This window comes from Melospiza melodia, chromosome 9 (genome assembly GCF_035770615.1).
Source record: "Melospiza melodia melodia isolate bMelMel2 chromosome 9, bMelMel2.pri, whole genome shotgun sequence".
Taxonomy (NCBI): Eukaryota; Metazoa; Chordata; class Aves; order Passeriformes; family Passerellidae; genus Melospiza; species Melospiza melodia.
Genome location: NC_086202.1, coordinates 36884152 through 37172509, shown reverse-complemented (window position 1 = coordinate 37172509; position 288358 = coordinate 36884152).

Below are 288358 nucleotides of genomic sequence, written 5' to 3'. Positions count from 1 at the left end.
CACCATCAAACCAGCCCGACTTGGCACTGGTGCCACCTCTGGTCTGGGAACCATCCTGCGTATCGTGGATTCTAAGGAGCCAGCTGGCCACTCCCAGCCACAGGCCCCCAAACACAAACAACGGCGCTTTTCCCTGGAAAACAAAACTCGCCTGCCAACTTTTTGATGGCAGATTGCAGGAGCCGCTTGGTACTATCAAATCAGCCCAACATGGGACTGGTGCCACCATGGGTCTTGTCACCATCCTGCCTATCGCAGCTTTTCAGGAGCCAGCCGGTCACTCCCCACAATAGGCCCCCAGACACAAACCTCGGCCCGTTTCCCTGGCAAACAAAAGTAAGCTGCCCCGTTTCTGGATGGCAGATTGCAGGAACCAAATGGTACTATCAAACCAGCCCGACTTGGAACTGGTGCCACCTCTGGTCTGGGAAACATCCTGCGTATCGTGGATTCTAAGGAGCCAGCCGGCCACTCCCAGCCATATGCCCCCCAAAAAAAAACACGGCCCTTTTCTCTGGCAAACAAAACTCGCCTGCAAACTTTTTCATGGCAGATTGCAGGAGCCACTTTGCACCATCAAACTAGCCCGACTTGGCACTGGTGCCACCATGGTCTGGGAACCATCCTGCGTATCGTGGATTCTAATTAGCCAGCCGGCCACTCCCAGCCACAGGCCCCCAAACACAAACAACGGCGCTTTTCCCTGGAAAACAAAACTCGCCTGCCACCTTTTTGATGGCAGATTGCAGGAGCCGCTTGGTACTATCAAATTAGCCCAACGTGGCACTGGTGCCACCATGAGTCTGGTAACCATCCTGCCTATCGTAGCTTTTCAGGAGCCAGCTAGTCACTCCCAGCCATAGGCCCCCAGACAAAAACCTCGGCCGGTTTCCCTTGCAAAAAAAAGTAAGCAGCCCCGCTTCTGGATGGCAGATTTCAGGAGCCACTTGGTACTATCAAACAAGCCCGACTTGGAACTGGTGCCACCTCTGTTCTGGGAACCATCCTGCGTATCGTGGATTCTAAGGAGCCAGCCGGCCACTCCCAGCCATATGCCCCCCAAAAAAAAACACGGCCCTTTACTCTGGCAAACAAAACTCAGCTGCCCCGCTTCTGGATGGCAGATTGCAGGAGCCACTATGCACCATCAAACCAGCCCGACTTGGCACTGGTGCCACCTCTGGTCTGGGAACCATCCTGCGTATCGTGGATTCTAAGGAGCCAGCCGGCCACTCCCAGCCACAGGCCACCAAAAAAAATCAACGGCACTTTTCCCTGGAAAACATAACTCGCCTGCCAACTTTTTGATGGCAGATTGCAGGAGCCGCTTGGTACTATCAAATCAGCCCAACTTGGCACTGGTGCCACCATGGGTCTGGTCACCATCCTGCCTATCGTAGCTTTTCAGGAGCCAGCCGGTCACTCCCAGCCATAGGCCCCCAGACACAAACCTCGGCCCGTTACCCTTGCAAACAAAAGTAAGCTGCCCCGCTTCTGGATGGCAGATTGCAGGAGCCACTTGGTACTATCAAACAAGCCTGACTTGGAACTGGTGCCACCTCTGGTCTGGGAACCATCCTGCGTATCGTGGATTCTAAGGAGCCAGCCGGCCACTCCCAGCCACAGTCCACCAAACACAAACAACGGCACTTTTCCCTGGAAAACAAAACTCGCCTGCCAACTTTTTGATGGCAGATTGCAGGAGCCACTTGGTACTATCAAACCAGCCCAACTTGGCACTGGTGCCACCATGGGTCTGGTCACCATCCTGCCTATCGTAGCTTTTCAGGAGCCAGCCAGTCACTCCCAGCCATAGGCCCCCAGACACAAACCTCGGCCCGTTTCCCTGGCAAACAAAAGTAAGCTGCCCCGCGTCTGGATGGCAGATTGCAGGAGCCACTTGGTACTATCAAACCAGCCCGACTTGGAACTGGTGCCACCTCTGGTCTGGGAACCATCCTGCGTATCGTGGATTCTAAGGAGCCAGCCGGCCACTCCCAGCCGCAGTCCACCAAACACAAACAACGGCACTTTTCCCTGGAAAACAAAACTCGCCTGCCAACTTTTTGATGGCAGATTGCATAAGCCGCTTGGTACTATCAAATCAGCCCAACGTGGCCCTGGTGCCACCATGAGTCTGGTAACCATCCTGCCTATCGTAGCTTTTCAGGAGCCAGCCGGTCACTCCCAGCCTTAGGCCCCCAGACACAAACCTCGGCCCGTTTCCCTGGCAAACAAAAGTAAGCTGCCCCGCTTCTGGATGGCAGATTGCAGGAGCCACTTGGTACTATCAAACAAGCCCGACTTGGAACTGGTGCCACCTCTGGTCTGGGAACCATCCTGCGTATCGTGGATTCTAAGGAGCCAGCCGGCCACTCCCAGACACAGGCCACCAAACAAAATCAACGGCACTTTTCCCTGGAAAACAAAACTCGCCTGCCAACTTTTTGATGGCAGATTGCAGGAGCCACTTTGCACCATCAAACTAGCCCGACTTGGCACTGGTGCCACCTCCGTTCTGGGAACCATCCTGCCTATCGTTGCTTTTCAGGAGCCAGCCGGCCACTCCCAGCCATAGGCCCCCAGACACAAACCTCGGCCCGTTTCCCTGGAAAACACAATTAAGCTGCCCCGCTTCTGGATGGCAGATTGCAGGAGCTATTTAGTACTATCAAACCAGCCCGACTTGGCATTGGTGCCACCTTGGCTCTGGGAACCATCCTGCCTATTGTGGATTTTCAGGGGTCAGCCGGCCACTCTCAGCCATATGCCCTCAAACACAAACCACGGCCCTTTTCTCTGGCAAACAAAACTCAACTGCCCCTCTTCTGGATGGCAAATTGCAGGACGCACATGGTACTACAAAAACAGCACAACTTGGCACTGATGCCACCATGGGTCTGGTCACCATCCTGCGTATCGAGCATTTTAAGGAGCCAGCCGGCCACTCCCAGCCATAGGCCCCCCAAAAAAAACCACGGCCCTTTTCTCTGGCAAACAAAACTCAGCTGCCCCGCTTCTGGATGGCAGATTGCAGGAGCCACTTTGCACCATCAAACCAGCCCGACTTGGCACTGGTGCCACCTCTGGTCTGGGAACCATCCTGCGTATCGTGGATTATAAGGAGCCAGCTGGCCACTCCATGCCACAGGCCCCCAAACACAAACAACAGCGCTTTTCCCTGGAAAACAAAACACGCCTGCCAACATTTTGATGGCAGATTGCAGGAGCCACTTTGCACCATCAAACCAACCCGACTTGGCACTGGTGCCACCTCTGGTCTGGGAACCATCCTGCGTATCGTGGATTCTAAGGAGCCATCCGGCCACTCCCAGCCACAGGCCCCCAAACACAAACAACGGCGCTTTTCCCTGGAAAACAAAACTCGCCTGCCAACTTTTTGATGGCAGATTGCAGGAGCCACTTGGTACTATCAAACCAGCCCAACTTGGCACTGGTGCCACCATGGGTCTGGTCACCATCCTGCCTATCGTAGCTTTTCAGGAGCCAGCCGGTCAGTCCCACCCATAGGCCCCCAGACACAAACCACGGCCCGTTTCCCTGGCAAACAAAAGTAAGCAGCCCCGCTTCTGGATGGCAGATTGCAGGAGCCACTTTGCACCATCAAATTAGCCCAACTTGGCACTGGTGCCACCTCTGGTCTGGGAACCATAGTGCATATCGTGGATTCTAAGGAGCCAGCCGGCCACTCCCAGCCACAGGCCACCAAACAAAATCAACGGCACTTTTCCCTGGAAAACAAAACTCGCCTGCCAACTTTTTGATGGCAGATTGCAGGAGCCACTTTGCACCATCAAACTAGCCCAACTTGGCACTGGTGCCACCTCCGTTCTGGGAACCATCCTGCCTATCGTAGCTTTTCAGGAGCCAGCCGGCCACTCCCAGCCATAGGCCCCCAGACACAAACCTCGGCCCGTTTCCCTGGAAAACACAATTAAGCTGCCCCGCTTCTGGATGGCAGATTGCAGGAGCTATTTAGTACTATCAAACCAGCCCGACTTGGCATTGGTGCCACCTTGGCTCTGGGAACCATCCTGCCTATTGTGGATTTTCAGGGGTCAGCCGGCCACTCTCAGCCATATGCCCTCAAACACAAACCACGGCCCTTTTCTCTGGCAAACAAAACTCAACTGCCCCTCTTCTGGATGGCAAATTGCAGGACGCACATGGTACTACAAAAACAGCACAACTTGGCACTGATGCCACCATGGGTCTGGTCACCATCCTGCGTATCGAGCATTTTAAGGAGCCAGCCGGCCACTCCCAGCCATAGGCCCCCCAAAAAAAACCACGGCCCTTTTCTCTGGCAAACAAAACTCAGCTGCCCCGCTTCTGGATGGCAGATTGCAGGAGCCACTTTGCACCATCAAACCAGCCCGACTTGGCACTGGTGCCACCTCTGGTCTGGGAACCATCCTGCGTATCGTGGATTATAAGGAGCCAGCTGGCCACTCCATGCCACAGGCCCCCAAACACAAACAACAGCGCTTTTCCCTGGAAAACAAAACTCGCCTGCCAACATTTTGATGGCAGATTGCAGGAGCCACTTTGCACCATCAAACCAACCCGACTTGGCACTGGTGCCACCTCTGGTCTGGGAACCATCCTGCGTAATCGTGGATTCTAAGGAGCCATCCGGCCACTCCCAGCCACAGGCCCCCAAACACAAACAACGGCGCTTTTCCCTGGAAAACAAAACTCGCCTGCCAACTTTTTGATGGCAGATTGCAGGAGCCACTTGGTACTATCAAACCAGCCCAACTTGGCACTGGTGCCACCATGGGTCTGGTCACCATCCTGCCTATCGTAGCTTTTCAGGAGCCAGCCGGTCAGTCCCACCCATAGGCCCCCAGACACAAACCACGGCCCGTTTCCCTGGCAAACAAAAGTAAGCAGCCCCGCTTCTGGATGGCAGATTGCAGGAGCCACTTTGCACCATCAAATTAGCCCAACTTGGCACTGGTGCCACCTCTGGTCTGGGAACCATAGTGCATATCGTGGATTCTAAGGAGCCAGCCGGCCACTCCCAGCCACAAGCCCCGAAACAAAAACAACGGCGCTTTTCCCTGGAAAACAAAACTCGCCTGCCAACTTTTTGATGGCAGATTGCAGGAGCCGCTTGGTACTATCAAATCAGTTCAACTTGGCACTGGTGCCACTATGGGTCTGGTAACCATCCTGCCTATCGTAGCTTTTCTTGAGCCAGCCGGTCACTCCCAGCCATAGGCCCCCAGACACAAACCTCGGCCCGTTTTCCTGGCAAACAAAAGTAAGCTGCCCCGCTTCTGGATGGCAGATTGCAGGAGCCACTTGGTACTATCAAACCAGCCCGACTTGGAACTGGTGCCACCTCTGGTCTGGGAACCATCCTGCGTATCGTGGATTCTAAGGAGCCAGCCGGCCACTGCCAGCCACAGTCCACCAAACACAAACAACGGCACTTTTCGCTGGAAAACAAAACTCGCCTGCAAACTTTTTCATGGCAGATTGTAGGAGCCACTTTGCACCATCAAACTAGCCCGACTTTGCACTGGTGCCACCTCTCGTCTGGGAACCATCCTGCGTATCGTGGATTCTAATTAGCCAGCCGGCCACTCCCAGCCATAGTCCCCCAAACACAAACAACGGCGCTTTTCCCTGGAAAACAAAACTCGCCTGCCAACTTTTTGATGGCAGATTGCATAAGCCGCTTGGTACTATCAAATCAGCCCAACGTGGCACTGGTGCCACCATGAGTCTGGTAACCATCCTGCCTATCGTAGCTTTTCAGGAGCCAGCCAGTCACTCCCAGCCTTAGGCCCCCAGACACAAACCTCGGCCCGTTTCCCTGGCAAACAAAAGTAAGCTGCCCCGCTTCTGGATGGCAGATTGCAGGAGCCACTTGGTACTATCAAACCAGCCCAACTTGGCACTGGTGCCACCACTGCTCTGGGAACCATCCTGCGTATCGTGGATTCTAAGGAGCCAGCCGGCCACTCCCAGCCACAGGCCCCCAAACACAAACAACGGCGCTTTTCCCTGGAAAACAAAACTCGCCTGCCAACATTTTCATGGCAGATTGCAGGAGCCACTTGGTACTATCAAACCAGCCCAACTTGGCAATGGTGCCACCATGGGTCTGGTCACCATCCTGCCTATCGTAGCTTTTCAGGAGCCAGGCGGTCTGTCCCACCCATAGGCCCCCAGACACAAACCTCGGCCCGTTTCCCTGGCAGACAAAAGTAAGCTACCCCGCTTCTGGATGGCAGATTGCAGGAGCCACTTTGCACCAACAATCTAGCCCGACTTGGCACTGGTGCCACCTCTGGTCTGGGAACCATCCTGCGTATCGTGGATTCTAAGGAGCCAGCCGGCCCCTCCCAGCCACAAGACCCAAACACAAACAACGGCGCTTTTCCCTGGAAAACAAAACTCGCCTGCCAACTTTTTGATGGCAGATTGCAGGAGCCACTTGGTACTATCAAACCAGCCCAACTTGGCACTGGTGCCACCATGAGTCTGGTAACCATCCTGCCTATCGTAGCTTTTCAGGAGCCAGCCAGTCACTCCCAGCCATAGGCCCCCAGACAAAAACCTCGGCCCGTTTCCCTTGCAAACAAAAGTAAGCTGCCCCGCTTCTGGATGGCAGATTGCAGGAGCCACTTGGTACTATCAAACAAGCCTGACTTGGAACTGGTGCCACCTCTGGTCTGGGAACCATCCTGCGTATCGTGGATTCTAAGGAGCCAGCCGGCCACTCCCAGACACAGGCCACCAAAATAAATCAACGGCACTTTTCCCTGGAAAACAAAACTCGCCTGCCAACTTTTTGATGGCAGATTGCAGGAGCCGCTTGGTACTATCAAACCAGCCCAACTTGGCACTGGTGCCACCATGGGTCTGGTAACCATCCTGCCTATCGTAGCTTTTCAGGAGCCAGCCGGTCACTCCCAGCCATAGGCCCCCAGACAAAAACCTCGGCCCGTTGCCCTTGCAAACAAAAGTAAGCTGCCCCGCTTCTGGATGGCAGATTGCAGGAGCCACTTGGTACTATCAAACCAGCCCGACTTGGCACTGGTGCCACCTCTGGTCTGGGAACCATCCTGCGTATCGTGGATTCTAAGGAGCCAGCCGGCCACTCCCAGCCACAGTCCACCAAACACAAACAACGGCGCTTTTCCCTGGAAAACAAAACTCGCCTGCCAACTTTTTCATTGCAGATTGTAGGAGCCACTTTGCACCATCAAACTAGCCTGACTTGGCACTGGTGCCACCTCTGGTCTGGGAACCATCCTGCGTATCGTGGATTCTATATAGCCGGCCGGCCACTCCCAGCCATAGTCCCCCAAACACAAACAACGGCGCTTTTCCCTGGAAAACAAAACTCGCCTGCCAACTTTTTGATGGCAGATTGCATAAGCCGCTTGGTACTATCAAATCAGCCCAACGTGGCACTGGTGCCACCATGAGTCTGGTAACCATCCTGCCTATCGTAGCTTTTCAGGAGCCGGCCGGTCACTCCCAGCCATAGGCCCCCAGACACAAACCTCGGCCCGTTTCCCTGGCAAACAAAATTAAGCTGCCCCGCTTCTGGATGGCATATTGCAGGAGCTATTTAGTACTATCAAACCAGCCCGACTTGGCACTGGTGCCACCTTGGCTCTGGGAACCATCCTGCCTATTGTGGATTTTCAGGGGTCAGCCGGCCACTCTCAGCCATATGCCCTCAAACACAAACCACGGCCCTTTTCTCTGGCAAACAAAACTCAACTGCCCCTCTTCTGGATGGCAAATTGCAGACGCACTTGGTACTGCAAAAACAGCACAACTTGGCACTGGTGCCACCTTGGGTCTGGTCACCATCCTGCGTATCGAGCATTTTAAGGAGTCAGCCGGCCACTCCCAGCCATAGGCCCCCCAAAAAAAACCACGGCCCTTTTCTCTGGCAAACAAAACTCAGCTGCCCCGCTTCTGGATGGCAGATTGCAGGAGCCACTTTGCAACCATCAAACCAGCCCGACTTGGCACTGGTGCCACCTCTGGTCTGGGAACCATCCTGCGTATCGTGGATTCTAAGGAGCCAGCCGGCCACTCCCAGCCACAGGCCCCCAAACACAAACAACGGCGCTTTTCCCTGGAAAACAAAACTCACCTGCCAACATTTTGATGGCAGATTGCAGGAGCCACTTGGTACTATCAAACCAGCCCAACTTGGCAATGGTGCCACCATGGGTCTGGTCACCATTCTGCCTATCGTAGCTTTTCAGGAGCCAGGCGGTCAGTCCGACCCATAGGCCCCCAGACACAAACCTCGGCCCGTTTCCCTGGCAAACAAAAGTAAGCTGCCCCGCTTCTGGATGGCAGATTGCAGGAGCCACTTGGTACTATCAAACCAGCCCGACTTGGAACTGGTGCCACCTATGGTCTGGGAAACATCCTGCCTATCGTGGATTCTAAGGAGCCAGCCGGCCACTCCCAGCCACAGGCCCCCAAACACAAACAACGGCGCTTTTCCCTGGAAAACAAAACTCGCCTGCCAACTTTTTCATGGCAGATTGCAGGAGCCACTTTGCACCATCAAACTAACCCGACTTGGCAGTGGTGCCACCTCTGGTCTGGGAACCATCCTGCGTATCGTGGATTCTAAGGAGCCATCCGGCCACTCCCAGCCACAGGCCCCCAAACACAAACAACGGCGCTTTTCCCTGGAAAACAAAACTCGCCTGCCAACTTTTTGATGGCAGATTGCAGGAGCCACTTGGTACTATCAAACCAGCCCAACTTGGCACTGGTGCCACCATGGGTCTGGTCACCATCCTGCCTATCGTAGCTTTTCAGGAGCCAGCCGGTCACTCCCAGCCATAGGCCCCCAGACACAAACCTCGGCCCGTTTCCCTGGCAAACAAAAGTAAGCTGCCCCGCGTCTGGATGGCAGATTGCAGGAGCCACTTGGTAGTATAAAACCAGCCCGACTTGGAACTGGTGCCACCTCTGGTCTGGGAATCATCCTGCGTATCGTGGATTCTAAGGAGCCAGCCGGCCACTCCCAGCCACAGTCCACCAAACACAAACAACGGCACTTTTCCTTGGAAAACAAAACTCGCCTGCCAACTTTTTCATGGCAGATTGCAGGAGCCACTTTGCACCATCAAACTAGCCCGACTTGGCACTGGTGCCACCATGGTCTGGGAACCATCCTGCGTATCGTGGATTCTAATTAGCCAGCCAGCCACTCCCAGCCATAGGCCCCCAAACAAAAACAACGGCGCGTTCCCCTGGAAAACAAAACTCGCCTGCCAACTTTTTGATGGCAGATTGCAGGAGCCGCTTGGTACTATCAAATCAGCCCAACGTGGCACTGGTGCCACCATGAGTCTGGTAACCATCCTGCCTATCGTAGCTTTTCAGGAGACAGCCAGTCACTCCCAGCCATAGGCCCCCAGACAAAAACCTCGGCCCGTTTCCCTTGCAAACAAAAGTAAGCTGCCCCGCTTCTGGATGGCAGATTGCAGGAGCCACTTGGTACTATCAAACAAGCCTGACTTGGAACTGGTGCCACCTCTGGTCTGGGAACCATCCTGCGTATCATGGATTCTAAGGAGCCAGCCGGCCACTCCCAGACACAGGCCACCAAAAAAAATCAACGGCACTTTTCCCTGGAAAACAAAACTCGCCTGCCAACTTTTTGATGGCAGATTGCAGGAGCCGCTTGGTACTATCAAACCAGCCCAACTTGGCACTGGTGCCACCATGGGTCTGGTCACCATCCTGCCTATCGTAGCTTTTCAGGAGCCAGCCGGTCACTCCCAGCCATAGGCCCCCAGACAAAAACCTCGGCCCGTTTCCCTTGCAAAAAAAAGTAAGCTGCCCCGCTTCTGGATGGCAGATTGCAGGAGCCACTTGGTACTATCAAACCAGCCTGACTTGGCACTGGTGCCACCTCTGGTCTGGGAACCATCCTGCGTATCGTGGATTCTAATTAGCCAGCCGGCCACTCCCAGCCATAGGCCCCCAAACACAAACAACGGCGCTTTTCCCTGGAAAACAAAACTCGCCTGCCAAATTTTGATGGCAGATTGCATAAGCCGCTTGGTATTATCAAATCAGCCCAACGTGGCACTGGTGCCACCATGAGTCTGGTAACCATCCTGCCTATCGTAGCTTTTCAGGAGCCAGCCAGTCACTCCCAGCCTTAGGCCCCCAGACACAAACCTCGGCCCGTTTCCCTGGCAAACAAAAGTAAGCTGCCCCGCTTCTGGATGGCAGATTGCAGGAGCCACTTGGTACTATCAAACAAGCCCGACTTGGAACTGGTGCCACCTCTGGTCTGGGAACCATCCTGCGTATCGTGGATTCTAAGGAGCCAGCCGGCCACTCCCAGCCACAGGCCACCAAACAAAATCAACGGCACTTTTCCCTGGAAAACAAAACTCGCCTGCCAACTTTTTGATGGCAGAGTGCAGGAGCCACTTTTCACCATCAAACTAGCCCGACTTGGCACTGGTGCCACCATGGGTCTGGTCACCATCCTGCCTATCGTAGCTTTTCAGGAGCCAGCCGGTCACTCCCAGCCATAGGCCCCCAGACACAAACCTCGGCCCGTTTGCCTGGCAAACAAAATTAAGCTGCCCCGCTTCTGGATGGCATATTGCAGGAGCTATTTAGTACTATCAAACCAGCCCGACTTCGCACTGGTGCCACCTTGGCTCTGGGAACCATCCTGCCTATTGTGGATTTTCAGGGGTCAGCCGGCCACTCTCAGCCATATGCCCTCAAACACAAACCACGGCCCTTTTCTCTGGCAAACAAAACTCAACTGCCCCTCTTCTGGATGGCAGATTGCAGGACGCACTTGGTACTATCAAACCAGCCTACCTTGGCAATGGTGCAACCTTGGGTCTGGGAACCATCCTGCGTATCGTGGATTCTAATTAGCCAGCCGGCCATTCCCGGCCACAGGCCCCCAAACAAAAACAACGGCACTCTTCCCTGGAAAACAAAACTCGCCTGCCAACTTTTTGATGGCAGATTGCAGGAGGCACTTGGTACTATCAAATCAGCCCAACTTGGCACTGGTGCCACCATGGGTCTGGTCACCATCCTGCCTATCGTAGCTTTTCAGGAGCCAGCCGGTCACTTCCAGCCATAGGACCCCAGACACAAACCTCGGCCCCTTTCCCTGGCAAACAAAAGAAAGCTGCCCCACTTCTGGATGGCAGATTGCAGGAGCCATTTTGTACTATCAAACCAGCCTACCTTGGCAATGGTGCAACCTTGGATCTGGGAACCATCCTGCGTATCGTGGATTCTAAGGAGCCAGCCGGCCATTCCTGGCCACAGGCCCCCAAACACAAACAACGGCACTCTTCCCTGGAAAACAGAACTCGCCTGCCAACTTTTTGATGGCAGATTGCAGGAGCCACTTGGTACTATCAAATCAGCCCAACTTGGCACTGGTGCCATCATGGGTCTGGTCACCATCCTGCCTATCGTAGCTTTTCAGGAGCCAGCCGGTCACTTCCAGCCATAGGACCTCAGACACAAACCTCGGCCCGTTTCCCTGGCAAACAAAAGTAAGCTACCCCGTTTCTGGATGGCAGATTGCAGGAGCCACTTTGCACCATCCAACTGGCCCGACTTGTCACTGGTGCCACCTCTGGTCTGGGAACCATCCTGCGTATCGTGGATTCTAATTAGCCAGCCGGCCACTCCCAGCCACAGGCCCCCAAACACAAACAACGGCGCTTTTCCCTGGAAAACAAAACTCGCCTGCCAACTTTTTGATGGCAGATTGCAGGAGCCACTTGCTACTATCAAACCAGCCCAACTTGTCACTGGTGCCACCTCTGGTCTGGGAACCATCCTGCGTATCGTGGATTCTAATTAGCCAGCCGGCCACTCCCAGCCATAGGGCCCCAAACAAAAACAACGGCGCTTTTCCCTGGAAAACAAAACTGGCCTGCCAAATTTTTGATGGCAGATTGCAGGAGCCACATGGTACTATCAAACCAGCCCAAATTGGCACAGGTGCCACCATGGGTCTGGTCACCATCGTGCCTATCGTAGCTTTTCAGGAGCCAGCCGGTCACTCCCAGCCATAGGCCCCCAGACACAAACCACGGCCCGTTTCCTTGGCAAAAAAAAGTAAGCTGCCCCGCTTCTGGATGGGAGATTGCAGGAGCCACTTTGTACTATCAAACCAGCCCAACTTGGCACCGGTGCCACCATGGGTCTGGTAGCCATCCTGCCTATCGTAGCTTTTCAGGAGCCAGCCGGCCACTCCCAGCCACAGGCCCCTAAACCAAAACAACGGCGCTTTTCCCTGGAAAACAAAACTCGCCTGCCAACTTTTTGATGGCAGATTGCAGGAGCCGCTTGGTACTATCAAACCAGCCCAACTTGGCACTGGTGCCGCCATGGGTCTGGTCACCATCCTGCCTATCGTAGCTTTTCAGGAGCCAGCCGGTCACTCCCAGCCATAGGACCCCAGACACAAACCACGGCCCGTTACCTTGGCAAACAAAAGTAAGCTGCCCCGCTTCTGGATGGCAGATTGCAGGAGCCACTTTGTGGTATCAAACCAGCCCAACTTGGCACTGGTGCCACCACTGCTCTGGGAACCATCCTGCGTATCGTGGATTCTAAGGAGCCAGCCGGCCACTCCCAGCCACAGGGCCACAAACAAAAACAACGGCGCTTTTCCCTGGAAAACAAAACTGGCCTGCCAACTTTTTGATGGCAGATTGCAGGAACCACTTGGTACTATCAAACCAGCCCAACTTGGCACTGGTTCCACCATGGGTCTGGTCGCCATCCTGCCTATCGTAGCTTTTCAGGAGCCAGCCGGGCACTCCCAGCCATAGGCCCCAGACACAAAGCACTGCCGGATTCCCTGGCAAACAAAATTAAGCTGCCCCGCTTCAGGATGGCAGATTGCAGGAGCCACTTTGCACCATCAAACCAGCCCGACTTGGCACTGGTGCCACCTCTGGTCTGGGAACCATCCTGCGTATCGTGGATTCTAAGGAGCCAGCTGGCCACTCCCAGCCACAGGCCCCCAAACACAAACAACGGCGCTTTTCCCTGGAAAACAAAAATCGCCTGCCAACTTTTTGATGGCAGATTGCAGGAGCCGCTTGGTACTATCAAATCAGCCCAACATGGGACTGGTGCCACCATGGGTCTTGTCACCATCCTGCCTATCGCAGCTTTTCAGGAGCCAGCCGGTCACTCCCCACAATAGGCCCCCAGACACAAACCTCGGCCCGTTTCCCTGGCAAACAAAAGTAAGCTGCCCCGTTTCTGGATGGCAGATTGCAGGAACCAAATGGTACTATCAAACCAGCCCGACTTGGAACTGGTGCCACCTCTGGTCTGGGAAACATCCTGCGTATCGTGGATTCTAAGGAGCCAGCCGGCCACTCCCAGCCATATGCCCCCCAAAAAAAAACACGGCCCTTTTCTCTGGCAAACAAAACTCGCCTGCAAACTTTTTCATGGCAGATTGCAGGAGCCACTTTGCACCATCAAACTAGCCCGACTTGGCACTGGTGCCCCATGGTCTGGGAACCATCCTGCGTATCGTGGATTCTAATTAGCCAGCCGGCCACTCCCAGCCACAGGCCCCCAAACACAAACAACGGCGCTTTTCCCTGGAAAACAAAACTCGCCTGCCACCTTTTTGATGGCAGATTGCAGGAGCCGCTTGGTACTATCAAATTAGCCCAACGTGGCACTGGTGCCACCATGAGTCTGGTAACCATCCTGCCTATCGTAGCTTTTCAGGAGCCAGCTAGTCACTCCCAGCCATAGGCCCCCAGACAAAAACCTCGGCCGGTTTCCCTTGCAAAAAAAAGTAAGCAGCCCCGCTTCTGGATGGCAGATTTCAGGAGCCACTTGGTACTATCAAACAAGCCCGACTTGGAACTGGTGCCACCTCTGTTCTGGGAACCATCCTGCGTATCGTGGATTCTAAGGAGCCAGCCGGCCACTCCCAGCCATATGCCCCCCAAAAAAAAACACGGCCCTTTACTCTGGCAAACAAAACTCAGCTGCCCCGCTTCTGGATGGCAGATTGCAGGAGCCACTATGCACCATCAAACCAGCCCGACTTGGCACTGGTGCCACCTCTGGTCTGGGAACCATCCTGCGTATCGTGGATTCTAAGGAGCCAGCCGGCCACTCCCAGCCACAGGCCACCAAAAAAAATCAACGGCACTTTTCCCTGGAAAACATAACTCGCCTGCCAACTTTTTGATGGCAGATTGCAGGAGCCGCTTGGTACTATCAAATCAGCCCAACTTGGCACTGGTGCCACCATGGGTCTGGTCACCATCCTGCCTATCGTAGCTTTTCAGGAGCCAGCCGGTCACTCCCAGCCATAGGCCCCCAGACACAAACCTCGGCCCGTTACCCTTGCAAACAAAAGTAAGCTGCCCCGCTTCTGGATGGCAGATTGCAGGAGCCACTTGGTACTATCAAACAAGCCTGACTTGGAACTGGTGCCACCTCTGGTCTGGGAACCATCCTGCGTATCGTGGATTCTAAGGAGCCAGCCGGCCACTCCCAGCCACAGTCCACCAAACACAAACAACGGCACTTTTCCCTGGAAAACAAAACTCGCCTGCCAACTTTTTGATGGCAGATTGCAGGAGCCACTTGGTACTATCAAACCAGCCCAACTTGGCACTGGTGCCACCATTGGTCTGGTCACCATCCTGCCTATCGTAGCTTTTCAGGAGCCAGCCAGTCACTCCCAGCCATAGGCCCCCAGACACAAACCTCGGCCCGTTTCCCTGGCAAACAAAAGTAAGCTGCCCCGCGTCTGGATGGCAGATTGCAGGAGCCACTTGGTACTATCAAACCAGCCCGACTTGGAACTGGTGCCACCTCTGGTCTGGGAACCATCCTGCGTATCGTGGATTCTAAGGAGCCAGCCGGCCACTCCCAGCCGCAGTCCACCAAACACAAACAACGGCACTTTTCCCTGGAAAACAAAACTCGCCTGCCAACTTTTTGATGGCAGATTGCATAAGCCGCTTGGTACTATCAAATCAGCCCAACGTGGCCCTGGTGCCACCATGAGTCTGGTAACCATCCTGCCTATCGTAGCTTTTCAGGAGCCAGCCGGTCACTCCCAGCCTTAGGCCCCCAGACACAAACCTCGGCCCGTTTCCCTGGCAAACAAAAGTAAGCTGCCCCGCTTCTGGATGGCAGATTGCAGGAGCCACTTGGTACTATCAAACAAGCCCGACTTGGAACTGGTGCCACCTCTGGTCTGGGAACCATCCTGCGTATCGTGGATTCTAAGGAGCCAGCCGGCCACTCCCAGACACAGGCCACCAAACAAAATCAACGGCACTTTTCCCTGGAAAACAAAACTCGCCTGCCAACTTTTTGATGGCAGATTGCAGGAGCCACTTTGCACCATCAAACTAGCCCGACTTGGCACTGGTGCCACCTCCGTTCTGGGAACCATCCTGCCTATCGTTGCTTTTCAGGAGCCAGCCGGCCACTCCCAGCCATAGGCCCCCAGACACAAACCTCGGCCCGTTTCCCTGGAAAACACAATTAAGCTGCCCCGCTTCTGGATGGCAGATTGCAGGAGCTATTTAGTACTATCAAACCAGCCCGACTTGGCATTGGTGCCACCTTGGCTCTGGGAACCATCCTGCCTATTGTGGATTTTCAGGGGTCAGCCGGCCACTCTCAGCCATATGCCCTCAAACACAAACCACGGCCCTTTTCTCTGGCAAACAAAACTCAACTGCCCCTCTTCTGGATGGCAAATTGCAGGACGCACATGGTACTACAAAAACAGCACAACTTGGCACTGATGCCACCATGGGTCTGGTCACCATCCTGCGTATCGAGCATTTTAAGGAGCCAGCCGGCCACTCCCAGCCATAGGCCCCCCAAAAAAAACCACGGCCCTTTTCTCTGGCAAACAAAACTCAGCTGCCCCGCTTCTGGATGGCAGATTGCAGGAGCCACTTTGCACCATCAAACCAGCCCGACTTGGCACTGGTGCCACCTCTGGTCTGGGAACCATCCTGCGTATCGTGGATTATAAGGAGCCAGCTGGCCACTCCATGCCACAGGCCCCCAAACACAAACAACAGCGCTTTTCCCTGGAAAACAAAACACGCCTGCCAACATTTTGATGGCAGATTGCAGGAGCCACTTTGCACCATCAAACCAACCCGACTTGGCACTGGTGCCACCTCTGGTCTGGGAACCATCCTGCGTATCGTGGATTCTAAGGAGCCATCCGGCCACTCCCAGCCACAGGCCCCCAAACACAAACAACGGCGCTTTTCCCTGGAAAACAAAACTCGCCTGCCAACTTTTTGATGGCAGATTGCAGGAGCCACTTGGTACTATCAAACCAGCCCAACTTGGCACTGGTGCCACCATGGGTCTGGTCACCATCCTGCCTATCGTAGCTTTTCAGGAGCCAGCCGGTCAGTCCCACCCATAGGCCCCCAGACACAAACCACGGCCCGTTTCCCTGGCAAACAAAAGTAAGCAGCCCCGCTTCTGGATGGCAGATTGCAGGAGCCACTTTGCACCATCAAATTAGCCCAACTTGGCACTGGTGCCACCTCTGGTCTGGGAACCATAGTGCATATCGTGGATTCTAAGGAGCCAGCCGGCCACTCCCAGCCACAGGCCACCAAACAAAATCAACGGCACTTTTCCCTGGAAAACAAAACTCGCCTGCCAACTTTTTGATGGCAGATTGCAGGAGCCACTTTGCACCATCAAACTAGCCCGACTTGGCACTGGTGCCACCTCCGTTCTGGGAACCATCCTGCCTATCGTAGCTTTTCAGGAGCCAGCCGGCCACTCCCAGCCATAGGCCCCCAGACACAAACCTCGGCCCGTTTCCCTGGAAAACACAATTAAGCTGCCCCGCTTCTGGATGGCAGATTGCAGGAGCTATTTAGTACTATCAAACCAGCCCGACTTGGCATTGGTGCCACCTTGGCTCTGGGAACCATCCTGCCTATTGTGGATTTTCAGGGGTCAGCCGGCCACTCTCAGCCATATGCCCTCAAACACAAACCACGGCCCTTTTCTCTGGCAAACAAAACTCAACTGCCCCTCTTCTGGATGGCAAATTGCAGGACGCACATGGTACTACAAAAACAGCACAACTTGGCACTGATGCCACCATGGGTCTGGTCACCATCCTGCGTATCGAGCATTTTAAGGAGCCAGCCGGCCACTCCCAGCCATAGGCCCCCCAAAAAAAACCACGGCCCTTTTCTCTGGCAAACAAAACTCAGCTGCCCCGCTTCTGGATGGCAGATTGCAGGAGCCACTTTGCACCATCAAACCAGCCCGACTTGGCACTGGTGCCACCTCTGGTCTGGGAACCATCCTGCGTATCGTGGATTATAAGGAGCCAGCTGGCCACTCCATGCCACAGGCCCCCAAACACAAACAACAGCGCTTTTCCCTGGAAAACAAAACTCGCCTGCCAACATTTTGATGGCAGATTGCAGGAGCCACTTTGCACCATCAAACCAACCCGACTTGGCACTGGTGCCACCTCTGGTCTGGGAACCATCCTGCGTATCGTGGATTCTAAGGAGCCATCCGGCCACTCCCAGCCACAGGCCCCCAAACACAAACAACGGCGCTTTTCCCTGGAAAACAAAACTCGCCTGCCAACTTTTTGATGGCAGATTGCAGGAGCCACTTGGTACTATCAAACCAGCCCAACTTGGCACTGGTGCCACCATGGGTCTGGTCACCATCCTGCCTATCGTAGCTTTTCAGGAGCCAGCCGGTCAGTCCCACCCATAGGCCCCCAGACACAAACCACGGCCCGTTTCCCTGGCAAACAAAAGTAAGCAGCCCCGCTTCTGGATGGCAGATTGCAGGAGCCACTTTGCACCATCAAATTAGCCCAACTTGGCACTGGTGCCACCTCTGGTCTGGGAACCATAGTGCATATCGTGGATTCTAAGGAGCCAGCCGGCCACTCCCAGCCACAAGCCCCGAAACAAAAACAACGGCGCTTTTCCCTGGAAAACAAAACTCGCCTGCCAAATTTTTGATGGCAGATTGCAGGAGCCGCTTGGTACTATCAAATCAGTTCAACTTGGCACTGGTGCCACTATGGGTCTGGTAACCATCCTGCCTATCGTAGCTTTTCTTGAGCCAGCCGGTCACTCCCAGCCATAGGCCCCCAGACACAAACCTCGGCCCGTTTTCCTGGCAAACAAAAGTAAGCTGCCCCGCTTCTGGATGGCAGATTGCAGGAGCCACTTGGTACTATCAAACCAGCCCGACTTGGAACTGGTGCCACCTCTGGTCTGGGAACCATCCTGCGTATCGTGGATTCTAAGGAGCCAGCCGGCCACTGCCAGCCACAGTCCACCAAACACAAACAACGGCACTTTTCGCTGGAAAACAAAACTCGCCTGCAAACTTTTTCATGGCAGATTGTAGGAGCCACTTTGCACCATCAAACTAGCCCGACTTTGCACTGGTGCCACCTCTCGTCTGGGAACCATCCTGCGTATCGTGGATTCTAATTAGCCAGCCGGCCACTCCCAGCCATAGTCCCCCAAACACAAACAACGGCGCTTTTCCCTGGAAAACAAAACTCGCCTGCCAACTTTTTGATGGCAGATTGCATAAGCCGCTTGGTACTATCAAATCAGCCCAACGTGGCACTGGTGCCACCATGAGTCTGGTAACCATCCTGCCTATCGTAGCTTTTCAGGAGCCAGCCAGTCACTCCCAGCCTTAGGCCCCCAGACACAAACCTCGGCCCGTTTCCCTGGCAAACAAAAGTAAGCTGCCCCGCTTCTGGATGGCAGATTGCAGGAGCCACTTGGTACTATCAAACCAGCCCAACTTGGCACTGGTGCCACCACTGCTCTGGGAACCATCCTGCGTATCGTGGATTCTAAGGAGCCAGCCGGCCACTCCCAGCCACAGGCCCCCAAACACAAACAACGGCGCTTTTCCCTGGAAAACAAAACTCGCCTGCCAACATTTTCATGGCAGATTGCAGGAGCCACTTGGTACTATCAAACCAGCCCAACTTGGCAATGGTGCCACCATGGGTCTGGTCACCATCCTGCCTATCGTAGCTTTTCAGGAGCCAGGCGGTCTGTCCCACCCATAGGCCCCCAGACACAAACCTCGGCCCGTTTCCCTGGCAGACAAAAGTAAGCTACCCCGCTTCTGGATGGCAGATTGCAGGAGCCACTTTGCACCAACAATCTAGCCCGACTTGGCACTGGTGCCACCTCTGGTCTGGGAACCATCCTGCGTATCGTGGATTCTAAGGAGCCAGCCGGCCCCTCCCAGCCACAAGACCCAAACACAAACAACGGCGCTTTTCCCTGGAAAACAAAACTCGCCTGCCAACTTTTTGATGGCAGATTGCAGGAGCCACTTGGTACTATCAAACCAGCCCAACTTGGCACTGGTGCCACCATGAGTCTGGTAACCATCCTGCCTATCGTAGCTTTTCAGGAGCCAGCCAGTCACTCCCAGCCATAGGCCCCCAGACAAAAACCTCGGCCCGTTTCCCTTGCAAACAAAAGTAAGCTGCCCCGCTTCTGGATGGCAGATTGCAGGAGCCACTTGGTACTATCAAACAAGCCTGACTTGGAACTGGTGCCACCTCTGGTCTGGGAACCATCCTGCGTATCGTGGATTCTAAGGAGCCAGCCGGCCACTCCCAGACACAGGCCACCAAAATAAATCAACGGCACTTTTCCCTGGAAAACAAAACTCGCCTGCCAACTTTTTGATGGCAGATTGCAGGAGCCGCTTGGTACTATCAAACCAGACCAACTTGGCACTGGTGCCACCATGGGTCTGGTAACCATCCTGCCTATCGTAGCTTTTCAGGAGCCAGCCGGTCACTCCCAGCCATAGGCCCCCAGACAAAAACCTCGGCCCGTTGCCCTTGCAAACAAAAGTAAGCTGCCCCGCTTCTGGATGGCAGATTGCAGGAGCCACTTGGTACTATCAAACCAGCCCGACTTGGCACTGGTGCCACCTCTGGTCTGGGAATCATCCTGCGTATCGTGGATTCTAAGGAGCCAGCCGGCCACTCCCAGCCACAGTCCACCAAACACAAACAACGGCGCTTTTCCCTGGAAAACAAAACTCGCCTGCCAACTTTTTCATTGCAGATTGTAGGAGCCACTTTGCACCATCAAACTAGCCTGACTTGGCACTGGTGCCACCTCTGGTCTGGGAACCATCCTGCGTATCGTGGATTCTATATAGCCGGCCGGCCACTCCCAGCCATAGTCCCCCAAACACAAACAACGGCGCTTTTCCCTGGAAAACAAAACTCGCCTGCCAACTTTTTGATGGCAGATTGCATAAGCCGCTTGGTACTATCAAATCAGCCCAACGTGGCACTGGTGCCACCATGAGTCTGGTAACCATCCTGCCTATCGTAGCTTTTCAGGAGCCGGCCGGTCACTCCCAGCCATAGGCCCCCAGACACAAACCTCGGCCCGTTTCCCTGGCAAACAAAATTAAGCTGCCCCGCTTCTGGATGGCATATTGCAGGAGCTATTTAGTACTATCAAACCAGCCCGACTTGGCACTGGTGCCACCTTGGCTCTGGGAACCATCCTGCCTATTGTGGATTTTCAGGGGTCAGCCGGCCACTCTCAGCCATATGCCCTCAAACACAAACCACGGCCCTTTTCTCTGGCAAACAAAACTCAACTGCCCCTCTTCTGGATGGCAAATTGCAGGACGCACTTGGTACTGCAAAAACAGCACAACTTGGCACTGGTGCCACCTTGGGTCTGGTCACCATCCTGCGTATCGAGCATTTTAAGGAGTCAGCCGGCCACTCCCAGCCATAGGCCCCCCAAAAAAAACCACGGCCCTTTTCTCTGGCAAACAAAACTCAGCTGCCCCGCTTCTGGATGGCAGATTGCAGGAGCCACTTTGCACCATCAAACCAGCCCGACTTGGCACTGGTGCCACCTCTGGTCTGGGAACCATCCTGCGTATCGTGGATTCTAAGGAGCCAGCCGGCCACTCCCAGCCACAGGCCCCCAAACACAAACAACGGCGCTTTTCCCTGGAAAACAAAACTCACCTGCCAACATTTTGATGGCAGATTGCAGGAGCCACTTGGTACTATCAAACCAGCCCAACTTGGCAATGGTGCCACCATGGGTCTGGTCACCATTCTGCCTATCGTAGCTTTTCAGGAGCCAGGCGGTCAGTCCGACCCATAGGCCCCCAGACACAAACCTCGGCCCGTTTCCCTGGCAAACAAAAGTAAGCTGCCCCGCTTCTGGATGGCAGATTGCAGGAGCCACTTGGTACTATCAAACCAGCCCGACTTGGAACTGGTGCCACCTATGGTCTGGGAAACATCCTGCCTATCGTGGATTCTAAGGAGCCAGCCGGCCACTCCCAGCCACAGGCCCCCAAACACAAACAACGGCGCTTTTCCCTGGAAAACAAAACTCGCCTGCCAACTTTTTCATGGCAGATTGCAGGAGCCACTTTGCACCATCAAACTAACCCGACTTGGCAGTGGTGCCACCTCTGGTCTGGGAACCATCCTGCGTATCGTGGATTCTAAGGAGCCATCCGGCCACTCCCAGCCACAGGCCCCCAAACACAAACAACGGCGCTTTTCCCTGGAAAACAAAACTCGCCTGCCAACTTTTTGATGGCAGATTGCAGGAGCCACTTGGTACTATCAAACCAGCCCAACTTGGCACTGGTGCCACCATGGGTCTGGTCACCATCCTGCCTATCGTAGCTTTTCAGGAGCCAGCCGGTCACTCCCAGCCATAGGCCCCCAGACACAAACCTCGGCCCGTTTCCCTGGCAAACAAAAGTAAGCTGCCCCGCGTCTGGATGGCAGATTGCAGGAGCCACTTGGTAGTATAAAACCAGCCCGACTTGGAACTGGTGCCACCTCTGGTCTGGGAATCATCCTGCGTATCGTGGATTCTAAGGAGCCAGCCGGCCACTCCCAGCCACAGTCCACCAAACACAAACAACGGCACTTTTCCCTGGAAAACAAAACTCGCCTGCCAACTTTTTCATGGCAGATTGCAGGAGCCACTTTGCACCATCAAACTAGCCCGACTTGGCACTGGTGCCACCATGGTCTGGGAACCATCCTGCGTATCGTGGATTCTAATTAGCCAGCCAGCCACTCCCAGCCATAGGCCCCCAAACAAAAACAACGGCGCGTTCCCCTGGAAAACAAAACTCGCCTGCCAACTTTTTGATGGCAGATTGCAGGAGCCGCTTGGTACTATCAAATCAGCCCAACGTGGCACTGGTGCCACCATGAGTCTGGTAACCATCCTGCCTATCGTAGCTTTTCAGGAGACAGCCAGTCACTCCCAGCCATAGGCCCCCAGACAAAAACCTCGGCCCGTTTCCCTTGCAAACAAAAGTAAGCTGCCCCGCTTCTGGATGGCAGATTGCAGGAGCCACTTGGTACTATCAAACAAGCCTGACTTGGAACTGGTGCCACCTCTGGTCTGGGAACCATCCTGCGTATCATGGATTCTAAGGAGCCAGCCGGCCACTCCCAGACACAGGCCACCAAAAAAAATCAACGGCACTTTTCCCTGGAAAACAAAACTCGCCTGCCAACTTTTTGATGGCAGATTGCAGGAGCCGCTTGGTACTATCAAACCAGCCCAACTTGGCACTGGTGCCACCATGGGTCTGGTCACCATCCTGCCTATCGTAGCTTTTCAGGAGCCAGCCGGTCACTCCCAGCCATAGGCCCCCAGACAAAAACCTCGGCCCGTTTCCCTTGCAAAAAAAAGTAAGCTGCCCCGCTTCTGGATGGCAGATTGCAGGAGCCACTTGGTACTATCAAACCAGCCCGACTTGGCACTGGTGCCACCTCTGGTCTGGGAACCATCCTGCGTATCGTGGATTCTAATTAGCCAGCCGGCCACTCCCAGCCATAGTCCCCCAAACACAAACAACGGCGCTTTTCCCTGGAAAACAAAACTCGCCTGCCAACTTTTTGATGGCAGATTGCATAAGCCGCTTGGTACTATCAAATCAGCCCAACGTGGCACTGGTGCCACCATGAGTCTGGTAACCATCCTGCCTATCGTAGCTTTTCAGGAGCCGGCCGGTCACTCCCAGCCATAGGCCCCCAGACACAAACCTCGGCCCGTTTCCCTGGCAAACAAAATTAAGCTGCCCCGCTTCTGGATGGCAGATTGCAGGAGCTATTTAGTACTATCAAACCAGCCTGACTTGGCACTGGTGCCACCTTGGCTCTGGGATCCATCCTGCCTATTGTGGATTTTCAGGGGTCAGCCGGCCACTCTCAGCCATATGCCCTCAAACACAAACCACGGCCCTTTTCTCTGGCAAACAAAACTCAACTGCCCCTCTTCTGGATGGCAAATTGCAGGACGCACTTGGTACTGCAAAAACAGCACAACTTGGCACTGGTGCCACCTTGGGTCTGGTCACCATCCTGCGTATCGAGCATTTTAAGGAGTCAGCCGGCCACTCCCAGCCATAGGCCCCCCAAAAAAAACCACGGCCCTTTTCTCTGGCAAACAAAACTCAGCTGCCCCGCTTCTGGATGGCAGATTGCAGGAGCCACTTTGCACCATCAAACCAGCCCGACTTGGCACTGGTGCCACCTCTGGTCTGGGAACCATCCTGCGTATCGTGGATTCTAAGGAGCCAGCTGGCCACTCCCAGCCACAGGCCCCCAAACACAAACAATGGCGCTTTTCCCTGGAAAACAAAACTCGCCTGCCAACTTTTTGATGGCAGATTGCAGGAGTCACTTGGTACTATCAAACCAGCCCAACTTGGCAATGGTGCCACCATGGGTCTGGTCACCATCCTGCCTATCGTAGCTTTTCAGGAGCCAGCCGGTCTCTCCCAGCCATAGGCCCCCAGACACAAACCTCGGCCCGTTTCCCTGGCAAACAAAAGTAAGCTGCCCCGCTTCTGGATGGCAGATTGCAGGAACCACTTGGTACTATCAAACCAGCCCGACTTGGAACTGGTGCCACCTCTGGTCTGGGAACCATTCTGCCTATCGTGGATTCTAAGGAGCCAGCCGGCCACTCCCAGCCACAGTCCACCAAACACAAACAACGGCACTTTTCCCTGGAAAACAAAACTCGCCTGCAAATTTTTTCATGGCAGATTGCAGGAGCCACTTTTCACCATCAAACTAGCCCGACTTGGCACTGGTGCCACCATGGTCTGGGAACCATCCTGCGTATCGTGGATTCTTATTAGCCAGCCGGCCACTCCCAGCCATAGGCCCCCAAACACAAACAACGGCGCTTTCCCCTGGAAAACAAAACTCGCCTGCCAACTTTTTGATGGCAGATTGCATAAGCCGCTTGGTACTATCAAATCAGCCCAACGTGGCACTGGTGCCACCATGAGTCTGGTAACCATCCTGCCTATCGTAGCTTTTCAGGAGCCAGCCAGTCACTCCTAGCCGTCGGCCCCCAGACAAAAACCTCGGCCCGTTTCCCTTGCAAACAAAAGTAAGCTGCCCCGCTTCTGGATGGCAGATTGCAGGAGCCACTTGGTACTATCAAACAAGCCCGACTTGGAACTGGTGCCACCTCTGGTCTGGGAACCATCCTGCGTATCGTGGATTCTAAGGAGCCAGCCGGCCACTCCCAGCCACAGGCCCCCAAACACAAACAACGGCGCTTTTCCCTGGAAAACAAAACTCGCCTGCCAACATTTTGATGGCAGATTGCAGGAGCCACTTTGCACCATCAAACTAACCCGACTTGGCACTGGTGCCACCTCTGGTCTGGGAACCATCCTGCGTATCGTGGATTCTAAGGAGCCATCCGGCCACTCCCAGCCACAGGCCCCCAAACACAAACAACGGCGCTTTTCCCTGGAAAACAAAACTCGCCTGCCAACTTTTTGATGGCAGATTGCAGGAGCCACTTGGTACTATCAAACCAGCCCAACTTGGCACTGGTGCCACCATGGGTCTGGTCACCATCCTGCCTATCGTAGCTTTTCAGGAGCCAGCCGGTCACTCCCAGCCATAGGCCCCCAGACACAAGCCTCGGCCCGTTTCCCTGGCAAACAAAAGTAAGCTGCCCCGCGTCTGGATGGCAGATTGCAGGAGCCACTTGGTAGTATTAAACCAGCCCGACTTGGAACTGGTGCCACCTCTGGTCTGGGAACCATCCTGCGTATCGTGGATTCTAAGGAGCCAGCCGGCCACTCCCAGCCACAGTCCACCAAACACAAACAACGGCACTTTTCCCTGGAAAACAAAACTCGCCTGCCAACTTTTTCATGGCAGATTGCAGGAGCCACTTTGCACCATCAAACTAGCCCGACTTGGCACTGGTGCCACCATGGTCTGGGAACCATCCGGCGTATCGTGGATTCTAATTAGCCAGCCGGCCACTCCCAGCCATAGGCCCCCAAACAAAAACAACGGCGCGTTCCCCTGGAAAACAAAACTCGCCTGCCAACTTTTTGATGGCAGATTGCAGGAGCCGCTTGGTACTATCAAATCAGCCCAACGTGGCACTGGTGCCACCATGAGTCTGGTAACCATCCTGCCTATCGTAGCTTTTCAGGAGCCAGCCAGTCACTCCCAGCCATAGGCCCCCAGACAAAAACCTCGGCCCGTTTCCCTTGCAAACAAAAGTAAGCTGCCCCGCTTCTGGATGGCAGATTGCAGGAGCCACTTGGTACTATCAAACAAGCCTGACTTGGAACTGGTGCCACCTCTGGTCTGGGAACCATCCTGCGTATCGTGGATTCTAAGGAGCCAGCCGGCCACTCCCAGCCACATGCCACCAAAAAAAATCAACGGCACTTTTCCCTGGAAAACAAAACTCGCCTGCCAACTTTTTGATGGCAGATTGCAGGAGCCGCTTGGTACTATCAAACCAGCCCAACTTGGCACTGGTGCCACCATGGGTCTGGTAACCATCCTGCCTATCGTAGCTTTTCAGGAGCCAGCCGGTCACTCCCAGCCATAGGCCCCCAGACACAAACCTCGGCCCGTTTCCCTGGCAAACAAAAGTAAGCTGCCCCGCTTCTGGATGGCAGATTGCAGGAGCCACTTGGTACTATCAAACCAGCCCGACTTGGCACTGGTGCCACCTCTGGTCTGGGAACCATCCTGCGTATCGTGGATTCTAAGGAGCCAGCCGGCCACTCCCAGCCACAGTCCACCAAACACAAACAACGGCGCTTTTCCCTGGAAAACAAAACTCGCCTGCCAACTTTTTCATGGCAGATTGTAGGAGACACTTTGCACCATCAAACTAGCCTGACTTGGCACTGGTGCCACCTCTGGTCTGGGAACCATCCTGCGTATCGTGGATTCTAATTAGCCGGCCGGCCACTCCCAGCCATAGTCCCCCAAACACAAACAACGGCGCTTTTCCCTGGAAAACAAAACTCGCCTGCCAACTTTTTGATGGCAGATTGCATAAGCCGCTTGGTACTATCAAATCAGCCCAACGTGGCACTGGTGCCACCATGAGTCTGGTAACCATCCTGCCTATCGTAGCTTTTCAGGAGCCAGCCAGTCACTCCCAGCCATAGGCCCCCAGACACAAACCTCGGCCCGTTTCCCTGGCAAACAAAATTAAGCTGCCCCGCTTCTGGATGGCAGATTGCAGGAGCTATTTAGTACTATCAAACCAGCCCGACTTGGCACTGGTGCCACCTTGGCTCTGGGAACCATCCTGCCTATTGTGGATTTTCAGGGGTCAGCCGGCCACTCTCAGCCATATGCCCTCAAACACAAACCACGGCCCTTTTCTCTGGCAAACAAAACTCAACTGCCCCTCTTCTGGATGGCAAATTGCAGGACGCACATGGTACTGCAAAAACAGCACAACTTGGCACTGGTGCCACCTTGGGTCTGGTCACCATCCTGCGTATCGAGCATTTTAAGGAGTCAGCCGGCCACTCCCAGCCATAGGCCCCCAGACACAAACCACGGCCCGTTTCCCTGGCAAACAAAACTCAGCTGCCCCGCTTCTGGATGGCAGATTGCAGGAGCCACTTTGCACCATCAAACCAGCCCGACTTGGCACTGGTGCCACCTCTGGTCTGGGAACCATCCTGCGTATCGTGGATTATAAGGAGCCAGCTGGCCACTCCCAGCCACAGGCCACCAAACACAAACAACGGCGCTTTTCCCTGGAAAACAAAACTCGCCTGCCAACATTTTGATGGCAGATTGCAGGAGCCTCTTTGCACCATCAAACCAACCCGACTTGGCACTGGTGCCACCTCTGGTCTGGGAACCATCCTGCGTATCGTGAATTCTAAGGAGCCATCCGGCCACTCCCAACCACAGGCCCCCAAACACAAACAACGGCGCTTTTCCCTGGAAAACAAAACTGGCCTGCCAAATTTTTAATGGCAGATTGCAGGAGCCACTTTGCATCATCAAAATAGCCCGACTTGGCACTGGTGCCACCTCTGGTCTGGGAACCATCCTGCGTATCGTGGATTCTAATTAGCCAGCCGGCCACTCCCAGCCACAGGCCCCCAAACACAAACAACGGCGCTTTTCCCTGGAAAACAAAACTCGCCTGCCAACATGTTGATGGCAGATTGCAGGAGCCACTTTGCACCTTCAAACTAACCCGACTTGGCACTGGTGCCACCTCTGGTCTGGGAACCATCCTGCGTATCGTGGATTCTAAGGAGCCAGCCGGCCACTCCCAGCCACAAGACCCCAAACACAAACAACGCCGCTTTTCCCTGGAAAACAAAACTCGCCTGCCAACTTTTTGATGGCAGATTGCAGGAGCCGCTTGGTACTATCAAATCAGCCCAACTTGGCACTGGTGCCACCATGGGTCTGGTCACCATCCTGCCTATCGTAGCTTTTCAGGAGCCAGCCGGTCTCTCCCAGCCATAGGCCCCCAGACACAAACCTCGGCCCGTTTCCCTGGCAAACAAAAGTAAGCTGCCCCGCTTCTGGATGGCAGATTGCAGGAGCCACTTGGTACTATCAAACCAGCCCGACTTGGAACTGGTGCCACCTCTGGTCTGGGAACCATCCTGCGTATCGTGGATTCTAAGGAGCCAGCCGGCCACTCCCAGCCGCAGTCCACCATACACAAACAACGGCACTTTTCCCTGGAAAACAAAACTCGCCTGCCAACATTTTCATGGCAGATTGCAGGAGCCACTTTGCACCATCAAAGTAGCCCGACTTGGCACTGGTGCCACCATGGTCTGGGAACCATCCTGCGTATCGTGGATTCTAATTAGCCAGCCGGCCACTCCCAGCCATAGGACCCCAAACACAAACAACGGCGCTTTCCCCTGGAAAACAAAACTCGCCTGCCAACTTTTTGATGGCAGATTGCAGGAGCCGCTTGGTACTATCAAATCAGCCCAACGTGGCACTGGTGCCACCATGAGTCTGGTAACCATCCTGCCTATCGTAGCTTTTCAGGAGCCAGCCGGTCACTCCCAGCCATAGGCCCCCAGACACAAACCTCGGCCCGTTTCCCTTGCAAACAAAAGTAAGCTGCCCCGCTTCTGGATGGCAGATTGCAGGAGCCACTTGGTACTATCAAACAAGCCCGACTTGGAACTGGTGCCACCTCTGGTCTGGGAACCATCCTGCGTATCGTGGATTCTAAGGAGCCAGCCGGCCACTCCCACCCGCAGGCCACCAAAAAAAATCAACGGCACTTTTCCCTGGAAATCAAAACTGGCCTGCCAACTTTTTGATGGCAGATTGCAGGAGCCACTTGGTACTATCAAACCAGCCCAACTTGGCACTGGTGCCACCATGGGTCTGGTAACCATCCTGCCTATCGTAGCTTTTCAGGAGCCAGCCGGTCACTCCCAGCCATAGGCCCCAGACACAAACTCTGCCCGTTTCCATGGCAAACAAAAGTAAGCTGCCCCACTTCTGGATGGCAGATTGCAGGACGCACTTGGTACTGTCAAACCAGCCTACATTGGCAATGGTGCAACCTTGGGTCTGGGAACCATCCTGCGTATCGTGGATTCCAATTAGCCAGCCGGCCACTCCCAGCCACCGGCCCCCAAACACAAACAACGGCACTCTTCCCTGGCAAACAAAACTCGCCTGCCAACTTTTTGATGGCAGATTGCAGGAGCCACTTGGTACTATCAAACCAGCCCAACTTGGCACTGGTGCCACCATGGGTCTGGTCACCATCCTGCCTATCGTAGCTTTTCAGGAGCCAGCCGGTCACTCCCAGCCATAGGCCCCCAGACACAAACCTCGGCCCGTTTCCCTGGCAAACAAAAGTAAGCTGCCCCACTTCTGGATGGCAGATTGCAGGAGCCACTTGGTACTATCAAACCAGCCTACCTTGGCAATGGTGCAACCTTGGGTCTGGGAACCATCCTGCGTATCGTGGATTCTAAGGAGCCAGCGGGCCATTCCTGGCCACAGGCCCCCAAACACAAACAACGGCACTCTTCCCTGGAAAATAAAACTCGCCTGCCAACATTTTGATGGCAGATTGAAGGAGCCACTTGGTACTATCAAATCAGCCCAACTTGGCACTGGTGCCACCATGGGTCTGGTAACCGTCCTGCCTATCGTAGCTTTTCAGGAGCCAGCCGGTCACTTCCAGCCATAGGAACCCAGACACAAACCTCGGCCCGTTTCCCTGGCAAACAAAAGCAAGCTACCCCGCTTCTGGATGGCAGATTGCAGGAGCCACTTTGCACCATTAAACTGGCCCGAATTCTCACTGGTGCCACCTCTGGTCTGGGAACCATCCTGCGTATCGTGGATTCTAATTAGCCAGCCGGCCACTCCCAGCCACAGGCCCCCAAACACAAACAACGGCGCTTTTCCCTGGAAAACAAAACTCGCCTGCCAACTTTTTGATGGCAGATTGCAGGAGCCACTTGCTACTATCAAACCAGCCCAACTTGTCACTGGTGCCACCTCTGGTCTGGGAACCATCCTGCGTATCGTGGATTCTAAGGAGCCAGCCGGCCACTCCCAGCCATAGGGCCCCCAAACACAAACAACGGCGCTTTTCCCTGGAAAACAAAACTGGCCTGCCAAATTTTTGATGGCAGATTGCAGGAGCCACTTGGTACTATCAAACCAGCCCAACTTGGCACTGGTGCCACCATGGGTGTGGTCACCATCCTGCCTATCGTAGCTTTTCAGGAGCCAGCCGGTCACTCCCAGCCATAGTCCCCCAGACACAAACCTCCGCCCGTTTCCCTGGCAAACAAAAGTAAGCTGCCCCGCTTCTGGATGGCAGATTGCAGGAGCTATTTAGTACTATCAAACCAGCCCAACTTGGCACTGGTGCCACCTTGGCTCTGGGAACCATCCTGCCTATTGTGGATTTTCAGGGGTCAGCCGGCCACTCTCAGCCATATGCCCTCAAACACAAACCACGGCTCTTTTCTCTGGCAAACAAAACTCAACTGCCCCTCTTCTGGATGGCAAATTGCAGGACGCACTTGGTACTACAAAAACAGCCCAACTTGGCATTGGTGCCACCTTGGCTCTGGTCACCATCCTGCGTATCGGGGTTTTTAAGGAGCCAGCCGGCCACTCCCAGCCATATGCCCCCCAAAACAAACCACGGCCCTTTTCTCTGGCAAACAAAAATCCGCTGCCCCGCTTCTGGATGGCAGATTGCAGGAGCCACTTGGTACTATCAAACCAGCTCGACTTGGCACTGGTGCCACCTTGGGTCTGTGAACCATCCTGCGTATTGTGGATTGTCAGGAGCCAGCCGACCACTCTCGGCCACAGACCCAAATCAAAAAGAACGGCCCGATTCACAGGCAAAAAACCTCAGCTGCCCCACTTCTGGATGGGAGATTGCAGGAGGCGCTTGACTCTGTCAAACCAGCCCTACTTGGCACAGGTGCCACCTTGGGTCAGGGAATCATGCTGCGTATCATGGAATTTCAGGAGCCAGCCGGCCACTGCCAGCCACAGGACCCAAAAATATACCACAGCCCTTTTCTCTGGCAAGCAAAACTCAGCTTCCCCGCTTTTAGATGGCAGATTGCAGGAGCCACTTGGTACTATCAAACCAGCCCAACTTGGCACTGGTGCCACCATGGGTCTGGTAACCATCCTGCCTATCGTAGCTTTTCACGACCGAGCCGGTCACTCCCAGCCATAGGCCCCAGACACAAACCACGGCCCGTTTCCTTGGCAAAAAAAAGTAAGCTGCCCAGCTTCTGGATGGCAGATTGCAGGAGCCACTTGGTACTATCAAACCAGCCCAACTTGGCACTGCTGCCACCATGGGTCTGGTAGCCATCCTGCCTATCGTTGCTTTTCAGGAGCCAGCCGGCCACTCCCAGCCACAGGCCACCAAACAAAAACAACGGCGCATTTCCCTGGAAAACAGAACTCGCCTGCCAACTTTTTGATGGCAGATTGCAGGAGCCGCTTGGTACTATCAAACCAGCCCAACTTGGCACTGGTGCCGCCATGGGTCTGGTCACCATCCTGCCTATCGTAGCTTTTCAGGAGCCAGCCGGTCAATCCCAGCCATAGGCCCCCAGACACAAACCACGGCCCGTTTCCTTGGCAAACAAAAGTAAGCTGCCCCGCTTCTGGATGGCAGATTGCAGGAGCCACTTTGTGGTATCAAACCAGCCCAACTTGGCACTGGTGCCACCACTGCTCTGGGAACCATCCTGCGTATCGTGGATTCTAAGGAGCCAGCCGGCCACTCCCAGCCACAGGACCCCAAACACAAACAACGGCGCTTTTCCCTGGAAAACAAAACAGGCCTGCCAACATTTTGATGGCAGATTGCAGGAACCACTTGGTACTATCAAACCAGCCTACCTTGGCACTGGTTCCACCATGGGTCTGGTAACCATCCTGCCTATCGTAGCTTTTCAGGAGCCAGCCGGTCACTCCCAGCCATAGGCCCCAGACACAAAGCACTGCCGGTTTCCCTGGCAAACAAAATTAAGCTGCCCCGCTTCAGGATGGCAGATTGCAGGAGCCACTTTGCACCATCAAACCAGCCCGACTTGGCACTGGTGCCACCTCTGGTCTGGGAACCATCCTGCGTATCGTGGATTCTAAGGAGCCAGCTGGCCACTCCAAGCCACAGGCCCCCAAACACAAACAACGGCGGTTTTCCCTGGAAAACAAAAATCGCCTGCCAACATTTTGATGGCAGATTGCAGGAGCCGCTTGGTACTATCAAATCAGCCCAACTTGGGACTGGTGCCACCATGGGTCTTGTCACCATCCTGCCTATCGCAGCTTTTCAGGAGCCAGCCGGTCACTCCCCGCCATAGGCCCCCAGACACAAACCTCGGCCGGTTTCCATGGCAAACAAAATTAAGCTGCCCCGCTTCTGGATGGCAGATTGCAGGAGCCACTTGGTACTATCAAACCAGCCCGACTTGGAACTGGTGCCACCTCTGGTCTGGGAAATATCCTGCGTATCGTGAATTCTAAGGAGCCATCCGGCCACTCCCAGCCACAGGCCCCCAAACACAAACAACGGCGCTTTTCCCTGGAAAACAAAACTCGCCTGCCAACTTTTTGATGGCAGATTGCAGGAGCCACTTGGTACTATCAAACCAGCCCAACTTGGCACTGGTGCCACCATGGGTCTGGTCACCATCCTGCCTATCGTAGCTTTTCAGGAGCCAGCCGGTCAGTCCCACCCATAGGCCCCCAGACACAAACCACGGCCCGTTTCCCTGGCAAACAAAAGTAAGCTACCCCGCTGCTGGATGGCAGATTGCAGGAGCCACTTTGCACCATCAAACTAGCCCAACTTGGCACTGGTGCCACCTCTGGTCTGGGAACCATCCTGCGTATCGTGGATTCTAAGGAGCCAGCCAGCCACTACCAGCCACAAGCCCCCAAACACAAACAACGGCGCTTTTCCCTGGAACACAAAACTCGCCTGCCAACATTTTGATGGCAGATTGCAGGAGCCGCTTGGTACTATCAAATCAGCCCAACTTGGGACTGGTGCCACCATGGGTCTGGTCACCATCCTGCCTATCGTAGCTTTTCAGGAGCCAGCCAGTCACTCCCAGCCATAGGCCCCCAGACACAAACCTCGGCCCGTTTCCCTGGCAAACAAAAGTAAGCTGCCCCGCTTCTGGATGGCAGATTGCAGGAGCCACTTTGTACTATCAAACTGGCCCGACTTGGAACTGGTGCCACCTCTGGTCTGGGAACCATCCTGCGTATCGTGGATTCTAAGGAGCCAGCCGGCCACTCCCAGCCGCAGTCCACCATACACAAACAACGGCACTTTTCCCTGGAAAACAAAACTCGCCTGCCACCATTTTCATGGGAGATTGCAGGAGCCACTTTGCACCATCAAACTAGCCCGACTTGGCACTGGTGGCACCATGGTCTGGGAACCATCCTGCGTATCGTGGATTCTAATTAGCCAGCCGGCCACTCCCAGCCATAGGCCCCCAAACACAAACAACGGCGCTTTCCCCTGGAAAACAAAACTCGCCTGCCAACTTTTTGATGGCAGATTGCAGGAGCCGCTTGGTACTATCAAATCAGCCCAACGTGGCACTGGTGCCACCATGAGTCTGGTAACCATCCTGCCTATCGTAGCTTTTCAGGAGCCAGCCAGTCACTCCCAGCCATAGGCCCCCAGACAAAAACCTCGGCCCGTTTCCCTTGCAAACAAAAGTAAGCTGCCCCGCTTCTGGATGGCAGATTGCAGGAGCCACTTGGTACTATCAAACAAGCCCGACTTGGAACTGGTGCCACCTCTGGTCTGGGAACCATCCTGCGTATCGTGGATTCTAAGGAGCCAGCCGGCCACTCCCAGCCACAGGCCACCAAAAAAAATCAACGGCACTTTTCCCTGGAAAACAAAACTCGCCTGCCAACTTTTTGATGGCAGATTGCAGGAGCCACTTGGTACTATCAAACCAGCCCAACTTGGCACTGGTGCCACCATGGGTCTGGTCACCATCCTGCCTATCGTAGCTTTTCAGGAGCCAGCCGGTCACTCCCAGCCATAGGCCCCCAGACACAAACCTCGGCCCGTTTCCCGGGAAAACAAAAGTAAGCTGCCCCACTTCTGGATGGCAGATTGCAGGAGCCACTTGGTACTATCAAACCAGCCTACCTTGGCAATGGTGCAACCTTGGGTCTGGGAACCATCCTGCGTATCGTGGATTCTAAGGAGCCAGCCGGCCATTCCCGGCCACAGGCCCCCAAACACAAACAACGGCACTCTTCCCTGGAAAACAAAACTCGCCTGCCAACTTTTGATGGCAGATTGCAGGAGCCACTTGGTACTATCAAATCAGCCCAACTTGGCACTGGTGCCACCATGGGTCTGGTAACCGTCCTGCCTATCGTAGCTTTTCAGGAGCCAGCCGGTCACTTCCAGCCATAGGACCCCAGACACAAACCTCGGCCCGTTTCCCTGGCAAACAAAAGTAAGCTACCCCGCTTCTGGATGGCAGATTGCAGGAGCCACTTTGCACCATCAAACTGGCCGGAATTCTCACTGGTGCCACCTCTGGTCTGGGAACCATCCTGCGTATCGTGGATTCTAATTAGCCAGCCGGCCACTCCCAGCCACAGGCCCCCAAACACAAACAACGGCGCTTTTCCCTGGAAAACAAAACTCGCCTGCCAACTTTTTGATGGCAGATTGCAGGAGCCACTTGCTACTATCAAACCAGCCCAACTTGTCACTTGTGCCACCTCTGGTCTGGGAACCATCCTGCGTATCGTGGATTCTAATTAGCCAGCCGGCCACTCCCAGCCATAGGGCCCCAAACACAAACAACGGCGCTTTTCCCAGGAAAACAAAACGGGCCTGCCAAATTTTTGATGGCAGATTGCAGGAGCCACTTGGTACTATCAAACCAGCCCAACTTGGCACTGGTGCCACCATGGGTCTGGTCACCATCCTGCCTATCGTAGCTTTTCAGGAGCCAGCCGGTCACTCCCAGCCATAGTCCCCCAGACACAAACCTCCGCCCGTTTCCCTGGCAAACAAAAGTAAGCTGCCCCGCTTCTGGATGGCAGATTGCAGGAGCTATTTAGTACTATCAAACCAGCCCAACTTGGCACTGGTGCCACCTTGGCTCTGGGAACCATCCTGCCTATTGTGGATTTTCAGGGGTCAGCCGGCCACTCTCAGCCATATGCCCTCAAACACAAACCACGGCTCTTTTCTCTCGCAAACAAAACTCAACTGCCCCTCTTCTGGATGGCAAATTGCAGGACGCACTTGGTACTACAAAAACAGCCCAACTTGGCATTGGTGCCACCTTGGCTCTGGTCACCATCCTGCGTATCGAGGTTTTTAAGGAGCCAGCCGGCCACTCCCAGCCATATGCCCCCCAAAACAAACCACGGCCCTTTTCTCTGGCAAACAAAAATCCGCTGCCCCGCTTCTGGATGGCAGATTGTAGGAGCCACTTGGTACTATCAAACCAGCCCGACTTGGCACTGGTGCCACCTTGGGTCTGTGAACCATCCTGCGTATTGTGGATTGTCAGGAGCCAGCCGACCACTCTCGGCCACAGACCGAAATCAAAAAGAACGGCCCGATTCACAGGCAAAAAAAACTCAGCTGCCCCACTTCTGGATGGGAGATTGCAGGAGGCGCTTGACTCTGTCAAACCAGCCCTACTTGGCACAGGTGCCACCTTGGGTCAGGGAATCATGCTGCGTATCATGGAATTTCATGAGCCAGCCGGCCACTGCCAGCCACAGGACCCAAAAATATACCACAGCCCTTTTCTCTGGCAAGCAAAACTCAGCTGCCCCGCTTTTAGATGGCAGATTGCAGGAGCCACTTGGTACTATCAAACCAGCCCAACTTGGCACTGGTGCCACCATGGGTCTGGTAACCATCCTGCCTATCGTAGCTTTTCACGACCGAGCCGGTCACTCCGAGCCATAGGCCCCCAGACACAAACCACGGCCCGTTTCCTTGGCAAAAAAAAGTAAGCTGCCCCGCTTCTGGATGGCAGATTGCAGGAGCCACTTGGTACTATCAAACCAGCCCAACTTGGCACTGCTGCCACCATGGGTCTGGTAGCCATCCTGCCTATCGTAGCTTTTCAGGAGCCAGCCGGCCACTCCCAGCCACAGGCCCCCAAACAAAAACAACGGCGCTTTTCCCTGGAAAACAGAACTCGCCTGCCAATTCTGATGGCAGATTGCAGGAGCCGCTTGGTACTATCAAACCAGCCCAACTTGGCACTGGTGCCGCCATGGGTCTGGTCACCATCCTGCCTATCGTAGCTTTTCAGGAGCCAGCCGGTCACTCCCAGCCATAGGCCCCCAGACACAAACCACGGCCCGTTTCCTTGGCAAACAAAAGTAAGCTGCCCCGCTTCTGGATGGCAGATTGCAGGAGCCACTTTGTGGTATCAAACCAGCCCAACTTGGCACTGGTGCCACCACTGCTCTGGGAACCATCCTGCGTATCGTGGATTCTAAGGAGCCAGCCGGCCACTCCCAGCCACAGGACCCCAAACACAAACAACGGCGCTTTTCCCTGGAAAACAAAACTGGCCTGCCAACTTTTTGATGGCAGATTGCAGGAACCACTTGGTTCAATCAAACCAGCCCAACTTGGCGCTGGTTCCACCATGGGTCTGGTAACCATCCTGCCTATCGTAGCTTTTCAGGAGCCAGCCGGTCACTCCCAGCCATAGGCCCCAGACACAAAGCACTGCCGGTTTCCCTGGCAAACAAAATTAAGCTGCCCCGCTTCAGGATGGCAGATTGCAGGAGCCACTTTGCACCATCAAACCAGCCCGACTTGGCACTGGTGCCACCTTGGGTCTGTGAACCATCCTGCGTATTGTGGATTGTCAGGAGCCAGCCGACCACTCTCGGCCACAGACCGAAATCAAAAAGAACGGCCCGATTCACAGGCAAAAAAAACTCAGCTGCCCCACTTCTGGATGGGAGATTGCAGGAGGCGCTTGACTCTGTCAAACCAGCCCTACTTGGCACAGGTGCCACCTTGGGTCAGGGAATCATGCTGCGTATCATGGAATTTCATGAGCCAGCCGGCCACTGCCAGCCACAGGACCCAAAAATATACCACAGCCCTTTTCTCTGGCAAGCAAAACTCAGCTGCCCCGCTTTTAGATGGCAGATTGCAGGAGCCACTTGGTACTATCAAACCAGCCCAACTTGGCACTGGTGCCACCATGGGTCTGGTAACCATCCTGCCTATCGTAGCTTTTCACGACCGAGCCGGTCACTCCGAGCCATAGGCCCCCAGACACAAACCACGGCCCGTTTCCTTGGCAAAAAAAAGTAAGCTGCCCCGCTTCTGGATGGCAGATTGCAGGAGCCACTTGGTACTATCAAACCAGCCCAACTTGGCACTGCTGCCACCATGGGTCTGGTAGCCATCCTGCCTATCGTAGCTTTTCAGGAGCCAGCCGGCCACTCCCAGCCACAGGCCCCCAAACAAAAACAACGGCGCTTTTCCCTGGAAAACAGAACTCGCCTGCCAATTCTGATGGCAGATTGCAGGAGCCGCTTGGTACTATCAAACCAGCCCAACTTGGCACTGGTGCCGCCATGGGTCTGGTCACCATCCTGCCTATCGTAGCTTTTCAGGAGCCAGCCGGTCACTCCCAGCCATAGGCCCCCAGACACAAACCACGGCCCGTTTCCTTGGCAAACAAAAGTAAGCTGCCCCGCTTCTGGATGGCAGATTGCAGGAGCCACTTTGTGGTATCAAACCAGCCCAACTTGGCACTGGTGCCACCACTGCTCTGGGAACCATCCTGCGTATCGTGGATTCTAAGGAGCCAGCCGGCCACTCCCAGCCACAGGACCCCAAACACAAACAACGGCGCTTTTCCCTGGAAAACAAAACTGGCCTGCCAACTTTTTGATGGCAGATTGCAGGAACCACTTGGTTCAATCAAACCAGCCCAACTTGGCGCTGGTTCCACCATGGGTCTGGTAACCATCCTGCCTATCGTAGCTTTTCAGGAGCCAGCCGGTCACTCCCAGCCATAGGCCCCAGACACAAAGCACTGCCGGTTTCCCTGGCAAACAAAATTAAGCTGCCCCGCTTCAGGATGGCAGATTGCAGGAGCCACTTTGCACCATCAAACCAGCCCGACTTGGCACTGGTGCCACCTCTGGTCTGGGAACCATCCTGCGTATCGTGGATTCTAAGGAGCCAGCCGGCCACTCCCAGCCACAGGCCCCCAAACACAAACAACGGCGCTTTTCCCTGGAAAACAAAAATCGCCTGCCAACTTTTTGATGGCAGATTGCAGGAACCGCTTGGTACTATCAAATCAGCCCAACTTGGGACTGGTGCCACCATGGGTCTTGTCACCATCCTGCCTATCGCAGATTTTCAGGAGCCAGCCGGTCACTCCCCGCCATAGGCCCCCAGACACAAACCTCGGCCCGTTTCCCTGGCAAACAAAAGTAAGCTGCCCCGCTTCTGGATGGCAGATTGCAGGAGCCACTTGGTACTATCAAACCAGCCCGACTTGGCACTGGTGCCACCTCTGGTCTGGGAACCATCCTGCGTATCGTGGATTCTAAGGAGCCAGCCGGCCACTCCCAGCCACAGGCCACCAAACACAAACAACGGCACTTTTCCCTGGAAAACAAAACTCGCCTGCCAACTTTTTGATGGCAGATTGCATAAGCCGCTTGGTACTATCAAATCAGCCCAACGTGGCACTGGTGCCACCATGAGTCTGGTAACCATCCTGCCTATCGTAGCTTTTCAGGAGCCAGCCGGTCACTCCCAGCCATAGGCCCCCAGACACAAACCTCGGCCCGTTTCCCTGGCAAACAAAAGTAAGCTGCCCCGCTTCTGGATGGCAGATTGCAGGAGCCACTTGGTACTATCAAACAAGCCCGACTTGGAACTGGTGCCAGCTCTGGTCTGGGAACCATCCTACGTATCGTGGATTCTAAGGAGCCAGCCGGCCACTCCCAGCCACTGGCCACCAAAAAAAATCAACGGCACTTTTCCCTGGAAAACAAAACTCGCCTGCCAACTTTTTGATGGCAGATTGCCGGAGCCACTTTTCACCATCAAACTAGCCCGACTTGGCACTGGTGCCACCTCTGGTCTGGGAACCATCCTGCCTATCGTAGCTTTTCAGGAGCCAGCCGGTCACTCCCAGCCATAGGCCCCCAGACACAAACCTCGGCCCGTTTCCCTGGCAAACAAAATTAAGCTGCCTCGCTTCTGGATGGCAGATTGCAGGAGGTATTTAGTACTATCAAACCAGCCCGACTTGGCACTGGTGCCACCTTGGCTCTGGGAACCATCCTGCCTATTGTGGATTTTCAGGGGTCAGCCGGCCACTCTCAGCCATATGCCCTCAAACACAAACCACGGCCCTTTTCTCTGGCAAACAAAACTCAACTGCCCCTCTTCTGGATGGCAAATTGCGAACGCACATGGTACTACAAAAACAGCACAACTTGGCACTGGTGCCACCATGGGTCTGGTCACCATCCTGCGTATCGAGCATTTTAAGGAGCCAGCCGGCCACTCCCAGCCATAGGCCCCCCAAAAAAAACCAGGGCCCTTTTCTCTGGCAAACAAAACTCAGCTGCCCCGCTTCTGGATGGCAGATTGCAGGAGCCACTTTGCACCATCAAACCAGCCCGACTTGGCACTGGTGCCACCTCTGGTCTGGGAACCATCCTGCGTATCGTGGATTATAAGGAGCCAGCTGGCCACTCCCAGCCACAGGCCCCCAAACACAAACAACGGCGCTTTTCCCTGGAAAACAAAACTCGCCTGCCAACATTTTGATGGCAGATTGCAGGAGCCGCTTGGTACTATCAAATCAGCCCAACTTGGCACTGGTGCCACCATGGGTCTGGTCACCATCCTGCCTATCGTAGCTTTTCAGGAGCCAGCCGGTCACTCCCAGCCATAGGCCCCCAGACACAAACCTCGGCCCGTTTCCCTGGCAAACAAAAGTAAGCTGCCCCGCTTCTGGATGGCAGATTGCAGGAGCCACTTGGTACTATCAAACTAGCCCGACTTGGAACTGGTGCCACCTCTGGTCTGGGAACCATCCTGCGTATCGTGGATTCTAAGGAGCCAGCCGGCCACTCCCAGCCGCAGTCCACCAAACACAAACAACGGCACTTTTCCCTGGAAAACAAAATTCGCCTGCCAACATTTTCATGGCAGATTGCAGGAGCCACTTTGCACCATCAATCTAGTACGACTTGGCACTGGTGCCACCATGGTCTGGGAACCATCCTGCGTATCGTGGATTCTAATTAGCCAGCCGGCCACTCCCAGCCATAGGCCCCCAAACACAAACAACGGCGCTTTCCCCTGGAAAACAAAACTCGCCTGCCAACATTTTGATGGCAGATTGCAGGAGCCACTTGGTACTATCAAATCAGCCCAACGTGGCACTGGTGCCACCATGAGTCTGGTAACCATCCTGCCTATCGTAGCTTTTCAGGAGCCAGCCAGTCACTCCCAGCCATAGGCCCCCAGACAAAAACCTCGGCACGTTTCCTTGCAAACAAAAGTAAGCTGCCCCGCTTCTGGATGGCAGATTGCAGGAGCCACTTGGTACTATCAAACCAGCCCAACTTGGCACTGGTGCCACCATGGGTCTGGTCACCATCCTGCCTATCGTAGCTTTTCAGGAGCCAGCCGGTCACTCCCAGCCATAGGCCCCCAGACACAAACCTCGGCCCGTTTCCCGGGAAAACAAAAGTAAGCTGCCCCACTTCTGGATGGCAGATTGCAGGAGCCACTTGGTACTATCAAACCAGCCTACCTTGGCAATGGTGCAACCTTGGGTCTGGGAACCATCCTGCGTATCGTGGATTCTAAGGAGCCAGCCGGCCATTCCCGGCCACAGGCCCCCAAACACAAACAACGGCACTCTTCCCTGGAAAACAAAACTCGCCTGCCAACTTTTGATGGCAGATTGCAGGAGCCACTTGGTACTATCAAATCAGCCCAACTTGGCACTGGTGCCACCATGGGTCTGGTAACCGTCCTGCCTATCGTAGCTTTTCAGGAGCCAGCCGGTCACTTCCAGCCATAGGACCCCAGACACAAACCTCGGCCCGTTTCCCTGGCAAACAAAAGTAAGCTACCCCGCTTCTGGATGGCAGATTGCAGGAGCCACTTTGCACCATCAAACTGGCCGGAATTCTCACTGGTGCCACCTCTGGTCTGGGAACCATCCTGCGTATCGTGGATTCTAATTAGCCAGCCGGCCACTCCCAGCCACAGGCCCCCAAACACAAACAACGGCGCTTTTCCCTGGAAAACAAAACTCGCCTGCCAACTTTTTGATGGCAGATTGCAGGAGCCACTTGCTACTATCAAACCAGCCCAACTTGTCACTTGTGCCACCTCTGGTCTGGGAACCATCCTGCGTATCGTGGATTCTAATTAGCCAGCCGGCCACTCCCAGCCATAGGGCCCCAAACACAAACAACGGCGCTTTTCCCAGGAAAACAAAACGGGCCTGCCAAATTTTTGATGGCAGATTGCAGGAGCCACTTGGTACTATCAAACCAGCCCAACTTGGCACTGGTGCCACCATGGGTCTGGTCACCATCCTGCCTATCGTAGCTTTTCAGGAGCCAGCCGGTCACTCCCAGCCATAGTCCCCCAGACACAAACCTCCGCCCGTTTCCCTGGCAAACAAAAGTAAGCTGCCCCGCTTCTGGATGGCAGATTGCAGGAGCTATTTAGTACTATCAAACCAGCCCAACTTGGCACTGGTGCCACCTTGGCTCTGGGAACCATCCTGCCTATTGTGGATTTTCAGGGGTCAGCCGGCCACTCTCAGCCATATGCCCTCAAACACAAACCACGGCTCTTTTCTCTCGCAAACAAAACTCAACTGCCCCTCTTCTGGATGGCAAATTGCAGGACGCACTTGGTACTACAAAAACAGCCCAACTTGGCATTGGTGCCACCTTGGCTCTGGTCACCATCCTGCGTATCGAGGTTTTTAAGGAGCCAGCCGGCCACTCCCAGCCATATGCCCCCCAAAACAAACCACGGCCCTTTTCTCTGGCAAACAAAAATCCGCTGCCCCGCTTCTGGATGGCAGATTGTAGGAGCCACTTGGTACTATCAAACCAGCCCGACTTGGCACTGGTGCCACCTTGGGTCTGTGAACCATCCTGCGTATTGTGGATTGTCAGGAGCCAGCCGACCACTCTCGGCCACAGACCGAAATCAAAAAGAACGGCCCGATTCACAGGCAAAAAAAACTCAGCTGCCCCACTTCTGGATGGGAGATTGCAGGAGGCGCTTGACTCTGTCAAACCAGCCCTACTTGGCACAGGTGCCACCTTGGGTCAGGGAATCATGCTGCGTATCATGGAATTTCATGAGCCAGCCGGCCACTGCCAGCCACAGGACCCAAAAATATACCACAGCCCTTTTCTCTGGCAAGCAAAACTCAGCTTCCCCGCTTTTAGATGGCAGATTGCAGGAGCCACTTGGTACTATCAAACCAGCCCAACTTGGCACTGGTGCCACCATGGGTCTGGTAACCATCCTGCCTATCGTAGCTTTTCACGACCGAGCCGGTCACTCCGAGCCATAGGCCCCCAGACACAAACCACGGCCGGTTTCCTTGGCAAAAAAAAGTAAGCTGCCCCGCTTCTGGATGGCAGATTGCAGGAGCCACTTGGTACTATCAAACCAGCCCAACTTGGCACTGCTGCCACCATGGGTCTGGTAGCCATCCTGCCTATCGTAGCTTTTCAGGAGCCAGCCGGCCACTCCCAGCCACAGGCCCCCAAACAAAAACAACGGCGCTTTTCCCTGGAAAACAGAACTCGCCTGCCAATTCTGATGGCAGATTGCAGGAGCCGCTTGGTACTATCAAACCAGCCCAACTTGGCACTGGTGCCGCCAAGGGTCTGGTCACCATCCTGCCTATCGTAGCTTTTCAGGAGCCAGCCGGTCACTCCCAGCCATAGGCCCCCAGACACAAACCACGGCCCGTTTCCTTGGCAAACAAAAGTAAGCTGCCCCGCTTCTGGATGGCAGATTGCAGGAGCCACTTTGTGGTATCAAACCAGCCCAACTTGGCACTGGTGCCACCACTGCTCTGGGAACCATCCTGCGTATCGTGGATTCTAAGGAGCCAGCCGGCCACTCCCAGCCACAGGACCCCAAACACAAACAACGGCGCTTTTCCCTGGAAAACAAAACTGGCCTGCCAACTTTTTGATGGCAGATTGCAGGAACCACTTGGTTCAATCAAACCAGCCCAACTTGGCGCTGGTTCCACCATGGGTCTGGTAACCATCCTGCCTATCGTAGCTTTTCAGGAGCCAGCCGGTCACTCCCAGCCATAGGCCCCAGACACAAAGCACTGCCGGTTTCCCTGGCAAACAAAATTAAGCTGCCCCGCTTCAGGATGGCAGATTGCAGGAGCCACTTTGCACCATCAAACCAGCCCGACTTGGCACTGGTGCCACCTCTGGTCTGGGAACCATCCTGCGTATCGTGGATTCTAAGGAGCCAGCTGGCCACTCCCAGCCACAGGCCCCCAAACACAAACAACGGCGCTTTTCCCTGGAAAACAAAAATCGCCTGCCAACTTTTTGATGGCAGATTGCAGGAACCGCTTGGTACTATCAAATCAGCCCAACTTGGGACTGGTGCCACCATGGGTCTTGTCACCATCCTGCCTATCGCAGATTTTCAGGAGCCAGCCGGTCACTCCCCGCCATAGGCCCCCAGACACAAACCTCGGCCCGTTTCCCTGGCAAACAAAAGTAAGCTGCCCCGCTTCTGGATGGCAGATTGCAGGAGCCACTTGGTACTATCAAACAGGCCCGACTTGGCACTGGTGCCACCTCTGGTCTGGGAACCATCCTGCGTATCGTGGATTCTAAGGAGCCAGCCGGCCACTCCCAGCCACAGGCCACCAAACACAAACAACGGCACTTTTCCCTGGAAAACAAAACTCGCCTGCCAACTTTTTGATGGCAGATTGCATAAGCCGCTTGGTACTATCAAATCAGCCCAACGTGGCACTGGTGCCACCATGAGTCTGGTAACCATCCTGCCTATCGTAGCTTTTCAGGAGCCAGCCGGTCACTCCCAGCCATAGGCCCCCAGACACAAACCTCGGCCCGTTTCCCTGGCAAACAAAAGTAAGCTGCCCCGCTTCTGGATGGCAGATTGCAGGAGCCACTTGGTACTATCAAACAAGCCCGACTTGGAACTGGTGCCAGCTCTGGTCTGGGAACCATCCTACGTATCGTGGATTCTAAGGAGCCAGCCGGCCACTCCCAGCCACTGGCCACCAAAAAAAATCAACGGCACTTTTCCCTGGAAAACAAAACTCGCCTGCCAACTTTTTGATGGCAGATTGCCGGAGCCACTTTTCACCATCAAACTAGCCCGACTTGGCACTGGTGCCACCTCTGGTCTGGGAACCATCCTGCCTATCGTAGCTTTTCAGGAGCCAGCCGGTCACTCCCAGCCATAGGCCCCCAGACACAAACCTCGGCCCGTTTCCCTGGCAAACAAAATTAAGCTGCCTCGCTTCTGGATGGCAGATTGCAGGAGGTATTTAGTACTATCAAACCAGCCCGACTTGGCACTGGTGCCACCTTGGCTCTGGGAACCATCCTGCCTATTGTGGATTTTCAGGGGTCAGCCGGCCACTCTCAGCCATATGCCCTCAAACACAAACCACGGCCCTTTTCTCTGGCAAACAAAACTCAACTGCCCCTCTTCTGGATGGCAAATTGCGAACGCACATGGTACTACAAAAACAGCACAACTTGGCACTGGTGCCACCATGGGTCTGGTCACCATCCTGCGTATCGAGCATTTTAAGGAGCCAGCCGGCCACTCCCAGCCATAGGCCCCCCAAAAAAAACCAGGGCCCTTTTCTCTGGCAAACAAAACTCAGCTGCCCCGCTTCTGGATGGCAGATTGCAGGAGCCACTTTGCACCATCAAACCAGCCCGACTTGGCACTGGTGCCACCTCTGGTCTGGGAACCATCCTGCGTATCGTGGATTATAAGGAGCCAGCTGGCCACTCCCAGCCACAGGCCCCCAAACACAAACAACGGCGCTTTTCCCTGGAAAACAAAACTCGCCTGCCAACATTTTGATGGCAGATTGCAGGAGCCGCTTGGTACTATCAAATCAGCCCAACTTGGCACTGGTGCCACCATGGGTCTGGTCACCATCCTGCCTATCGTAGCTTTTCAGGAGCCAGCCGGTCACTCCCAGCCATAGGCCCCCAGACACAAACCTCGGCCCGTTTCCCTGGCAAACAAAAGTAAGCTGCCCCGCTTCTGGATGGCAGATTGCAGGAGCCACTTGGTACTATCAAACTAGCCCGACTTGGAACTGGTGCCACCTCTGGTCTGGGAACCATCCTGCGTATCGTGGATTCTAAGGAGCCAGCCGGCCACTCCCAGCCGCAGTCCACCAAACACAAACAACGGCACTTTTCCCTGGAAAACAAAATTCGCCTGCCAACATTTTCATGGCAGATTGCAGGAGCCACTTTGCACCATCAATCTAGTACGACTTGGCACTGGTGCCACCATGGTCTGGGAACCATCCTGCGTATCGTGGATTCTAATTAGCCAGCCGGCCACTCCCAGCCATAGGCCCCCAAACACAAACAACGGCGCTTTCCCCTGGAAAACAAAACTCGCCTGCCAACATTTTGATGGCAGATTGCAGGAGCCACTTGGTACTATCAAATCAGCCCAACGTGGCACTGGTGCCACCATGAGTCTGGTAACCATCCTGCCTATCGTAGCTTTTCAGGAGCCAGCCAGTCACTCCCAGCCATAGGCCCCCAGACAAAAACCTCGGCACGTTTCCTTGCAAACAAAAGTAAGCTGCCCCGCTTCTGGATGGCAGATTGCAGGAGCCACTTGGTACTATCAAACAAGCCCGACTTGGAACTGGTGCCACCTCTGGTCTGGGAAACATCCTGCGTATCGTGGATTCTAAGGAGCCAGCCGGCCACTCCCAGCCACAGGCCACCAAAAAAAATCAACGGCACTTTTCCCTGGAAAACAAAACTCGCCTGCCAACTTTTTGATGGCAGATTGCAGGAGCCACTTGGTACTATCAAACCAGCCCAACTTGGCACTGGTGCCACCTTGGCTCTGGGAACCATCCTGCCTATTGTGGATTTTCAGGGGTCAGCCGGCCACTCTCAGCCATATGCCCTCAAACACAAACCACGGCCCTTTTCTCTGGCAAACAAAACTCAACTGCCCCTCTTCTGGATGGCAAATTGCAGGACGCACTTTGTACTACAAAAACAGCCCCACTTGGCATTGGTGCCACCTTGGGTCTGGTCACCATCCTGCGTATCGAGGATTTTAAGGAGCCAGCCGGCCACTCCCAGCCATATGCCCCCAAAAACAAACCACGGCCCTTTTCTCTGGCAAACAAAAATCCGCTGCCCCGCTTCTGGATGGCAGATTGCAGGAGCCACTTGGTACTATCAAACCAGCCCGACTTGGCACTGGTGCCACCTTGGGTCTGCGAACCATCCTGCGTATTGTGGATTGTCAGGAGCCAGCCGACCACTCTCGGCCACAGACCCCAATAAAAAACAACGGCCCGATTCACAGGCAAAAAAACTCAGCTGCCCCAGTTCTGGATGGGAGATTGCAGGAGGCGCTTGACTCTGTCAAACCAGCCCTACTTGGCACTGGTGCCACCTTGGGTCTGGGAACCATGCTGCGTATCATGGAATTTCAGGAGCCAGCCGGCCACTGCCAGCCACAGGACCCAAACATATACCACAGCCCTTTTCACTGGCAAGCAAAACTCAGCTGCCCCGCTTTTAGATGGCAGATTGCAGGAGCCACTTGGTACTATCAAACCAGCCCAACTTGGCACTGGTGCCACCATGGGTCTGGTAACCATCCTGCCTATCGTAGCTTTTCAGGAGCCAGCCGGTCACTCCCAGCCATAGGCCCCCAGACAAAAATCTCGGCCCGTTTCCCTGGAAACAAAAGTAAGCTGCCCCGCTTCTGGATGGCAGATTGCAGGAGCCACTTGATACTATCAAACCAGCCCGACTTGGAACTGGTGCCACCTCTGGTCTGGGAACCATGCTGCGTATCGTGGATTCTAAGGAGCCAGCCGGTCACTCCCAGCCACAGTCCGCCAAACACAAACAACGGCACTCTTCCCTGGAAAACAAAACTCGCCTGCCAACTTTTTAATGGCAGATTGCAGGAGCCACGTTGCACCATAAAACCAGCCCGACTTGGCACTGGTGCCACCATGGTCTGGGAACCATCCTGCGTATCGTGGATTCTAATTAGCCAGCCGGCCACTCCCATCCATAGGCCCCCAAACACAAACAACGGCGCTTTCCCCTGGAAAACAAAACTCGCCTGCCAACTTTTTGATGGCAGATTGCAGGAGCCGCTTGGTACTATCAAATCAGCCCAACATGGCACTGGTGCCACCATGAGTCTGGTAACCATCCTGCCTATCGTAGCTTTTCAGGAGCCAGCCAGTCACTCCCAGCCATAGGCCCCCAGACAAAACCTCGGCACGTTTCCCTTGCAAACAAAAGTAAGCTGCCCCGCTTCTGGATGGCAGATTGCAGGAGCCACTTGGTACTATCAAACAAGCCCGACTTGGAACTGGTGCCACCTCTGGTCTGGGAACCATCCGGCGTATCGTGGATTCTAAGGAGCCAGCCGGCCACTCCCAGCCACAGGCCCCCAAACAAAATCAACGGCACTTTTCCCTGGAAAACAAAACTCGCCTGCCAACTTTTTGATGGCAGATTGCAGGAGCCGCTTGATACTATCAAATCAGCCCGACTTGGCACTGGTGCCACCTCTGGTCTGGTAACCATCCTGCCTATCGTAGCTTTTCAGGAGCCAGCCGGTCACTCCCAGCCATAGGCCCCCAGACACAAACCTCGGCCCGTTTCCCTGGCAAACAAAATTAAGCTGCCCCGCTTCTGGATGGCAGATTGCAGGAGCAACTTGGTACTATCAAACCAGCCCGACTTGGAACTGGTGCCACCTCTGGTCTGGGAACCATCCTGCGTATCGTGGATTCTAAGGAGCCAGCCGGCCACTCCCAGCCACAGGCCACCAAACACAAACAACGGCACTTTTCCCTGGAAAACAAAACTCGCCTGCAAACTTTTTCATGGCAGATTGCAGGAGCCACTTTGCACCATCAAACTAGCCCGACTTGGCACTGGTGCCACCACGGTCTGGGAACCATCCTGCGTATCGTGGATTCTAATTAGCCAGCCGGCCACTCCCAGCCATAGGCCCCCAAACACAAACAACGGCGCTTTCCCCTGGAAAACAAAACTCGCCTGCCAATTTTTGATGGCAGATTGCAGGAGCCGCTTGGTACTATCAAATCAGCCCAACGTGGCACTGGTGTCACCATGAGTCTGGTAACCACCCTGCTTATCGTAGCTTTTCACCACCGAGCCGGTCACTCCCAGCCATAGGCCCCCAGACACAAACCACGGCCCGTTTCCTAGGCAAAAAAAAGTTAGCTGCCCCGCTTCTGGATGGCAGATTGCAGGAGCCACTTGGTACTATCAAACCAGCCCAACTTGGCACTGCTGCCACCATGGGTCTGGTAGCCATCCTGCGTATCGTGGATTCTAATTAGCCAGCCGGCCACTCCCAGCCACAGGCCCCCAAACAAAAACAACGGCGCTTTTCCCTGGAAAACAAAACTGGCATGCCAACATTTTAATGGCAGATTGCAGGAGCCACTTTGCACCATCAAACTAGCCCGACTTGGCACTGGTGCCACCACTGGTCTGGGAACCATCCTGCGTATCGTGGATTCTAAGGAGCCAGCCGGCCACTCCCAGCCACAGGACACCAAACACAAACAACGGCGCTTTTCCCTGGGAAACAAAACTCGCCTGCCAACTATTTGATGGCAGATTGCAGGAACCACTTGGTACTATCAAACCAGCCCAACTTGGCACTGGTTCCACCATGGGTCTGGTAACCATCCTGCCTATCGTAGCTTTTCAGGAGCCAGCCGGTCACTCCCAGCCATAGGCCCCAGACACAAAGCACTGCCGGTTTCCCTGGCAAACAAAAGTATGCTACCCCGCTTCAGGATGGCAGATTGCAGGAGCCACTTTGCACCATCAAACCAGCCAGACTTGGCACTGGCGCCACCTCTGATCTGGGAACCATCCTGCGTATCGTGGATTCTAAGGAGCCAGCTGGCCACTCCCAGCCACAGGCCCCCAAGCAAAAACAACGGCGCTTTTCCCTGGAAAACAAAACTGGCATGCCAACGTTTTAATGGCAGATTGCAGGAGCCACTTTGCACCATCAAACTAGCCCGACTTGGCACTGGCGCCACCTCTGGTCTGGGAACCATCCTGCGTATCGTGGATTCTAAGGAGCCAGCCGGCCACTCCCAGCCATAGGCCCCCAAACACAAACAACGGCGCTTTCCCCTGGAAAACAAAACTCGCCTGCCAACTTTTTGATGGCAGATTGCAGGAGCCGCTTGGTACTATCAAATCAGCCCAACATGGCACTGGTGCCACCATGAGTCTGGTAACCATCCTGCCTATCGTAGCTTTTCAGGAGCCAGCCAGTCACTCCCAGCCATAGGCCCCCAGACAAAACCTCGGCACGTTTCCCTTGCAAACAAAAGTAAGCTGCCCCGCTTCTGGATGGCAGATTGCAGGAGCCACTTGGTACTATCAAACAAGCCCGACTTGGAACTGGTGCCACCTCTGGTCTGGGAACCATCCGGCGTATCGTGGATTCTAAGGAGCCAGCCGGCCACTCCCAGCCACAGGCCCCCAAACAAAATCAACGGCACTTTTCCCTGGAAAACAAAACTCGCCTGCCAACTTTTTGATGGCAGATTGCAGGAGCCGCTTGATACTATCAAATCAGCCCGACTTGGCACTGGTGCCACCTCTGGTCTGGTAACCATCCTGCCTATCGTAGCTTTTCAGGAGCCAGCCGGTCACTCCCAGCCATAGGCCCCCAGACACAAACCTCGGCCCGTTTCCCTGGCAAACAAAATTAAGCTGCCCCGCTTCTGGATGGCAGATTGCAGGAGCAACTTGGTACTATCAAACCAGCCCGACTTGGAACTGGTGCCACCTCTGGTCTGGGAACCATCCTGCGTATCGTGGATTCTAAGGAGCCAGCCGGCCACTCCCAGCCACAGGCCACCAAACACAAACAACGGCACTTTTCCCTGGAAAACAAAACTCGCCTGCAAACTTTTTCATGGCAGATTGCAGGAGCCACTTTGCACCATCAAACTAGCCCGACTTGGCACTGGTGCCACCACGGTCTGGGAACCATCCTGCGTATCGTGGATTCTAATTAGCCAGCCGGCCACTCCCAGCCATAGGCCCCCAAACACAAACAACGGCGCTTTCCCCTGGAAAACAAAACTCGCCTGCCAATTTTTGATGGCAGATTGCAGGAGCCGCTTGGTACTATCAAATCAGCCCAACGTGGCACTGGTGTCACCATGAGTCTGGTAACCACCCTGCTTATCGTAGCTTTTCACCACCGAGCCGGTCACTCCCAGCCATAGGCCCCCAGACACAAACCACGGCCCGTTTCCTAGGCAAAAAAAAGTTAGCTGCCCCGCTTCTGGATGGCAGATTGCAGGAGCCACTTGGTACTATCAAACCAGCCCAACTTGGCACTGCTGCCACCATGGGTCTGGTAGCCATCCTGCCTATCGTAGCTTTTCAGGAGCCAGCCGGCCACTCCCAGCCACAGGCCCCCAAACAAAAACAACGGCGCTTTTCCCTGGAAAACAAAACTGGCATGCCAACATTTTAATGGCAGATTGCAGGAGCCACTTTGCACCATCAAACTAGCCCGACTTGGCACTGGTGCCACCACTGGTCTGGGAACCATCCTGCGTATCGTGGATTCTAAGGAGCCAGCCGGCCACTCCCAGCCACAGGACACCAAACACAAACAACGGCGCTTTTCCCTGGGAAACAAAACTCGCCTGCCAACTATTTGATGGCAGATTGCAGGAACCACTTGGTACTATCAAACCAGCCCAACTTGGCACTGGTTCCACCATGGGTCTGGTAACCATCCTGCCTATCGTAGCTTTTCAGGAGCCAGCCGGTCACTCCCAGCCATAGGCCCCAGACACAAAGCACTGCCGGTTTCCCTGGCAAACAAAAGTATGCTACCCCGCTTCAGGATGGCAGATTGCAGGAGCCACTTTGCACCATCAAACCAGCCAGACTTGGCACTGGCGCCACCTCTGATCTGGGAACCATCCTGCGTATCGTGGATTCTAAGGAGCCAGCTGGCCACTCCCAGCCACAGGCCCCCAAACAAAAACAACGGCGCTTTTCCCTGGAAAACAAAACTGGCATGCCAACGTTTTAATGGCAGATTGCAGGAGCCACTTTGCACCATCAAACTAGCCCGACTTGGCACTGGCGCCACCTCTGGTCTGGGAACCATCCTGCGTATCGTGGATTCTAATTAGCCAGCCGGCCACTCCCAGCCATAGGCCCCCAAACACAAACAACGGCGCTTTCCCCTGGAAAACAAAACTCGCCTGCCAACTTTTTGATGGCAGATTGCAGGAGCCGCTTGGTACTATCAAATCAGCCCAACGTGGCACTGGTGCCACCATGAGTCTGGTAAACATCCTGCCTATCGTAGCTTTTCACGACCGAGCCAGTCACTCCCAGCCATAGGCCCCCAGACAAAAACCACGGCCCGTTTCCATGGCAAAAAAAAGTAAGCTGCCCCGCTTCTGGATGGCAGATTGCAGGAGCCACTTTGCACCATCAAACTAGCCCGACTTGGCACTGGTGCCACCTCTGGTCTGGGAACCATCCTGCGTATCGTGGATTCTAAGGAGCCAGCCGGCCACTCCCAGCCACAGGACACCAAACACAAACAACGGCGCTTTTCCCTGGAAAACAAAACTCGCCTGCCAACATTTTGATGGCAGATTGCAGGAGCCACTTTGCACCATCAAACCAACCCGACTTGGCACTGGTGCCACCTCTGGTCTGGGAACCATCCTGCGTATCGTGGATTCTAAGGAGCCGTCAGGCCACTCCCAGCCACAGGCCCCCAAACACAAACAACGGCGCTTTTCCCTGGAAAACAAAACTCGCCTGCCAACTTTTTGATGGCAGATTGCAGGAGCCGCTTGGTACTATCAAACCAGCCCAACTTGGCACTGGTGCCACCATGGGTCTGGTCACCATCCTACCTATCGTAGCTTTTCAGGAGCCAGCCGGTCAGTCCCACCCATAGGCCCCCAGACACAAACCACGGCCCGTTTCCCTGGCAAACAAAAGTAAGCTGCCCCGCTTCTGGATGGCAGATGGCAGGAGACACTTTGCACCATCAAACTAGCCCAACTTAGCACTGGTGCCACCTTGGTCTGGGAACCATCCTGCGTATCGTGGATTCTAAGGAGCCAGCCAGCCACTCCCAGCCACAAGCCCCCAAACACAAACAACGGCGCTTTTCCCTGGAAAACAAAACTCGCCTGCCAACTATTTGATGGCAGATTGCAGGAGCCACTTGGTACTATCAAATCAGCCCAACTTGGGACTGTTGCCACCATGGGTCTGGTAACCATCCTGCCTATCATAGCTTTTCAGGAGCCAGCCAGTCACTCCCAGCCATAGGCCCCCAGACACAAACCTCGGCCCGTTTCCCTGGCAAACAAAAGTAAGCTGCCCCGCTTCTGGATGGCAGATTGCAGGAGCCACTTGGTACTATCAAACCAGCCCGACTTAAAACTGGTGCCACCTCTGGTCTGGGAACCATGCTGCGTATCGTGGATTCTAAGGAGCCAGCCGGCCACTCCCAGCCACAGTCCACCAAACACAAACAACGGCACGTTTCCCTGGAAAACAAAACTCGCCTGCCAACTATTTCATGGCAGATTGCAGGAGCCACTTTGCACCATCAAACTAGCCCGACTTGGCACTGGTGCCACCATGGTCTGGGAACCATTATGCGTATCGTGGATTCTAATTAGCCAGCCGGCCACTCCCAGCCATAGGCCCCCAAACACAAACAACGGCGCTTTCCCCTGGAAAACAAAACTCGCCTGCCAACTTTTTGATGGCAGATTGCAGGAGCCGCTTGGTACTATCAAATCAGCCCAACGTGGCACTGGTGCCACCATGAGTCTGGTAACCATCCTGCCTATCGTAGCTTTTCAGGAGTCAGCCAGTCACTCCCAGCCATAGGCCCCCAGACAAAAACCTCGGCCCGTTTCCCTTGCAAACAAAAGTAAGCTGCCCCGCTTCGGGATGGCAGATTGCAGGAGCCACTTGGTACTATCAAACAAGCCCGACTTGGAACTGGTGCCACCTCTGGTCTGGGAACCATCCTGCGTATCGTGGATTCTAAGGAGCCAGCCGGCCACTCCCAGCCACAGGCCACCACAAAAAATCAACGGCACTATTCCCTGGAAAACAAAACTCGCCTGCCAACTTTTTGATGGCAGATTGCAGGAGCCGCTTGGTACTATCAAACCAGCCCAACTTGGCACTGGTGCCACCATGGGTCTGGTCACCATCCTGCCTATCGTAGCTTTTCAGGAGCCAGCCGGTCACTCCCAGCCATAGGCCCCCATACACAAACCTCGGCCCGTTTCCCTTGCAAACAAAAGTAAGCTGCCCCGCTTCTGGATGGCAGATTGCAGGAGCCACTTGGTACTATCAAAACAGCCCGACTTGGCACTGGTGCCACCTCTGGTCTGGGAACCATCCTGCGTATCGTGGATTCTAAGGAGCCAGCCGGCCACTCCCAGCCACAGGCCACCAAACACAAACAACGGCACTTTCCCCTGGAAAACAAAACTCGCCTGCCAACTTTTTGATGGCAGATTGCATAAGCCGCTTGTTACTATCAAATCAGCCCAACGTGGCACTGGTGCCACCATGAGTCTGGTAACCATCCTGCCTATCGTAGCTTTTCAGGAGCCAGCCGGTCACTCCCAGCCATAGGCCACCAGACACAAACCTCGGCCCGTTTCCCTGGCAAACAAAAGTAAGCTGCCCCGCTTCTGGATGGCAGATTGCAGGAGCCACTTGGTACTATCAAACAAGCCCGACTTGGAACTGGTGCCACCTCTGGTCTGGGAACCATCCTGCGTATCGTGGATTCTAAGGAGCCAGCCGGCCACTCCCAGCCACTGGCCACCAAAAAAAATCAACGGCACTTTTCCCTGGAAAACAAAACTCGCCTGCCAACTTTTTGATGGCAGATTGCAGGAGCCACTTTTCACCATCAAACTAGCCCGACTTGGCACTGGTGCCACCTCTGGTCTGGGAACCATCCTGCCTATCGTAGCTTTTCAGGAGCCAGCCGGTCACTCCCAGCCATAGGCCCCCAGACACAAACCTCGGCCCGTTTCCCTGGCAAACAAAATTAAGCTGCCTCGCTTCTGGATGGCAGATTGCAGGAGCCACTTTGCACTATCAAACCAGCCCGACTTGGCACTGGTGCCACCTTGGCTCTGGGAACCATCCTGCCTATTGTGGATTTTCAGGGGTCAGCCGGCCACTCTCAGCCATATGCCCTCAAACACAAACCACGGCCCTTTTCTCTGGCAAACAAAACTCAACTGCCCCTCTTCTGGATGGCAAATTGCGAACGCACATGGTACTACAAAAACAGCACAACTTGGCACTGGTGCCACCATGGGTCTGGTCACCATCCTGCGTATCGAGCATTTTAAGGAGCCAGCCGGCCACTCCCAGCCATAGGCCCCCCAAAAAAAACCACGGCCCTTTTCTCTGGCAAACAAAACTCAGCTGCCCCGCTTCTGGATGGCAGATTGCAGGAGCCACTTTGCACCATCAAACCAGCCCGACTTGGCACTGGTGCCACCTCTGGTCTGGGAACCATCCTGCGTATCGTGGATTATAAGGAGCCAGCTGGCCACTCCCAGCCACAGGCCCCCAAACACAAACAACGGCGCTTTTCCCTGGAAAACAAAACTCGCCTGCCAACATTTTGATGGCAGATTGCAGGAGCCGCTTGGTACTATCAAATCAGCCCAACTTGGCACTGGTGCCACCATGGGTCTGGTCACCATCCTGCCTATCGTAGCTTTTCAGGAGCCAGCCGGTCACTCCCAGCCATAGGCCCCCAGACACAAACCTCAGCCCGTTTCCCTGGCAAACAAAAGTAAGCTGCCCCGCTTCTGGATGGCAGATTGCAGGAGCCACTTGGTACTATCAAACTAGCCCGACTTGGAACTGGTGCCACCTCTGGTCTGGGAACCATCCTGCGTATCGTGGATTCTAAGGAGCCAGCCGGCCACTCCCAGCCGCAGTCCACCAAACACAAACAACGGCACTTTTCCCTGGAAAACAAAATTCGCCTGCCAACATTTTCATGGCAGATTGCAGGAGCCACTTTGCACCATCAATCTAGTACGACTTGGCACTGGTGCCACCATGGTCTGGGAACCATCCTGCGTATCGTGGATTCTAATTAGCCAGCCGGCCACTCCCAGCCATAGGCCCCCAAACACAAACAACGGCGCTTTCCCCTGGAAAACAAAACTCGCCTGCCAACATTTTGATGGCAGATTGCAGGAGCCGCTTGGTACTATCAAATCAGCCCAACGTGGCACTGGTGCCACCATGAGTCTGGTAACCATCCTGCCTATCGTAGCTTTTCAGGAGCCAGCCAGTCACTCCCAGCCATAGGCCCCCAGACAAAAACCTCGGCCCGTTTCCCTTGCAAACAAAAGTAAGCTGCCCCGCTTCTGGATGGCAGATTGCAGGAGCCACTTGGTAGTATCAAACAAGCCCGACTTGGAACTGGTGCCACCTCTGCTCTGGGAAACATCCTGCGTATCGTGGATTCTAAGGAGCCAGCCGGCCACTCCCAGCCACAGGCCACCAAAAAAATCAACGGCACTTTTCCCTGGAAAACAAAACTCGCCTGCCAACTTTTTGATGGCAGATTGCAGGAGCCACTTGGTACTATCAAACCAGCCCAACTTGGCACTGGTGCCACCTTGGCTCTGGGAACCATCCTGCCTATTGTGGATTTTCAGGGGTCAGCCGGCCACTCTCAGCCATATGCCCTCAAACACAAACCACGGCCCTTTTCTCTGGCAAACAAAACTCAACTGCCCCTCTTCTGGATGGCAAATTGCAGGACGCACTTTGTACTACAAAAACAGCCCCACTTGGCATTGGTGCCACCTTGGGTCTGGTCACCATCCTGCGTATCGAGGATTTTAAGGAGCCAGCCGGCCACTCCCAGCCATATGCCCCCAAAAACAAACCACGGCCCTTTTCTCTGGCAAACAAAAATCCGCTGCCCCGCTTCTGGATGGCAGATTGCAGGAGCCACTTGGTACTATCAAACCAGCCCGACTTGGCACTGGTGCCACCTTGGGTCTGCGAACCATCCTGCGTATTGTGGATTGTCAGGAGCCAGCCGACCACTCTCGGCCACAGACCCCAATCAAAAACAACGGCCCGATTCACAGGCAAAAAAACTCAGCTGCCCCAGTTCTGGATGGGAGATTGCAGGAGGCGCTTGACTCTGTCAAACCAGCCCTACTTGGCACTGGTGCCACCTTGGGTCTGGGAACCATGCTGCGTATCATGGAATTTCAGGAGCCAGCCGGCCACTGCCAGCCACAGGACCCAAACATATACCACAGCCCTTTTCACTGGCAAGCAAAACTCAGCTGCCCCGCTTTTAGATGGCAGATTGCAGGAGCCACTTGGTACTATCAAACCAGCCCAACTTGGCACTGGTGCCACCATGGGTCTGGTAACCATCCTGCCTATCGTAGCTTTTCACGACCGAGCCGGTCACTCCCAGCCATAGGCCCCCAGACACAAACCACGGCCCGTTTCCTTGGCAAACAAAAGTAAGCTGCCCCGCTTCTGGATGGCAGATTGCAGGAGCCACTTTGTGGTATCAAACCAGCCCAACTTGGCACTGGTGCCACCTCTGGTCTGGGAACCATCCTGCGTATCGTGTATTCTAATTAGCCAGCCGGCCACTCTAGCCATAGGCCCCCAAACACAAACAACGGCGCTTTCACCTGGAAAACAAAACTCGCCTGCCAACTTTTTGATGGCAGATTGCAGGAGCCGCTTGGTACTATCAAATCAGCCCAACGTGGCACTGGTGCCACCATGAGTCTGGTAACCATCCTGCCTATCGTAGCTTTTCAGGAGCCAGCCGGTCACTCCCAGCCATAGGCCCCCAGACAAAAATCTCGGCCCGTTTCCCTGGAAACAAAAGTAAGCTGCCCCGCTTCTGGATGGCAGATTGCAGGAGCCACTTGATACTATCAAACCAGCCCGACTTGGAACTGGTGCCACCTCTGGTCTGGGAACCATGCTGCGTATCGTGGATTCTAAGGAGCCAGCCGGTCACTCCCAGCCACAGTCCGCCAAACACAAACAACGGCACTTTTCCCTGGAAAACAAAACTCGCCTGCCAACTTTTTAATGGCAGATTGCAGGAGCCACGTTGCACCATAAAACTAGCCCGACTTGGCACTGGTGCCACCATGGTCTGGGAACCATCCTGCGTATCGTGGATTCTAATTAGCCAGCCGGCCACTCCCAGCCATAGGCCCCCAAACACAAACAACGGCGCTTTCCCCTGGAAAACAAAACTCGCCTGCCAACATTTTGATGGCAGATTGCAGGAGCCGCTTGGTACTATCAAATCAGCCCAACGTGGCACTGGTGCCACCATGAGTCTGGTAACCATCCTGCCTATCGTAGCTTTTCAGGAGCCAGCCAGTCACTCCCAGCCATAGGCCCCCAGACAAAACCTCGGCACGTTTCCCTTGCAAACAAAAGTAAGCTGCCCCGCTTCTGGATGGCAGATTGCAGGAGCCACTTGGTACTATCAAACCAGCCCGACTTGGAACTGGTGCCACCTCTGGTCTGGGAACCATCCTGCGTATCGTGGATTCTAAGGAGCCAGCCGGCCACTCCCAGCCACAGGCCCCCAAACAAAATCAACGGCACTTTTCCCTGGAAAACAAAACTCGCCTGCCAACTTTTTGATGGCAGATTGCAGGAGCCGCTTGATACTATCAAATCAGCCCGACTTGGCACTGGTGCCACCTCTGGTCTGGTAACCATCCTGCCTATCGTAGCTTTTCAGGAGCCAGCCGGTCACTCCCAGCCATAGGCCCCCAGACACAAACCTCGGCCCGTTTCCCTGGCAAACAAAATTAAGCTGCCCCGCTTCTGGATGGCAGATTGCAGGAGCAACTTGGTACTATCAAACCAGCCCGACTTGGAACTGGTGCCACCTCTGGTCTGGGAACCATCCTGCGTATCGTGGATTCTAAGGAGCCAGCCGGCCACTCCCAGCCACAGGCCACCAAACACAAACAACGGCACTTTTCCCTGGAAAACAAAACTCGCCTGCAAACTTTTTCATGGCAGATTGCAGGAGCCACTTTGCACCATCAAACTAGCCCGACTTGGCACTGGTGCCACCACGGTCTGGGAACCATCCTGCGTATCGTGGATTCTAATTAGCCAGCCGGCCACTCCCAGCCATAGGCCCCCAAACACAAACAACGGCGCTTTCCCCTGGAAAACAAAACTCGCCTGCCAACTTTTTGATGGCAGATTGCAGGAGCCGCTTGGTACTATCAAATCAGCCCAACGTGGCACTGGTGCCACCATGAGTCTGGTAACCATCCTGCCTATCGTAGCTTTTCACGACCGAGCCAGTCACTCCCAGCCATAGGCCCCCAGACAAAAACCACGGCCCGTTTCCTTGGCAAAAAAAAGTAAGCTGCCCCGCTTCTGGATGGCAGATTGCAGGAGCCACTTGGTACAATCAAACCAGACCAACTTGGTACTGCTGCCACCACTGGTCTGGGAACCATCCTGCGTATCGTGGATTCTAAGGAGCCAGCCGGCCACTCCCAGCCACAGGCCCCCAAACAAAAACAACGGCGCTTTTCCCTGGAAAACAGAACTCGTCTGCCAACTTTTTGATGGCAGATTGCAGGAGCCGCTGGTACTATCAAACCAGCCCAACTTGGCACTGGTGCCACCATGGGTCTGGTCACCATCCTGCCTATCGTAGCTTTTCACGACCGAGCCGGTCACTCCCAGCCATAGGCCCCCAGACACAAACCACGGCCCGTTTCCTTGGCAAACAAAAGTAAGCTGCCCCGCTTCTGGATGGCAGATTGCAGGAGCCACTTTGTGGTATCAAACCAGCCCAACTTGGCACTGGTGCCACCACTGGTCTGGGAACCATCCTGCGTATCGTGGATTCTAAGGAGCCAGCCGGCCACTCCCAGCCACAGGACACCAAACACAAACAACGGCGCTTTTCCCTGGAAAACAAAACTCGCCTGCCAACTATTTGATGGCAGATTGCAGGAACCACTTGGTACAATCAAACCAGCCCAACTTGGCACTGGTTCCACCATGGGTCTGGTAACCATCCTGCCTATCGTAGCTTTTCAGGAGCCAGCCGGTCACTCCCAGCCATAGGCCCCAGACACAAAGCACTGCCGGTTTCCCTGGCAAACAAATGTATGCTACCCCGATTCAGGATGGCAGATTGCAGGAGCCACTTTGCACCATCAAACCAGCCCGACTTGGCACTGGTGCCACCTCTGGTCTGGGAACCATCCTGCGTATCGTGGATTCTAAGGAGCCAGCCGGCCACTCCCAGCCGCAGTCCACCTAACACAAACAACAGCACTTTTCCCTGGAAAACAAAACTCGCCTGAAAACTTTTTCATGGCAGATTGCAGGAGCCACTTTGCACCATCAAACTAGCCCGACTTGGCACTGGTGCCACCACGGTCTGGGAACCATCCTGCGTATCGTGGATTCTAATTAGCCAGCCGGCCACTTCCAGCCATAGGCCCCCAAACACAAACAACGGCGCTTTTCCCTGGAAAACAAAACTCGCCTGCCAACTTTTTGATGGCAGATAGCTGGAGCCACTTTGCACCATCAAACCAGCCCGACTTGGAACTGGTGCCACCTCTGGTCTGGGAACCATCCTGCGTATCGTGGATTATAAGGAGACAGCTGGCCACTCCAAGCCACAGGCCACCAAAAAAAATCAACGGCACTTTTCCCTGGAAAACAAAACTCGCCTGCCAACTTTTTGATGGCAGATTGCAGGAGCCGCTTGATACTATCAAATCAGCCCAACTTGGCACTGGTGCCACCATGGGTCTTGTAAACATCCTGCCTATCGTAGCTTTTCAGGAGCCAGCCAGTCACTCCCAGCCATAGGCCCCCAGACACAAACCTCGGCCCGTTTCCCTGGCAAACAAAAGTAAGCTGCCCCACTTCTGGATGGCAGATTGCAGGAGCCACTTGGTACTATCAAACCAGCCCGACTTGGAACTGGTGCCACCTCTGGTCTGGGAACCATCCTGCGTATCGTGGATTCTAAGGAGCCAGCCGGCCACTCCCAGCCACAGTCCACCAAACACAAACAACGGCACTTTTCCCTGGAAAACAAAACTCGCCTGCCAACATTTTCACGGCAGATTGCAGGAGCCACTTTGCACCATCAAACTAGCCCGACTCGGCACTGGTGCCACCTCTGGTCTGGGAACCATCCTGCGTATCGTGGATTCTAATTAGCCAGCCGGCCACTCCCAGCCATAGGCCCCCAAACACAAACAACGGCGCTTTCCCCTGGAAAACAAAACTCGCCTGCCAACTTTTTGATGGCAGATTGCAGGAGCCGCTTGGTACCATTAAATCAGCCCAACGTGGCACTGGTGCCACCATGAGTCTGGTAACCCTCCTGCCTATCGTAGCTTTTCAGGAGCCAGCCAGTCACTCCCAGCCATAGGCCCCCAGACACAAACCTCGGCCCGTTTCCCTGGCAAACAAAATTAAGCTGCCCCGCTTCTGGATGGCAGATTGCAGGAGCTATTTAGTACTATCAAACCAGCCCGACTTGGCACTGGTGCCACCTTGGCTCTGGGAACCATCCTGCCTATTGTGGATTTTCAGGGGTCAGCCGGCCACTCTCAGCCATATGCCCTCAAACACAAACCACGGCCCTTTTCTCTGGCAAACAAAACTCAACTGCCCCTCTTCTGGATGGCAAATTGCAGGACGCATTTGGTACTACAAAAAGAGCACAACTTGGCACTGGTGCCACCTTGGGTCTGGTCACCATCCTGCGTATCGAGCATTTTAAGGAGCCAGCCGGCCACTCCCAGCCATAGGCCCCCAGACACAAACCTCGGCCCGTTTCCCTGGCAAACACAAGTAAGCTGCCCCGCTTCTGGATGGCAGATTGCAGGAGCCACTTGGTACTATCAAACCAGCCCGACTTGGAACTGATGCCACCATGAGTCTGGTAACCATCCTGCTTATCGTAGCTTTTCAGGAGCCAGCCAGTCACTCCCAGCCATAGGCCCCCCAAAAAAACCTCGGCCCGTTTCCCTTGCAAACAAAAGTAAGCTGCCCCGCTTCTGGATGGCAGATTGCAGGAGCCACTTGGTACTATCAAACCAGCCCGACTTGGAACTGGTGCCACCTCTGGTCTGGGAACCATCCTGCGTATCGTGGATTCTAAGGAGCCAGCCGGCCACTCCCAGCCACAGGCCACCAAAAAAAATCAACGGCACTTTTCCCTGGAAAACAAAACTCGCCTGCCAACTTTTTGATGGCAGATTGCAGGAGCCACTTGGTACTATCAAATCAGCCCAACTTGGCACTGGTGCCACCACGGGTCTGGTAACCATCCTGCCTATCGTAGCTTTTCAGGAGCCAGCCGGTCACTCCCAGCCATAGGCCCCCAGACACAAACCTCGGCCCGTTTCCCTGGCAAACAAAAGTAAGCTGCCCCGCTTCTGGATGGCAGAATGCAGGAGTCACTTGGTACTATCAAACCAGCCGGACTTGGAACTGGTGCCACCTCTGGTCTGGGAACCATCCTGCGTATCGTGGATTCTAAGGAGCCAGCCGGCCACTCCCATCCACAGTCCACCAAACACAAACAACGGCACTTTTCCCTGGAAAACAAAACTCGCCTGCCAACTTTATCATGTCAGATTGCAGGAGCCACTTTGCACCATCAAACTAGCCCGACATGGCACTGGTGCCACCTCTGGTCTGGGAACCATCCTGCATATCGTGGATTCTAAGGAGCCAGCCGGCCACTTCCAGCCATAGGCCCCCAAACACAAACAACGGCACTTTTCCCTGGAAAACAAAACTCGCCTGCCAACTTTTTGATGGCAGATTGCAGGAGCTGCTTGGTACTATCAAATCAGCCCAACGTGGCACTGGTGCCACCATGAGTCTGGTAACCATCCTGCCTATCGTAGCTTTTCAGGAGCCAGCCAGTCACTCCCAGCCATAGGCCCCCAGACACAAACCTCGGCCCGTTTCCCTGGAAAAACAAAAGTAAGCTGCCCCGCTTCTGGATGGCAGATTGCAGGAGCCACTTGGTACTATCAAACAAGCCCGACTTGGAACTGGTGCCACCTCTGGTCTGGGAACCATCCTGCGTATCGTGGATTCTAAGGAGCCAGCCGGCCACTCACAGCCACAGGCCACGAAACAAAATCAACGGCACTATTCCCTGGAAAACAAAACTCGCCTGCCAACTTTTTGATGGCAGATTGCAGGAGCCACTTTGCACCATCAAACTAGCCCGACTTGGCACTGGCGCCACCTCTGGTCTGGGAACCATCCGGCCTATCGTAGCTTTTCAGGAGCCAGCCCGTCACTCCCAGCCTTAGGCCCCCAGACACAAACCTCGGCCCGTTTCCCTGGCAAACAAAATTAAGCTGCCCCGCTCCTGGATGGCAGATTGCAGGAGCTATTTAGTAGTATCAAACCAGCCCGACTTGGCACTGGTGCCACATTGGCTCTGGGAACCATCCTGCCTATTGTGGATTTTCAGGGGTCAGCCGGCCACTCTCAGCCATATGCACTCAAACACAAACCACGGCCCTTTTCTCTGGCAAACAAAACTCAACGGCCCCTCTTCTGGATGGCAAATTGCAGGACGCACTTGGTACTACAAAAACAGCCCAACTTGGCACTGGTGCCACCTTGGGTCTGGTCACCATCCTGCTTATCGAGCATTTTAAGGAGCCAGCCGGTCACTCTCAGCCATAGGCCCCCAGACACAAACCTCGGCCCGTTACCCTGGCAAACAAAAGTAAGCTGCCCCGCTTCTGGATGGCAGATTGCAGGAGCCACTTGGTACTATCAAACCAGCCCGACTTGGAACTGGTGCCACCTCAGGTCTGGGAACCATCCTGCGTATCGTGGATTCTAAGGAGCCAGCCGGCCACTCCCAGCCACAGTCCACCAAACACAAACAACGGCACTTTTCCCTGGAAAACAAAACTCGCCTGCCAACATTTTCATGGCAGATTGCAGGAGTCACGTGGTACTATGAAACAAGCCCGACTTGGAACTGGTGCCAACTCTGGTCTGGGAACCATCCTGCGTATCGTGGATTCTAAGGAGCCAGCCGGCCACTCCCAGCCACAGGCCACCAAAAAAAATCAACGGCACTTTTCCCTGGAAAACAAAACTCGCCTGCCAACTTTTTGATGGCAGATTGCAGGAGCCGCTTGGTACTATCAAATCAGCCCAACGTGGCACTGGTGCCACCATGAGTCTGGTAAACCTTCTGCCTATCGTAGCTTTTCAGGAGCCAGCCAGTCACTCCCAGCCATAGGCCCCCAGACAAAAACCTCGGCCCGTTTCCCTTGCAAACAAAAGTAAGCTGCCCCGCTTCTGGATGGCAGATTGCAGGAGCCGCTTGGTACTATCAAATCAGCCCAACGTGGCACTGGTGCCACCATGAGTCTGGTAACCATCCTGCCTATCGTAGCTTTTCAGGAGCCAGCCAGTCACTCCCAGCCATAGGCCCCCAGACAAAAACCTCGGCCCGTTTCCCTTGCAAACAAAAGTAAGCTGCCCCTCTTCTGGATGGCAGATTGCAGGAGCCACTTGGTACTATCAAACCAGCCCGACTTGGAACTGGTGCCACCTCTGGTCTGGGAACCATCCTGCGTATCGTGGATTCTAAGGAGCCAGCCGGCCACTCCCAGCCACAGGCCACCAAAAAAAATCAACGGCACTTTTCCCTGGAAAACAAAACTCGCCTGCCAACTTTTTGATGGCAGATTGCAGGAGCCGCTTGATACTATCAAATCAGCCCAACTTGGCACTGGTGCCACCATGGGTCTGGTAACCATCCTGCCTATCGTAGCTTTTCAGGAGCCAGCCCGTCACTCCCAGCCATAGGCCCCCAGACACAAACCTCGGCCCGTTTCCCTGGCAAACAAAAGTAAGCTGCCCCACGTCTGGATGGCAGATTGCAGGAGCCACTTGGTACTATCAAACCAGCCCGACTTGGAACTGGTGCCACCTCTGGTCTGGGAACCATCCTGCGTATCGTGGATTCTAAGGAGCCAGCCGGCCACTCCCAGCCACAGTCCACCAAACACAAACAACGGCACTTTTCCCTGGAAAACAAAACTCGCCTGCAAACTTTTTCATGGCAGATTGCAGGAGCCACTTTTCACCATCAAACTAGCCCGACATGGCACTGGTGCCACCTCTGGTCTGGGAACCATCCTGCGTATCGTGGATTCTAAGGAGCCAGCCGGCCACTCCCAGCCATAGGCCCCCAAACACAAACAACGGCGCTTTTCCCTGGAAAACAAAACTCGCCTGCCAACTTTTTGATGGCAGATTGCAGGAGCCGCTTGGTACTATCAAATCAGCCCAACGTGGCACTGGTGCCACCATGAGTCTGGTAACCATCCTGCCTATCGTAGCTTTTCAGGAGCCAGCCGGTCACTCCCAGCCATAGGCCCCCAGACACAAACCTCGGCCCGTTTCCCTGGTAAACAAACGTAAGCTGTCCCGCTTCTGGATGGCAGATTGCAGGAGCCACTTGGTACTATCAAACAAGCCCAACTTGGAACTGGTGCCACCTCTGGTCTGGGAACCATCCTGCGTATCGTGGATTCTAATTAGCCAGCCGGCCACTCCCAGCCACAGGCCACCAAACAAAATCAACGGCACTTTTCCCTGGAAAACAAAACTCGCCTGCCAACTTTTTGATGGCAGATTGCAGGAGCCACTTTTCACCATCAAACTAGCCCGACTTGGCACTGGTGCCACCTCTGGTCTGGGAACCATCCTGCCTATCGTAGCTTTTCAGGAGCCAGCCGGTCACTCCCAGCCATAGGCCCCCAGACACAAACCTCGGCCCGTTTCCCTGGCAAACAAAATTAAGCTGCCCCGCTTCTGGATGGCAGATTGCAGGAGCTATTTTGTACTATCAAACCAGCCCAACTTGGCACTGGTGCCACCTTGGCTCTGGGAACCATCCTGCCTATTGTGGATTTTCAGGGGTCAGCCGGCCACTCTCAGCCATATGCCCTCAAACACAAACCACGGCCCTTTTCTCTGGCAAACAAAACTCAACTGCCCCTCTTCTGGATGGGAAATTGCAGGACGCACTTGGTACTACAAAAACAGCACAACTTGGCACTGGTGCCACCTTGGGTCTGGTCACCATCCTGCGTATCGAGCATTTTAAGGAGCCAGCCGGCCACTCCCAGCCATATGCCCCCCAAAAAAAACCACGGCCCTTTTCTCTGGCAAACAAAACTCAGCTGCCCCGCTTCTGGATGGCAGATTGCAGGAGCCACTTTGCACCATCAAACCAGCCCGACTTGGCACTGGTGCCACCTCTGGTCTGGGAACCATCCTGCGTATCGTGGATTATAAGGAGACAGCTGGCCACTCCCAGCCACAGGCCACCAAAAAAAATCAACGGCACTTTTCCCTGGAAAACAAAACTCGCCTGCCAACTTTTTGATGGCAGATTGCAGGAGCCGCTTGATACTATCAAATCAGCCCAACTTGGCACTGGTGCCACCATGGGTCTGGAAACCATCCTGCCTATCGTAGCTTTTCAGGAGCCAGCCAGTCACTCTCAGCCATAGGCCCCCAGACACAAACCTCGGCCCGTTTCCCTGGCAAAAAAAAGTAAGCTGCCCCGCTTCTGGATGGCAGATTGCAGGAGCCACTTGGTACTATCAAACCAGCCCGACTTGGAACTGGTGCCACCTCTGGTCTGGGAACCATCCTGCGTATCGTGGATACTAAGGAGCCAGCCGGCCACTCCCAGCCACAGTCCACCAAACACAAACAACGGCACTTTTCCCTGGAAAACAAAACTCAACTGCCCCTCTTCTGGATGGCAAATTGCAGGACGCACTTTGTACTACAAAAACAGCACAACTTGGCACTGGTGCCACCTTGGGTCTGGTCACCATCCTGCGTATCGATCATTTTAATGAGCCAGCCGGCCACTCCCAGCCATATGCCCCCCAAAAAAAACCACGGCCCTTTTCTCTGGCAAACAAAACTCAGCTGCCCCGCTTCTGGATGGCAGATTCAGGAGCCACTTTGCACCATCAAACCAGCCCGACTTGGCACTGGTGCCACCTCTGGTCTGGGAACCATCCTGCGTATCGTGGATTATAAGGAGACAGCTGGCCACTCCCAGCCACAGGCCACCAAAAAAAATCAACGGCACTTTTCCCTGGAAAACAAAACTCGCCTGCCAACTTTTTGATGGCAGATTGCAGGAGCCGCTTGATACTATCAAATCAGCCCAACTTGGCACTGGTGCCACCATGGGTCTGGTAACCATCCTGCCTATCGTAGCTTTTCAGGAGCCAGCCAGTCACTCCCAGCCATAGGCCCCCAGACACAAACCTCGGCCCGTTTCCCTGGCAAACAAAAGTAAGCTGCCCCGCTTCTGGATGGCAGATTGCAGGAGCCACTTTGTACTATCAAACCAGCCCGACTTGGAACTGGTGCCACCTCTGGTCTGGGAACCATCCTGCGTATCGTGGATTCTAAGGAGCCAGCCGGCCACTCCCATCCACAGTCCACAAAACACAAACAACGGCACTTTTCCCTGGAAAACAAAACTCGCCTGCCAACTTTTTGATGGCAGATTGCAGGAGCCACTTTGCACCATCAAACTAGCCCGACTCGGCACTGGTGCCACCATGGTCTGGGAACCATCCTGCGTATCGTGGATTCTAATTAGCCAGCCGGCCACTCCCAGCCATAGGCCCCCAAACACAAACAACGGCGCTTTTCCTTGGAAAATAAAACTCGCCTGCCAACTTTTTGATGGCAGATTGCAGGAGCCGCTTGGTACTATCAAATCAGCCCAACGTGGCACTGGTGCCACCATGAGTCTGGTAACCATCCTGCCTATCGTAGCTTTTCAGGAGCCAGCCAGTCACTCCCAGCCATAGGCCCCCAGATAAAAACCTCGGCCCGTTTCCCTTGCAAACAAAAGTAAGCTGCCCCGCTTCTGGATGGCAGATTGCAGGAGTCACTTGGTACTATCAAACAAGCCCGACTTGGAACTGGTGCCACCTCTGGTCTGGGAACCATCCTGCGTATCGTGGATTGTAAGGAGCCAGCCGGCCACTCCCAGCCACAGGCCACCAAAAAAATCAACGGCACTTTTCCCTGGAAAACAAAACTCGCCTGCCAAATTTTTGATGGCAGATTGCAGGAGCCGCTTGATACTATCAAATCAGCCCAACTTGGCACTGGTGCCACCATGGGTCTGGTAACCATCCTGCCTATCGTAGCTTTTCAGGAGCCAGCCAGTCACTCCCAGCCATAGGCCCCCAGACACAAACCTCGGCCCGTTTCCCTGGCAAACAAAAGTAAGCTGCCCCACTTCTGGATGGCAGATTGCAGGACGCACTTGGTACTATCAAACCAGCCCGACTTGGAACTGGTGCCACCTCTGGTCTGGGAACCATCCTGCGTATCGTGGATTCTAAGGAGCCAGCCGGCCACTCCCAGCCACAGTCCACCAAACACAAACAATGGCACTTTTCCCTGGAAAACAAAACTCGCCTGCAAACTTTTTGATGGCAGATTGCAGGAGCCACTTTGCACCATCAAACTAGCCCGACATGGCACTAGTGCCACCTCTGGTCTGGGAACCATCCTGCGTATCGTGGATTCTAAGGAGCCAGCCGGCCACTCCCAGCCATAGGCCCCCAAACACAAACAACGGCGCTTTTCCCTGGAAAACAAAACTCGCCTGCCAACTTTTTGATGGCAGATTGCAGGAGCCGCTTGGTACTATCAAATCAGCCCAACGTGGCACTGGTGCCACCATGAGTCTGGTAACCATCCTGCCTATTGTAGCTTTTCAGGAGCCAGCCGGTCACTCCCAGCCATAGGCCCCCAGACACAAACCTCGGCCCGTTTCCCTGGCAAACAAACGTAAGCTGTCCCGCTTCTGGATGGCAGATTGCAGGAGCCACTTGGTACTATCAAACAAGCCCGACTTGGAACTGGTGCCACCTCAGGTCTGGGAACCATCCTGCGTATCGTGGATTCCAAGGAGCCAGCCGGCCACTCCCAGCCACAGGCCACCAAAAAAATCAACGGCACTTTTCCCTGGAAAACAAAACTCGCCTGCCAACTTTTTGATGGCAGATTGCAGGAGCCACTTTTCACCATCAAACTAGCCCGACTTGGCACTGGTGCCACCTCTGGTCTGGGAACCATCCTGCCTATCGTAGCTTTTCAGGAGCCAGCCGGTCACTCCCAGCCATAGGCCCCCAGACACAAACCTCGGCCCGTTTCCCTGGCAAACTAAAGTAAGCTGCCCCGCTTCTGGATGGCAGATTTCAGGAGCTATTTAATACTATCAAACACGCCCGACTTGGCACTGGTGCCACCTTGGCTCTGGGAACCATCCTGCCTATTGTGGATTTTCAGGGGTCAGCCGGCCACTCTCAGCCATATGCCCTCAAACACAAACCACGGCCCTTTTCTCTGGCAAACAAAACTCAACTGCCCCTCTTCTGGATGGCAAATTGCAGGACGCACTTTGTACTACAAAAACAGCACAACTTGGCACTGGTGCCACCTTGGGTCTGGTCACCATCCTGCGCATCGAGCATTTTAAGGAGCCAGCCGGCCACTCCCAGCCATATGCCCCCCAAAAAAAACCACGGCCCTTTTCTCTGGCAAACAAAACTCAGCTGCCCCGCTTCTGGATGGCAGATTGCAGGAGCCACTTTGCACCATCAAACCAGCCCGACTTGGCACTGGTGCCACCTCTGGTCTGGGAACCATCCTGCGTATCGTGGATTATAAGGAGACAGCTGGCCACTCCCAGCCACAGGCCACCAAAAAAAATCAACGGCACTTTTCCCTGGAAAACAAAACTCGCCTGCCAACATTTTGATGGCAGATTGCAGGAGCCGCTTGATACTATCAAATCAGCCCAACTTGGCACTGGTGCCACCATGGGTCTGGTAACCATCCTGCCTATCGTAGCTTTTCAGGAGCCAGCCAGTCACTCTCAGCCATAGGCCCCCAGACACAAACCTCGGCCCGTTTCCCTGGCAAACAAAAGTAAGCTGCCCCGCTTCTGGATGGCAGATTGCAGGAGCCACTTGGTACTATCAAACCAGCCCGACTTGGAACTGGTGCCACCTCTGGTCTGGGAACCATCCTGCGTATCGTGGATTCTAAGGAGCCAGCCGGCCACTCCCAGCCACAGTCCACCAAACACAAACAACGGCACTTTTCCCTGGAAAACAAAACTCGCCTGCCAACTTTTTCATGGCAGATTGCAGGAGCCACTTTGCACCATCAAACTAGCCCGACTCGGCACTGGTGCCACCATGGTCTGGGAACCATCCTGCGTATCGTGGATTCTAATTAGCCAGCCGGCCACTCCCAGCCATAGGCCCCCAAACACAAACAACGGCGCTTTTCCCTGGAAAACAAAACTCGCCTGCCAACTTTTTGATGGCAGATTGCAGGAGCCGCTTGGTACTATCAAATCAGCCCAACGTGGCACTGGTGCCACCATGAGTCTGGTAACCATCCTGCCTATCGTAGCTTTTCAGGAGCCAGCCAGTCACTCCCAGCCATAGGCCCCCAGACAAAAACCTCGGCCCGTTTCCCTTGCAAACAAAAGTAAGCTGCCCCGCTTCTGGATGGCAGATTGCAGGAGTCACTTGGTACTATCAAACAAGCCCGACTTGGAACTGGTGCCACCTCTGGTCTGGGAACCATCCTGCGTATCGTGGATTCTAAGGAGCCAGCCGGCCACTCCCAGCCACAGGCCACCAAAAAAATCAACGGCACTTTTCCCTGGAAAACAAAACTCGCCTGCCAAATTTTTGATGGCAGATTGCAGGAGCCGCTTGATACTATCAAATCAGCACAACTTGGCACTGGTGCCACCATGGGTCTGGTAACCATCCTGCCTATCGTAGCTTTTCAGGAGCCAGCCAGTCACTCCCAGCCATAGGCCCCCAGACACAAACCTCGGCCCGTTTCCCTGGCAAACAAAAGTAAGCTGCCCCACTTCTGGATGGCAGATTGCAGGAGCCACTTGGTACTATCAAACCAGCCCGACTTGGAACTGGTGCCACCTCTGGTCTGGGAACCATCCTGCGTATCGTGGATTCTAAGGAGCCAGCCGGCCACTCCCAGCCACAGTCCACCAAACACAAACAACGGCACTTTTCCCAGGAAAACAAAACTCGCCTGCCAACTTTTTCATGGCAGATTGCAGGAGCCACTTTGCACCATCAAACTAGCCCGACATGGCACTGGTGCCACCTCTGGTCTGGGAACCATCCTGCGTATCGTGGATTCTAAGGAGCCAGCCGGCCACTCCCAGCCATAGGCCCCCAAACACAAACAACGGCGCTTTTCCCTGGAAAACAAAACTCGCCTGCCAACTTTTTGATGGCAGATTGCAGGAGCCGCTTGGTACTATCAAATCAGCCCAACGTGGCACTGGTGCCACCATGAGTCTGGTAACCATCCTGCCTATCGTAGCTTTTCAGGAGCCAGCCGGTCACTCCCAGCCATAGGCCCCCAGACACAAACCTCGGCCCGTTTCCCTGGCAAACAAACGTAAGCTGTCCCGCTTCTGGATGGCAGATTGCAGGAGCCACTTGGTACTATCAAACAAGCCCAACTTGGAACTGGTGCCACCTCTGGTCTGGGAACCATCCTGCGTATCGTGGATTCCAAGGAGCCAGCCGGCCACTCCCAGCCACAGGCCACCAAACAAAATCAACGGCACTTTTCCCTGGAAAACAAAACTCGCCCGCCAACTTTTTCATGGCAGATTGCAGGAGCCACTTTTCACCATCAAACTAGCCCGACTTGGCACTGGTGCCACCTCTGGTCTGGGAACCATCCTGCCTATCGTAGCTTTTCAGGAGCCAGCCGGTCACTCCCAGCCATAGGCCCCCAGACACAAACCTCGGCCCGTTTCCCTGGCAAACAAAATTAAGCTGCCCCGCTTCTGGATGGCAGATTGCAGGAGGTATTTATTACTATCAAACCAGCCCGACTTGGCACTGGTGCCACCTTGGCTCTGGGAACCATCCTGCCTATTGTGGATTTTCAGGGGTCAGCCGGCCACTCTCAGCCATATGCCCTCAAACACAAACCACGGCCCTTTTCTCTGGCAAACAAAACTCAACTGCCCCTCTTCTGGATGGCAAATTGCAGGACGCACTTTGTACTACAAAAACAGCACAACTTGGCACTGGTGCCACCTTGGGTCTGGTCACCATCCTGCGTATCGAGCATTTTAAGGAGCCAGCCGGCCACTCCCAGCCATATGCCCCCCAAAAAAAACCACGGCCCTTTTCTCTGGCAAACAAAACTCAGCTGCCCCGCTTCTGGATGGCAGATTGCAGGAGCCACTTTGCACCATCAAACCAGCCCGACTTGGCACTGGTGCCACCTCTGGTCTGGGAACCATCCTGCGTATCGTGGATTATAAGGAGACAGCTGGCCACTCCCAGCCACAGGCCACCAAAAAAAATCAACGGCACTTTTCCCTGGAAAACAAAACTCGCCTGCCAACTTTTTGATGGCAGATTGCAGGAGCCGCTTGATACTATCAAATCAGCCCAACTTGGCACTGGTGCCACCATGGGTCTGGTAACCATCCTGCCTATCGTAGCTTTTCAGGAGCCAGCCAGTCACTCCCAGCCATAGGCCCCCAGACACAAACCTCGGCCCGTTTCCCTGGCAAACAAAAGTAAGCTGCCCCGCTTCTGGATGGCAGATTGCAGGAGCCACTTGGTACTATCAAACCAGCCCGACTTGGAACTGGTGCCACCTCTGGTCTGGGAACCATCCTGCGTATCGTGGATACTAAGGAGCCAGCCGGCCACTCCCAGCCACAGTCCACCAAACACAAACAACGGCACTTTTCCCTGGAAAACAAAACTCAACTGCCCCTCTTCTGGATGGCAAATTGCAGGACGCACTTTGTACTACAAAAACAGCACAACTTGGCACTGGTGCCACCTTGGGTCTGGTCACCATCCTGCGTATCGAGCATTTTAAGGAGCCAGCCGGCCACTCCCAGCCATATGCCCCCCCAAAAAAACCACGGCCCTTTTCTCTGGCAAACAAAACTCAGCTGCCCCGCTTCTGGATGGCAGATTCAGGAGCCACTTTGCACCATCAAACCAGCCCGACTCGGCACTGGTGCCACCATGGTCTGGGAACCATCCTGCGTATCGTGGATTCTAATTAGCCAGACGGCCACTCCCAGCCACAGTCCACCAAACACAAACAACGGCACTTTTCCCTGGAAAACAAAACTCGCCTGCCAACTTTTTCATGGCAGATTGCAGGAACCACCTTGCACCATCAAACTAGCCCGACTCGGCACTGGTGCCACCATGGTCTGGGAACCATCCTGCGTATCGTGGATTCTAATTAGCCAGCCGGCCACTCCCAGCCATAGGCCCCCAAACACAAACAACGGCGCTTTCCCCTGGAAAACAAAACTCGCCTGCCAACTTTTTGATGGCAGATTGCAGGAGCCGCTTGGTACTTTCAAATCAGCCCAACGTGGCCCTGGTGCCACCATGAGTCTGGTAACCATCCTGCCTATCGTAGCTTTTCAGGAGCCAACCTGTCACTCCCAGCCATAGGCCCCCAGACACAAACCTCGGCCCGTTTCCCTTGCAAACAAAAGTAAGCTGCCCCGCTTCTGGATGGCAGATTGCAGGAGCCACTTGGTACTATCAAACCAGCCCGACTTGGAACTGGTGCCACCTCTGGTCTGGGAACCATCCTGCGTATCGTGGATTCTAAGGAGCCAGCCGGCCACTCCCAGCCACAGGCCACCAAACAAAATCAACGGCACTTTTCCCTGGAAAACAAAACTCGCCTGCCAAATTTTTGATGGCAGATTGCAGGAGCAGCTTGATACTATCAAATCAGCCCAACTTGGCACTGGTGCCACCATGGGTCTGTTAACCATCCTGCCTATCGTAGCTTTTCAGGAGCCAGCCGGTCACTCCCAGCCATAGGCCCCCAGACACAAACCTCGGCCCGTTTCCCTTGCAAACAAAAGTAAGCTGCCCCGCTTCTGGATGGCAGATTGCAGGAGCCACTTGGTACTATCAAACCAGCCCGACTTGGAACTGGTGCCACCTCTGGTCTGGGAACCATCCTGCGTATCGTGGATTCTAAGGAGCCAGCCGGCCACTCCCAGCCACAGGCCACCAAACAAAATCAACGGCACTTTTCCCTGGAAAACAAAACTCGCCTGCCAACTTTTTGATGGCAGATTGCAGGAGCCACTTTTCACCATCAAACTAGCCCGACTTGGCACTGGTGCCACCTCTGGTCTGGGAACCATCCTGCCTATCGTAGCTTTTAAGGAGCCAGCCGGTCACTCCCAGCCATAGGCCCCCAGACACAAACCTCGGCCTGTTTCCCTGGCAAACAAAATTAAGCTGCCCCGCTTCTGGATGGCAGATTGCAGGAGTTATTTATTACTATCAAACCAGCCCGACTTGGCACTGGTGCCACCTTGGCTCTGGGAACCATCCTGCCTATTGTGGATTTTCAGGGGTCAGCCGGCCACTCTCAGCCATATGCCCTCAAACACAAACCACGGCCCTTTTCTCTGGCAAACAAAACTCAACTGCCCCTCTTCTGGATGGCAAATTGCAGGACGCACTTGGTACTACAAAAACAGCACAACTTGGCACTGGTGCCACCACGGTCTGGGAACCATCCTGCGTATCGTGGATTCTAATTAGCCAGCCGGCCACTCCCAGCCATAGGCCCCCCAAAAAAAACCACGGCCCTTTTCTCTGGCAAACAAAACTCAGCTGCCCCGCTTCTGGATGGCAGATTCAGGAGCCACTTTGCACCATCAAACCAGCCCGACTTGGCACTGGTGCCACCTCTGGTCTGGGAACCATCCTGCGTATCGTGGATTATAAGGAGACAGCTGGCCACTCCCAGCCACAGGCCACCAAAAAAAATCAACGGCACTTTTCCCTGGAAAACAAAACTCGCCTGCCAACTTTTTGATGGCAGATTGCAGGAGCCGCTTGATACTATCAAATCAGCCCAACTTGGCACTGGTGCCACCATGGGTCTGTTAACCATCCTGCCTATCGTAGCTTTTCAGGAGCCAGCCAGTCACTCCCAGCCATAGGCCCCCAGACACAAACCTCGGCCCGTTTCCCTGGCAAACAAAAGTAAGCTGCCCCGCTTCTGGATGGCAGATTGCAGGAGCCACTTGGTACTATCAAACCAGCCCGACTTGGAACTGGTGCCACCTCTGGTCTGGGAACCATCCTGCGTATCGTGGATTCTAAGGAGCCAGCCGGCCACTCCCAGCCACAGTCCACCAAACACAAACAACGGCACTTTTCCCTGGAAAACAAAACTCGCCTGCAAACTTTTTCATGGCAGATTGCAGGAGCCACTTTGCACCATCAAACTAGCCCGACATGGCACTGGTGCCACCTCTGGTCTGGGAACCATCCTGCGTATCGTGGATTCTAAGGAGCCAGCCGGCCACTCCCAGCCATAGGCCCCCAAACACAAACAACGGCGCTTTCCCCTGGAAAACAAAACTCGCCTGCCAACTTTTTGATGGCAGATTGCAGGAGGCGCTTGGTACTATCAAATCAGCCCAACGTGGCACTGGTGCCACCATGAGTCTGGTAACCATCCTGCCTATCGTAGCTTTTCAGGAGCCAGCCGGTCACTCCCAGCCATAGGCCCCCAGACACAAACCTCGGCCCGTTTCCCTGGCAAACAAACGTAAGCTGTCCCGCTTCTGGATGGCAGATTGCAGGAGCCACTTGGTACTATCAAAGAAGCCCGACTTGGAACTGGTGCCAGTTCTGGTCTGGGAACCATCCTGCGTATCGTGGATTCCAAGGAGCCAGCCGGCCACTCCCAGCCACAGGCCACCAAACAAAATCAACGGCACTTTTCCCTGGAAAACAAAACTCGCCTGCCAACTTTTTGATGGCAGATTGCAGGAGCCACTTTTCACCATCAAACTAGCCCGACTTGGCACTGGTGCCACCTCTGGTCTGGGAACCATCCTGCCTATCGTAGCTTTTCAGGAGCCAGCCGGTCACTCCCAGCCATAGGCCCCCAGACACAAACCTCGGCCCGTTTCCCTGGCAAACAAAATTAAGCTGCCCCGCTTCTGGATGGCAGATTTCAGGAGCTATTTAGTACTATCAAACCAGCCCGACTTGGCACTGGTGCCACCTTGGCTCTGGGAACCATCCTGCCTATTGTGGATTTTCAGGGGTCAGCCGGCCACTCTCAGCCATATGCCCTCAAACACAAACCACGGCCCTTTTCTCTGGCAAACAAAACTCAACTGCCCCTCTTCTGGATGGCAAATTGCAGGACGCACTTTGTACTACAAAAACAGCACAACTTGGCACTGGTGCCACCTTGGGTCTGGTCACCATCCTGCGTATCGAGCATTTTAAGGAGCCAGCCGGCCACTCCCAGCCATATGCCCCCCAAAAAAAACCACGGCCCTTTTCTCTGGCAAACAAAACTCAGCTGCCCCGCTTCTGGATGGCAGATTGCAGGAGCCACTTTGCACCATCAAACCAGCCCGACTTGGCACTGGTGCCACCTCTGGTCTGTGAACCATCCTGCGTATCGTGGATTATAAGGAGACAGCTGGCCACTCCCAGCCACAGGCCACCAAAAAAAATCAACGGCACTTTTCCCTCGAAAACAAAACTCGCCTGCCAACTTTTTGATGGCAGATTGCAGGAGCCGCTTGATACTATCAAATCAGCCCAACTTGGCACTGGTGCCACCATGGGTCTGGTAACCATCCTGCGTATCGTAGCTTTTCAGGAGCCAGCCAGTCACTCCCAGCCATAGGCCCCCAGACACAAACCTCGGCTCGTTTCCCTGGCAAACAAAAGTAAGCTGCCCCGCTTCTGGATGGCAGATTGCAGGAGCCACTTGGTACTATCAAACCAGCCCGACTTGGAACTGGTGCCACCTCTGGTCTGGGAACCATCCTGCGTATCGTGGATACTAAGGAGCCAGCCGGCCACTCCCAGCCACAGTCCACCAAACACATACAACGGCACTTTTCCCTGGAAAACAAAACTCAACTGCCCCTCTTCTGGATGGCAAATTGCAGGACGCACTTTGTACTACAAAAACAGCACAACTTGGCACTGGTGCCACCTTGGGTCTGGTCACCATCCTGCGTATCGAGCATTTTAAGGAGCCAGCCGGCCACTCCCAGCCATATGCCCCCCAAAAAAAACCACGGCCCTTTTCTCTGGCAAACAAAACTCAGCTGCCCCGCTTCTGGATGGCAGATTGCAGGAGTCACTTTGCACCATCAAACCAGCCCGACTTGGCACTGGTGCCACCTCTGGTCTGGGAACCATCCTGCGTATCGTGGATTATAAGGAGACAGCTGGCCACTCCCAGCCACAGGCCACCAAAAAAATCAACGGCACTTTTCCCTGGAAAACAAAACTCGCCTGCCAACTTTTTGATGGCAGATTGCAGGAGCCGCTTGATACTATCAAATCAGCCCAACTTGGCACTGGTGCCACCATGGGTCTGGTAACCATCCTGCCTATCGTAGCTTTTCAGGAGCCAGCCAGTCACTCCCAGCCATAGGCCCCCAGACACAAACCTCGGCCCGTTTCCCTGGCAAACAAAAGTAAGCTGCCCCGCTTCTGGATGGCAGATTGCAGGAGCCACTTGGTACTATCAAACCAGCCCGACTTGGAACTGGTGCCACCTCTGGTCTGGGAACCATCCTGCGTATCGTGGATTCTAATTAGCCAGCCGGCCACTCCCAGCCACAGTCCACCAAACACAAACAACGGCACTTTTCCCTGGAAAACAAAACTCGCCTGCCAACTTTTTCATGGCAGATTGCAGGAGCCACTTTGCACCATCAAACTAGCCCGACTCGGCACTGGTGCCACCATGGTCTGGGAACCATCCTGCGTATCGTGGATTCTAATTAGCCAGCCGGCCACTCCCAGCCATAGGCCCCCAAACACAAACAACGGCGCTTTTCCCTGGAAAACAAAACTCGCCTGCCAACTTTTTGATGGCAGATTGCAGGAGCCGCTTGGTACTATCAAATCAGCCCAACGTGGCACTGGTGCCACCATGAGTCTGGTAACCATCCTGCCTATCGTAGCTTTTCAGGAGCCAGCCAGTCACTCCCAGCCATAGGCCCCCAGACAAAAACCTCGGCCCGTTTCCCTTGCAAACAAAAGTAAGCTGCCCCGCTTCTGGATGGCAGATTGCAGGAGTCACTTGGTACTATCAAACAAGCCCGACTTGGAACTGGTGCCACCTCTGGTCTGGGAACCATCCTGCGTATCGTGGATTCTAAGGAGCCAGCCGGCCACTCCCAGCCACAGGCCACCAAAAAAATCAACGGCACTTTTCCCTGGAAAACAAAACTCGCCTGCCAACTTTTTGATGGCAGATTGCAGGAGCCGCTTGATACTATCAAATCAGCCCAACTTGGCACTGGTGCCACCATGGGTCTGGTAACCATCCTGCCTATCGTAGCTTTTCAGGAGCCAGCCAGTCACTCCCAGCCATAGGCCCCCAGACACAAACCTCGGCCCGTTTCCCTGGCAAACAAAAGTAAGCTGCCCCACTTCTGGATGGCAGATTGCAGGAGCCACTTTGCACCATCAAACTAGCCCGACATGGCACTGGTGCCACCTCTGGTCTGGGAACCATCCTGCGTATCGTGGATTCTAAGGAGGCAGCCGGCCACTCCCAGCCATAGGCCCCCAAACACAAACAACGGCGCTTTTCCCTGGAAAACAAAACTCGCCTGCCAACTTTTTGATGGCAGATTGCAGGAGCCGCTTGGTACTATCAAATCAGCCCAACGTGGCACTGGTGCCACCATGAGTCTGGTAACCATCCTGCCTATCGTAGCTTTTCAGGAGCCAGCCGGTCACTCCCAGCCATAGGCCCCCAGACACAAACCTCGGCCCGTTTCCCTGGCAAACAAACGTAAGCTGTCCCGCTTCTGGATGGCAGATTGCAGGAGCCACTTGGTACTATCAAACAAGCCCGACTTGGAACTGGTGCCACCTCTGGTCTGGGAACCATCCTGCGTATCGTGGATTCCAAGGAGCCAGCCGGCCACTCCCAGCCACAGGCCACCAAACAAAATCAACGGCACTTTTCCCTGGAAAACAAAACTCGCCTGCCAACTTTTTGATGGCAGATTGCAGGAGCCACTTTTCACCATCAAACTAGCCCGACTTGGCACTGGTGCCACCTCTGGTCTGGGAACCATCCTGCCTATCGTAGCTTTTCAGGAGCCAGCCGGTCACTCCCAGCCATAGGCCCCCAGACACAAACCTCGGCCCGTTTCCCTGGCAAACAAAATTAAGCTGCCCCGCTTCTGGATGGCAGATTTCAGGAGCTATTTAGTACTATCAAACCAGCCCGACTTGGCACTGGTGCCACCTTGGCTCTGGGAACCATCCTGCCTATTGTGGATTTTCAGGGGTCAGCCGGCCACTCTCAGCCATATGCCCTCAAACACAAACCACGGCCCTTTTCTCTGGCAAACAAAACTCAACTGCCCCTCTTCTGGATGGCAAATTGCAGGACGCACTTTGTACTACAAAAACAGCACAACTTGGCACTGGTGCCACCTTGGGTCTGGTCACCATCCTGCGTATCGAGCATTTTAAGGAGCCAGCCGGCCACTCCCAGCCATATGCCCCCCCAAAAAAACCACGGCCCTTTTCTCTGGCAAACAAAACTCAGCTGCCCCGCTTCTGGATGGCAGATTGCAGGAGCCACTTTGCACCATCAAACCAGCCCGACTTGGCACTGGTGCCACCTCTGGTCTGGGAACCATCCTGCGTATCGTGGATTATAAGGAGACAGCTGGCCACTCCCAGCCACAGTCCACCAAACACAAACAACGGCACTTTTCCCTGGAAAACAAAACTCGCCTGCCAACTTTTTGATGGCAGATTGCAGGAGCCGCTTGATACTATCAAATCAGCCCAACTTGGCACTGGTGCCACCATGGGTCTGGTAACCATCCTGCGTATCGTAGCTTTTCAGGAGCCAGCCAGTCACTCCCAGCAATAGGCCCCCAGACACAAACCTCGGCCCGTTTCCCTGGCAAACTAAAGTAAGCTGCCCCGCTTCTGGATGGCAGATTGCAGGAGCCACTTGGTACTATCAAACCAGCCCGACTTGGAACTGGTGCCACCTCTGGTCTGGGAACCATCCTGCGTATCGTGGATACTAAGGAGCCAGCCGGCCACTCCCAGCCACAGTCCACCAAACACAAACAACGGCACTTTTCCCTGGAAAACAAAACTCAACTGCCCCTCTTCTGGATGGCAAATTGCAGGACGCACTTTGTACTACAAAAACAGCAAAACTTGGCACTGGTGCCACCTTGGGTCTGGTCACCATCCTGCGTATCGAGCATTTGAAGGAGCCAGCCGGCCACTCCCAGCCATATGCCCCCCAAAAAAAACCACGGCCCTTTTCTCTGGCAAACAAAACTCAGCTGCCCCGCTTCTGGATGGCAGATTGCAGGAGCCACTTTGCACCATCAAACCAGCCCGACTTGGCACTGGTGCCACCTCTGGTCTGGGAACCATCCTGCGTATCGTGGATTATAAGGAGACAGCTGGCCACTCCCAGCCACAGGCCACCAAAAAAAATCAACGGCACTTTTCCCTGGAAAACAAAACTCGCCTGCCAACTTTTTGATGGCAGATTGCAGGAGCCGCTTGATACTATCAAATCAGCCCAACTTGGCACTGGTGCCACCATGGGTCTGGTAACCATCCTGCCTATCGTAGCTTTTCAGGAGCCAGCCAGTCACTCCCAGCCATAGGCCCCCAGACACAAACCTCGTCCCGTTTCCCTGGCAAACAAAAGTAAGCTGCCCCGCTTCTGGATGGCAGATTGCAGGAGCCACTTGGTACTATCAAACCAGCCCGACTTGGAACTGGTGCCACCTCTGGTCTGGGAACCATCCTGCGTATCGTGGATTCTAAGGAGCCAGCCGGCCACTCCCAGCCACAGTCCACCAAACACAAACAACGGCACTTTTCCCTGGAAAACAAAACTCGCCTGCCAACTTTTTCATGGCAGATTGCAGGAGCCACTTTTCACCATCAAACTAGCCCGACACGGCACTGGTGCCACCATGGTCTGGGAACCATCCTTCGTATCGTGGATTCTAATTAGCCAGCCGGCCACTCCCAGCCATAGGCCCCCAAACACAAACAACGGCGCTTTTCCCTGGAAAACAAAACTCGCCTGCCAACTTTTTGATGGCAGATTGCAGGAGCCGCTTGGTACTATCAAATCAGCCCAACGTGGCACTGGTGCCACCATGAGTCTGGTAACCATCCTGCCTATCGTAGCTTTTCAGGAGCCAGCCAGTCACTCCCAGCCATAGGCCCCCAGACAAAAACCTCGGCCCGTTTCCCTTGCAAACAAAAGTAAGCTGCCCCGCTTCTGGATGGCAGATTGCAGGAGTCACTTGGTACTATCAAACAAGCCCGACTTGGAACTGGTGCCACCTCTGGTCTGGGAACCATCCTGCGTATCGTGGATTCTAAGGAGCCAGCCGGCCACTCCCAGCCACAGGCCACCAAAAAAATCAACGGCATTTTCCCTGGAAAACAAAACTCGCCTGCCAACTTTTTGATGGCAGATTGCAGGAGCCGCTTGATACTATCAAATCAGCCCAACTTGGCACTGGTGCCACCATGGGTCTGGTAACCATCCTGCCTATCGTAGCTTTTCAGGAGCCAGCCAGTCACTCCCAGCCATAGGCCCCCAGACACAAACCTCGGCCCGTTTCCCTGGCAAACAAATGTAAGCTGCCCCACTTCTGGATGGCAGATATGCAGGAGCCACTTTGCACCATCAAACTAGCCCGACATGGCACTGGTGCCACCTCTGGTCTGGGAACCATCCTGCGTATCGTGGATTCTAAGGAGGCAGCCGGCCACTCCCAGCCATAGGCCCCCAAACACAAACAACGGCGCTTTTCCCTGGAAAACAAAACTCGCCTGCCAACTTTTTGATGGCAGATTGCAGGAGCCGCTTGGTACTATCAAATCAGCCCAACGTGGCACTGGTGCCACCATGAGTCTGGTAACCATCCTGCCTATCGTAGCTTTTCAGGAGCCAGCCGGTCACTCCCAGCCATAGGCCCCCAGACACAAACCTCGGCCCGTTTCCCTGGCAAACAAACGTAAGCTGTCCCGCTTCTGGATGGCAGATTGCAGGAGCCACTTGGTACTATCAAACAAGCCCGACTTGGAACTGGTGCCAGTTCTGGTCTGGGAACCATCCTGCGTATCGTGGATTCCAAGGAGCCAGCCAGCCACTCCCAGCCACAGGCCACCAAACAAAATCAACGGCACTTTTCCCTGGAAAACAAAACTCGCCTGCCAACTTTTTGATGGCAGATTGCAGGAGCCACTTTTCACCATCAAACTAGCCCGACTTGGCACTGGTGCCACCTCTGGTCTGGGAACCATCCTGCCTATCGTAGCTTTTCAGGAGCCAGCCGGTCACTCCCAGCCATAGGCCCCCAGACAGAAACCTCGGCCCGTTTCCCTGGCAAACAAAATTAAGCTGCCCCGCTTCTGGATGGCAGATTTCAGGAGCTATTTAGTACTATCAAACCAGCCCGACTTGGCACTGGTGCCACCTTGGCTCTGGGAACCATCCTGCCTATTGTGGATTTTCAGGGGTCAGCCGGCCACTCTCAGCCATATGCCCTCAAACACAAACCACGGCCCTTTTCTCTGGCAAACAAAACTCAACTGCCCCTCTTCTGGATGGCAAATTGCAGGACGCACTTTGTACTACAAAAACAGCACAACTTGGCACTGGTGCCACCACGGTCTGGGAACCATCCTGCGTATCGTGGATTCTAATTAGCCAGCCGGCCACTCCCAGCCATAGGCCCCCCAAAAAAAACCACGGCCCTTTTCTCTGGCAAACAAAACTCAGCTGCCCCGCTTCTGGATGGCAGATTCAGGAGCCACTTTGCACCATCAAACCAGCCCGACTTGGCACTGGTGCCACCTCTGGTCTGTGAACCATCCTGCGTATCGTGGATTATAAGGAGACAGCTGGCCACTCCCAGCCACAGGCCACCAAAAAAAATCAACGGCACTTTTCCCTGGAAAACAAAACTCGCCTGCCAACTTTTTGATGGCAGATTGCAGGAGCCGCTTGATACTATCAAATCAGCCCAACTTGGCACTGGTGCCACCATGGGTCTGGTAACCATCCTGCCTATCGTAGCTTTTCAGGAGCCAGCCAGTCACTCCCAGCCATAGGCCCCCAGACACAAACCTCGGCCCGTTTCCCTGGCAAACAAAAGTAAGCTGCCCCGCTTCTGGATGGCAGATTGCAGGAGCCACTTGGTACTATCAAACCAGCCCGACTTGGAACTGGTGCCACCTCTGGTCTGGGAACCATCCTGCGTATCGTGGATTCTAACGAGCCAGCCGGCCACTCCCAGCCACAGTCCACCAAACACAAATAACGGCACTTTTCCCTGGAAAACAAAACTCGCCTGCCAACTTTTTCATGGCAGATTGCAGGAGCCACTTTGCACCATCAAACCAGCCCGACTCGGCACTGGTGCCACCATGGTCTGGGAACCATCCTGCGTATCGTGGATTCTAATTAGCCAGCCGGCCACTCCCAGCCATAGGCCCCCAAACACAAACAACGGCGCTTTTCCCTGGAAAACAAAACTCGCCTGCCAACTTTTTGATGGCAGATTGCAGGAGCCGCTTGGTACTATCAAATCAGCCCAACGTGGCACTGGTGCCACCATGAGTCTGGTAACCATCCTGCCTATCATAGCTTTTCAGGAGCCAGCCAGTCACTCCCAGCCATAGGCCCCCAGACAAAAACCTCGGCCCGTTTCCCTTGCAAACAAAAGTAAGCTGCCCCGCTTCTGGATGGCAGATTGCAGGAGCCACTTGGTACTATCAAACAAGCCCGACTTGGAACTGGTGCCACCTCTGGTCTGGGAACCATCCTGCGTATCGTGGATTCTAAGGAGCCAGCCGACCACTCCCAGCCAAAGGCCACCAAAAAAAATCAACGGCACTTTTCCCTGGAAAACAAAACTCGCCTGCCAAATTTTTGATGGCAGATTGCAGGAGCCGCTTGATACTATCAAATCAGCCCAACTTGGCACTGGTGCCACCATGGGTCTGGTAACCATCCTGCCTATCGTAGCTTTTCAGGAGCCAGCCAGTCACTCCCAGCCATAGGCCCCCAGACACAAACCTCGGCCCGTTTCCCTGGCAAACAAAAGTAAGCTGCCCCACTTCTGGATGGCAGATTGCAGGAGCCACTTGGTACTATCAAACCAGCCCGACTTGGAACTGGTGCCACCTCTGGTCTGGGAACCATCCTGCGTATCGTGGATTCTAAGGAGCCAGCCGGCCACTCCCAGCCACAGTCCACCAAACACAAACAACGGCACTTTTCCCTGGAAAACAAAACTCGCCTGCAAACTTTTTGATGGCAGATTGCAGGAGCCACTTTGCACCATCAAAGTAGCCCGACATGGCACTGGTGCCACCTCTGGTCTGGGAACCATCCTGCGTATCGTGGATTCTAAGGAGCCAGCCGGCCACTCCCAGCCATAGGCCCCCAAACACAAACAACGGCGCTTTTCCCTGGAAAACAAAACTCGCCTGCCAACTTTTTGATGGCAGATTGCAGGAGCCGCTTGGTACTATCAAATCAGCCCAACGTGGCACTGGTGCCACCATGAGTCTGGTAACCATCCTGCCTATCGTAGCTTTTCAGGAGCCAGCCGGTCACTCCCAGCCTTAGGCCCCCAGACACAAACCTCGGCCCGTTTCCCTGGCAAACAAACGTAAGCTGTCCCGCTTCTGGATGGCAGATTGCAGGAGCCACTTGGTACTATCAAACAAGCCCGACTTGGAACTGGTGCCACCTCTGGTCTGGGAACCATCCTGCGTATCGTGGATTCTAAGGAGCCAGCCGGCCACTCCCAGCCACAGGCCACCAAACAAAATCAACGGCACTTTTCCCTGGAAAACAAAACTCGCCTGCCAACTTTTTGATGGCAGATTGCAGGAGCCACTTTTCACCATCAAACTAGCCCGACTTGGCACTGGTGCCACCTCTGGTCTGGGAACCATCCTGCCTATCGTAGCTTTTCAGGAGCCAGCCGGTCACTCCCAGCCATAGGCCCCCAGACAGAAACCTCGGCCCGTTTCCCTGGCAAACAAAATTAAGCTGCCCCGCTTCTGGATGGCAGATTTCAGGAGCTATTTAGTACTATCAAACCAGCCCGACTTGGCACTGGTGCCACCTTGGCTCTGGGAACCATCCTGCCTATTGTGGATTTTCAGGGGGCAGCCGGCCACTCTCAGCCATATGCCCTCAAACACAAACCACGGCCCTTTTCTCTGGCAAACAAAACTCAACTGCCCCTCTTCTGGATGGCAAATTGCAGGACGCACTTTGTACTACAAAAACAGCACAACTTGGCACTGGTGCCACCTTGGGTCTGGTCACCATCCTGCGTATCGAGCATTTTAAGGAGCCAGCCGGCCACTCCCAGCCATATGCCCCCCAAAAAAAACCACGGCCCTTTTCTCTGGCAAACAAAACTCAGCTGCCCCGCTTCTGGATGGCAGATTGCAGGAGCCACTTTGCACCATCAAACCAGCCCGACTTGGCACTGGTGCCACCTCTGGTCTGTGAACCATCCTGCGTATCGTGGATTATAAGGAGACAGCTGGCCACTCCCAGCCACAGGCCACCAAAAAAATCAACGGCACTTTTCCCTGGAAAACAAAACTCGCCTGCCAACTTTTTGATGGCAGATTGCAGGAGCCGCTTGATACTATCAAATCAGCCCAACTTGGCACTGGTGCCACCATGGGTCTGGTAACCATCCTGCGTATCGTAGCTTTTCAGGAGCCAGCCAGTCACTCCCAGCCATAGGCCCCCAGACACAAACCTCGGCCCGTTTCCCTGGCAAACAAAAGTAAGCTGCCCCGCTTCTGGATGGCAGATTGCAGGAGCCACTTGGTACTATCAAACCAGCCCGACTTGGAACTGGTGCCACCTCTGGTCTGGGAACCATCCTGCGTATCGTGGATACTAAGGAGCCAGCCGGCCACTCCCAGCCACAGTCCACCAAACACAAACAACGGCACTTTTCCCTGGAAAACAAAACTCAACTGCCCCTCTTCTGGATGGCAAATTGCAGGACGCACTTGGTACTACAAAAACAGCACAACTTGGCACTGGTGCCACCTTGGGTCTGGTCACCATCCTGCGTATCGAGCATTTTAAGGAGCCAGCCGGCCACTCCCAGCCATATGCCCCCCAAAAAAAACCACGGCCCTTTTCTCTGGCAAACAAAACTCAGCTGCCCCGCTTCTGGATGGCAGATTGCAGGAGCCACTTTGCACCATCAAACCAGCCCGACTTGGCACTGGTGCCACCTCTGGTCTGGGAACCATCCTGCGTATCGTGGATTATAAGGAGACAGCTGGCCACTCCCAGCCACAGGCCACCAAAAAAAATCAACGGCACTTTTCCCTGGAAAACAAAACTCGCCTGCCAACTTTTTGATGGCAGATTGCAGGAGCCGCTTGATACTATCAAATCAGCCCAACTTGGCACTGGTGCCACCATGGGTCTGGTAACCATCCTGCCTATCGTAGCTTTTCAGGAGCCAGCCAGTCACTCCCAGCCATAGGCCCCCAGACACAAACCTCGGCCCGTTTCCCTGGCAAACAAAAGTAAGCTGCCCCGCTTCTGGATGGCAGATTGCAGGAGCCGCTTGTTACTATCAAACCAGCCCGACTTGGAACTGGTGCCACCTCTGGTCTGGGAACCATCCTGCGTATCGTGGATTCTAAGGAGCCAGCCGGCCACTCCCAGCCACAGTCCACCAAACACAAACAACGGCACTTTTCCCTGGAAAACAAAACTCGCCTGCCAACTTTTTCATGGCAGATTGCAGGAGCCACTTTGCACCATCAAACTAGCCCGACTCGGCACTGGTGCCACCATGGTCTGGGAACCATCCTGCGTATCGTGGATTCTAATTAGCCAGCCGGCCACTCCCAGCCATAGGCCCCCAAACACAAACAACGGCGCTTTTCCCTGGAAAACAAAACTCGCCTGCCAACTTTTTGATGGCAGATTGCAGGAGCCGCTTGGTACTATCAAATCAGCCCAACGTGGCACTGGTGCCACCATGAGTCTGGTAACCATCCTGCCTATCGTAGCTTTTCAGGAGCCAGCCAGTCACTCCCAGCCATAGGCCCCCAGACAAAAACCTCGGCCCGTTTCCCTGGCAAACAAAAGTAAGCTGCCCCGCTTCTGGATGGCAGATTGCAGGAGTCACTTGGTACTATCAAACAAGCCCGACTTGGAACTGGTGCCACCTCTGGTCTGGGAACCATCCTGCGTATCGTGGATTCTAAGGAGCCAGCCGGCCACTCCCAGCCACAGGCCACCAAAAAAATCAACGGCACTTTTCCCTGGAAAACAAAACTCGCCTGCCAACATTTTGATGGCAGATTGCAGGAGCCGCTTGATACTATCAAATCAGCCCAACTTGGCACTGGTGCCACCATGAGTCTGGTAACCATCCTGCCTATCGTAGCTTTTCAGGAGCCAGCCAGTCACTCCCAGCCATAGGCCCCCAGACACAAACCTCGGCCCGTTTCCCTGGCAAACAAATGTAAGCTGCACCACTTCTGGATGGCAGATTGCAGGAGCCACTTTGCACCATCAAACTAGCCCGACATGGCACTGGTGCCACCTCTGGTCTGGGAACCATCCTGCGTATCGTGGATTCTAAGGAGTCAGCCGGCCACTCCCAGCCATAGGCCCCCAAACACAAACAACGGTGCTTTTCCCTGGAAAACAAAACTCGCCTGCCAACTTTTTGATGGCAGATTGCAGGAGCCGCTTGGTACTATCAAATCAGCCCAACGTGGCACTGGTGCCACCATGAGTCTGGTAACCATCCTGCCTATCGTAGCTTTTCAGGAGCCAGCCGGTCACTCCCAGCCATAGGCCCCCAGACACAAACCTCGGCCCGTTTCCCTGGCAAACAAACGTAAGCTGTCCCGCTTCTGGATGGCAGATTGCAGGAGCCACTTGGTACTATCAAACAAGCCCGACTTGGAACTGGTGCCAGTTCTGGTCTGGGAACCATCCTGCGTATCGTGGATTCCAAGGAGCCAGCCAGCCACTCCCAGCCACAGGCCACCAAACAAAATCAACGGCACTTTTCCCTGGAAAACAAAACTCGCCTGCCAACTTTTTGATGGCAGATTGCAGGAGCCACTTTTCACCATCAAACTAGCCCGACTTGGCACTGGTGCCACCTCTGGTCTGGGAACCATCCTGCCTATCGTAGCTTTTCAGGAGCCAGCCGGTCACTCCCAGCCATAGGCCCCCAGACACAAACCTCGGCCCGTTTCCCTGGCAAACAAAATTAAGCTGCCCCGCTTCTGGATGGCAGATTTCAGGAGCTATTTAGTACTATCAAACCAGCCCGACTTGGCACTGGTGCCACCTTGGCTCTGGGAACCATCCTGCCTATTGTGGATTTTCAGGGGTCAGCCGGCCACTCTCAGCCATATGCCCTCAAACACAAACCACGGCCCTTTTCTCTGGCAAACAAAACTCAACTGCCCCTCTTCTGGATGGCAAATTGCAGGACGCACTTTGTACTACAAAAACAGCACAACTTGGCACTGGTGCCACCACGGTCTGGGAACCATCCTGCGTATCGTGGATTCTAATTAGCCAGCCGGCCACTCCCAGCCATAGGCCCCCCAAAAAAAACCACGGCCCTTTTCTCTGGCAAACAAAACTCAGCTGCCCCGCTTCTGGATGGCAGATTGCAGGAGCCACTTTGCACCATCAAACCAGCCCGACTTGGCACTGGTGCCACCTCTGGTCTGTGAACCATCCTGCGTATCGTGGATTATAAGGAGACAGCTGGCCACTCCCAGCCACAGGCCACCAAAAAAAATCAACGGCACTTTTCCCTGGAAAACAAAACTCGCCTGCCAACTTTTTGATGGCAGATTGCAGGAGCCGCTTGATACTATCAAATCAGCCCAACTTGGCACTGGTGCCACCATGGGTCTGGTAACCATCCTGCCTATCGTAGCTTTTCAGGAGCCAGCCAGTCACTCCCAGCCATAGGCCCCCAGACACAAACCTCGGCCCGTTTCCCTGGCAAACAAAAGTAAGCTGCCCCGCTTCTGGATGGCAGATTGCAGGAGCCACTTGGTACTATCAAACCAGCCCGACTTGGAACTGGTGCCACCTCTGGTCTGGGAACCATCCTGCGTATCGTGGATTCTAAGGAGCCAGCCGGCCACTCCCAGCCACAGTCCACCAAACACAAATAACGGCACTTTTCCCTGGAAAACAAAACTCGCCTGCCAACTTTTTCATGGCAGATTGCAGGAGCCACTTTGCACCATCAAACCAGCCCGACTCGGCACTGGTGCCACCATGGTCTGGGAACCATCCTGCGTATCGTGGATTCTAATTAGCCAGCCGGCCACTCCCAGCCATAGGCCCCCAAACACAAACAACGGCGCTTTTCCCTGGAAAACAAAACTCGCCTGCCAACTTTTTGATGGCAGATTGCAGGAGCCGCTTGGTACTATCAAATCAGCCCAACGTGGCACTGGTGCCACCATGAGTCTGGTAACCATCCTGCCTATCATAGCTTTTCAGGAGCCAGCCAGTCACTCCCAGCCATAGGCCCCCAGACAAAAACCTCGGCCCGTTTCCCTTGCAAACAAAAGTAAGCTGCCCCGCTTCTGGATGGCAGATTGCAGGAGCCACTTGGTACTATCAAACAAGCCCGACTTGGAACTGGTGCCACCTCTGGTCTGGGAACCATCCTGCGTATCGTGGATTCTAAGGAGCCAGCCGACCACTCCCAGCCAAAGGCCACCAAAAAAAATCAACGGCACTTTTCCCTGGAAAACAAAACTCGCCTGCCAAATTTTTGATGGCAGATTGCAGGAGCCGCTTGATACTATCAAATCAGCCCAACTTGGCACTGGTGCCACCATGGGTCTGGTAACCATCCTGCCTATCGTAGCTTTTCAGGAGCCAGCCAGTCACTCCCAGCCATAGGCCCCCAGACACAAACCTCGGCCCGTTTCCCTGGCAAACAAAAGTAAGCTGCCCCACTTCTGGATGGCAGATTGCAGGAGCCACTTGGTACTATCAAACCAGCCCGACTTGGAACTGGTGCCACCTCTGGTCTGGGAACCATCCTGCGTATCGTGGATTCTAAGGAGCCAGCCGGCCACTCCCAGCCACAGTCCACCAAACACAAACAACGGCACTTTTCCCTGGAAAACAAAACTCGCCTGCAAACTTTTTCATGGCAGATTGCAGGAGCCACTTTGCACCATCAAAGTAGCCCGACATGGCACTGGTGCCACCTCTGGTCTGGGAACCATCCTGCGTATCGTGGATTCTAAGGAGCCAGCCGGCCACTCCCAGCCATAGGCCCCCAAACACAAACAACGGCGCTTTTCCCTGGAAAACAAAACTCGCCTGCCAACTTTTTGATGGCAGATTGCAGGAGCCGCTTGGTACTATCAAATCAGCCCAACGTGGCACTGGTGCCACCATGAGTCTGGTAACCATCCTGCCTATCGTAGCTTTTCAGGAGCCAGCCGGTCACTCCCAGCCTTAGGCCCCCAGACACAAACCTCGGCCCGTTTCCCTGGCAAACAAACGTAAGCTGTCCCGCTTCTGGATGGCAGATTGCAGGAGCCACTTGGTACTATCAAACAAGCCCGACTTGGAACTGGTGCCACCTCTGGTCTGGGAACCATCCTGCGTATCGTGGATTCTAAGGAGCCAGCCGGCCACTCCCAGCCACAGGCCACCAAACAAAATCAACGGCACTTTTCCCTGGAAAACAAAACTCGCCTGCCAACTTTTTGATGGCAGATTGCAGGAGCCACTTTTCACCATCAAACTAGCCCGACTTGGCACTGGTGCCACCTCTGGTCTGGGAACCATCCTGCCTATCGTAGCTTTTCAGGAGCCAGCCGGTCACTCCCAGCCATAGGCCCCCAGACAGAAACCTCGGCCCGTTTCCCTGGCAAACAAAATTAAGCTGCCCCGCTTCTGGATGGCAGATTTCAGGAGCTATTTAGTACTATCAAACCAGCCCGACTTGGCACTGGTGCCACCTTGGCTCTGGGAACCATCCTGCCTATTGTGGATTTTCAGGGGGCAGCCGGCCACTCTCAGCCATATGCCCTCAAACACAAACCACGGCCCTTTTCTCTGGCAAACAAAACTCAACTGCCCCTCTTCTGGATGGCAAATTGCAGGACGCACTTTGTACTACAAAAACAGCACAACTTGGCACTGGTGCCACCTTGGGTCTGGTCACCATCCTGCGTATCGAGCATTTTAAGGAGCCAGCCGGCCACTCCCAGCCATATGCCCCCCAAAAAAAACCACGGCCCTTTTCTCTGGCAAACAAAACTCAGCTGCCCCGCTTCTGGATGGCAGATTGCAGGAGCCACTTTGCACCATCAAACCAGCCCGACTTGGCACTGGTGCCACCTCTGGTCTGTGAACCATCCTGCGTATCGTGGATTATAAGGAGACAGCTGGCCACTCCCAGCCACAGGCCACCAAAAAAATCAACGGCACTTTTCCCTGGAAAACAAAACTCGCCTGCCAACTTTTTGATGGCAGATTGCAGGAGCCGCTTGATACTATCAAATCAGCCCAACTTGGCACTGGTGCCACCATGGGTCTGGTAACCATCCTGCGTATCGTAGCTTTTCAGGAGCCAGCCAGTCACTCCCAGCCATAGGCCCCCAGACACAAACCTCGGCCCGTTTCCCTGGCAAACAAAAGTAAGCTGCCCCGCTTCTGGATGGCAGATTGCAGAAGCCACTTGGTACTATCAAACCAGCCCGACTTGGAACTGGTGCCACCTCTGGTCTGGGAACCATCCTGCGTATCGTGGATACTAAGGAGCCAGCCGGCCACTCCCAGCCACAGTCCACCAAACACAAACAACGGCACTTTTCCCTGGAAAACAAAACTCAACTGCCCCTCTTCTGGATGGCAAATTGCAGGACGCACTTGGTACTACAAAAACAGCACAACTTGGCACTGGTGCCACCTTGGGTCTGGTCACCATCCTGCGTATCGAGCATTTTAAGGAGCCAGCCGGCCACTCCCAGCCATATGCCCCCCAAAAAAAACCACGGCCCTTTTCTCTGGCAAACAAAACTCAGCTGCCCCGCTTCTGGATGGCAGATTGCAGGAGCCACTTTGCACCATCAAACCAGCCCGACTTGGCACTGGTGCCACCTCTGGTCTGGGAACCATCCTGCGTATCGTGGATTATAAGGAGACAGCTGGCCACTCCCAGCCACAGGCCACCAAAAAAAATCAACGGCACTTTTCCCTGGAAAACAAAACTCGCCTGCCAACTTTTTGATGGCAGATTGCAGGAGCCGCTTGATACTATCAAATCAGCCCAACTTGGCACTGGTGCCACCATGGGTCTGGTAACCATCCTGCCTATCGTAGCTTTTCAGGAGCCAGCCAGTCACTCCCAGCCATAGGCCCCCAGACACAAACCTCGGCCCGTTTCCCTGGCAAACAAAAGTAAGCTGCCCCGCTTCTGGATGGCAGATTGCAGGAGCCGCTTGATACTATCAAATCAGCCCGACTTGGAACTGGTGCCACCTCTGGTCTGGGAACCATCCTGCGTATCGTGGATTCTAAGGAGCCAGCCGGCCACTCCCAGCCACAGTCCACCAAACAAAAACAACGGCACTTTTCCCTGGAAAACAAAACTCGCCTGCCAACTTTTTCATGGCAGATTGCAGGAGCCACTTTGCACCATCAAACTAGCCCGACTCGGCACTGGTGCCACCATGGTCTGGGAACCATCCTGCGTATCGTGGATTCTAATTAGCCAGCCGGCCACTCCCAGCCATAGGCCCCCAAACACAAACAACGGCGCTTTTCCCTGGAAAACAAAACTCGCCTGCCAACTTTTTGATGGCAGATTGCAGGAGCCGCTTGGTACTATCAAATCAGCCCAACGTGGCACTGGTGCCACCATGAGTCTGGTAACCATCCTGCCTATCGTAGCTTTTCAGGAGCCAGCCAGTCACTCCCAGCCATAGGCCCCCAGACAAAAACCTCGGCCCGTTTCCCTGGCAAACAAAAGTAAGCTGCCCCGCTTCTGGATGGCAGATTGCAGGAGTCACTAGTACTATCAAACAAGCCCGACTTGGAACTGGTGCCACCTCTGGTCTGGGAACCATCCTGCGTATCGTGGATTCTAAGGAGCCAGCCGGCCACTCCCAGCCACAGGCCACCAAAAAAATCAACGGCACTTTTCCCTGGAAAACAAAACTCGCCTGCCAACTTTTTGATGGCAGATTGCAGGAGCCGCTTGATACTATCAAATCAGCCCAACTTGGCACTGGTGCCACCATGAGTCTGGTAACCATCCTGCCTATCGTAGCTTTTCAGGAGCCAGCCAGTCACTCCCAGCCATAGGCCCCCAGACACAAACCTCGGCCCGTTTCCCTGGCAAACAAATGTAAGCTGCACCACTTCTGGATGGCAGATTGCAGGAGCCACTTTGCACCATCAAACTAGCCCGACATGGCACTGGTGCCACCTCTGGTCTGGGAACCATCCTGCGTATCGTGGATTCTAAGGAGTCAGCCGGCCACTCCCAGCCATAGGCCCCCAAACACAAACAACGGCGCTTTTCCCTGGAAAACAAAACTCGCCTGCCAACTTTTTGATGGCAGATTGCAGGAGCCGCTTGGTACTATCAAATCAGCCCAACGTGGCACTGGTGCCACCATGAGTCTGGTAACCATCCTGCCTATCGTAGCTTTTCAGGAGCCAGCCGGTCACTCCCAGCCATAGGCCCCCAGACACAAACCTCGGCCCGTTTCCCTGGCAAACAAACGTAAGCTGTCCCGCTTCTGGATGGCAGATTGCAGGAGCCACTTGGTACTATCAAACAAGCCCGACTTGGAACTGGTGCCAGTTCTGGTCTGGGAACCATCCTGCGTATCGTGGATTCCAAGGAGCCAGCCGGCCACTCCCAGCCACAGGCCACCAAACAAAATCAACGGCACTTTTCCCTGGAAAACAAAACTCGCCTGCCAACTTTTTGATGGCAGATTGCAGGAGCCACTTTTCACCATCAAACTAGCCCGACTTGGCACTGGTGCCACCTCTGGTCTGGGAACCATCCTGCCTATCGTAGCTTTTCAGGAGCCAGCCGGTCACTCCCAGCCATAGGCCCCCAGACACAAACCTCGGCCCGTTTCCCTGGCAAACAAAATTAAGCTGCCCCGCTTCTGGATGGCAGATTTCAGGAGCTATTTAGTACTATCAAACCAGCCCGACTTGGCACTGGTGCCACCTTGGCTCTGGGAACCATCCTGCCTATTGTGGATTTTCAGGGGTCAGCCGGCCACTCTCAGCCATATGCCCTCAAACACAAACCACGGCCCTTTTCTCTGGCAAACAAAACTCAACTGCCCCTCTTCTGGATGGCAAATTGCAGGACGCACTTGGTACTACAAAAACAGCACAACTTGGCACTGGTGCCACCACGGTCTGGGAACCATCCTGCGTATCGTGGATTCTAATTAGCCAGCCGGCCACTCCCAGCCATAGGCCCCCCAAAAAAAACCACGGCCCTTTTCTCTGGCAAACAAAACTCAGCTGCCCCGCTTCTGGATGGCAGATTCAGGAGCCACTTTGCACCATCAAACCAGCCCGACTTGGCACTGGTGCCACCTCTGGTCTGTGAACCATCCTGCGTATCGTGGATTATAAGGAGACAGCTGGCCACTCCCAGCCAAAGGCCACCAAAAAAAATCAACGGCACTTTTCCCTGGAAAACAAAACTCGCCTGCCAACTTTTTGATGGCAGATTGCAGGAGCCGCTTGATACTATCAAATCAGCCCAACTTGGCACTGGTGCCACCATGGGTCTGGTAACCATCCTGCCTATCGTAGCTTTTCAGGAGCCAGCCAGTCACTCCCAGCCATAGGCCCCCAGACACAAACCTCGGCCCGTTTCCCTGGCAAACAAAAGTAAGCTGCCCCGCTTCTGGATGGCAGATTGCAGGAGCCACTTGGTACTATCAAACCAGCCCGACTTGGAACTGGTGCCACCTCTGGTCTGGGAAGCATCCTGCGTATCGTGGATTCTAAGGAGCCAGCCGGCCACTCCCAGCCACAGTCCACCAAACACAAACAACGGCACTTTTCCCTGGAAAACAAAACTCGCCTGCCAACTTTTTCATGGCAGATTGCAGGAGCCACTTTGCACCATCAAACTAGCCCGACTCGGCACTGGTGCCACCATGGTCTGGGAACCATCCTGCGTATCGTGGATTCTAATTAGACAGCCGGCCACTCCCAGCCATAGGCCCCCAAACACAATCAACGGCGCTTTTCCCTGGAAAACAAAACTCGCCTGCCAAATTTTTGATGGCAGATTGCAGGAGCCGCTTGATACTATCAAATCAGCCCAACTTGGCACTGGTGCCACCATGGGTCTGGTAACCATCCTGCCTATCGTAGCTTTTCAGGAGCCAGCCAGTCACTCCCAGCCATAGGCCCCCAGACACAAACCTCGGCCCGTTTCCCTGGCAAACAAAAGTAAGCTGCCCCACTTCTGGATGGCAGATTGCAGGAGCCACTTGGTACTATCAAACCAGCCCGACTTGGAACTGGTGCCACCTCTGGTCTGGGAACCATCCTGCGTATCGTGGATTCTACGGAGCCAGCCGGCCACTCCCAGCCACAGTCCACCAAACACAAACAACGGCACTTTTCCCTGGAAAACAAAACTCGCCTGCAAACTTTTTCATGGCAGATTGCAGGAGCCACTTTGCACCATCAAAGTAGCCCGACATGGCACTGGTGCCACCTCTGGTCTGGGAACCATCCTGCGTATCGTGGATTCTAAGGAGCCAGCCGGCCACTCCCAGCCATAGGCCCCCAAACACAAACAACGGCGCTTTTCCCTGGAAAACAAAACTCGCCTGCCAACTTTTTGATGGCAGATTGCAGGAGCCGCTTGGTACTATCAAATCAGCCCAACGTGGCACTGGTGCCACCATGAGTCTGGTAACCATCCTGCCTATCGTAGCTTTTCAGGAGCCAGCCGGTCACTCCCAGCCATAGGCCCCCAGACACAAACCTCGGCCCGTTTCCCTGGCAAACAAATGTAAGCTGCACCACTTCTGGATGGCAGATTGCAGGAGCCACTTTGCACCATCAAACTAGCCCGACATGGCACTGGTGCCACCTCTGGTCTGGGAACCATCCTGCGTATCGTGGATTCTAAGGAGTCAGCCGGCCACTCCCAGCCATAGGCCCCCAAACACAAACAACGGCGCTTTTCCCTGGAAAACAAAACTCGCCTGCCAACTTTTTGATGGCAGATTGCAGGAGCCGCTTGGTACTATCAAATCAGCCCAACGTGGCACTGGTGCCACCATGAGTCTGGTAACCATCCTGCCTATCGTAGCTTTTCAGGAGCCAGCCGGTCACTCCCAGCCATAGGCCCCCAGACACAAACCTCGGCCCGTTTCCCTGGCAAACAAACGTAAGCTGTCCCGCTTCTGGATGGCAGATTGCAGGAGCCACTTGGTACTATCAAACAAGCCCGACTTGGAACTGGTGCCAGTTCTGGTCTGGGAACCATCCTGCGTATCGTGGATTCCAAGGAGCCAGCCGGCCACTCCCAGCCACAGGCCACCAAACAAAATCAACGGCACTTTTCCCTGGAAAACAAAACTCGCCTGCCAACTTTTTGATGGCAGATTGCAGGAGCCACTTTTCACCATCAAACTAGCCCGACTTGGCACTGGTGCCACCTCTGGTCTGGGAACCATCCTGCCTATCGTAGCTTTTCAGGAGCCAGCCGGTCACTCCCAGCCATAGGCCCCCAGACACAAACCTCGGCCCGTTTCCCTGGCAAACAAAATTAAGCTGCCCCGCTTCTGGATGGCAGATTTCAGGAGCTATTTAGTACTATCAAACCAGCCCGACTTGGCACTGGTGCCACCTTGGCTCTGGGAACCATCCTGCCTATTGTGGATTTTCAGGGGTCAGCCGGCCACTCTCAGCCATATGCCCTCAAACACAAACCACGGCCCTTTTCTCTGGCAAACAAAACTCAACTGCCCCTCTTCTGGATGGCAAATTGCAGGACGCACTTGGTACTACAAAAACAGCACAACTTGGCACTGGTGCCACCACGGTCTGGGAACCATCCTGCGTATCGTGGATTCTAATTAGCCAGCCGGCCACTCCCAGCCATAGGCCCCCCAAAAAAAACCACGGCCCTTTTCTCTGGCAAACAAAACTCAGCTGCCCCGCTTCTGGATGGCAGATTCAGGAGCCACTTTGCACCATCAAACCAGCCCGACTTGGCACTGGTGCCACCTCTGGTCTGTGAACCATCCTGCGTATCGTGGATTATAAGGAGACAGCTGGCCACTCCCAGCCAAAGGCCACCAAAAAAAATCAACGGCACTTTTCCCTGGAAAACAAAACTCGCCTGCCAACTTTTTGATGGCAGATTGCAGGAGCCGCTTGATACTATCAAATCAGCCCAACTTGGCACTGGTGCCACCATGGGTCTGGTAACCATCCTGCCTATCGTAGCTTTTCAGGAGCCAGCCAGTCACTCCCAGCCATAGGCCCCCAGACACAAACCTCGGCCCGTTTCCCTGGCAAACAAAAGTAAGCTGCCCCGCTTCTGGATGGCAGATTGCAGGAGCCACTTGGTACTATCAAACCAGCCCGACTTGGAACTGGTGCCACCTCTGGTCTGGGAAGCATCCTGCGTATCGTGGATTCTAAGGAGCCAGCCGGCCACTCCCAGCCACAGTCCACCAAACACAAACAACGGCACTTTTCCCTGGAAAACAAAACTCGCCTGCCAACTTTTTCATGGCAGATTGCAGGAGCCACTTTGCACCATCAAACTAGCCCGACTCGGCACTGGTGCCACCATGGTCTGGGAACCATCCTGCGTATCGTGGATTCTAATTAGACAGCCGGCCACTCCCAGCCATAGGCCCCCAAACACAATCAACGGCGCTTTTCCCTGGAAAACAAAACTCGCCTGCCAACTTTTTGATGGCAGATTGCAGGAGCCGCTTGGTACTATCAAATCAGCCCAACGTGGCACTGGTGCCACCATGAGTCTGGTAACCATCCTGCCTATCATAGCTTTTCAGGAGCCAGCCAGTCACTCCCAGCCATAGGCCCCCAGACAAAAACCTCGGCCCGTTTCCCTTGCAAACAAAAGTAAGCTGCCCCGCTTCTGGATGGCAGATTGCAGGAGCCACTTGGTACTATCAAACAAGCCCGACTTGGAACTGGTGCCACCTCTGGTCTGGGAACCATCCTGCGTATCGTGGATTCTAAGGAGCCAGCCGGCCACTCCCAGCCAAAGGCCACCAAAAAAAATCAACGGCACTTTTCCCTGGAAAACAAAACTCGCCTGCCAAATTTTTGATGGCAGATTGCAGGAGCCGCTTGATACTATCAAATCAGCCCAACTTGGCACTGGTGCCACCATGGGTCTGGTAACCATCCTGCCTATCGTAGCTTTTCAGGAGCCAGCCAGTCACTCCCAGCCATAGGCCCCCAGACACAAACCTCGGCCCGTTTCCCTGGCAAACAAAAGTAAGCTGCCCCACTTCTGGATGGCAGATTGCAGGAGCCACTTGGTACTATCAAACCAGCCCGACTTGGAACTGGTGCCACCTCTGGTCTGGGAACCATCCTGCGTATCGTGGATTCTACGGAGCCAGCCGGCCACTCCCAGCCACAGTCCACCAAACACAAACAACGGCACTTTTCCCTGGAAAACAAAACTCGCCTGCAAACTTTTTCATGGCAGATTGCAGGAGCCACTTTGCACCATCAAAGTAGCCCGACATGGCACTGGTGCCACCTCTGGTCTGGGAACCATCCTGCGTATCGTGGATTCTAAGGAGCCAGCCGGCCACTCCCAGCCATAGGCCCCCAAACACAAACAACGGCGCTTTTCCCTGGAAAACAAAACTCGCCTGCCAACTTTTTGATGGCAGATTGCAGGAGCCGCTTGGTACTATCAAATCAGCCCAACGTGGCACTGGTGCCACCATGAGTCTGGTAACCATCCTGCCTATCGTAGCTTTTCAGGAGCCAGCCGGTCACTCCCAGCCATAGGCCCCCAGACACAAACCTCGGCCCGTTTCCCTGGCAAACAAATGTAAGCTGCACCACTTCTGGATGGCAGATTGCAGGAGCCACTTTGCACCATCAAACTAGCCCGACATGGCACTGGTGCCACCTCTGGTCTGGGAACCATCCTGCGTATCGTGGATTCTAAGGAGTCAGCCGGCCACTCCCAGCCATAGGCCCCCAAACACAAACAACGGCGCTTTTCCCTGGAAAACAAAACTCGCCTGCCAACTTTTTGATGGCAGATTGCAGGAGCCGCTTGGTACTATCAAATCAGCCCAACGTGGCACTGGTGCCACCATGAGTCTGGTAACCATCCTGCCTATCGTAGCTTTTCAGGAGCCAGCCGGTCACTCCCAGCCATAGGCCCCCAGACACAAACCTCGGCCCGTTTCCCTGGCAAACAAACGTAAGCTGTCCCGCTTCTGGATGGCAGATTGCAGGAGCCACTTGGTACTATCAAACAAGCCCGACTTGGAACTGGTGCCAGTTCTGGTCTGGGAACCATCCTGCGTATCGTGGATTCCAAGGAGCCAGCCGGCCACTCCCAGCCACAGGCCACCAAACAAAATCAACGGCACTTTTCCCTGGAAAACAAAACTCGCCTGCCAACTTTTTGATGGCAGATTGCAGGAGCCACTTTTCACCATCAAACTAGCCCGACTTGGCACTGGTGCCACCTCTGGTCTGGGAACCATCCTGCCTATCGTAGCTTTTCAGGAGCCAGCCGGTCACTCCCAGCCATAGGCCCCCAGACACAAACCTCGGCCCGTTTCCCTGGCAAACAAAATTAAGCTGCCCCGCTTCTGGATGGCAGATTTCAGGAGCTATTTAGTACTATCAAACCAGCCCGACTTGGCACTGGTGCCACCTTGGCTCTGGGAACCATCCTGCCTATTGTGGATTTTCAGGGGTCAGCCGGCCACTCTCAGCCATATGCCCTCAAACACAAACCACGGCCCTTTTCTCTGGCAAACAAAACTCAACTGCCCCTCTTCTGGATGGCAAATTGCAGGACGCACTTGGTACTACAAAAACAGCACAACTTGGCACTGGTGCCACCACGGTCTGGGAACCATCCTGCGTATCGTGGATTCTAATTAGCCAGCCGGCCACTCCCAGCCATAGGCCCCCCAAAAAAAACCACGGCCCTTTTCTCTGGCAAACAAAACTCAGCTGCCCCGCTTCTGGATGGCAGATTCAGGAGCCACTTTGCACCATCAAACCAGCCCGACTTGGCACTGGTGCCACCTCTGGTCTGTGAACCATCCTGCGTATCGTGGATTATAAGGAGACAGCTGGCCACTCCCAGCCAAAGGCCACCAAAAAAAATCAACGGCACTTTTCCCTGGAAAACAAAACTCGCCTGCCAACTTTTTGATGGCAGATTGCAGGAGCCGCTTGATACTATCAAATCAGCCCAACTTGGCACTGGTGCCACCATGGGTCTGGTAACCATCCTGCCTATCGTAGCTTTTCAGGAGCCAGCCAGTCACTCCCAGCCATAGGCCCCCAGACACAAACCTCGGCCCGTTTCCCTGGCAAACAAAAGTAAGCTGCCCCGCTTCTGGATGGCAGATTGCAGGAGCCACTTGGTACTATCAAACCAGCCCGACTTGGAACTGGTGCCACCTCTGGTCTGGGAAGCATCCTGCGTATCGTGGATTCTAAGGAGCCAGCCGGCCACTCCCAGCCACAGTCCACCAAACACAAACAACGGCACTTTTCCCTGGAAAACAAAACTCGCCTGCCAACTTTTTCATGGCAGATTGCAGGAGCCACTTTGCACCATCAAACTAGCCCGACTCGGCACTGGTGCCACCATGGTCTGGGAACCATCCTGCGTATCGTGGATTCTAATTAGACAGCCGGCCACTCCCAGCCATAGGCCCCCAAACACAATCAACGGCGCTTTTCCCTGGAAAACAAAACTCGCCTGCCAACTTTTTGATGGCAGATTGCAGGAGCCGCTTGGTACTATCAAATCAGCCCAACGTGGCACTGGTGCCACCATGAGTCTGGTAACCATCCTGCCTATCATAGCTTTTCAGGAGCCAGCCAGTCACTCCCAGCCATAGGCCCCCAGACAAAAACCTCGGCCCGTTTCCCTTGCAAACAAAAGTAAGCTGCCCCGCTTCTGGATGGCAGATTGCAGGAGCCACTTGGTACTATCAAACAAGCCCGACTTGGAACTGGTGCCACCTCTGGTCTGGGAACCATCCTGCGTATCGTGGATTCTAAGGAGCCAGCCGGCCACTCCCAGCCAAAGGCCACCAAAAAAAATCAACGGCACTTTTCCCTGGAAAACAAAACTCGCCTGCCAACTTTTTGATGGCAGATTGCAGGAGCCGCTTGATACTATCAAATCAGCCCAACTTGGCACTGGTGCCACCATGGGTCTGGTAACCATCCTGCCTATCGTAGCTTTTCAGGAGCCAGCCAGTCACTCCCAGCCATAGGCCCCCAGACACAAACCTCGGCCCGTTTCCCTGGCAAACAAAAGTAAGCTGCCCCACTTCTGGATGGCAGATTGCAGGAGCCACTTGGTACTATCAAACCAGCCCGACTTGGAACTGGTGCCACCTCTGGTCTGGGAACCATCCTGCGTATCGTGGATTCTACGGAGCCAGCCGGCCACTCCCAGCCACAGTCCACCAAACACAAACAACGGCACTTTTCCCTGGAAAACAAAACTCGCCTGCAAACTTTTTCATGGCAGATTGCAGGAGCCACTTTGCACCATCAAAGTAGCCCGACATGGCACTGGTGCCACCTCTGGTCTGGGAACCATCCTGCGTATCGTGGATTCTAAGGAGCCAGCCGGCCACTCCCAGCCATAGGCCCCCAAACACAAACAACGGCGCTTTTCCCTGGAAAACAAAACTCGCCTGCCAACTTTTTGATGGCAGATTGCAGGAGCCGCTTGGTATTATCAAATCAGCCCAACGTGGCACTGGTGCCACCATGAGTCTGGTAACCATCCTGCCTATCGTAGCTTTTCAGGAGCCAGCCGGTCACTCCCAGCCATAGGCCCCCAGACACAAACCTCGGCCCGTTTCCCTGGCAAACAAACGTAAGCTGTCCCGCTTCTGGATGGCAGATTGCAGGAGCCACTTGGTACTATCAAACAAGCCCGACTTGGAACTGGTGCCACCTCTGGTCTGGGAACCATCCTGCGTATCGTGGATTCCAAGGAGCCAGCCGGCCACTCCCAGCCACAGGCCACCAAACAAAATCAACGGCACTTTTCCCTGGAAAACAAAACTCGCCTGCCAACTTTTTGATGGCAGATTGCAGGAGCCACTTTTCACCATCAAACTAGCCCGACTTGGCACTGGTGCCACCTCTGGTCTGGGAACCATCCTGCCTATCGTAGCTTTTCAGGAGCCAGCCGGTCACTCCCAGCCATAGGCCCCCAGACACAAACCTCGGCCCGTTTCCCTGGCAAACAAAATTAAGCTGCCCCGCTTCTGGATGGCAGATTGCAGGAGCTATTTAGTACTATCAAACAAGACCGACTTGGCACTGGTGCCACCTTGGCTCTGGGAACCATCCTGCCTATTGTGGATTTTCAGGGGTCAGCCGGCCACTCTCAGCCATATGCCCTCAAACACAAACCACGGCCCTTTTCTCTGGCAAACAAATCTCAACTGCCCCTCTTCTGGATGGCAAATTGCAGGACGCACTTTGTACTACAAAAACAGCACAACTTGGCACTGGTGCCACCTTGGGTCTGGTCACCATCCTGCGTATCGAGCATTTTAAGGAGCCAGCCGGCCACTCCCAGCCATATGCCCCCAAAAAAAAACCACGGCCCTTTTCTCTGGCAAACAAAACTCAGCTGCCCCGCTTCTGGATGGCAGATTGCAGGAGCCACTTTGCACCATCAAACCAGCCCGACTTGGCACTGGTGCCACCTCTGGTCTGTGAACCATCCTGCGTATCGTGGATTATAAGGAGACAGCTGGCCACTCCCAGCCACAGGCCACCAAAAAAAATCAACGGCACTTTTCCCTGGAAAACAAAACTCGCCTGCCAACTTTTTCATGGCAGATTGCAGGAGCCGCTTGATACTATCAAATCAGCCCAACTTGGCACTGGTGCCACCATGGGTCTGGTAACCATCCTGCCTATCGTAGCTTTTCAGGAGCCAGCCAGTCACTCCCAGCCATAGGCCCCCAGACACAAACCTCGGCCCGTTTCCCTGGCAAACAAAAGTAAGCTGCCCCGCTTCTGGATGGCAGATTGCAGGAGCCACTTGGTACTATCAAACCAGCCCGACTTGGAACTGGTGCCACCTCTGGTCTGGGAACCATCCTGCGTATCGTGGATATTAAGGAGCCAGCCGGCCACTCCCAGCCACAGTCCACCAAACACAAACAACGGCACTTTTCCCTGGAAAACAAAACTCAACTGCCCCTCTTCTGGATGGCAAATTGCAGGACGCACTTTGTACTACAAAAACAGCACAACTTGGCACTGGTGCCACCTTGGGTCTGGTCACCATCCTGCGTATCGAGCATTTTAAGGAGCCAGCCGGCCACTCCCAGCCATATGCCCCCCAAATAAACCACGGCCCTTTTCTCTGGCAAACAAATCTCAGCTGCCCCGCTTCTGGATGGCAGATTCAGGAGCCACTTTGCACCATCAAACCAGCCCGACTTGGCACTGGTGCCACCTCTGGTCTGGGAACCATCCTGCGTATCGTGGATTATAAGGAGACAGCTGGCCACTCCCAGCCACAGGCCACCAAAAAAAATCAACGGCACTTTTCCCTGGAAAACAAAACTCGCCTGCCAAATTTGATGGCAGATTGCAGGTTCCGCTTGATACTATCAAATCAGCCCAACTTGGCACTGGTGCCACCATGGGTCTGGTCACCATCCTGCCTATCGTAGCTTTTCAGGAGCCAGCCAGTCACTCCCAGCCATAGGCCCCCAGACACAAACCTCGGCCCGTTTCCCTGGCAAACAAAAGTAAGCTGCCCCACTTCTGGATGGCAGATTGCAGGAGCCACTTGGTACTATCAAACCAGCCCGACTTGGAACTGGTGCCACCTCTGGTCTGGGAACCATCCTGCGTATCGTGGATTCTAAGGAGCCAGCCGGCCACTCCCAGCCACAGTCCACCAAACACAAACAACGGCACTTTTCCCTGGAAAACAAAACTCGCCTGCAAACTTTTTCATGGCAGATTGCAGGAGCCACTTTGCACCATCAAACTAGCCCGACATGGCACTGGTGCCACCTCTGGTCTGGGAACCATCCTGCGTATCGTGGATTCTAAGCAGCCAGCCGGCCACTCCCAGCCATAGGCCCCCAAACACAAACAACGGCGCTTTCCCCTGGAAAACAAAACTCGCCTGCCAACTTTTTGATGGCAGATTGCAGGAGCCGCTTGGTACTATCAAATCAGCCCAACGTGGCACTGGTGCCACCATGAGTCTGGTAACCATCCTGCCTATCGTAGCTTTTCAGGAGCCAGCCGGTCACTCCCAGCCTTAGGCCCCCAGACACAAACCTCGGCCCGTTTCCCTGGCAAACAAACGTAAGCTGTCCCGCTTCTGGATGGCAGATTGCAGGAGCCACTTGGTACTATCAAACCAGCCCGACTTGGAACTGGTGCCACCTCTGGTCTGGGAACCATCCTGCGTATCGTGGATTCCAAGGAGCCAGCCGGCCACTCCCAGCCACAGGCCACCAAACAAAATCAACGGCACTTTTCCCTGGAAAACAAAACTCGCCTGCCAACTTTTTGATGGCAGATTGCAGGAGCCACTTTTCACCATCAAACTAGCCCAACTTGGCACTGGTGCCACCTCTGGTCTGGGAACCATCCTGCCTATCGTAGCTTTTCAGGAGCCAGCCGGTCACTCCCAGCCATAGGCCCCCAGACACAAACCTCGGCCCGTTTCCCTGGGAAACAAAATTAAGCTGCCCCGCTTCTGGATGGCAGATTTCAGGAGCTATTTAGTACTATCAAACCAGCCCGACTTGGCACTGGTGCCACCTTGGCTCTGGGAACCATCCTGCCTATTGTGGATTTTCAGGGGTCAGCCGGCCACTCTCAGCCATATGCCCTCAAACACAAACCACGGCCCTTTTCTCTGGCAAACAAAACTCAACTGCCCCTCTTCTGGATGGCAAATTGCAGGACGCACTTTGTACTACAAAAACAGCACAACTTGGCACTGGTGCCACCTTGGGTCTGGTCACCATCCTGCGTATCGAGCATTTTAAGGAGCCAGCCGGCCACTCCCAGCCATATGCCCCCCAAAAAAAACCACGGCCCTTTTCTCTGGCAAACAAAACTCAGCTGCCCCGCTTCTGGATGGCAGATTGCAGGAGCCACTTTGCACCATCAAACCAGCCCGACTTGGCACTGGTGCCACCTCTGGTCTGTGAACCATCCTGCGTATCGTGGATTATAAGGAGACAGCTGGCCACTCCCAGCCACAGGCCACCAAAAAAAATCAACGGCACTTTTCCCTGGAAAACAAAACTCGCCTGCCAACTTTTTGATGGCAGATTGCAGGAGCCGCTTGATACTATCAAATCAGCCCAACTTGGCACTGGTGCCACCATGGGTCTGGTAACCATCCTGCCTATCGTAGCTTTTCAGGAGACAGCCAGTCACTCCCAGCCATAGGCCCCCAGACACAAACCTCGGCCCGTTTCCCTGGCAAACAAAAGTAAGCTGCCCCGCTTCTGGATGGCAGATTGCAGGAGCCACTTGGTACTATCAAACCAGCCCGACTTGGAACTGGTGCCACCTCTGGTCTGGGAACCATCCTGCGTATCGTGGATACTAAGGAGCCAGCCGGCCACTCCCAGCCACAGTCCACCAAACACAAACAACGGCACTTTTCCCTGGAAAACAAAACTCAACTGCCCCTCTTCTGGATGGCAAATTGCAGGACGCACTTGGTACTACAAAAACAGCACAACTTGGCACTGGTGCCACCTTGGGTCTGGTCACCATCCTGCGTATCGAGCATTTTAAGGAGCCAGCCGGCCACTCCCAGCCATATGCCCCCCAAAAAAAACCACGGCCCTTTTCTCTGGCAAACAAAACTCAGCTGCCCCGCTTCTGGATGGCAGATTCAGGAGCCACTTTGCACCATCAAACCAGCCCGACTTGGCACTGGTGCCACCTCTGGTCTGGGAACCATCCTGCGTATCGTGGATTATAAGGAGACAGCTGGCCACTCCCAGCCACAGGCCACCAAAAAAAATCAACGGCACTTTTCCCTGGAAAACAAAACTCGCCTGCCAACTTTTTGATGGCAGATTGCAGGAGCCGCTTGATACTATCAAATCAGCCCAACTTGGCACTGGTGCCACCATGGGTCTGGTAACCATCCTGCCTATCGTAGCTTTTCAGGAGCCAGCCAGTCACTCCCAGCCATAGGCCCCCAGACACAAACCTCGGCCCGTTTCCCTGGCAAACAAAAGTAAGCTGCCCCGCTTCTGGATGGCAGATTGCAGGAGCCACTTTGTACTATCAAACCAGCCCGACTTGGAACTGGTGCCACCTCTGGTCTGGGAACCATCCTGCGTATCGTGGATTCTAAGGAGCCAGCCGGCCACTCCCAGCCACAGTCCACCAAACACAAACAACGGCACTTTTCCCTGGAAAACAAAACTCGCCTGCCAACTTTTTCATGGCAGATTGCAGGAGCCACTTTGCACCATCAAACTACCCGACTCGGCACTGGTGCCACCATGGTCTGGGAACCATCCTGCGTATCGTGGATTCTAATTAGCCAGCCGGCCACTCCCAGCCATAGGCCCCCAAACACAAACAACGGCGCTTTTCCCTGGAAAACAAAACTCGCCTGCCAACTTTTTGATGGCAGATTGCAGGAGCCGCTTGGTACTATCAAATCAGCCCAACGTGGCACTGGTGCCACCATGAGTCTGGTAACCATCCTGCCTATCGTAGCTTTTCAGGAGCCAGCCAGTCACTCCCAGCCATAGGCCCCCAGACACAAACCTCGGCCCGTTTCCCTTGCAAACAAAAGTAAGCTGCCCCGCTTCCGGATGGCAGATTGCAGGAGTCACTTGGTACTATCAAACAAGCCCGACTTGGAACTGGTGCCACCTCTGGTCTGGGAACCATCCTGCGTATCGTGGATTCTAAGGAGCCAGCCGGCCACTCCCAGCCACAGGCCACCAAAAAAATCAACGGCACTTTTCCCTGGAAAACAAAACTCGCCTGCCAACTTTTTGATGGCAGATTGCAGGAGCCGCTTGATACCATCAAATCAGCCCAACTTGGCACTGGTGCCACCATGGGTCTGTTAACCATCCTGCCTATCGTAGCTTTTCAGGAGCCAGCCGGTCACTCCCAGCCATAGGCCCCCAGACACAAACCTCGGCCCGTTTCCCTTGCAAACAAAAGTAAGCTGCCCCGCTTCTGGATGGCAGATTGCAGGAGCCACTTGGTACTATCAAACAAGCCCAACTTGGAACTGGTGCCACCTCTGGTCTGGGAACCATCCTGCGTATCGTGGATTCTAAGGAGCCAGCCGGCCACTCCCAGCCACAGGCCACCAAAAAAAATCAACGGCACTTTTCCCTGGAAAACAAAACTCGCCTGCCAACATTTGATGGCAGATTGCAGGAGCCACTTTTCCCCATCCAACTAGCCCGACTTGGCACTGGTGCCACCTCTGGTCTGGGAACCATCCTGCCTATCGTAGCTTTTAAGGAGCCAGCCGGTCACTCCCAGCCATAGGCCCCCAGACACAAACCTCGGCCCGTTTCCCTGGCAAACAAAATTAAGCTGCCCCGCTTCTGGATGGCAGATTGCAGGAGCTATTTAGTACTATCAAACCAGCCCAACTTGGCACTGGTGCCACCTTGGCTCTGGGAACCATCCTGCCTATTGTGGATTTTCAGGGGTCAGCCGGCCACTCTCAGCCATATGCCCTCAAACACAAACCACGGCCCTTTTCTCTGGCAAACAAAACTCAACTGCCCCTCTTCTGGATGGGAAATTGCAGGACGCACTTGGTACTACAAAAACAGCACAACTTGGCACTGGTGCCACCTTGGGTCTGGTCACCATCCTGCATATCGAGCATTTTAAGGAGCCAGCCGGCCACTCCCAGCCATATGCCCCCAAAAAAAAACCACGGCCCTTTTCTCTGGCAAACAAAACTCAGCTGCCCCGCTTCTGGATGGCAGATTGCAGGAGCCACTTTGCACCATCAAACCAGCCCGACTTGGCACTGGTGCCACCTCTGGTCTGGGAACCATCCTGCGTATCGTGGATTATAAGGAGACAGCTGGCCACTCCCAGCCACAGGCCACCAAAAAAAATCAACGGCAATTTTCCCTGGAAAACAAAACTCGCCTGCCAACTTTTTGATGGCAGATTGCAGGAGCCGCTTGATACTATCAAATCAGCCCAACTTGGCACTGGTGCCACCATGGGTCGGGTAACCATCCTGCCTATCGTAGCTTTTCAGGAGCCAGCCAGTCACTCCCAGCCATAGGCCCCCAGACACAAACCTCGGCCCGTTTCCCTGGCAAACAAAAGTAAGCTGCCCCGCTTCTGGATGGCAGATTGCAGGAGCCTTTTGGTACTATCAAACAAGCCCGACTTGGAACTGGTGCCACCTCTGGTCTGGGAACCATCCTGCGTATCGTGGATTCTAAGGAGCCAGCCGGCCACTCCCAGCCACAGTCCACCAAACACAAACAACGGCACTTTTCCCTGGAAAACAAAACTCGCCTGCCAACATTTTCATGGCAGATTGCAGGAGCCACTTTGCACCATCAAACTAGCCCGACATGGCACTGGTGCCACCTCTGGTCTGGGAACCATCCTGCGTATCGTGGATTCTAAGGAGCCAGCCGGCCACTCCCAGCCATAGGCCCCCAAACACAAACAACGGCGCTTTTCCCTGGAAAACAAAACTCGCCTGCCAACATTTTGATGCCAGATTGCAGGAGACGCTTGATACTATCAAATCAGCCCAACGTGGCACTGGTGCCACCATGAGTCTGGTAACCATCCTGCCTATCGTAGCTTTTCAGGAGCCAGCCGGTCACTCCCAGCCATAGGCCCCCAGACACAAACCTCGGCCCGTTTCCCTGGCAAACAAAAGTAAGCTGCCCCGCTTCTGGATGGCAGATTGCAGGAGCCACTTGGTACTATCAAACCAGCCCGACTTGGAACTGGTGCCACCTCTGGTCTGGGAACCATCCTGCGTATCGTGGATTCTAAGGAGCCAGCCGGCCACTCCCAGCCACAGTCCACAAAACACAAACAACGGCACTTTTCCCTGGAAAACAAAACTCGTCTGCAAACTTTTTCATGGCAGATTGCAGGAGCCACTTTGCACCATCAAACTAGCCCGACATGGCACTGGTGCCACCTCTGGTCTGGGAACCATCCTGCGTATCGTGGATTCTAAGGAGCCAGCCGGCCACTCCCAGCCATAGGCCCCCAAACACAAACAACGGCGCTTTTCCCTGGAAAACAAAACTCGCCTGCCAACTTTTTGATGGCAGATTGCAGGAGCTGCTTGGTACTATCAAATCAGCCCAACGTGGCACTGGTGCCACCATGAGTCTGGTAACCATCCTGCCTATCGTAGCTTTTCAGGAGCCAGTCAGTCACTCCCAGCCATAGGCCCCCAGACACAAACCTCGGCCCGTTTCCCTGGCAAACAAAAGTAAGCTGCCCCGCTTCTGGATGGCAGATTGCAGGAGCCACTTGGTACTATCAAACCAGCCCGACTTGGAACTGGTGCCACCTCTGGTCTGGGAACCATCCTGCGTATCGTGGATTCTAAGGAGCCAGCCGGCCACTCCCTGCCAGAGGCCACCAAACACAATCAACGGCACTTTTCCCTGGAAAACAAAACTCGCCTGCCAACTTTTTGATGGCAGATTGCAGGAGCCACTTTTCAACATCAAACTAGCCCGACTTGGCACTGGTGCCCCCTCTTGTCTGGGAACCATCCTGCCTATCGTAGCTTTTCAGGAGCCAGCCGGTCACTCCCAGCCATAGGCCCCCAGACACAAACCTCGGCCCGTTTCCCTGGCAAACAAAATTAAGCTGCCCCGCTTCTCGATGGCAGAGTGCAGGAGCTATTTAGTACTATCAAACCAGCCCGACTTGGCACTGGTGCCACCTTGGCTCTGGGAACCACCCTGCCTATTGTGGATTTTCAGGGGTCAGCCGGCCACTCTCAGCCATATGCCCTCAAACACAAACCACGGCTCGTTTCTCTGGCAAACAAAACTCAACTGCCCCTCTTCTGGATGGCAAATTGCAGGACGCACTTGGTACTACAAAAACTGCAAAACTTGGCACTGGTGCCACCTTAGGTCTGGTCACCATCCTGCGTATGGAGCATTTTAAGGAGCCAGCCGGCCACTCCCAGCCATAGGCCCCCAGACACAAACCTCGGCCCGTTTCCCTGGCAAACAAAAGTAAGCTGACCCGCTTCTGGATGGCAGATTGCAGGAGCCACTTGGTACTATCAAACCAGCCCGACTTGGAACTGGTGCCACCTCTGGTCTGGGAACCATCCTGCGTATCGTGGATTCTAACGAGCCAGCCGGCCACTCCCAGCCACAGTCCACCAAACACAAACAACGGCACTTTTCCCTGGAATAGAAAACTCGCCTGCCAACTTTTTCATGGCAGATTGCAGGAGCCACTTTGCACCATCAAACTAGCCCGACATGGCACTGGTGCCACCACGGTCTGGGAACCATCCTGCGTATCGTGGATTCTAATTAGCCAGCCGGCCACTCCCAGCCATAGGCCCCCAAACAAAAATCAATGGCGCTTTCCCCTGGAAAACAAAACTCGCCTGCCAACTTTTTGATGGCAGATTGCAGGAGCCGCTTGGTACTATCAAATCAGCCCAACGTGGCACTGGTGCCACCATGAGTCGGGTAACCATCCTGCCTATCGTAGCTTTTCAGGAGCCAGCCCGTCACTCCCAGCCATAGGCCCCCAGACAAAAACCTAGGCCCGTTTCCCTTGCAAACAAAAGTAAGCTGCCCCGCTTCTGGATGGCAGATTGCAGGAGTCACTTGGTACTATCAAACAAGCCCGACTTGGAACTGGTGCCACCTCTGGTCTGGGAACCATCCTGCGTATCGTGGATTCTAAGGAGCCAGCCGGCCACTCCCAGCCACAGTCCACCAAACACAAACAACGGCACTTTTCCCTGGAAAACAAAACTCGCCTGCCAACTTTTTCATGGCAGATTGCAGGAGCCACTTTGCACCATCAAACTAGCCCGACTCGGCACTGGTGCCACCATGGTCTGGGAACCATCCTGCGTATCGTGGATTCTAATTAGCCAGCCGGCCACTCCCAGCCATAGGCCCCCAAATACAAACAACGGCGCTTTTCCCTGGAAAACAAAACTCGCCTGCCAACTTTTTGATGGCAGATTGCAGGAGCCGCTTGGTACCATCAAATCAGCCCAACGTGGCACTGGTGCCACCATGAGTCTGGTAACCATCCTGCCTATCGTAGCTTTTCAGGAGCCAGCCAGTCACTCCCAGCCATAGGCCCCCAGACAAAAACCTCGGCCCGTTTCCCTTGCAAACAAAAGTAAGCTGCCCCGCTTCTGGATGGCAGATTGCAGGAGCCACTTGGTACTATCAAACCAGCCCGACTTGGAACTGGTGCCACCTCTGGTCTGGGAACCATCCTGCGTATCGTGGATTCTAAGGGGCCAGCCGGCCACTCCCAGCCACAGGCCACCAAAAAAAATCAACGGCACTTTTCCCTGGAAAACAAAACTCGCCTGCCAACTTTTTGATGGCAGATTGCAGGAGCCGCTTGATACCATCAAATCAGCCCAACTTGGCACTGGTGCCACCATGGGTCTGTTAACCATCCTGCCTATCGTAGCTTTTCAGGAGCCAGCCGGTCACTCCCAGCCATAGGCCCCCAGACACAAACCTCGGCCCGTTTCCCTTGCAAACAAAAGTAAGCTGCCCCGCTTCTGGATGGCAGATTGCAGGAGCCACTTGGTACTATCAAACAAGCCCAACTTGGAACTGGTGCCACCTCTGGTCTGGGAACCATCCTGCGTATCGTGGATTCTAAGGAGCCAGCCGGCCACTCCCAGCCACAGGCCACCAAACAAAATCAACGGCACTTTTCCCTGGAAAACAAAACTCGCCTGCCAACATTTGATGGCAGATTGCAGGAGCCACTTTTCCCCATCCAACTAGCCCGACTTGGCACTGGTGCCACCTCTGGTCTGGGAACCATCCTGCCTATCGTAGCTTTTCAGGATCCAGCCGGTCACTCCCAGCCATAGGCCCCCAGACACAAACCTCGGCCCGTTTCCCTGGCAAACAAAATTAAGCTGCCCCGCTTCTGGATGGCAGATTGCAGGAGCTATTTTGTACTATCAAACCAGCCCAACTTGGCACTGGTGCCACCTTGGCTCTGGGAACCATCCTGCCTATTGTGGATTTTCAGGGGTCAGCCGGCCACTCTCAGCCATATGCCCTCAAACACAAACCACGGCCCTTTTCTCTGGCAAACAAAACTCAACTGCCCCTCTTCTGGATGGGAAATTGCAGGACGCACTTGGTACTACAAAAACAGCACAACTTGGCACTGGTGCCACCTTGGGTCTGGTCACCATCCTGCGTATCGAGCATTTTAAGGAGCCAGCCGGCCACTCCCAGCCATATGCCCCCAAAAAAAAACCACGGCCCTTTTCTCTGGCAAACAAAACTCAGCTGCCCCGCTTCTGGATGGCAGATTGCAGGAGCCACTTTGCACCATCAAACCAGCCCGACTTGGCACTGGTGCCACCTCTGGTCTGGGAACCATCCTGCGTATCGTGGATTATAAGGAGACAGCTGGCCACTCCCAGCCACAGGCCACCAAAAAAAATCAACGGCAATTTTCCCTGGAAAACAAAACTCGCCTGCCAACTTTTTGATGGCAGATTGCAGGAGCCGCTTGATACTATCAAATCAGCCCAACTTGGCACTGGTGCCACCATGGGTCTGGTAACCATCCTGCCTATCGTAGCTTTTCAGGAGCCAGCCAGTCACTCCCAGCCATAGGCCCCCAGACACAAACCTCGGCCCGTTTCCCTGGCAAACAAAAGTAAGCTGCCCCGCTTCTGGATGGCAGATTGCAGGAGCCACTTGGTACTATCAAACAAGCCCGACTTGGAACTGGTGCCACCTCTGGTCTGGGAACCATCCTGCGTATCGTGGATTCTAAGGAGCCAGCCGGCCACTCCCAGCCACAGTCCACCAAACACAAACAACGGCACTTTTCCCTGGAAAACAAAACTCGCCTGCCAACATTTTCATGGCAGATTGCAGGAGCCACTTTGCACCATCAAACTAGCCCGACATGGCACTGGTGCCACCTCTGGTCTGGGAACCATCCTGCGTATCGTGGATTCTAAGGAGCCAGCCGGCCACTCCCAGCCATAGGCCCCCAAACACAAACAACGGCGCTTTTCCCTGGAAAACAAAACTCGCCTGCCAACATTTTGATGCCAGATTGCAGGAGACGCTTGATACTATCAAATCAGCCCAACGTGGCACTGGTGCCACCATGAGTCTGGTAACCATCCTGCCTATCGTAGCTTTTCAGGAGCCAGCCGGTCACTCCCAGCCATAGGCTCCCAGACACAAACCTCGGCCCGTTTCCCTGGCAAACAAAAGTAAGCTGCCCCGCTTCTGGATGGCAGATTGCAGGAGCCACTTGGTACTATCAAACCAGCCCGACTTGGAACTGGTGCCACCTCTGGTCTGGGAACCATCCTGCGTATCGTGGATTCTAAGGAGCCAGCCGGCCACTCCCAGCCACAGTCCACAAAACACAAACAACGGCACTTTTCCCTGGAAAACAAAACTCGTCTGCAAACTTTTTCATGGCAGATTGCAGGAGCCACTTTGCACCATCAAACTAGCCCGACATGGCACTGGTGCCACCTCTGGTCTGGGAACCATCCTGCGTATCGTGGATTCTAAGGAGCCAGCCGGCCACTCCCAGCCATAGGCCCCCAAACACAAACAACGGCGCTTTTCCCTGGAAAACAAAACTCGCCTGCCAACTTTTTGATGGCAGATTGCAGGAGCCGCTTGGTACTATCAAATCAGCCCAACGTGGCACTGGTGCCACCATGAGTCTGGTAACCATCCTGCCTATCGTAGCTTTTCAGGAGCCAGTCAGTCACTCCCAGCCATAGGCCCCCAGACACAAACCTCGGCCCGTTTCCCTGGCAAACAAAAGTAAGCTGCCCCGCTTCTGGATGGCAGATTGCAGGAGCCACTTGGTACTATCAAACCAGCCCGACTTGGAACTGGTGCCACCTCTGGTCTGGGAACCATCCTGCGTATCGTGGATTCTAAGGAGCCAGCCGGCCACTCCCTGCCAGAGGCCACCAAACACAATCAACGGCACTTTTCCCTGGAAAACAAAACTCGCCTGCCAACATTTTGATGGCAGATTGCAGGAGCCACTTTTCAACATCAAACTAGCCCGACTTGGCACTGGTGCCCCCTCTGGTCTGGGAACCATCCTGCCTATCGTAGCTTTTCAGGAGCCAGCCGGTCACTCCCAGCCATAGGCCCCCAGACACAAACCTCGGCCCGTTTCCCTGGCAAACAAAATTAAGCTGCCCCGCTTCTCGATGGCAGAGTGCAGGAGATATTTAGTACTATCAAATCAGCCCGACTTGGCACTGGTGCCACCTTGGCTCTGGGAACCACCCTGCCTATTGTGGATTTTCAGGGGTCAGCCGGCCACTCTCAGCCATATGCCCTCAAACACAAACCACGGCTCGTTTCTCTGGCAAACAAAACTCAACTGCCCCTCTTCTGGATGGCAAATTGCAGGACGCACTTGGTACTACAAAAACTGCACAACTTGGCACTGGTGCCACCTTAGGTCTGGTCACCATCCAGCGTATGGAGCATTTTAAGGAGCCAGCCGGACACTCCCAGCCATAGGCCCCCAGACACAAACCTCGGCCCGTTTCCCTGGCAAACAAAAGTAAGCTGACCCGCTTCTGGATGGCAGATTGCAGGAGCCACTTGGTACTATCAAACCAGCCCGACTTGGAACTGGTGCCACCTCTGGTCTGGGAACCATCCTGCGTATCGTGGATTCTAACGAGCCAGCCGGCCACTCCCAGCCACAGTCCACCAAACACAAACAACGGCACTTTTCCCTGGAATAGAAAACTCGCCTGCCAACTTTTTCATGGCAGATTGCAGGAGCCACTTTGCACCATCAAACTAGCCCGACATGGCACTGGTGCCACCACGGTCTGGGAACCATCCTGCGTATCGTGGATTCTAATTAGCCAGCCGGCCACTCCCAGCCATAGGCCCCCAAACAAAAATCAATGGCGCTTTCCCCTGGAAAACAAAACTCGCCTGCCAACTTTTTGATGGCAGATTGCAGGAGCCGCTTGGTACTATCAAATCAGCCCAACGTGGCACTGGTGCCACCATGAGTCGGGTAACCATCCTGCCTATCGTAGCTTTTCAGGAGCCAGCCCGTCACTCCCAGCCATAGGCCCCCAGACAAAAACCTAGGCCCGTTTCCCTTGCAAACAAAAGTAAGCTGCCCCGCTTCTGGATGGCAGATTGCAGGAGTCACTTGGTACTATCAAACAAGCCCGACTTGGAACTGGTGCCACCTCTGGTCTGGGAACCATCCTGCGTATCGTGGATTCTAAGGAGCCAGCCGGCCGCTCCCAGCCACAGGCCACCAAAAAAAATCAACGGCACTTTTCCCTGGAAAACAAAACTCGCCTGCCAACTTTTTGATGGCAGATTGCAGGAGCCGCTTGATACTATCAAATCAGCCCAACTTGGCACTGGTGCCACCATGGGTCTGGTAACCATCCTGCCTATCGTAGCTTTTCAGGAGCCAGCCAGTCACTCCCAGCCATAGGCCCCCAGACACAAACCTCGGCCCGTTTCCCTGGCAAACAAAAGTAAGCTGCCCCACTTCTGGATGGCAGATTGCAGGAGCCACTTGGTACTATCAAACCAGCCCGACTTGGAACTGGTGCCACCTCTGGTCTGGGAACCATCCTGCGTATCGTGGATTCTAAGGAGCCAGCCGGCCACTCCCAGCCACAGTCCACCAAACACAAACAACGGCACTTTTCCCTGGAAAACAAAACTCGCCTGCAAACTTTTTCATGGCAGATTGCAGGAGCCACTTTGCACCATCAAACTAGCCCGACACGGCACTGGTGCCACCTCTGGTCTGGCAACCATCCTGCGTATCGTGGATTCTAAGGAGCCAGCCGGTCACTCCCAGCCATAGGCCCCCAAACACAAACAACGGCGTTTTCCCTGGAAAACAAAACTCGCCTGCCAACATTTTGATGGCAGATTGCAGGAGCCGCTTGGTACTATCAAATCAGCCCAACGTGGCACTGGTGCCACCATGAGTCTGGTAACCATCCTGCCTATGGTAGCTTTTCAGGAGCCAGCCAGTCACTCCCAGCCATAGGCCCCCAGACACAAACCTCGGCCCGTTTCCCTGGCAAACAAACGTAAGCTGTCCCGCTTCTGGATGGCAGATTGCAGGAGCCACTTGGTACTATCAAACAAGCCCGACTTGGAACTGGTGCCACCTCTGGTCTGGGAACCATCCTGCGTATCGTGGATTCCAAGGAGCCAGCCGGCCACTCCCAGCCACAGGCCACCAAACAAAATCAACGGCACTTTTCCCTGGAAAACAAAACTCGCCTGCCAACTTTTTGATGGCAGATTGCAGGAGCCACTTTTCACCATCAAACTAGCCCAACTTGGCACTGGCGCCACCTCTGGTCTGGGAACCATCCTGCCTATCGTAGCTTTTCAGGAGCCAGCCGGTCACTCCCAGCCATAGGCCCCCAGACACAAACCTCGGCCCGTTTCCCTGGCAAACAAAATTAAGCTGCCCCGCTTCTGGATGGCAGATTGCAGGAGCTATTTAGTACTATCAAACCAGCCCGACTTGGCACTGGTGCCACCTTGGCTCTGGGAACCATCCTGCCTATTGAGGATTTTCATGGGTCAGCCGGCCACTCTCAGCCATATGCCCTCAAACACAAACCACGGCCCTTTTCTGTGGCAAACAAAACTCAACTGCCCCTCTTCTGGATGGCAAATTGCAGGACGCACTTTGTACTACAAAAACAGCACAACTTGGCACTGGTGCCACCTTGGGTCTGGTCACCATCCTGCGTATCGAGCATTTTAAGGAGCCAGCCGGCCACTCCCAGCCATATGCCCCCCAAAAAAAACCACGGCCCTTTTCTCTGGCAAACAAAACTCAGCTGCCCCGCTTCTGGATGGCAGATTGCAGGAGCCACTTTGCACCATCAAACCACCCCGACTTGGCACTGGTGCCACCTTGGCTCTGGGAACCACCCTGCCTATTGTGGATTTTCAGGGGTCAGCCGGCCACTCTCAGCCATATGCCCTCAAACACAAACCACGGCTCGTTTCTCTGGCAAACAAAACTCAACTGCCCCTCTTCTGGATGGCAAATTGCAGGACGCACTTGGTACTACAAAAACTGCACAACTTGGCACTGGTGCCACCTTAGGTCTGGTCACCATCCAGCGTATGGAGCATTTTAAGGAGCCAGCCGGACACTCCCAGCCATAGGCCCCCAGACACAAACCTCGGCCCGTTTCCCTGGCAAACAAAAGTAAGCTGACCCGCTTCTGGATGGCAGATTGCAGGAGCCACTTGGTACTATCAAACCAGCCCGACTTGGAACTGGTGCCACCTCTGGTCTGGGAACCATCCTGCGTATCGTGGATTCTAACGAGCCAGCCGGCCACTCCCAGCCACAGTCCACCAAACACAAACAACGGCACTTTTCCCTGGAATAGAAAACTCGCCTGCCAACTTTTTCATGGCAGATTGCAGGAGCCACTTTGCACCATCAAACTAGCCCGACATGGCACTGGTGCCACCACGGTCTGGGAACCATCCTGCGTATCGTGGATTCTAATTAGCCAGCCGGCCACTCCCAGCCATAGGCCCCCAAACAAAAATCAATGGCGCTTTCCCCTGGAAAACAAAACTCGCCTGCCAACTTTTTGATGGCAGATTGCAGGAGCCGCTTGGTACTATCAAATCAGCCCAACGTGGCACTGGTGCCACCATGAGTCGGGTAACCATCCTGCCTATCGTAGCTTTTCAGGAGCCAGCCCGTCACTCCCAGCCATAGGCCCCCAGACAAAAACCTAGGCCCGTTTCCCTTGCAAACAAAAGTAAGCTGCCCCGCTTCTGGATGGCAGATTGCAGGAGTCACTTGGTACTATCAAACAAGCCCGACTTGGAACTGGTGCCACCTCTGGTCTGGGAACCATCCTGCGTATCGTGGATTCTAAGGAGCCAGCCGGCCGCTCCCAGCCACAGGCCACCAAAAAAAATCAACGGCACTTTTCCCTGGAAAACAAAACTCGCCTGCCAACTTTTTGATGGCAGATTGCAGGAGCCGCTTGATACTATCAAATCAGCCCAACTTGGCACTGGCGCCACCTCTGGTCTGGTAACCATCCTGCCTATCGTAGCTTTTCAGGAGCCAGCCGGTCACTCCCAGCCATAGGCCCCCAGACACAAACCTCGGCCCGTTTCCCTGGCAAACAAAATTAAGCTGCCCCGCTTCTGGATGGCAGATTGCAGGAGCTATTTAGTACTATCAAACCAGCCCGACTTGGCACTGGTGCCACCTTGGCTCTGGGAACCATCCTGCCTATTGAGGATTTTCATGGGTCAGCCGGCCACTCTCAGCCATATGCCCTCAAACACAAACCACGGCCCTTTTCTGTGGCAAACAAAACTCAACTGCCCCTCTTCTGGATGGCAAATTGCAGGACGCACTTTGTACTACAAAAACAGCACAACTTGGCACTGGTGCCACCTTGGGTCTGGTCACCATCCTGCGTATCGAGCATTTTAAGGAGCCAGCCGGCCACTCCCAGCCATATGCCCCCCAAAAAAAACCACGGCCCTTTTCTCTGGCAAACAAAACTCAGCTGCCCCGCTTCTGGATGGCAGATTGCAGGAGCCACTTTGCACCATCAAACCACCCCGACTTGGCACTGGTGCCACCTTGGCTCTGGGAACCACCCTGCCTATTGTGGATTTTCAGGGGTCAGCCGGCCACTCTCAGCCATATGCCCTCAAACACAAACCACGGCTCGTTTCTCTGGCAAACAAAACTCAACTGCCCCTCTTCTGGATGGCAAATTGCAGGACGCACTTGGTACTACAAAAACTGCACAACTTGGCACTGGTGCCACCTTAGGTCTGGTCACCATCCAGCGTATGGAGCATTTTAAGGAGCCAGCCGGACACTCCCAGCCATAGGCCCCCAGACACAAACCTCGGCCCGTTTCCCTGGCAAACAAAAGTAAGCTGACCCGCTTCTGGATGGCAGATTGCAGGAGCCACTTGGTACTATCAAACCAGCCCGACTTGGAACTGGTGCCACCTCTGGTCTGGGAACCATCCTGCGTATCGTGGATTCTAACGAGCCAGCCGGCCACTCCCAGCCACAGTCCACCAAACACAAACAACGGCACTTTTCCCTGGAATAGAAAACTCGCCTGCCAACTTTTTCATGGCAGATTGCAGGAGCCACTTTGCACCATCAAACTAGCCCGACATGGCACTGGTGCCACCACGGTCTGGGAACCATCCTGCGTATCGTGGATTCTAATTAGCCAGCCGGCCACTCCCAGCCATAGGCCCCCAAACAAAAATCAATGGCGCTTTCCCCTGGAAAACAAAACTCGCCTGCCAACTTTTTGATGGCAGATTGCAGGAGCCGCTTGGTACTATCAAATCAGCCCAACGTGGCACTGGTGCCACCATGAGTCGGGTAACCATCCTGCCTATCGTAGCTTTTCAGGAGCCAGCCCGTCACTCCCAGCCATAGGCCCCCAGACAAAAACCTAGGCCCGTTTCCCTTGCAAACAAAAGTAAGCTGCCCCGCTTCTGGATGGCAGATTGCAGGAGTCACTTGGTACTATCAAACAAGCCCGACTTGGAACTGGTGCCACCTCTGGTCTGGGAACCATCCTGCGTATCGTGGATTCTAAGGAGCCAGCCGGCCGCTCCCAGCCACAGGCCACCAAAAAAAATCAACGGCACTTTTCCCTGGAAAACAAAACTCGCCTGCCAACTTTTTGATGGCAGATTGCAGGAGCCGCTTGATACTATCAAATCAGCCCAACTTGGCACTGGTGCCACCATGGGTCTGGTAACCATCCTGCCTATCGTAGCTTTTCAGGAGCCAGCCAGTCACTCCCAGCCATAGGCCCCCAGACACAAACCTCGGCCCGTTTCCCTGGCAAACAAAAGTAAGCTGCCCCACTTCTGGATGGCAGATTGCAGGAGCCACTTGGTACTATCAAACCAGCCCGACTTGGAACTGGTGCCACCTCTGGTCTGGGAACCATCCTGCGTATCGTGGATTCTAAGGAGCCAGCCGGCCACTCCCAGCCACAGTCCACCAAACACAAACAACGGCACTTTTCCCTGGAAAACAAAACTCGCCTGCAAACTTTTTCATGGCAGATTGCAGGAGCCACTTTGCACCATCAAACTAGCCCGACACGGCACTGGTGCCACCTCTGGTCTGGCAACCATCCTGCGTATCGTGGATTCTAAGGAGCCAGCCGGTCACTCCCAGCCATAGGCCCCCAAACACAAACAACGGCGTTTTCCCTGGAAAACAAAACTCGCCTGCCAACATTTTGATGGCAGATTGCAGGAGCCGCTTGGTACTATCAAATCAGCCCAACGTGGCACTGGTGCCACCATGAGTCTGGTAACCATCCTGCCTATGGTAGCTTTTCAGGAGCCAGCCAGTCACTCCCAGCCATAGGCCCCCAGACACAAACCTCGGCCCGTTTCCCTGGCAAACAAACGTAAGCTGTCCCGCTTCTGGATGGCAGATTGCAGGAGCCACTTGGTACTATCAAACAAGCCCGACTTGGAACTGGTGCCACCTCTGGTCTGGGAACCATCCTGCGTATCGTGGATTCCAAGGAGCCAGCCGGCCACTCCCAGCCACAGGCCACCAAACAAAATCAACGGCACTTTTCCCTGGAAAACAAAACTCGCCTGCCAACTTTTTGATGGCAGATTGCAGGAGCCACTTTTCACCATCAAACTAGCCCAACTTGGCACTGGCGCCACCTCTGGTCTGGGAACCATCCTGCCTATCGTAGCTTTTCAGGAGCCAGCCGGTCACTCCCAGCCATAGGCCCCCAGACACAAACCTCGGCCCGTTTCCCTGGCAAACAAAATTAAGCTGCCCCGCTTCTGGATGGCAGATTGCAGGAGCTATTTAGTACTATCAAACCAGCCCGACTTGGCACTGGTGCCACCTTGGCTCTGGGAACCATCCTGCCTATTGAGGATTTTCATGGGTCAGCCGGCCACTCTCAGCCATATGCCCTCAAACACAAACCACGGCCCTTTTCTGTGGCAAACAAAACTCAACTGCCCCTCTTCTGGATGGCAAATTGCAGGACGCACTTTGTACTACAAAAACAGCACAACTTGGCACTGGTGCCACCTTGGGTCTGGTCACCATCCTGCGTATCGAGCATTTTAAGGAGCCAGCCGGCCACTCCCAGCCATATGCCCCCCAAAAAAAACCACGGCCCTTTTCTCTGGCAAACAAAACTCAGCTGCCCCGCTTCTGGATGGCAGATTGCAGGAGCCACTTTGCACCATCAAACCACCCCGACTTGGCACTGGTGCCACCTCTGGTCTGGGAACCATCCTGCGTATCGTGGATTCTAATTAGCCAGCCGGCCACTCCCAGCCACAAGCCCCCAAACACAAACAACGACACTTTTCCCTGGAAAACAAAACTCGCCTGCCAACTTTTTGATGGCAGATTGCAGGAGCCGCTTGGTACTATCAAATCAGCCCAACGTGGCACTGGTGCCACCATGAGTCTGGTAACCATCCTGCCTATCGTAGCTTTTCAGGAGCCAGCCGGTCACTCCCAGCCATAGGCCCCCAGACAAAAACCTCGGCCCGTTTCCCTTGCAAAAAAAAGTAAGCTGCCCCGCTTCTGGATGGCAGATTGCAGGAGCCACTTGGTACTATCAAACCAGCCCGACTTGGAACTGGTGCCACCTCTGGTCTGGGAACCATCCTGCGTATCGTGGATTCTAAGGAGCCAGCCGGCCACTCCCAGCCACAGGCCACCAAAAAAAATCAACGGCACTTTTCCCTGGAAAACAAAACTCGCCTGCCAACTTTTTCATGGCAGATTGCAGGAGCCACTTTGCACCATCAAACTAGCCCGACATGGCACTGGTGCCACCTCTGGTCTGGGAACCATCCTGCGTATCGTGGATTCTAAGGAGCCAGCCGGCCACTCCCAGCCATAGGCCCCCAAACACAAACAACGGCGCTTTTCCCTGGAAAACAAAACTCGCCTGCCAACTTTTTGATGGCAGATTGCAGGAGCCGCTTGGTACTATCAAATCAGCCCAACGTGGCCCTGGTGCCACCATGAGTCTGGTAACCATCCTGCCTATCGTAGCTTTTCAGGAGCCAGCCAGTCACTCCCAGCCATAGGCCCCCAGACACAAACCTCGGCCCGTTTCCCTGGCAAACAAAAGTAAGCTGCCCCGCTTCTGGATGGCAGATTGCAGGAGCCACTTGGTACTATCAAACCAGCCCGACTTGGAACTGGTGCCACCTCTGGTCTGGGAACCATCCTGCGTATCGTGGATTCTAAGGAGCCAGCCGGCCACTCCCAGCCACAGGCCACCAAACACAATCAACGGAACTTTTCCCTGGAAAACAAAACTCGCCTGCCAACTTTTTGATGGCAGATTGCAGGAGCCACTTTTCAACATCAAACTAGCCCGACTTGGCACTGGTGCCCCCTCTGGTCTGGGAACCATCCTGCCTATCGTAGCTTTTCAGGAGCCAGCCGGTCACTCCCAGCCATAGGCCCCCTGACACAAACCTCGGCCCGTTTCCCTGGCAAACAAAATTAAGCTGCCCCGCTTCTCGATGGCAGATTGCAGGAGTTATTTAGTACTATCAAACCAGCCCGACTTGGCACTGGTGCCACCTTGGCTCTGGGAACCACCCTGCCTATTGTGGATTTTCAGGGGTCAGCCGGCCACTCTCAGCCATATGCCCTCAAACACAAACCACGGCTCGTTTCTCTGGCAAACAAAACTCAACTGCCCCTCTTCTGGATGGCAAATTGCAGGACGCACTTGGTACTACAAAAACTGCACAACTTGGCACTGGTGCCACCTTAGGTCTGGTCACCATCCTGCGTATGGAGCATTTTAAGGAGCCAGCCGGCCACTCCCAGCCATAGGCCCCCAGACACAAACCTCGGCCCGTTTCCCTGGCAAACAAAAGTAAGCTGCCCCGCTTCTGGATGGCAGATTGCAGGAGCCACTTGGTACTATCAAACCAGCCCGACTTGGAACTGGTGCCACCTCTGGTCTGGGAACCATCCTGCGTATCGTGGATTCTAAGGAGCCAGCCGGCCACTCCCAGCCACAGGCCACCAAAAAAAATCAACGGCACTTTTCCCTGGAAAACAAAACTCGCCTGCCAACTTTTTGATGGCAGATTGCAGGAGCCGCTTGATACTATCAAATCAGCCCAACTTGGCACTGGTGCCACCATGGGTCTGGTAACCATCCTGCCTATCGTAGCTTTTCAGGAGCCAGCCGGTCACTCCCAGCCATAGGCCCCCAGACACAAACCTCGGCCCGTTTCCCTTGCAAACAAAAGTAAGCTGCCCCGCTTCTGGATGGCAGATTGCAGGAGCCACTTGGTACTATCAAACAAGCCCGACTTGGAACTGGTGCCACCTCTGGTCTGGGAACCATCCTGCGTATCGTGGATTCTAACGAGCCAGCCGGCCACTCCCAGCCACAGTCCACCAAACACAAACAACTGCACTTTTCCCTGGAAAACAAAACTCGCCTGCAAACTTTTTCATGGCACATTGCAGGAGCCACTTTGCACCATCAAACTAGCCCGACATGGCACTGGTGCCCCCTCTGGTCTGGGAACCATCCTGCGTATCGTGGATTCTAAGGAGCCAGCCGGCCACTCCCAGCCATAGGCCCCCAAACACAAACAACGGCGCTTTTCCCTGGAAAACAAAACTCGCCTGCCAACATTTTGATGCCAGATTGCAGGAGACGCTTGATACTATCAAATCAGCCCAACGTGGCACTGGTGCCACCATGAGTCTGGTAACCATCCTGCCTATCGTAGCTTTTCAGGAGCCAGCCGGTCACTCCCAGCCATAGGCCCCCAGACACAAACCTCGGCCCGTTTCCCAGGCAAACAAAAGTAAGCTGCCCCGCTTCTGGATGGCAGATTGCAGGAGCCACTTGGTATTATCAAACCAGCCCGACTTGGAACTGGTGCCACCTCTGGTCTGGGAACCATCCTGCGTATCGTGGATTCTAAGGAGCCAGCCGGCCACTCCCAGCCACAGTCCACAAAACACAAACAACGGCACTTTTCCCTGGAAAACAAAACTCGTCTGCAAACTTTTTCATGGCAGATTGCAGGAGCCACTTTGCACCATCAAACTAGCCCGACATGGCACTGGTGCCACCTCTGGTCTGGGAACCATCCTGCGTATCGTGGATTCTAAGGAGCCAGCCGGCCACTCCCAGCCATAGGCCCCCAAACACAAACAACGGCGCTTTTCCCTGGAAAACAAAACTCGCCTGCCAACTTTTTGATGGCAGATTGCAGGAGCCGCTTGGTACTATCAAATCAGCCCAACGTGGCCCTGGTGCCACCATGAGTCTGGTAACCATCCTGCCTATCGTAGCTTTTCAGGAGCCAGCCAGTCACTCCCAGCCATAGGCCCCCAGACACAAACCTCGGCCCGTTTCCCTGGCAAACAAAAGTAAGCTGCCCCGCTTCTGGATGGCAGATTGCAGGAGCCACTTGGTACTATCAAACCAGCCCGACTTGGAACTGGTGCCACCTCTGGTCTGGGAACCATCCTGCGTATCGTGGATTCTAAGGAGCCAGCCGGCCACTCCCAGCCACAGGCCACCAAACACAATCAACGGCACTTTTCCCTGGAAAACAAAACTCGCCTGCCAACTTTTTGATGGCAGATTGCAGGAGCCACTTTTCAACATCAAACTAGCCCGACTTGGCACTGGTGCCCCCTCTGGTCTGGGAACCATCCTGCCTATCGTAGCTTTTCAGGAGCCAGCCGGTCACTCCCAGCCATAGGCCCCCTGACACAAACCTCGGCCCGTTTCCCTGGCAAACAAAATTAAGCTGCCCCGCTTCTCGATGGCAGATTGCAGGAGCTATTTAGTACTATCAAACCAGCCCGACTTGGCACTGGTGCCACCTTGGCTCTGGGAACCACCCTGCCTATTGTGGATTTTCAGGGGTCAGCCGGCCACTCTCAGCCATATGCCCTCAAACACAAACCACGGCTCGTTTCTCTGGCAAACAAAACTCAACTGCCCCTCTTCTGGATGGCAAATTGCAGGACGCAGTTGTTACTACAAAAACTGCACAACTTGGCACTGGTGCCACCTTAGGTCTGGTCACCATCCTGCGTATCGAGCATTTTAAGGAGCCAGCCGGCCACTCCCAGCCATAGGCCCCCAGACACAAACCTCGGCCCGTTTCCCTGGCAAACAAAAGTAAGCTGCCCCGCTTCTGGATGGCAGATTGCAGGAGCCACTTGGTACTATCAAACCAGCCCGACTTGGAACTGGTGCCACCTCTGGTCTGGGAACCATCCTGCGTATCGTGGATTCTAACGAGCCAGCCGGCCACTCCCAGCCACAGTCCACCAAACACAAACAACGGCACTTTTCCCTGGAAAACAAAACTCGCCTGCCAACTTTTTGATGGCAGATTGCAGGAGCCACTTTGCACCATCAAACTAGCCCGACATGGCACTGGTGCCACCACGGTCTGGGAACCATCCTGCGTATCGTGGATTCTAATTAGCCAGCCGGCCACTCCCAGCCATAGGCCCCCAAACACAAACAATGGCGCTTTCCCCTGGAAAACAAAACTCGCCTGCCAACTTTTTGATGGCAGATTGCAGGAGCCGCTTGATACTATCAAATCAGCCCAACTTGGCACTGGTGCCACCATGGGTCTGGTAACCATCCTGCCTATCGTAGCTTTTCAGGAGCCAGCCAGTCACTCCCAGCCATAGGCCCCCAGACACAAACCTCAGCCCGTTTCCCTGGCAAACAAAAGTAAGCTGCCCCACTTCTGGATGGCAGATTGCAGGAGCCACTTGGTACTATCAAACCAGCCCGACTTGGAACTGGTGCCACCTCTGGTCTGGGAACCATCCTGCGTATCGTGGATTCTAATAAGCCAGCCGGCCACTCCCAGCCACAGTCCACCAAACACAAACAACAGCACTTTTCCCTGGAAAACAAAACTCGCCTGCAAACTATTACATGGCAGATTGCAGGAGCCACTTTGCACCATCAAACTAGCCCGACACGGCACTGGTGCCACCTCTGGTCTGGCAACCATCCTGCGTATCGTGGATTCTAAGGAGCCAGCCGGTCACTCCCAGCCATAGTCCCCCAAACACAAACAACGGCGTTTTCCCCTGGGAAACAAAACTCGCCTGCCAACTATTTGATGGCAGATTGCAGGAGCCGCTTGGTACTATCAAATCTGCCCAACGTGGCACTGGTGCCACCATGAGTCTGGTAACCATCCTGCCTATCGTAGCTTTTCAGGAGCCAGCCAGTCACTCCCAGCCATAGGCCCCCAGACACAAACCTCGGCCCGTTTCCCTGGCAAACACACGTAAGCTGCCTTGCTTCTGGATGGCAGATTGCAGGAGCCACTTGGTACTATCAAACAAGCCCGACTTGGAACTGGTGCCACCTCTGGTCTGGGAACCATCCTGCGTATCGTGGATTCCAAGGAGCCAGCCGGCCACTCCCAGCCACAGGCCACCAAACAAAATCAACGGCACTTTTCCCTGGAAAACAAAACTCGCCTGCCAACTTTTTGATGGCAGATTGCAGGACGCACTTTTCACCATCAAACTAGCCCAACTTGGCACTGGTGCCACCTCTGGTCTGGGAACCATCCTGCCTATCGTAGCTTTTCAGGAGCCAGCCGGTCACTCCCAGCCATAGGCCCCCAGACACAAACCTCGGCCCGTTTCCCTGGCAAACAAAATTAAGCTGCCCCGCTTCTGGATGGCAGATTGCAGGAGCTATTTAGTACTATCAAACCAGCCCGACTTGGCACTGGTGCCACCTTGGCTCTGGGAATCATCCTGCCTATTGAGGATTTTCATGGGGCAGCCGGCCACGCTCAGCCATATGCCCTCAAACACAAACCACGGCCCTTTTCTCTGGCAAACAAAACTCAACTGCCCCTCTTCTGGATGGCAAATTGCAGGACGCACTTGGTACTACAAAAACAGCACAACTTGGCACTGGTGCCACCTTGGGTCTGGTCACCATCCTGCGTATCGAGCATTTTAAGGAGCCAGCCGGCCACTCCCAGCCATATGCCCCCCAAAAAAAACCACGGCCCTTTTCTCTGGCAAACAAATCTCAGCTGCCCCGCTTCTGGATGGCAGATTGCAGGAGCCACTTTGCACCATCAAACCAGCCCGACTTGGCACTGGTGCCACCTCTGGTCTGGGAACCATCCTGCGTATCGTGGATTCTAATTAGCCAGCCGGCCACTCCCAGCCACAAGCCCCCAAACACAAACAACGACACTTTTCCCTGGAAAACAAAACTCGCCTGCCAACTTTTTGATGGCAGATTGCAGGAGCCGCTTGATACTATCAAATCAGCCCAACTTGGCAATGGTGCCACCATGGGTCTGGTAACCATCCTGCCTATCGTAGCTTTTCAGGAGCCAGCCAGTCACTCCCAGCCATAGGCCCCCAGACACAAACCTCGGCCCGTTTCCCTGGCAAACAAAAGTAAGCTGCCCCGCTTCTGGATGGCAGATTGCAGGAGCCACTTGGTACTATCAAACCAGCCCGACTTGGAACTGGTGCCACCTCTGGTCTGGGAACCATCCTGCGTATCGTGGATTCTAAGGAGCCAGCCAGGCACTCCCAGCCACAGTCCACCAAACACAAACAACGGCACTTTTCCCTGGAAAACAAAACTCGCCTGCCAACTTTTTCATGGCAGATTGCAGGAGCCACTTTGCACCATCAAACTAGCCCGACTCGGCACTGGTGCCACCATGGTCTGGGAACCATCCTGCGTATTGTGGATTCTAATTAGCCAGCCGGCCACTCCCAGCCATAGGCCCCCAAACACAAACAACGGCGCTTTCCCCTGGAAAACAAAACTCGCCTGCCAACTTTTTGATGGCAGATTGCAGGAGCCGCTTGGTACTATCAAATCAGCCCAACGTGGCACTGGTGCCACCATGAGTCTGGTAACCATCCTGCCTATCGTAGCTTTTCAGGAGCCAGCCAGTCACTCCCAGCCATAGGCCCCCAGACACAAACCTCGGCCCGTTTCCCTGGCAAACACACGTAAGCTGCCTTGCTTCTGGATGGCAGATTGCAGGAGCCACTTGGTACTATCAAACAAGCCCGACTTGGAACTGGTGCCACCTCTGGTCTGGGAACCATCCTGCGTATCGTGGATTCCAAGGAGCCAGCCGGCCACTCCCAGCCACAGGCCACCAAACAAAATCAACGGCACTTTTCCCTGGAAAACAAAACTCGCCTGCCAACTTTTTGATGGCAGATTGCAGGACGCACTTTTCACCATCAAACTAGCCCAACTTGGCACTGGTGCCACCTCTGGTCTGGGAACCATCCTGCCTATCGTAGCTTTTCAGGAGCCAGCCGGTCACTCCCAGCCATAGGCCCCCAGACACAAACCTCGGCCCGTTTCCCTGGCAAACAAAATTAAGCTGCCCCGCTTCTGGATGGCAGATTGCAGGAGCTATTTAGTACTATCAAACCAGCCCGACTTGGCACTGGTGCCACCTTGGCTCTGGGAACCATCCTGCCTATTGAGGATTTTCATGGGGCAGCCGGCCACGCTCAGCCATATGCCCTCAAACACAAACCACGGCCCTTTTCTGTGGCAAACAAAACTCAACTGCCCCTCTTCTGGATGGCAAATTGCAGGACGCACTTGGTACTACAAAAACAGCACAACTTGGCACTGGTGCCACCTTGGGTCTGGTCACCATCCTGCGTATCGAGCATTTTAAGGAGCCAGCCGGCCACTCCCAGCCATATGCCCCCCAAAAAAAACCACGGCCCTTTTCTCTGGCAAACAAATCTCAGCTGCCCCGCTTCTGGATGGCAGATTGCAGGAGCCACTTTGCACCATCAAACCAGCCCGACTTGGCACTGGTGCCACCTCTGGTCTGGGAACCATCCTGCGTATCGTGGATTCTAATTAGCCAGCCGGCCACTCCCAGCCACAAGCCCCCAAACACAAACAACGACACTTTTCCCTGGAAAACAAAACTCGCCTGCCAACTTTTTGATGGCAGATTGCAGGAGCCGCTTGATACTATCAAATCAGCCCAACTTGGCACTGGTGCCACCATGGGTCTGGTAACCATCCTGCCTATCGTAGCTTTTCAGGAGCCAGCCAGTCACTCCCAGCCATAGGCCCCCAGACACAAACCTCGGCCCGTTTCCCTGGCAAACAAAAGTAAGCTGCCCCGCTTCTGGATGGCAGATTGCAGGAGCCACTTGGTACTATCAAACCAGCCCGACTTGGAACTGGTGCCACCTCTGGTCTGGGAACCATCCTGCGTATCGTGGATTCTAAGGAGCCAGCCAGGCACTCCCAGCCACAGTCCACCAAACACAAACAACGGCACTTTTCCCTGGAAAACAAAACTCGCCTGCCAACTTTTTCATGGCAGATTGCAGGAGCCACTTTGCACCATCAAACTAGCCCGACTCGGCACTGGTGCCACCATGGTCTGGGAACCATCCTGCGTATTGTGGATTCTAATTAGCCAGCCGGCCACTCCCAGCCATAGGCCCCCAAACACAAACAACGGCGCTTTCCCCTGGAAAACAAAACTCGCCTGCCAACTTTTTGATGGCAGATTGCAGGAGCCGCTTGGTACTATCAAATCAGCCCAACGTGGCACTGGTGCCACCATGAGTCTGGTAACCATCCTGCCTATCGTAGCTTTTCAGGAGCCAGCCAGTCACTCCCAGCCATAGGCCCCCAGACAAAAACCTCGGCCCGTTTCCCTTGCAAACAAAAGTAAGCTGCCCCGCTTCTGGATGGCAGATTGCAGGAGCCACTTGGTACTATCAAACCAGCCCGACTTGGAACTGGTGCCACCTCTGGTCTGGGAACCATCCTGCGTATCGTGGATTCTAAGGAGCCAGCCGGCCACTCCCAGCCACAGGCCACCAAAAAAAATCAACGGCACTTTTCCCTGGAAAACAAAACTCGCCTGCCAAGTTTTTGATGGCAGATTGCAGGAGCCGCTTGATACTATCAAATCAGCCCAACTTGGCACTGGTGCCACCATGGGTCTGGTAACCATCCTGCCTATCGTAGCTTTTCAGGAGCCAGCCGGTCACTCCCAGCCATAGGCCCCCAGACACAAACCTCGGCCCGTTTCCCTTGCAAACAAAAGTAAGCTGCCCCGCTTCTGGATGGCAGATTGCAGGAGCCACTTGGTACTATCAAACAAGCCCGACTTGGAACTGGTGCCACCTCTGGTCTGGGAACCATCCTGCGTATCGTGGATTCTAAGGAGCCAGCCGGCCACTCCCAGCCACAGTCCACCAAACACAAACAACGGCACTTTTCCCTGGAAAACAAAACTCGCCTGCCAACTTTTTCATGGCAGATTGCAGGAGCCACTTTGCACCATCAAACTAGCCCGACTCGGCACTGGTGCCACCATGGTCTGGGAACCATCCTGCGTATTGTGGATTCTAATTAGCCAGCCGGCCACTCCCAGCCATAGGCCCCCAAACACAAACAACGGCGCTTTCCCCTGGAAAACAAAACTCGCCTGCCAACTTTTTGATGGCAGATTGCAGGAGCCGCTTGGTACTATCAAATCAGCCCAACGTGGCACTGGTGCCACCATGAGTCTGGTAACCATCCTGCCTATCGTAGCTTTTCAGGAGCCAGCCAGTCACTCCCAGCCATAGGCCCCCAGACAAAAACCTCGGCCCGTTTCCCTTGCAAACAAAAGTAAGCTGCCCCGCTTCTGGATGGCAGATTGCAGGAGCCACTTAGTACTATCAAACCAGCCCGACTTGGAACTGGTGCCACCTCTGGTCTGGGAACCATCCTGCGTATCGTGGATTCTAAGGAGCCAGCCGGCCACTCCCAGCCACAGGCCACCAAAAAAAATCAACGGCACTTTTCCCTGGAAAACAAAACTCGCCTGCCAACTTTTTGATGGCAGATTGCAGGAGCCACTTGGTACTATCAAATCAGCCCAACGTAGCACTGGTGCCACCATGAGTCTGGTAACCATCCTGCCTATCGTAGCTTTTCAGGAGCCAGCCAGTCACTCCCAGCCATAGGCCCCCAGACACAAACCTCGGCCCGTTTCCCTGGCAAACAAAAGTAAGCTGCCCCGCTTCTGGATGGCAGATTGCAGGAGCCACTTGGTACTATCAAACCAGCCCGACTTGGAACTGGTGCCACCTCTGGTCTGGGAACCATCCTGCGTATCGTGGATTCTAAGGAGCCAGCCGGCCACTCCCAGCCACAGGCCACCAAACACAATCAACGGCACATTTCCCTGGAAAACAAAACTCGCCTGCCAACTTTTTGATGGCAGAGTGCAGGAGCCACTTTTCAACATCAAACTAGCCCGACTTGGCACTGGTGCCCCCTCTGGTCTGGGAACCATCCTGCCTATCGTAGCTTTTCAGGAGCCAGCCGGTCACTCCCAGCCATAGGCCCCCTGACACAAACCTCGGCCCGTTTCCCTGGCAAACAAAATTAAGCTGCCCCGCTTCTCGATGGCAGATTGCAGGAGCTATTTAGTACTATCAAACCAGCCCGACTTGGCACTGGTGCCACCTTGGCTCTGGGAACCACCCTGCCTATTGTGGATTTTCAGGGGTCAGCCGGCCACTCTCAGCCATATGCCCTCAAACACAAACCACGGCTCGTTTCTCTGGCAAACAAAACTCAACTGCCCCTCTTCTGGATGGCAAATTGCAGGACGCAGTTGTTACTACAAAAACTGCACAACTTGGCACTGGTGCCACCTTAGGTCTGGTCACCATCCTGCGTATCGAGCATTTTAAGGAGCCAGCCGGCCACTCCCAGCCATAGGCCCCCAGACACAAACCTCGGCCCGTTTCCCTGGCAAACAAAAGTAAGCTGCCCCGCTTCTGGATGGCAGATTGCAGGAGCCACTTGGTACTATCAAACCAGCCCGACTTGGAACTGGTGCCACCTCTGGTCTGGGAACCATCCTGCGTATCGTGGATTCTAAGGAGCCAGCCGGCCACTCCCAGCCACAGTCCACAAAACACAAACAACGGCACTTTTCCCTGGAAAACAAAACTCGTCTGCAAACTTTTTCATGGCAGATTGCAGGAGCCACTTTGCACCATCAAACTAGCCCGACATGGCACTGGTGCCACCTCTGGTCTGGGAACCATCCTGCGTATCGTGGATTCTAAGGAGCCAGCCGGCCACTCCCAGCCATAGGCCCCCAAACACAAACAACGGCGCTTTTCCCTGGAAAACAAAACTCGCCTGCCAACTTTTTGATGGCAGATTGCAGGAGCCGCTTGGTACTATCAAATCAGCCCAACGTAGCACTGGTGCCACCATGAGTCTGGTAACCATCCTGCCTATCGTAGCTTTTCAGGAGCCAGCCAGTCACTCCCAGCCATAGGCCCCCAGACACAAACCTCGGCCCGTTTCCCTGGCAAACAAAAGTAAGCTGCCCCGCTTCTGGATGGCAGATTGCAGGAGCCACTTGGTACTATCAAACCAGCCCGACTTGGAACTGGTGCCACCTCTGGTCTGGGAACCATCCTGCGTATCGTGGATTCTAAGGAGCCAGCCGGCCACTCCCAGCCACAGGCCACCAAACACAATCAACGGCACTTTTCCCTGGAAAACAAAACTCGCCTGCCAACTTTTTGATGGCAGATTGCAGGAGCCACTTTTCAACATCAAACTAGCCCGACTTGGCACTGGTGCCCCCTCTGGTCTGGGAACCATCCTGCCTATCGTAGCTTTTCAGGAGCCAGCCGGTCACTCCCAGCCATAGGCCCCCTGACACAAACCTCGGCCCGTTTCCCTGGCAAACAAAATTAAGCTGCCCCGCTTCTCGATGGCAGATTGCAGGAGCTATTTAGTACTATCAAACCAGCCCGACTTGGCACTGGTGCCACCTTGGCTCTGGGAACCACCCTGCCTATTGTGGATTTTCAGGGGTCAGCCGGCCACTCTCAGCCATATGCCCTCAAACACAAACCACGGCTCGTTTCTCTGGCAAACAAAACTCAACTGCCCCTCTTCTGGATGGCAAATTGCAGGACGCAGTTGTTACTACAAAAACTGCACAACTTGGCACTGGTGCCACCTTAGGTCTGGTCACCATCCTGCGTATCGAGCATTTTAAGGAGCCAGCCGGCCACTCCCAGCCATAGGCCCCCAGACACAAACCTCGGCCCGTTTCTCTGGCAAACAAAAGTAAGCTGCCCCGCTTCTGGATGGCAGATTGCAGGAGCCACTTGGTACTATCAAACCAGCCCGACTTGGAACTGGTGCCACCTCTGGTCTGGGAACCATCCTGCGTATCGTGGATTCTAACGAGCCAGGCGGCCACTCCCAGCCACAGTCCACCAAACACAAACAACGGCACTTTTCCCTGGAAAACAAAACTCGCCTGCCAACTTTTTGATGGCAGATTGCAGGAGCCACTTTGCACCATCAAACTAGCCCGACATGGCACTGGTGCCACCACGGTCTGGGAACCATCCTGCGTATCGTGGATTCTAATTAGCCAGCCGGCCACTCCCAGCCATAGGCCCCCAAACACAAACAACGGCGCTTTCCCCTGGAAAACAAAACTCGCCTGCCAACTTTTTGATGGCAGATTGCAGGAGCCGCTTGATACTATCAAATCAGCCCAACTTGGCACTGGTGCCACCATGGGTCTGGTAACCATCCTGCCTATCGTAGCTTTTCAGGAGCCAGCCAGTCACTCCCAGCCATAGGCCCCCAGACACAAACCTCAGCCCGTTTCCCTGGCAAACAAAAGTAAGCTGCCCCACTTCTGGATGGCAGATTGCAGGAGCCACTTGGTACTATCAAACCAGCCCGACTTGGAACTGGTGCCACCTCTGGTCTGGGAACCATCCTGCGTATCGTGGATTCTAATAAGCCAGCCGGCCACTCCCAGCCACAGTCCACCAAACACAAACAACAGCACTTTTCCCTGGAAAACAGAACTCGCCTGCAAACTATTACATGGCAGATTGCAGGAGCCACTTTGCACCATCAAACTAGCCCGACACGGCACTGGTGCCACCTCTGGTCTGGCAACCATCCTGCGTATCGTGGATTCTAAGGAGCCAGCCGGTCACTCCCAGCCATAGTCCCCCAAACACAAACAACGGCGTTTTCCCCTGGGAAACAAAACTCGCCTGCCAACTATTTGATGGCAGATTGCAGGAGCCGCTTGGTACTATCAAATCAGCCCAACGTGGCACTGGTGCCACCATGAGTCTGGTAACCATCCTGCCTATCGTAGCTTTTCAGGAGCCAGCCAGTCACTCCCAGCCATAGGCCCCCAGACACAAACCTCGGCCCGTTTCCCTGGCAAACACACTTAAGCTGCCTTGCTTCTGGATGGCAGATTGCAGGAGCCACTTGGTACTATCAAACAAGCCCGACTTGGAACTGGTGCCACCTCTGGTCTGGGAACCATCCTGCGTATCGTGGATTCCAAGGAGCCAGCCGGCCACTCCCAGCCACAGGCCACCAAACAAAATCAACGGCACTTTTCCCTGGAAAACAAAACTCGCCTGCCAACTTTTTGATGGCAGATTGCAGGACGCACTTTTCACCATCAAACTAGCCCAACTTGGCACTGGTGCCACCTCTGGTCTGGGAACCATCCTGCCTATCGTAGCTTTTCAGGAGCCAGCCGGTCACTCCCAGCCATAGGCCCCCAGACACAAACCTCGGCCCGTTTCCCTGGCAAACAAAATTAAGCTGCCCCGCTTCTGGATGGCAGATTGCAGGAGCTATTTAGTACTATCAAACCAGCCCGACTTGGCACTGGTGCCACCTTGGCTCTGGGAATCATCCTGCCTATTGAGGATTTTCATGGGGCAGCCGGCCACGCTCAGCCATATGCCCTCAAACACAAACCACGGCCCTTTTCTCTGGCAAACAAAACTCAACTGCCCCTCTTCTGGATGGCAAATTGCAGGACGCACTTGGTACTACAAAAACAGCACAACTTGGCACTGGTGCCACCTTGGGTCTGGTCACCATCCTGCGTATCGAGCATTTTAAGGAGCCAGCCGGCCACTCCCAGCCATATGCCCCCCAAAAAAAACCACGGCCCTTTTCTCTGGCAAACAAATCTCAGCTGCCCCGCTTCTGGATGGCAGATTGCAGGAGCCACTTTGCACCATCAAACCAGCCCGACTTGGCACTGGTGCCACCTCTGGTCTGGGAACCATCCTGCGTATCGTGGATTCTAATTAGCCAGCCGGCCACTCCCAGCCACAAGCCCCCAAACACAAACAACGACACTTTTCCCTGGAAAACAAAACTCGCCTGCCAACTTTTTGATGGCAGATTGCAGGAGCCGCTTGATACTATCAAATCAGCCCAACTTGGCACTGGTGCCACCATGGGTCTGGTAACCATCCTGCCTATCGTAGCTTTTCAGGAGCCAGCCAGTCACTCCCAGCCATAGGCCCCCAGACACAAACCTCGGCCCGTTTCCCTGGCAAACAAAAGTAAGCTGCCCCGCTTCTGGATGGCAGATTGCAGGAGCCACTTGGTACTATCAAACCAGCCCGACTTGGAACTGGTGCCACCTCTGGTCTGGGAACCATCCTGCGTATCGTGGATTCTAAGGAGCCAGCCAGGCACTCCCAGCCACAGTCCACCAAACACAAACAACGGCACTTTTCCCTGGAAAACAAAACTCGCCTGCCAACTTTTTCATGGCAGATTGCAGGAGCCACTTTGCACCATCAAACTAGCCCGACTCGGCACTGGTGCCACCATGGTCTGGGAACCATCCTGCGTATTGTGGATTCTAATTAGCCAGCCGGCCACTCCCAGCCATAGGCCCCCAAACACAAACAACGGCGCTTTCCCCTGGAAAACAAAACTCGCCTGCCAACTTTTTGATGGCAGATTGCAGGAGCCGCTTGGTACTATCAAATGAGCCCAACGTGGCACTGGTGCCACCATGAGTCTGGTAACCATCCTGCCTATCTTAGCTTTTCAGGAGCCAGCCAGTCACTCCCAGCCATAGGCCCCCAGACAAAAACCTCGGCCCGTTTCCCTTGCAAACAAAAGTAAGCTGCCCCGCTTCTGGATGGCAGATTGCAGGAGCCACTTGGTACTATCAAACCAGCCCGACTTGGAACTGGTGCCACCTCTGGTCTGGGAACCATCCTGCGTATCGTGGATTCTAAGGAGCCAGCCGGCCACTCCCAGCCACAGGCCACCAAAAAAAATCAACGGCACTTTTCCCTGGAAAACAAAACTCGCCTGCCAACTTTTTGATGGCAGATTGCAGGAGCCGCTTGATACTATCAAATCAGCCCAACTTGGCACTGGTGCCACCATGGGTCTGGTAACCATCCTGCCTATCGTAGCTTTTCAGGAGCCAGCCGGTCACTCCCAGCCATAGGCCCCCAGACACAAACCTCGGCCCGTTTCCCTTGCAAACAAAAGTAAGCTGCCCCGCTTCTGGATGGCAGATTGCAGGAGCCACTTGGTACTATCAAACAAGCCCGACTTGGAACTGGTGCCACCTCTGGTCTGGGAACCATCCTGCGTATCGTGGATTCTAAGGAGCCAGCCGGCCACTCCCAGCCACAGTCCACCAAACACAAACAACGGCACTTTTCCCTGGAAAACAAAACTCGCCTGCCAACTTTTTCATGGCAGATTGCAGGAGCCACTTTGCACCATCAAACTAGCCCGACTCGGCACTGGTGCCACCATGGTCTGGGAACCATCCTGCGTATTGTGGATTCTAATTAGCCAGCCGGCCACTCCCAGCCATAGGCCCCCAAACACAAACAACGGCGCTTTCCCCTGGAAAACAAAACTCGCCTGCCAACTTTGTGATGGCAGATTGCAGGAGCCGCTTGGTACTATCAAATCAGCCCAACGTGGCACTGGTGCCACCATGAGTCTGGTAACCATCCTGCCTATCGTAGCTTTTCAGGAGCCAGCCAGTCACTCCCAGCCATAGGCCCCCAGACAAAAACCTCGGCCCGTTTCCCTTGCAAACAAAAGTAAGCTGCCCCGCTTCTGGATGGCAGATTGCAGGAGCCACTTAGTACTATCAAACCAGCCCGACTTGGAACTGGTGCCACCTCTGGTCTGGGAACCATCCTGCGTATCGTGGATTCTAAGGAGCCAGCCGGCCACTCCCAGCCACAGGCCACCAAAAAAAATCAACGGCACTTTTCCCTGGAAAACAAAACTCGCCTGCCAACTTTTTGATGGCAGATTGCAGGAGCCACTTGGTACTATCAAATCAGCCCAACGTAGCACTGGTGCCACCATGAGTCTGGTAACCATCCTGCCTATCGTAGCTTTTCAGGAGCCAGCCAGTCACTCCCAGCCATAGGCCCCCAGACACAAACCTCGGCCCGTTTCCCTGGCAAACAAAAGTAAGCTGCCCCGCTTCTGGATGGCAGATTGCAGGAGCCACTTGGTACTATCAAACCAGCCCGACTTGGAACTGGTGCCACCTCTGGTCTGGGAACCATCCTGCGTATCGTGGATTCTAAGGAGCCAGCCGGCCACTCCCAGCCACAGGCCACCAAACACAATCAACGGCACATTTCCCTGGAAAACAAAACTCGCCTGCCAACTTTTTGATGGCAGATTGCAGGAGCCACTTTTCAACATCAAACTAGCCCGACTTGGCACTGGTGCCCCCTCTGGTCTGGGAACCATCCTGCCTATCGTAGCTTTTCAGGAGCCAGCCGGTCACTCCCAGCCATAGGCCCCCTGACACAAACCTCGGCCCGTTTCCCTGGCAAACAAAATTAAGCTGCCCCGCTTCTCGATGGCAGATTGCAGGAGCTATTTAGTACTATCAAACCAGCCCGACTTGGCACTGGTGCCACCTTGGCTCTGGGAACCACCCTGCCTATTGTGGATTTTCAGGGGTCAGCCGGCCACTCTCAGCCATATGCCCTCAAACACAAACCACGGCTCGTTTCTCTGGCAAACAAAACTCAACTGCCCCTCTTCTGGATGGCAAATTGCAGGACGCAGTTGTTACTACAAAAACTGCACAACTTGGCACTGGTGCCACCTTAGGTCTGGTCACCATCCTGCGTATCGAGCATTTTAAGGAGCCAGCCGGCCACTCCCAGCCATAGGCCCCCAGACACAAACCTCGGCCCGTTTCCCTGGCAAACAAAAGTAAGCTGCCCCGCTTCTGGATGGCAGATTGCAGGAGCCACTTGGTACTATCAAACCAGCCCGACTTGGAACTGGTGCCACCTCTGGTCTGGGAACCATCCTGCGTATCGTGGATTCTAATAAGCCAGCCGGCCACACCCAGCCACAGTCCACCAAACACAAACAACAGCACTTTTCCCTGGAAAACAAAACTCGCCTGCAAACTATTACATGGCAGATTGCAGGAGCCACTTTGCACCATCAAACTAGCCCGACACGGCACTGGTGCCACCTCTGGTCTGGCAACCATCCTGCGTATCGTGGATTCTAAGGAGCCAGCCGGTCACTCCCAGCCATAGGCCCCCAAACACAAACAACGGCGTTTTCCCCTGGGAAACAAAACTCGCCTGCCAAATATTTGATGGCAGATTGCAGGAGCCGCTTGGTACTATCAAATCAGCCCAACGTGGCACTGGTGCCACCATGAGTCTGGTAACCATCCTGCCTATGGTAGCTTTTCAGGAGCCAGCCAGTCACTCCCAGCCATAGGCCCCCAGACACAAACCTCGGCCCGTTTCCCTGGCAAACACACGTAAGCTGTCCCGCTTCTGGATGGCAGATTGCAGGAGCCACTTGGTACTATCAAACAAGCCCGACTTGGAACTGGTGCCACCTCTGGTCTGGGAACCATCCTGCGTATCGTGGATTCCAAGGAGCCAGCTGGCCACTCCCAGCCACAGGCCACCAAACAAAATCAACGGCACTTTTCCCTGGAAAACAAAACTCGCCTGCCAACTTTTTGATGGCAGATTGCAGGACGCACTTTTCACCATCAAACTAGCCCAACTTGGCACTGGTGCCACCTCTGGTCTGGGAACCATCCTGCCTATCGTAGCTTTTCAGGAGCCAGCCGGTCACTCCCAGCCATAGGCCCCCAGACACAAACCTCGGCCCGTTTCCCTGGCAAACAAAATTAAGCTGCCCCGCTTCTGGATGGCAGATTGCAGGAGCTATTTAGTACTATCAAACCAGCCCGACTTGGAACTGGTGCCACCTTGGCTCTGGGAACCATCCTGCCTATTGAGGATTTTCATGGGTCAGCCGGCCACTCTCAGCCATATGCCCTCAAACACAAACCACGGCCCTTTTCTCTGGCAAACAAAACTCAACTGCCCCTCTTCTGGATGGCAAATTGCAGGACGCACTTGGTACTACAAAAACAGCACAACTTGGCACTGGTGCCACCTTGGGTCTGGTCACCATCCTGCGTATCGAGCATTTTAAGGAGCCAGCCGGCCACTCCCAGCCATATGCCCCCCAAAAAAAACCACGGCCCTTTTCTCTGGCAAACAAATCTCAGCTGCCCCGCTTCTGGATGGCAGATTGCAGGAGCCACTTTGCACCATCAAACCAGCCCGACTTGGCACTGGTGCCACCTCTGGTCTGGGAACAATCCTGCGTATCGTGGATTCTAATTAGCCAGCCGGCCACTCCCAGCCACAAGCCCCCAAACACAAACAACGGCACTTTTCCCTGGAAAACAAAACTCGCCTGCCAACTTTTTGATGGCAGATTGCAGGAGCCGCTTGATACTATCAAATCAGCCCAACTTGCCACTGGTGCCACCATGGGTCTGGTAACCATCCTGCCTATCGTAGCTTTTCAGGAGCCAGCCAGTCACTCCCAGCCATAGGCCCCCAGACAAAAACCTCGGCCCGTTTCCCTTGCAAACAAAAGTAAGCTGCCCCGCTTCTGGATGGCAGATTGCAGGAGCCACTTGGTACTATCAAACCAGCCCGACTTGGAACTGGTGCCACCTCTGGTCTGGGAACCATCCTGCGTATCGTGGATTCTAAGGAGCCAGCCGGCCACTCCCAGCCACAGGCCACCAAAAAAAATCAACGGCACTTTTCCCTGGAAAACAAAACTCGCCTGCCAACTTTTTGATGGCAGATTGCAGGAGCCGCTTGATACTATCAAATCAGCCCAACTTGGCACTGGTGCCACCATGGGTCTGGTAAACATCCTGCCTATCGTAGCTTTTTAGGAGCCAGCCGGTCACTCCCAGCCATAGGCCCCCAGACACAAACCTCGGCCCGTTTCCCTTGCAAACAAAAGTAAGCTGTCCCGCATCTGGATGGCAGATTGCAGGAGCCACTTTGTACTATCAAACAAGCCCGACTTGGAACTGGTGCCACCTCTGGTCTGGGAACCATCCTGCGTATCGTGGATTCTAAGGAGCCAGCCGGCCACTCCCAGCCACAGTCCACCAAACACAAACAACGGCACTTTTCCCTGGAAAACAAAACTCGCCTGCCAACTTTTTCATGGCAGATTGCAGGAGCCACTTTGCACCATCAAACTAGCCCGACTCGGCACTGGTGCCACCATGGTCTGGGAACCATCCTGCGTATTGTGGATTCTAATTAGCCAGCCGGCCACTCCCAGCCATAGGCCCCCAAACACAAACAACGGCGCTTTCCCCTGGAAAACAAAACTCGCCTGCCAACTTTTTGATGGCAGATTGCAGGAGCCGCTTGGTACTATCAAATCAGCCCAACGTGGCACTGGTGCCACCATGAGTCTGGTAACCATCCTGCCTATCGTAGCTTTTCAGGAGCCAGCCAGTCACTCCCAGCCATAGGCCCCCAGACAAAAACCTCGGCCCGTTTCCCTTGCAAACAAAAGTAAGCTGCCCCGCTTCTGGATGGCAGATTGCAGGAGCCACTTAGTACTATCAAACCAGCCCGACTTGGAACTGGTGCCACCTCTGGTCTGGGAACCATCCTGCGTATCGTGGATTCTAAGGAGCCAGCCGGCCACTCCCAGCCACAGGCCACCAAAAAAAATCAACGGCACTTTTCCCTGGAAAACAAAACTCGCCTGCCAACTTTTTGATGGCAGATTGCAGGAGCCGCTTGATACTATCAAATCAGCCCAACTTGGCACTGGTGCCACCATGGGTCTGGTAACCATCCTGCCTATCGTAGCTTTTCAGGAGCCAGCCGGTCACTCCCAGCCATAGGCCCCCAGACACAAACCTCGGCCCGTTTCCCTTGCAAAAAAAAGTAAGCTGTCCCGCTTCTGGATGGCAGATTGCAGGAGCCACTTGGTACTATCAAACAAGCCCGACTTGGAACTGGTGCCACCTCTGGTCTGGGAACCATCCTGCGTATCGTGGATTCTAAGGAGCCAGCCGGCCACTCCCAGCCATAGGCCCCCAAACACAAACAATGGCGCTTTTCCCTGGAAAACAAAACTCGCCTGCCAACTTTTTGATGGCAGATTGCAGGAGCCGCTTGGTACTATCAAATCAGCCCAACGTGGCACTCGTGCCACCATGAGTCTGGGAACCATCCTGCCTATCGTAGCTTTTCAGGAGCCAGCCAGTCACTCCCAGCCATAGGCCCCCAGACACAAACCTGGGCCCGTTTCCCTGGCAAACAAAAGTAAGCTGTCCCGCTTCTGGATGGCAGATTGCAGGAGCCACTTGGTACTATCAAACAAGCCCGACTTGGAACTGGTGCCACCTCTGGTCTGGGAACCATCCTGCCTATCGTAGCTTTTCAGGAGCCAGCCGGTCACTCCCAGCCATAGGCCCCCAGACACAAACCTCGGCCCGTTTCCCTGGCAAACAAAAGTAAGCTGCCCCGCTTCTGGATGGCAGATTGCAGGAGCTATTTAGTACTATCAAACCAGCCCGACTTGGCACTGGTGCCACCTTGGCTCTGGGAACCATCCTGCCTATTGTGGATTTTCAGGGGTCAGCCGGCCACTCTCAGCCATATGCCCTCAAACACAAACCACGGCCCTTTTCTCTGGCAAACAAAACTCAACTGCCCCTCTTCTGGATGGCAAATTGCAGGACGCACTTGGTACTACAAAAACAGCACAACTTGGCACTGGTGCCACCTTGGGTCTGGTCACCATCCTGCGTATCGAGCATTTTAAGGAGCCAGCTGGCCACTCCCAGCCACAGGCCCCCAAACACAAACAACGGCGCTTTTCCCTGGAAAAGAAAACTCGCCTGCCAACTTTTTGATGGCAGATTGCAGGAGCCGCTTGGTACTATCAAACCAGCCCAACTTGGCACTGGTGCCACCATGGGTCTGGTCACCATCTTGCCTATCGTAGCTTTTCAGGAGCCAGCCGGTCACTCCCAGCCATAGGCCCCCTGACACAAACCACGGCCCGTTTCCTTGGCAAACAAAAGTAAGCTGCCCCGCTTCTGGATGGCAGATTGCAGGAGCCACTTTGTGGTATCAAACCAGCCCAACTTGGCACTGGTGCCACCTCTGGTCTGGGAACCATCCTGCGTATCATGGATTCTAAGGAGCCAGCCGGCCACTCCCAGCCACAGGACCCCATACACAAACAACGGCGTTTTTCCCTGGAAAACAAAACTGGCCTGCCAACTTTTTGATGGCAGATTGCAGGAACCACTTGGTACTATCAAACCAGCCCAACTTGGCACTGGTTCCACCATGGGTCTGGTAACCATCCTGCCTATCGTAGCTTTTCAGGAGCCAGCCGGTCACTTCCAGCCATAGGCCCCAGACACAAAGCACTGGGGGTTTCCCTGGCAAACAAAGTATGCTACCCCGCTTCAGGATGGCAGATTGGAGGAGCGACTTTGCACCATCAAACCAGCCCCACTTGGCACTGGTGCCACCTCTGGTCTGGGAACCATCCTGCGTATCGTGGATTCTAAGGAGCCAGCTGGCCACTCCCAGCCACAGGCCCCCAAACACAAACAACGGCGCTTTTCCCTGGAAAACAAAACTGGCATGCCAACTTTTTAATGGCAGATTGCAGGAGGCACTTTTCACCATCAAACTCGCCCGACTTGGCACTGGTGCCACCTCTGGTCTGGGAACCATCCTGCGTATCGTGGATTCTAATTAGCCAGCCGGCCACTCCCAGCCACAGGCCCCCAAACACAAACAACGGCGCTTTTCCCTGGAAAACAAAACTGGCATGCCAACTTTTTAATGGCAGATTGCAGGAGCCACTTGGTACTATCAAACCAGCCCGACTTGGAACTGGTGCCACCTCTGGTCTGGGAACCATCCTGCATATCGTGGATTCTAAGGAGCCAGCCGGCCACTCCCAGCCACAGGCCTCCAAACACAAACAACGGCACTTTTCCCTGGAAAACAAAACTCGCCTGCAAACTTTTTCATGGCAGATTGCAGGAGCCACTTTGCACCATCAAACTAGCCCGACTTGGCACTGGTGCCACCTCTGGTCTGGGAACCATCCTGCGTATCGTGGATTCTAAGGAGCCAGCCGGCCACTCCCAGCCATAGGCCCCCAAACACAAACAACTGCGCTTTTCCCTGCAAAACAAAACTCGCCTGCCAAATTTTTTATGGCAGATTGCAGGAGCCGCTTGGTACTATCAAATCAGCCCAACGTGGCACTGGTGCCACCATGAGTCTGGTAACCATCCTGCCTATCGTAGCTTTTCAGGAGCCAGCCAGTCACTCCCAGCCATAGGCCCCCAGACACAAACCTCGGCCCGTTTCCCTGGCAAACAAACGTAAGCTGTCCCGCTTCTGGATGGCAGATTGCAGGAGCCACTTGGTACTATCAAACAAGCCCGACTTGGAACTGGTGCCAGTTCTGGTCTGGGAACCATCCTGCGTATCGTGGATTTATAGGAGCCAGCCGGCCACTCCCAGCCACAGGCCACCAAACAAAATCAACGGCACTTTTCCCTGGAAAACAAAACTCGCCTGCCAACTTTTTGATGGCAGATTGCAGGAGCCACTTTGCACCATCAAACTAGCCCGACTTGGCACTGGTGCCACCTCTGGTCTGGGAACCATCCTGCCTATCGTAGCTTTTCAGGAGCCAGCCGGTCACACCCAGCCATAGGCCCCCAGACACAAACCTCGGCCCGTTTCCCTGGCAAACAAAATTAAGCTGCCCCGCTTCTGGATGGCAGATTGCAGGAGCTATTTAGTACTATCAAACCAGCCCGACTTGGCACTGGTGCCACCTTGGCTCTGGGAACCATCCTGCCTATTGTGGATTTTCAGGGGTCAGCCGGCCACTCTCAGCCATATGCCCTCAAACACAAACCGCGGCCCTTTTCTCTGGCAAACAAAACTCAACTGCCCCTCTTCTGGATGGCAAATTGCAGGACGCACTTGGTACTACAAAAACAGCACAACTTGGCACTGGTGCCACCTTGGGTCTGGTCACCATCCTGCGTATCGAGCATTTTAAGGAGCCAGCCGGCCACTCCCAGCCATATGCCCCCAAAAAAAAACCACGGCCCTTTTCTCTGGCAAACAAAACTCAGCTGCCCCGCTTCTGGATGGCAGATTGCAGGAGCCATTTTGCACCATCAAACCAGCCCGACTTGGAACTGGTGCCACCTTGGCTCTGGGAACCATCCTGCCTATTGTGGATTTTCAGGGGTCAGCCGGCCACTCTCAGCCATATGCCCTCAAACACAAACCACGGCCCTTTTCTCTGGCAAACAAAACTCAACTGCCCCTCTTCTGGATGGCAAATTGCAGGACGCACTTGGTACTACAAAAACAGCACAACTTGGCACTGGTGCCACCTTGGGTCTGGTCACCATCCTGCGTATCGAGCATTTTAAGGAGCCAGCTGGCCACTCCCAGCCATAGGCCCCCAGACACAAACCACGGCCCTTTTCTCTGGCAAAAACAACTCGGCTGCCCCGCTTCTGGATGGCAGATTGCAGGAGTCACTTTTCCCCATCAAACTAGCCCGACTTGGCACTGGTGCCACCTCTGGTCTGGGAACCATCCTGCGTATCGTGGATTCTAAAGAGCCAGCCGGCCACTCCCAGCCACAGGCCCCCAAACACAAACAACGGCGATTTTCCCTGGAAAAGAAAACTCGCCTGCCAACTTTTTGATGGCAGATTGCAGGAGCCGCTTGGTACTATCAAACCAGCCCAACTTGGCACTGGTGCCACCATGGGTCTGGTCACCATCTTGCCTATCGTAGCTTTTCAGGAGCCAGCCGGTTACTCCCAGCCATAGGCCCCCTGACACAAACCACGGCCCGTTTCCTTGGCAAACAAAAGTAAGCTGCCCCGCTTCTGGATGGCAGATTGCAGGAGCCACTTTGTGGTATCAAACCAGCCCAACTTGGCACTGGTGCCACCTCTGGTCTGGGAACCATCCTGCGTATCGTGGATTCTAAGGAGCCAGCCGGCCACTCCCAGCCACACTCCACCAAACACAAACAACGGCGCTTTTCCCTGGAAAACAAAACTGGCATGCCAACTTTTTAATGGCAGATTGCAGGAGCCACTTTGCACCATCAAACTAGCCCGACTTGGCACTGGTGCCACCTCTGGTCTGGGAACCATCCTGCGTATCGTGGATTCTAATTAGCCAGCCGGCCACTCCCAGCCACAGTCCCCCAAACACAAACAACGGCGCTTTTCCCTGGAAAACAAAACTGGCATGCCAACTTTTTAATGGCAGATTGCAGGAGCCACTTGGTACTATCAAACCAGCCCGACTTGGAACTGGTGCCACCTCTGGTCTGGGAACCATCCTGCATATCGTGGATTCTAAGGAGCCAGCCGGCCACTCCCAGCCACAGTCCACCAAACACAAACAACGGCACTTTTCCCTGGAAAACAAAACTCGCCTGCAAACATTTTCATGGCAGATTGCAGGAGCCACTTTGCACCATCAAACTAGCCCGACTTGGCACTGGTGCCACCTCTGGTCTGGGAACCATCCTGCGTATCGTGGATTCTAAGGAGCCAGCCGGCCACTCCCAGCCATAGGCCCCCAAACACAAACAACTGCGCTTTTCCCTGGAAAACAAAACTCGCCTGCCAACTTTTTGATGGCAGATTGCAGGAGCCGCTTGGTACTATCAAATCAGCCCAACGTGGCACTGGTGCCACCATGAGTCTGGTAACCATCCTGCCTATCGTAGCTTTTCAGGAGCCAGCCGGTCAGTCCCACCCATAGGCCCCCAGACACAAACCTCGGCCCGTTTCCCTGGCAAACAAACGTAAGCTGTCCCGCTTCTGGATGGCAGATTGCAGGAGGCACTTGGTACTATCAAACAAGCCCGACTTGGAACTGGTGCCAGTTCTGGTCTGGGAACCATCCTGCGTATCGTGGATTCCAAGGAGCCAGCCGGCCACTCCCAGCCACAGGCCACCAAACAAAATCAACGGCACTTTTCCCTGGAAAACAAAACTCGCCTGCCAACTTTTTGATGGCAGATTGCAGGAGCCACTTTGCACCATCAAACTAGCCCGACTTGGCACTGGTGCCACCTCTGGTCTGGGAACCATCCTGCCTATCGTAGCTTTTCAGGAGCCAGCCGGTCACTCCCAGCCATAGGCCCCCAGACACAAACCTCGGCCCGTTTCCCTGGCAAACAAAATTAAGCTGCCCCGCTTCTGGATGGCAGATTGCAGGAGCTATTTAGTACTATCAAACCAGCCCGACTTGGCACTGGTGCCACCTTGGCTCTGGGAACCATCCTGCCTATTGTGGATTTTCAGGGGTCAGCCGGCCACTCTCAGCCATATGCCCTCAAACACAAACCACGGCCCTTTTCTCTGGCAAACAAAACTCAACTGCCCCTCTTCTGGATGGCAAATTGCAGGACGCACTTGGTACTACAAAAACAGCACAACTTGGCACTGGTGCCACCTTGGGTCTGGTCACCATCCTGCGTATCGAGCATTTTAAGGAGCCAGCCGGCCACTCCCACCCATATGCCCCCCAAAAAAAACCACGGCCCTTTTCTCTGGCAAACAAAACTCAGCTGCCCCGCTTCTGGATGGCAGATTGCAGGAGCCACTTTGCACCATCAAACCAGCCCGACTTGGCACTGGTGTCACCTCTGGTCTGGGAACCATCCTGCGTATCGTGGATTATAAGGAGACAGCTGGCCACTGCCAGCCCAAGGCCACCAAAAAAAATCAACGGCACTTTTCCCTGGAAAACAAAACTGGCCTGCCAAATTTTGATGGCAGATTGCAGGAGCCGCTTGATACTATCAAATCAGCCCAACTTGGCACTGGTGCCACCATGGGTCTGGTCACCATCTTGCCTATCGTAGCTTTTCAGGAGCCAGCCAGTCACTCCCAGCCATAGGCCCCCAGACACAAACCTCGGCCCGTTTCCCTGGCAAACAAAAGTAAGCTGCCCCGCTTCTGGATGGCAGATTGCAGGAGCCACTTGGCACTATCAAACCAGCCCGACTTGGAACTGGTGCCACCTCTGGTCTGGGAACCATCCTGCGTATCGTGGATTCTAAGGAGCCAGCCGGCCACTCCCAGCCACAGTCCACCAAACACAAACAACGGCACTTTTCCCTGGAAAACAAAACTCGCCTGCCAACTTTTTCATGGCAGATTGCAGGAGCCACTTTGCACCATCAAACTAGCCCAACTTGGCACTGGTGCCACCATGGTCTGGGAACCATCCTGCGTATCGTGGATTCTAAGGAGCCAGCCGGCCACTCCCAGCCATAGGCCCCCAAACACAAACAACGGCGCTTTTCCCTGGAAAACAAAACTCGCCTGCCAAATTTTTGATGGCAGATTGCAGGAGCCGCTTGGTATTATCAAATCAGCCCAACGTGGCACTCGTGCCACCATGAGTCTGGGAACCATCCTGCCTATCGTAGCTTTTCAGGAGCCAGCCAGTCACTCCCAGCCATAGGCCCCCAGACAAAAACCTCGGCCCGTTTCCATTGCAAACAAAAGTAAGCTGCCCCGCTTCTGGATGGCAGATTGCAGGAGCCACTTGGTACTATCAAACAAGCCTGACTTGGATCTGGTGCCACCTCTGGTCTGGGAACCATCCTGCGTATCGTGGATTCTAAGGAGCCAGCCGGCCACTCCCAGCCACAGGCCCCCAAACACAAACAACGGCGCTTTTCCCTGGAAAACAAAACTGGCATGCCAACTTTTTAATGGCAGATTGCAGGAGCCGCTTGGTACTATCAAATCAGCCCAACTTGGCACTGGTGCCACGATGAGTCTGGTAACCATCCTGCCTATCGTAGCTTTTCAGGAGCCAGCCGGTCACTCCCAGCCATAGGCCCCCAGACACAAACCTTGGCCCGTTTCCCTGGCAAACAAAAGTAAGCTGCCCCGCTTCTGGATGGCAGATTGCAGGAGCCACTTGGTACTATCAAACCAGCCCGACTTGGCACTGGTGCCACCTCTGGTCTGGGAACCATCCTGCGTATCGTGGATTCTAAGGAGCCAGCCGGCCACTCCCAGCCACAGTCCACCAAACACAAACAACGGCACTTTTCCCTGGAAAACAAAACTCGCCTGCCAACTTTTTCATGGCAGATTGCAGGAGCCACTTTGCACCATCAAACTAGCCCGACTTGGCACTGGTGCCACCATGGTCTGGGAACCATCCTGTGTATCGTGGATTCTAATTAGCCAGCCGGCCACTCCCAGCCATAGGCCCCCAAACACAAACAACGGCGCTTTCCCCTGGAAAACAAAACTCGCCTGCCAACTTTTTGATGGCAGATTGCAGGAGCCGCTTGGTACTATCAAATCAGCCCAACGTGGCACTGGTGCCACCATGAGTCTGGTAACCATCCTGCCTATCGTAGCTTTTCAGGAGCCAGCCAGTCACTCCCAGCCATAGGCCCCCAGACACAAACCTCGGCCCGTTTCCCTTGCAAACAAAAGTAAGCTGCCCCGCTTCTGGATGGCAGATTGGAGGAGCCACTTGGTACTATCAAACAAGCCCGACTTGGAACTGGTGCCACCTCTGGTCTGGGAACCATCCTGCGTATCGTGGATTCTAAGGAGCCAGCCGGCCACTCCCAGCCACAGGCCACCAAAAATATCAACGGCACTTTTCCCTGGAAAACAAAACTCGCCTGCCAACTTTTTGATGGCAGATTGCAGGAGCCGCTTGATACTATCAAATCAGCCCAACTTGGCACTGGTGCCACCATGGGTCTGGTAACCATCCTGCCTATCGTAGCTTTTCAGGAGCCAGCCGGTCACTCCCAGCCATAGGCCCCCAGACACAAACCTCGGCCCGTTTCCCTGGCAAACAAAAGTAAGCTGCCCCGCTTCTGGATGGCAGATTGCAGGAGCCACTTGGTACTATCAAACCAGCCCGACTTGGAACTGGTGCCACCTCTGGTCTGGGAACCATCCTGCGTATCGTGGATTCCAAGGAGCCAGCCGGCCACTCCCAGCCACAGTCCACCAAACACAAACAACGGCACTTTTCCCTGGAAAAGAAAACTGGCCTGCCAACTTTTTCATGGCAGATTGCAGGAGCCACTTTGCACCATCAAACTAGCCCGACTTGGCACTGGTGCCACCTCTGGTCTGGGAACCATCCTGCGTATCGTGGATTCTAATTAGCCAGCCGGCCACTCCCAGCCATAGGCCCCCAAACACAAACAACGGTGCTTTTCCCTGGAAAACAAAACTCGCCTGCCAACTTTTTGATGGCAGATTGCAGGAGCCGCTTGGTACTATCAAATCAGCCCAACTTGGCCCTGGTGCCACCATGAGTCTGGTAACCATCCTGCCTATCGTAGCTTCTCAGGAGCCAACCAGTCACTCCCAGCCATAGGCCCCCAGACACAAATCTCGGCCCGTTTCCCTTGCAAACAAAAGTAAGCTGCCCCGCTTCTGGATGGCAGATTGCAGGAGCCACTTTGTGGTATCCAACCAGCCCAACTTTGCACTGGTGCCACCATGGTCTGGGAACCATCCTGCGTATCGTGGATTCTAAGGAGCCAGCCGGCCACTCCCAGCCACAGGACCCCAAACACAAACAACGGCGCTTTTCCCTGGAAAACAAAACTGGCCTGCCAACTTTTTGATGGCAGATTGCAGGAGCCGCTTGATACTATCAAACCAGCCCAACTTGGCACTGGTTCCACCATGGGTCTGGTAACCATCCTGCCTATCGTAGCTTTTCAGGAGCCAGCAAATCACTCCCAGCCATAGGCCCCAGAGACAAAGCACTGGGGGTTTCCCTGGCAAACAAAAGTATGCTACCCCGATTCAGGATGGCAGATTGGAGGAGCCACTTTGCACCATGAAACCAGCCCGACTTGGCACTGGTGCCACCTCTGGCCTGGGAACCATCCTGCGTATCGTGGATTCTTACGAGCCAGCCGGCCACTCCCAGCCACAGGCCCCCAAACACAAACAACGGCGCTTTTCCCTGGAAAACAAAACTGGCATGCCAACTTTTTAATGGCAGATTGCAGGAGCCACTTTGCACCATCAAACTAGCCCGACTTGGCACTGGTGCCACCTCTGGTCTGGGAACCATCCTGCGTATCGTGGATTCTAATTAGCCAGCCGGCCACTCCCAGCCACAGGCCCCCAAACACAAACAACGGAGCTTTTCCCTGGAAAACAAAACTCGCCTGCCAACATTTTGATGGCAGATTGCAGGAGCCACGTTGCACCATCAAACCAGCCCGACTTGGCACTGGTGCCACCTCTGGTCTGGGAACCATCCTGCGTATCGTGGATTCTAAGGAGCCAGCCGGCCACTCCCAGCCACAGGCCCCCAAACACAAACAACGGCGCTTTTCCCTGGAAAACAAAACTCGCCTGCCAACTTTTTGATGGCAGATTGCAGGAGCCACTTGGTACTATCAAACCAGCCCAACTTGGCACTGGTGCCACCATGGGTCTGGTCACCATCCTGCCTATCGTAGCTTTTCAGGAGCCAGCCGGACAGTCCCACCCCTAGGCCCCCAGAAAAAACCTCGGCCCGTTTCCCTGGCAAACAAAAGTAAGCTACCCCGCTTCTGGATGGCAGATTGCAGGAGCCACTTGGTACTATCAAACCAGCCCGACTTGGCACTGGTGCCACCTCTGGTCTGGGAAGCATCCTGCGTATCGTGGATTCTAAGGAGCCAGCCGGCCACTCCCAGCCACAAGCCCCCAAACACAAACAACGACACTTTTCCCTGGAAAACAAAACTCGCCTGCCAACATTTTGATGGCAGATTGCAGGAGCCGCTTGATACTATCAAATCAGCCCAACTTGGCACTGGTGCCACCATGGGTCTGGTAACCATCCTGCCTATCGTAGCTTTTCAGGAGCCACCCAGTCACTCCCAGCCATAGGCCCCCAGACACAAACCTCGGCCCGTTTCCCTGGCAAACAAAAGTAAGCTGCCCCGCTTCTGGATGGCAGATTGCAGGAGCCACTTGGCACTATCAAACCAGCCCGACTTGGAACTGGTGCCACCTCTGGTCTGGGAACCATCCTGCGTATCGTGGATTCTAAGGAGCCAGCCGGCCACTCCCAGCCACAGTCCACCAAACACAAACAACGGCACTTTTCCCTGGAAAACAAAACTCGCCTGCCAACTTTTTCATGGCAGATTGCAGGAGCCACTTTGCACCATCAAACTAGCCCGACTCGGCACTGGTGCCACCATGGTCTGGGAACCATCCTGCGTATCGTGGATTCTAATTAGCCAGCCGGCTACTCCCAGCCATAGGCCCCCAAACAAAAACAATGGCGCTTTTCCCTGGAAAACAAAACTCGCCTGCCAACTATTTGATGGCAGATTGCAGGAGTCGCTTGGTACTATCAAATCAGCCCAACGTGGCACTGGTGCCACCATGAGTCTGGGAACCATCCTGCCTATCGTAGCTTTTCAGGAGCCAGCCAGTCACTCCCAGCCATAGGCCCCCAGACACAAACCTCGGCCTGTTTCCCTGGCAAACAAAAGTAAGCTACCCCGCTTCTGGATGGCAGATTGCAGGAGCCACTTGGTACTATCAAACAAGCCCGACTTGGAACTGGTGCCACCTCTGGTCTGGGAACCATCCTGCGTATCGTGGATTCTAAGGAGCCAGCCGGCCACTCCCAGCCACAGGCCACCAAAAATATCAACGGCACTTTTCCCTGGAAAACAAAACTCGCCTGCCAACTTTTTGATGGCAGATTGCAGGAGCCGCTTGATACTATCAAATCAGCCCAACTTGGCACTGGTGCCACCTCTGGTCTGGGAACCATCCTGCCTATCGTAGCTTTTCAGGAGCCAGCCGGTCACTCCCAGCCACAGGCCCCCATACACAAACCTCGGCCCGTTTCCCTGGCAAACAAAATTAAGCTGCCCCGCTTCTGGATGGCAGATTGCAGGAGCCACTTGGTACTATCAAACCAGCCCGACTTGGAACTGGTGCCACCTCTGGTCTGGGAACCATCCTGCGTATTGTGGATTCTAAGGAGCCAGCCGGCCACTCCCAGCCACAGTCCACCAAACACAAAAAACGGCACTTTTCCCTGGAAAACAAAACTCGCCTGCAAACTTTTTCATGGCAGATTGCAGGAGCCACTTTGCACCATCAAACTAGCCCGACATGGTACTGTTGCCACCTCTGGTCTGGGAACCATCCTGCGTATCGTGGATTCTAAGGAGCCAGCCGGCCACTCCCAGCCATAGGCCCCCAAACACAAACAACGGCGCTCTTCCCTGGAAAACAAAACTCGCCTGCCAAATTTTTGATGGCAGATTGCAGGAGCCGCTTGATACTATCAAATCAGCCCAACGTGGCACTGGTGCCACCATGAGTCTGGTAACCATCCTGCCTATCGTAGCTTTTCAGGAGCCAGCCAGTCACTCCCAGCCATAGGCCCCCAGACACAAACCTCGGCCCGTTTCCCTGGCAAACAAACGTAAGCTGTCCCGCTTCTGGATGGCAGATTGCAGGAGCCACTTGGTACTATCAAACAAGCCCGACTTGGAACTGGTGCCACCTCTGGTCTGGGAACCATCCTGCGTATCGTGGATTCCAAGGATCCAGCCGGCCACTCCCAGCCACAGGCCACCAAACAAAATCAACGGCACTTTTCCCTGGAAAACAAAACTCGCCTGCCAACTTTTTGATGGCAGATTGCAGGAGCCACTTTTCACCATCAAACTAGCCCGACTTGGCACTGGTGCCACCTCTGGTCTGGGAACCATCCTGCCTATCGTAGCTTTTCAGGATCCAGCCGGTCACTCCCAGCCATAGGCCCCCAGACACAAACCTCGGCCCGTTTCCCTGGCAAACAAAATTAAGCTGCCCCGCTTCTGGATGGCAGATTGCAGGAGCTATTTAGTACTATCAAACCAGCCCGACTTGGCACTGGTGCCACCTTGGCTCTGGGAACTATCCTGCCTATTTTGGATTTTCAGGGGTCAGCCGGCCACTCTCAGCCATATGCCCTCAAACACAAACCACGGCCCTTTTCTCTGGCAAACAAAACTCAACTGCCCCTGTTCTGGATGGCAAATTGCAGGACGCACTTGGTACTACAGAAACAGCACAACTTGGCACTGGTGCCACCTTGGGTCTGGTCACCATCCTGCGTAACGAGCATTTTAAGGAGCCAGCCGGCCACTCCCAGCCATAGGCCCCCAGACACAAACCACGGCCCTTTTCTCTGGCAAAAAAAACTCGGCTGCCCCGCTTCTGGATGGCAGATTGCAGGAGCCACTTTGCACCATCAAACCAGCCAGACTTGGCACTGGTGCCACCTCTGGTCTGGGAACCATCCTGCGTATCGTGGATTATAAGGAGCCAGCCGGCCACTCCCAGCCACAGGCCCCCAAACACAAACAACGGCGCTTTTCCCTGGAAAACAGAACTCGCCTGCCAACTTTTTGATGGCAGATTGCAGGAGCCGCTTGGTACTATCAAACCAGCCCTACTTGGCACTGGTGCCACCATGAGTCTGGTCACCATCCTGCCTATCGTAGCTTTTCAGGAGCCAGCCGGTCACTCCCAGCCATAGGCCCCCAGACACAATCCACGGCCCGTTTCCTTGGCAAACAAAAGTAAGCTGCCCCGCTTCTGGATGGCAGATTGCAGGAGCCACTTTGTGGTATCAAACCAGCCCGACTTGGCACTGGTGCCACCTCTGGTCTGGGAACCATCCTGCGTATCGTGGATTCTAAGGAGCCAGCCGGCCACTCCCAGCCACAGGACCCCAAACAAAAACAACGGCGCTTTTCCCTGGAAAACAAAACTGGCCTGCCAACTTTTTGATGGCAGATTGCAGGAACCACTTGGTACTATCAAACCAGCCCAACTTGGCACTGGTTCCAACATGGGACTGGTAACCATCCTGCCTATCGTAGCTTTTCATGAGCCAGCCGGTCACTTCAAGCCATAGGCCCCTGACACAAAGCACTGGGGCTTTCCCTGGCAAGCAAAAGTATGCTACCCCGCGTCAGGATGACAGACTGCAGGAGCCACTTTGCACCATCAAACCAGCCCGACTTGGCACTGGTGCCACCTCTGGTCTGGGAACCATCCTGCGTATCGTGGATTCTAAGGAGCCAGCTGGCCACTCCCAGCCACAGGCCCCCAAACACAAACAACGGCGCTTTTCCTGGAAAACAAAACTGGCATGCCAACTTTTTAATGGCAGATTGCAGGAGCCACTTTGCACCATCAAACTAGCCCGACTTGGCACTGGTGCCACCTCTGGTCTGGGAACCATCCTGCGTATCGTGGATTCTAATTAGCCAGCCGGCCACTCCCAGCCACAGGCCCCCAAACACAAACAACGGCGCTTTTCCCTGGAAAACAAAACTCGCCTGCCAACATTTTGATGGCAGATTGCAGGAGCCACTTTGCACCATCAAACCAGCCCGACTTGGCACTGGTGCCACCTCTGGTCTGGCATCCATCCTGCGTATCGTGGATTCTTAGGAGCCAGCCGGCCACTCCCAGCCACAAGCCCCCAAACACAAACAACGACACTTTTCCCTGGAAAACAAAACTCGCCTGCCAACTTTTTGATGGCAGATTGCAGGAGCCGCTTGGTACTATCAAATAAGCCCAACTTGGCACTGGTGCCACCATGGGTCTGGTCACCATCCTGCCTATCGTAGCTTTTCAGGAGCCAGCCGGTCACTCCCAGCCATAGGCCCCCAGACACAAACCTCGGCCCGTTTCCCTGGCAAACAAAAGTAAGCTGCCCCGCTTCTGGATGGCAGATTGCAGGAGCCACTTGGTACTATCAAACAAGCCCGACTTGTAACTGGTGCCACCTCTGGTCTTGGAACCATCCTGCATATCGTGGATTCTAAGGAGCCAGCCGGCCACTCCCAGCCACAGGCCACCAAAAAAAATCAACGGCACTTTTCCCTGGAAAACAAAACTCGCCTGCCAACATTTTGATGGCAGATTGCAGGAGCCGCTTGGTACTATCAAATCAGCCCAACTTGGCCCTGGTGCCACCATGGGTCTGGTAAACATCCTGCCTATCGTAGCTTTTCAGGAGCCAGCCGGTCACTCCCAGCCATAGGCCCCCAGACACAAACCTCGGCCCGTTTCCCTGGCAAACATAAGTAAGCTGCCCCGCTTCTGGATGGCAGATTGCAGGAGCCACTTGGTACTATCAAACCAGCCCGACTTGGAACTGGTGCCACCTCTGGTCTGGGAACCATCCTGCGTATCGTGGATTCTAAGGAGCCAGCCGGCCACTCCCAGCCACAGTCCACCAAACACAAACAACGGCACTTTTCCCTGGAAAACAAAACTCGCCTGCCAACTTTTTCATGGCAGATTGCAGGAGCCACTTTGCACCATCAAACTAGCCCGACATGGCACTGGTGCCACCTCTGGTCTGGGAACCATCCTGCGTATCGTGGATTCTAATTAGCCAGCCGGCCACTCCCAGCCATAGGCCCCCAAACACAAACAACGGCGCTTTTCCCTGGAAAACAAAACTCGCCTGCCAACTTTTTGATGGCAGATTGCAGGAGCCGCTTGGTACTATCAAATCAGCCCAACTTGGCACTGGTGCCACCATGAGTCTGGTAACCATCCTGCCTATCGTAGCTTCTCAGGAGCCAACCAGTCACTCCCAGCCATAGGCCCCCAGACACAAATCTCGGCCCGTTTCCCTTGCAAACAAAAGTAAGCTGCCCCGCTTCTGGATGGCAGATTGCAGGAGCCACTTTGTGGTATCCAACCAGCCCAACTTTGCACTGGTGCCACCATGGTCTGGGAACCATCCTGCGTATCGTGGATTCTAAGGAGCCAGCCGGCCACTCCCAGCCACAGGACCCCAAACACAAACAACGGCGCTTTTCCCTGGAAAACAAAACTGGCCTGCCAACTTTTTGATGGCAGATTGCAGGAGCCGCTTGATACTATCAAACCAGCCCAACTTGGCACTGGTTCCACCATGGGTCTGGTAACCATCCTGCCTATCGTAGCTTTTCAGGAGCCAGCAAATCACTCCCAGCCATAGGCCCCAGAGACAAAGCACTGGGGGTTTCCCTGGCAAACAAAAGTATGCTACCCCGCTTCAGGATGGCAGATTGGAGGAGCCACTTTGCACCATCAAACCAGCCCGACTTGGCACTGGTGCCACCTCTGGCCTGGGAACCATCCTGCGTATCGTGGATTCTTACGAGCCAGCCGGCCACTCCCAGCCACCGGCCCCCAAACACAAACAACGGCGCTTTTCCCTGGAAAACAAAACTGGCATGCCAACTTTTTAATGGCAGATTGCAGGAGCCACTTTGCACCATCAAACTAGCCCGACTTGGCACTGGTGCCACCTCTGGTCTGGGAACCATCCTGCGTATCGTGGATTCTAATTAGCCAGCCGGCCACTCCCAGCCACAGGCCCCCAAACACAAACAACGGAGCTTTTCCCTGGAAAACAAAACTCGCCTGCCAACATTTTGATGGCAGATTGCAGGAGCCACGTTGCACCATCAAACCAGCCCGACTTGGCACTGGTGCCACCTCTGGTCTGGGAACCATCCTGCGTATCGTGGATTCTAAGGAGCCAGCCGGCCACTCCCAGCCACAGGCCCCCAAACAAAAACAACGGCGCTTTTCCCTGGAAAACAAAACTCGCCTGCCAACTTTTTGATGGCAGATTGCAGGAGCCACTTGGTACTATCAAACCAGCCCAACTTGGCACTGGTGCCACCATGGGTCTGGTCACCATCCTGCCTATCGTAGCTTTTCATGAGCCAGCCTGACAGTCCCACCCCTAGGCCCCCAGAAAAAACCTCGGCCCGTTTCCCTGGCAAACAAAAGTAAGCTACCCCGCTTCTGGATGGCAGATTGCAGGAGCCACTTGGTACTATCAAACCAGCCCGACTTGGCACTGGTGCCACCTCTGGTCTGGGAAGCATCCTGCGTATCGTGGATTCTAAGGAGCCAGCCGGCCACTCCCAGCCACAAGCCCCCAAACACAAACAACGACACTTTTCCCTGGAAAACAAAACTCGCCTGCCAACATTTTGATGGCAGATTGCAGGAGCCGCTTGATACTATCAAATCAGCCCAACTTGGCACTGGTGCCACCATGGGTCTGGTAACCATCCTGCCTATCGTAGCTTTTCAGGAGCCACCCAGTCACTCCCAGCCATAGGCCCCCAGACACAAACCTCGGCCCGTTTCCCTGGCAAACAAAAGTAAGCTGCCCCGCTTCTGGATGGCAGATTGCAGGAGCCACTTGGTACTATCAAACCAGCCCGACTTGGAACTGGTGCCACCTCTGGTCTGGGAACCATCCTGCGTATCGTGGATTCTAAGGAGCCAGCCGGCCACTCCCAGCCACAGTCCACCAAACACAAACAACGGCACTTTTCCCTGGAAAACAAAACTCGCCTGCCAACTTTTTCATGGCAGATTGCAGGAGCCACTTTGCACCATCAAACTACCCGACTCGGCACTGGTGCCACCATGGTCTGGGAACCATCCTGCGTATCGTGGATTCTAATTAGCCAGCCGGCTACTCCCAGCCATAGGCCCCCAAACAAAAACAATGGCGCTTTTCCCTGGAAAACAAAACTCGCCTGCCAACTATTTGATGGCAGATTGCAGGAGTCGCTTGGTACTATCAAATCAGCCCAACGTGGCACTGGTGCCACCATGAGTCTGGGAACCATCCTGCCTATCGTAGCTTTTCAGGAGCCAGCCAGTCACTCCCAGCCATAGGCCCCCAGACACAAACCTCGGCCTGTTTCCATGGCAAACAAAAGTAAGCTACCCCGCTTCTGGATGGCAGATTGCAGGAGCCACTTGGTACTATCAAACAAGCCCGACTTGGCACTGGTGCCACCTCTGGTCTGGGAACCATCCTGCGTATCGTGGATTCTAAGGAGCCAGCCGGCCACTCCCAGCCACAGGCCACCAAAAATATCAACGGCACTTTTCCCTGGAAAACAAAACTCGCCTGCCAACTTTTTGATGGCAGATTGCAGGAGCCGCTTGGTACTATCAAACCAGCCCTACTTGGCACTGGTGCCACCATGAGTCTGGTCACCATCCTGCCTATCGTAGCTTTTCAGGAGCCAGCCGGTCACTCCCAGCCATAGGCCCCCAGACACAATCCACGGCCCGTTTCCTTGGCAAACAAAAGTAAGCTGCCCCGCTTCTGGATGGCAGATTGCAGGAGCCACTTTGTGGTATCAAACCAGCCCGACTTGGCACTGGTGCCACCTCTGGTCTGGGAACCATCCTGCGTATCGTGGATTCTAAGGAGCCAGCCGGCCACTCCCAGCCACAGGACCCCAAACACAAACAACGGCGCTTTTCCCTGGAAAACAAAACTGGCCTGCCAACTTTTTGATGGCAGATTGCAGGAACCACTTGGTACTATCAAACCAGCCCAACTTGGCACTGGTTCCAACATGGGTCTGGTAACCATCCTGCCTATCGTAGCTTTTCAGGAGCCAGCCGGTCACTTCCAGCCATAGGCCCCTGACACAAAGCACTGGGGCTTTCCCTGGCAAGCAAAAGTATGCTACCCCGCGTCAGGATGACAGACTGCAGGAGCCACTTTGCACCATCAAACCAGCCCGACTTGGCACTGGTGCCACCTCTGGTCTGGGAACCATCCTGCGTATCGTGGATTCTAAGGAGCCAGCTGGCCACTCCCAGCCACAGGCCCCCAAACACAAACAACGGCGCTTTTCCTGGAAAACAAAACTGGCATGCCAACTTTTTAATGGCAGATTGCAGGAGCCACTTTGCACCATCAAACTAGCCCGACTTGGCACTGGTGCCACCTCTGGTCTGGGAACCATCCTGCGTATCGTGGATTCTAATTAGCCAGCCGGCCACTCCCAGCCACAGGCCCCCAAACACAAACAACGGCGCTTTTCCCTGGAAAACAAAACTCGCCTGCCAACATTTTGATGGCAGATTGCAGGAGCCACTTTGCACCATCAAACCAGCCCGACTTGGCACTGGTGCCACCTCTGGTCTGGCATCCATCCTGCGTATCGTGGATTCTTAGGATCCAGCCGGCCACTCCCAGCCACAAGCCCCCAAACACAAACAACGACACTTTTCCCTGGAAAACAAAACTCGCCTGCCAACTTTTTGATGGCAGATTGCAGGAGTCGCTTGGTACTATCAAATAAGCCCAACTTGGCACTGGTGCCACCATGGGTCTGGTCACCATCCTGCCTATCGTAGCTTTTCAGGAGCCAGCCGGTCACTCCCAGCCATAGGCCCCCAGACACAAACCTCGGCCCGTTTCCCTGGCAAACAAAAGTAAGCTGCCCCGCTTCTGGATGGCAGATTGCAGGAGCCACTTGGTACTATCAAACAAGCCCGACTTGGAACTGGTGCCACCTCTGGTCTGGGAACCATCCTGCGTATCGTGGATTCTAAGGAGCCAGCCGGCCACTCCCAGCCACAGTCCACCAAACACAAACAACGGCACTTTTCCCTGGAAAACAAAACTCGCCTGCCAACTTTTTCATGGCAGATTGCAGGAGCCACTTTGCACTATCAAACTAGCCCGACTTGGCACTGGTGCCACCATGGTCTGGGAACCATCCTGCGTATCGTGGATTCTAATTAGCCAGCCGGCCACTCCCAGCCATAGGCCCCCAAACACAAACAACTGCGCTTTTCCCTGGAAAACAAAACTCGCCTGCCAACTTTTTGATGGCAGATTGCAGGAGCCGCTTGGTATTATCAAATCAGCCCAACGTGGCTCTGGTGCCACCATGAGTCTGGTAACCATCCTGCCTATCGTAGCTTTTCAGGAGCCAGCCAGTCACTCCCAGCCATAGGCCCCCAGACAAAAACCTCGGCCCGTTTCCCTTGCAAACAAAAGTAAGCTGCCCCGCTTCTGGATGGCAGATTGAAGGAGCCACTTGGTACTATCAAACAAGCCCGACTTGGAACTGGTGCCACCTCTGGTCTGGGAACCATCCTGCGTATCGTGGATTCTAAGGAGCCAGCCGGCCACTCCCAGCCACAGTCCACCAAACACAAAGAACAGCGCTTTTCCCTGGAAAACAAAACTCGCCTGTTAACTTTATCATGGCAGATTGCAGGAGCCACTTTGCACTATCAAACTAGCCCGACATGGCACTGGTGCCACCATGGTCTGGGAACCATCCTGCGTATCGTGGATTCTAATTAGCCAGCCGGCCACTCCCAGCCATAGGCCCCCAAACACAAACAACGGCGCTTTTCCCTGGAAAACAAAACTCGCCTGCCAACATTTTGATGGCAGATTGCAGGAGCCGCTTGGTACTATCAAACCAGCCCAACGTGGCACTGGTGCCACCATGAGTCTGGTAACCATCCTGCCTATCGTAGCTTTTCAGGAGCCAGCCAGTCACTCCCAGCCATAGGCCCCCAGACACAAATCTCGGCCCGTTTCCCTGGCAAACAAAAGTAAGCTACCCCGCTTCAGGATGGCAGATTTCAGGAGCCACTTTGCACCATCAAACCAGCCCGACTTGGCACTGGTGCCACCTCTGGTCTGGGAACCATCCTGCGTATCGTGGATTCTAAGGAGCCAGCTGGCCACTCCCAGCCACAGGCCCCCAAACACAAACAACGGCGCTTTTCCCTGGAAAACAAAACTGGCATGCCAACTTTTTAATGGCAGATTGCAGGAGCCACTTTGCACCATCAAACTAGCCCGACTTGGCACTGGTGCCACCTCTGGTCTGGGAACCATCCTGCGTATCGTGGATTCTAATTAGCCAGCCGGCCACTCCCAGCCACAGGCCCCCAAACACAAACAACGGCGCTTTTCCCTGGAAAACAAAACTCGCCTGCCAACATTTTGATGGCAGATTGCAGGAGCCACTTTGCACCATCAAACCAGCCCGACTTGGCACTGGTGCCACCTCTGGTCTGGGAACCATCCTGCGTATCGTGGATTCTAAGGAGCCAGCCGGCCACTCCCAGCCACAGGCCCCCAAACACAAACAACGGCGCTTTTCCCTGGAAAACAAAACTCGCCTGCCAACTTTTTGATGGCAGATTGCCGGAGCCACTTGCTACTATCAAACCAGCCCAACTTGGCACTGGTGCCACCATGGGTTTGGTCACCATCCTGCCTATCGTAGCTTTTCAGGAGCCAGCCGGACAGTCCCACCCATAGGCCCCCAGACAAAAACCTCGGCCCGTTTCCCTGGCAAACAAAAGTAAGCTACCCCGCTTCTGGATGGCAGATTACAGGAGCCACTTTGCACCATCAAACTAGCCTGACTTGGCACTGGTGCCACCTCTGGTCTGGGAACCATCCTGCGTATCGTGGATTCTAAGGAGCCAGCCGGCCACTCCCAGCCACAAGCCCCCAAACACAAACAACGACACTTTTCCCTGGAAAACAATACTCGCCTGCCAATATTTTGATGGCAGATTGCAGGAGCCGCTTGGTACTATCAAATCAGCCCAACTTGGCACTGGTGCCACCATGAGTCTGGTAACCATCCTGCCTATCGTAGCTTTTCAGGAGCCAGCCGGTCACTCCCAGCCATAGGCCCCCAGACACAAACCTCGGCCCGTTTCCCTGGCAAACAAAAGTAAGCTGCCCCGCTTCTGGATGGCAGATTGCAGGAGCCACTTGGTACTATCAAACCAGCCCGACTTGGCACTGGTGCCACCTCTGGTCTGGGAACCATCCTGCGTATCGTGGATTCTAAGGAGCCAGCCGGCCACTCCCAGCCACAGTCCACCAAACACAAACAACGGCACTTTTCCCTGGAAAACAAAACTCGCCTGCCAACTTTTTCATGGCAGATTGCAGGAGCCACTTTGCACCATCAAACTAGCCCAACTTGGCACTGGTACCACCTCTGGTCTGGGAACCATCCTGCCTATCGTAGCTTTTCAGGAGCCAGCCGGTCACTCCCAGCCGTAGGCCCCCAGACACAAACCTCGGCCCGTTTCCCTGGCAAACAAAATTAAGCTGCCCCGCTTCTGGATGGCAGATTGCAGGAGCTATTTAGTACTATCAAACCAGCCCGACTTGGCACTGGTGCCACCTTGGCTCTGGGAACCATCCTGCCTATTGTGGATTTTCAGGGGTCAGCCGGCCACTCTCAGCCATATGCCCTCAAACACAAACCACGGCCCATTTCTCTGGCAAACAAAACTCAACTGCCCCTCTTCTGGATGGCAAATTGCAGGACGCACTTGGTACTACAGAAACAGCACAACTTGGCACTGGTGCCACCTTGGGTCTGGTCACCATCCTGCGTATCGAGCATTTTAAGGAGCCAGCCGGCCACTCCCAGCCATATGCCCCCAAACACAAACCACGGCCCTTTTCTCGGGCAAACAAAACTCAGCTGCCCCGCTTCTGGATGGCAGATTGCAGGAGCCACTTGGTACTATCAAATCAGCCCAACTTGGCACTGGTTCCACCATGGGTCTGGTAACCATCCTGCCTATCGTAGCTTTTCAGGAGCCAGCCGGTCACTTCCAGCCATAGGCCCCAGACACAAAGCACTGGGGGTTTCCCTGGCAAACAAAAGTATGCTACCCCGCTTCAGGATGGCAGATTGCAGGAGCCACTTTGCACCATCAAACCAGCCCGACTTGGCACTGGTGCCACCTCTGGTCTGGGAACCATCCTGCGTATCGTGGATTCTAAGGAGCCAGCTGGCCACTCCCAGCCACAGGCCCCCAAACACAAACAACGGCGCTTTTCCCTGGAAAACAAAACTGGCATGCCAACTTTTTCATGGCAGATTGCAGGAGCAACTTTGCACCATCAAACTAGCCCGACTTGGCACTGGTGCCACCTCTGGTCTGGGAACCATCCTGCGTATCGTGGATTCTAATTAGCCAGCCGGCCACTCCCAGCCACAGGCCCCCAAACACAAACAACGGCGCTTTTCCCTGGAAAACAAAACTCGCCTGCCAACATTTTGATGGCAGATTGCAGGAGCCACGTTGCACCATCAAACCAGCTCGACTTGGCACTGGTGCCACCTCTGGTCTGGGAACCATCCTGCGTATCGTGGATTCTAAGGAGCCAGCTGGCCACTCCCAGCCACAGGCCCCCAAACACAAATAACGGCGCTTTTCCCTGGAAAACAAAACTCGCCTGCCAACTTTTTGATGGCAGATTGCAGGAGCGACTTGGTACTATCAAACCAGCCCAACTTGGCGCTGGTGCCACCATGGGTCTGGTCACCATCCTGCCTATCTTAGCTTTTCAGGAGCCAGCCGGACAGTCCCACCCCTAGGCCCCCAGAAAAAACCTCGGCCCGTTTCCCTGGCAAACAAAAGTAAGCTACCCCGCTTCTGGATGGCAGATTGCAGGAGCCACTTGGTACTATCAAACCAGCCCGACTTGGCACTGGTGCCACCTCTGGTCTGGGAACCATCCTGCGTATCGTGGATTCTAAGGAGCCAGCTGGCCACTCCCAGCCACAAGCCCCCAAACACAAACAACGGCACTTTTCCCTGGAAAACAAAACTTGCCTGCCAACTTTTTGATGGCAGATTGCAGGAGCCGCTTGATACTATCAAATCAGCCCAACTTGGCACTGGTGCCACCATGGGTCTGGTAACCATCCTGCCTATCGTAGCTTTTCAGGAGCCATCCAGTCACTCCCAATCATAGGCCCCCAGACACAAACCTTGGCCCGTTTCCCTGGCAAACAAAAGTAAGCTGCCCTGCTTCTGCATGGCAGATTGCAGGAGCCACTTGGTACTATCAAACAAGCCCGACTTGGAACTGGTGCCACCTCTGGTCTGGGAACCATCCTGCGTATCGTGGATTCTAAGGAGCCAGCCGGCCACTCCCAGCCACAGTCCACCAAACACAAACAACGGCACTTTTCCCTGGAAAACAAAACTCGCCTGCCAACTTTTTCATGGCAGATTGCAGGAGCCACTTTGAACCATCAAACTAGCCCGACTCGGCACTGGTGCCACCATGGTCTGGGAACCATCCTGCGTATCGTGGATTCTAAGGAGCCAGCCGGCCACTCCCAGCCATAGGCCCCCAAACACAAACAACGGCGCTTTCCCCTGGAAAACAAAACTCGCCTGCCAACTTTTTGATGGCAGATTGCAGGAGCCGCTTGGTACTATCAAATCAGCCCAACGTGGCACTGGTGCCACCATGGGTCTGGTAACCATCCTGCCTATCGTAGCTTTTCAGGAGCCAGCCAGTCACTCCCAGCCATAGGCCCCCAGACAAAAACCTCGGCCCGTTTCCCTTGCAAACAAAAGTAAGCTGCCCCGCTTCTGGATGGCAGATTGCAGGAGCCACTTGGTACTATCAAACCAGCCCGACTTGGAACTGGTGCCACCTCTGGTCTGGGAACCATCCTGCGTATCGTGGATTCTAAGGAGCCAGCTGGCCACTCCCAGCCACAGGCCACCAAAAAAAATCAACGGTACTTTTCCCTGGAAAACCAAACTCGCCTGCCAACTTTTTGATGGCAGATTGCAGGAGCCGCTTGATACTATCAAATCAGCCCAACTTGGCACTGGTGCCACCATGGGTCTGGTAACCATCCTGCCTATCGTAGCTTTTCAGGAGCCAGCCGGTCACTCCCAGCCATAGGCCCCCAGACACAAACCTCGGCCCGTTTCCCTTGCAAACAAAAGTAAGCTGCCCCGCTTCTGGATGGCAGATTGCAGGAGCCACTTGGTACTATCAAACAAGCCCGACTTGGAACTGGTGCCACCTCTGGTCTGGGAACCATCCTGCGTATCGTGGATTCTAAGGAGCCAGCCGGCCACTCCCAGCCACAGTCCACCAAACACAAACAACGGCACTTTTCCCTGGAAAACAAAACTCGCCTGCAAACTTTTTCATGGCAGATTGCAGGAGCCCCTTTGCACCATCAAACTAGCCCGACATGGCACTGGTGCCACCATGGTCTGGGAACTATCCTGCGTATCGTGGATTCTAATTAGCCAGCCGGCCACTCCCAGCCATAGGCCCCCAAACACAAACAACGGCGCTTTTCCCTGGAAAACAAAACTCGCCTGCCAACTTTTTGATGGCAGATTGCAGGAGCCACTTGGTACTATCAAATCAGCCCAACTTGGCACTGGTGCCACCATGGGTCTGGTAACCATCCTGCCTATCGTAGCTTTTCAGGAGCCAGACGGTCACTCCCAGCCATAGGCCCCCAGACACAAACCTCGGCCCGTTTCCCTGGCAAACATAAGTAAGCTGCTCCGCTTCTGGATGGCAGATTGCAGGAGCCACTTGGTACTATCAAAACAGCCCGACTTGGAACTGGTGCCACCTCTGGTCTGGGAACCATCCTGCGTATCGTGGATTCTAAGGAGCCAGCCGGCCACTCCCAGCCACAGGCCACCAAAAATATCAACGGCACTTTTCCCTGGAAAACAAAACTCGCCTGCCAACTTTTTGATGGCAGATTGCAGGAGCCGCTTGATACTATCAAATCAGCCCAACTTGGCACTGGTGCCACCTCTGGTCTGGGAACCATCCTGCCTATCGTAGCTTTTCAGGAGCCAGCCGGTCACTCCCAGCCACAGGCCCCCATACACAAACCTCGGCCCGTTTCCCTGGCAAACAAAATTAAGCTGCCCCGCTTCTGGATGGCAGATTGCAGGAGCCACTTGGTACTATCAAACCAGCCCGACTTGGAACTGGTGCCACCTCTGGTCTGGGAACCATCCTGCGTATCGTGGATTCTAAGGAGCCAGCCGGCCACTCCCAGCCACAGTCCACCAAACACAAAAAACGGCACTTTTCCCTGGAAAACAAAACTCGCCTGCAAACTTTTTCATGGCAGATTGCAGGAGCCACTTTGCACCATCAAACTAGCCCGACATGGTACTGTTGCCACCTCTGGTCTGGGAACCATCCTGCGTATCGTGGATTCTAAGGAGCCAGCCGGCCACTCCCAGCCATAGGCCCCCAAACACAAACAACGGCGCTCTTCCCTGGAAAACAAAACTCGCCTGCCAAATTTTTGATGGCAGATTGCAGGAGCCGCTTGATACTATCAAATCAGCCCAACGTGGCACTGGTGCCACCATGAGTCTGGTAACCATCCTGCCTATCGTAGCTTTTCAGGAGCCAGCCAGTCACTCCCAGCCATAGGCCCCCAGACACAAACCTCGGCCCGTTTCCCTGGCAAACAAACGTAAGCTGTCCCGCTTCTGGATGGCAGATTGCAGGAGCCACTTGGTACTATCAAACAAGCCCGACTTGGAACTGGTGCCACCTCTGGTCTGGGAACCATCCTGCGTATCGTGGATTCCAAGGATCCAGCCGGCCACTCCCAGCCACAGGCCACCAAACAAAATCAACGGCACTTTTCCCTGGAAAACAAAACTCGCCTGCCAACTTTTTGATGGCAGATTGCAGGAGCCACTTTTCACCATCAAACTAGCCCGACTTGGCACTGGTGCCACCTCTGGTCTGGGAACCATCCTGCCTATCGTAGCTTTTCAGGAGCCAGCCGGTCACTCCCAGCCATAGGCCCCCAGACACAAACCTCGGCCCGTTTCCCTGGCAAACAAAATTAAGCTGCCCCGCTTCTGGATGGCAGATTGCAGGAGCTATTTAGTACTATCAAACCAGCCCGACTTGGCACTGGTGCCACCTTGGCTCTGGGAACTATCCTGCCTATTTTGGATTTTCAGGGGTCAGCCGGCCACTCTCAGCCATATGCCCTCAAACACAAACCACGGCCCTTTTCTCTGGCAAACAAAACTCAACTGCCCCTGTTCTGGATGGCAAATTGCAGGACGCACTTGGTACTACAGAAACAGCACAACTTGGCACTGGTGCCACCTTGGGTCTGGTCACCATCCTGCGTAACGAGCATTTTAAGAAGCCAGCCGGCCACTCCCAGCCATAGGCCCCCAGACACAAACCACGGCCCTTTTCTCTGGCAAAAAAAACTCGGCTGCCCCGCTTCTGGATGGCAGATTGCAGGAGCCACTTTGCACCATCAAACCAGCCAGACTTGGCACTGGTGCCACCTCTGGTCTGGGAACCATCCTGCGTATCGTGGATTATAAGGAGCCAGCCGGCCACTCCCAGCCACAGGCCCCCAAACACAAACAACGGCGCTTTTCCCTGGAAAACAGAACTCGCCTGCCAACTTTTTGATGGCAGATTGCAGGAGCCGCTTGGTACTATCAAACCAGCCCTACTTGGCACTGGTGCCACCATGAGTCTGGTCACCATCCTGCCTATCGTAGCTTTTCAGGAGCCAGCCGGTCACTCCCAGCCATAGGCCCCCAGACACAATCCACGGCCCGTTTCCTTGGCAAACAAAAGTAAGCTGCCCCGCTTCTGGATGGCAGATTGCAGGAGCCACTTTGTCGTATCAAACCAGCCCGACTTGGCACTGGTGCCACTTCTGGTCTGGGAACCATCCTGCGTATCGTGGATTCTAAGGAGCCAGCCGGCCACTCCCAGCCACAGGACCCCAAACACAAACAACGGCGCTTTTCCCTGGAAAACAAAACTGGCCTGCCAACTTTTTGATGGCAGATTGCAGGAACCACTTGGTACTATCAAACCAGCCCAACTTGGCACTGGTTCCAACATGGGTCTGGTAACCATCCTGCCTATCGTAGCTTTTCAGGAGCCAGCCGGTCACTTCCAGCCATAGGCCCCTGACACAAAGCACTGGGGCTTTCCCTGGCAAGCAAAAGTATGCTACCCCGCGTCAGGATGACAGACTGCAGGAGCCACTTTGCACCATCAAACCAGCCCGACTTGGCACTGGTGCCACCTCTGGTCTGGGAACCATCCTGCGTATCGTGGATTCTAAGGAGCCAGCTGGCCACTCCCAGCCACAGGCCCCCAAACACAAACAACGGCGCTTTTCCTGGAAAACAAAACTGGCATGCCAACTTTTTAATGGCAGATTGCAGGAGCCACTTTGCACCATCAAACTAGCCCGACTTGGTACGGGTGCCACCTCTGGTCTGGGAACCATCCTGCGTATCGTGGATTCTAATTAGCCAGCCGGCCACTCCCAGCCACAGGCCCCCAAACACAAACAACGGCGCTTTTCCCTGGAAAACAAAACTCGCCTGCCAACATTTTGATGGCAGATTGCAGGAGCCACTTTGCACCATCAAACCAGCCCGACTTGGCACTGGTGCCACCTCTGGTCTGGGAACCATCCTGCGTATCGTGGATTCTTAGGAGCCAGCCGGCCACTCCCAGCCACAAGCCCCCAAACACAAACAACGACACTTTTCCCTGGAAAACAAAACTCGCCTGCCAACTTTTTGATGGCAGATTGCAGGAGCCGCTTGGTACTATCAAATAAGCCCAACTTGGCACTGGTGCCACCATGGGTCTGGTCACCATCCTGCCTATCGTAGCTTTTCAGGAGCCAGCCGGTCACTCCCAGCCATAGGCCCCCAGACACAAACCTCGGCCCGTTTCCCTGGCAAACAAAAGTAAGCTGCCCCGCTTCTGGATGGCAGATTGCAGGAGCCACTTGGTACTATCAAACAAGCCCGACTTGGAACTGGTGCCACCTCTGGTCTGGGAACCATCCTGCGTATCGTGGATTCTAAGGAGCCAGCCGGCCACTCCCAGCCACAGTCCACCAAACACAAACAACGGCACTTTTCCCTGGAAAACAAAACTCGCCTGCCAACTTTTTCATGGCAGATTGCAGGAGCCACTTTGCACCATCAAACTAGCCCGACTTGGCACTGGTGCCACCATGGTCTGGGAACCATCCTGCGTATCGTGGATTCTAATTAGCCAGCCGGCCACTCCCAGCCATAGGCCCCCAAACACAAACAACGGCACTTTCCCCTGGAAAACAAAACTCGCCTGCCAACTTTTTGATGGCAGATTGCAGGAGCCGCTTGGTACTATCAAATCAGCCCAACGTGGCTCTGGTGCCACCATGAGTCTGGTAACCATCCTGCCTATCGTAGCTTTTCAGGAGCCAGCCAGTCACTCCTAGCCATAGGCCCCCAGACAAAAACCTCGGCCCGTTTCCCTGGCAAACAAAAGTAAGCTGCCCCGCTTCTGGATGGCAGATTGCAGGAGCCACTTGGTACTATCAAACAAGCCCGACTTGGAACTGGTGCCACCTCTGGTCTGGGAACCATCCTGTGTATCGTGGATTCTAAGGAGCCAGCCGGCCACTCCCAGCCACAGGCCACCAAAAAAAATCAATGGCACTTTTCCCTGGAAAACAAAACTCGCCTGCCAACTTTTTGATGGCAGATTGCAGGAGCCGCTTGGTACTATCAAATCAGCCCAACTTGGCACTGCTGCCACCATGGGTCTGGTAACCATCCTGCCTATCGTAGCTTTTCAGGAGCCAGCCGGTCACTCCCAGCCATAGGCCCCCAGACACAAACCTCGGCCCGTTTCCCTGGCAAACAAAAGTAAGCTGCCCCACTTCTGGATGGCAGATTGCAGGAGCCACTTGGTACTATCAAACCAGCCCGACTTGGAACTGGTGCCACCTCTGGTCTGGGAACCATCCTGCGTATCGTGGATTCTAAGGAGCCAGCCGGCCACTCCCAGCCACAGTCCACCAAACACAAAGAACAGCGCTTTTCCCTGGAAAACAAAACTCGCCTGTTAACTTTATCATGGCAGATTGCAGGAGCCACTTTGCACTATCAAACTAGCCCGACATGGCACTGGTGCCACCATGGTCTGAGAACCATCCTGCGTATCGTGGATTCTAATTAGCCAGCCGGCCACTCCCAGCCATAGGCCCCCAAACACAAACAACGGCGCTTTTCCCTGGAAAAGAAAACTTGCCTGCCAACTTTTTGATGGCAGATTGCAGGAGCCGCTTGGTACTATCAAACCAGCCCAACGTGGCACTGGTGCCACCATGAGTCTGGTAACCATCCTGCCTATCGTAGCTTTTCAGGAGCCAGCCAGTCACTCCCAGCCATAGGCCCCCAGACACAAATCTCGGCCCGTTTCCCTGGCAAACAAAAGTAACCTACCCCGCTTCAGGATGGCAGATTGCAGGAGCCACTTTGCACCATCAAACCAGCCCGACTTGGCACTGGTGCCACCTCTGGTCTGGGAACCATCCTGCGTATCGTGGATTCTAAGGAGCCAGCTGGCCACTCCCAGCCACAGGCCCCCAAACACAAACAACGGCGCTTTTCCCTGGAAAACAAAACTCGCCTGTCAACATTTTGATGGCAGATTGCAGGAGCCACTTTGCACCATCAAACCAGCCCGACTTGGCACTGGTGCCACCTCTGGTCTGGGAACCATCCTGCGTATCGTGGATTCTAAGGAGCCAGCCGGCCACTCCCAGCCACAGGCCCCCAAACACAAACAACGGCGCTTTTCCCTGGAAAACAAAACTCGCCTGCCAACTTTTTGATGGCAGATTGCAGGAGCCACTTGCTACTATCAAACCAGCCCAACTTGGCACTGGTGCCACCATGGGTTTGGTCACCATCCTGCCTATCGTAGCTTTTCAGGAGCCAGCCGGACAGTCCCACCCATAGGCCCCCAGACAAAAACCTCGGCCCGTTTCCCTGGCAAACAAAAGTAAGCTACCCCGCTTCTGGATGGCAGATTGCAGGAACCACTTGGTATTATCAAACAAGCCCAACTTGGCACTGGTTCCACCATGGGTCTGGTAACCACCCTGCCTAACGTAGCTTTTCAGGAGCCAGCCGGTCACTTCCAGCCATAGGCCCCAGACACAAAGCACTGGGGGTTTCCCTGGCAAACAAAAGTATGCTACCCCGCTTCAGGATGGCAGATTGCAGGAGCCACTTTGCACCATCAAACCAGCCCGACTTGGCACTGGTGCCACCTCTGGTCTGGGAACCATCCTGCGTATCGTGGATTCTAAGGAGCCAGCTGGCCACTCCCAGCCACAGGCCCCCAAACACAAACAACGGCGCTTTTCCCTGGAAAACAAAACTGGCATGCCAACTTTTTCATGGCAGATTGCAGGAGCAACTTTGCACCATCAAACTAGCCCGACTTGGCACTGGTGCCACCTCTGGTCTGGGAACCATCCTGCGTATCGTGGATTCTAATTAGCCAGCCGGCCACTCCCAGCCACAGGCCCCCAAACACAAACAACGGCGCTTTTCCCTGGAAAACAAAACTCGCCTGCCAACATTTTGATGGCAGATTGCAGGAGCCACGTTGCACCATCAAACCAGCTCGACTTGGCACTGGTGCCACCTCTGGTCTGGGAACCATCCTGCGTATCGTGGATTCTAAGGAGCCAGCTGGCCACTCCCAGCCACAGGCCCCCAAACACAAATAACGGCGCTTTTCCCTGGAAAACAAAACTCGCCTGCCAACTTTTTGATGGCAGATTGCAGGAGAGACTTGGTACTATCAAACCAGCCCAACTTGGCGCTGGTGCCACCATGGGTCTGGTCACCATCCTGCCTATCGTAGCTTTTCAGGAGCCAGCCGGACAGTCCCACCCCTAGGCCCCCAGAAAAAACCTCGGCCCGTTTCCCTGGCAAACAAAAGTAAGCTACCCCGCTTCTGGATGGCAGATTGCAGGAGCCACTTGGTACTATCAAACCAGCCCGACTTGGAACTGGTGCCACCTCTGGTCTGGGAATCATCCTGCGTATCGTGGATTCTAAGGAGCCAGCCGGCCACTCCCAGCCACAAGCCCCCAAACACAAACAACGGCACTTTTCCCTGGAAAACAAAACTTGCCTGCCAACTTTTTGATGGCAGATTGCAGGAGCCGCTTGATACTATCAAATCAGCCCAACTTGGCACTGGTGCCACCATGGGTCTGGTAACCATCCTGCCTATCGTAGCTTTTCAGGAGCCATCCAGTCACTCCCAACCATAGGCCCCCAGACACAAACCTTGGCCCGTTTCCCTGGCAAACAAAAGTAAGCTGCCCTGCTTCTGCATGGCAGATTGCAGGAGCCACTTGGTACTATCAAACCAGCCCGACTTGGAACTGGTGCCACCTCTGGTCTGGGAACCATCCTGCGTATCGTGGATTCTAATTAGCCAGCCGGCCACTCCCAGCCACAGTCCACCAAACACAAACAACGGCACTTTTCCCTGGAAAACAAAACTCGCCTGCCAACTTTTTCATGGCAGATTGCAGGAGCCACTTTGAACCATCAAACTAGCCCGACTCGGCACTGGTGCCACCATGGTCTGGGAACCATCCTGCGTATCGTGGATTCTAAGGAGCCAGCCGGCCACTCCCAGCCATAGGCCCCCAAACACAAACAACGGCGCTTTCCCCTGGAAAACAAAACTCGCCTGCCAACTTTTTGATGGCAGATTGCAGGAGCCGCTTGGTATTATCAAATCAGCCCAACGTGGCACTGGTGCCACCATGGGTCTGGTAACCATCCTGCCTATCGTAGCTTTTCAGGAGCCAGCCAGTCACTCCCAGCCATAGGCCCCCAGACAAAAACCTCGGCCCGTTTCCCTTGCAAACAAAAGTAAGCTGCCCCGCTTCTGGATGGCAGATTGCAGGAGCCACTTGGTACTATCAAACCAGCCCGACTTGGAACTGGTGCCACCTCTGGTCTGGGAACCATCCTGCGTATCGTGGATTCTAAGGAGCCAGCTGGCCACTCCCAGCCACAGGCCACCAAAAAAAATCAACGGTACTTTTCCCTGGAAAACCAAACTCGCCTGCCAACTTTTTGATGGCAGATTGCAGGAGCCGCTTGATACTATCAAATCAGCCCAACTTGGCACTGCTGCCACCATGGGTCTGGTAACCATCCTGCCTATCGTAGCTTTTCAGGAGCCAGCCGGTCACTCCCAGCCATAGGCCCCCAGACACAAACCTCGGCCCGTTTCCCTTGCAAACAAAAGTAAGCTGCCCCGCTTCTGGATGGCAGATTGCAGGAGCCACTTGGTACTATCAAACAAGCCCGACTTGGAACTGGTGCCACCTCTGGTCTGGGAACCATCCTGCGTATCGTGGATTCTAAGGAGCCAGCCGGCCACTCCCAGCCACAGTCCACCAAACACAAACAACGGCACTTTTCCCTGGAAAACAAAACTCGCCTGCAAACTTTTTCATGGCAGATTGCAGGAGCCCCTTTGCACCATCAAACTAGCCCGACATGGCACTGGTGCCACCATGGTCTGGGAACCATCCTGCGTATCGTGGATTCTAATTAGCCAGCCGGCCACTCCCAGCCATAGGCCCCCAAACACAAACAACGGCGCTTTTCCCTGGAAAACAAAACTCGCCTGCCAACTTTTTGATGGCAGATTGCAGGAGCCGCTTGATACTATCAAATCAGCCCAACTTGGCACTGGTGCCACCATGGGTCTGGTAACCATCCTGCCTATCGTAGCTTTTCAGGAGCCAGCCGGTCACTCCCAGCCATAGGCCCCCAGACACAAACCTCGGCCCGTTTCCCTGGCAAACATAAGTAAGCTGCTCCGCTTCTGGATGGCAGATTGCAGGAGCCACTTGGTACTATCAAAACAGCCCGACTTGGAACTGGTGCCACCTCTGGTCTGGGAACCATCCTGCGTATCGTGGATTCTAAGGAGCCAGCCGGCCACTCCCAGCCACAGTCCACCAAACACAAACAACGGCACTTTTCCCTGGAAAACAAAACTCGCCTGCTAACTTTTTCATGGCAGATTGCAGGAGCCGCTTGATACTATCAAATCAGCCCAACTTGGCACTGGTGCCACCATGGGTCTGGTAACCATCCTGCCTATCGTAGCTTTTCAGGAGCCAGCCGGTCACTCTCAGCCATAGGCCCCCAGACACAAACCTCGGCCCGTTTCCCTTGCAAACAAAAGTAAGCTGCCCCGCTTCTGGATGGCAGATTGCAGGAGCCACTTGGTACTATCAAACCAGCCCAACTTGGAACTGGTGCCACCTCTGGTCTGGGAACCATCCTGCGTATCGTGGATTCTAAGGAGCCAGCCAGCCACTCCCAGCCACAGTCCACCAAACACAAACAACGGCACTTTTCCCTGGAAAACAAAACTCGCCTGCCAACTTTTTCATGGCAGATTGCAGGAGCCACTTTGCACCATCAAACTAGCCCGACTTGGCACTGGTGACACCATGGTCTGGGAACCATCCTGCGTATCGTGGATTCTAATTAGCCAGCCGGCCACTCCCAGCCATAGGCCCCCAAACAAAACAACGGCGCTTTCCCCTGGAAAACAAAACTCGCCTGCCAACTTTTTGATGGCAGATTGCAGGAGCCGCTTGGTACTATCAAATCAGCCCAACGTGGCACTGATGCCACCATGAGTCTGGTAACCATCCTGCCTATCGTAGCTTTTCAGGAGCCAGCCAGTCACTCCCAGCCATAGGCCCCCAGACAAAAACCTCGGCCCGTTTCCCTTGCAAACAAAAGTAAGCTGCCCCGCTTCTGGATGGCAGATTGCAGGAGCCACTTGGTACTATCAAACAAGCCCGACTTGGAACTGGTGCCACCTCTGGTCTGGGAACCATCCTGCGTATCGTGGATTCTAAGGAGCCAGCCGGCCACTCCCAGCCACAGGCCACCAAAAAAAATCAATGGCACTTTTCCCTGGAAAACAAAACTCGCCTGCCAACTTTTTGATGGCAGATGGCAGGAGCCGCTTGGTACTATCAAATCAGCCCAACTTGGCCCTGGTGCCACCATGGGTCTGGTAACCATCCTGCGTATCGTGGATTCTAAGGAGCCAGCTGGCCACTCCCAGCCACAGGCACCCAAACACAAACAACGGCGCTTTTCCCTGGAAAACAAAACTGGCATGCCAACTTTTAAATGGCAGATTGCAGGAGCCACTTTGCACCATCAAACTAGCCCGACTTGGCACTGGTGCCACCTCTGCTCTGGGAACCATCCTGCGTATCGTGGATTCTAATTAGCCAGCCGGCCACTCCCAGCCACAGGCCTCCAAACACAAACAACGGCACTTTTCCCTGGAAAACAAAACTCGCCTGCCAACTTTTTCATGGCAGATTGCAGGAGCCACTTTGCACTATCAAACCAGCCCGACTTGGCACTGGTGCCACCTCTGGTCTGGGAACCATCCTGCGTATCGTGGATTCTAAGGAGCCAGCCAGCCACTCCCAGCCACAGTCCACCAAACACAAACAACGGCACTTTTCCCTGGAAAACAAAACTCGCCTGCCAACTTTTTGATGGCAGATTGCAGGAGCCACTTTGCAGCATCAAACTAGCCCGACTTGGCACTGGTGCCACCATGGTCTGGGAACCATCCTGCGTATCGTGGATTCTAATTAGCCAGCCGGCCACTCCCAGCCACAGGCCACCAAAAAAAATCAACGGCACTTTTTCCCTGGAAAACAAAACTCGCCTGCCAACTTTTTGGTGGCAGATTGCAGGAGCCGCTTGATACTATCAAATCAGCCCAACTTGGCACTGGTGCCACCATGGGTCTGGTAACCATCCTGCCTATCGTAGCTTTTCAGGAGCCAGCCGGTCACTCCCAGCCATAGGCCCCCAGACACAAACCTCGGCCCGTTTCCCTTGCAAACAAAAGTAAGCTGCCCCGCTTCTGGATGGCAGATTGCAGGAGCCACTTGGTACTATCAAACCAGCCCAACTTGGAACTGGTGCCACCTCTGGTCTGGGAACCATCCTGCGTATCGTGGATTCTAAGGAGCCAGCCAGCCACTCCCAGCCACAGTCCACCAAACACAAACAACGGCACTTTTCCCTGGAAAACAAAACTCGCCTGCCAACTTTTTCATGGCAGATTGCAGGAGCCACTTTGCAGCATCAAACTAGCCCGACTTGGCACTGGTGCCACCATGGTCTGGGAACCATCCTGCGTATCGTGGATTCTAATTAGCCAGCCGGCCACTCCCAGCCATAGGCCCCCAAACAAAACAACGGCGCTTTCCCCTGGAAAACAAAACTCGCCTGCCAACATTTTGATGGCAGATTGCAGGAGCCGCTTGGTACTATCAAATCAGCCCAACGTGGCACTGATGCCACCATGAGTCTGGTAACCATCCTGCCTATCGTAGCTTTTCAGGAGCCAGCCAGTCACTCCCAGCCATAGGCCCCCAGACCAAAACCTCGGCCCGTTTCCCTTGCAAACAAAAGTAAGCTGCCCCGCTTCTGGATGGCAGATTGCAGGAGCCACTTGGTACTATCAAACAAGCCCGACTTGGAACTGGTGCCACCTCTGGTCTGGGAACCATCCTGCGTATCGTGGATTCTAAGGAGCCAGCCGGCCACTCCCAGCCACAGGCCACCAAAAAAAATCAATGGCACTTTTCCCTGGAAAACAAAACTCGCCTGCCAACTTTTTGATGGCAGATTGCAGGAGCCGCTTGGTACTATCAAATCAGCCCAACTTGGCACTGGTGCCACCATGGGTCTGGTAACCATCCTGCGTATCGTGGATTCTAAGGAGCCAGCTGGCCACTCCCAGCCACAGGCACCCAAACACAAACAACGGCGCTTTTCCCTGGAAAACAAAACTGGCATGCCAACTTTTAAATGGCAGATTGCAGGAGCCACTTTGCACCATCAAACTAGCCCGACTTGGCACTGGTGCCACCTCTGCTCTGGGAACCATCCTGCGTATCGTGGATTCTAATTAGCCAGCCGGCCACTCCCAGCCACAGGCCTCCAAACACAAACAACGGCACTTTTCCCTGGAAAACAAAACTCGCCTGCCAACTTTTTCATGGCAGATTGCAGGAGCCACTTTGCACTATCAAACCAGCCCGACTTGGCACTGGTGCCACCTCTGGTCTGGGAACCATCCTGCGTATCGTGGATTCTAAGGAGCCAGCCGGCCACTCCCAGCCACAGGCCCCCAAACACAAACAACGGCGCTTTTCCCTGGAAAACAAAACTCGCCTGCCAACTTTTTGATGGCAGATTGCAGGAGCCACTTGGTACTATCAAACCAGCCCAACTTGGCACTGGTGCCACCATGGGTCTGGTCACCATCCTGCCTATCGTAGCTTTTCAGGAGCCAGCCGGACAGTCCCACCCAGAGGCCCCCAGACAAAACTTCGGCCCGTTTCCCTGGCAAACAAAAGTAAGCTACCCCGCTTCTGGATGGCAGATTGCAGGAGCCACTTTGCACCATCAAACTAGCCTGACTTGGCACTGGTGCCACCTCTGGTCTGGGAACCATCCTGCGTATCGTGGATTCTAAGGAGCCAGCCGGCCACTCCCAGCCACAAGCCCCCAAACACAAACAACGGCACTTTTCCCTGGAAAACAAAACTCGCCTGCCAACATTTTGATGGCAGATTGCAGGAGCCGCTTGGTACTATCAAATCAGCCCAACTTGGCACTGGTGCCACCATGAGTCTGGTAACCATCCTGCCTATCGTAGCTTTTCAGGAGCCAGCCGGTCACTCCCAGCCATAGGCCCCCAGACACAAACCTCGGCCCGTTTCCCTGGCAAACAAAAGTAAGCTGCCCCGCTTCTGGATGGCAGATTGCAGGAGCCACTTGGTACTATCAAACCAGCCCGACTTGGCACTGGTGCCACCTCTGGTCTGGGAACCATCCTGCGTATCGTGGATTCTAAGGAGCCAGCCGGCCACTCCCAGCCACAGTCCACCAAACACAAACAACGGCACTTTTCCCTGGAAAACAAAACTGGCCTGCCAACTTTTTCATGGCAGATTGCAGGAGCCACTTTGCACCATCAAACAAGCCCGACTTGGAACTGGTGCCACCTCTGGTCTGGGAACCATCCTGCGTATCGTGGATTCTAAGGAGCCAGCAGGCCACTCCCAGCCACAGGCCACCAAAAAAAATCAACGGCACTTTTCCCTGGAAAACAAAACTCGCCTGCCAACTTTTTGATGGCAGATTGCAGGAGCCGCTTGGTACTATCAAATCAGCCCAACTTGGCACTGGTGCAGCCATGGGTCTGGTAACCATCCTGCCTATCGTAGCTTTTCAGGAGCCAGCCGGTCACTCCCAGCCATAGGCCCCCAGACACAAACCTCGGCCCGTTTCCCTGGCAAACAAAAGTAAACTGCCCCGCTTCTGGATGGCAGATTTCAGGAGCCACTTGGTACTATCAAACCAGCCCGACTTGGAACTGGTGCCACCTCTGGTCTGGGAACCATCCTGCGTATCGTGGATTCTAACGAGCCAGCCGGCCACTCCCAGCCACAGTCCACCAAACACAAACAACGGCACTTTTCCCTGGAAAACAAAACTCGCCTGCCAACTATTTCATGGCAGATTGCAGGAGCCACTTTGCACCATCAGACTAGCCCGACTTGGCACTGGTGCCACCACGGTCTGGGAACCATCCTGCGTATCGTGGATTCTAATTAGCCAGCCGGCCACTCCCAGCCATAGGCCCCCAAACACAAACAACGGCGCTTTTCCCTGGAAAACAAAACTCGCCTGCCAACTTTTTGATGGCAGATTGCAGGAGCCGCTTGATACTATCAAATCAGCCCAACTTGGCACTGGTGCCACCATGAGTCTGGTCACCATCCTGCCTATCGTAGCTTTTCAGGAGCCAGCCAGTCACTCCCAGCCATAGGCCCCCAGACACAAACCTCGGCCCGTTTCCCTGGCAAACAAAAGTAAGCTGCCCCGCTTCTGGATGGCAGATTGCAGGAGCCACTTTGTGGTATCAAACCAGCCCAACTTGGCACTTGTGCCACCTCTGGTCTGGGAACCATCCTGCGTATCGTGGATTCTAAGGAGCCAGCCGGCCACTCCCAGCCACAAGCCCCCAAACACAAACAACGACACTTTTCCCTGGAAAACAAAACTCGCCTGCCAACTTTTTGATGGCAGATTGCAGGAGCCGCTTGGTACTATCAAATCAGCCCAACTTGGCACTGGTGCCACCATGGGTCTGGTAACCATCCTGCCTATCGTAGCTTTTCAGGAGCCAGCCGGTCACTCCCAGCCATAGGCCCCCAGACACAAACCTCGGCCCGTTTCCCTGGCAAACAAAAGTAAGCTGCCCCACTTCTGGATGGCAGATTGCAGGAGCCACTTTGTACTATCAAACCAGCCCGACTTGGAACTGGTGCCACCTCTGGTCTGGGAACCATCCTGCGTATCGTGGATTCTAAGGAGCCAGCCGGCCACTCCCAGCCACAGTCCACCAAACACAAACAACGGCACTTTTCCCTGGAAAACAAAACTCGCCTGCCAACTTTTTGATGGCAGATTGCAGGAGCCGCTTGGTACTATCAAATCAGCCCAACTTGGCACTGGTGCCACCATGGGTCTGGAAACCATCCTGCGTATCGTGGATTCTAAGGAGCCAGCTGGCCACTCCCAGCCACAGGCCCCCAAACACAAACAACGGAGCTTTTCCCTGGAAAACAAAACTCGCCTGCCAACATTTTGATGGCAGATTGCAGGAGCCACGTTGCACCATCAAACCAGCCCGACTTGGCACTGGTGCAACCTCTGCTATGGGAACCATCCTGCGTATCGTGGATTCTAATTAGCCAGCCGGCCACTCCCAGCCACAGGCCTCCAAACACAAACAACGGCACTTTTCCCTGGAAAACAAAGTCGCCTGCCAACATTTTGATGGCAGATTGCAGGAGCCACTTTGCACTATCAAACCAGCCCGACTTGGCACTGGTGCCACCTCTGGTCTGGGAACCATCCTGCGTATCGTGGATTCTAAGGTGCCAGCCGGCCACTCCCAGCCACAGGCCCCCAAACACAAACAACGGCGCTTTTCCCTGGAAAACAAAACTCGCCTGCCAACTTTTTGATGGCAGATTGCAGGAGCCACTTGGTACTATCAAACCAGCCCAACTTGGCACTGGTGCCACCATGGGTCTGGTCACCATCCTGCCTATCGTAGCTTTTCAGGAGCCAGCTGGACAGTCCCACCCATAGGCCCCCAGACAAAAACTTCGGCCCGTTTCCCTGGCAAACAAAAGTAAGCTACCCCGCTTCTGGATGGCAGATTGCAGGAGGCACTTTGCACCATCAAACTAGCCTGACTTGGCACTGGTGCCAACCCTGGTCTGGGAACCATCCTGCGTATCGTGGATTCTAAGGAGCCAGCCGGCCACTCCCAGCCACAAGCCCTCAAACACAAACAACGACACTTTTCCCTGGAAAACAAAACTCGCCTGCCAACTTTTTGATGGCAGATTGCAGGAGCCGCTTGGTACTATCAAATCAGCCCAACTTGGCACTGGTGCCACCATGAGTCTGGTAACCATCCTGCCTATCGTAGCTTTTCAGGAGCCAGCCGGTCACTCCCAGCCATAGGCCCCCAGACACAAACCTCGGCCCGTTTCCCTGGCAAACAAAAGTAAGCTGCCCCGCTTCTGGATGGCAGATTGCAGGAGCCACTTGGTACTATCAAACCAGCCCGACTTGGCACTGGTGCCACCATGGTCTGGGAACCATCCTGCGTATCGTGGATTCTAATTAGCCAGCCGGCCACTCCCAGCCATAGGCCCCCAAACACAAACAACGGCGCTTTTCCCTGGAAAACAAAACTCGCCTGCCAACTTTTTGATGGCAGATTGCAGGAGCCGCTTGGTACTATCAAATCAGCCCAACTTGGCACTGGTGCCACCATGGGTCTGGTAACCATCCTGCCTATCGTAGCTTTTCAGGAGCCAGCTGGTCACTCCCAGCCATAGGCCCCCAGACACAAACCTCGGCCCGTTTCCCTGGCAAACAAAAGTAAGCTGCCCCGCTTCTGGATGGCAGATTGCAGGAGCCACTTGGTACTATCAAACAAGCCCGACTTGGAACTGGTGCCACCTCTGGTCTGGGAACCATCCTGCGTATCGTGGATTCTAAGGAGCCAGCAGGCCACTCCCAGCCACAGGCCACCAAAAAAAATCAACGGCACTTTTCCCTGGAAAACAAAACTCGCCTGCCAACTTTTTGATGGCAGATTGCAGGAGCCGCTTGGTACTATCAAATCAGCCCAACTTGGCACTGGTGCAGCCATGGGTCTGGTAACCATCCTGCCTATCGTAGCTTTTCAGGAGCCAGCCGGTCACTCCCAGCCATAGGCCCCCAGACACAAACCTCGGCCCGTTTCCCTGGCAAACAAAAGTAAACTGCCCCGCTTCTGGATGGCAGATTTCAGGAGCCACTTGGTACTATCAAACCAGCCCGACTTGGAACTGGTGCCACCTCTGGTCTGGGAACCATCCTGCGTATCGTGGATTCTAACGAGCCAGCCGGCCACTCCCAGCCACAGTCCACCAAACACAAACAACGGCACTTTTCCCTGGAAAACAAAACTCGCCTGCCAACTATTTCATGGCAGATTGCAGGAGCCACTTTGCACCATCAAACTAGCCCGACTTGGCACTGGTGCCACCATGGTCTGGGAACCATCCTGCGTATTGTGGATTCTAATTAGCCAGCCGGCCACTCCCAGCCATAGGCCCCCAAACACAAACAACGGCGCTTTCCCCTGGAAAACAAAACTCGCCTGCCAACTTTTTGATGGCAGATTGCAGGAGCCGCTTGGTACTATCAAATCAGCCCAACGTGGCACTGGTGCCACCATGAGTCTGGTAACCATCCTGCCTATCGTAGCTTTTCAGGAGCCAGCCAGTCACTCCCAGCCATAGGCCCCCAGACAAAAACCTCGGCCCGTTTCCCTTGCAAACAAAAGTAAGCTGCCCCGCTTCTGGATGGCAGATTGCAGGAGCCACTTGGTACTATCTAACAAGCCCGACTTGGAACTGGTGCCACCTCTGGTCTGGGAACCATCCTGCGTATCGTGGATTCTAAGGAGCCAGCCGACCACTCCCAGCCACAGTCCACCAAACACAAACAACAGCACTTTTCCCCGGAAAACAAAACTCGCCTGCTAACTTTTTAATGGCAGATTGCAGGAGCCACTTTGCACCATCAAACTAGCCCGACTTGGCACTGGTGCCACCTTGGGTCTGGGAACCATCCTGCGTATCGTGGATTCTAATTAGCCAGCCGGCCACTCCCAGCCATAGGCCCCCAAACAAAAACAACGGCGCTTTTCCCTGGAAAACAAAACTCGCCTGCCAACTTTTTGATGGCAGATTGCAGGAGCCGCTTGATACTATCAAATCAGCCCAACTTGGCACTGGTGCCACCATGAGTCTGGTCACCATCCTGCCTATCGTAGCTTTTCAGGAGCCAGCCAGTCACTCCCAGCCATAGGCCCCCAGACACAAACCTCGGCCCGTTTCCCTGGCAAACAAAAGTAAGCTGCCCCGCTTCTGGATGGCAGATTGCAGGAGCCACTTTGTGGTATCAAACCAGCCCAACTTGGCACTGGTGCCACCTCTGGTCTGGGAACCATCCTGCGTATCGTGGATTCTAAGGAGCCAGCCGGCCACTCCCAGCCACAAGCCCCCAAACACAAACAACGACACTTTTCCCTGGAAAACAAAACTCGCCTGCCAACTTTTTGATGGCAGATTGCAGGAGCCGCTTGGTACTATCAAATCAGCCCAACTTGGCACTGGTGCCACCATGGGTCTGGTAACCATCCTGCCTATCGTAGCTTTTCAGGAGCCAGCCGGTCACTCCCAGCCATAGGCCCCCAGACACAAACCTCGGCCCGTTTCCCTGGCAAACAAAAGTAAGCTGCCCCACTTCTGGATGGCAGATTGCAGGAGCCACTTTGTACTATCAAACCAGCCCGACTTGGAACTGGTGCCACCTCTGGTCTGGGAACCATCCTGCGTATCGTGGATTCTAAGGAGCCAGCCGGCCACTCCCAGCCACAGTCCACCAAACACAAACAACGGCACTTTTCCCTGGAAAACAAAACTCGCCTGCCAACTTTTTGATGGCAGATTGCAGGAGCCGCTTGGTACTATCAAATCAGCCCAACTTGGCACTGGTGCCACCTCTGGTCTGGTAAACATCCTGCCTATCGTAGCTTTTCAGGAGCCAGCCGGTCACTTCCAGCCATAGGCCCCAGACACAAAGCACTGGGGGTTTCCCGGGCAAACAAAAGTATGCTACCCCGCTTCAGGATGGCAGATTGGAGGAGCCACTTTGCACCATCAAACCAGCCCGACTTGGCACTGGTGCCACCTCTGGTCTGGGAACCATCCTGCGTATCGTGGATTCTAAGGAGCCAGCTGGCCACTCCCAGCCACAGGCCCCCAAACACAAACAACGGCGCTTTTCCCTGGAAAACAAAACTGGCATGCCAACTTTTTAATGGCAGATTGCAGGAGCCACTTTGCACCATCAAACTAGCCCGACTTGGCACTGGTGCCAACTATGGTCTGGGAACCATCCGGCGTATCGTGGATTCTAATTAGCCAGCCGGCCACTCCCAGCCACAGGCCCCCGAACACAAACAACGGCGCTTTTCCCTGGAAAACAAAACTCGCCTGCCAACATTTTGATGGCAGATTGCAGGAGCCACTTTGCACCATCAAAGTAGCCCGACTTGGCACTGGTGCCACCTCTGGTCTGGGAACCATCCTGCGTATCGTGGATTCTAAGGAGGCAGCCGGCCACTCCCAGCCACAAGCCCCCAAACACAAACAACGACACTTTTCCCTGGAAAACAAAACTCGCCTGCCAACTTTTTGATGGCAGATTGCAGGAGCCGCTTGGTACTATCAAATCAGCCCAACTTGGCACTGGTGTCACCATGAGTCTGGTAACCATACTGCCTATGGTAGCGTTTCAGGAGCCAGCCGGTCACTCCCAGCCATAGGCCCCCAGACACAAACCTCGGCCCGTTTCCCTGGCAAACAAAAGTAAGCTGCCCCGCTTCTGGATGGCAGATTGCAGGACGCACTTGGTACTATCAAACCAGCCCGACTTGGCACTGGTGCCACCTCTGGTCTGGGAACCATCCTGCGTATCGTGGATTCTAATTAGCCAGCCGGCCACTCCCAGCCACAGGCCCCCAAACACAAACAACGGCACTTTTCCCTGGAAAACAAAACTCGCCTGCCAACTTTTTGATGGCAGATTGCAGGAGCCACTTTGCACTATCAAACCAGCCCGACTTGGCACTGGTGCCACCTCTGGTCTGGGAACCATCCTGCGTATCGTGGATTCTAAGGAGCCAGCCGGCCACTCCCAGCCACAGGCCCCCAAACACAAACAACGGCGCTTTTCCCTGGAAAACAAAACTCGCCTGCCAACTTTTTGATGGCAGATTGCAGGAGCCACTTGGTACTATCAAACCAGCCCAACTTGGCACTGGTGCCACCATGGGTCTGGTCACCATCCTGCCTATCGTAGCTTTTCAGGAGCCAGCCGGACAGTCCCACCCAGAGGCCCCCAGACAAAACTTCGGCCCGTTTCCCTGGCAAACCAAAGTAAGCTACCCCGCTTCTGGATGGCAGATTGCAGGAGCCACTTTGCACCATCAAACTAGCCCGACTTGGCACTGGTGCCACCATGGTCTGGGAACCATCCTGCGTATCGTGGATTCTAATTAGCCAGCCGGCCACTCCCAGCCATAGGCCCCCAAACAAAACAACGGCGCTTTCCCCTGGAAAACAAAACTCGCCTGCCAACTTTTTGATGGCAGATTGCAGGAGCCGCTTGGTACTATCAAATCAGCCCAACGTGGCACTGGTGCCACCATGAGTCTGGTAACCATCCTGCCTATCGTAGCTTTTCAGGAGCCAGCCAGTCACTCCCAGCCATAGGCCCCCAGACAAAAACCTCGGCCCGTTTCCCTTGCAAACAAAAGTAAGCTGCCCCGCTTCTGGATGGCAGATTGCAGGAGCCACTTTGCACAATCAAACTAGCCCGACTTGGAACTGGTGCCACCTCTGGTCTGGGAACCATCCTGCGTATCGTGGATTCTAAGGAGCCAGCCGGCCACTCCCAGCCACAGGCCACCAAAAAAAATCAATGGCACTTTTCCCTGGAAAACAAAACTCGCCTGCCAACTTTTTGATGGCAGATTGCAGGAGCCGCTTGGTACTATCAAATAAGCCCAACTTGGCACTGGTGCCACCATGGGTCTGGAAACCATCCTGCGTATCGTGGATTCTAAGGAGCCAGCTGGCCACTCCCAGCCACAGGCCCCCAAACACAAACAACGGAGCTTTTCCCTGGAAAACAAAACTCGCCTGCCAACATTTTGATGGCAGATTGCAGGAGCCACGTTGCACCATCAAACCAGCCCGACTTGGCACTGGTGCCACCTCTGGTCTGGGAACCATCCTGCGTATCGTGGATTCTAATTAGCCAGCCGGCCACTCCCAGCCACAGGCCTCCAAACACAAACAACGGCGCTTTTCCCTGGAAAACAAAGTCGCCTGCCAACATTTTGATGGCAGATTGCAGGAGCCACTTTGCACTATCAAACCAGCCCGACTTGGCACTGGTGCCACCTCTGGTCTGGGAACCATCCTGCGTATCGTGGATTCTAAGGTGCCAGCAGGCCACTCCCAGCCACAGGCCCCCAAACACAAACAACGGCGCTTTTCCCTGGAAAACAAAACTCGCCTGCCAACTTTTTGATGGCAGATTGCAGGAGCCGCTTGGTACTATCAAACCAGCCCAACTTGGCACTGGTGCCACCATGGGTCTGGTCACCATCCTGCCTATCGTAGCTTTTCAGGAGCCAGCCGGACAGTCCCCCCCATAGGCCACCAGACAAAAACTTCGGCCCGTTTCCCTGGCAAACAAAAGTAAGCTACCCCGCTTCTGGATGGCAGATTGCAGGAGGCACTTTGCACCATCAAACTAGCCTGACTTGGCACTGGTGCCACCTCTGGTCTGGGAACCATCCTGCGTATCGTGGATTCTAAGGAGCCAGCCGGCCACTCCCAGCCACAAGCCCTCAAACACAAACAACGACACTTTTCCCTGGAAAACAAAACTTGCCTGCCAACATTTTGATGGCAGATTGCAGGAGCCGCTTGGTACTATCAAATCAGCCCAACTTGGCACTGGTGCCACCATGAGTCTGGTAACCATCCTGCCTATCGTAGCTTTTCAGGAGCCAGCCGGTCACTCCCAGCCATAGGCCCCCAGACACAAACCTCGGCCCGTTTCCCTGGCAAACAAAAGTAAGCTGCCCCGCTTCTGGATGGCAGATTGCAGGAGCCACTTGGTACTATCAAACCAGCCCGACTTGGCACTGGTGCCACCATGGTCTGGGAACCATCCTGCGTATCGTGGATTCTAATTAGCCAGCCGGCCACTCCCAGCCATAGGCCCCCAAACACAAACAACGGCGCTTTTCCCTGGAAAACAAAACTCGCCTGCCAACTTTTTGATGGCAGATTGCAGGAGCCGCTTGGTACTATCAAATCAGCCCAACTTGGCACTGGTGCCACCATGGGTCTGGTAACCATCCTGCCTATCGTAGCTTTTCAGGAGCCAGCTGGTCACTCCCAGCCATAGGCCCCCAGACACAAACCTCGGCCCGTTTCCCTGGCAAACAAAAGTAAGCTGCCCCGCTTCTGGATGGCAGATTGCAGGAGCCACTTGGTACTATCAAACAAGCCCGACTTGGAACTGGTGCCACCTCTGGTCTGGGAACCATCCTGCGTATCGTGGATTCTAAGGAGCCAGCAGGCCACTCCCAGCCACAGGCCACCAAAAAAAATCAACGGCACTTTTCCCTGGAAAACAAAACTCGCCTGCCAACTTTTTGATGGCAGATTGCAGGAGCCGCTTGGTACTATCAAATCAGCCCAACTTGGCACTGGTGTAGCCATGGGTCTGGTAACCATCCTGCCTATCGTAGCTTTTCAGGATCCAGCCGGTCCCTCCCAGCCATAGGCCCCCAGACACAAACCTCGGCCCGTTTCCCTGGCAAACAAAAGTAAACTGCCCCGCTTCTGGATGGCAGATTTCAGGAGCCACTTGGTACTATCAAACCAGCCCGACTTGGAACTGGTGCCACCTCTGGTCTGGGAACCATCCTGCGTATCGTGGATTCTAACGAGCCAGCCGGCCACTCCCAGCCACAGTCCACCAAACACAAACAACGGCACTTTTCCCTGGAAAACAAAACTCGCCTGCCAACTTTTTCATGGCAGATTGCAGGAGCCACTTTGCACCATCAAACTAGCCCTACTTGGCACTGGTGCCACCATGGTCTGGGAACCATCCTGCGTATTGTGGATTCTAATTAGCCAGCCGGCCACTCCCAGCCATAGGCCCCCAAACACAAACAACGGCGCTTTCCCCTGGAAAACAAAACTCGCCTGCCAACTTTTTGATGGCAGATTGCAGGAGCCGCTTGGTACTATCAAATCAGCCCAACGTGGCACTGGTGCCACCATGAGTCTGGTAACCATCCTGCCTATCGTAGCTTTTCAGGAGCCAGCCAGTCACTCCCAGCCATAGGCCCCCAGACACAAACCTCGGCCCGTTTCCCTGGCAAACAAAAGTAAGCTGCCCCGCTTCTGGATGGCAGATTGCAGGAGCCACTTGGTACTATCAAACCAGCCCGACTTGGAACTGGTGCCACCTCTGGTCTGGGAACCATCCTGCGTATCGTGGATTCTAAGGAGCCAGCCGGCCACTCCCAGCCACAGTCCACCAAACACAAACAACAGCACTTTTCCCTGGAAAACAAAACTCGCCTGCTAACTTTTTAATGGCAGATTGCAGGAGCCGCTTTGCACCATCAAACTAGCCCGACTTGGCACTGGTGCCACCTTGGGTCTGGGAACCATCCTGCGTATCGTGGATTCTAATTAGCCAGCCGGCCACTCCCAGCCATAGGCCCCCAAACACAAACAACGGCGCTTTTCCCTGGAAAACAAAACTCGCCTGCCAACTTTTTGATGGCAGATTGCAGGAGCCGCTTGATACTATCAAATCAGCCCAACTTGGCACTGGTGCCACCATGAGTCTGGTCACCATCCTGCCTATCGTAGCTTTTCAGGAGCCAGCCAGTCACTCCCAGCCATAGGCCCCCAGACACAAACCTCGGCCCGTTTCCCTGGCAAACAAAAGTAAGCTGCCCCGCTTCTGGATGGCAGATTGCAGGAGCCACTTTGCACCATCAAACTAGCCCGACTTGGCACTGGTGCCACCTTGGGTCTGGGAACCATCCTGCGTATCGTGGATTCTAATTAGCCAGCCGGCCACTCCCAGCCATAGGCCCCCAAACACAAACAATGGCGCTTTTCCCTGGAAAACAAAACTCGCCTGCCAACTTTTTGATGGCAGATTGCAGGAGCCGCTTGATACTATCAAATCAGCCCAACTTGGCACTGGTGCCACCATGAGTCTGGTCACCATCCTGCCTATCGTAGCTTTTCAGGAGCCAGCCAGTCACTCCCAGCCATAGGCCCCCAGACACAAACCTCGGCCCGTTTCCCTGGCAAACAAAAGTAAGCTGCCCCGCTTCTGGATGGCAGATTGCAGGAGCCACTTTGTGGTATCAAACCAGCCCAACTTGGCACTGGTGCCACCTCTGGTCTGGGAACCATCCTGCGTATCGTGGATTCTAAGGAGCCAGCCGGCCACTCCCAGCCACAAGCCCCCAAACACAAACAACGACACTTTTCCCTGGAAAACAAAACTCGCCTGCCAACTTTTTGATGGCAGATTGCAGGAGCCGCTTGGTACTATCAAATCAGCCCAACTTGGCACTGGTGCCACCATGGGTCTGGTAACCATCCTGCCTATCGTAGCTTTTCAGGAGCCAGCCGGTCACTCCCAGCCATAGGCCCCCAGACACAAACCTCGGCCCGTTTCCCTGGCAAACAAAAGTAAGCTGCCCCGCTTCTGGATGGCAGATTGCAGGAGCCACTTGGTACTATCAAACCAGCCCGACTTGGAACTGGTGCCACCTCTGGTCTGGGAACCATCCTGCGTATCGTGGATTCTAAGGAGCCAGCCGGCCACTCCCAGCCACAGTCCACCAAACACAAACAACGGCACTTTTCCCTGGAAAACAAGACAAGCCTGCCAACTATTTCATGGCAGATTGCAGGAGCCACTTTGCACCATCAAACTAGCCCGACTTGGCACTGGTGCCACCATGGTCTGGGAACCATCCTGCGTATTGTGGATTCTAATTAGCCAGCGGGCCACTCCCAGCCATAGGCCCCCAAACACAAACAACGGCGCTTTCCCCTGGAAAACAAAACTCGCCTGCCAACCTTTTGATGGCAGATTGCAGGAGCCGCTTGGTACTATCAAATCAGCCCAACGTGGCACTGGTGCCACCATGAGTCTGGTAACCATCCTGCCTATCGTAGCTTTTCAGGAGCCAGCTGGTCACTCCCAGCCATAGGCCCCCAGACACAAACCTCGGCCCGTTTCCCTGGAAAACAAAAGTAAGCTGCTCCGCTTCTGGATGGCAGATTGCAGGAGCCACTTGGTACTATCAAACCAGCCCGACTTGGAACTGGTGCCACCTCTGGTCTGGGAACCATCCTGCGTATCGTGGATTCTAAGGAGCCAGCCGGCCACTCCCAGCCACAGGCCCCCAAACACAAACAACGGCACTTTTCCCTGGAAAACAAAACTCGCCTGCCAACTTTTTCATGGCAGATTGCAGGAGCCGCTTGGTACTATCAAATCAGCCCAACTTGGCACTGGTGCAACCTCTGGTCTGGTAAACATCCTGCCTATCGTAGCTTTTCAGGAGCCAGCCGGTCACTTCCAGCCATAGGACCCAGACACAAAGCACTGGGGGTTTCCCGGGCAAACAACAGTATGCTACCCCGCTTCAGGATGGCAGATTGGAGGAGCCACTTTGCACCATCAAACCAGCCCGACTTGGCACTGGTGCCACCTCTGGTCTGGGAACCATCCTGCGTATCGTGGATTCTAAGGAGCCAGCTGGCCACTCCCAGCCACAGGCCCCCAAACACAAACAACGGCGCTTTTCCCTGGAAAACAAAACTGGCATGCCAACATTTTAATGGCAGATTGCAGGAGCCACTTTGCACCATCAAACTAGCCCGACTTGGCACTGGTGCCACCTATGGTCTGGGAACCATCCGGCGTATAGTGGATTCTAATTAGCCAGCCGGCCACTCCCAGCCACAAGCCCCCGAACACAAACAACGGCGCTTTTCCCTGGAAAACAAAACTCGCCTGCCAACATTTTGATGGCAGATTGCAGGAGCCACTTTGCACCATCAAAGTAGCCCGACTTGGCACTGGTGCCACCTCTGGTCTGGGAACCATCCTGCGTATCGTGGATTCTAAGGAGGCAGCCGGCCACTCCCAGCCACAAGCCCCTAAACACAAACAACGACACTTTTCCCTGGAAAACAAAACTCGCCTGCCAACTTTTTGATGGCAGATTGCAGGAGCCGCTTGGTACTATCAAATCAGCCCAACTTGGCACTGGTGCCACCATGAGTCTGGTAACCATCCTGCCTATGGTAGCTTTTCAGGAGCCAGCCGGTCACTCCCAGCCATAGGCCCCCAGACACAAACCTCGGCCCGTTTCCCTGGCAAACAAAAGTAAGCTGCCCCGCTTCTGGATGGCAGATTGCAGGAGCCACTTGGTACTATCAAACCAGCCCGACTTGGAACTGGTGCCACCTCTGGTCTGGGAACCATCCTGCGTATCGTGGATTCTAAGGAGCCAGCCGGCCACTCCCAGCCACAGGCCCCCAAACACAAACAATGGCGCTTTTCCCTGGAAAACAAAACTCGCCTGCCAACTTTTTGATGGCAGATTGCAGGAGCCACTTTGCACCATCAAACCAGCCCGACTTGGCACTGGTGCCACCTCTGGTCTGGGAACCATCCTGCGTATCGTGGATTCTAAGGAGCCAGCCGGCCACTCCCAGCCACAGGCCCCATACACAAACAACGGCGCTTTTCCCTGGAAAACAAAACTCGCCTGCCAACTTTTTGATGGCAGATTGCAGGAGCCACTTGGTACTATCAAACCAGCCCAACTTGGCACTGGTGCCACCATGGGTCTGGTCACCATCCTGCCTATCGTAGCTTTTCAGGAGCCAGCCGGACAGTCCCACCCATTGGCCTCCAGACAAAAACCTCGGCCCGTTTCCCTGGCAAACAAAAGTAAGCTACCCCGCTTCTGGATGGCAGATTGCAGGAGCCACTTTGCACCATCAAACTAGCCCGACTTGGCACTGGTGCCACCTCTGGTCTGGGAACCATCCTGCGTATCGTGGATTCTAAGGAGCCAGCCGGCCACTCCCAGCCACAGTCCACCAAACACAAACAACGGCACTTTTCCCTGGAAAACAAAACTCGCCTGCCAACTTTTTCATGGCAGATTGCAGGAGCCACTTTGCACCATCAAACTAGCCCGACATGGCACTGGTGCCACCTCTGGTCTGGGAACCATCCTGCGTATCGTGGATTCTAATTAGCCAGCCGGCCACTCCCAGCCATAGGCCCCCAAACACAAACAACGGCGCTTTTCCCTGGAAAACAAAACTCGCCTGCCAACTTTTGGATGGCATATTGCAGGAGCCGCTTGGTACTATCAAATCAGCCCAACGTGGCACTGGTGCCACCATGAGTCTGGTAACCATCCTGCCTATCGTAGCTTTTCAGGAGCCAGCCAGTCACTCCCAGCCATCGGCCCCCAGACACAAACCTCGGCCCGTTTCCCTGGCAAACAAAAGTAAGCTGCCCCGCTTCTGGATGGCAGATTGCAGGAGCCACTTTGTGGTATCAAACCAGCCCAACTTGGCACTGGTGCCACCTCTGGTCTGGGAACCATCCTGCGTATCGTGGATTCTAAGGAGCCAGCCGGCCACTCCCAGCCACAGGACCCCAAACACAAACAACGGCGCTTTTCCCTGGATAACAAAACTGGCCTGTCAACTTTTTGATGGCAGATTGCAGGAACCACTTGGTACTATCAACCCAGCCCAACTTGGCACTGGTTCCACCATGGGTCTGGTAACCATCCTGCCTATCGTAGCTTTTCAGGAGCCAGCCGGTCACTTCCAGCCATAGGCCCCGGACACAAAGCACTGGGGGTTTCCCTGGCAAAGAAAAGTATGCTACCCCGCTTCAGGATGGTAGATTGGAGGAGCCACTTTGCACCATCAAACCAGCCCGACTTGGCACTGGTGCCACCTCTGGTCTGGGAACCATCCTGCGTATCGTGGATTCTAAGGAGCCAGCTGGCCACTCCCAGCCACAGGCCCCCAAACACAAACAACGGCGCTTTTCCCTGGAAAGCAAAACTGGCATGCCAACTTTTTAATGGCAGATTGCAGGAGCCACTTTGCACCATCAAACTAGCCCGACTTGGCACTGGTGCCACCTCTGCTCTGGGAACCATCCTGCGTATCGTGGATTCTAATTAGCCAGCCGGCCACTCCCAGCCACACGCCCCCAAACACAAACAACGGCGCTTTTCCCTGGAAAACAAAACTCGCCTGCCAACATTTTGATGGCAGATTGCAGGAGCCACTTTGCACCATCAAACCAGCCCGACTTGGCACTGGTGCCACCTCTGGTCTGGGAACCATCCTGCGTATCGTGGATTCTAAGGAGCCAGCCGGCCACTCCCAGCCACAAGCCCCCAAACACAAACAACGACACTTTTCCCTGGAAAACAAAACTCGCCTGCCAACTTTTTGATGGCAGATTGCAGGAGCCGCTTGGTACTATCAAATCAGCCCAACTTGGCACTGGTGTCACCATGAGTCTGGTAACCATCCTGCCTATGGTAGCTTTTCAGGAGCCAGCCGGTCACTCCCAGCCATAGGCCCCCAGACACAAACCTCGGCCCGTTTCCCTGGCAAACAAAAGTAAGCTGCCCCGCTTCTGGATGGCAGATTGCAGGAGCCACTTGGTACTATCAAACCAGCCCGATTTGGCACTGGTGCCACCTCTGGTCTGGGAACCATCCTGCGTATCGTGGATTCTAAGGAGCCAGCCGGCCACTCCCAGCCACAGGCCCCCAAACACAAACAACGGCGCTTTTCCCTGGAAAACAAAACTCGCCTGCCAACTTTTTGATGGCAGATTGCAGGAGACACTTTGCACCATCAAACCAGCCCGACTTGGCACTGGTGCCACCTGTGGTCTGGGAACCATCCTGCGTATCGTGGATTCTAATTAGCCAGCCGGCCACTCCCAGCCACAGGCCCCCAAACACAAACAACGGCGCTTTTCCCTGGAAAACAAAACTGGCATGCCAACTATTTAATGGCAGATTGCAGGAGCCACTTTGCACCATCAAACTAGCCCGACATGGCACTGGTGCCACCTCTGGTCTGGGAACCATCCTGCGTATCGTGGATTCTAATTAGCCAGCCGGCCACTCCCAGCCATAGGCCCCCAAACACAAACAACGGCGCTTTTCCCTGGAAAACAAAACTCGCCTGCCAACTTTTGGATGGCAGATTGCAGGAGCCGCTTGGTACTATCAAACAAGCCCAACTTGGCACTGGTGCCACCATGGGTCTGGTCACCATCCTGCCTATCGTAGCTTTACAGGAGCCAGCCAGTCAGTCCCACCCCTAGGCCCCCAGAAAAAACCTCGGCCCGTTTCCCTGGCAAACAAAAGTAAGCTGCCCCGCTTCTGGATGGCAGATTGCAGGAGCCACTTTGCACCATCAAACTAGCCTGACTTGGCACTGGTGCCACCTCTGGTCTGGGAACCATCCTGCGTATCGTGGATTCTAAGGAGCCAGCCGGCCACTCCCAGCCACAAGCCCCCAAACACAAACAACGACACTTTTCCCTGGAAAACAAAACTCGCCTGCCAACTTTTTGATGGCAGATTGCAGGAGCCGCTTGGTACTATCAAATCAGCCCAACTTGGCACTGGTGTCACCATGAGTCTGGTTACCATCCTGCCTATGGTAGCTTTTCAGGAGCCAGCCGGTCACTCCCAGCCATAGGCCCCCAGACACAAACCTCGGCCCGTTTCCCTGGCAAACTAAAGTAAGCTGCCCCGCTTCTGGATGGCAGATTGCAGGAGCCACTTGGTAGTATCAACCAGCCCGACTTGGCACTGGTGCCACCTCTGGTCTGGGAACCATCCTGCGTATCGTGCATTCTAAGGAGCCAGCCGGCCACTCCCAGCCACAGTCCACCAAACACAACCAACGGCACTTTTCCCCGGAAAACAAAACTCGCCTGCCAACTTTTTCATGGCAGATTGCAGGAGCCACTTTGCACCATCAAACTAGCCCGACTTGGCACTGGTGCCACCTCTGGTCTGGGAACCATCCTGCGTATCGTGGATTCTAATTAGCCAGCCGGCCACTCCCAGCCATAGGCCCCCAAACACAAACAACGGCGCTTTCCCCTGGAAAACAAAACTCGCCTGCCAACTTTTTGATGGCAGATTGCAGGAGCCGCTTGGTACTATCAAATCAGCCCAACGTGGCACTGGTGCCACCATGAGTCTGGTAACCATCCTGCCTATCGTAGCTTTTCAGGAGCCAGCCAGTCACTCCCAGCCATAGGCCCCCAGACAAAAACCTCGGCCCGTTTCCCTTGCAAACAAAAGTAAGCTGCCCCGCTTCTGGATGGCAGATTGCAGGAGCCACTTGGTACTATCAAACAAGCCCGACTTGGAACTGGTGCCACCTCTGGTCTGGGAACCATCCTGCGTATCGTGGATTCTAAGGAGCCAGCCGGCCACTCCCAGCCACAGGCCACCAAAAAAAATCAACGGCACTTTTCCCTGGAAAACAAAACTCGCCTGCCAACTTTTTGATGGCACATTGCAGGAGCCACTTGATACTATCAAATCAGCCCAACTTGGCACTGGTGCCACCATGGGTCTGGTCACCATCCTGCCTATCGTAGCTTTTCAGGAGCCAGCCGGTCACTCCCAGCCATAGGCCCCCAGACACAAACCTCGGCCCGTTTCCCTGGCAAACAGAAGTAAGCTGCACCGCTTCTGGATGGCAGATTGCAGGAGCCACTTGGTACTATCAAACCAGCCCGACTTGGCACTGGTGCCACCTCTGGTCTGGGAACCATCCTGCGTATCGTGGATTCTAAGGAGCCAGCCGGCCACTCCCAGCCACAGTCCACCAAACACAAACAACGGCACTTTTCCCTGGAAAACAAAACTGGCCTGCCAACTTTTTCATGGCAGATTGCAGGAGCCACTTTGCACCATCAAACTAGCCCGACTTGGCACTGGTGCCACCATGGTCTGGTAACCATCCTGCGTATCGTGGATTCTAAGGAGCCAGCCGGCTACTCCCAGCCATAGGCCCCCAAACAAAAACAACGGCGCTTTCCCCTGGAAAACAAAACTCGCCTGCCAACATTTTGATGGCATATTGCAGGAGCCGCTTGGTACTATCAAATCAGCCCAACGTGGCACTGGTGCCACCATGAGTCTGGTAACCATCCTGCCTATCGTAGCTTTTCAGGAGCCAGCCAGTCACTCCCAGCCATAGGCCCCCAGACAAAAACCTCGGCCCGTTTCCCTTGCAAACAAAAGTAAGCTGCCCCGCTTCTGGATGGCAGATTGCAGGAGCCACTTGGTACTATCAAACAAGCCCGACTTGGAACTGGTGCCACCTCTGGTCTGGGAACCATCCTGCGTATCGTGGATTCTAAGGAGCCAGCCGGCCACTCCCAGCCACAGGCCACCAAAAAAAATCAACGGCACTTTTCCCTGGAAAACAAAACTCGCCTGCCAAATTTGATGGCAGATTGCAGGAGCCGCTTGATATTATCAAATCAGCCCAACTTGGCACTGGTGCCACCATGGGTCTGGTAACCATCCTGCCTATCGTAGCTTTTCAGGAGCCAGCCGGTCACTCCCAGCCATAGGCCCCCAGACACAAACCTCGGCCCGTTTCCCTGGCAAACAAAAGTAAGCTGCCCCGCTTCTGGATGGCAGATTGCAGGAGCCACTTGGTACTATCAAACAAGCCCGACTTGGAACTGGTGCCACCTCTGGTCTGGGAACCATCCTGCGTATCGTGGATTCTAAGGAGCCAGCCGGCCACTCCCAGCCACAGTCCACCAAACACAACCAACGGCACTTTTCCCTGGAAAACAAAACTGGCCTGCCAACTTTTTCATGGCAGATTGCAGGAGCCACTTTGCACCATCAAACTAGCCCGACTTGGCACTGGTGCCACCATGGTCTGGGAACCATCCTGCGTATCGTGGATTCTAATTAGCCAGCCGGCCACTCCCAGCCATAGGCCCCCAAACACAAACAACGGCGCTTTCCCCTGGAAAACAAAACTCGCCTGCCAACTTTTTGATGGCAGATTGCAGGAGTCGCTTGGTACTATCAAATCAGCCCAACGTGGCACTGGTGCCACCATGAGTCTGGGAACCATCCTGCCTATCGTAGCTTTTCAGGAGCCAGCCAGTCACTCCCAGCCATAGGGCCCAAGACAAAAACCTCGGCCCGTTTCCCTGGCAAACAAAAGTAAGCTGCCCCGCTTCTGGATGGCAGATTGCAGGAGCCACTTGGTACTATCAAACAAGCCCGACTTGGAACTGGTGCCACCTCTGGTCTGGGAACCATCCTGCGTATCGTGGATTCTAATAAGCCAGCCGGCCACTCCCAGCCACAAGCCCCCAAACACAAACAACGACACTTTTCCCTGGAAAACAAAACTCGCCTGCCAACTTTTTGATGGCAGATTGCAGGAGCCGCTTGGTACTATCAAATCAGCCCAACTTGGTACTGGTGCCACCAGGGATCTGGTAACCATCCTGCCTATCGTAGCTTTTCAGGCGCCAGCCAGTCACTCCCAGCCATAGGCCCCCAGACACAAACCTCGGCCCGTTTCCCTGGCAAACAAAAGTAAGCTGCCCTGCTTCTGGATGGCAGATTGCAGGAGCCACTTGGTACTATCAAACAAGCCCGACTTGGAACTGGTGCCACCTCTGGTCTGGGAACCATCCTGCGTATCGTGGATTCTAAGGAGCCAGCCGGCCACTCCCAGCCACAGGCCACCAAACACAAAAAACAGCACTTTTCCCTGGAAAACAAAACTCGCCTGCTAACTTTTTCATGGCAGATTGCAGGAGCCACTTTGCACCATCAAACTAGGCCTACATGGCACTGGTGCCACCATGGGTCTGGTAACCATCCTGCGTATCGTGGATTCTAAAAAGCCAGCCGGCCACTCCCAGCCATAGGCCCACAAACACAAACAACGGCGCTTTCCCCTGGAAAACAAAACTCGCCTGCCAACTTTTGGATGGCAGATTGCAGGAGCCGCTTGGTACTATCAAATCAGCCCAACGTGGCACTGGTGCCACCATGAGTCTGGTAACCATCCTGCCTATCGTAGCTTTTCAGGAGCCAGCCAGTCACTCCCAGCCATAGGCCCCCAGACACAAACCTCGGCCCGTTTCCCTGGCAAACAAAAGTAAGCTGCCCCGCTTCTGGATGGCAGATTGCGGGAGCCACTTTGTGGTATCAAACCAGCCCAACTTGGCACTGGTGCCACCTCTGGTCTGGGAACCATCCTGCGTATCGTGGATTCTAAGGAGCCAGCCGGCCACTCCCAGCCACAGGACCCCAAACACAAACAACGGCGCTTTTCCCTGGAAAACAAAACTGGCCTGCCAAATTTTGATGGCAGATTGCAGGAACCACTTGGTACTATCAAACCAGCCCAACTTGGCACTGGTTCCACAATGGGTCTGGTAATCATCCTGCCTATCGTAGCTTTTCAGGAGCCAGCCAGTCACTTCCAGCCATAGGCCCCAGACACAAAGCACTGGGGGTTTCCCTGGCAAACAAAAGTATGCTACCCCGCTTCAGGATGGCAGATTGCAGGAGCCACTTTGCACCATCAAAACAGCCCGACTTGGCACTGGTGCCACCTCTGGTCTGGGAACCATCCTGCGTATCGTGGATTCTAAGGAGACAGCTGGCCACTCCCAGCCACAGTCCCCCAAACACAAACAACGGCGCTTTTCCCTGGAAAACAAAACTGGCATGCCAACTTTTTAATGGCAGATTGCAGGAGCCACTTTGCACCATCAAACTAGCCCGACATGGCACTGGTGCCACCTCTGGTCTGGGAACCATCCTGCGTATCGTGGATTCTAATTAGCCAGCCGGCCACTCCCAGCCACAGGCCCCCAAACACAAACAACGGCGCTTTTCCCTGGAAAACAAAACTCGCCTGCCAACTTTTTGATGGCAGATTGCAGGAACCACTTGGTACTATCAAACCACCCCAACTTGGCACTGGTTCCACCATGGGTCTGGTAATCATCCTGCCTATCGTAGCTTTTCAGGAGCCAGCCGGTCACTTCCAGCCATAGGCCCCAGACACAAACCACTGGGGGTTTCCCTGGCAAACAAAAGTATGCTACCCCGCTTCAGGATGGCAGATTGCAGGAGCCACTTTGCACCATCAAACCAGCCCGACTTGGCACTGGTGCCACCTCTGGTCTGGGAACCATCCTGCGTATAGTGGATTCTAAGGAGCCAGCCGGCCACTCCCAGGCACAGTCCACCAAACACAAACAACGGCGCTATTCCCTGGAAAACAAAACTGGCATGCCAACTTTTTAATGGCAGATTGCAGGAGCCACTTTGCACCATCAAACTAGCCCGATATGGCACTGGTGCCACCTCTGGTCTGGGAACCATCCTGCGTATCGTGGATTCTAATTAGCCAGCCGGCCACTCCCAGCCACAGGCCCCCAAACACAAACAACGGCGCTTTTCCCTGGAAAACAAAACTCGCCTGCCAACTTTTTGATGGCAGATTGCAGGAGACACTTTGCACCATCAAACTAGCCCGACTTGGCACTGGTGCCACCATGGGTCTGGGAACCATCCTGCGTATCGTGGATTCTAATTAGCCAGCCGGCCACTCCCAGCCACAGGCCCCCGAACACAAACAACGGCGCTTTTCCCTGGAAAAAAAAACTCGCCTGCCAACTTTTTGATGGCAGATTGCAGGAGCCACTTGGTACTATCAAACCAGCCCAACTTGGCACTGGTGCCACCATGGGTCTGGTCACCATCCTGCCTATCGTAGCTTTTCAGGAGCCAGCCGGGCAGTCCCACCCATAGGCCCCCAGACAAAAACCTCGGCCCGTTTCCCTGGCAAACAAAAGTAAGCTACCCCGCTTCTGGATGGCAGATTGCAGGAGGCACTTTGCACCATCAAACTAGCCTGACTTGGCACTGGTGCCACCTCTGGTCTGGGAATCATCCTGCGTATCGTGGATTCTAAGGAGCCAGCCGGCCACTCCCAGCCACAAGCCCCCAAACACAAACAACGACACTTTTCCCTGGAAAACAAAACTCGCCTGCCAACTTTTTGATGGCAGATTGCAGGAGCCGCTTGGTACTATCAAATCAGCCCAACTTGGCACTGGTGCCACCATGGGTCTCGTAACCATCCTGCGTATCGTAGCTTTTCAGGAGCCAGCCGGTCACTCCCAGCCATAGGCCCCCAGACACAAACCTCGGCCCGTTTCCCTGGCAAACAAAAGTAAGCTGCCCCACTTTTGGATGGCAGATTGCAGGAGCCACTTGGTACTATCAAACCAGCCCTACTTGGAACTGGTGCCACCTCTGGTCTGGGAACCATCCTGCGTATCGTGGATTCTAAGGAGCCAGCCGGCCACTCCCAGCCACAGTCCACCAAACACAAACAACGGCACTTTTCCCTGGAAAACAAAACTCGCCTGCCAACTTTTTCATGGCAGATTGCAGGAGCCACTTTGCACCATCAAACTAGCCCGACTTGGCACTGGTGCCACCATGGTCTGGGAACCATCCTGCGTATCGTGGATTCTAATTAGCCAGCCGGCCACTCCCAGCCATAGGCCCCCAAACACAAACAACGGCGCTTTTCCCTGGAAAACAAAACTCGCCTGCCAACTTTTTGATGGCAGATTGCAGGAGCCGCTTGGTACTATCAAATCAGCCCAACGTGGCACTGGTGCCACCATGAGTCTGGTAACCATCCTGCCTATCGTAGCTTTTCAGGAGCCAGCCAGTCACTCCCAGCCATAGGCCCCCAGACAAAAACCTCGGCCCGTTTCCCTTGCAAACAAAAGTAAGCTGCCCCGCTTCTGGATGGCAGATTGCAGGAGCCACTTGGTACTATCAAACAAGCCCGACTTGGAACTGGTGCCACCTCTGGTCTGGGAACCATCCTGCGTATCGTGGATTCTAAGGAGCCAGCCGGCCACTCCCAGCCACAGGCCACCAAAAAAAATCAACGGCATTTTTCCCTGGAAAACAAAACTCGCCTGCCAACATTTGATGGCAGATTGCAGGAGCCGCTTGGTGCTATCAAATCAGCCCAACTTGGCACTGGTGCCACCATGGGTCTGGTAACCATCTTGCCTATCGTAGCTTTTCAGGAGCCAGCCGGTCACTCCCAGCCATAGGCCCCCAGACACAAACCTCGGCCCGTTTCCCTGGCAAACAAAAGTAAGCTGCCCCGCTTCTGGATGGCAGATTGCAGGAGCCACTTGGTACTATCAAACCAGCCCGACTTGGAACTGGTGCCACCTCTGGTCTGGGAACCATCCTGCGTATCGTGGATTCTAAGGAGCCAGCCGGCCACTCCCAGCCACAGTCCACCAAACACAAACAACGGCACTTTTCCCTGGAAAACAAAACTCGCCTGCTAACTTTTTCATGGCAGATTGCAGGAGCCACTTTGCACCATCAAACTAGTCCGACTTGGCACTGGTGCCACCTCTGGTCTGGGAACCATCCTGTGTATCGTGGATTCTAATTAGCCAGCCGGCCACTCCCAGCCATAGGCCCCCAAACACAAAGAACGGCGCTTTTCCCTGGAAAACAAAACTCGCCTGCCAACTTTTTGATGGCAGATTGCAGGAGCCGCTTGGTACTATCAAATCAGCCCAACGTGGCACTGGTGCCACCATGAGTCTGGTAACCATCCTGCCTATCGTAGCTTTTCAGGAGCCAGCCAGTCACTCCCAGCCATAGGCCCCCAGACACAAACCTCGGCCCGTTTCCCTGGCAAACAAAAGTAAGCTGCCCCGCTTCTGGATGGCAGATTGCAGGAGCCACTTGGTACTATCAAACAAGCCCGACTTGGCACTGGTTCCACCTCTGGTCTGGGAACCATCATGCGTATCGTGGATTCTAAGGAGCCAGCCGGCCACTCCCAGCCACAGGCCACCAAAAAAAATCAACGGCACTTTTCCCTGGAAAACAAAACTCGCCTGCCAAATTTTGATGGCAGATTGCAGGAGCCGCTTGATATTATCAAATCAGCCCGACTTGGCACTGGTGCCACCATGGGTCTCGTAACCATCCTGCGTATCGTAGCTTTTCAGGAGCCAGCCGGTCACTCCCAGCCATAGGCCCCCAGACACAAACCTCGGCCCGTTTCCCTGGCAAACAAAAGTAAGCTACCCCGCTTCTGGATGGCAGATTGCAGGAGCCACTTGGTACTATCAAACAAGCCCGACTTGGCACTGGTTCCACCTCTGGTCTGGGAACCATCATGCGTATCGTGGATTGTAAGGAGCCAGCCGGCCACTCCCAGCCACAGTCCACCAAACACAAATAACGGCACTTTTCCCTGGAAAACAAAACTGGCCTGCCAACTTTTTCATGTCAGATTGCAGGAGCCACTTTGCACTATCAAACTAGCCCGACTTGGCACTGGTGCCACCATGGTCTGGGAACCATCATGCGTATCGTGGATTCTAATTAGCCAGCCGGCTACTCCCAGCCATAGGCCCCCAGACACAAACAACGGCGCTTTCCCCTGGAAAACAAAACTCGCCTGCCAACTTTTTGATGGCAGATTGCAGGAGCCGCTTGGTACTATCAAATCAGCCCAACGTGGCACTGGTGCCACCATGAGTCTGGTAACCATCCTGCCTATCGTAGCTTTTCAGGAGCCAGCCAGTCACTCCCAGCCATAGGCCCCCAGACAAAAACCTCTGCCCGTTTCCCTTGCAAACAAAAGTAAGCTGCCCCGCTTCTGGATGGCAGATTGCAGGAGCCACTTGGTACTATCAAACAAGCCCGACTTGGAACTGGTGCCACCTCTGGTCTGGGAACCATCCTGCGTATCGTGGATTCTAAGGAGCCAGCCGGCCACTCCCAGCCACAGGCCACCAAAAAAAATCAACGGCACTTTTCCCTGGAAAACAAAACTCGCCTGCCAACTTTTTGATGGCAGATTGCAGGAGCCGCTTGATACTATCAAATCAGCCCAACTTGGCACTGGTGCCACCATGGGTCTGGTAACCATCCTGCCTATCGTAGCTTTTCAGGAGCCAGCCGGTCACTCCCAGCCATAGGCCCCCAGACACAAACCTCGGCCCGTTTCCCTGGCAAACAAAAGTAAGCTGCCCCGCTTCTGGATGGCAGATTGCAGGAGCCACTTGGTACTATCAAACCAGCCCGACTTGGAACTGGTGCCACCTCTGGTCTGGGAACCATCCTGCGTATCGTGGATTCTAAGGAGCCAGCCGGCCACTCCCAGCCACAGTCCACCAAACACAACCAACGGCACTTTTCCCTGGAAAACAAAACTGGCCTGCCAACTTTTTCATGGCAGATTGCAGGAGCCACTTTGCACCATCAAACAAGCCCGACTTGGCACTGGTGCCATTATGGTCTGGGAACCATCCTGCGTATCGTGGATTCTAATTAGCCAGCCGGCCACTCCCAGCCATAGGCCCCCGAACACAAACAACGGCGCTTTCCCCTGGAAAACAAAACTCGCCTGACAACATTTTGATGGCAGATTGCAGGAGCCGCTTGGTACTATCAAATCAGCCCAACGTGGCACTGGTGCCACCATGAGTCTGGTAACCATCCTGCCTATCGTAGCTTTTCAGGAGCCAGCCAGTCACTCCCAGCCATAGGCCCCCAGACAAAAACCTCGGCCCGTTTCCCTTGCAAACAAAAGTAAGCTGCCCCGCTTCTGGATGGCAGATTGCAGGAGCCACTTGGTACTATCAAACCAGCCCGACTTGGAACTGGTGCCACCTCTGGTCTGGGAAACATCCTGCGTATCGTGGATTCTAAGGAGCCAGCTGGCCACTCCCAGCCACAGGCCACCAAAAAAAATCAATGGCACTTTTCCCTGGAAAACAAAACTCGCCTGCCAACTTTTTGATGGCAGATTGCAGGAGCCGCTTGGTACTATCAAATCAGCCCAACTTGGCACTGGTGCCACCATGGATCTGGTAACCATCCTGCCTATCGTAGCTTTTCAGGCGCCAGCCAGTCACTCCCAGCCATAGGCCCCCAGACACAAACCTCGGCCCGTTTCCCTGGCAAAGAAAAGTAAGCTGCCCCGCTTCTGGATGGCAGATTGCAGGAGCCACTTGGTACTATCAAACCAGCCCGACTTGGAACTGGTGCCACCTCTGGTCTGGGAACCATCCTGCGTATCGTGGATTCTAAGGAGCCAGCCGGCCACTCCCAGCCACGGTCCACCAAACACAAACAACGGCGCTTTTCCCTGGAAAACAAAACTCGCCTGCCAACTTTTTCACGGCAGATTGCAGGAGCCACTTTGCACCATCAAACTAGCCCGACATGGCACTGGTGCCACCATGGGTCTGGTAACCATCCTGCGTATCGTGGATTCTAATTAGCCAGCCGGCCACTCCCAGCCATAGGCCCCCAAGCACAAACAACGGCGCTTTCCCCTGGAAAACAAAACTCGCCTGCCAACTTTTTGATGGCAGATTGCAGGAGCCGCTTGGTACTATCAAATCAGCCCAACGTGGCCCTGGTGCCACCATGAGTCTGGTAACCATCCTGCCTATCGTAGCTTTTCAGGAGCCAGCCAGTCACTCCCAGCCATAGGCCCCCAGACACAAACCTCGGCCCGTTTCCCTGGCAAAGAAAAGTAAGCTGCCCCGCTTCTGGATGGCAGATTGCAGGAGCCACTTTGTGGTATCAAACCAGCCCAACTTGGCACTGGTACCACCTCTGGTCTGGGAACCATCCTGCGTATCGTGGATTCTAAGGAGCCAGCCGGCCACTCCCAGCCACAGGACCCCAAACAAAAACAACGGCGCTTTTCCCTGGAAAACAAAACTGGCCTGCCAACTTTTTGATGGCAGATTGCAGGAACCACTTGGTACTATCAAACCAGCCCAACTTGGCACTGGTTCCACCATGGGTCTGGTAATCATCCTGCCTATCGTAGCTTTTCAGGAGCCAGCCGGTCACTTCCAGCCATAGGCCCCAGACACAAAGCACTGGGGGTTTCCCTGGCAAACAAAAGTATGCTACCCCGCTTCAGGATGGCAGATTGCAGGAGCCACTTTGCACCATCAAACCAGCCCGACTTGGCACTGGTGCCACCTCTGGTCTGGGAACCATCCTGCGTATAGTGGATTCTAAGGAGCCAGCTGGCCACTCCCAGCCACAGTCCACCAAACAGAAACAACGGCGCTTTTCCCTGGAAAACAAAACTCGCCTGCCAACTTTTTAATGGCAGATTGCAGGAGCCACTTTGCACCATCAAACTAGCCCGACTTGGCACTGGTGCCACCTCTGGTCTGGGAACCATCCTGCGTATCGTGGATTCTAATTAGCCAGCCGGCCACTCCCAGCCACAGGCCCCCAAACACAAACAACGGCGCTTTTCCCTGGAAAACAAAACTCGCCTGCCAACTTTTTGATGGCAGATTGCAGATACCACTTGGTACTATCAAACCAGCCCAACTTGGCACTGGTTCCACCATGGGTCTGGTAATCATCCTGCCTATCGTAGGTTTTCAGGAGCCAGCCGGTCACTTCCAGCCATAGGCCCCAGACACAAACCACTGGGGGTTTCCCTGGCAAACAAAAGTATGCTACCCCGCTTCAGGATGGCAGATTGCAGGAGCCACTTTGCACCATCAAACCAGCCCGACTTGGCACTGGTGCCACCTCTGGTCTGGGAACCATCCTGCGTATAGTGGATTCTAAGGAGCCAGCTGGCCACTCCCAGCCACAGTCCACCAAACACAAACAACGGCGCTTTTCCCTGGAAAACAAAACTGGCATGCCAACTTTTTAATGGCAGATTGCAGGAGCCACTTTGCACCATCAAACTAGCCCGACTTGGCACTGGTGCCACCTTTGGTCTGGGAACCATCCTGCATATCGTGGATTCTAATTAGCCAGCCGGCCACTCCCAGCCACAGGCCCCCAAACACAAACAACGGCGCTTTTCCCTGGAAAACAAAACTCGCCTGCCAACTTTTTGCTGGCAGATTGCAGGAGCCACTTTGCACCATCAAACCAGCCCGACTTGGCACTGGTGCCACCTCTGGTCTGGGAACCATCCTGCGTATCGTGGATTATAATTAGCCAGCCGGCCACTCCCAGCCACAGGCCCCCAAACACAAACAACGGCGCTTTTCCCTGGAAAAAAAAACTCGCCTGCCAAATTTTTGATGGCAGATTGCAGGAGCCACTTGGTACTATCAAACCAGCCCAACTTGGCACTGGTGCCATCATGGGTCTGGTCACCATCCTGCCTGTCGTAGCTTTTCAGGAGCCAGCGGGGCAGTCCCACCCATAGGCCCCCAGACAAAAACCTCGGCCCGTTTCCCTGGCAAAAAAAAGTAAGCTACCCCGCTTCTGGATGGCAGATTGCAGGAGCCACTTTGCACCATCAAACTAGCCTGACTTGGCACTGGTGCCACCTCTGGTCTGGGAACCATCCTGCGTATCGTGGATTCTAAGGAGCCAGCCGGCCACTCCCAGCCACAAGCCCCCAAACAAAAACAACGACACTTTTCCCTGGAAAACAAAACTCGCCTGCCAACTTTTTGATGGCAGATTGCAGGAGCCGCTTGGTACTATCAAACCAGCCCAACTTGGCACTGGTGCCACCATGGGTCTGGTAACCATCCTGCCTATCGTAGCTTTTCAGGAGCCAGCCGGTCACTCCCAGCCATAGGCCCCCAGACACAAACCTCGGCCCGTTTCCCTGGCAAACAAAAGTAAGCTGCCCCACTTCTGGATGGCAGATTGCAGGAGCCACTTGGTACTATCAAACCAGCCCGACTTGGAACTGGTTCCACCTCTGGTCTGGGAACCATCCTGCATATCGTGGATTCTAATTAGCCAGCCGGCCACTCCCAGCCACAGGCCCCCAAACACAAACAACGGCGCTTTTCCCTGGAAAACAAAACTGGCCTGCCAACTTTTTGATGGCAGATTGCAGGAGCCACTTTGCACCATCAAACCAGCCCGACTTGGCACTGGTGCCACCTCTGGTCTGGGAACCATCCTGCGTATCGTGGATTATAATTAGCCAGCCGGCCACTCCCAGCCACAGGCCCCCAAACACAAACAACGGCGCTTTTCCCTGGAAAACAAAACTCGCCTGCCAACTTTTTGATGGCAGATTGCAGGAGCCGCTTGGTACTATCAAATCAGCCCAACGTGGCACTGGTGCCACCATGAGTCTGGTAACCATCCTGCCTATCGTAGCTTTTCAGGAGCCAGCCAGTCACTCCCAGCCATAGGCCCCCAGACACAAACCTCGGCCCGTTTCCCTGGCAAACAAAAGTAAGCTGCCCCGCTTCTGGATGGCAGATTTCAGGAGCCACTTGGTACTATCAAACCAGCCCGACTTGGCACTGGTGCCACCTCTGGTCTGGGAACCATCCTGCGTATCGTGGATTCTAAGGAGCCAGCCGGCCACTCCCAGCCACAGGCCACCAAAAAAAATCAACGGCACTTTTCCCTGGAAAACAAAACTCGCCTGCCAACTTTTTGATGGCAGATTGCAGGAGCCGCTTGGTACTATCAAATCAGCCCAACTTGGCACTTGTGCCACCATGGATCTGGTAACCATCCTGCCTATCGTAGCTTTTCAGGAGCCAGCCAGTCACTTCCAGCCATAGGCCCCCAGACAAAAACAACGGCGCTTTCCCCTGGAAAACAAAACTCGCCTGCCAACTTTTTGATGGCAGATTGTAGGAGCCGCTTGGTACTATCAAATCAGCCCAACGTGGCACTGGTGCCACCATGAGTCTGGTAACCATCCTGCCTATCGTAGCTTTTCAGGAGCCAGCCAGTCACTCCCAGCCATAGGCCCCCAGACAAAAACCTCGGCCCGTTTCCCTTGCAAACAAAAGTAAGCTGCCCCGCTTCTGGATGGCAGATTGCAGGAGCCACTTGGTACTATCAAACAAGCCCGACTTGGAACTGGTGCCACCTCTGGTCTGGGAACCATCCTGCGTATCGTGGATTCTAAGGAGCCAGGCGGCCACTCCCAGCCACAGGCCACCACAAAAAATCAACGGCACTTTTCCCTGGAAAACAAAACTCGCCTGCCAACTTTTTGATGGCAGATTGCAGGAGCCGCTTGATACTATCAAATCAGCCCAACTTGGCACTGGTGCCACCATGAGTCTGGTAACCATCCTGCCTATCGTAGTTTTCAGGAGCCAGCCGGTCACTCCCAGCCATAGGCCCCCAGACACAAACCTCGGCCCGTTTCCCTGGCAAACAAAAGTAAGCTGCCCCACTTCTGGATGGCAGATTGCAGGAGCCACTTGGTACTATCAAACCAGCCCGACTTGGAACTGGTGCCACCTCTGGTCTGGGAACCATCCTGCGTATCGTGGATTCTAAGGAGCCAGCCGGCCACTCCCAGCCACACTCCACCAAACACAAACAACGGCACTTTTCCCTGGAAAACAAAACTCGCCTACTAACTTTTTCATGGCAGATTGCAGGAGCCACTTTGCACCATCAAACTAGCCCGACTTGGCACTGGTGCCACCTCTGGTCTGGGAACCATCCTGTGTATCGTGGATTCTAATTAGCCAGCCGGCCACTCCCAGCCATAGGCCCCCAAACACAAACAACGGCGCTTTTCCCTGGAAAACAAAACTCGCCTGCCAACTTTTTGATGGCAGATTGCAGGAGCCGCTTGGTACTATCAAATCAGCCCAACGTGGCACTGGTGCCACCATGAGTCTGGTAACCATCCTGCCTATCGTAGCTTTTCAGGAGCCAGCCAGTCACTCCCAGCCATAGGCCCCCAGACACAAACCTCGGCCCGTTTCCCTGGCAAACAAAAGTAAGCTGCCCCGCTTCTGGATGGCAGATTTCAGGAGCCACTTGGTACTATCAAACCAGCCTGACTTGGCACTGGTGCCACCTCTGGTCTGGGAACCATCCTGCGTATCGTGGATTCTAAGGAGCCAGCCGGCCACTCCCAGCCACAGGCCACCAAAAAAAATCAACGGCACTTTTCCCTGGAAAACAAAACTCGCCTGCCAACTTTTTGATGGCAGATTGCAGGAGCCGCTTGATATTATCAAATCAGCCCGACTTGGCACTGGTGCCACCATGGGTCTCGTAAACATCCTGCGTATCGTAGCTTTTCAGGAGCCAGCCGGTCACTCCCAGCCATAGGCCCCCAGACACAAACCTCGGCCCGTTTCCCTGGCAAACAAAAGTAAGCTGCCCCGCTTCTGGATGGCAGATTGCAGGAGCCACTTGGTACTATCAAACCAGCCCGACTTGGAACTGGTGCCACCTCTGGTCTGGGAACCATCCTGCGTATCGTGGATTCTAAGGAGCCAGCCGGCCACTCCCAGCCACAGTCCACCAAACACAACCAACGGCACTTTTCCCTGGAAAACAAAACTGGCCTGCCAACTTTTTCATGGCAGATTGCAGGAGCCACTTTGCACCATCAAACTAGCCCGACTTGGCACTGGTGCCACCATGGTCTGGGAACCATCCTGCGTATCGTGGATTCTAATTAGCCAGCCGGCCACTCCCAGCCATAGGCCCCCAAACACAAACAACGGCGCTTTCCCCTGGAAAACAAAACTCGCCTGCCAACATTTTGATGGCAGATTGCAGGAGCCGCTTGGTACTATCAAATCAGCCCAACGTGGCACTGGTGCCACCATGAGTCTGGTAACCATCCTGCCTATCGTAGCTTTTCAGGAGCCAGCCAGTCACTCCCAGCCATAGGCCCCAAGACAAAAACCTCGGCCCGTTTCCCTGGCAAACAAAAGTAAGCTGCCCCGCTTCTGGATGGCAGATTGCAGGAGCCACTTGGTACTATCAAACAAGCCCGACTTGGAACTGGTGCCACCTCTGGTCTGGGAACCATCCTGCGTATCGTGGATTCTAATTAGCCAGCCGGCCACTCCCAGCCACAAGCCCCCAAACAAAAACAACGACACTTTTCCCTGGAAAACAAAACTCGCCTGCCAACTTTTTGATGGCAGATTGCAGGAGCCGCTTGGTACTATCAAATCAGCCCAACTTGGCACTTGTGCCACCATGGATCTGGTAACCATCCTGCCTATCGTAGCTTTTCAGGAGCCAGCCAGTCACTCCCAGCCATAGGCCCCCAGACAAAAACAACGGCGCTTTCCCCTGGAAAACAAAACTCGCCTGCCAACTTTTTGATGGCAGATTGTAGGAGCCGCTTGGTACTATCAAATCAGCCCAACGTGGCACTGGTGCCACCATGAGTCTGGTAACCATCCTGCCTATCGTAGCTTTTCAGGAGCCAGCCAGTCACTCCCAGCCATAGGCCCCCAGACAAAAACCTCGGCCCGTTTCCCTGGCAAACAAAAGTAAGCTGCCCCGCTTCTGGATGGCAGATTGCAGGAGCCACTTTGTGGTATCAAACCAGCCCAACTTGGCACTGGTGCCACCTCTGGTCTGGGAACCATCCTGCGTATCGTGGATTCTAAGGAGCCAGCCGGCCACTCCCAGCCACAGGACCCCAAACACAAACAACGGCGGTTTTCCCTGGAAAACAAAACTCGCCAGCCAACTATTTCATGGCAGATTGCAGGAACCACTTGGTACTATCAAACCAGCCCAACTTGGCACTGGTTCCACCATGGGTCTGGTAATCATCCTGCCTATCGTAGCTTTTCAGGAGCCAGCCGGTCACTTCCAGCCATAGGCCCCAGACACAAAGCACTGGGGGTTTCCCTGGCAAACAAAAGTAAGCTGCCCCGCTTCTGGATGGCAGATTTCAGGAGCCACTTGGTACTATCAAACCAGCCCGACTTGGCACTGGTGCCACCTCTGGTCTGGGAACCATCCTGCGTATCGTGGATTCTAAGGAGCCAGCCGGCCACTCCCAGCCACAGGCCACCAAAAAAAATCAACGGCACTTTTCCCTGGAAAACAAAACTCGCCTGCCAACTTTTTGATGGCAGATTGCAGGAGCCACTTTGCACCATCAAACTAGCCCGACTTGGCACTGGTGCCACCATGGGTCTCGTAACCATCCTGCGTATCGTAGCTTTTCAGGAGCCAGCCGGTCACTCCCAGCCATAGGCCCTCAGACACAAACCTCGGCCCGTTTCCCTGGCAAACAAAAGTAAGCTGCCCCGCTTCTGGATGGCAGATTGCAGGAGCCACTTGGTACTATCAAACCAGCCCGACTTGGAACTGGTGCCACCTCTGGTCTGGGAACCATCCTGCGTATCGTGGATTTTAAGGAGCCAGCCGGCCACTCCCAGCCACAGTCCACCAAACACAACCAACGGCACTTTTCCCTGGAAAACAAAACTGGCCTGCCAACTTTTTCATGGCAGATTGCAGGAGCCACTTTGCACCATCAAACTAGCCCGACTTGGCACTGGTGCCACCATGGTCTGGGAACCATCCTGCGTATCGTGGATTCTAATTAGCCAGCCGGCCACTCCCAGCCATAGGCCCCCAAACAAAAACAACGGCGCTTTCCCCTGGAAAACAAAACTCGCCTGCCAACATTTTGATGGCAGATTGCAGGAGCCGCTTGGTACTATCAAATCAGCCCAACGTGGCACTGGTGCCACCATGAGTCTGGTAACCATCCTGCCTATCGTAGCTTTTCAGGAGCCAGCCAGTCACTCCCAGCCATAGGCCCCAAGACAAAAACCTCGGCCCGTTTCCCTTGCAAACAAAAGTAAGCTGCCCCGCTTCTGGATGGCAGATTGCAGGAGCCACTTGGTACTATCAAACCAGCCCGACTTAGAACTGGTGCCACCTCTGGTCTGGGAACCATCCTGTGTATCGTGGATTCTAAGGAGCCAGCCGGCCACTCCCAGCCACAGGCCACCAAAAAAAATCAATGGCACTTTTCCCTGGAAAACAAAACTCGCCTGCCAACTTTTTGATGGCAGATTGCAGGAGCCACTTGGTACTATCAAATCAGCCCAACTTGGCACTTGTGCCACCATGGATCTGGTAACCATCCTGCCTATCGTAGCTTTTCAGGAGCCAGCCAGTCACTCCCAGCCATAGGCCCCCAGACACAAACCTCGGCCCGTTTCCCTGGCAAACAAAAGTAAGCTGCCCCGCTTCTGGATGGCAGATTGCAGGAGCCACTTGGTACTATCAAACCAGCCCGACTTGGAACTGGTGCCACCTCTGGTCTGGGAACCATCCTGCGTATCGTGGATTCTAAGGAGCCAGCCGGCCACTCTCAGCCACAGTCCACCAAACACAAACAACAGCACTTTTCCCTGGAAAACAAAACTCGCCTGCTAACTTTTTCATGGCAGATTGCAGGAGCCACTTTGCACCATCAAACTAGCCCGACATGGCACTGGTGCCACCTCTGGTCTGGTAACCATCCTGCGTATCGTGGATTCTAATTAGCCAGCCGGCCACTCCCAGCCATAGGCCCCCAAACAAAAACAACGGCGCTTTTCCCTGGAAAACAAAACTCGCCTGCCATATTTTTGATGGCAGATTGCAGGAGCCGCTTGGTACTATCAAATTAGCCCAACGTGGCACTGGTGCCACCATGAGTCTGGTAACCATCCTGCCTATCGTAGCTTTTCAGGAGCCAGCCAGTCACTCCCAGCCATAGGCCCCCAGACACAAACCTCGGCCCGTTTCCCTGGCAAAGAAAAGTAAGCTGCCCCGCTTCTGGATGGCAGATTGCAGGAGCCACTTTGTGGTATCAAACCAGCCCAACTTGGCACTGGTGCCACCTCTGGTCTGGGAACCATCCTGCGTATCGTGGATTCTAAGGAGCCAGCCGGCCACTCCCAGCCACAGGACCCCAAACACAAACAACGGCGGTTTTCCCTGGAAAACAAAACTGGCCTGCCAACTTTTTGATGGCAGATTGCAGGAACCACTTGGTACTATCAAACTAGCCCAACTTGGCACTGGTTCCACCATGGGTCTGGTAATCATCCTGCCTATCGTAGCTTTTCAGGAGCCAGCCGGTCACTTCCAGCCATAGGCCCCAGACACAAAGCACTGGGGGTTTCCCTGGCAAACAAAAGTATGCTACCCCGCTTCAGGATGGCAGATTGCAGGAGCCACTTTGCACCATCAAACCAGCCCGACTTGGCACTGGTGCCACCTCTGGTCTGGGAACCATCCTGCGTATAGTGGATTCTAAGGAGCCAGCTGGCCACTCCCAGCCACAGTCCACCAAACAAAAACAACGGCGCTTTTCCCTGGAAAACAAAACTGGCATGCCAACTTTTTCATGGCAGATTGCAGGAGGCACATGGCACCATCAAACTAGCCCGACTTGGCACTGGTGCCACCTCTGGTCTGGGAACCATCCTGCGTATCGTGGATTCTAATTAGCCAGCCGGCCACTCCCAGCCACAGGCCCCCAAACACAATCAACGGCGCTTTTCCCTGGAAAACAAAACTCGCCTGCCAACTTTTTGATGGCAGATTGCAGGAACCACTTGGTACTATCAAACCAGCCCAACTTGGCACTGGTTCCACCATGGGTCTGGTAATCATCCTGCCTATCGTAGCTTTTCAGGGGCCAGCCGGTCACTTCCAGCCATAGGCCCCAGACACAAAGCACTGGGGGTTTCCCTGGCAAACAAAAGTATGCTACCCCGCTTCTGGATGGCATATTGCAGGAGCCACTTTGCACCATCAAACCAGCCCGACTTGGCACTGGTGCCACCTCTGGTCTGGGAACCATCCTGCGTATAGTGGATTCTAAGGAGCCAGCTGGCCACTCCCAGCCACAGTCCACCAAACACAAACAACGGCGCTTTTCCCTGGAAAACAAAACTGGCATGCCAACTTTTTAATGGCAGATTGCAGGAGCCACTTTGCACCATCAAACTAGCCCGACTTGGCACTGGTGCCACCTCTGGTCTGGGAACCATCCTGCGTATCGTGGATTCTAATTAGCCAGCCGGCCACTCCCAGCCACAGGCCCCCAAACACAAACAACGGCGCTTTTCCCTGGAAAACAAAACTCGCCTGCCAACTTTTTGATGGCAGATTGCAGGAACCACTTGGTACTATCAAACCACCCCAACTTGGCACTGGTTCCACCATGGGTCTGGTAATCATCCTGCCTATCGTAGCTTTTCAGGAGCCAGCCGGTCCCTTCCAGCCATAGGCCCCAGACACAAAGCACTGGGGGTTTCCCTGGCAAACAAAAGTATGCTACCCCGCTTCAGGATGGCAGATTGCAGGAGCCACTTTGCACCATCAAACTAGCCCGACTTGGCACTGGTACCACCTCTGGTCTGGGAACCATCCTGCGTATCGTGGATTCTAATTAGCCAGCGGGCCACTCCCAGCCACAGGCCCCCAAACACAAACAACGGCGCTTTTCCCTGGAAAACAAAACTCGCCTGCCAACATTTTCATGGCAGATTGCAGGAGCCACTTTGCACCATCAAACCAGCCCGACTTGCCACTGGTGCCACCTCTGGTCTGGGAACCATCCTGCGTATCGTGGATTCTAAGGAGCCAGCCGGCCACTCCCAGCCATAGGCCCCCAAACACAAACAACGGCGCTTTTCCCTGGAAAAAAAAACTCGCCTGCCAACTTTTTGATGGCAGATTGCAGGAGCCACGTGGTACTATCAAACCAGCCCAACTTGGCACTGGAGCCATCATGGGTCTGGTCACCATCCTGCCTGTCGTAGCCTTTCATGAGCCAGCCGGGCAGTCCCACCCATAGGCCCCCAGACAAAAACCTCGGCCCGTTTCCCTGGCAAACAAAAGTAAGCTACCCCGCTTCTGGATGGCAGATTGCAGGAGCCACTTTGTACCATGAAACTAGCCTGACTTGGCACTGGTGCCACCTCTGGTCTGGGAACCATCCTGCGTATCGTGGATTCTAAGGAGCCAGCCGGCCACTCCCAGCCACAAGCCCCGAAAAACAAACAACGACACTTTTCCCTGGAAAACAAAACTCGCCTGCCAACTTTTTGATGGCAGATTGCAGGAGCCGCTTGGTACTATCAAATCAGCCCAACTTGGCACTGGTGCCACCATGAGTCTGGTAACCATCCTGCCTATCGTAGCTTTTCAGGAGCCAGCCGGTCACTCCCAGCCATAGGCCCCCAGACACAAACCTCGGCCCGTTTCCCTGGCAAACAAAAGTAAGCTGCCCCGCTTCTGGATGGCAGATTGCAGGAGCCACTTGGTACTATCAAACAAGCCCGACTTGGAACTGGTGCCACCTCTGGTCTGGGAACCATCCTGCGTATCGTGGATTCTAAGGAGCCAGCCGGCCACTCCCTGCCACAGTCCACCAAACACAAACAACGGCATTTTTCCCTGGAAAACAAAACTCGCCTGCCAACTTTTTCATGGCAGATTGCAGGAGCCACTTTGCACCATCAAACTAGCCCGACATGGCACTGGTGCCACCATGGTCTGGGAACCATCCTGCGTATCGTGGATTCTAATTAGCCAGCCGGCCACTCCCAGCCATAGGCCCCCAAACACAAACAACGGCGCTTTCCCCTGGAAAACAAAACTCGCCTGCCAACTTTTTGATGGCAGATTGCAGGAGCCGCTTGGTACTATCAAATCAGCCCAACGTGGCACTGGTGCCACCATGAGTCTGGTAACCATCCTGCCTATCGTAGCTTTTCAGGAGCCAGCCAGTCACTCCCAGCCATAGGCCCCCAGACGAAAACCTCGGCCCGTTTCCCTTGCAAACAAAAGTAAGCTGCCCCGCTTCTGGATGGCAGATTGCAGGAGCCACTTGGTACTATCTAACAAGCCCGACTTGGAACTGGTGCCACCTCTGGTCTGGGAACCATCCTGCGTATCGTGGATTCTAAGGAGCCAGCCGGCCACTCGCAGCCACAGGCCACCAAAAAAAATCAACGACACTTTTCCCTGGAAAACAAAACTCGCCTGCCAACTTTTTGATGGCAGATTGCAGGAGCCGCTTGATACTATCAAATAAGCCCAACTTGGCACTGGTGCCACCATGAGTCTGGTAACCATCCTGCCTATCGTAGCTTTTCAGGAGCCAGCCGGTCACTCCCAGCCATAGGCCCCCAGACACAAACCTCGGCCCGTTTCCCTGGCAAACAAAAGTAAGCTGCCCCACTTCTGGATGGCAGATTGCAGGAGCCACTTGGTACTATCAAACCAGCCCGACTTGGAACTGGTGCCACCTCTGGTCTGGGAACCATCCTGCGTATCGTGGATTCTAAGGAGCCAGCCGGCCACTCCCAGCCACAGTCCACCAAACACAAACAACGGCACTTTTCCCTGGAAAACAAAACTCGCCTGCCAACTTTTTCATGGCAGATTGCAGGAGCCACTTTGCACCATCAAACTAGCCCGACTTGGCACTGGTGCCACCATGGTCTGGGAACCATCCTGCGTATCGTGGATTCTAATTAGCCAGCCGGCCACTCCCAGCCATAGGCCCCCAAACACAAACAACGGCGCTTTCCCCTGGAAAACAAAACTCGCCTGCCAACTTTTTGATGGCAGATTGCAGGAGCCGCTTGGTACTATCAAATCAGCCCAACGTGGCACTGGTGCCACCATGAGTCTGGTAACCATCCTGCCTATCGTAGCTTTTCAGGAGCCAGCCAGTCACTCCCAGCCATAGGCCCCCAGACACAAACCTCGGCCCGTTTCCCTGGCAAACAAAAGTAAGCTGCCCCGCTTCTGGATGGCAGATAGCAGGAGCCACTTGGTACTATCAAACCAGCCCGACTTGGAACTGGTGCCACCTCTGGTCTGGGAAACATCCTGCGTATCGTGGATTCTAAGGAGCCAGCCGGCCACTCCCAGCCACAGGCCACCAAAAAAAATCAACGGCACTTTTCCCTGGAAAACAAAACTCGCCTGCCAACTTTTTGATGGCAGATTGCAGGACCGCTTGATACTATCAAATCAGCCCAACTTGGCACTGGTGCCACCATGGGTCTGGTAACCATCCTGCCTATCGTAGCTTTTCAGGAGCCAGCCGGTCACTCCCAGCCATAGGCCCCCAGACACAAACCTCGGCCCGTTTCCCTGGCAAACAAAAGTAAGGTGCCCCGCTTCTGGATGGCAGATTGCAGGAGCCACTTGGTACTATCAAACCAGCCCGACTTGGAACTGGTGCCACCTCTGGTCTGGGAACCATCCTGCGTATCGTGGATTCTAAGGAGCCAGCCGGCCACTCCCAGCCACAGTCCACCAAACACAAACAACGGCACTTTTCCCTGGAAAACAAAACTCGCCAGCCAACTATTTCATGGCAGATTGCAGGAGCCACTTTGCACCAACAAACTAGCCCGACTTGGAACTGGTGCCACCATGGTCTGGGAATCATCCTGCGTATCGTGGATTCTAATTAGCCAGCCGGCCACTCCCAGCCATAGGCCCCCAAACACAAACAACGGCGCTTTCCCCTGGAAAACAAAACTCGCCTGCCAACTTTTTGATGGCAGATTGCAGGAGCCGCTTGGTACTATCAAATCAGCCCAACTTGGCACTGGTGCCACCATGAGTCTGGTAACCATCCTGCCTATCGTAGCTTTTCAGGAGCCAGCCGGTCACTCCCAGCCATAGGCCCCCAGACACAAACCTCGGCCCGTTTCCCTGGCAAACAAAAGTAAGCTGCCCCACTTCTGGATGGCAGATTGCAGGAGCCACTTGGTACTATCAAACCAGCCCGACTTGGAACTGGTGCCACCTCTGGTCTGGGAACCATCCTGCGTATCGTGGATTCTAAGGAGCCAGCCGGCCACTCCCAGCCACAGTCCACCAAACCAAAACAACGGCATTTTTCCCTGGAAAACAAAACTCGCCTGCCAACTTTTTCATGGCAGATTGCAGGAGCCACTTTGCACCATCAAACTAGCCCGACTTGGCACTGGTGCCACCATGGTCTGGGAACCATCCTGCGTATCGTGGATTCTAATTAGCCGGCCGGCCACTCCCAGCCATAGGCCCCCAAACACAAACAACGGCGCTTTCCCCTGGAAAACAAAACTCGCCTGCCAACTTTTTGATGGCAGATTGCAGGAGCCGCTTGGTACTATCAAATCAGCCCAACGTGGCACTGGTGCCACCATGAGTCTGGTAACCATCCTGCCTATCGTAGCTTTTCAGGAGCCAGCCAGTCACTCCCAGCCATAGGCCCCCAGACAAAAACCTCGGCCCGTTTCCCTTGCAAACAAAAGTAAGCTGCCCCGCTTCTGGATGGCAGATTGCAGGAGCCACTCGGTACTATCAAACAAGCCCGACTTGGAACTGGTGCCACCTCTGGTCTGGGAACCATCCTGCGTATCGTGGATTCTAAGGAGCCAGCTGGCCACTCCCAGCCACAGGCCACCAAAAAAAATCAACGACACTTTTCCCTGGAAAACAAAACTGGCCTGCCAACTTTTTGATGGCAGATTGCAGGAGCCGCTTGGTACTATCAAATCAGCCCAACTTGGCACTGGTGCCACCATGGGTCTGGTAACCATCTTGCCTATCGTAGCTTTTCAGGAGCCAGCCGGTGACTCCCAGCCATAGGCCCCCAGACACAAACCTCGGCCCGTTTCCCTGGCAAACAAAAGTAAGCTGCCCCGCTTCTGGATGGCAGATTGCAGGAGCCACTTGGTACTATCAAACCAGCCCGACTTGGAACTGGTGCCACCTCTGGTCTGGGAACCATCCTGCGTATCGTGGATTCTAAGGAGCCAGCCGGCCACTCCCAGCCACAGTCCACCAAACACAAACAACGGCACTTTTCCCTGGAAAACAAAACTCGCCTGCTAACTTTTTCATGGCAGATTGCAGGAGCCACTTTGCACCATCAAACTAGCCCGACTTGGCACTGGTGCCACCATGGTCTGGGAACCATCCTGTGTATCGTGGATTCTAATTAGCCAGCCGGCCACTCCCAGCCATATGCCCCCAAACACAAACAACGGCGCTTTTCCCTGGAAAACAAAACTCGCCTGCCAACTTTTTGATGGCAGATAGCAGGAGCCGCTTGGTACTATCAAATCAGCCCAACGTGGCACTGGTGCCACCATGAGTCTGGTAACCATCCTGCCTATCGTAGCTTTTCAGGAGCCAGCCAGTCACTCCCAGCCATAGGCCCCCAGACACAAACCTCGGCCCGTTTCCCTGGCAAACAAAAGTAAGCTGCCCCGCTTCTGGATGGCAGATAGCAGGAGCCACTTGGTACTATCAAACCAGCCCGACTTGGAACTGGTGCCACCTCTGGTCTGGGAAACATCCTGCGTATCGTGGATTCTAAGGAGCCAGCCGGCCACTCCCAGCCACAGGCCACCAAAAAAAATCAACGGCACTTTTCCCTGGAAAACAAAACTCGCCTGCCAACTTTTTGATGGCAGATTGCAGGACCGCTTGATACTATCAAATCAGCCCAACTTGGCACTGGTGCCACCATGGGTCTGGTAACCATCCTGCCTATCGTAGCTTTTCAGGAGCCAGCCGGTCACTCCCAGCCATAGGCCCCCAGACACAAACCTCGGCCCGTTTCCCTGGCAAACAAAAGTAAGGTGCCCCGCTTCTGGATGGCAGATTGCAGGAGCCACTTGGTACTATCAAACCAGCCCGACTTGGAACTGGTGCCACCTCTGGTCTGGGAACCATCCTGCGTATCGTGGATTCTAAGGAGCCAGCCGGCCACTCCCAGCCACAGTCCACCAAACACAAACAACGGCACTTTTCCCTGGAAAACAAAACTCGCCAGCCAACTATTTCATGGCAGATTGCAGGAGCCACTTTGCACCATCAAACTAGCCCGACTTGGCACTGGTGCAACCATGGTCTGGGAACCATCCTGCGTATCGTGGATTCTAATTAGCCAGCCGGCCACTCCCAGCCATAGGCCCCCAAACACAAACAACGGCGCTTTCCCCTGGAAAACAAAACTCGCCTGCCAACTTTTTGATGGCAGATTGCAGGAGCCGCTTGGTACTATCAAATCAGCCCAACTTGGCACTGGTGCCACCATGAGTCTGGTAACCATCCTGCCTATCGTAGCTTTTCAGGAGCCAGCCGGTCACTCCCAGCCATAGGCCCCCAGACACAAACCTCGGCCCGTTTCCCTGGCAAACAAAAGTAAGCTGCCCCACTTCTGGATGGCAGATTGCAGGAGCCACTTGGTACTATCAAACCAGCCCGACTTGGAACTGGTGCCACCTCTGGTCTGGGAACCATCCTGCGTATCGTGGATTCTAAGGAGCCAGCCGGCCACTCCCAGCCACAGTCCACCAAACAAAAACAACGGCATTTTTCCCTGGAAAACAAAACTCGCCTGCCAACTTTTTCATGGCAGATTGCAGGAGCCACTTTGCACCATCAAACTAGCCCGACTTGGCACTGGTGCCACCATGGTCTGGGAACCATCCTGCGTATCGTGGATTCTAATTAGCCGGCCGGCCACTCCCAGCCATAGGCCCCCAAACACAAACAACGGCGCTTTCCCCTGGAAAACAAAACTCGCCTGCCAACTTTTTGATGGCAGATTGCAGGAGCCGCTTGGTACTATCAAATCAGCCCAACGTGGCACTGGTGCCACCATGAGTCTGGTAACCATCCTGCCTATCGTAGCTTTTCAGGAGCCAGCCAGTCACTCCCAGCCATAGGCCCCCAGACAAAAACCTCGGCCCGTTTCCCTTGCAAACAAAAGTAAGCTGCCCCGCTTCTGGATGGCAGATTGCAGGAGCCACTCGGTACTATCAAACAAGCCCGACTTGGAACTGGTGCCACCTCTGGTCTGGGAACCATCCTGCGTATCGTGGATTCTAAGGAGCCAGCTGGCCACTCCCAGCCACAGGCCACCAAAAAAAATCAACGGCATTTTTCCCTGGAAAACAAAACTGGCCTGCCAACTTTTTGATGGCAGATTGCAGGAGCCGCTTGGTACTATCAAATCAGCCCAACTTGGCACTGGTGCCACCATGGGTCTGGTAACCATCTTGCCTATCGTAGCTTTTCAGGAGCCAGCCGGTCACTCCCAGCCATAGGCCCCCAGACACAAACCTCGGCCCGTTTCCCTGGCAAACAAAAGTAAGCTGCCCCGCTTCTGGATGGCAGATTGCAGGAGCCACTTGGTACTATCAAACCAGCCTGACTTGGAACTGGTGCCACCTCTGGTCTGGGAACCATCCTGCGTATCGTGGATTCTAAGGAGCCAGCCGGCCACTCCCAGCCACAGTCCACCAAACACAAACAACGGCACTTTTCCCTGGAAAACAAAACTCGCCTGCTAACTTTTTCATGGCAGATTGCAGGAGCCACTTTGCACCATCAAACTAGCCCGACTTGGCACTGGTGCCACCATGGTCTGGGAACCATCCTGTGTATCGTGGATTCTAATTAGCCAGCCGGCCACTCCCAGCCATATGCCCCCAAACACAAACAACGGCGCTTTTCCCTGGAAAACAAAACTCGCCTGCCAACTTTTTGATGGCAGATAGCAGGAGCCGCTTGGTACTATCAAATCAGCCCAATGTGGCTCTGGTGCCACCATGAGTCTGGTAACCATCCTGCCTATCGTAGCTTTTCAGGAGCCAGCCAGTCACTCCCAGCCATAGGCCCCCAGACACAAACCTCGGCCCGTTTCCCTGGCAAACAAAAGTAAGCTGCCCCGCTTCTGGATGGCAGATAGCAGGAGCCACTTGGTACTATCAAACCAGCCCGACTTGGAACTGGTGCCACCTCTGGTCTGGGAAACATCCTGCGTATCGTGGATTCTAAGGAGCCAGCCGGCCACTCCCAGCCACAGGCCACCAAAAAAAATCAACGGCACTTTTCCCTGGAAAACAAAACTCGCCTGCCAACTTTTTGATGGCAGATTGCAGGAGCCGCTTGATATTATCAAATCAGCCCGACTTGGCACTGGTGCCACCATGGGTCTCGTAACCATCCTGCGTATCGTAGCTTTTCAGGAGCCAGCCGGTCACTCCCAGCCGTAGGCCCCCAGACACAATCCTCGGCCCGTTTCCCTGGCAAACAAAAGTAAGCTGCCCCGCTTCTGGATGGCAGATTGCAGGAGCCACTTGGTACTATCAAACCAGCCCGACTTGGAACTGGTGCCACCTCTGGTCTGGGAACCATGCTGCGTATCGTGGATTCTAAGGAGCCAGCCGGCCACTCCCAGCCACAGGCCCCCAAACACAAACAACGGCACTTTTCCCTGGAAAACAAAACTCGCCTGCCAACTTTTTCATGGCAGATTGCAGGAGCCACTTTGCACCATCAAAACAGCCCGACTTGGCACTGGTGCCACCATGGTGTGGGAACCATCCTGCGTATCGTGGATTCTAATTAGCCAGCCGGCCACTCCCAGCCATAGTCCCCCAAACACAAACAACGGCGCTTTCCCCTGGAAAACAAAACTCACCTGCCAACTTTTTGATGGCAGATTGCAGGAGCCGCTTGGTACTATCAAATCAGCCCAACGTGGCACTGGTGCCACCATGAGTCTGGTAACCATCCTGCCTATCGTAGCTTTTCAGGAGCCAGCCAGTCACTCCCAGCCATAGGCCCCCAGACAAAAACCTCGGCCCGTTTCCCTTGCAAACAAAAGTAAGCTGCCCCGCTTCTGGATGGCAGATTGCAGGAGCCACTTGGTACTATCAAACAAGCCCGACTTGGAACTGGTGCCACCTCTGGTCTGGGAACCATCCTGCGTATCGTGGATTCTAAGGAGCCAGCCGGCCACTCCCAGCCACAGGCCACCAAAAAAAATCAACGGCACTTTTCCCTGGAAAACAAAACTCGCCTGCCAACATTTTGATGGCAGATTGCAGGAGCCGCTTGATACTATCAAATCAGCCCAACTTGGCACTGGTGCCACCATGGGTCTGGTAACCATCCTGCCTATCGTAGCTTTTCAGGAGCCAGCCGGTCACTCCCAGCCATAGGCCCCCAGACACAAACCTCGGCCCGTTTCCCTGGCAAACAAAAGTAAGCTGCCCCGCTTCTGGATGGCAGATTGCAGGAGCCACTTGGTACTATCAAACCAGCCCGACTTGGAACTGGTGCCACCTCTGGTCTGGGAACCATCCTGCGTATCGTGGATTCTAAGGAGCCAGCCGGCCACTCCCAGCCACAGTCCACCAAACACAAACAATGGCACTTTTCCCTGGAAAACAAAACTCGCCTGCCAACTTTTTCATGGCAGATTGCAGGAGCCACTTTGCACCATCAAACTAGCCCGACTTGGCACTGGTGCCACCATGGTCTGGGAACCATCCTGCGTATCGTGGATTCTAATTAGCCAGCCGGCCACTCCCAGCCATAGGCCCCCAAACACAAACAACGGCGCTTTCCCCTGGAAAACAAAACTGGCCTGCCAACTTTTTGATGGCAGATTGCAGGAGCCGCTTGGTACTATCAAATCAGCCCAACTTGGCACTGGTGCCACCATGAGTCTGGTAACCATCCTGCCTATCGTAGCTTTTCAGGAGCCAGCCAGTCACTCCCAGCCATAGGCCCCCAGACAAAAACCTCGGCCCGTTTCCCTTGCAAACAAAAGTAAGCTGCCCCGCTTCTGGATGGCAGATTGCAGGAGCCACTTGGTACTATCAAACAAGCCCGACTTGGAACTGGTGCCACCACTGGTCTGGGAACCATCCTGCGTATCGTGGATTCTAAGGAGCCAGCCGGCCACTCCCAGCCACAGGCCACCAAAAAAAATCAATGGCACTTTTCCCTGGAAAACAAAACTCGCCTGCCAACTTTTTGATGGCAGATTGCAGGAGCCGCTTGGTACTATCAAATCAGCCCAACTTGGCACTGGTGCCACCATGGGTCTGGTAACCATCCTGCCTATCGTAGCTTTTCAGGAGCCAGCCGGTCACTCCCAGCCATAGGCCCCCAGACACAAACCTCGGCCCGTTACCCTTGCAAACAAAAGTAAGCTGCCCCGCTTCTGGATGGCAGATTGCAGGAGCCACTTGGTACTATCAAACCAGCCCGACTTGGAACTGGTGCCACCTCTGGTCTGGGAACCATCCTGCGTATCGTGGATTCTAAGGAGCCAGCCGGCCACTCCCAGCCACAGTCCACCAAACACAAACAACGGCACTTTTCCCTGGAAAAAAAAACTCGCCTGCTAACTTTTTCATGGCAGATTGCAGGAGCCACTTTGCACCATCAAACTAGCCCTACATGGCACTGGTGCCACCATGGTCTGGGAACCATCCTGCGTATCGTGGATTCTAATTAGCCAGCCGGCCACTCCCAGCCATAGGCCCCCAAACACAAACAACGGCGCTTTTCCCTGGAAAACAAAACTCGCCTGCCAACTTTTTGATGGCAGATTGCAGGAGCCGCTTGGTAATATCAAATCAGCCCAACGTGGCACTGGTGCCACCATGAGTCTGGTAACCATCCTGCCTATAGTAGCTTTTCAGGAGCCAGCCAGTCACTCCCAGCCATAGGCCCCCAGACACAAACCTCGGCCCGTTTCCCTGGCAAACAAAAGTAAGCTGCCCCGCTTCTGGATGGCAGATTGCAGGAGCCACTTTGTGGTATCAAACCAGCCCAACTTGGCACTGGTGCCACCTCTGGTCTGGGAACCATCCTGCGTATCGTGGATTCTAAGGAGCCAGCCGGCCACTCCCAGCCACAGGACCCCAAACACAAACAACGGCGCTTTTCCCTGGAAAACAAAACTCGTCTGCCAACGTTTTCATGGCAGATTGCAGGAACCACTTGGTACTATCAAACCAGCCCAATTTGGCACTGGTTCCACCATGGGTCTGGTAACCATCCTGCCTATCGTAGCTTTTCAGGAGCCAGCCGGTCACTTCCAGGAATAGGCCCCCAGACACAAAGTACTGGGGGTTTCCCTGTCAAACAAAAGTATGCTACCCCGCTTCAGGATGGCAGATTGGAGGAGCCACTTTGCACCATCAAACCAGCCCGACTTGGAACTGGTGCCACCTCTGGTCTGGGAACCATCCTGCGTATCGTGGATTCTAAGGAGCCAGCTGGCCACTCCCAGCCACAGGCCCCCAAACACAAACAACGGCGCTTTTCCCTGGAAAACAAAACTGGCATGCCAACTATTTAATGGCAGATTGCAGGAGCCACTTTGCACCATCAAACTAGCCCGACTTGGCACTGGTGCCACCTCTGGTCTGGGAACCATCCTGCGTATCGTGGATTCTAAGGAGCCAGCCGGCCACTCCCAGCCACAGGCCCCCAAACAAAAACAACGGCGCTTTTCCCTGGAAAACAAAACTCGCCTGCCAACTTTTTGATGGCAGATTGCAGGAGCCACTTGGTACTATCAAAGCAGCCCGACTTGGAACTGGTGCCACCTCTGGTCTGGGAACCATCCTGTGTATCGTGGATTCTAAGGAGCCAGCCGCCCACTCCCAGCCACAGGCCACCAAAAAAAATCAATGGCACTTTTCCCTGGAAAACAAAACTCGCCTGCCAACTTTTTGATGGCAGATTGCAGGAGCCGCTTGATACTATCAAATCAGCCCAACTTGGCACTGGTGCCACCATGGTCTGGTAACCATCCTGCGTATCGTAGCTTTTCAGGAGCCAGCCAGTCACTCCCAGCCATAGGCCCCCAGACAAAAACCTCGGCCCGTTTCCCTTGCAAACAAAAGTAAGCTGCCCCGATTCTGGATGGCAGATTGCAGGAGCCACTTGGTACTATCAAACCAGCCCAACTTGGCCCTGGTGCCACCTCTGGTCTGGGAACCATCCTGCGTATCGTGGATTCTAAGGAGCCAGCCGGCCACTCCCTGCCACAGTCCACCAAACACAAACAACGGCACTTTTCCCTGGAAAACAAAACTCGCCTGCCAACTTTTTCATGGCAGATTGCAGGAGCCACTTTGCACCATCAAACTAGCCCGACATGGCACTGGTGCCACCATGGTCTGGGAACCATCCTGCGTATCGTGGATTCTAATTAGCCAGCCGGTCACTCCCAGCCATAGGCCCCCAAACACAAACAACGGCGCTTTCCCCTGGAAAACAAAACTCACCTGCCAACATTTTGATGGCAGATTGCAGGAGCCGCTTGGTACTATCAAATCATCCCAACGTGTTACTGGTGCCACCATGAGTCTGGTAACCATCCTGCCTATGGTAGCTTTTCAGGAGCCAGCCAGTCACTCCCAGCCATAGGCCCCCAGACAAAAACCTCGGCCCGTTTCCCTTGCAAACAAAAGTAAGCTGCCCCGCTTCTGGATGGCAGATTGCAGGAGCCACTTGGTACTATCAAACCAGCCCGACTTGGAACTGGTGCCACCTCTGGTCTGGGAACCATCCTGCGTATCGTGGATTCTAAGGAGCCAGCCGGCCACTCCCAGCCACAGGCCACCAAAAAAAATCAACGGCACTTTTCCCTGGAAAACAAAACTCGCCTGCCAAATTTTGATGGCAGATTGCAGGAGCCGCTTGATACTATCAAATCAGCCCAACTTGGCACTGGTGCCACCATGGGTCTGGTAACCATCGTGCGTATCGTGGATTCTAAGGAGCCAGCCGGCCACTCCCAGCCACAGTCCACCAAACACAAACAACGGCACTTTTCCCTGGAAAACAAAACTCGCCTGCTAACTTTTTCATGGCAGATTGCAGGAGCCACTTTGCACCATCAAACTAGCCCTACATGGCACTGGTGCCACCTATGGTCTGGGAACCATCCTGCGTATCGTGCATTCTAATTAGCCAGCCGGCCACTCCCAGCCATAGGCCCCCAAACACAAACAACGGCGCTTTTCCCTGGAAAACAAAACTGGCCTTCCAACTTTTTGATGGCAGATTGCAAGAACCACTTGGTACTATCAAACCAGCCCAACTTGGCACTGGTTCCACCATGGGTCTGGGAACCATCCTGCCTATCGTAGCTTTTCAGGAGCCAGCCGGTCACTTCCAGCCATAGGCCCCAGACACAAACCACTGGGGGTTACCCTGGCAAACAAAAGTATGCTACCCCGCTTCAGGATGGCAGATTGGAGGAGCCACTTTGCACCATCAAACCAGCCCGACTTGGCACTGGTGCCACCTCTGGTCTGGGAACCATCCTGCGTATCGTGGATTCTAAGGAGCCAGCTGGCCACTCCCAGCCACAGGCCCCCAAACACAAACAACGGCACTTTTCCCTGGAAAACAAAACTGGTATGCCAACTTTTTAATGGCAGATTGCAGGAGCCACTTTGCACCATCAAACTAGCCTGACTTGGCACTGGTGCCACCTCTGGTCTGGGAACCATCCTGCGTATCGTGGATTCTAAGGAGCCAGCCGGCCACTCCCAGCCACAGGCCACCAAAAAAAATCAACGGCACTTTTCCCTGGAAAACAAAATTCGCCTGGCAAATTTTGATGGCAGATTGCAGGAGCCGCTTGGTACTATCAAATCAGCCCAACTTGGCACTGGTGCCACCATGGGTCTGGTAACCATCCTGCCTATCGTAGCTTTTCAGGAGCCAGCCGGTCACTCCCAGCCATAGGCCCCCAGACACAAACCTCGGCCCGTTTCCCTGGCAAACAAAAGTAAGCTGCCCCGCTTCTGGATGGCAGATTGCAGGAGCCACTTGGTACTATCAAACCAGCCCGACTTGGAACTGGTGCCACCTCTGGTCTGGGAACCATCCTGCGTATCGTGGATTCTAAGGAGCCAGCCGGCCACTCCCAGCCACAGTCCACCAAACACAAACAACGGCACTCTTCCCTGGAAAACAAAACTCGCCTGCCAACTTTTTCATGGCAGATTGCAGGAGCCGCTTTGCACCATCAAACTAGCCCGACTTGGCACTGGTGCCACCATGGTCTGGGAACCATCCTGCGTATCGTGGATTCTAATTAGCCAGCCGGCCACTCCCAGCCATAGGCCCCCAAACACAAACAACGGCGCTTTCCCCTGGAAAACAAAACTCGCCTGCCAACTTTTTGATGGCAGATTGCAGGAGCCGCTTGGTACTATCAAATCAGCCCAACGTGGCACTGGTGCCACCATGAGTCTGGTAACCATCCTGCCTATCGTAGCTTTTCAGGAGCCAGCCAGTCACTCCCAGCCATAGGCCCCCAGACAAAAACCTCGGCCCGTTTCCCTTGGAAACAAAAGTAAGCTGCCCCGCTTCTGGATGGCAGATTGCAGGAGCCACTTGGTACTATCAAACAAGCCCGACTTGGAACTGGTGCCACCTCTGGTCTGGGAACCATCCTGCGTATCGTGGATTCTAAGGAGCCAGCCGGCCACTCCCAGCCACAGGCCACCAAAAAAAATCAACGGCACTTTTCCCTGGAAAACAAAACTCGCCTGCCAACTTTTTGATGGCAGATTGCAGGAGCCGCTTGGTACTATCAAATCAGCCCAACTTGGCACTGGTGCCACCATGGGTCTGGTAAACATCCTGCCTATCGTAGCTTTTCAGGAGCCAGCCGGTCACTCCCAGCCATAGGCCCCCAGACACAAACCTCGGCCCGTTTCCCTGGCAAACAAAAGTAAGCTGCCCCGCTTCTGGATGGCAGATTGCAGGAGCCACTTGGTACTATCAAACCAGCCCGACTTGGAACTGGTGCCACCTCTGGTCTGGGAACCATCCTGCGTATCGTGGATTCTAAGGAGCCAGCCGGCCACTCCCAGCCACAGTCCACCAAACACAAACAACGGCACTTTTCCCTGGAAAACAAAACCCGCCTGCTAATTTTTTCATGGAAGATTGCAGGAGCCACTTTGCACCATCAAACTAGCCCGACAGGGCACTGGTGCCACCTCTGGTCTGGGAACCATCCTGCGTATCGTGGATTCTAATTAGCCAGCCGGCCACTCCCAGCCATAGGCCCCCAAACACAAACAACGGCGCTTTTCCCTGGAAAACAAAACTGGCCTGCCAACTTTTTGATGGCAGATTGCAGGAGCCGCGTGGTACTATCAAATCAGCCCAATTTGGCACTGGTTCCACCATGAGTCTGGTAACCATCCTGCCTATCGTAGCTTTTCAGGAGCCAGCCAGTCACTCCCAGCCATAGGCCCCCAGACAAAAACCTCGGCCCGTTTCCCTGGCAAAAAAAAGTAAGCTGCCCCGCTTCTGGATGGCAGATTGCAGGAGCCACTTGGTACTATCAAACAAGCCCGACTTGGAATTGGTGCCACCTCTGGTCTGGGAACCATCCTGCGTATCGTGGATTCTAAGGAGCCAGCCGGCCACTCCCAGCCACAGTCCATCAAACAAAATCAACGGCACTTTTCCCTGGAAAACAAAACTCGCCTGCCAACTTTTTGATGGCAGATTGCAGGAACCTCTTGGCACTATCAAACCAGCCCAACTTGGCACTGGTTCCACCATGGGTCTGGTAATCATCCTGCCTATCGTAGCTTTTCAGGAGCCAGCCGGTCACTTCCAGCCATAGGCCCCAGACACAAAGCACTGGGGGTTTCACTGGCAAAAAAAAGTATGCTGCCCCGCTTCAGGATGGCAGATTGCAGGAGCCACTTTGCACCATCACACCAGCCCGACTTGGCACTGGTGCCACCTTGGCTCTGGGAACCATCCTGCCTATTGTGGATTTTCAGGGGTCAGCCGGCCACTCTCAGCCATATGCCCTCAAACATAAACCACGGCCCTTTTCTCTGGCAAACAAAACTCAACTGCCCCTCTTCTGGATGGCAAATTGCAGGACGCACTTTTTACTACACAAACAGCACAACTTGGCACTGGTGCCACCTTGGGTCTGGTCACCATCCTGCGTATCGAGCATTTTAAGGAGCCAGTCGGCCACTCCCAGCCATATGTCTTCAAAAACAAACCACGGCCCTTTTTATCTGGCAAACAAAACTCAGGTGCCCGGCTTCTGGATGGCAGATTGCAGGAGACACTTTGCACCATCAAACCAGCCCGACTTGGCACTGGTGCCACCTCTGGTCTGGGAACCATCCTGCGTATCGTGGATTCTAAGGAGCCAGCCGGCCACTCCCAGCCACAGGCCCCCAAACACAAACAACGGCGCTTTTCCCTGGAAAACAAAACTGGCCTGGCAACCTTTTAATGGCAGATTGCAGGAGCCACTTTGCACCATCAAACTAGCCCGACTTGGCACTGGTGCCACCTCTGGTCTGGGAACCATCCTGCGTATCGTGGATTCTAATTAGCCAGCCGGCCACTCCCAGCCACAGGCCCCCAAACACAAACAACGGCGCTTTTCCCTGGAAAACAAAACTCGCCTGCCAACATTTTCATGGCAGATTGCAGGAGCCACTTTGCACCATCAAACCAGCCCGACTTGGCACTGGTGCCACCATGGGTCTGGGAACCGTCCTGCCTATCGTAGCTTTACAGGAGCCAGCCGGTCACTTCCAGCCATAGGCCCCCAGACACAAACCTCGGCCCGTTTCCCTGGCAAACAAAAGTAAGCTACCCCACTTCTGGATGGCAGATTGCAGGAACCACTTTGCACCATCAAACTAGCCCGACTTGGCACTGGTGCCACCATGGTCTGGGAACAATCCTGCGTATCGTGTATTCTAATTAGCCAGCCGGCCACTCCCAGCCATAGGCACCCAAACACAAACAATGGCGCTTTCCCCTGGAAAACAAAACTCGCCTGCCAACTTTTTGATGGCAGATTGCAGGAGCCGCTTGGTACTATCAAATCAGCCCAACGTGGCACTGGTGCCACCATGAGTCTGGTAACCATCCTGCCTATCGTAGCTTTTCAGGAGCCAGCCAGTCACTCCCAGCCATAGGCCCCCAGACAAAAACCTCGGCCCGTTTCCCTTGCAAACAAAAGTAAGCTGCCCCGCTTCTGGATGGCAGATTGCAGGAGCCACTTGGTACTATCTAACAAGCCCGACTTGGAACTGGTGCCACCTCTGGTCTGGGAACCATCCTGCGTATCGTGGATTCTAAGGAGCCAGCCGGCCACTCCCAGCCACAGGCCACCAAAAAAAATCAACGGCAATTTTCCCTGGAAAACAAAACTCGCCTGCCAAATATTGATGGCAGATTGCAGGAGCCGCTTGATACTATCAAATCAGCCCAACTTGGCACTGGTGCCACCATGGGTCTGGAAACCATCCTGCCTATCGTAGCTTTTCAGGAGCCAGCCGGTCACTCCCAGCCATAGGCCCCCAGACACAAACCTAGGCCCGTTTCCCTTGCAAACAAAAGTAAGCTGCCCCGCTTCTGGATGGCAGATTGCAGGAGCCACTTGGTACTATCAAACCAGCCCGACTTGGCACTGGTGCCACCTCTGGTCTGGGAACCATCCTGCGTATCGTGGATTCTAAGGAGCCAGCCGGCCACTCCCAGCCACAGGCCCCCAAACACAAACAACGGCACTTTTCCCTGGAAAACCAAACTCGCCTGCCAACTTTTTCATGGCAGATTGCAGGAGCCACTTTACACCATCAAACTAGCCCGACATGGCACTGGTGCCACCTCTGGTCTGGGAACCATCCTGCGTATCGTGGATTCTAATTAGCCAGCCGGCCACTCCCAGCCATAGGCCCCCAAACACAAACAACGGCGCTTTTCCCTGGAAATCAAAACTCGCCTGCCAACTTTTTGATGGCAAATTGCAGGAGCCGCTTGGTACTATCAAATCAGCCCAACGTGGCCCTGGTGCCAGCATGAGTCTGGTAACCATCCTGCCTATCGTAGCTTTTCAGGAGCCAGCCAGTCACTCCCAGCCATAGGCCCCCAGACACAAACCTCGGCCCGTTTCCCTGGCAAACAAAAGTAAGCTGCCCCGCGTCTGGATGGCAGATTGCAGGAGCCACTTGGTACTATCAAACAAGCCCGACTTGGAACTGGTGCCACCTCTGGTCTGGGAACCATCCTGCGTATCGTTGATTCTAAGGAGCCAGCCGGCCACTCCCAGCCCCAGGCCACCAAACAAAATCAACGGCACTTTTCCCTGGAAAACAAAAGCCGCCTGCCAACTTTTTGATGGCAGATTGCAGGAGCCACTTTTCCCCATCAAACTAGCCCGACTTGGCACTGGTGCCACCTCTGGTCTGGGAACCATCCTGCCTATGGTAGCTTTTCAGGAGCCAGCCGGTCACTCCCAGCCATAGGCCCCCAGACACAAACCTCGGCCCGTTTCCCTGGCAAACAAAATTAAGCTGCCCCGCTCCTGGATGGCAGATTGCAGGAGCTATTTAGTACTATCAAACCAGCCCGACTTGGCACTGGCGCCACCTTGGCTCTGGGAACCATCCTGCCTATTGTGGATTTTCAGGGGTCAGCCGGCCACTCTCAGCCATATGCCCTCAAACACAAACCACGGCCCTTTTCTCTGGCAAACAAAACTCAACTGCCCCTCTTCTGGATGGCAAATTGCAGGACGCACTTGGTACTACAAAAACAGCACAACTTGGCACTGGTGCCACCTTGGGTCTGGTCACCATCCTGCGTATGGAGCATTTTAAGGAGCCAGCCGGCCACTCCCAGCCATATGCCCCCAAAAACAAACCACGGCCCTTTTCTCTGGCAAACAAAACTCAGCTGCCCCGCTTCTGGATGGCAGATTGCAGGAGCCACTTTGCACCATCAAACCAGCCCGACTTGGCACTGGTGCCACCTCTGGTCTGGGAACCATCCTGCGTATCGTGGATTATAAGGAGACAGCTGGCCACTCCCAGCCACAGGCCCCCAAACACCAACAACGGCGTTTTTCCCTGGAAAACAAAACTCGCCTGCCAACTTTTTAATGGCAGATTGCAGGAGCCACTTTGCACCATCAAACTAGCCCGACTTGGCACTGGTGCCACCTCTGGTCTGGGAACCATCCTGCGTATCGTGGATTCTACGGAGCCACCCGGCCACTCCCAGCCATAGGCCCCCAAACACAAACAATGGCGCTTTCCCCTGGAAAACAAAACTCGCCTGCCAACTTTGTGATGGCAGATTGCAGGAGCCACTTGGTACTATCAAACCAGCCCAACTTGGCACTGGTGCCACCATGGGTCTGGTCACCATCCTGCCTATCGTAGCTTCTCAGGAGCCAGCCGGTCAGTCCCACCCATAGGCCCCCAGAAAAAACCTCGGCCCGTTTCCCTGGCAAACAAAAGTAAGCTACCCCGCTTCTGGATGGCAGATGGCAGGAGCCACTTTGCACCATCAAACTAGCCCGACTTGGCACTGGTGCCACCTCTGGTCTGGGAACCATCCTGCGTATCGTGGATTCTAAGGAGCCAGCCGGCCACTCCCAGCCATATGCCCCCAAACACAAACAACGGCGCTTTTCCCTGGAAAACAAAACTCGCCTGCCAACTTTTTGATGGAAGATTGCAGGAGCCACTTTGCACCATCAAACTAGCCCGACATGGCACTGGTGCCACCTCTGGTCTGGGAACCATCCTGCGTATCGTGGATTCTAATTAGCCAGCCGGCCACTCCCAGCCATAGGCCCCCAAACACAAACAACGGCGCTTTTCCCTGGAAAACAAAACTCGCCTGCCAACTTTTTGATGGCAGATTGCAGGAGCTGCTTGGTACTATCAAATCAGCCCAACGTGGCCCTGGTGCCACCATGAGTCTGGTAACCATCCTGCCTATCGTAGCTTTTCAGGAGTCAGCCAGTCACTCCCAGCCATAGGCCCCCAGACACAAACCTCGGCCCGTTTCCCTGGCAAACAAAAGTAAGCTGCCTCGCTTCTGGATGGCAGATTGCAGGAGCCACTTGGTACTATCAAACAAGCCCGACTTGGAACTGGTGCCACCTCTGGTCTGGGAACCATCCTGCGTATCGTGGATTCTAAGGAGCCAGCCGGCCACTCCCAGCCCCAGGCCACCAAACAAAATCAACGGCACTTTTCCCTGGAAAACAAAACTCGCCTGCCAACTTTTTGATGGCAGATTGCAGGAGCCATTTTTCACCATCAAACTAGCCAGACTTGGCACTGGTGCCACCATGGGTCTGGTAACCATCCTGCCTATCGTAGCTTTTCAGGAGCCAGCCGGTCACTCCCAGCCATAGGCCCCCAGACACAAACCTCGGCTCGTTTCCCTGGCAAACAAAATTAAGCTGCCCCGCTTCTGGATGGCAGATTGCAGGAGCTATTTAGTACTATCAAACCAGCCCGACTTGGCGCTGTTGGCACCTTGGGTCTGGGAACCATCCTGCCTATTGTTTATTTTCAGGGGTCAGCCGGCCACTCTCAGCCATATGCCCTCAAACACAAACCACGGCCCTTTTCTCTGGCAAACAAAACTCAACTGCCCCTGTTCTGGATGGCAAATTGCAGGACGCACTTGGTACTACAAAAACAGCACGACTTGGCACTGGTGCCACCTTGGGTCTGGTCACCATCCTGCGTATCGAGCATTTTAAGAAGCCAGCCGGCCACTCCCAGCCATATGCCCCCAAAAAAAAACCACGGCCCTTTTCTCTGGCAAACAAAACTCAGCTGCCCCGCTTCTGGATGGCAGATTGCAGGAGCCACTTTGCACCATCAAACCAGCCCGACTTGGCACTGGTGCCACCTCTGGTCTGGGAACCATCCTGCGTATCGTGGATTCTAAGGAGCCAGCTGGCCACTCCCAGCCACAGGCCACCAAAATTATCAACGGCACTTTTCCCTGGAAAACCAAACTCGCATGCCAACTTTTTGATGACAGATTGCAGGAGCCGCTTGATACTATCAAATCAGCCCAACTTGGCACTGGTGCCACCATGGGTCTGGTAACCATCCTGCCTATCGTAGCTTTTCAGGAGCCAGCCGGTCACTCCCAGCCATAGGCCCCCAGACACAAACCTCGGCCCGTTTCCCTGGCAAACAAAAGTAAGCTTCCCCGCTTCTGGATGGCAGATTACAGGACCTATTTAGTACTATCAAACCAGCCCGACTTGGCACTGGAGCCACCTTGGCTCTGGGAACCATCCTGCGTATCGTGGATTCGAAGGAGCCAGCCGGCCACTCCCAGCCACAGTCCACGAAATACAAGCAACGGCACTTTTCCCTGGAAAACAAAAATCGTCTGCCAACTTTTTCATGGCAGATTGCAGGAGCCACTTTGCACCATTAAACTAGCCCGACTTGGCACTGGTGCCACCATGGTCTGGGAACCATCCTGCGTATCGTGGATTCTAATTAGCCAGCCGGCCACTCCCAGCCATAGGCCCCCAAACACAAACAACGGCGCTTTCGCCTGGAAAACAAAACTCGCCTGCCAACTTTTTGATGGCAGATTGCAGGAGCCGCTTGGTACTATCAAATCAGCCCAACGTGGCACTGGTGCCACCATGAGTCTGGTAACCATCCTGCCTATCGTAGCTTTTCAGGAGCCAGCCAGTCACTCCCAGCCATAGGCCCCCAGACACAAACCTCGGCCCGTTTCCCTGGCAAACAAAAGTAAGCTGCCCCGCTTCTGGATGGCAGATTGCAGGAGCCACTTTGTGGTATCCAACCAGCCCAACTTGTCACTGGTGCCACCTCTGGTCTGGGAACCATCCTGCGTATCGTGGATTCTAAGGAGCCAGCCGGCCACTCCCAGCCACAGGACCCCAAACACAAACAACGGCGCTTTTCCCTGGAAAACAAAACTGGCCTGCCAACATTTTGATGGCAGATTGCAGGAACCACTTGGTACTATCAAACCAGCCCAACTTGGCACTGGTTCCACCATGGGTCTGGTAACCATCCTGCCTATCGTAGCTTTTCAGGAGCCAGCCGGTCACTTCCAGCCATAGGCCCCAGACACAAACCACTCGGGGTTTCCCTGGCAAACAAAAGTATGCTACCCTGCTTCAGGATGGCAGATTGGAGGAGCCACTTTGCACCATCAAACCAGCCCGACTTGGAACTGGTGCCACCTCTGGTCTGGGAACCATCCTGCGTATCGTGGATTCTAAGGAGCCAGCTGGCCACTCCCAGCCACAGGCCCCCAAACACAAACAACGGCGCTTTTCCCTGGAAAACAAAACTGGCATGCCAACTTTTTAATGGCAGATTGCAGGAGCCACTTTGCACCATCAAACTAGCCCGACTTGGCACTGGTGCCACCTCTGGTCTGGGAACCATCCTGCGTATCTTGGATTCTAATTAGCCAGCCGGCCACACCCAGCCACAGGCCCCCAAACACAAACAACGGCGCTTTTCCCTGGAAAACAAAACTCGCCTGCCAACATTTTGATGGCAGATTGCAGGAGCCACTTTGCACCATCAAACTAGCCCGACTTGGTACTGGTGCCACCTCTGGTCTGGGAACCATCCAGCGTATCGTGGATTCTAAGGAGCCAGCCGGCCACTCCCAGCCACAGGCCCCCAAACACAAACAACGGCGCTTTTCCCTGGAAAACAAAACTCGCCTGCCAACTTTTTGATGGCAGATTGCAGGAGCCACTTGGTACTATCAAACCAGCCCAACTTGACACTGGTGCCACCATGGGTCTGGTCACCATCCTGCCTATCGTAGCTTTTCAGGAGCCAGCCGGACAGTCCCACCCATAGGGCCCCAGACAAAAACCTCGGCCCGTTTCCCTGGCAAACAAAAGTAAGCTACCCCGCTTCTGGATGGCAGATTGCAGGAGCCACTTTGCACCATCAAACTAGCCTGATTTGGCACTGGTGCCACCTCAAGTCTGGGAACCATCCTGCGTATCGTGGATTCTAAGGAGCCAGCCGGCCACTCCCAGCCACAAGCCCCCAAACAACAACAACGACACTTTTCCCTGGAAAACAAAACTCGCCTGCCAACTTTTTGATGGCAGATTGCAGGAGCCGCTTGGTACTATCAAATCAGCCCAACTTGGCACTGGTGCCACCATGAGTCTGGTAACCATCCTGCTATCGTAGCTTTTCAGGAGCCAGCCGGTCACTCCCAGCCATAGGCCCCCAGACACAAACCTCGGCCCGTTTCCCTGGCAAACAAAAGTAAGCTGCCCCGCTTCTGGATGGCAGATTGCCGGAGCCACTTGGTACTATCAAAGCAGCCCGACTTGGCACTGTTGCCACCTCTGGTCTGGGAACCATCCTGCGTATCGTGCATTCTAAGGAGCCAGCCGGCCACTCCCAGCCACAGTCCACCAAACACAAACAACGGCACATTTCCCTGGAAAACAGAACTCGCCTGCCAACTATTTCATGGCAGATTGCAGGAGCCACTTTGCACTATCAAACTAGCCCGACTTGGCACTGGTGCCACCTTGGTCTGGGAACCATCCTGCGTATCGTGGATTCTAATTAGCCAGCCGGCCACTCCCAGCCATAGGCCCCCAAACACAAACAACGGCGCTTTCCCCTGGAAAACAAAACTCGCCTGCCAACTTTTTGATGGCAGATTGCAGGAGCCGCTTGGTACTATCAAATCAGCCCAACGTGGCACTGGTGCCACCATGAGTCTGGTCACCATCCTGCCTATCGTAGCTTTTCAGGAGGCAGCAAATCACTCCCAGCCATAGGCCCCCAGACACAAACCTCGGCCCGTTTCCCTGGCAAACAAAAGTAAGCTGCCCCGCTTCTGGATGGCAGATTGCAGGAGCCACTTTGCACTATCAAACTAGCCCGACTTGGCACTGGTGCCACCATGGTCTGGGAACCATCATGCGTATCGTGGATTCTAAGGAGCCAGCCGGCCCCTCCCAGCCACAGGAACCCAAACACAAACAACGGCGCTTTTCCCTGGAAAACAAAACTCGCCTGCCAACTTTTTGATGGCAGATTGCAGGAACCACTTTGTACTATCAAACCAGCCCAACTTGGCACTGGTTCCACCATGGGTCTGGTAACCATCCTGCCTATCGTAGCTTTTCAGGAGCCAGCCGGTCACTTCCAGCCATAGGCCCCAGACACAAAGCACTGGGGGTTTCCCTGGCAAAAAAAAGTATGCTAGCCTGCTTCAGGATGGCAGATTGGAGGAGCCACTTTGCACCATCAAACCAGCCCGACTTGGCACTGGTGCCACCTCTGGTCTGGGAACCATCCTGCGTATCGTGGATTCTAAGGAGCCAGCTGGCCACTCCCAGCCACAGGCCCCCAAACACAAACAACGGCGCTTTTCCATGGAAAACAAAACTGGCATGCCAACTTTTTAATGGCAGATTGCAGGAGCCACTTTGCACCATCAAACTAGCCCGACTTGGCACTGGTGCCACCTCTGGTCTGGGAACCATCCTGCGTATCGTGGATTTTAATTAGCCAGCCGGCCACTCCCAGCCACAGACCCCCAAACACAAACAACGGCGCTTTTCCCTGGAAAACAAAACTCGCCTGCCAACATTTTGATGGCAGATTGCAGGAGCCACTTTGCACCATCAAACCAGCCCGACTTGGCACTGGTGCCACCTCTGGTCTGGGAACCATCCAGCGTATAGTGGATTTTAGGGAGCCAGCCGGCCACTCCCAGCCACAGGCCCCCAAACACAAACAATGGCGCTTTCCCCTGGAAAACAAAACTCGCCTGCCAACTTTTGGATGGCAGATTGCAGGAGCCGCTTGGTACTTTCAAATCAGCCCAACGTGACACTGGTGCCACCATGAGTCTGGTAACCATCCTGCCTATCGTAGCTTTTCAGGAGCCAGCCAGTCACTCCCAGCCATAGGCCCCCAGACAAAAACCTCGGCCCGTTTCCCTTGCAAACAAAAGTAAGCTGCCCCGCTTCTGGATGGCAGAATGCAGGAGCCACTTGGTACTATCAAACAAGCCCGACTTGGAACTGGTGCCACCTCTGGTCTGGGAACCATCCTGCGTATCGTGGATTCTAAGGAGCCAGCCGGCCACTCCCAGCCACAGGCCACCAAAAAAATTCAACGGCACTTTTCCCTGGAAAACAAAACTGGCCTGCCAACATTTGATGGCAGATTGCAGGAGCCGCTTGATACTATCAAATCAGCCCAACTTGGCACTGGTGCCACCATGGGTCTGGTAACCATCCTGCCTATCGCAGCTTTTCAGGAGCCAGCCGGTCACTCCCAGCCATAGGCCCCCAGACACAAACTTTGGCCCGTTTCCCTGGCAAACAAAAGTAAGCTGCCCCGCTTCTGGATGGCAGATTGCAGGAGCCACTTGGTACTATCAAACCAGCCCGACTTGGAACTGGTGCCACCACTGCTCTGGGAACCATCCTGCGTATCGTGGATTCTAAGGAGCCAGCCGGCCACTCCCAGCCACAGGCCCCCAAACACAAACAATGGCGCTTTCCCCTGGAAAACAAAACTCGCCTGCCAACTTTTGGATGGCAGATTGCAGGAGCCGCTTGGTACTTTCAAATCAGCCCAACGTGACACTGGTGCCACCATGAGTCTGGTAACCATCCTGCCTATCGTAGCTTTTCAGGAGCCAGCCAGTCACTCCCAGCCATAGGCCCCCAGACAAAAACCTCGGCCCGTTTCCCTTGCAAACAAAAGTAAGCTGCCCCGCTTCTGGATGGCAGATTGCAGGAGCCACTTGGTACTATCAAACCAGCCCGACTTGGAACTGGTGCCACCTCTGGTCTGGGAACCATCCTGCGTATCGTGGATTCTAAGGAGCCAGCCGGCCACTCCCAGCCACAGTCCACCAAACACAAACAACGGCACTGTTCCCTGGAAAACAAAACTGGCCTGCCAACTTTTTCATGGCAGATTGCAGGAGCCACTTTGCACCCTCAAACTAGCCCGACATGGCACTGGTGCCACCTCTGGTCTGGGAACCATCCTGCGTATCGTGGATTCTAATTAGCCAGCCGGCCACTCCCAGCCATATGCCCCCAAACACAAACAACGGCGCTTTCCCTGGAAAACAAAACTCGCCTGCCAACTTTTTGATGGCAGATTGCAGGAGCCGCTTGGTACTATCAAATCAGCCCAACGTGGCCCTGGTGCCAGCATGAGTCTGGTAACCATCCTGCCTATCGTAGCTTTTCAGGAGCCAGCCAGTCACTCCCAGCCATAGGCCCCCAGACACAAACCTCGGCCCGTTTCCCTGGCAAACAAAAGTAAGCTGCCCCGCTTCTGGATGGCAGATTGCAGGAGCCACTTGGTACTATCAAACAAGCCCGACTTGGAACTGGTGCCACCTCTGGTCTGGGAACCATCCTGCGTATCGTTGATTCTAAGGAGCCAGCCGGCCACTCCCAGCCCCAGGCCACCAAACAAAATCAACGGCACTTTTCCCTGGAAAACAAAACCCGCCTGCCAACTTTTTGATGGCAGATTGCAGGAGCCACTTTTCCCCATCAAACTAGCCCGACTTGGCACTGGTGCCACCTCTGGTCTGGGAACCATCCTGCCTATGGTAGCTTTTCAGGAGCCAGCCGGTCACTCCCAGCCATAGGCCCCCAGACACAAACCTCGGCCCGTTTCCCTGGCAAACAAAATTAAGCTGCCCCGCTCCTGGATGGCAGATTGCAGGAGCTATTTAGTAGTATCAAACCAGCCCGACTTGGCACTGGCGCCACCTTGGCTCTGGGAACCATCCTGCCTATTGTGGATTTTCAGGGGTCAGCCGGCCACTCTCAGCCATATGCCCTCAAACACAAACCACGGCCCTTTTCTCTGGCAAACAAAACTCAACTGCCCCTCTTCTGGATGGCAAATTGCAGGACGCACTTGGTACTACAAAAACAGCACAACTTGGCACTGGTGCCACCTTGGGTCTGGTCACCATCCTGCGTATGGAGCATTTTAAGGAGCCAGCCGGCCACTCCCAGCCATATGCCCCCAAAAACAAACCACGGCCCTTTTCTCTGGCAAACAAAACTCAGCTGCACCGCTTCTGGATGGCAGATTGCAGGAGCCACTTTGCACCATCAAACCAGCCCGACTTGGCACTGGTGCCACCTCTGGTCTCTGAACCATCCTGCGTATCGTGGATTATAAGGAGACAGCTGGCCACTCCCAGCCACAGGCCCCCAAACACAAACAACGGCGTTTTGCCCTGGAAAACAAAACAGGCCTGCCAACTTTTTAATGGCAGATTGCAGGAGCCACTTTGCACCATCAAACTAGCCCGACTTGGCACTGGTGCCACCTCTGCTCTGGGAACCATCCTGCGTATCGTGGATTCTAAGGAGCCACCCGGCCACTCCCAGCCATAGGCCCCCAAACACAAACAATGGCGCTTTCCCCTGGAAAACAAAACTCGCCTGCCAACTTTGTGATGGCAGATTGCAGGAGCCACTTGGTACTATCAAACCAGCCCAACTTGGCACTGGTGCCACCATGGGTCTGGTCACCATCCTGCCTATCGTAGCTTTTCAGGAGCCAGCCGGCCACTCCCAGCCATATGCCCCCAAAAAAAAACCACGGCCCTTTTCTCTGGCAAACAAAACTCAGCTGCCCCGCTTCTGGATGGCAGATTGCAGGAGCCACTTTGCACCATCAAACCAGCCCGACTTGGCACTGGTGCCACCTCTGGTCTGGGAACCATCCTGCGTATCGTGGATTCTAAGGAGCCAGCTGGCCACTCCCAGCCACAGGCCACCAAAATTATCAACGGCACTTTTCCCTGGAAAACCAAACTCGCATGCCAACTTTTTGATGACAGATTGCAGGAGCCGCTTGATACTATCAAATCAGCCCAACTTGGCACTGGTGCCACCATGGGTCTGGTAACCATCCTGCCTATCGTAGCTTTTCAGGAGCCAGCCGGTCACTCCCAGCCATAGGCCCCCAGACACAAACCTCGGCCCGTTTCCCTGGCAAACAAAAGTAAGCTTCCCCGCTTCTGGATGGCAGATTACAGGACCTATTTAGTACTATCAAACCAGCCCGACTTGGCACTGGAGCCACCTTGGCTCTGGGAACCATCCTGCGTATCGTGGATTCGAAGGAGCCAGCCGGCCACTCCCAGCCACAGTCCACGAAATACAAGCAACGGCACTTTTCCCTGGAAAACAAAAATCGTCTGCCAACTTTTTCATGGCAGATTGCAGGAGCCACTTTGCACCATTAAACTAGCCCGACTTGGCACTGGTGCCACCATGGTCTGGGAACCATCCTGCGTATCGTGGATTCTAATTAGCCAGCCGGCCACTCCCAGCCATAGGCCCCCAAACACAAACAACGGCGCTTTCGCCTGGAAAACAAAACTCGCCTGCCAACTTTTTGATGGCAGATTGCAGGAGCCGCTTGGTACTATCAAATCAGCCCAACGTGGCACTGGTGCCACCATGAGTCTGGTAACCATCCTGCCTATCGTAGCTTTTCAGGAGCCAGCCAGTCACTCCCAGCCATAGGCCCCCAGACACAAACCTCGGCCCGTTTCCCTGGCAAACAAAAGTAAGCTGCCCCGCTTCTGGATGGCAGATTGCAGGAGCCACTTTGTGGTATCCAACCAGCCCAACTTGTCACTGGTGCCACCTCTGGTCTGGGAACCATCCTGCGTATCGTGGATTCTAAGGAGCCAGCCGGCCACTCCCAGCCACAGGACCCCAAACACAAACAACGGCGCTTTTCCCTGGAAAACAAAACTGGCCTGCCAACATTTTGATGGCAGATTGCAGGAACCACTTGGTACTATCAAACCAGCCCAACTTGGCACTGGTTCCACCATGGGTCTGGTAACCATCCTGCCTATCGTAGCTTTTCAGGAGCCAGCCGGTCACTTCCAGCCATAGGCCCCAGACACAAACCACTCGGGGTTTCCCTGGCAAACAAAAGTATGCTACCCTGCTTCAGGATGGCAGATTGGAGGAGCCACTTTGCACCATCAAACCAGCCCGACTTGGAACTGGTGCCACCTCTGGTCTGGGAACCATCCTGCGTATCGTGGATTCTAAGGAGCCAGCTGGCCACTCCCAGCCACAGGCCCCCAAACACAAACAACGGCGCTTTTCCCTGGAAAACAAAACTGGCATGCCAACTTTTTAATGGCAGATTGCAGGAGCCACTTTGCACCATCAAACTAGCCCGACTTGGCACTGGTGCCACCTCTGGTCTGGGAACCATCCTGCGTATCTTGGATTCTAATTAGCCAGCCGGCCACACCCAGCCACAGGCCCCCAAACACAAACAACGGCGCTTTTCCCTGGAAAACAAAACTCGCCTGCCAACATTTTGATGGCAGATTGCAGGAGCCACTTTGCACCATCAAACTAGCCCGACTTGGTACTGGTGCCACCTCTGGTCTGGGAACCATCCAGCGTATCGTGGATTCTAAGGAGCCAGCCGGCCACTCCCAGCCACAGGCCCCCAAACACAAACAACGGCGCTTTTCCCTGGAAAACAAAACTCGCCTGCCAACTTTTTGATGGCAGATTGCAGGAGCCACTTGGTACTATCAAACCAGCCCAACTTGACACTGGTGCCACCATGGGTCTGGTCACCATCCTGCCTATCGTAGCTTTTCAGGAGCCAGCCGGACAGTCCCACCCATAGGGCCCCAGACAAAAACCTCGGCCCGTTTCCCTGGCAAACAAAAGTAAGCTACCCCGCTTCTGGATGGCAGATTGCAGGAGCCACTTTGCACCATCAAACTAGCCTGATTTGGCACTGGTGCCACCTCAAGTCTGGGAACCATCCTGCGTATCGTGGATTCTAAGGAGCCAGCCGGCCACTCCCAGCCACAAGCCCCCAAACAACAACAACGACACTTTTCCCTGGAAAACAAAACTCGCCTGCCAACTTTTTGATGGCAGATTGCAGGAGCCGCTTGGTACTATCAAATCAGCCCAACTTGGCACTGGTGCCACCATGAGTCTGGTAACCATCCTGCTATCGTAGCTTTTCAGGAGCCAGCCGGTCACTCCCAGCCATAGGCCCCCAGACACAAACCTCGGCCCGTTTCCCTGGCAAACAAAAGTAAGCTGCCCCGCTTCTGGATGGCAGATTGCCGGAGCCACTTGGTACTATCAAAGCAGCCCGACTTGGCACTGTTGCCACCTCTGGTCTGGGAACCATCCTGCGTATCGTGCATTCTAAGGAGCCAGCCGGCCACTCCCAGCCACAGTCCACCAAACACAAACAACGGCACATTTCCCTGGAAAACAGAACTCGCCTGCCAACTATTTCATGGCAGATTGCAGGAGCCACTTTGCACTATCAAACTAGCCCGACTTGGCACTGGTGCCACCTTGGTCTGGGAACCATCCTGCGTATCGTGGATTCTAATTAGCCAGCCGGCCACTCCCAGCCATAGGCCCCCAAACACAAACAACGGCGCTTTCCCCTGGAAAACAAAACTCGCCTGCCAACTTTTTGATGGCAGATTGCAGGAGCCGCTTGGTACTATCAAATCAGCCCAACGTGGCACTGGTGCCACCATGAGTCTGGTCACCATCCTGCCTATCGTAGCTTTTCAGGAGGCAGCAAATCACTCCCAGCCATAGGCCCCCAGACACAAACCTCGGCCCGTTTCCCTGGCAAACAAAAGTAAGCTGCCCCGCTTCTGGATGGCAGATTGCAGGAGCCACTTTGCACTATCAAACTAGCCCGACTTGGCACTGGTGCCACCATGGTCTGGGAACCATCATGCGTATCGTGGATTCTAAGGAGCCAGCCGGCCCCTCCCAGCCACAGGAACCCAAACACAAACAACGGCGCTTTTCCCTGGAAAACAAAACTCGCCTGCCAACTTTTTGATGGCAGATTGCAGGAACCACTTTGTACTATCAAACCAGCCCAACTTGGCACTGGTTCCACCATGGGTCTGGTAACCATCCTGCCTATCGTAGCTTTTCAGGAGCCAGCCGGTCACTTCCAGCCATAGGCCCCAGACACAAAGCACTGGGGGTTTCCCTGGCAAAAAAAAGTATGCTAGCCTGCTTCAGGATGGCAGATTGGAGGAGCCACTTTGCACCATCAAACCAGCCCGACTTGGCACTGGTGCCACCTCTGGTCTGGGAACCATCCTGCGTATCGTGGATTCTAAGGAGCCAGCTGGCCACTCCCAGCCACAGGCCCCCAAACACAAACAACGGCGCTTTTCCATGGAAAACAAAACTGGCATGCCAACTTTTTAATGGCAGATTGCAGGAGCCACTTTGCACCATCAAACTAGCCCGACTTGGCACTGGTGCCACCTCTGGTCTGGGAACCATCCTGCGTATCGTGGATTTTAATTAGCCAGCCGGCCACTCCCAGCCACAGACCCCCAAACACAAACAACGGCGCTTTTCCCTGGAAAACAAAACTCGCCTGCCAACATTTTGATGGCAGATTGCAGGAGCCACTTTGCACCATCAAACCAGCCCGACTTGGCACTGGTGCCACCTCTGGTCTGGGAACCATCCAGCGTATAGTGGATTTTAGGGAGCCAGCCGGCCACTCCCAGCCACAGGCCCCCAAACACAAACAATGGCGCTTTCCCCTGGAAAACAAAACTCGCCTGCCAACTTTTGGATGGCAGATTGCAGGAGCCGCTTGGTACTTTCAAATCAGCCCAACGTGACACTGGTGCCACCATGAGTCTGGTAACCATCCTGCCTATCGTAGCTTTTCAGGAGCCAGCCAGTCACTCCCAGCCATAGGCCCCCAGACAAAAACCTCGGCCCGTTTCCCTTGCAAACAAAAGTAAGCTGCCCCGCTTCTGGATGGCAGATTGCAGGAGCCACTTGGTACTATCAAACAAGCCCGACTTGGAACTGGTGCCACCTCTGGTCTGGGAACCATCCTGCGTATCGTGGATTCTAAGGAGCCAGCCGGCCACTCCCAGCCACAGGCCACCAAAAAAATTCAACGGCACTTTTCCCTGGAAAACAAAACTGGCCTGCCAACATTTGATGGCAGATTGCAGGAGCCGCTTGATACTATCAAATCAGCCCAACTTGGCACTGGTGCCACCATGGGTCTGGTAACCATCCTGCCTATCGCAGCTTTTCAGGAGCCAGCCGGTCACTCCCAGCCATAGGCCCCCAGACACAAACTTTGGCCCGTTTCCCTGGCAAACAAAAGTAAGCTGCCCCGCTTCTGGATGGCAGATTGCAGGAGCCACTTGGTACTATCAAACCAGCCCGACTTGGAACTGGTGCCACCACTGCTCTGGGAACCATCCTGCGTATCGTGGATTCTAAGGAGCCAGCCGGCCACTCCCAGCCACAGGCCCCCAAACACAAACAATGGCGCTTTCCCCTGGAAAACAAAACTCGCCTGCCAACTTTTGGATGGCAGATTGCAGGAGCCGCTTGGTACTTTCAAATCAGCCCAACGTGACACTGGTGCCACCATGAGTCTGGTAACCATCCTGCCTATCGTAGCTTTTCAGGAGCCAGCCAGTCACTCCCAGCCATAGGCCCCCAGACAAAAACCTCGGCCCGTTTCCCTTGCAAACAAAAGTAAGCTGCCCCGCTTCTGGATGGCAGATTGCAGGAGCCACTTGGTACTATCAAACCAGCCCGACTTGGAACTGGTGCCACCTCTGGTCTGGGAACCATCCTGCGTATCGTGGATTCTAAGGAGCCAGCCGGCCACTCCCAGCCACAGTCCACCAAACACAAACAACGGCACTGTTCCCTGGAAAACAAAACTGGCCTGCCAACTTTTTCATGGCAGATTGCAGGAGCCACTTTGCACCCTCAAACTAGCCCGACATGGCACTGGTGCCACCTCTGGTCTGGGAACCATCCTGCGTATCGTGGATTCTAATTAGCCAGCCGGCCACTCCCAGCCATATGCCCCCAAACACAAACAACGGCGCTTTCCCTGGAAAACAAAACTCGCCTGCCAACTTTTTGATGGCAGATTGCAGGAGCCGCTTGGTACTATCAAATCAGCCCAACGTGGCCCTGGTGCCAGCATGAGTCTGGTAACCATCCTGCCTATCGTAGCTTTTCAGGAGCCAGCCAGTCACTCCCAGCCATAGGCCCCCAGACACAAACCTCGGCCCGTTTCCCTGGCAAACAAAAGTAAGCTGCCCCGCTTCTGGATGGCAGATTGCAGGAGCCACTTGGTACTATCAAACAAGCCCGACTTGGAACTGGTGCCACCTCTGGTCTGGGAACCATCCTGCGTATCGTTGATTCTAAGGAGCCAGCCGGCCACTCCCAGCCCCAGGCCACCAAACAAAATCAACGGCACTTTTCCCTGGAAAACAAAACCCGCCTGCCAACTTTTTGATGGCAGATTGCAGGAGCCACTTTTCCCCATCAAACTAGCCCGACTTGGCACTGGTGCCACCTCTGGTCTGGGAACCATCCTGCCTATGGTAGCTTTTCAGGAGCCAGCCGGTCACTCCCAGCCATAGGCCCCCAGACACAAACCTCGGCCCGTTTCCCTGGCAAACAAAATTAAGCTGCCCCGCTCCTGGATGGCAGATTGCAGGAGCTATTTAGTACTATCAAACCAGCCCGACTTGGCACTGGCGCCACCTTGGCTCTGGGAACCATCCTGCCTATTGTGGATTTTCAGGGGTCAGCCGGCCACTCTCAGCCATATGCCCTCAAACACAAACCACGGCCCTTTTCTCTGGCAAACAAAACTCAACTGCCCCTCTTCTGGATGGCAAATTGCAGGACGCACTTGGTACTACAAAAACAGCACAACTTGGCACTGGTGCCACCTTGGGTCTGGTCACCATCCTGCGTATGGAGCATTTTAAGGAGCCAGCCGGCCACTCCCAGCCATATGCCCCCAAAAAAAAACCACGGCCCTTTTCTCTGGCAAACAAAACTCAGCTGCACCGCTTCTGGATGGCAGATTGCAGGAGCCACTTTGCACCATCAAACCAGCCCGACTTGGCACTGGTGCCACCTCTGGTCTCTGAACCATCCTGCGTATCGTGGATTATAAGGAGACAGCTGGCCACTCCCAGCCACAGGCCCCCAAACACAAACAACGGCGTTTTGCCCTGGAAAACAAAACAGGCCTGCCAACTTTTTAATGGCAGATTGCAGGAGCCACTTTGCACCATCAAACTAGCCCGACTTGGCACTGGTGCCACCTCTGGTCTGGGAACCATCCTGCGTATCGTGGATTCTAAGGAGCCACCCGGCCACTCCCAGCCATAGGCCCCCAAACACAAACAATGGCGCTTTCCCCTGGAAAACAAAACTCGCCTGCCAACTTTGTGATGGCAGATTGCAGGAGCCACTTGGTACTATCAAACCAGCCCAACTTGGCACTGGTGCCACCATGGGTCTGGTCACCATCCTGCCTATCGTAGCTTTTCAGGAGCCAGCCGGTCAGTCCCACCCATAGGCCCCCAGAAAAAACCTCGGCCCGTTTCCCTGGCAAAGAAAAGTAAGCTACCCCGCTTCTGGATGGCAGATTGCAGGAGCCACTTTGCACCATCAAACTAGCCCGACTTGGCACTGGTGCCACCTCTGGTCTGGGAAACATCCTGCGTATCGTGGATTCTAAGGAGCCAGCCGGCCACTCCCAGCCATATGCCCCCAAACACAAACAACGGCGCTTTTCCCTGGAAAACAAAACTCGCCTGCCAACTTTTTGATGGAAGATTGCAGGAGCCACTTTGCACCATCAAACTAGCCCGACATGGCACTGGTGCCACCTCTGGTCTGGGAACCATCCTGCGTATCGTGGATTCTAATTAGCCAGCCGGCCACTCCCAGCCATAGGCCCCCAAACACAAACAACGGCGCTTTTCCCTGGAAAACAAAACTCGCCTGCCAACTTTTTGATGGCAGATTGCAGGAGCTGCTTGGTACTATCAAATCAGCCCAACGTGGCCCTGGTGCCACCATGAGTCTGGTAACCATCCTGCCTATCGTAGCTTTTCAGGAGTCAGCCAGTCACTCCCAGCCATAGGCCCCCAGACACAAACCTCGGCCCGTTTCCCTGGCAAACAAAAGTAAGCTGCCTCGCTTCTGGATGGCAGATTGCAGGAGCCACTTGGTACTATCAAACAAGCCCGACTTGGAACTGGTGCCACCTCTGGTCTGGGAACCATCCTGCGTATCGTGGATTCTAAGGAGCCAGCCGGCCACTCCCAGCCACAGGCCACCAAACAAAATCAACGGCACTTTTCCCTGGAAAACAAAACTCGCCTTCCAACTTTTTGATGGCAGATTGCAGGAGCCATTTTTCACCATCAAACTAGCCAGACTTGGCACTGGTGCCACTATGGGTCTGGTAACCATCCTGCCTATCGTAGCTTTTCAGGAGCCAGCCGGTCACTCCCAGCCATAGGCCCCCAGACACAAACCTCGGCTCGTTTCCCTGGCAAACAAAATTAAGCTGCCCCGCTTCTGGATGGCAGATTGCAGGAGCTTTTTAGTACTATCAAACCAGCCCGACTTGGCACTGTTGGCACCTTGGGTCTGGGAACCATCCGGCCTATTGTTTATTTTCAGGGGTCAGCCGGCCACTCTCAGCCATATGCCCTCAAACACAAACCACGGCCCTTTTCTCTGGCAAACAAAACTCAACTGCCCCTGTTCTGGATGGCAAATTGCAGGACGCACTTGGTACTACAAAAACAGCACGACATGGCACTGGTGCCACCTTGGGTCTGGTCACCATCCTGCGTATCGAGCATTTTAAGAAGCCAGCCGGCCACTCCCAGCCATATGCCCCCAAAAAAAAACCACGGCCCTTTTCTCTGGCAAACAAAACTCAGCTGCCCCGCTTCTGGATGGCAGATTGCAGGAGCCACTTTGCACCATCAAACCAGCCCGACTTGGCACTGGTGCCACCTCTGGTCTGGGAACCATCCTGCGTATCGTGGATTATAAGGAGCCAGCTGGCCACTCCCAGCCACAGGCCACCAAAAATATCAACGGCACTTTTCCCTGGAAAACCAAACTCGCCTGCCAACTTTTTGATGACAGATTGCAGGAGCCGCTTGATACTATCAAACCAGCCCGACTTGGCACTGGAGCCACCTTGGCTCTGGGAACCATCCTGCGTATCGTGGATTCGAAGGAGCCAGCCGGCCACTCCCAGCCACAGTCCACCAAATACAAGCAACGGCACTTTTCCCTGGAAAACAAAAATCGCCTGCCAACTTTTTCATGGCAGATTGCAGGAGCCACTTTGCACCATTAAACTAGCCCGACTTGGCACTGGTGCCACCATGGTCTGGGAACCATCCTGCGTATCGTGGATTCTAATTAGCCAGCCGGCCACTCCCAGCCATAGGCCCCCAAACACAAACAACGGCGCTTTCGCCTGGAAAACAAAACTCGCCTGCCAACTTTTTGATGGCAGATTGCAGGAGCCGCTTGGTACTATCAAATCAGCCCAACGTGGCACTGGTGCCACCATGAGTCTGGTAACCATCCTGCCTATCGTAGCTTTTCAGGAGCCAGCCAGTCACTCCCAGCCATAGGCCCCCAGACACAAACCTCGGCCCGTTTCCCTGGCAAACAAAAGTAAGCTGCCCCGCTTCTGGATGGCAGATTGCAGGAGCCACTTTGTGGTATCCAACCAGCCCAACTTGGCACTGGTGCCACCTCTGGTCTGGGAACCATCCTGCGTATCGTGGATTCTAAGGAGCCAGCCGGCCACTCCCAGCCACAGGACCCCAAACACAAACAACGGCGCTTTTCCCTGGAAAACAAAACTGGCCTGCCAACTTTTTGATGGCAGATTGCAGGAACCACTTGGTACTATCAAACCAGCCCAACTTGGCACTGGTTCCACCATGGGTCTGGTAACCATCCTGCCTATCGTAGCTTTTCAGGAGCCAGCCGGTCACTTCCAGCCATAGGCCCCAGACACAAAGCACTGGGGGTTTCCCTGGCAAACAAAAGTATGCTACCCTGCTTCAGGATGGCAGATTGGAGGAGCCACTTTGCACCATCAAACCAGCCCGACTTGGAACTGGTGCCACCTCTGGTCTGGGAACCATCCTGCGTATCGTGGATTCTAAGGAGCCAGCTGGCCACTCCCAGCCACAGGCCCCCAAACACAAACAACGGCGCTTTTCCCTGGAAAACAAAACTGGCATGCCAACTTTTTAATGGCAGATTGCAGGAGCCACTTTGCACCATCAAACTAGCCCGACTTGGCACTGGTGCCACCTCTGGTCTGGGAACCATCCTGCGTATCTTGGATTCTAATTAGCCAGCCGGCCACTCCCAGCCACAGGCCCCCAAACACAAACAACGGCGCTTTTCCCTGGAAAACAAAACTCGCCTGCCAACATTTTGATGGCAGATTGCAGGAGCCACTTTGCACCATCAAACTAGCCCGACTTGGTACTGGTGCCACCTCTGGTCTGGGAACCATCCAGCGTATCGTGGATTCTAAGGAGCCAGCCGGCCACTCCCAGCCACAGGCCCCCAAACACAAACAACGGCGCTTTTCCCTGGAAAACAAAACTCGCCTGCCAACTTTTTGATGGCAGATTGCAGGAGCCACTTGGTACTATCAAACCAGCCCAACTTGACACTGGTGCCACCATGGGTCTGGTCACCATCCTGCCTATCGTAGCTTTTCAGGAGCCAGCCGGACAGTCCCACCCATAGGGCCCCAGACAAAAACCTCGGCCCGTTTCCCTGGCAAACAAAAGTAAGCTACCCCGCTTCTGGATGGCAGATTGCAGGAGCCACTTTGCACCATCAAACTAGCCTGATTTGGCACTGGTGCCACCTCAAGTCTGGGAAGCATCCTGCGTATCGTGGATTCTAAGGAGCCAGCCGGCCACTCCCAGCCACAAGCCCCCAAACACAAACAACGACACTTTTCCCTGGAAAACAAAACTCGCCTGCCAACTTTTTGATGGCAGATTGCAGGAGCCGCTTGGTACTATCAAATCAGCCCAACTTGGCACTGGTGCCACCATGAGTCTGGTAACCATCCTGCCTATCGTAGCTTTTCAGGAGCCAGCCGGTCACTCCCAGCCATAGGCCCCCAGACACAAACCTCGGCCCGTTTCCCTGGCAAACAAAAGTAAGCTGCCCCGCTTCTGGATGGCAGATTGCAGGAGCCACTTGGTACTATCAAACAAGCCCGACTTGGCACTGGTGCCACCTCTGGTCTGGGAACCATCCTGCGTATCGTGGATTCTAAGGAGCCAGCCGGCCACTCCCAGCCATAGGCCCCCAAACACAAACAACGGCGCTTTCCCCTGGAAAACAAAACTCGCCTGCCAACTTTTTGATGGCAGATTGCAGGAGCCGCTTGGTACTATCAAATCAGCCCAACGTGGCACTGGTGCCACCATGAGTCTGGTCACAATCCTGCCTATCGTAGCTTTTCAGGAGCCAGCCAATCACTCCCAGGCATAGGCCCCCAGACACAAACCTCGGCCCGTTTCCCTGGCAAACAAAAGTAAGCTGCCCCGCTTCTGGATGGCAGATTGCAGGAGCCACTTTGTGGTATCCAACCAGCCCAACTTGGCACTGGTGCCACCTCTGGTCTGGGAACCATCCTGCGTATCGTGGATTCTAAGGAGCCAGCCGGCCACTCCCAGCCACAGTCCACCAAACACAAACAACGGCGCTTTTCCCTGGAAAACAAAACTGGCCTGCCAACTTTTTGATGGCAGATTGCAGGAACCACTTGGTACTATCAAACCAGCCCAACTTGGCACTGGTTCCACCATGGGTCTGGTAACCATCCTGCCTATCGTAGCTTTTCAGGAGCCAGCCGGTCACTTCCAGCCATAGGCCCCAGACACAAACCACTCGGGGTTTCCCTGGCAAACAAAAGTATGCTACCCTGCTTCAGGATGGCAGATTGGAGGAGCCACTTTGCACCATCAAACCAGCCCGACTTGGCACTGGTGCCACCTCTGGTCTGGGAACCATCCTGCGTATCGTGGATTCTAAGGAGCCAGCTGGCCACTCCCAGCCACAGGCCCCCAAACACAAACAACGGCGCTTTTCCCTGGAAAACAAAACTGGCATGCCAACTTTTTAATGGCAGATTGCAGGAGCCACTTTGCACCATCAAACTAGCCCGACTTGGCACTGGTGCCACCTCTGGTCTGGGAACCATCCTGTGTATCGTGGATTCTAATTCGCCAGCCGGCCACTCCCAGCCACAGGCCCCCAAACACAAACAACGGCACTTTTCCCTGGAAAACAAAACTCGCCTGCCAACATTTTGATGGCAGATTGCAGGAGCCACTTGGTACTATCAAACCAGCCCAACTTGACACTGGTGCCATCATGGGTCTGGTAACCATCCTGCCTATCGTAGCTTTTCAGGAGCCAGCCGGACAGTCCCACCCATAGACCCCCAGACAAAAACCTCGGCCCGTTTCCCTGGCAAACAAAAGTAAGCTACCCCGCTTCTGGATGGCAGATTGCAGGAGCTACTTAGTACTATCAAACAAGCCCAACTTGGAACTGGTGCCCCCTCTGGTCTGGGAACCATCCTGCGTATCGTGGATTCTAAGGAGCCAGCCGGCCACTCCCAGCCACAGGCCACCAAACAAAATCAACGGCACTTTTCCCTGGAAAACAAAACCCGCCTGCCAACTTTTTGATGGCAGATTGCAGGAGCCACTTTTCCCCATCAAACTAGCCCGCCTTGGCACTGGTGCCACCTCTGGTCTGGGAACCATCCTGCCTATGGTAACTTTTAAGGAGCAAGCCGGTCACTCCCAGCCATAGGCCCCCAGACACAAACCTCGGCCCGTTTCCCTGGCAAACAAAATTAAGCTGCCCCGCTCCTGCATGGCAGATTGCAGGAGCTATTTAGTACTATCAAACCAGCCCGACTTGGCACTGGCGCCACCTTGGCTCTGGGAACCATCCTGCCTATTGTGGATTTTCAGGGGTCAGCCGGCCACTCTCAGCCATATGCCCTGAAACACAAACCACGGCCGTTTTCTCTGGCAAACAAAACTCAACTGCCCCTCTTCTGGATGGCAAATTGCAGGACGCACTTGGTACTACAAAAACAGCACAACTTGGCACTGGTGCCACCTTGGTTCTGGTCACCATCCTGCGTATCGAGCATTTTAAGGAGCCAGCCGGCCACTCCCAGCCATATGCCCCCAAAAAAAACCACGGCCCTTTTCTCTGGTAAACAAAACTCAGCTGCCCCGCTTCTGGATGGCAGATTGCAGGAGCCACTTGGTACTATCAAACCAGCCCGACTTGGCACTGGTGCCACCTCTGGTCTGGGAACCATCCTGCGTATCGTGGATTCTAAGGAGCCACCCGGCCACTCCCAGCCACAGGCCCCCAAACACAAACAACGGCGCTTTTCCCTGGAAAACAAAACTCGCCTGCCAACTTTTTGATGGCAGATTGCAGGAGCCGCTTGGTACTATCAAATCAGCCTAACTTGGAACTGGTGCCACCTCTGGTCTGGTAACCATCCTGCCTATCGTAGCTTTTCAGGAGCCAGCCAGTCACTCCCAGCCATAGGCCCCCAGACAAAAACCTCGGCCCGTTTCCCTTGCAAACAAAAGTAAGCTGCCCCGCTTCTGGATGGCAGATTGCAGGAGCCACTTGGTACTATCAAACAAGCCCGAATTGGAATTGGTGCCACCTCTGGTCTGGGAACCATCCTGCGTATCCTGGATTCTAAGGAGCCAGCCGGCCACTCCCAGCCACAGGCCACCAAAAAAAATCAATGGCACTTTTCCCTGGAAAACAAAACTCGCCTGCCAACTTTTTGATGGCAGATTGCAGGAGCCACTTGATACTATCAAATCAGCCCAACTTGGCACTGGTGCCACCATGGGTCTGGTAACCATCCTGCCTATCGTAGCTTTTCAGGAGCCAGCCGGTCACTCCCAGCCATAGGCCCCCAGACACAAACCTCGGCCCGTTTCCCTGGCAAACAAAAGTAAGCTGCCCCGCTTCTGGATGGCAGATTGCAGGAGCCACTTGGTACTATCAAACCAGCCCGACTTGGAACTGGTGCCACCTCTGGTCTGGGAACCATCCTGCGTATCGTGGATTCTAAGGAGCCAGCTGGCCACTCCCAGCCACAGGCCCCCAAACACAAACAACGGCACTTTTCCCTGGAAAACAAAACTCGCCTGCAAACTTTTTCATGGCAGATTGCAGGAGCCACTTTGCACCATCAAACTAGCCCGACTTGGCACTGGTGCCACCTCTGGTCTGGGAACCATCCTGCGTATCGTGGATTCTAAGGAGCCAGCCGGCCACTCCCAGCCACAAGCCCCCAAACACCAACAACGACACTTTTCCCTGGAAAACAAAACTCGCCTGCCAACTTTTTGATGGCAGATTGCAGGAGCCGCTTGGTACTATCAAATCAGCCCAACTTGGCACTGGTGCCACCATGAGTCTGGTAACCATCCTGCTATCGTAGCTTTTCAGGAGCCAGCCGGTCACTCCCAGCCATCGGCCCCCAGACACAAACCTCGGCCCGTTTCCCTGGCAAACAAAAGTAAGCTGCCCCGCTTCTGGATGGCAGATTGCCGGAGCCACTTGGTACTATCAAAGCAGCCCAACTTGGCATTGTTGCCACCTCTGGTCTGGGAACCATCCTGCGTATCGTGCATTCTAAGGAGCCAGCCGGCCACTCCCAGCCACAGTCCACCAAACACAAACAACGGCACATTTCCCTGGAAAACAGAACTCGCCTGCCAACTTTTTCATGGCAGATTGCAGGAGCCACTTTTCACGATCAAACTAGCCCGACTTGGCACTGGTGCCACCATGGTCTGGGAACCATCCTGCGTATCGTGGATTCTAATTAGCCAGCCGGCCACTCCCAGCCATAGGCCCCCAAACACAAACAACGGCGCTTTCCCCTGGAAAACAAAACTCGCCTGCCAACTTTTTGATGGCAGATTGCAGGAGCCGCTTGGTACTATCAAATCAGCCCAACGTGGCACTGGTGCCACCATGAGTCTGGTCACCATCCTGCCTATCGTAGCTTTTCAGGAGGCAGCAAATCACTCCCAGCCATAGGCCCCCAGACACAAACCTCGGCCCGTTTCCCTGGCAAACAAAAGTAAGCTGCCCCGCTTCTGGATGGCAGATTGCAGGAGCCACTTTGTGGTATCCAACCAGCCCAACTTGGCACTGGTGCCACCTCTGGTCTGGGAACCATCCTGCGTATCGTGGATTCTAAGGAGCCAGCCGGCCACTCCCAGCCACAGTCCACCAAACACAAACAACGGCGCTTTTCCCTGGAAAACAAAACTGGCCTGCCAACTTTTTGATGGCAGATTGCAGGAACCCCTTGGTACTATCAAACCAGCCCAACTTGGCACTGGTTCCACCATGGGTCTGGTAACTATCCTGCCTATCGTAGCTTTTCAGGAGCCAGCCGGTAACTTCCAGCCATAGGCCCCAGACACAAACCACTCGGGGTTTCCCTGGCAAACAAAAGTATGCTACCCTGCTTCAGGATGGCAGATTGGAGGAGCCACTTTGCACCATCAAACCAGCCCGACTTGGCACTGGTGCCACCTCTGGTCTGGGAACCATCCTGCGTATCGTGGATTCTAAGGAGCCAGCTGGCCACTCCCAGCCACAGGCCCCCAAACACAAACAACGGCGCTTTTCCATGGAAAACAAAACTGGCATGCCAACTTTTTAATGGCAGATTGCAGGAGCCACTTTGCACCATCAAACTAGCCCGACTTGGTACTGGTGCCACCTCTGGTCTGGGAACCATCCTGCGTATCGTGGATTCTAATTAGCCAGCCGGCCACTCCCAGCCACAGACCCCCAAACACAAACAACGGCGCTTTTCCCTGGAAAACAAAACTCGCCTGCCAACATTTTGATGGCAGATTGCAGGAGCCACTTTGCACCATCAAACCAGCCCGACTTGGCACTGGTACCACCTCTGGTCTGGGAACCATCCAGCGTATAGTGGATTTTAGGGAGCCAGCCGGCCACTCCCAGCCACAGGCCCCCAAACACAAACAACGGCGCTTTTCCCTGGAAAACAAAACTCGCCTGCCAACTTTTTCATGGCAGATTGCAGGAGCCACTTTGCACCATCAAACTAGGCCGACTTGGCACTGTTGCCACCATGGTCTGGGAACCATCCTGCGTATCGTGGATTCTAATTAGCGAGCCGGCCACTCCCAGCCATAGGCACCGAAACACAAACAATGGCGCTTTTCCCTGGAAAACAAAACTCGCCTGCCAACTTTTGGATGGCAGATTGCAGGAGCCGCTTGGTACTTTCAAATCAGCCCAACGTGACACTGGTGCCACCATGAGTCTGGTAACCATCCTGCCTATCGTAGCTTTTCAGGAGCCAGCCAGTCACTCCCAGCCATAGGCCCCCTGACAAAAACCTCGGCCCGTTTCCCTTGCAAACAAAAGTAAGCTGCCCCGCTTCTGGATGGCAGATTGCAGGAGCCACTTGGTACTATCAAACAAGCCCGACTTGGAACTGGTGCCACCTCTGGTCTGGGAACCATCCTGCGTATCGTGGATTATAAGGAGCCAGCCGGCCACTCCCAGCCACAGGCCACCAAAAAAAATCAACGGCACTTTTCCCTGGAAAACAAAACTGGCCTGCCAACATTTGATGGCAGATTACAGGAGCCGCTTGATACTATCAAATCAGCCCAACTTGGCACTGGTGCCACCATGGGTCTGGTAACCATCCTGCCTATCGTAGCTTTTCAGGAGCCAGCCGGTCACTCCCAGCCATAGGCCCCCAGACACAAACCTCGGCCCGTTTCCCTGGCAAACAAAAGTAAGCTGCCCCGCTTCTGGATGGCAGATTGCAGGAGCCACTTGGTACTATCAAACCAGCCCGACTTGGAACTGGTGCCACCTCTGGTCTGGGAACCATCCTGCGTATCGTGGATTCTAAGGAGCCAGCTGGCCACTCACAGTCACAGGCCCCCAAACACAAACAACGGCACTTTTCCCTGGAAAACAAAACTCGCCTGCAAACTTTTTCATGGCAGATTGCAGGAGCCACTTTGCACCATCAAACTAGCCCGACTTGGCACTGGTGCCACCTCTGGTCTGGGAACCATCCTGCGTATCGTGGATTCTAAGGAGCCAGCCGGCCACTCCCAGCCACAAGCCCCCAAACACAAACAACGACACTTTTCCCTGGAAAACAAAACTCGCCTGCCAACTTTTTGATGGCAGATTGCAGGAGCCGCTTGGTACTATCCACTCAGCCCAACGTGGCACTGGTGCCACCATGAGTCTGGTCACCATCCTGCTTATCGTAGCTTTTCAGGAGCCAGCAAATCACTCCCAGCCATAGGCCCCCAGACACAAACCTCGGCCCGTTTCCCTGGCAAACAAAAGTAAGCTGCCCCGCTTCTGGATGGCAGATTGCAGGAGCCACTTTGTGGTATCCAACCAGCCCAACTTGGCACTGGTGCCACCTCTGGTCTGGGAACCATCCTGCGTATCGTGGATTCTAAGGAGCCAGCCGGCCACTCCCAGCCACAGGACCCCAAACACAAACAACGGCGCTTTTCCCTTGAAAACAAAACTGGCCTGCCAACTTTTTGATGGCAGATTGCAGGAACCACTTGGTACTATCAAACCAGCCCAACTTGGCACTGGTTCCACCATGGGTCTGGTAACCATCCTGCCTATCGTAGCTTTTCAGGAGCCAGCCGGTCACTTCCAGCCATAGGCCCCAGACACAAACACTGGGGGTTTCCCTGGCAAAAAAAAGTATGCTACCCTGCTTCAGGATGGCAGATTGGAGGAGCCACTTTGCACCATCAAACCAGCCTGACTTGGCACGGGTGCCACCTCTGGTCTGGGAACCATCCTGCGTATCGTGGATTCTAAGGAGCCAGCTGGCCACTCCCAGCCACAGGCCCCCAAACACAAACAACGGCGCTTTTCCCTGGAAAACAAAACTGGCATGCCAACTTTTTAATGGCAGATTGCAGGAGCCACTTTGCACCATCAAACTAGCCCGACTTGGCACTGGTGCCACCTCTGGTCTGGGAACCATCCTGCGTATCGTGGATTCTAATTAGCCAGCCGGCCACTCCCAGCCACAGACCCCCAAACAGAAACAACGGCGCTTTTCCCTGGAAAACAAAACTCGCCTGCCAACATTTTGATGGCAGATTGCAGGAGCCACTTTGCACCATCAAACCAGCCCGTCTTGGCACTGGTGCCACCTCTGGTCTGGGAACCATCCAGCGTATCGTGGATTCTAGGGAGCCAGCCGGCCACTCCCAGCCACAGGCCCCCAAACACAAACAACGGCGCTTTTCCCTGGAAAACAAAACTCGCCTGCCAACTTTGTGATGGCAGATTGCAGGAGCCACTTGGTTATCAAACCAGCCCAACTTGACACTGGTGCCACCATGGGTCTGGTCACCATCCTGCCTATCGTAGCTTTTCAGGAGCCAGCCGGACAGTCCCACCCATAGGCCCCCAGACAAAAACCTCGGCCCGTTTCCCTGGCAAACAAAAGTAAGCTGCCCCGCTTCTGGATGGCAGATTGCAGGAGCCACTTGGTACTATCAAACAAGCCCAACTTGGAACTGGTGCCACCTCTGGTCTGGGAACCATCCTGCGTATCGTGGATTCTAAGGAGCCAGCCGGCCACTCCCAGCCACAGGCCACCAAACAAAATCAACGGCCCTTTTCCCTGGAAAACAAAACCCGCCTGCCAACATTTTGATGGCAGATTGCAGGAGCCACTTTTCCCCATCAAACTAGCCCGACTTGGCACTGGTGCCACCTTGGCTCTGGGAACCATCCTGCCTATTGTGGATTTTCAGGGGTCAGCCGGCCACTCTCAGCCATATGCCCTCAAACACAAACCACGGCCCTTTTCTGTGGCAAACAAAACTCAACTGCCCCTCTTCTGAATGGCAAATTGCAGGACGCACTTGGTACTACAAAAACAGCACGACTTGGCACTGGTGCCACCTTGGGTCTGGTCACCATCCTGCGTATCGAGCATTTTAAGGAGCCAGCCGGCCACTCCCAGCCATATGCCCCCAAAAAAAAACCACGGCCCTTTTCTCTGGCAAACAAAACTCAGCTGCCCCGCTTCTGGATGGCAGATTGCAGGAGCCACTTTGCACCATCAAACCAGCCCGACTTGGCACTGGTGCCACCTCTGGTCTGTGAACCATCCTGCGTATCGTGGATTATAAGGAGACAGCTGGCCACTCCCAGCCACAGGCCCCCAAACACAAACAACGGCACTTTTCCCTGGAAAACAAAACAGGCCTGCCAACTTTTTAATGGCAGATTGCAGGAGCCACTTTGCACCATCAAACTAGCCCGACTTGGCACTGGTGCCACCTCTGCTCTGGGAACCATCCTGCGTATCGTGGATTCTAAGGAGCCAGCCGGCCACTCCCAGCCACAGTCCACCAAACACAAACAACGGCACTTTTCCCTGGAAAACAAAACTCGCCTGCCAACTTTTTCATGGCAGATTGCAGGAGCCACTTTGCACCATCAAACTAGCCCGACTTGGCACTGTTGCCACCATGGTCTGGGAACCATCCTGCGTATCGTGGATTCTAATTAGCCAGCTGGCCACTCCCAGCCAGAGGCACCCAAACACAAACAATGGCGTTTTCCCCTGGAAAACAAAACTCGCCTGCCAACTTTTGGATGGCAGATTGCAGGAGCCGCTTGGTACTTTCAAATCAGCCCAACGTGGCACTGGTGCCACCATGAGTCTGGTAACCATCCTGCCTATCGTAGCTTTTCAGGAGCCAGCCAGTCACTCCCAGCCATAGGCCCCCAGACAAAAACCTCGGCCCGTTTCCCTTGCAAACAAAAGTAAGCTGCCCCGCTTCTGGATGGCAGATTGCAGGAGCCACTTGGTACTATCAAACAAGCCCGACTTGGAACTGGTGCCACCTCTGGTCTGGGAACCATCCTGCGTATCGTGGATTCTAAGGAGCCAGCCGGCCACTCCCAACCACAGGCCACCAAAAAAAATCAACGGCACTTTTCCCTGGAAAACAAAACTGGCCTGCCAACTTTTTGATGGCAGATTGCAGGAGCCGCTTGATACTATCAAATTAGCCCAACTTGGCACTGGTGCCACCATGGGTCTGGTAACCATCCTGCCTATCGTAGCTTTTCAGGAGCCAGCCGGTCACTCCCAGCCATAGGCCCCCAGACACAAACCTCGGCCCGTTTCCCTGGCAAACAAAAGTAAGCTGCCCCGCTTCTGGATGGCAGATTGCAGGAGCCACTTGGTACTATCAAACCAGCCCGACTTGGAACTGGTGCCACCTCTAGTCTGGGAACCATCCTGCGTATCGTGGATTCTAAGGAGCCAGCCGGCCACTCCCAGCCACAGGCCCCCAAACACAAACAACGGCACTTTTCCCTGGAAAACAAAACTCGCCTGCAAACTTTTTCATGGCAGATTGCAGGAGCCACTTTGCACCATCAAACTAGCCCGACTTGGCACTGGTGCCACCTCTGCTCTGGGAACCATCCTGCGTATCGTGGATTCTAATTAGCCAGCGGGCCACTCCCAGCCATAGGCCCCCAAACACAAACAACGGCGCTTTTCCCGGGAAAACAAAACTCGCCTGCCAACATTTAGATGGGAGATTGCAGGAGCCACTTTGCACCATCAAACCAGCCCGACTTGGCACTGGTGCCACCTCTGGTCTGTGAACCATCCTGCGTATCGTGGATTCTAAGGAGCCACCCTGCCACTCCCAGCCACAGGCCCCCAAACACTAACAACGGCGCTTTCCCCTGGCAAACAAAACTCGCCTGCCAACTTTGTGATGGCAGATTGCAGGAGCCACTTGGTACTATCAAACCAGCCCAACTTGGCACTGGTGCCACCATGGGTCTGGTCACCATCCTGCCTATCGTAGCTTTTCAGGAGCCAGCCGGTCAGTCCCACCCATAGGCCCCCAGAAAAAACCTCGGCCCGTTTCCCTGGCAAACAAAAGTAAGCTGCCCCGCTTCTGGATGGCAGATTACAGGAGCCACTTGGTACTATCAAAGCAGCCCGACTTGGAACTGGTGCCACCTCTGGTCTGGGAACCATACTGCGTATCGTGCATTCTAAGGAGCCAGCTGGCCACTCCCAGCCACAGTCCACCAAACACAATCAACGGCACTTTTCCCTGGGAAAAAGAACTCGCCTGCCAACTTTTTAATGGCAGATTGCAGGAGCCACTTTGCACCATCAAACTAGCCCGACTTGGCACTGGTGCCACCATGGTCTGGGAACCATCCTGCGTATCGTGGATTCTAATTAGCCAGCCGGCCACTCCCAGCCATAGGCCCCCAAACACAAACAACGGCGCTTTCCCCTGGAAAACAAAACTCGCCTGCCAACTTTTTGATGGCAGATTGCAGGAGCCGCTTGGTACTATCAAATCAGCCCAACGTGGCACTGGTGCCACCATGAGTCTGGTCACCATCCTGCCTATCGTAGCTTTTCAGGAGCCAGCAAATCACTCCCAGCCATAGGCCCCCAGACACAAACCTCGGCCCGTTTCCCTGGCAAACAAAAGTAAGCTGCCCCGCTTCTGGATTGCAGATTGCAGGAGCCACTTTGTGGTATCCAACCAGCCCAACTTGGCACTGGTGCCACCTCTGGTCTGGGAACCATCCTGCGTATCGTGGATTCTAAGGAGCCAGCCGGCCACTCCCAACCACAGGCCACCAAAAAAAATCAACGGCACTTTTCCCTGGAAAACAAAACTGGCCTGCCAACTTTTTGATGGCAGATTGCAGGAGCCGCTTGATACTATCAAATTAGCCCAACTTGGCACTGGTGCCACCATGGGTCTGGTAACCATCCTGCCTATCGTAGCTTTTCAGGAGCCAGCCGGTCACTCCCAGCCATAGGCCCCCAGACACAAACCTCGGCCCGTTTCCCTGGCAAACAAAAGTAAGCTGCCCCGCTTCTGGATGGCAGATTGCAGGAGCCACTTGGTACTATCAAACCAGCCCGACTTGGAACTGGTGCCACCTCTAGTCTGGGAACCATCCTGCGTATCGTGGATTCTAAGGAGCCAGCCGGCCACTCCCAGCCACAGGCCCCCAAACACAAACAACGGCACTTTTCCCTGGAAAACAAAACTCGCCTGCAAACTTTTTCATGGCAGATTGCAGGAGCCACTTTGCACCATCAAACTAGCCCGACTTGGCACTGGTGCCACCTCTGCTCTGGGAACCATCCTGCGTATCGTGGATTCTAATTAGCCAGCGGGCCACTCCCAGCCATAGGCCCCCAAACACAAACAACGGCGCTTTTCCCGGGAAAACAAAACTCGCCTGCCAACATTTAGATGGGAGATTGCAGGAGCCACTTTGCACCATCAAACCAGCCCGACTTGGCACTGGTGCCACCTCTGGTCTGTGAACCATCCTGCGTATCGTGGATTCTAAGGAGCCACCCTGCCACTCCCAGCCACAGGCCCCCAAACACTAACAACGGCGCTTTCCCCTGGAAAACAAAACTCGCCTGCCAACTTTGTGATGGCAGATTGCAGGAGCCACTTGGTACTATCAAACCAGCCCAACTTGGCACTGGTGCCACCATGGGTCTGGTCACCATCCTGCCTATCGTAGCTTTTCAGGAGCCAGCCGGTCAGTCCCACCCATAGGCCCCCAGAAAAAACCTCGGCCCGTTTCCCTGGCAAACAAAAGTAAGCTGCCCCGCTTCTGGATGGCAGATTACAGGAGCCACTTGGTACTGTCAAAGCAGCCCGACTTGGAACTGGTGCCACCTCTGGTCTGGGAACCATCCTGCGTATCGTGCATTCTAAGGAGCCAGCTGGCCACTCCCAGCCACAGTCCACCAAACACAATCAACGGCACTTTTCCCTGGGAAAAAGAACTCGCCTGCCAACTTTTTAATGGCAGATTGCAGGAGCCACTTTGCACCATCAAACTAGCCCGACTTGGCACTGGTGCCACCATGGTCTGGGAACCATCCTGCGTATCGTGGATTCTAATTAGCCAGCCGGCCACTCCCAGCCATAGGCCCCCAAACACAAACAACGGCGCTTTCCCCTGGAAAACAAAACTCGCCTGCCAACTTTTTGATGGCAGATTGCAGGAGCCGCTTGGTACTATCAAATCAGCCCAACGTGGCACTGGTGCCACCATGAGTCTGGTCACCATCCTGCCTATCGTAGCTTTTCAGGAGCCAGCAAATCACTCCCAGCCATAGGCCCCCAGACACAAACCTCGGCCCGTTTCCCTGGCAAACAAAAGTAAGCTGCCCCGCTTCTGGATGGCAGATTGCAGGAGCCACTTTGTGGTATCCAACCAGCCCAACTTGGCACTGGTGCCACCTCTGGTCTGGGAACCATCCTGCGTATCGTGGATTCTAAGGAGCCAGCCGGCCAGTCCCAGCCACAGGACCCCAAACACAAACAACGGCGCTTTTCCCTGGAAAACAAAACTGGCCTGCCAACTTTTTGATGGCACATTGCAGGAACCACTTGGTACTATCAAACCAGCCCAACTTGGCACTGGTTCCACCATGGGTCTGGTAACCATCCTGCCTATCGTAGCTTTTCAGGAGCCAGCCGGTCACTTCCAGCCATAGGCCCCAGACACAAAGCACTGGGGTTTTCCCTGGCAAAAAAAAGTATGCTACCCTGCTTCAGGATGGCAGATTGGAGGAGCCACTTTGCACCATCAAACCAGCCTGACTTGGCACGGGTGCCACCTCTGGTCTGGGAACCATCCTGCGTATCGTGGATTCTAAGGAGCCAGCTGGCCACTCCCAGCCACAGGCCCCCAAACACAAACAACGGCGCTTTTCCCTGGAAAACAAAACTGGCATGCCAACTTTTTAATGGCAGATTGCAGGAGCCACTTTGCACCATCAAACTAGCCCGACTTGGCACTGGTGCCACCTCTGGTCTGGGAACCATCCTGCGTATCGTGGATTCTAATTAGCCAGCCGGCCACTCCCAGCCACAGACCCCCAAACACAAACAACGGCGCTTTTCCCTGGAAAACAAAACTCGCCTGCCAACATTTTGATGGCAGATTGCAGGAGCCACTTTGCACCATCAAACCAGCCCGACTTGGCACTGGTGCCACCTCTGGTCTGGGAACCATCCTGCGTATCGTGGATTCTAGGGAGCCAGCCGGCCACTCCCAGCCACAGGACCCCAAACAAAAACAACGGCGCTTTTCCCTGGAAAACAAAACTCGCCTGCCAACTTTTTGATGGCAGATTGCAGGAGCCACTTGGTTATCAAACCAGCCCAACTTGACACTGGTGCCACCATGGGTCTGGTCACCATCCTGCCTATCGTAGCTTTTCAGGAGCCAGCCGGACAGTCCCACCCATAGGCCCCCAGACAAAAACCTCGGCCCGTTTCCCTGGCAAACAAAAGTAAGCTACCTAGCTTCTGGATGGCAGATTGCAGGAGCCACTTGGTACTATCAAACAAGCCCAACCTGGAACTGGTGCCACCTCTGGTCTGGGAACCATCCTGCGTATCGTGGATTCTAAGGAGCCAGCCGGTCACTCCCAGCCACAGGCCACCAAACAAAATCAACGGCACTTTTCCATGGAAAACAAAACTGGCCTGCCAACTTTTTGATGGCAGATTGCAGGAGCCACTTTTCCCCATCAAACTAGCCCGACTTGGCACTGGTGCCACCTCTGGTCTGGGAACCATCCTGCCTATGGTAGCTTTTCAGGAGCCAGCCGGTCACTCCCAGCCATAGGCCCCCAGACACAAACCTCGGCCCGTTTCCCTGGCAAACAAAATTAAGCTGCCCCGCTCCTGGATGGCAGATTGCAGGAGCTATTTAGTACTATCAAACCAGCCCGACTTGGCACTGGCGCCACCTTGGCTCTGGGAACCATCCTGCCTATTGTGGATTTTCAGGGGTCAGCCGGCCACTCTCAGCCATATGCCCTGAAACACAAACCACGGCCCTTTTCTCTGGCAAACAAAACTCAACTGCCCCTCTTCTGAATGGCAAATTGCAGGACGCACTTGGTACTACAAAAACAGCACGACTTGGCACTGGTGCCACCTTGGGTCTGGTCACCATCCTGCGTATCGAGCATTTTAAGGAGCCAGCCGGCCACTCGCAGCCATATGCCCCCAAAAAAAAACCACGGCCCTTTTCTCTGGCAAACAAAACTCAGCTGCCCCGCTTCTGGATGGCAGATTGCAGGAGCCACTTTGCACCATCAAACCAGCCCGACTTGGCACTGGTGCCACCTCTGGTCTGTGAACCATCCTGCGTATCGTGGATTATAAGGAGACAGCTGGCCACTCCCAGCCACAGGCCCCCAAACACAAACAACGGCACTTTTCCCTGGAAAACAAAACAGGCCTGCCAACTTTTTAATGGCAGATTGCAGGAGCCACTTTGCACCATCAAACTAGCCCGACTTGGCACTGGTGCCACCTCTGCTCTGGGAACCATCCTGCGTATCGTGGATTCTAAGGAGCCAGCCGGCCACTCCCAGCCACAGGCCCCCAAACACAAACAACGGCACTTTTCCCTGGAAAACAAAACTCGCCTGCCAACTTTTTCATGGCAGATTGCAGGAGCCACTTTGCACCATCAAACTAGGCCGACTTGGCACTCTTGCCACCATGGTCTGGGAACCATCCTGCGTATCGTGGATTCTAATTAGCCAGCTGGCCACTCCCAGCCATATGCACCCAAACAAAAACAATGGCGTTTTCCCCTGGAAAACAAAACTCGCCTGCCAACTTTTGGATGGCAGATTGCAGGAGCCGCTTGGTACTTTCAAATCAGCCCAACGTGGCACTGGTGCCACCATGAGTCTGGTAACCATCCTGCCTATCGTAGCTTTTCAGGAGCCAGCCAGTCACTCCCAGCCATAGGCCCCCACACAAAAACCTCGGCCCGTTTCCCTTGCAAACAAAAGTAAGCTGCCCCGCTTCTGGATGGCAGATTGCAGGAGCCACTTGGTACTATCAAACAAGCCCGACTTGGAACTGGTGCCACCTCTGGTCTGGGAACCATCCTGCGTATCCTGGATTCTAAGGAGCCAGCCGGCCACTCCCAGCCACAGGCCACCAAAAAAAATCAACGGCACTTTTCCCTGGAAAACAAAACTGGCCTGCCAACTTTTTGATGGCAGATTGCAGGAGCCGCTTGATACTATCAAATCAGCCCAACTTGGCACTGGTGCCACCATGGGTCTGGTAACCATCCTGCCTATCGTAGCTTTTCAGGAGCCAGCCGGTCACTCCCAGCCATAGGCCCCCAGACACAAACCTCGGCCCCTTTCCCTGGCAAACAAAAGTAAGCTGCCCCGCTTCTGGATGGCAGATTGCAGGAGCCACTTGGTACTATCAAACCAGCCCGACTTGGAACTGGTGCCACCTCTGGTCTGGGAACCATCCTGCGTATCGTGGATTCTAAGGAGCCAGCCGGCCACTCCCAGCCACAGGCCCCCAAACACAAACAACGGCACTTTCCCTGGAAAACAAAACTCGCCTGCAAACTTTTTCATGGCAGATTGCAGGAGCCACTTTGCACCATCAAACTAGCCCGACTTGGCACTGGTGCCACCTCTGCTCTGGGAACCATCCTGCGTATCGTGGATTCTAAGGAGCCACCCGGCCACTCCCAGCCACAGGCCACCAAACACAATCAACGGCACTTTTCCCTGGAAAACAGAACTCGCCTGCCAACTTTTTCATGGCAGATTGCAGGAGCCACTTTGCACCATCAAACCAGCCCGACTTGGCACTGGTGCCACCTCTGGTCTGGGAACCATCCTGCGTATCGTGGATTCTAAGGAGCCACCCGGCCACTCCCAGCCACAGGCCCCCAAACACAAACAACGGCGCTTTTCCCTGGAAAACAAAACTCGCCTGCCAACTTTGTGATGGCAGATTGCAGGAGCCACTTGGTACTATCAAACCAGCCCAACTTGGCACTGGTGCCACCATGGGTCTGGTCACCATCCTGCCTATCGTAGCTTTTCAGGAGCCAGCCGGTCAGTCCCACATATAGGCCCCCAGAAAAAACCTCGGCCCGTTTCCCTGGCTAACAAAAGTAAGCTGCCCCGCTTCTGGATGGCAGATTGCAGGAGCCACTTGGTACTATCAAAGCAGCCCGACTTGGCACTGGTGCCACCTCTGGTCTGGGAACCATCCTGCGTATCGTGCATTCTAAGGAGCCAGCCGGCCACTCCCAGCCACAGTCCACCAAACACAATCAACGGCACTTTTCCCTGGAAAACAGAACTCGCCTGCCAACTTTTTCATGGCAGATTGCAGGAGCCACTTTTCCCCATCAAACTAGCCCGACTTGGCACTGGTGCCACCATGGTCTGGGAACCATCCTGCGTATCGTGGATTCTAATTATCCAGCCGGCCACTCCCAGCCATAGGCCCCCAAACACAAACAACGGCGCTTTCCCCTGGAAAACAAAACTCGCCTGCCAAATTTTGATGGCAGATTGCAGGAGCCGCTTGGTACTATCAAATCAGCCCAACGTGGCACTGGTGCCACCATGAGTCTGGTCACCATCCTGCCTATCGTAGCTTTTCAGGAGCCAGCAAATCACTCCCAGCCATAGGCCCCCCGACACAAACCTCGGCCCCTTTCCCTGGCAAACAAAAGTAAGCTGCCCCGCTTCTGGATGGCAGATTGCAGGAGCCACTTTGTGGTATCCAACCAGCCCAACTTGGCACTGGTGCCACCTCTGGTCTGGGAACCATCCTGCGTATCGTGGATTCTAAGGAGCCAGCCGGCCACTCCCAGCCACAGGACCCCAAACACAAACAACGGCGCTTTTCCCTGGAAAACAAAACTGGCCTGCCAACTTTTTGATGGCAGATTGCAGGAACCACTTGGTACTATCAAACCAGCCCAACTTGGCACTGGTTCCACCATGGGTCTGGTAACCATCCTGCCTATCGTAGCTTTTCAAGAGCCAGCCGGTCACTTCCAGCCATAGGCCCCAGACACAAAGCACTGGGGGTTTCCCTGGCAAAAAAAAGTATGCTACCCTGCTTCAGGATGGCAGATTGGAGGAGCCACTTTGCACCATCAAACCAGCCTGACTTGGCACGGGTGCCACCTCTGGTCTGGGAACCATCCTGCGTATCGTGGATTCTAAGGAGCCAGCTGGCCACTCCCAGCCACAGACACCCAAACAGAAACAACGGCGCTTTTCCCTGGAAAACAAAACTGGCATGCCAACTTTTTAATGGCAGATTGCAGGAGCCACTTTGCACCATCAAACTAGCCCGACTTGGCACTGGTGCCACCTCTGCTCTGGGAACCATCCTGCGTATCGTGGATTCTAATTAGCCAGCCGGCCACTCCCAGCCACAGACCCCCAAACACAAACAACGGCGCTTTTCCCTGGAAAACAAAACTCGCCTGCCAACATTTTGATGGCAGATTGCAGGAGCCACTTTGCACCATCAAACCAGCCCGACTTGGCACTGGTGCCACCTCTGGTCTGGGAACCATCCAGCTTATCGTGGATTCTAGGGAGCCAGCCGGCCACTCCCAGCCACAGGCCCCCAAACACAAACAACGGCGCTTTTCCCTGGAAAACAAAACTCGCCTGCCAACTTTTTGATGGCAGATTGCAGGAGCCACTTGGTTATCAAACCAGCCCAACTTGACACTGGTGCCACCATGGGTCTGGTCACCATCCTGCCTATCGTAGCTTTTCAGGAGCCAGCCGGACAGTCCCACCCATAGGCCCCCAGACAAAAACCTCGGCCCGTTTCCCTGGCAAACAAAAGTAAGCTACCCCGCTTCTGGATGGCAGATTGCAGGAGCCACTTGGTACTATCAAACAAGCCCAACTTGGAACTGGTGCCACCTCTGGTCTGGGAACCATCCTGCGTATCGTGGATTCTAAGGAGCCAGCCGGCCACTCCCAGCCACAGGCCACCAAACAAAATCAACGGCACTTTTCCCTGGAAAACAAAACCCGCCTGCCAACTTTTTGATGGCAGATTGCAGGAGCCACTTTTCCCCATCAAACTAGCCCGACTTGGCACTGGTGCCACCTCTGGTCTGGGAACCATCCTGCCTATCGTAGCTTTTCAGGAGCCAGCCGGTCAGTCCCACCCATAGGCCCCCAGACACAAACCTCGGCCCGTTTCCCTGGCAAACAAAATTAAGCTGCCCCGCTCCTGGATGGCAGATTGCAGGAGCTATTTAGTACTATCAAACCAGCCCGACTTGGCACTGGCGCCACCTTGGCTCTGGGAACCATCCTGCCTATTGTGGATTTTCAGGGGTCAGCCGGCCACTCTCAGCCATATGCCCTCAAACACAAACCACGGCCCTTTTCTCTGGCAAACAAAACTCAACTGCCCCTCTTCTGAATGGCAAATTGCAGGACGCACTTGGTACTACAAAAACAGCACGACTTGGCACTGGTGCCACCTTGGGTCTGGTCACCATCCTGCGTATCGAGCATTTTAAGGAGCCAGCCGGCCACTCGCAGCCATATGCCCCCAAAAAAAAACCACGGCCCTTTTCTCTGGCAAACAAAACTCAGCTGCCCCGCTTCTGGATGGCAGATTGCAGGAGCCACTTTGCACCATCAAACCAGCCCGACTTGGCACTGGTGCCACCTCTGGTCTGTGAACCATCCTGCGTATCGTGGATTATAAGGAGACAGCCGGCCACTCCCAGCCACAGGCCCCCAAACACAAACAACGGCACATTTCCCTGGAAAACAAAACAGGCCTGCCAACTTTTTAATGGCAGATTGCAGGAGCCACTTTGCACCATCAAACTAGCCCGACTTGGCACTGGTGCCACCTCTGGTCTGGGAACCATCCTGCGTATCGTGGATTCTAAGGAGCCAGCGGGCCACTCCCAGCCATAGGCCCCCAAACAAAAACAACGGCGCTTTTCCCTGGAAAACAAAACTCGCCTGCCAACTTTTTAATGGCAGATTGCAGGAGCCACTTTGCACCATCAAACTAGCCCGACTTGGCACTGTTGCCACCATGGTCTGGGAACCATCCTGCGTATCGTGGATTCTAATTAGCCAGCTGGCCACTCCCAGCCATAGGCACCCAAACACAAACAATGGCGTTTTCCCCTGGAAAACAAAACTCGCCTGCCAACTTTTGGATGGCAGATTGCAGGAGCCGCTTGGTACTTTCAAATCAGCCCAACGTGGCACTGGTGCCACCATGAGTCTGGTAACCATCCTGCCTATCGTAGCTTTTCAGGAGCCAGCCAGTCACTCCCAGCCATAGGCCCCCACACAAAAACCTCGGCCCGTTTCCCTTGCAAACAAAAGTAAGCTGCCCCGCTTCTGGATGGCAGATTGCAGGAGCCACTTGGTACTATCAAACAAGCCCGACTTGGAACTGGTGCCACCTCTGGTCTGGGAACCATCCTGCGTATCGTGGATTCTAAGGAGCCAGCCGGCCACTCCCAGCCACAGGCCACCAAAAAAAATCAACGGCACTTTTCCCTGGAAAACAAAACTGGCCTGCCAACTTTTTGATGGCAGATTGCAGGAGCCGCTTGATACTATCAAATCAGCCCAACTTGGCACTGGTGCCACCATGGGTCTGGTAACCATCCTGCCTATCGTAGCTTTTCAGGAGCCAGCCGGTCACTCCCAGCCATAGGCCCCCAGACACAAACCTCGGCCCGTTTCCCTGGCAAACAAAAGTAAGCTGCCCCGCTTCTGGATGGCAGATTGCAGGAGCCACTTGGTACTATCAAACCAGCCCGACTTGGAACTGGTGCCACCTCTGGTCTGGGAACCATCCTGCGTATCGTGGATTCTAAGGAGCCAGCCGGCCACTCCCAGCCACAGGCCCCCAAACACAAACAACGGCACTTTTCCCTGGAAAACAAAACTCGCCTGCAAACTTTTTCATGGCAGATTGCAGGAGCCACTTTGCACCATCAAACTAGCCCGACTTGGCACTGGTGCCACCTCTGCTCTGGGAACCATCCTGCGTATCGTGGATTCTAATTCGCCAGCGGGCCACTCCCAGCCATAGGCCCCCAAACACAAACAACGGCGCTTTTCCCGGGAAAACAAAACTCGCCTGCCAACATTTTGATGGGAGATTGCAGGAGCCACTTTGCACCATCAAACCAGCCCGACTTGGCACTGGTGCCACCTCTGGTCTGGGAACCATCCTGCGTATCGTGGATTCTAAGGAGCCACCCGGCCACTCCCAGCCACAGGCCCCCAAACACAAACAACGGCGCTTTTCCCTGGAAAACAAAACTCGCCTGCCAACTTTTTGATGGCAGATTGCAGGAGCCACTTGGTACTATCAAACCAGCCCAACTTGGCACTGGTGCCACCATGGGTCTGGTCACCATCCTGCCTATCGTAGCTTTTCAGGAGCCAGCCGGTCAGTCCCACATATAGGCCCCCAGAAAAAACCTCGGCCCGTTTCCCTGGCAAACAAAAGTAAGCTGCCCCGCTTCTGGATGGCAGATTGCAGGAGCCACTTGGTACTATCAAAGCAGCCCGACTTGGCACTGGTGCCACCTCTGGTCTGGGAACCATCCTGCGTATCGTGCATTCTAAGGAGCCAGCCGGCCACTCCCAGCCACAGTCCACCAAACACAATCAACGGCACTTTTCCCTGGAAAACAGAACTCGCCTGCCAACTTTTTCATGGCAGATTGCAGGAGCCACTTTGCACCATCAAACTAGCCCGACTTGGCACTGGTGCCACCATGGTCTGGGAACCATCCTGCGTATCGTGGATTCTAATTAGCCAGCCGGCCACTCCCAGCCATAGGCCCCCAAACACAAACAACGGCGCTTTCCCCTGGAAAACAAAACTCGCCTGCCAAATTTTGATGGCAGATTGCAGGAGCCGCTTGGTACTATCAAATCAGCCCAACGTGGCACTGGTGCCACCATGAGTCTGGTCACCATCCTGCCTATCGTAGCTTTTCAGGAGCCAGCAAATCACTCCCAGCCATAGGCCCCCAGACACAATCCTCGGCCCCTTTCCCTGGCAAACAAAAGTAAGCTGCCCCGCTTCTGGATGGCAGATTGCAGGAGCCACTTTGTGGTATCCAACCAGCCCAACTTGGCACTGGTGCCACCTCTGGTCTGGGAACCATCCTGCGTATCGTGGATTCTAAGGAGCCAGCCGGCCACTCCCAGCCACAGGACCCCAAACAAAAACAACGGCGCTTTTCCCTGGAAAACAAAACTGGCCTGCCAACTTTTTGATGGCAGATTGCAGGAACCACTTGGTAGTATCAAACCAGCCCAACTTGGCACTGGTTCCACCATGGGTCTGGTGACCATCCTGCCTATCGTAGCTTTTCAAGAGCCAGCCGGTCACTTCCAGCCATAGGCCCCAGACACAAAGCACTGGGGGTTTCCCTGGCAAAAAAAAGTATGCTACCCTGCTTCAGGATGGCAGATTGGAGGAGCCACTTTGCACCATCAAACCAGCCTGACTTGGCACGGGTGCCACCTCTGGTCTGGGAACCATCCTGCGTATCGTGGATTCTAAGGAGCCAGCTGGCCACTCCCAGCCACAGACCCCCAAACAGAAACAACGGCGCTTTTCCCTGGAAAACAAAACTGGCATGCCAACTTTTTAATGGCAGATTGCAGGAGCCACTTTGCACCATCAAACTAGCCCGACTTGGCACTGGTGCCACCTCTGCTCTGGGAACCATCCTGCGTATCGTGGATTCTAATTAGCCAGCCGGCCACTCCCAGCCACAGACCCCCAAACACAAACAACGGCGCTTTTCCCGGGAAAACAAAACTCGCCTGCCAACATTTTGATGGGAGATTGCAGGAGCCACTTTGCACAATCAAACCAGCCCGACTTGGCACTGGTGCCACCTCTGGTCTGGGAACCATCCTGCGTATCGTGGATTCTAAGGAGCCACCCGGCCACTCCCAGCCACAGGCCCCCAAACACAAACAACGGCGCTTTTCCCTGGAAAACAAAACTCGCCTGCCAACTTTTTGATGGCAGATTGCAGGAGCCACTTGGTTATCAAACCAGTCCAACTTGACACTGGTGCCACCATGGGTCTGGTCACCATCCTGCCTATCGTAGCTTTTCAGGAGCCAGCCGGACAGTCCCACCCATAGGCCCCCAGACAAAAACCTCGGCCCGTTTCCCTGGCAAACAAAAGTAAGCTACCCCGCTTCTGGATGGCAGATTGCAGGAGCCACTTTGCACCATCAAACCAGCCCGACTTGGCACTGGTGCCACCTCTGGTCTGGGAACCATCCTGCGTATCGTGGATTCTAAGGAGCCAGCCGGCCACTCCCAGCCATATGCCCCCAAAGACAAACAACGGCGCTTTTCCCTGGAAAACAAAACTCGCCTGCCAACTTTTTGATGGCAGATTGCAGGAGCCACTTTTCCCCATCAAACTAGCCCGACTTGGCACTGGTGCCACCTCTGGTCTGGGAACCATCCTGCCTATCGTAGCTTTTCAGGAGCCAGCCGGTCAGTCCCACCCATAGGCCCCCAGACACAAACCTCGGCCCGTTTCCCTGGCAAACAAAATTAAGCTGCCCCGCTCCTGGATGGCAGATTGCAGGAGCTATTTAGTACTATCAAACCAGCCCGACTTGGCACTGGCGCCACCTTGGCTCTGGGAACCATCCTGCCTATTGTGGATTTTCAGGGGTCAGCCGGCCACTCTCAGCCATATGCCCTCAAACACAAACCACGGCCCTTTTCTCTGGCAAACAAAACTCAACTGCCCCTCTTCTGAATGGCAAATTGCAGGACGCACTTGGTACTACAAAAACAGCACGACTTGGCACTGGTGCCACCTTGGGTCTGGTCACCATCCTGCGTATCGAGCATTTTAAGGAGCCAGCCGGCCACTCGCAGCCATATGCCCCCAAAAAAAAACCATGGCCCTTTTCTCTGGCAAACAAAACTCAGCTGCCCCGCTTCTGGATGGCAGATTGCAGGAGCCACTTTGCACCATCAAACCAGCCCGACTTGGCACTGGTGCCACCTCTGGTCTGTGAACCATCCTGCGTATCGTGGATTATAAGGAGACAGCCGGCCACTCCCAGCCACAGGCCCCCAAACACAAACAACGGCACATTTCCCTGGAAAACAAAACAGGCCTGCCAACTTTTTAATGGCAGATTGCAGGAGCCACTTTGCACCATCAAACTAGCCCGACTTGGCACTGGTGCCACCTCTGGTCTGGGCACCATCCAGCGTATCGTGGATTCTAAGGAGCCAGCGGGCCACTCCCAGCCATAGGCCCCCAAAGACAAACAACGGCGCTTTTCCCTGGAAAACAAAACTCGCCTGCCAACTTTTTAAAGGCAGATTGCAGGAGCCACTTTGCACCATCAAACTAGCCCGACTTGGCACTGGTGCCACCTCTGCTCTGGGAACCATCCTGCGTATCGTGGATTCTAATTAGCCAGTGGGCCACTCCCAGGCATAGGCCCCCAAACACAAACAACGGCGCTTTTCCCTGGAAAACAAAACTCGCCTGCCAACTTTGTGATGGCAGATTGCAGGAGCCACTTGGTACTATCAAACCAGCCCAACTTGGCACTGGTGCCACCATGGGTCTGGTCACCATCCTGCCTATCGTAGCTTCTCAGGAGCCAGCCGGTCAGTCCCACCCATAGGCCCCCAGAAAAAACCTCGGCCCGTTTCCCGGGCAAACAAAAGTAAGCTACCCCGCTTCTGGATGGCAGATTGCAGGAGCCACTTTGCACCATCAAACTAGCCCGACTTGGCACTGGTGCCACCTCTGGTCTGGGAACCATCCTGCGTATCGTGGATTCTAAGGAGCCAGCCGGCCACTCCCAGCCACAGTCCACCAAACACAAACAACGGCACTTTTCCCTGGAAAACAAAACTCGCCTGCCAACTTTTTCATGGCAGATTGCAGGAGCCACTTTGCACCATCAAACTAGCCCGACTTGGCACTGTTGCCACCATGGTCTGGGAACCATCCTGCGTATCGTGGATTCTAATTAGCCAGCTGGCCACTCCCAGCCATAGGCACCCAAACACAAACAATGGCGCTTTCCCCTGGAAAACAAAACTCGCCTGCCAACTTTTGGATGGCAGATTGCAGGAGCCGCTTGGTACTTTCAAATCAGCCCAACGTGGCACTGGTGCCACCATGAGTCTGGTAACCATCCTGCCTATCGTAGCTTTTCAGGAGCCAGCCAGTCACTCCCAGCCATAGGCCCCCAGACAAAAACCTCGGCCCGTTTCCCTTGCAAACAAAAGTAAGCTACCCCGCTTCTGGATGGCAGATTGCAGGAGCCACTTTGCACCATCAAACTAGCCCGACTTGGCACTGGTGACACCTCTGGTCTGGGAACCATCCTGCGTATCGTGGATTCTAAGGAGCCAGCCGGCCACTCCCAGCCATATGCCCCCAAACACAAACAACGGCGCTTTTCCCTGGAAAACAAAACTCGCCTGCCAACTTTTTGATGGCAGATTGCAGGAGCCGCTTGGTACTATCAAATCAGCCCAACTTGGCACTGGTGCCACCTCTGGTCTGGTCACCATCCTGCCTATCGTAGCTTTTCAGGAGGCAGCAAATCACTCCCAGCCATAGGCCCCCAGACACAAACCTCGGCCCGTTTCCCTGGCAAACAAAAGTAAGCTGCCCCGCTTCTGGATGGCAGATTGCAGGAGCCACTTTGTGGTATCCAACCAGCCCGACTTGGCACTGGTGCCACCTCTGGTCTGGGAACCATCCTGCGTATCGTGGATTCTAAGGAGCCAGCCGGCCACTCCCAGCCACAGGACCCCAAACACAAACAACGGCGCTTTTCCCTGGAAAACAAAACTGGCCTGCCAACTTTTTGATGGCAGATTGCAGGAACCACTTGGTACTATCAAACCAGCCCAACTTGGCACTGGTTCCACCATGGGTCTGCTAACCATCCTGCCTATCGTAGCTTTTCAGGAGCCAGCCGGTCACTTCCAGCCATAGGCCCCAGACACAAAACACTGGGGGTTTCCCTGGCAAAAAAAAGTATGCTACCCTGCTTCAGGATTGCAGATTGGAGGAGCCACTTTGCACCATCAAACCAGCCCGACTTGGCACTGGTGCCACCTCTGGTCTGGGAACCATCCTGCGTATCGTGGATTCTAAGGAGCCAGCTGGCCACTCCCAGCCACAGGCCCCCAAACACAAACAACGGCGCTTTTCCCTGGAAAACAAAACTGGCATGCCAACTTTTTAATGGCAGATTGCAGGAGCCACTTTGCACCATCAAACTAGCCCGACTTGGCACTGGTGCCACCTCTGGTCTGGGAACCATCCTGCGTATCGTGGATTCTAAATAGCCAGCCGGCCACTCCCAGCCACAGACCCCCAAACACAAACAACGGCGCTTTTCCCTGGAAAACAAAACTCGCCTGCCAACATTTTGATTGCAGATTGCAGGAGCCACTTTGCACCATCAAACCAGCCCGACTTGGAACTGGTGCCACCTCTCGTCTGGGAACCATCCAGCGTATCGTGGATTCTAAGGAGCCAGCCGGCCACTCCCAGCCACAGGCCCCCAAACACAAACAACGGCGCTTTTCCCTGGAAAACAAAACTCGCCTGCCAAATTTTGATGGCAGATTGCAGGAGCCACTTGGTACTATCAAATCAGCCCAACTTGGCACTGGTGCCACCATGGGTCTGGTAACCATCCTGCCTATCGTAGCTTTTCAGGAGCCAGCCGGTCACTCCCAGCCATAGGCCCCCAGACACAAACCTCGGCCCGTTTCCCTGGCAAACAAAAGTAAGCTGCCCGCTTCTGGATGGCAGATTGCAGGAGCCACTTGGTACTATCAAACCAGCCCGACTTGGAACTGGTGCCACCTCTGGTCTGTGAACCATCCTGCGTATCGTGGGTTCTAAGGAGCCAGCCGGCCACTCCCATCCACAGGCCCCCAAACACAAACAACCGCACTTTTCCCTGGAAAACAAAACTGGCCTGCCAACTTTTTGATGGCAGATTGCAGGAGCCACTTTGCACCATCAAACTAGCCTGACTTGGCACTGGTGCCACCTCTGCTCTGGGAACCATCCTGCGTATCGTGGATTCTAATTAGCCAGCGGGCCACTCCCAGCCATAGGCCCCCAAACACAAACAACGGCGCTTTTCCCGGGAAAACAAAACTCGCCTGCCAACATTTTGATGGGAGATTGCAGGAGCCACTTTGCACAATCAAACCAGCCCGACTTGGCACTGGTGCCACCTCTGGTCTGGGAACCATCCTGCGTATCGTGGATTCTAAGGAGCCACCCGGCAACTCCCAGCCACAGGCCCCCAAACACAAACAACGGCGCTTTTCCCTGGAAAACAAAACTCGCCTGCCAACTTTGTGATGGCAGATTGCAGGAGCCACTTGGTACTATCAAACCAGCCCAACTTGGCACTGGTGCCACCATGGGTCTGGTAACCATCCTGCCTATCGTAGCTTTTCAGGAGCCAGCCGGTCAGTCCCACCCATAGGCCCCCAGAAAAAACCTCGGCCCGTTTCCCTGGCAAACAAAAGTAAGCTACCCCGCTTCTGGATGGCAGATTGCAGGAGCCACTTTGCACCATCAAACTAGCCCGACTTGGCACTGGTGCCACCTCTGGTCTGGGAACCATCCTGCGTATCGTGGATTCTAAGGAGCCAGCCGGCCACTCCAAGCCATATGCCCCCAAAGACAAACAACGGCGCTTTTCCCTGGAAAACAAAACTCGCCTGCCAACTTTTTGATGGCAGATTGCAGGAGCCACTTTTCCCCATCAAACTAGCCCGACTTGGCACTGGTGCCACCTCTGGTCTGGGAACCATCCTGCCTATCGTAGCTTTTCAGGAGCCAGCCGGTCAGTCCCACCCATAGGCCCCCAGACACAAACCTCGGCCCGTTTCCCTGGCAAACAAAATTAAGCTGCCCCGCTCCTGGATGGCAGATTGCAGGAGCTATTTAGTACTATCAAACCAGCCCGACTTGGCACTGGCGCCACCTTGGCTCTGGGAACCATCCTGCCTATTGTGGATTTTCAGGGGTCAGCCGGCCACTCTCAGCCATATGCCCTCAAACACAAACCACGGCCCTTTTCTCTGGCAAACAAAACTCAACTGCCCCTCTTCTGGATGGCAAATTGCAGGACGCACTTGGTACTACAAAAACAGCACGACTTGGCACTGGTGCCACCTTGGGTCTGGTCACCATCCTGCGTATCGAGCATTTTAAGGAGCCAGCCGGCCACTCGCAGCCATATGCCCCCAAAAAAAAACCATGGCCCTTTTCTCTGGCAAACAAAACTCAGCTGCCCCGCTTCTGGATGGCAGATTGCAGGAGCCACTTTGCACCATCAAACCAGCCCGACTTGGCACTGGTGCCACCTCTGGTCTGTGAACCATCCTGCGTATCGTGGATTATAAGGAGACAGCCGGCCACTCCCAGCCACAGGCCCCCAAACACAAACAACGGCACATTTCCCTGGAAAACAAAACAGGCCTGCCAACTTTTTAATGGCAGATTGCAGGAGCCACTTTGCACCATCAAACTAGCCCGACTTGGCACTGGTGCCACCTCTGGTCTGGGAACCATCCAGCGTATCGTGGATTCTAAGGAGCCAGCGGGCCACTCCCAGCCATAGGCCCCCAAACACAAACAACGGCGCTTTTCCCTGGAAAACAAAACTCGCCTGCCAACTTTTTAAAGGCAGATTGCAGGAGCCACTTTGCACCATCAAACTAGCCCGACTTGGCACTGGTGCCACCTCTGCTCTGGGAACCATCCTGCGTATCGTGGATTCTAATTAGCCAGTGGGCCACTCCCAGGCATAGGCCCCCAAACACAAACAACGGCGCTTTTCCCTGGAAAACAAAACTCGCCTGCCAACTTTGTGATGGCAGATTGCAGGAGCCACTTGGTACTATCAAACCAGCCCAACTTGGCACTGGTGCCACCATGGGTCTGGTCACCATCCTGCCTATCGTAGCTTTTCAGGAGCCAGCCGGTCAGTCCCACCCATAGGCCCCCAGAAAAAACCTCGGCCCGTTTCCCGGGCAAACAAAAGTAAGCTACCCCGCTTCTGGATGGCAGATTGCAGGAGCCACTTTGCACCATCAAACTAGCCCGACTTGGCACTGGTGCCACCTCTGGTCTGGGAACCATCCTGCGTATCGTGGATTCTAAGGAGCCAGCCGGCCACTCCCAGCCACAGTCCACCAAACACAAACAACGGCACTTTTCCCTGGAAAACAAAACTCGCCTGCCAACTTTTTCATGGCAGATTGCAGGAGCCACTTTGCACCATCAAACTAGCCCGACTTGGCACTGTTGCCACCATGGTCTGGGAACCATCCTGCGTATCGTGGATTCTAATTAGCCAGCTGGCCACTCCCAGCCATAGGCACCCAAACACAAACAATGGCGCTTTCCCCTGGAAAACAAAACTCGCCTGCCAACTTTTGGATGGCAGATTGCAGGAGCCGCTTGGTACTTTCAAATCAGCCCAACGTGGCACTGGTGCCACCATGAGTCTGGTAACCATCCTGCCTATCGTAGCTTTTCAGGAGCCAGCCAGTCACTCCCAGCCATAGGCCCCCAGACAAAAACCTCGGCCCGTTTCCCTTGCAAACAAAAGTAAGCTACCCCGCTTCTGGATGGCAGATTGCAGGAGCCACTTTGCACCATCAAACTAGCCCGACTTGGCACTGGTGACACCTCTGGTCTGGGAACCATCCTGCGTATCGTGGATTCTAAGGAGCCAGCCGGCCACTCCCAGCCATATGCCCCCAAACACAAACAACGGCGCTTTTCCCTGGAAAACAAAACTCGCCTGCCAACTTTTTGATGGCAGATTGCAGGAGCCGCTTGGTACTATCAAATCAGCCCAACTTGGCACTGGTGCCACCTCTGGTCTGGTAACCATCCTGCCTATCGTAGCTTTTCAGGAGCCAGCCGGTCACTCCCAGCCATAGGCCCCCAGACACAAACCTCGGCCCGTTTCCCTGGCAAACAAAAGTAAGCTGCCCCGCTTCTGGATGGCAGATTGCAGGAGCCACTTGGTACTATCAAACCAGCCCGACTTGGAACTGGTGCCACTTCTGGTCTGGGAACCATCCTGCGTATCGTGGATTCTAAGGAGCCAGCTGGCCACTCCCAGCCACAGGCCCCCAAACACAAACAACGTCATATTTCCCTGGAAAACAAAACTCGCCTGCAAACTTTTTCATGGCAGATTGCAGGAGCCACTTTGCACCATCAAACTAGCCCGACTTGGCACTGGTGCCTCCTCTGCTCTGGGAACCATCCTGCGTATCGTGGATTCTAATTAGCCATAGGGCCACTCCCAGCCATAGGCCCCCAAACAAAAACAACGGCGCTTTTCCCTGGAAAACAAAACTCGCCTGCCAACTTTGTGATGGCAGATTGCAGGAGCCACTTGGTACTATCAAACCAGCCCAACTTGGCACTGGTGCCACCATGGGTCTGGTCACCATCCTGCCTATCGTAGCTTTTCAGGAGCCAGCCGGTCAGTCCCACCCATAGGCCCCCAGAAAAAACCTCGGCCCGTTTCCCTGGCAAACAAAAGTAAGCTACCCCGCTTCTGGATGGCAGATTGCAGGAGCCACTTTGCACCATCAAACTAGCCCGACTTGGCACTGGTGCCACCTCTGGTCTGGGAACCATCCTGCGTATCGTGGATTCTAAGGAGCCAGCCGGCCACTCCCAGCCACAAGCCCCCAAACACAAACAACGACACTTTTCCCTGGAAAACAAAACTCGCCTGCCAACTTTTTGATGGCAGATTGCAGGAGCCGCTTGGTACTATCAAATCAGCCCGACTTGGCACTGGTGCCACCATGAGTCTGGTAACCATCCTGCCTATCGTAGCTTTTCAGGAGCCAGCCGGTCACTCCCAGCCATAGGCCCCCAGACAAAAACCTCGGCCCGTTTCCCTGGCAAACAAAAGTAAGCTGCCCCGCTTCTGGATGGCAGATTGCAGGAGCCACTTGGTACTATCAAAGCAGCCCGACTTGGCACTGGTGCCACCTCTGGTCTGGGAACCATCCTGCGTATCGTGCATTCTAAGGAGCCAGCCGGCCACTCCCAGCCACAGTCCACCAAACACAAACAACGGCACTTTTCCCTGGAAAACAGAACTCGCCTGCCAACTTTTTGATGGCAGATTGCAGGAACCACTTGGTACTATCAAACCAGCCCAACTTGGCACTGGTTCCACCATGGGTCTGCTAACCATCCTGCCTATCGTAGCTTTTCAGGAGCCAGCCGGTCACTTCCAGCCATAGGCCCCAGACACAAAGCACTGGGGGTTTCCCTGGCAAACAAAAGTATGCTACCCTGCTTCAGGATTGCAGATTGGAGGAGCCACTTTGCACCATCAAACCAGCCCGACTTGGCACTGGTGCCACCTCTGGTCTGGGAACCATCCTGCGTATCGTGGATTCTAAGGAGCCAGCTGGCCACTCCCAGCCACAGGCCCCCAAACACAAACAACGGCGCTTTTCCCTGGAAAACAAAACTGGCATGCCAACTTTTTAATGGCAGATTGCAGGAGCCACTTTGCACCATCAAACTAGCCCGACTTGGCACTGGTGCCACCTCTGGTCTGGGAACCATCCTGCGTATCGTGGATTCTAAATAGCCAGCCGGCCACTCCCAGCCACAGACCCCCAAACACAAACAACGGCGCTTTTCCCTGGAAAACAAAACTCGCCTGCCAACATTTTGATTGCAGATTGCAGGAGCCACTTTGCACCATCAAACCAGCCCGACTTGGAACTGGTGCCACCTCTCGTCTGGGAACCATCCAGCGTATCGTGGATTCTAAGGAGCCAGCCGGCCACTCCCAGCCACAGGCCCCCAAACACAAACAACGGCGCTTTTCCCTGGAAAACAAAACTCGCCTGCCAAATTTTGATGGCAGATTGCAGGAGCCACTTGGTACTATCAAATCAGCCCAACTTGGCACTGGTGCCACCATGGGTCTGGTAACCATCCTGCCTATCGTAGCTTTTCAGGAGCCAGCCGGTCACTCCCAGCCATAGGCCCCCAGACACAAACCTCGGCCCGTTTCCCTGGCAAACAAAAGTAAGCTGCCCGCTTCTGGATGGCAGATTGCAGGAGCCACTTGGTACTATCAAACCAGCCCGACTTGGAACTGGTGCCACCTCTGGTCTGTGAACCATCCTGCGTATCGTGGGTTCTAAGGAGCCAGCCGGCCACTCCCATCCACAGGCCCCCAAACAAAAACAACCGCACTTTTCCCTGGAAAACAAAACTGGCCTGCCAACTTTTTGATGGCAGATTGCAGGAGCCACTTTGCACCATCAAACTAGCCTGACTTGGCACTGGTGCCACCTCTGCTCTGGGAACCATCCTGCGTATCGTGGATTCTAATTAGCCAGCGGGCCACTCCCAGCCATAGGCCCCCAAACACAAACAACGGCGCTTTTCCCGGGAAAACAAAACTCGCCTGCCAACATTTTGATGGGAGATTGCAGGAGCCACTTTGCACAATCAAACCAGCCCGACTTGGCACTGGTGCCACCTCTGGTCTGGGAACCATCCTGCGTATCGTGGATTCTAAGGAGCCACCCGGCAACTCCCAGCCACAGGCCCCCAAACACAAACAACGGCACTTTTCCCTGGAAAACAAAACTCGCCTGCCAACTTTGTGATGGCAGATTGCAGGAGCCACTTGGTACTATCAAACCAGCCCAACTTGGCACTGGTGCAACCATGGGTCTGGTAACCATCCTGCCTATCGTAGCTTTTCAGGAGCCAGCCGGTCAGTCCCACCCATAGGCCCCCAGAAAAAACCTCGGCCCGTTTCCCTGGCAAACAAAAGTAAGCTACCCCGCTTCTGGATGGCAGATTGCAGGAGCCACTTTGCACCATCAAACTAGCCCGACTTGGCACTGGTGCCACCTCTGGTCTGGGAACCATCCTGCGTATCGTGGATTCTAAGGAGCCATCCGGCCACTCCCAGCCATATGCCCCCAAAGACAAACAACGGCGCTTTTCCCTGGAAAACAAAACTCGCCTGCCAACTTTTTGATGGCAGATTGCAGGAGCCGCTTGGTACTATCAAATCAGCCCAACTTGGCACTGGTGCCACCTCTGGTCTGGTAACCATCCTGCCTATCGTAGCTTTTCAGGAGCCAGCCGGTCACTCCCAGCCATAGGCCCCCAGACACAAACCTCGGCCCGTTTCCCTGGCAAACAAAAGTAAGCTGCCCCGCTTCTGGATGGCAGATTGCAGGAGCCACTTGGTACTATCAAACAAGCCCGACTTGGAACTGGTGCCACCTCTGGTCTGGGAACCATCCTGCGTATCGTGGATTCTAAGGAGCCAGCTGGCCACTCCCAGCCACAGGCCCCCAAACACAAACAACGGCACTTTTCCCTGGAAAACAAAACTCGCCTGCCAACTTTTTGATGGCAGATTGCAGGAGCCGCTTGGTACTATCAAATCAGCCCAACTTGGCACTGGTGCCACCTCTGGTCTGGTAATCATCATGCCTATCGTAGCTTTTCAGGAGCCAGCCGGTCACTCCCAGCCATAGGCCCCCAGACACAAACCTCGGCCCGTTTCCCTGGCAAACAAAAGTAAGCTGCCCCGCTTCTGGATGGCAGATTGCAGGAGCCACTTGGTACTATCAAACCAGCCCGACTTGGAACTGGTGCCACCTCTGGTCTGGGAACCATCCTGCGTATCGTGGATTCTAAGGAGCCAGCCGGCCACTCCCAGCCACAGTCCACCAAACAAAAACAACGGCACTTTTCCCTGGAAAACAGAACTGGCCTGCCAACTTTTTCATGGCAGATTGCAGGAGCCACTTTGCACCATCAAACTAGCCCGACTTGGCACTGGTGCCACCATGGTCTGGGAACCATCCTGCGTATCGTGGATTCTAATTAGCCAGCCGGCCACTCCCAGCCATAGGCCCCCAAACACAAACAACGGCGCTTTCCCCTGGAAAACAAAACTCGCCTGCCAACTTTGTGATGGCAGATTGCAGGAGCCACTTGGTACTATCAAACCAGCCCAACTTGGCACTGGTGCAACCATGGGTCTGGTAACCATCCTGCCTATCGTAGCTTTTCAGGAGCCAGCCGGTCAGTCCCACCCATAGGCCCCCAGAAAAAACCTCGGCCCGTTTCCCTGGCAAACAAAAGTAAGCTACCCCGCTTCTGGATGGCAGATTGCAGGAGCCACTTTGCACCATCAAACTAGCCCGACTTGGCACTGGTGCCACCTCTGGTCTGGGAACCATCCTGCGTATCGTGGATTCTAAGGAGCCAGCCGGCCACTCCCAGCCATATGCCCCCAAAGACAAACAACGGCGCTTTTCCCTGGAAAACAGAACTCGCCTGCCAACTTTTTGATTGCAGATTGCAGGAGCCGCTTGGTACTATCAAATCAGCCCAACTTGGCACTGGTGCCACCTCTGGTCTGGTAACCATCCTGCCTATCGTAGCTTTTCAGGAGCCAGCCGGTCACTCCCAGCCATAGGCCCCCAGACACAAACCTCGGCCCGTTTCCCTGGCAAACAAAAGTAAGCTGCCCCGCTTCTGGATGGCAGATTGCAGGAGCCACTTGGTACTATCAAACAAGCCCGACTTGGAACTGGTGCCACCTCTGGTCTGGGAACCATCCTGCGTATCGTGGATTCTAAGGAGCCAGCTGGCCACTCCCAGCCACAGGCCCCCAAACAAAAACAACGGCACTTTTCCCTGGAAAACAAAACTCGCCTGCCAACTTTTTGATGGCAGATTGCAGGAGCCGCTTGGTACTATCAAATCAGCCCAACTTGGCACTGGTGCCACCTCTGGTCTGGTAATCATCCTGCCTATCGTAGCTTTTCAGGAGCCAGCCGGTCACTCCCAGCCATAGGCCCCCAGACACAAACCTCGGCCCGTTTCCCTGGCAAACAAAAGTAAGCTGCCCCGCTTCTGGATGGCAGATTGCAGGAGCCACTTGGTACTATCAAACCAGCCCGACTTGGAACTGGTGCCACCTCTGGTCTGGGAACCATCCTGCGTATCGTGGATTCTAAGGAGCCAGCCGGCCACTCCCAGCCACAGTCCACCAAACAAAAACAACGGCACTTTTCCCTGGAAAACAGAACTGGCCTGCCAACTTTTTCATGGCAGATTGCAGGAGCCACTTTGCACCATCAAACTAGCCCGACTTGGCACTGGTGCCACCATGGTCTGGGAACCATCCTGCGTATCGTGGATTCTAATTAGCCAGCCGGCCACTCCCAGCCATAGGCCCCCAAACACAAACAACGGCGCTTTCCCCTGGAAAACAAAACTCGCCTGCCATCTTTTTGATGGCAGATTGCAGGAGCCGCTTGGTACTATCAAATCAGCCCAACTTGGCACTGGTGCCACCATGAGTCTGGTCTCCATCCTGCCTATCGTAGCTTTTCAGGAGCCAGCAAATCACTCCCAGCCATAGGCCCCCAGACACAAACCTCGGCCCGTTTCCCTGGCAAACAAAAGAAAGCTGCCCCGCTTCTGGATGGCAGATTGCAGGAGCCACTTTGTGTTATCCAACCAGCCCAACTTGGCACTGGTGCCACCTCTGGTCTGGGAACCATCCTGCGTATCGTGGATTCTAAGGAGCCAGCCGGCCACTCCCAGCCACAGGACCCCAAACACAAACAACGGCGCTTTTCCCTGGAAAACAAAACTCGCCTGCCAACTTTTTGATGGCAGATTGCAGGAACCACTTAGTACTATCAAACCAGCCCAACTTGGCACTGGTTCCACCATGGGTCTGGTAACCATCCTGCCTATCGTAGCTTTTCAGGAGCCAGCCGGTCACTTCCAGCCATAGGCCCCAGACACAAACCACTGGGGGTTTCCCTGGCAAACAAAAGTATGCTACCCTGCTTCAGGATGGCAGATTGGAGGAGCCACTTTGCACCATCAAACCAGCCCGACTTGGCACTGGTGCCACCTCTGGTCTGAGAACCATCCTGCGTATCGTGGATTCTAAGGAGCCAGCTGGCCACTCCCAGCCACAGGCCCCCAAACACAAACAACGGCGCTTTTCCCTGGAAAACAAAACTCGCCTGCCAACATTTTGATGGCAGATTGCAGGAGCCACTTTGCACCATCAAACCAGCCCGACTTGGCACTGGTGCCACCTCTGGTCTGGGAACCATCCTGCGTACCGTGGATTCTAAGGAGCCAGCCGGCCACTCCCAGCCATATGCCCCCAAACACAAACAACGGCGCTTTTCCCTGGAAAACAAAACTCGCCTGCCAACTATTTGATGGCAGATGGCAGGAGCCACTTTTCCCCATCAAACTAGCCCGACTTGGCACTGGTGCCACCTCTGGTCTGGGAACCATCCTGCCTATCGTAGCTTTTCAGGAGGCAGCCGGTCACTCCCAGCCATAGGCCCCCAGACACAAACCTCGGCCCGTTTCCCTGGCAAACAAAATTAAGCTGCCCCGCTCCTGGATGGCAGATTGCAGGAGCTATTTAGTACTATCAAACCAGCCCGACTTGGCACTGGCGCCGCCTTGGCTCTGGGAACCATCCTGCCTATTGTGGATTTTCAGGGGTCAGCCGGCCACTCTCAGCCATATGCCCTGAAACACAAACCACGGCCCTTTTCTCTGGCAAACAAAACTCAACTGCCCCTCTTCTGGATGGCAAATTGCAGGACGCACTTGGTACTACAAAAACAGCACAACTTGGCACTGGTGCCACCTTGGGTCTGGTCACCATCCTGCGTATCGAGAATTTTAAGGAGCCAGCCGGCCACTCCCAGCCATATGCCCCCAAAAAAAAACCACGGCCCTTTTCTCTGGCAAACAAAACTCAGCTGCCCCGCTTCTGGATGGCAGATTGCAGGAGCCACTTTGCACCATCAAACCAGCCCGACTTGGCACTGGTGCCACCTCTGGTCTGTGAAACATCCTGCGTATCGTGGATTATAAGGAGACAGCTGGCCACTCCCAGCCACAGGCCCCCAAACAGAAACAACGGCGCTTTTCCCTGGAAAACAAAACAGGCCTGCCAACTTTTTAATGGCAGATTGCAGGAGCCACTTTGCACCATCAAACTAGCCCGACTTGGCACTGGTGCCACCTCTGCTCTGGGAACCATCCTGCGTATCGTGGATTCTAATTAGCCAGCGGGCCACTCCCAGCCATAGGCCCCCAAACACAAACAACGGCGCTTTTCCCTGGAAAACAAAACTCGCCTGCCAACTTTGTGATGGCAGATTGCAGGAGCCACTTGGTACTATCAAACCAGCCCAACTTGGCACTGGTGCCACCATGAGTCTGGTCACCATCCTGCCTATCGTAGCTTTTCAGGAGCCAGCCGGTCAGTCCCACCCATAGGCCCCCAGAAAAAACCTCGGCCCGTTTCCCTGGCAAACAAAAGTAAGCTACCCCGCTTCTGGATGGCAGATTGCAGGAGCCACTTTGCACCATCAAACTAGCCCGACTTGGCACTGGTGCCACCTCTGGTCTGGGAACCATCCTGCGTATCGTGGATTCTAAGGAGCCAGCCGGCCACTCCCAGCCATATGCCCCCAAACACAAACAACGGCGCTTTTCCCTGGAAAACAAAACTCGCCTGCCAAATTTTGATGGCAGATTGCAGGAGCCGCTTGGTACAATCAAATCAGCCTAACTTGGCACTGGTGCCACCTCTGGTCTGGTAACCATCCTGCCTATCGTAGCTTTTCAGGAACCAGCCGGCCACTCCCAGCCACAGTCCCCCAAACACAAACAACGGCACTTTTCCCTGGAAAACAAAACTCGCCTGCCAACTTTTTCATGGCAGATTGCAGGAGCCACTTTGCACCATCAAACTAGCCCGACTTGGCACTGGTGCCACCATGGTCTGGGAACCATCCTGCGTATCGTGGATTCTAATTAGCCAGCCGGCCACTCCCAGCCATAGGCACCCAAACACAAACAATGGCGCTTTCCCCTGGAAAACAAAACTCGCCTGCCAACTTTTGGATGGCAGATTGCAGGAGCCGCTTGGTACTTTCAAATCAGCCCAACGTGGCACTGGTGCCACCATGAGTCTGGTAACCATCCTGCCTATCGTAGCTTTTCAGGAGCCAGCCAGTCACTCCCAGCCATAGGCCCCCAGACAAAAACCTCGGCCCGTTTCCCTTGCAAACAAAAGTAAGCTGCCCCGCTTCTGGATGGCAGATTGCAGGAGCCACTTGGTACTATCAAACAAGCCCGACTTGGAACTGGTGCCACCTCTGGTCTGGGAACCATCCTGCGTATCGTGGATTCTAAGGAGCCAGCCGGCCACTCCCAGCCACAGGCCACCA